This window comes from Xiphophorus maculatus, chromosome 16 (assembly GCF_002775205.1).
Source record: "Xiphophorus maculatus strain JP 163 A chromosome 16, X_maculatus-5.0-male, whole genome shotgun sequence".
Taxonomy (NCBI): Eukaryota; Metazoa; Chordata; class Actinopteri; order Cyprinodontiformes; family Poeciliidae; genus Xiphophorus; species Xiphophorus maculatus.
In genome coordinates this window covers 15231459-15519816 of record NC_036458.1, presented here as the reverse complement: position 1 = coordinate 15519816, position 288358 = coordinate 15231459, and the positions used below count along the sequence as shown (strand labels likewise).

The 288358-nt window shown below is 38.4% G+C and overlaps 7 protein-coding genes across 20 annotated transcripts; 5 read left to right on the top strand and 2 right to left on the bottom strand.

The window, feature by feature from the left end:
- The first annotated feature begins 24053 nt into the window (after positions 1–24053).
- sgsm3 (small G protein signaling modulator 3) lies at positions 24054–36634 on the top strand. 5 transcript variants are annotated; one of them, XM_014471513.2, is made up of 22 exons: positions 24054–24160; positions 24239–24295; positions 27666–27755; positions 27884–27969; positions 28605–28668; positions 29413–29624; positions 29783–29890; positions 30091–30234; positions 30347–30542; positions 30654–30799; positions 30990–31223; positions 31304–31486; positions 31584–31739; positions 31824–31878; positions 31966–32015; positions 32116–32268; positions 32368–32438; positions 33324–33372; positions 33506–33591; positions 33715–33837; positions 34628–34688; positions 35551–36634. In XM_014471513.2, exons 3-22 carry the CDS (start codon positions 27749–27751, stop codon positions 35632–35634), a joined length of 2268 nt encoding a protein of 755 aa, XP_014326999.1. In that variant the 5' UTR covers positions 24054–24160; positions 24239–24295; positions 27666–27748; the 3' UTR covers positions 35635–36634. The 5 variants fall into 5 exon arrangements, with proteins under 5 accessions (XP_014326999.1, XP_023205356.1, XP_023205357.1 ...); XM_023349588.1 differs by having other exon boundaries at positions 24056–24160; positions 24284–24295; XM_023349589.1 differs by lacking the exons at positions 24054–24160; positions 24239–24295 and adding an exon at positions 24928–24992.
- A 415-nt stretch (positions 36635–37049) lies between these two features.
- LOC102238055 (GTP-binding protein 1-like) lies at positions 37050–44264 on the bottom strand. Of its 2 annotated transcripts, XM_005806339.3 has the most exons (14): positions 43833–44264; positions 42385–42496; positions 42119–42299; positions 41808–41991; positions 40892–41056; positions 40551–40674; positions 40301–40415; positions 40065–40209; positions 39766–39948; positions 39513–39648; positions 38739–38917; positions 38477–38638; positions 38171–38221; positions 37050–38018 (listed from the first exon to the last, which is right to left on the bottom strand). In XM_005806339.3, the coding sequence occupies exons 1-14, from the start codon at positions 44025–44027 to the stop codon at positions 37902–37904; spliced, it is 2049 nt and encodes a 682-aa protein (XP_005806396.1). In that variant the 5' UTR covers positions 44028–44264; the 3' UTR covers positions 37050–37901. The 2 variants fall into 2 exon arrangements, with proteins under 2 accessions (XP_005806396.1, XP_023204114.1); XM_023348346.1 differs by lacking the exon at positions 38171–38221.
- A 3996-nt stretch (positions 44265–48260) lies between these two features.
- LOC102225901 (beta-galactoside-binding lectin-like) lies at positions 48261–53602 on the top strand. The gene is made up of 4 exons (XM_005806313.3): positions 48261–48367; positions 51174–51253; positions 52647–52818; positions 52911–53602. The coding sequence occupies exons 1-4, from the start codon at positions 48359–48361 to the stop codon at positions 53055–53057; spliced, it is 408 nt and encodes a 135-aa protein (XP_005806370.1). The 5' UTR covers positions 48261–48358; the 3' UTR covers positions 53058–53602.
- Positions 53603–69075: 15473 nt separating this feature from the next.
- LOC102230764 (voltage-dependent T-type calcium channel subunit alpha-1I-like) lies at positions 69076–237750 on the top strand. Of its 7 annotated transcripts, none has more exons than XM_023348873.1 (37): positions 69076–70067; positions 108708–108975; positions 151045–151156; positions 156667–156800; positions 164152–164249; positions 169489–169648; positions 173318–173666; positions 173747–173839; positions 178304–178628; positions 178746–179119; positions 189715–189866; positions 190190–190375; positions 191124–191241; positions 191333–191488; positions 191624–191714; positions 192750–192904; positions 193706–194407; positions 194948–195048; positions 196358–196481; positions 197519–197587; positions 199232–199410; positions 200458–200584; positions 200915–201040; positions 201159–201248; positions 201399–201591; positions 202093–202244; positions 203345–203454; positions 205775–205908; positions 206223–206293; positions 209041–209119; positions 210171–210292; positions 212890–213339; positions 219847–219954; positions 227483–227620; positions 230333–230546; positions 231046–231284; positions 231439–237750. In XM_023348873.1, exons 2-37 carry the CDS (start codon positions 108725–108727, stop codon positions 232168–232170), a joined length of 7014 nt encoding a protein of 2337 aa, XP_023204641.1. In that variant the 5' UTR covers positions 69076–70067; positions 108708–108724; the 3' UTR covers positions 232171–237750. The 7 variants fall into 7 exon arrangements, with proteins under 7 accessions (XP_023204641.1, XP_023204640.1, XP_023204638.1 ...); XM_023348872.1 differs by having other exon boundaries at positions 219808–219954; positions 227486–227620; XM_023348870.1 differs by having other exon boundaries at positions 219808–219954.
- Positions 237751–259843: 22093 nt separating this feature from the next.
- On the bottom strand, positions 259844–267145 carry luc7l3 (LUC7 like 3 pre-mRNA splicing factor). Of its 2 annotated transcripts, XM_005806315.3 has the most exons (11): positions 266886–267145; positions 265426–265492; positions 265294–265333; positions 265064–265208; positions 264873–264947; positions 264133–264237; positions 263787–263948; positions 263335–263684; positions 262758–262978; positions 261731–261939; positions 259844–260303 (listed from the first exon to the last, which is right to left on the bottom strand). In XM_005806315.3, the coding sequence occupies exons 1-10, from the start codon at positions 266982–266984 to the stop codon at positions 261764–261766; spliced, it is 1440 nt and encodes a 479-aa protein (XP_005806372.1). In that variant the 5' UTR covers positions 266985–267145; the 3' UTR covers positions 259844–260303; positions 261731–261763. The 2 variants fall into 2 exon arrangements, with proteins under 2 accessions (XP_005806372.1, XP_023204795.1); XM_023349027.1 differs by having other exon boundaries at positions 259844–261939.
- A 2468-nt stretch (positions 267146–269613) lies between these two features.
- On the top strand, positions 269614–276898 carry ankrd40 (ankyrin repeat domain 40). 2 transcript variants are annotated; one of them, XM_023349697.1, is made up of 6 exons: positions 269614–269881; positions 270007–270154; positions 272144–272292; positions 272456–273109; positions 273417–273598; positions 274650–276898. In XM_023349697.1, the coding sequence occupies exons 2-6, from the start codon at positions 270021–270023 to the stop codon at positions 274791–274793; spliced, it is 1263 nt and encodes a 420-aa protein (XP_023205465.1). In that variant the 5' UTR covers positions 269614–269881; positions 270007–270020; the 3' UTR covers positions 274794–276898. The 2 variants fall into 2 exon arrangements, with proteins under 2 accessions (XP_023205465.1, XP_005806397.1); XM_005806340.2 differs by having other exon boundaries at positions 269615–270154.
- Positions 276899–281003: 4105 nt separating this feature from the next.
- Positions 281004–286476, top strand: LOC102216509 (WAP, Kazal, immunoglobulin, Kunitz and NTR domain-containing protein 2). Its single transcript, XM_023349648.1, has 3 exons — positions 281004–281564; positions 282308–282624; positions 283282–286476. Exons 1-3 carry the CDS (start codon positions 281352–281354, stop codon positions 284471–284473), a joined length of 1722 nt encoding a protein of 573 aa, XP_023205416.1. The 5' UTR covers positions 281004–281351; the 3' UTR covers positions 284474–286476.
- The last annotated feature ends 1882 nt before the right edge of the window (positions 286477–288358 follow it).

Below are 288358 nucleotides of genomic sequence, written 5' to 3'. Positions count from 1 at the left end.
AAAATTTGGCTGGTTGGTATAACAGAATCACAGTCCAGCTGTATCCTGTGATGCACCTTTATGGTATGGTAGCAGGTAAACCCTATTAGGTAAGTTCTAAAAATGTAGAAATGTATTTTTTTGTTTGTTTTACAACAAAGTTTTTGTTTTGTTTACTAGCACTGATAACCACATTTTCATTTCACTTTTTCCATAACAGCTTACAGTCTGATATGTATTTCTATTCATTCTTTTCTTTCATATTTTCCTTGATATTGTGCTGTATTTTTACAGCATCTATGTAACTGAGAGTCTTCTTTCTTATACGTTCCTCCCATGTCATTGCATCTCCACTCAGGCGTTGCTCCCCTTATATCTCTCAAGCTCTAGTGGTCAGTGAAAAACACAGCTTAGAGCTTTAATTGCACCCCAAAGGAGCCTAGTTCTCTTTTCTCATCATACACTCATCACTTCTGCTATCACTTTGCTTTGTTCTTTCTTACTCTTTTCCTCCTTCACTTGCTCTTGTTACCACTTACATGCTTTTTTCCTTGTCATTCAAACCTTTCTATCCTTTTTTTTGCTTGCAGTGAATACTAATAGAGTCCAGAGCTCCCCCTCCCCCCACTAAATCTAATACTTTACAAGCACTGCAACAGTTTTAGTAAAACTTAAAAAAGCTGTCAGGCCTTCATGTCTTGCATGATCTTAACAAGATTAAGGCTCTAAAGCCTCTCGAGGGAGCTCCGTGAATCTCTACTTAGCTACAGTTTTGATATGTGCAAAATTTTGTCAATGACAAACGACATGTTTTAAAATCACACCACCACACATGAAGTTGTGGAAGTTTTTGTATTTTGTAAGTTAACATTGTCATGAAGTGTGGTGAGGGTAGGTGAGGCAGACGCAGCGGACCCCGGAATGATGAATTATGATGTTTTTAATGAAAATAACTTAGTCCAAACAACGAGCAGGAGTAACACAAACTGAACACGAGGAGACTAAACATTGACGAGGACCCGACGAGGAACAAAGAACACAGGTGGAGTTAAATACACGGGAGGGTAATCACAGAGACGAGACACACCTGGGAACAATCAAGGGGAGGACAGGACAACGAAGAGACTTAAGGACACAAAAAACTCTAAATGAACACAGAAAACACAGATCCTGACAGTACCCCCCCCCTCAAGGGCGGCTACCAGACGCCCAAAAAAAAAAACCCCACAACAAGGGTGGGCGGAGGGGCGCCGGATGGGGGGCCAGAGTCCAGAAAAAACAAAAACACAACAAGGGTGGGCGGAGGGGCGCTGGACGGGGGGCCAGAGTCCAGAAAAACAAAAAACTACCCACCATCGTGGGCGGAAACACAAGAAGGGCCAAGAGTCCATAAACAAACAAAAAACTACCCACAGGGTGGGCGGAGGCAAAGGAGGCGGGAACCACGGAGGTGGTCCGGTGGTCGTCCGCGGCGGCGGGAACCACGGAGGTGGTCCGGTGGTCGTCCGCGGCGCTGGAGGCGGGAACCACAGAGGCGGTCCGGCGGCCGTCCGCGGCGCTGGAGGCGGGAATCACGGAGGCGGTCCGGCGGCCGTCCGCGGCGCTGGAGGCGGGAACCACGGAGACGGGAACCCCGGAGGCGGGAACCACGGAGGCGGTCCGGCGGCCGTCCGCGGCGCTGGAGGCGGGAACCACGGAGGCGGTCCGGCGGCCGTCCGCGGCGCTGGAGGCGGGAACCACGGAGGCGGTCCGGCGGCCGTCCGCGGCGCTGGAGGTGGCGATGAGTCCCGGGGGCCGCCCACAGACGGCGACGACGAGCCCCCCGAGGCAGGGTCTCTGGTGGAGCACAGGGGGTCTCGGTCGGAACGCTGGGGGTCTCGGTCTCGGGTGGAACGCAGGGAGTCTCGGTATCGGGTGGAACGCAGGGGGTCTCGGTCTCGGGTGGAACGCAGGGGGTCTCGGTCTCGGGTGGAACGCAGGGAGTCTCGGTCTCGGGTGGAACGCAGGGAGTCTCGGGTGGAACGCAGGGAGTCTCGGGTGGAACGCAGGGAGTCTCGGGTGGAACGCAGGGAGTCTCGGGTGGAACGCAGGGAGTCTCGGGTGGAACGCAGGGAGTCTCGGGTGGAACGCTGGAGGTCAGGGTCTCAGGAGGAACGCTGGAGGTCAGGGTCTCTGGAGGAACGCTGGAGGTCAGGGTCTCTGGAGGAACGCTGGAGGTCAGGGTCTCTGGAGGAACGCTGGAGGTCAGGGTCTCTGGAGGAACGCAGGGAGTCTCGGGAGTCGGGGTCTCGGAGGGAACGTAGAGGGTCTGGGTCTCGGTAGGAACACAGGGAGTCTCTGGAGGAACACAGGGAGTCTGAGTCGGAGCGCTGGGGGTCTGGGTCTCGGAAGGAACACTGGGAGTCTCGGAAGGAACACTGGGAGTCTCGGAAGGAACGCCGGCTGGAACGCCGGCTGACTCGGCCTCGGGTGCGCCGGCTGGAACGCCGGCTGATTCGGCCTCGGGTGCGCCGGCTGGAACGCCGGCTGACTCGGCCTCGGGTGCGCCGGAGCGAAGCCTTGGAACCGGCCGCGGAGGCGAGCCGCAGCGAAGCCTTGGAACCGGCCGCGGAGGCGAGCCGCAGCGAAGCCTTGGAACCGGCCGCGGAGGCGAGCCGCAGCGAAGCCTTGGAACCGGCCGCGGGGGCGAGCCGCAGCGAAGCCTTGGAACCGGCCGCGGGGGCGAGCCGCAGCGAAGCCTTGGAACCGGCCGCGGGGGCGAGCCGCAGCGAAGCCTTGGAACCGGCCGCGGGGGTGACAGCTCCGGAAGGCGACGAGGGGCCGGGTCCACCGGCGGCTCACGTCGCTGTCTCCGGGCTGACCGTGGAGGTGGCGGCTCCGGAAAGCGACGAGGGGCCGGGTCCGCCGGCGGCTCACGTCGCTGTCTCCGGGCAGGCAGCGGAGGTGGTGTTTCCGGAAAGCGACGAGGGGCCGGCTCCACCGGCGGCTCACGTCGCTGTCTCCGGGCAGGCAGCGGAGGTGGTGTTTCCGGAAAGCGACGAGGGGCCGGCTCCACCGGCGGCTCACGTCGCTGACTACCCGGACGGAGGAACCGACGCGGGCCGAATCCGGGGGGCGCCAACACCAGTCTTGTCCCTCGGAAAAGCTCCCGCTGCAGCTCGGCGAGAGCGTCAGCCAGCGCCCTGTCCTCCCTGCCGGATCTCCGCCTCCGCACTCCAGCTGGGTCCATAATAGCAGCCTCACCTTTCGGTCTGGTCGGGTCCTACTGTCATGAAGTGTGGTGAGGGTAGGTGAGGCAGACGCAGCGGACCCCGGAATGATGAATTATGATGTTTTTAATGAAAATAACTTAGTCCAAACAACGAGCAGGAGTAACACAAACTGAACACGAGGAGACTAAACATTGACGAGGACCCGACGAGGAACAAAGAACACAGGTGGAGTTAAATACACGGGAGGGTAATCACAGAGACGAGACACACCTGGGAACAATCAAGGGGAGGACAGGACAACGAAGAGACTTAAGGACACAAAAAACTCTAAATGAACACAGAAAACACAGATCCTGACAAACATGGGCATTTCCCTAAAATAACCAATGAATGCATGATTCTGAATCACTATTATTGCTGTGAGATCTGACTAGATCTCAGCCTTGTTTGGAGTTATTATTATTATTATTATTATTATTATTATTATTATTAATAATAATAATTTATTTATTTATTTTTATTTTTTTTTTTTCATTTGTGTGAATTTTACCCCATTCTCTGTGCTTTAGTTGAAGATACTGTGTGCAAAGCTGCAAATGCAAAAGGTTCAGAGTTCAGAGCCAGTTCAAGAAGATTCAGATGTTTTCTGTCACGCTGCTGTGAACTGCCTGCCCCTTTCCACACCACCATCCCGCCACAGGCTTCTGCTGATTGTGATTCATCCAACCCAAGTCCCAGTCATAACAGTCATACCGAACAGAGGTTGAGTTCATACACAGAAGAAAAATAAAACATGGTTTTAAAAGCTCAAAGGGGCAAAATGTAATATGTAGAATATGTATCATTCAAAGCTGCAGTTACTTTTGAGCTTGTTTTATAAGAATATGTGATTAACAATATCTTCCCTTTTTTTTTTACTTCTTAGAGATATCCACTGGCATATTTTCTACTTGCCACCGTCTAATGCAAGGAAACACAAGACCTATGGATTTTTTTTGGAGTCTTTATTTTGCAGTGTTTACTTTTGTTGCAGTGCCAACTTGCAAAATAACATAATTTTCATTGCCATAATTATGCCAGAAAAAAATTGGCTTTACTCAAATGTAGTAATGATACACAAACTTAAATGTCAGTGAGGACAGTACAGCAGAAAACACTGAGAAAGTGTCGGTCCATATTAGCGCAAAGTTTTTGAAATATATTTGAAAAGTTTCTAAAATTAGTGAGGCAAGATTTCAAAATGTTCCACAGGCTACGTGAAGTTCACAGGAAATTGGCTGCATCTTGTCGCATAATGCTACTGAGTGAGTCTTGATTAAGTCTGTGATTAAATCCTGTACATGTCATGTTTTTAAATGAGAAGTGTTCCTCAAACAGCTTACATCAACAAATAGTTAAATAAGTACATTAACTGATTAAGTAAAGTAGGTCCTCCTTCCAGATGGTAGTATATTTTAAATAATATGTTTGAGTTTGGGTAATCTGCTAAAATAATATTAAGATGAGAATTATTGCAATTTTTCACTATGTGTGGCCATAGGGAGGCTTTCCTTGTCAATTAATCCAAGTCTGTTTCTGAGCAATGACAGAATGATACATTTTGTGAAGATATTGATTACTGAGTATTATTTGCAATATTCATAACATTTACGTATGTAACCCTCTGGTTTACGTTATTTTTATAAATAGGAAATTGAGGGTTTTTTTGTTTTGTTTTTTTACCTTCCTTCATAACTTAATCCAGAGCATCGTGTTAATTAAGTACAATATTTTAATATCTTTAACCATCAGTGACAACCAATAAATATTAGATATATTATTGCAAATTATATCTATACAATCTGTGGCTGCCAGACAGGGGGGAAAAAATGTTCTGAGTACAAATTAAAGAGTTATTCATTTCATCTCGGTTATGCAATCCTATTGGAAGTGAAAAAGCTCTAAGATCACAGTTTCATGTTGAAAGATTACATCTAAAATCGCTCATGAGTCGTGGTAAAAACAAAACAGTAAAATATAACCAGCACATAGAATAACTGTGTTTAAATTGGTGTTTTTGACCATTATTGTGCATGTGTCTGTTTTTGTCCCTCCTTCCCCACCCGAGTATAATTCACATTCCTGATGTGCAACTAGAAAAGAATCAGTCTGATTGCAGGTTTGGGCTAACCGCTTATCAGGTAAGAAAGGCTGGGGACAGGATGTGGAGTTGTCAAGCACGAGAGGAGAATTCAGTGGAGGTTTGGACAGAGAATAAGGAAAAAGGCAGGGGTAATCAGATGGGTCAGGAGATGGACAGATAAATGGCGGATTGCACTGACCTTGGACTGGAAACGAGAGGAGAGGCAGACAGGATGACAGTTTAATCTCTTTTGAGAACAAGTCAGTGATACTTTGAGCAAAGACTTGAGAAAATAAGAAGCAGAGGAAATCTAAGTGGTAGACAGAACACTGAAAGTGTTACAATAAAATCAAACTATTAACACAGATACAGAGAAGTTTAGAAATTTGTGAGGAAATTGTTCAGCACAAATATTTATTTTTTTTAAATCCATGAAAACTCTAAATACAGATCTACTGAAAAGAAGAAAATAGGTATTATAGTGTCTGACAGCACAGTAGATCTTGAAGCCTCCCTTTATGTTTGGATCATAATTTCGAAGTCTAACACTGAAATGAGAAAAAAGGTATAAGGCATAAATCCATAAACATCTTTAAACAGTCAAAGTCATAGGTCAAGAAATGTCAGATATAAAAGGTGCCTGTGGGAAAGAGGCCATGTTTAAAGGTACACATACTGTTGTTTTCTCTGTTGTATATGCTGTATATTTTTCTATCAAATGTTTTACTTACACCCAACATGCACTTGAATGCAGCACTCAGGACATCTGCCTCCTTTAATAATGAGCTCTCTTGTCAGTCTTTCGCATGATGATGTGAAGGACATCATCATGTGAAAGATGATGATGTCTTTCACATAACATTCCTGCCATCCATCCATCCATCTCCTTCCGCTTATCCGAGGTCGGGTCGCGGGGGTAGCAGCTTCAGAAGGGAGGCCCAGACTTCCCTCTCCCCGGCCACTTCTTCCAGCTCTTCCGGGGGAATCCCGAGGCGTTCCCAGGCCAGCCGAGAGACATAGTCTCTCCAGCGTGTCCTGGGTCTTCCCCGGGGCCTCCTCCCGGTGGGACGTGCCCGGAACACCTCACCAGGGAGGCGTCCAGGAGGCATCCTGACCAGATGCCCAAGCCACCTCAACTGGCTCCTCTCGATGTGAAGGAGCAGCGGCTCTACTCTGAGTCCCTCCCGGATGACTGAGCTTCTCACCCTATCTCTAAGGGAGAGCCCAGCCACCCTACGGAGAAAACCCATTTCGGCCGCTTGTATCCGTGATCTCGTTCTTTCGGTCATGACCCAAAGCTCATGACCATAGATGAGGGTGGGAACGTAGATCGACCGGTAAATCGAGAGCTTCACTTTTTGGCTCAGCTCTCTCTTCACCACGACGGACCGGTACAGCGCCCGCTTGACAGCAGACGCTGCGCCAATCCGCCTGTTGATCTCCCGCTCCCTTCTTCCCCCATTCGTGAACAAGATCCCGAGATACTTAAACTCCTCCACTTGGGGCAGGACACCCCCCCTGACCCGGAGAAGGCCCTCTACCCTTTTCCGGCTCAAGACCATGGCCTCGGATTTGGAGGCACTGATCCCCATCCCGGCCGCTTCACACTCGGCTGCGAACCGCTCCAGCGAGAGCTGCAGATCACGATCTGATGAAGCCAAAAGGACCACATCATCTGCGAAAAGCAGAGATGAGATCCTAAGGCCACCAAATCGGATCCCCTCAACACCTTGGCTGCGCCTAGAAATTCTGTCCATGAAAGTGATGAACAGAATCGGTGACAAAGGGCAGCCCTGGCGGAGTCCAACTCTCACCGGAAACGAGCCCGACTTACTGCCGGCAATGCGGACCAGACTCTGACACCGGTCATACAGGGACCTGACAGCCCGTATCAAAGGGCCCGGTACCCCATACTCCCGGAGAACCCCCCACAGGGTTCCCCGAGGGACACGGTCGAACGCCTTCTCCAAGTCCACAAAACACATGTAGACTGGTTGGGCGAACTCCCATGCACCCTCCAGGACCCTGCCGAGGGTGTAGAGCTGGTCCAGTGTTCCACGACCAGGACGAAAGCCACACTGCTCTTCCTGAATCCGAGGTTCGACTATCCGATGGACCCTCCTCTCCAGGACCCCTGAATAGACCTTACCAGGGAGGCTTAAGAGTGTGACCCCTCTATAATTGGAGCACACCCTCCGGTCCCCCTTTTTGAACAGGGGGACCACCACCCCAGTCTGCCAATCCAGGGGAACTGCCCCCGATGTCCATGCGATATTGCAGAGTCGCGTCAACCAACACAACCCTACAACATCCAGAGCCTTAAGGAACTCCGGGCGGATCTCATCCACCCCCGGAGCCCTGCCACCGAGGAGCTTTTTAACCACCTCGGCGACCTTGCCCCCAGAGATTGGAGAGCCCAACCCAGAGTCCCCAGGCTCCGCTTCCTCAGTGGAAGGCATGTTGGTGGGATTGAGGAGGTCTTCGAAGTACTCTCCCCACCGACCCACAACGTCCCGAGTAGAGGTCAGCAGCACACCATCCCCACTATAAACAGTGTTGGTGCTGCACCGCTTCCCCCCCCTGAGACGCCGGATGGTGGACCAGAATCGCCTCGAAGCCGTGCGGAAGTCTTTCTCCATGGCCTCTCCAAACTCCTCCCACGCCCGAGTTTTTGCCTCAGCAACCGCCCGAGCCGCATGCCGCTTTGCCCGCCGGTACCCATCAGCTGCTTCCGGAGTCCCACAGGCTAAAAAGGCCCGATAGGACTTCTTCTTCAGCCTGACGGCATCCCTCACCGAAGGTGTCCACCAACGGGTTCGAGGGTTGCCGCCGCGACAGGCACCGACAACCTTGCGGCCACAGCTCCGATCGGCCGCCTCGACAATGGAGGCACGGAACACGGTCCACTCAGACTCCATGTCCCCCACCTCCCCCGGGACGTGTTCGAAGTTTTGCCGGAGATGGGAGTTAAAGCTCCGTCTCACAGGGGATTCCGCCAGACGTTCCCAGCAGACCCTCACAACACGTTTGGGCCTGCCAGGTCTGACCGGCTTTCGCCCCCACCACCGGAGCCAACTCACCACCAGGTAGTGGTCAGTGGACAGCTCCGCACCTCTCTTCACCCAAGTGTCCAAGACATACGGCCGCAGATCCGATGAAACGATGACAAAGTCGATCATCGAACTGCGGCCTAGGGTGTCCTGGTGCCAAGTGCACATATGGACACCCTTATGCTTGAACATGGTGTTCGTTATGGACAATCCATGGCGAGCACAGGAGTCCAGCAACAGAACACCGCTCGAGTTCAGGTCGGGTGGGCCGTTCCTCCCAACCACGCCCCTCCAGGTCTCACTGTCGTTGCCCACGTGAGCGTTGAAGTCCCCCAGCAGAACAAGGGAGTCCCCAGGAGGAGCACTCTCCAGTACCCCCTCTAAGGACTCCAAAAAGGGTGGGTAATCTGAACTGTCGTTCGGCCCGTAAGCACAAACGACAGTCAGAACCCGTCCCCCCACCCGTAGGCGGAGGGATGCTACCCTCTCGTTCACCGGGGTAAACCCCAACGTACAGGCGCCGAGATGGGGAGCAACAAGTATGCCCACTCCTGCCCGACGTCTCTCTCCCTGAGCAACTCCAGAGTGGAAGTATGTCCAGCCCCTCTCAAGGAGACTGGTTCCAGAACCAGAGCCATGCGTCGAGGTGAGACCGACTATATCTAGCCGGAACCTCTCGACCTCACGCACTAGCTCCGGCTCCTTCCCCACCAGAGAGGTGATATTCCACATCCCAAGAGCCAGTTTCTGCAACCGAGGATCGGACCGCCAGGGTCCCCTCCCTTGGCCGCCACCCATCACACAGTGCACCCGACCCCTTTGGCCCCTCCCACGGGTGGTGGGCCCATGGGAGGGGGGGCCCATGTTTCCTCTTCGGGCTGAGCCCGGCCGGGCTCCATGGGTAAAAACCCGGCCACCAGACGCTCGCCATCGTGCCCCCCCTCCAGGCCTGGCTCCAGAGTGGGGCCCCGGTGACCCGCGTCCGGGCGAGGGAACACCAAGTCCAATGTTTTTACTCATTATTGGGGTCTTCGGGCTGCACTTTGTCTGGTCCCTCACATTCCTGCAAAAAAGGTATTTTTCTTATATAATATCTCATGTAAATTCTGTGTTTGTCTAAAAGGTATAATCTACAATTATCAAAATGATCAGAAATAAGCACCTGAAATACATTAGGTGCAATAAATATACAGAAAAAAAATGTGTTTCACTTTTTGGATTAAATGACCGAGATAAATTCAGTTTTTTTTATGTCATTCTGGTTTACTGGGGTGTGCCTTTATTGTTCACCCCTTTTGTTGATCCTAGTACATGTGCAGCAAAATACTGTAGAAAATCTTTTCCATATTTTTTTATATTCTCATAGTCATTCAGTGAGCATGCACACACATCGGCTCATATCTAAAGGAGTAGAGGTAGTTATCCCTAGATGCTCTATTCCTTTTGAACTTCAGTTCTTAAGGAGAAAGGAGATACTCTTACAGCGAGAGACATGGACATTGAAGGTCATTTCATATGTTAAGTCGACACTATCTTTAACAAATCCCATAGATATGCAACACACTTGCTAACTGCAATTCTAACTATATATATATATATATAAAGATATATATATATATATATATGGATATTTATAATATAAGGTTTTATTTGAGCCTTTTTGCTTGTGAAATTGTACACAAGTACATCTGCAACTGAGTTGTTAATGTATGGTTGTGCAGTGGGCTTCATTTAGTTATTATTTTATAAGACATAGTGAGTGAATATTTTATTTTCGAAGCAGACTTTTCAAAAGGAGGCTTAAATATTTAATTGAATCCAGGTAGCAATATTGCTAAGAAAAGGCATGCACTTGCTACTTCAAACAAGAACTACTTGCCAAATCCAACGTGTTTTCTACAAGGACCCCACTTACTGTCATGGATGAAAATGTTTCAAACGGCAATTTTAAAAGATGTTTTTTTTTTTATAAAATATAAATTTAGCATATCATGAAATGAGCAGAAGAAGTCCTGCAAGTATTCAATGTGCTTTGGGAAAATCCTGTTCAATGAACAATGTGAACATTGCTTGAAATAATGTCCTTAGGGACATTACTGTAGATGTCATGGGCGATGGTGGCAAAGGTGGTAAGAGTTGGTGCCGGCTCGTTCGAGCCCCCACTCCGTCTGTTTTCGTCACTTTGTCCTCAGACAAGACACTTCAGCCAGTTTGCCTGCTGGTGGTGGTCAGAAGACCCAGTGGTGCCATCAAACTGCAGCAGGGCGACAAGAGATAACTGAAATTCAGCAATCATTATTTAATTGAATGGGTGAAAGACTGAGGGTAGTATAAAGTGCTTTAGGGTCCTTTGGATTTGATAAATCTTTAACAACAAGCCATTTAACATTTGCCATGCCTATAAAACATTTTTCCGCAAACTATTGTTCTTCTAAGACAAAAAGGAAAACAGCTGAGAACATTGTCTCTCGCTCCAGAAGTACATTTAGTTTTGGCTCCATGACCCATGATGCAGGAGTGTCTTTTGTTTGTTTGATTTTTGCTTTTGTATTAGATGAAGAAAAAGATTTTAAAAAATGTATATATGGAAATTAACAGGTCTGACCTGTGTTGAAACGTGTACAGTGTACACCAAAGGTACACATAGATAATTTGTATCTCATGTTCTGATGAGACTTGTTTAAAGAACCTTTTGAGTATAACCTTTAGGCAGTTAACAAACATAATTTTTATTAAACCCATATATAGGTATCAAAAAATCTGGTTTGATGTAAAATTTTAATTTAAAACAAAAACAAATGTCATATTTTGATTAGATTTACATAGAAAATCATAATTTTCAGAAAAATGTACATTTGACCTTTATAATGTATCTCTTGATGATTAAGTTTATTTCCAATAACATTCTATTTTATTGAGATTTCCTGGATAGAAGGTTGAATTATTTACAGTGTACGTACACCAGTAAATAGTGACAGACAATTGTGATTTTGTTTTTGAGTGGCATGTCTTAAAATCCAAATTAAACTTCTAGTCCATTGTGGATGGACGGATGATTAATTGATGAAAAACTCAGACATTCCCAGACATTTTACACACATGACACATTAAAAACTGTAAAAAAAATAATACACCACCACAAATACAGATTAATCAGTTACAAGTGTCATGATCTAAGTTGTGTGGCTAAAAAAAACATCTTTTTATGCCTCCTTTTTGGGTCAGATCCTAATCATATTTTGTTCATTCATAAAATGCCGATTAGAAAAAAAGTAGCCAATTTAGTCAGCAAATTGCACAAGTCTTTACTTTGATTTAACGTGAGTATTGAAAAGGCTGATTAAGACTTTACTTATTTATCTATTTATCACCGAGGGTACCACTCTGATTTCATTATGTCCTAGAAACATAATGACAAAAAAAAAAAAAAAACTTTTGTCTTATGTCTTAAGAGAAAATCAATCAATCAATCAAATTTTATTTGTATAGCACATTTCAGCAGCAAGACATTTCAAAGTGCTTTACATCATTACAAACACAGAATCACAATGCAATATAGAAGTCAAGTTACATCAATAAATTTGTAATTGATTACATTTCAAATACAGTTCTAAATAGGTAGGTTTTCAGTTGAGATTTAACTCAGATTTAAATGAAGATACAAAACTGTTGCTGGCAGGAGGCAGATTTGTGTAGACCAGACAATATTATCCATTAAAATTTACTTTTACATTACTACTACTAACTACAATCAACTTGTAACATTATTTTTTAAGCATGTGGTGTTCCAAATACACCTTTATTGCAATATTCCAACTGTTTACAAATAAAATTTTGCTCAGATCTTTTTTTTTTCTTTGACAAATTTAAGCTATGTGTACAATGCCAGCGTTATGTCCTCTGCAACATGTTTGCATTGTAAGCGAATTGTTGAACTGCAGTCTCATGGAGCAGTCTGGTGACAAAATGCTGTTGTACACTATTTTGCAGAGCTGCAGTGTCACAGCTGCCGAGCCTGACAGTCTCCAGGAGCACTGAAATGTATCATAACAGGAAAAAGTCTTGCATTATTTATAGTTTCATTCTAGGTTGCCAGGCTTTTCTTGTAATCTTTTCAAGTGGTATTGATTAATGGTTCTTTCAGAGTTTTTCTCTTTGAATTTTGTTAGCTTTTCCACTCGTTAGTGACTCAAAATATTAGCAGTTTGTCGTATGAAACGTCAATGATGGAACGTCAGCCTTTTAAAACCCTTTACATTATTTGATGCTATTTCAGAGTTATGTTTCTGTTGATTTTCTGAGTAAGAAAATTTTATAAATTTGCATGCAGACATATTCAAAGGGCTATGTGTGAGGCCGTGTACATACTAATGATTATATCCTGAGGCAAAGATTCAGTAGTAGTTTGTCTGTTTGTTTCAATAAATGTTGACTAAAAGCATTGATTATATATTTTTTGAAAGCTGTGCAGTGGAATCTACTGAAAACTCAGACATATTTCAGGTTTACCACTTAGTTTGGACACCTAATAGGATGTCTTCTCATAAAATATTGTTTAGTGAATCCTTAGTGGAAACATTTCAGGCACTATTTAAATCCAAATTGCACCTGGGATTGAGATTAATCTTGGCTGCACAATTTTACAGTCGTTATTATTATTATTATTATTATTATTATTATTATTATTATTATTATTATTATTATTATTATTATTATTATGTTGTTGTTGTTGTTGTTGTTGTGCATCACACTTCTAGTGCTTAATTATCATGACTCATGCCTCTGAGTTATTGGCTGCTTCCTTTGTTTTGTGGTGACTTTGTAGCGGAAAAGACTTGGAATGAGTTAATCAAGGGCCAATCAAGAAATTGTCTTTTCCACTTGAAGCTGCAAGTCTGCTCTCTTCCCACTCACACACTAATATATTCACACTGATCAGCCTCTCTACAAGTACCCTCCTTGTTGCTCTCCTTCATACCACCAAAACTGCGTAATTTATTTTTCACATAAACTTCAAAAGAGCTAGAAAGACATCTTGTGGTTTTCACACTCAAAGACTTCAGCTGTGGAAAATTAAAATCCGTTCAAGTACAAGGCTCGTTCTTTGAGGGCCAAATGTTTCTTCTCCTGCAGTTTATGTACTTATTTAGTCATTCATTTGTTCATTCATTGACTCAAACAAGGAGTAACCATACATGGATTTAAAAGGAGATATCACTATCATTATATTTTTTTTGTCTTTGGCCCTGGTGGCTCTGATACATAGCAGCCTTGCCTCCATCAGTGAGCCCCAGGGCAGCTATCCAGTAGCTTGCCGCCATCAGCGTGTGAATGTGTGTAGGCGTGGGTGTGAATGTGTGATTGACTGAATGTAGTATGAAGCACTTTGGGTCCTCTGGACCTGATACAAGTACAGGCCATTTACCATGTACCACCTGGACTATTTCAGACAATTTTAATAGCAAATACAACTTTAAGGGCTGAATTTCTTCTGTTCATTATTATTTCATATTACATCCATTTTTGCTTACGAATTACACATATGTGATATATCTATTGAAAGGGGGTTTAGCTTTGTAAAACAGCAGAACATAGCAGTGTTGCTCATGCATTTATCATATGTTATTTGCAAACAGATGCATCTTTGATTGGATGGGTTTAACAAAGCTCCCTTCTTTACATTTGAAAAGCACACTATGAAATAAAATTAAGCTTTGGCAGCAGTCGAAAGTGCAATTATACTCTAAATGCAATAGCTGAAAAATTAATGTGACAGTTAAAAACATCTTAGCTGGTACCTGGCTTCCTGATAGCCTTTCACGTTTGGAGATGTATGCTTTGGTGTCATTTCTTGGCTCAGAGTATAAAGTGAAGCTCTATAGGGCAACAGCAAATACTGCCAAAATAGACTTATTTGCATAGTATTTCTTTGCTAATTTACACGACGCACAAATCTTGATTATCTTGGATTTGCACAAAGGACTGTGTGAGCCTTGAAAGCACAAAGGATGCATCCTTCAAGCCTTAAAGTTCTGCTACTACTATTCTTCAGAGCAGTCCTTCAGAAAAAATTGATTAAATAGCATCCTTGACATGTTTGGAAATGTTAGCATATCCTCCCCCACAGGTGTTTGCTGTGTTGCACAACAAATACAGTCTAGGTTTGCCTTGCAGCATTGGATACCAAATGAATTACCTAAAGTAAATATCATTCTGGTCAAGGTTAATATGAGGGTCATTTTCTTTTTCTTTTTGTTGTTGATCTTTTATGTTTTGCAAACTTACAACTGGATTAAAAGTTAGATCAAAGGCAAATTAGTAGTGTATGCATCTCCAGTTTGTTGATTAATAACCTTTCAAATGTTATAGCTTAGTAGAAATTCATGCAAATCTACTAGAAGGTTCTATGCATTCAAGTAATCTATATTCATTAACAGTGCATAACATCTTGAAACCTATGTGATAAAACATTGTCTAATGCAGGAGCATTCACACAGATGTGCACTTAGCAATTTAGCTTACAACAGCATCGGTGACTGATGGTGTTCCTCCCACACACTTTCATTATTTTCATGCTTTTTATCTATTAGGGTTTGACATGAGACCCTTTTTGCAAACTGATGACATGACTTTATTGCCATTGGTTTCAATACTGAATCATTTAAACACCTGCAGTTATTATATGTGTGATATAAGTTAGCATATGGATTAGGGACACCCTGTTCTTTTATCCTCTTAGGGTGCACTTAGTCACAGATAGGAACCTCCCAGACATGAATGTGTGGATATAAGTCATGGACTTATTCATTCCCAGTGATACTGTTACTGTAGCCTCTTTTTTTCATGGTGGATTAAAAAAACAGTCTTTTTTTTTCATTGCAGTTTATTAAATAAACTCTTGGTAGAAAATAGGAATAAATAAAATACAAAAAAGCCACCACATACATTTGTTGCTCTTTGAACATCTCTTTCGGCCATAACTTAATCTGCACATGCAAACACATTCATGTACACAAACCTTCTGCAGATTAATAGGTCAGTGAGAATTATACCAAGGTCATGCAGTGCGCGTACGCAGGGTGACAAGAGGTGGGGAGGATTTGCATTGTTGCATCATCCTTTGATCTGTGCCTATCACGTCAAATTATGGTTGCCCTTCTGCCTGCCAGACAGCAGCAATATGACAGTGAAGGAGTCAAGTCCCAGAATTGCTTCAGCATCACAACAATATAAAGCACACAATCAATGAGGAGATGTTCACAGTTCTGGTCGGAGGATAACAATGCCATATTATTTTTGGGGACAGAGAGGGAGAGAAAACTGTCCTGCAATCTCTACTGAATAGACTCACTAACAATATTCATAATAACAGCTACTAGCAGGGTTATCCTGATATCTGCATAATTCCCTAAATACACGAGAAGAACAGCTTTGGTTCACATCCTGTGCATGTTGCTTCTTTCATGAACCTCCAGGGTTTTACTGACATCCTTCCAGTTTTTCATTCCATTTACAAAGGGACTCGGTTCATCTGTTTCTGCAAACAAGCTGTACAATACAGTGCCTTGTTATCCACTGAGGATGTCAGCTATTCATGTCATCTTAACAATGAGAAAATTCCTTAGAGAAAGGATTTTAGCTTAAAGTGTTAAATATGATAACATACAGCTTTATCCTGGCACATTCTTACCCTTTGCCTGTTTCTCTTCTGTAGCAACCATAAATATTTGGAATAGATATGTTTTTAGAGTAGTATAACTATCTTTGTACTCAGTATGAAATGTATTTATTTCATACTGAGATGAAAAAAAAAATTGCAATAGATTATCTGCCAAAAGTTTTAGTTGAAATTGATACATTGCCATGTTTATTTAAATATTTCATAAAATATCAGTTATGCATCACTGAAAAACTGTGGTCTTTCGTATAACTTTGGAAATGAATTGGCTACAGCAATGAGATGTAGTGTGGTGATCCTATTTTCTAATCTGTTTAATTATTTAAAAAAAATTTCTTAACCGTTGGTGTTTAATCATTAATGAGGGCGACACAGAACAACATATTTTTCATCATCATCATCACACAGTATAAATCCAGCTAGCTCACAGTAGCTGATATCAAACTACTACAGTTGCTGGAAATTACACTGCATCTAAAACCAGAAATTTTAACCCTCAAAGCAAGTTATTTTTGTAGTATTATTTTCTTTTAGCTCCCCCATCACCTTTATCTCTTTTTGCTCTTTGATGATTTTTACTACTTATTATTTGAATATTAACTCTCATTGCTTCAGCCTTCAGAATACGGTGAACAAAAGGAGAGATACTTTCTTCATCATTCAATTTCTCAACATGTGGAAATAACTTTATTAAACTTCTACAACAGTGGGAACGAGTAGAATTACAGAAGGTATATGACTCATCTATGTCCTGTGGTGGAAAAATTATTATAAGTTTACATCTGCTGATTATGTTGCAATTAAGTATAATTAAATGCTCGTGAACTCTCACCAAAAGAACCTGTTTGGGTTACACACACAAGATTGGAAGTTATCTTCCTGCAGCTGCATGGGAACCAGACTGTCTCTCCCATGTTTTGGATCCCTTATCTTTGGTATAAAACCTGTGTTGACTCTGCCTGGTAGAGCTTTTCATTCAGAACTGCTTTATTATAGATTGTCTTAGAATCTCTCTGTATTGTGCACCATTATATGAATAAATCAATAAACCTGATTGAGTGATTTCATCTAACAGTGCTTGTAAATTATTGTTTTCCACAACAATGCGCAGCTGGAAATCTGTGTCCAAGCTGTAGACATCAGTGTTGGAGCAGGTGTTTCTTTTTTGGTCAGCCCCATCTTGGTCCATATTGATAATAGATTTGCTTCACTTTAGATAGTGACATTGATATTTCAGTATTTTCCAGTTTGTGATAGGCTTATGTTATGGTGGTTGTTGAAAAGCTGAACTTTTTTTTTTTTTAATTTCAGGGGAGGCTGACATTTTCAGTCTTTGTATTTGAATGAATAAATCTTTCTGAGATCAAAGAAAGCTGAACCTCCACCCTGCTGAAATGTAAGAGAATAATGTAATCTGTGCTACCCAAAGAATTTAATAAACAATCTCCACAATTTTTGATAAGAAGAAGGGGTTAAATCCAGCCAAATTTATGCCAGACACTTCTTGATGCCTGTAGCTGTGTGTTATTATTCTGAATGTATAATCTTAAGTAAATCAGAGAAAGTCAATGACTTATTTTTATTCTCATCAATCAGAGAAGTTCATGCTGATTGTGTAATCATTCCAGCATGAAAATAAACCCGTAAAAGCTAATAATTAACATAATATTTAAGCCAGTGTATGTAAATATCCATCGTACAGTCACTATAAAATATGAACATCAGTATAATGTACTTTGTGTTTATAGTTATTAGACTAAGTGTCCTCATTTTTTGCAAGCACTGTACTAAACATAATTAAATTACAGATGTAAAGAGAAGCATAATGCAGTTCTTTTACTGTGTTACAGGAATGACGATGCCTTCGGTGAAGCTCACCCTTTCCGCTGAGCTATGTTGTGTCATATCAGCAGAAATGTGCCGACTTTATTGGTCCTCTGCAATAATGTCAGTCTTTTATATGGTACTTTCAGGTTAGCATCCAAAACTTGTGCTGCAGCTTTATGATTAATAATCCATTCTTACTTGCTCAGTATTTTATATCTCACATAAAAAGAAAGGGGGAGTCAGATTCCTGCTTCTACCTTCTGGCATTCGCTGTCCCCTTCCACCGCTGCATCTGTCGTCGGACTCACCTCCTCGTCATCATGTCAAATCGACTCCCAGGGTATGTTAATGTCTCTGCATATTTGTAGGAAAAACTCTCTGTCCTACTTTCTCAAAACCCCAAAGATGATAAATATGGTTTGACCAAAAGTTTTAAAACTGTGGGATTATTATTTAAGGCCCTTAACACTGATGTTGTTTTCCCCCTAGGTATCCTTTATAGGGGATAAAGAGGGGAAGACAAAAGGTCGTAGAAGTTTCCGGACCCTCTGTCCGATGTTTGTCTTAGTGCAGCTGCAGGAACAGGATTCTCAACATTGTCTGAGACTCCTCACAATTCAGAGAGCTTTGTGAACTTTCAACAATACCTCAATCCATTTTGATGATATTCCATACTATTTGGGGTTAAAGTCAGGTTAGTCTGCCAGCCAAACTAGAACACTGATAGTGGGGTTGTTAAAGTATTCGTGCTTTCAATAGAACGGGCAGGTGCCAAGTTCTGCTGAAGAAATCAACATCCCCGCAAAGCCTGCCTGAGGCAAGCATTAAGTGCTCTAAAATTTGTTATAGATGGCTGAGCAGCTCGGTCTGAGCTGACTTTGAATTTTTTTAAAAACGCAGTGAACCAACAGATGATAAGGCTCCAAAAATCTTTGCTGACTCTTAGAATTGGACACTAAATAAGATGTACTGGTCAAACATTACACTGAGGTTCTGAACTTTATCATAGGAAGCCACTGCAACATTATCCAGATAAAGCGATTGACTTTTTCAGAAGTTCTGGTCCAAAGACGACAACTTCTGCCCTGTCAGAATTTAAAAGCAGAACATCTTTATCCAAACTTTTTATGTTTTCAAGACATGCCTGTAATAATAACATCAGAAATGTAACCAATGCGGTTTGCATGTTCTCGCTGTCCATGCATGGGTTCTCTCCTAGTACTCTCCTCCCATGGTCCAATAAAGGTTAAATGGTCTCTCTAAATTCTCCGTAGGTGTGTGTGAATGGTTGTGCATGGTTGTTTGTCCTGTTTGCCTCTGTGTTGCCCTGCTACAGACTGGCGACCTGTCCAGGGTGTACCCTGCCTCTCGCCCGAAATGTCTTGCTGGAGATAGGCACCAGCATCCCTCCCAACACCACTAGGGACAAGGGTGTTAGAAAATGGATGGGTGGATGTATCCAATGCTGTTTGAAGATTTTAAGTGTATATATAGTAAAAAGAATTGGCCATGTGGTACTCCACAAATAACCCTAGAGAATGAAGAGGATTTTTCATTACATGAAGAAACTTGAATCTGTTGGACAGATTAGACTTAAACCAGCGTTGTGCTGTTTTCTTGATACTTATATGTTCAAACCTATGCACAAGAGTTTCATTTTTTATTGTATTAATGAAATACATGTACTTGCTTTCTAATTAAATCAAATGTGTTTGCTTTATTTGCATGTGTTTTTTGTTTGTTTTATGACTTTTCAGAGTAATAGCAGAGAAATCTAAGTACTGTATACTATTTAGCATACAATGAAATAGTAATAAATTGGAAGAAAAAAAAGAAAGAAATCAGAATTTACCTATTTATCGATATTTGAGTTTGGGGAGTGATCCTTCTAAAATTGTCTTAGAGGTTAAGCTTCGCTTCACAAGCATTAAAGACCTAAAAAACCATAAATACCACTTCCATTACTGCACTCGAGAGAAATCACTTGCCATTTCGATGTGCAGCCACAGAAGCCCCTTACCCTTCCACTGCAATCTCCCTCGTCCCAACAGAAGTCCCCTGAGACCGGGAGAAAACAGCTGTGTGAGAGACTTCTGATCTAAGCCTTGCTTGACCCAGCCGGAGCTTATTTGCATAGATGAACTAAAACATGTCAAAGGCAGAGGCCACATCATGCAAGTTACATAAACTTGTGCACTGTGCTCAGAGGCAGCCCTGAAACGCCAACACGACAGCAGGAATGTGCAGATTAATTAACGTGCTGCCATGGTGTCAAGTAAACTCAAGCTGCAATATGCAAATTAAAATGCTAGAACGTACATGAAAAGCATGGAGAGTGGCACCTCTGTTGCAACAATCGAATACATCTTTAAAGATAGTAGAGAAATTTACATAAGCAGGTTCATTCTCTATCATCTAGTCAAATTTGGTTCCTTTTTGTCTTCAGTACTTGTTTGTGCCGTGGAGCAACGCAACACTGCTATCTTCTGTCCTCAAAAGTAACTGCAAGACTGCAGCAAATTGCACAGATGTGAACAAGTGGTCCTTGATGTCTTTCTTTCTTTTTTTATCTGATGCAATTTGCTGATTCGTCTGGCTACAAAAACAAAGTTTATTTGATCAACCGAACAGACCAGACAACGCCCATGTTCTTTTTTCCCTGTATTCTGCTCTTATGACTAAACCCTTTTCAAAGGCAGATATGTCTTGGGGGGAGGTGTGGGAGATGTCGTCTAAATTATTTCGAAAAGTCTAATTTTTTTATTTTATGTTATTTTCTTTCCATTTCCACTTGTACACCTCCCCTATTGATTTACATAGCAATCCCTTCTGCTACAATCATTCCTACACTGCACCAATAATTTTAATTAATCCTAATTTCTATCTCAACGTCTTATATTTTATAATTCGTATATTCCGATATTTTAATTTTTTTCTCTTCCACCACAAATCTACTATCCCGCTTTTTTTTCTTCAGTCTCCATCTGTCTTTTAATTCCCTGCCTTGACATTTCTCCCTCTCCCTCTAGCTTTCTGTGCCTGCCTGACGTCATGCTCACTGCAGTACAAAACCCAGGACTTCCTTCACTCCACACATGATTCTAAAGATAATAATAATGCCAGCTAGGCAAGTGAACACCTCCAAAAAAAAAAAAGAAAAAAAGAAAAGAAAGTAGAGCAAGAGGAAAGATGTGGCAAAATATGATTGAGCCACACCCACACTGTTGTGACATGTCAGGTGAATGAACTGCCTGGACCACTGGGCAGCAAACTGCAGGCAAGGTCGATAGCTTCAGCATCTTTAATGATGTGACTCACTCTGGCATGGTGCGGCAGACCTAGCGTGCAGGCTTAGCAGGCAGCTTAAACAGGGAGGACTGTCATACTGTGGTGTCAGCATCCAGACGCAGAAGGCAAGGCAGTCTGAGAAACAGAGAGTCTGGTGATGTGGTAAATAGACATTTATTTTTAGAGGACCAAGAACTTTTGAATGAATAGATGTCTGTGGCAAAGCAACATGAAAGAGGAGAAAGGCAGCAGGAGCTGAGGGGTAAAATGTCTTGCAAATGCAATGATGAATGGAAGAGATAGATCCAGGTGTTTGTCACTTTAAATAATCATTGAGATCTTCTGCCGAAGAGTATGCAACATGTGTTTTCATCTACAAACAATTAATAAAGAGCTTAAAATGAAGCAGCAGAATGTTGCTATAAATTAGAGTTATTTAATTGTTGGCACGGTCATCGTTGACTTTTCAACAAAACTGGGCCTTGCTGCCTGTTGTGCTTAGATCCTCCACATAAGGGCAATAAACAAGTACAAGATTTGATACTAGAAGTTTTTGAGGAAAGAAACAAGTAAGGAAGTAGCACTGCAAGAAACATAATAAATGATACAATTATGGGAAGACAGGAAAAGTTGTGACAAACAGCTGATGTATATATTTCTTTATTTATGCATAGCAGTAGCCACTTTTAATTCCTTTTACATGGTTATGGCTGTTTTTGTCATTAATTGCTCCTTTATAATAGTATAATAAAAACTAGTCAAATTCCATAGGTAATTTTTGGCTTTGGAGTGTTTATTAACAGCCCCCATCAGACCAACACTTTATGTTCCTCTGAATACATCGCCGCTTTAAGCTTCAGCAGCTAAGCACAACCTTCTGTCATGCATCCTCAGAGGCTCCTCTGAGAGTCATAGCAAATTACTTTACTCTAATAAACCTTCCACTAACTCAGGTTAAATTAAATAGAAGAAGAGCTGGGTGGTTGGTTTATGAACCCAGTCCTGGACATATCAATGAATCACCTGCTGAATGCTGAGGCGGTCTACCTTTGCCACCAAACTGGCTCCGATTTGGCAAAGGTTGTGATGTTATTCAGATTGAAATCTAGATTAGTCCCAATCAGCTTTCCAGTTGTTAGGTCTATGCATCCTCATATCAAAAACCTACCTTGTGGGTAATGGAAAATTAAAGAGAAGCAATAAAAAAAAAGAAACTTAGCAGAGCCTCTAAAATAAACAACTGTTTGAGATTAGTATTTCTATATACATATCCAGCAGCAGTCTTGAGGGAATGAAAGACTTGGAATAGCAATTAGTTTCTCCCTTGGCAGGAGTGCAATGTTAGCCTGAGGGTAATGGGAAGAATTCCTCTAAGACCTAAAGGTCATGCTGGCTGAAATTGTTCTTTGCTTTCTCAGTGACCCTGTTTGTCCAAAAAATTTCTATAAAGTCCCTCTGACAGTAATTGATCAGGCTGATCTTTTGGGTTGAAATTGGTGCTTCCATCAAGCAACAGATGCTCAAGTAATGTGAAATTTGGCACATTTAAAGAACAGGCCAACAATTCAAGTTCATGTCATCGTTTATCAAGTCATTTAACTATTTTTGTGGCTCAACTCAGTTCCCTATTGCCTACCTGTCCTCTGCTATCAGGGAGTAATACCATGTTAATAAATTGTTTGAAATAACACATCTAAAACAGAAGCACATTTGAACAGATAGTATCTTTCATTCCTCTCGAGTAATTTCCATATCTGACGCCCCTTTTGGTAGGTTCTGACCACTGCAGGCTGTGACCGTTCTGCTTTAATTATAGAGATGCTATGACTCACCTCTCAAAGTTTAACCTATGTCAAAATGGTTTATATCAGTCATTAAGCCACCCACATACTGACAGCTGTCCAATTAATAACATGAAATGTGTTTTAGGTCTGCTTTTAGTGGTCAAAATATTATTGCTAAGCTTTTTAAAAAGTAACCTGAATCTGGGGCAGGCGACTGTGGACTTATCATTGTACAAATTGGCAAAAGTTTTATTGTACTTTTAGTGAAGGGTAGTGCAGAGGAAACATGCTTAAAATGTTTAAATATGTATTTTTGTTCATCACACATAACAATGCTAAAACAACCCATTTTCAATAAATAAAACAAAATGAATTCAAAACAAGTAATGTCACAAGCAAGTTATACAATAAGTGGCTGTCTAAAGACACTTTTCAAAATTCTTCTATCCTAAAAATTATATATATATTTTTATTTTGTATTGAGTTTCAACTAATCTATAGAAGTAAGTTTTGTCATACCAATGTAACCGAATGTATTTCTTCCTATAAATAGTGAAGTAGGTTCACTGTAGAGAAAATGTAGAGTCTGTTTTGTTTGACTATTTAATTCTACACCTTTAACAAGATTTTGTCAACAAAGGAAGCAATAATCACAGACATATATTTATAGGGGTTAAAAAATGACACCACAGAAGGGTAAAACGGAACAGACACAATGGCAGACTAAAAGTGTATAGATTTGTTTTTTGTTTGTTTGTTTGTCTGTGTTTTATTTTATTGATATTGTTTTTATTTTTAAAGCAAGAAAAAAATGTTGTCCTACAAAATAACAGTTAAAATAAGAAACAGGAAACGAATAGAAAAAATATATAACGGTATTAAAATTGTAGACATAAATCAGACTATTCAATTGAAAACCTAATCTATCTGCGCAGATTATTCAAATGTAAAACACAACGCACCTTCTGTGGGATGACAGACTTTCTATAACATACGATGTCGTTTGAAGTTCTGCTGTAAATCGTGACTCCCTGCTTTTCTGGCTCCGTTATGAATGAGGGGCGTGTCCATGCGTAAATGAATGGAACACATCAGCGCCATCGTCACACGGTCGTGGTCGCGGAAGGATATTTTACACAAAAGGTGCTGCTCCGGGATGTAGAACAGGGAAAACCCTTGCGGTGTAGGAATACACAGGAGCTACATCTCGTCTTTAGCAGGTGCACAACGTAGATTATGTCAGTAATGAGAAGCGAGTGATAAGCATATGCTATGTTTTTTTTCCCCATATTCAACAGCAGAACGTATTTTAAGCATAACCCGGATCCCTATCTTTTCTCCAGGGCAATGCCACGGTAAGTAAAGTGAATCGGCTGTGTTACGTTGTATGCAACTAGCAAAAGGCTAAATGTAGCACGTATGGCTAGCATCTGGAGACTCCGAGAGTACTAAGAACGCCATTCTCTGAATTGTTTTGAACTCTATAGATGGGAAAGTGAGCGTTTTTACTGTTTCATTTGGTCTTTTACGTCCGCGGACAAATGTCAACGCGGATAAAATGTGTTGCATAGGAAAATGTAGTACAGCGTTATCGGCTGCTCCTGACGTCAGCTGTGGCTTGACGTAACGGTAATTTTATCAGCTGACAAACTGCATTAAAACCACAATAATAAACAACAGCAGTAAGTGCTTGCACTGTCAGTGTTTCATTTGTATCTTGCATATAACTTGGGTCTCTTATCGCTTAGATGTCATTATTCTAATGTGATACTTTTTTAGGAGCTAAAAAGACGTAAGCTTCAGAGATATTCACATACAGAAATGTGAAGTCACTCATTTCTGCAAATGAGTGACTTCACAATGCGCTTTTGATTTGATCACGATCTTGAGGAAATGGCAAGCAACAATATTTTGTGACACGTGTCTTAATGAGGAAAAATGAGTCACCAGTGTTTGGGTTACTATGAGGAACAACTGGAGGCGGTGTTCGGAATCGCAGTGGTGGTTTTTGCTCGGCACGGTTTCAGGGGAACACAAAACTCTTTGATCAACGTGAGTTTACAGTGTTGCAGTTTAAAGCTGCTGTTCTCGGCGTGCTAATTTTCTGCAAACCAGGATGTTGGTCATTGCTGCTGGTATGGCAAAGTGTTTGTCTACTTTCTGCAAACATAGCAGAGCAAAGCCACACCTATTGAAGCTGAGATGTTCTTGTGTTTACTGTAGTAAGTGATTCAGCTTCATGGCAAGTCATAGTTTTACTTCTTTGAAAGAAGATGGCGTTTGAGCTAGTCAATAGTCATTTTTCAACCCAGTCAGTGTTCCTTAGCTCCCTACTGTGCCGATTGTAATCAGAAATAAATAATGCATCTTGCATATTTCTAACTTGAGCAACATCTGGAAAATAATTTTACATTTATTTAGGATTTTTGCACACTTCGATTGGATAATAATTTACCAAAATGTTACTAAGAATCATAGGGTATCATCTAATATCTTATATTACTACCCATATTTGTTGAAGAACCCTCTGATCTTCCAGTCCAAACCTACCTTATAGAACAGAGCACAAAATTACTGAAGAACTGTTTTGTTTTGTTTGTGGAACTTAAAGTTTGCTGCCGTCACCTTGGTAACTAAACTCTCTTATCAGGATATGAATTACGTTTGTTCCAGATAAGCATGTGGCATGATGAGATTTTCAAAGTATGATAAACTTGATTAAAAATACCACAAATACAGCAATGGCACACAAACGAACATTTAGGAAATTATTGACTATTCGATTTTGGTTCAAAGAAGGAAAGTAAACACCTGAATATAGTGGCTCTCATTGTCATTATGCAGAATATTCTTTGCCATTCTGGTATTCAGTGAATTCAGTGAATACCAAAATGGCATTCAGGTATGCCAGAGTGGAATCTGGAGCATATCTAATACCACTATTAACCTACAGCGGTTAGTAGTTTGGGTTATCTCCTCAGGTAGCCAAATTGCAGTCAGCTTCTTAACAGACATACCACTTAGTGAGGTGTAGTAACTTGCCTTCTGCAATGATGTCCTCATTACAGTATTTACCAATATTATTGCCACCACAACATTTTCTTATGTTGTGCAGCACTAGCATGATACTATCTCTTGTGGAAATATCAAAAGGACAAGAAATATGTTAATATACTTCTGGTTAGCCCATACAGACTCCAAAATTAGTGATTAATGCAGTAAAACAACTATGAATTGTTTACAGTTAAGTCGTTCTTTGTTACGAGAAGTTGTTTTTTAGGTTGTGTGTAAATGGCTTTCTTTGTGCAACAGTTTGCAGGAAGTATTTTACAAAGTTCACTGGCATGTGATTAAACCGGTAATGTTGTAAGGAAGTGTCTACACTTCCCTTATCCCCTAGAGTTACACACAGAGCTTCTCTGAAAGTACTTGGCCATCCTCCCAACCTCAAATTGATTTATCATCTCTTAAGTCTTAAATCCCCCTTCAAATGCTACGGGCCGGCTGCTAGAATGACTCATTCTTCCACGGGGTTTGCATAGTGGTGAATTTCTTTTCCAGGTTAGTTTTGAATGTTGCTTCTTTAGTTTTTACTTGGATTCAAAATGACGTTCCTTCACAAAGCTGTACAATCGAAATAGGAAAGGAAATAATAAAAAAAAAAGATTTATTTTCCCATAACGGTAAAGTGCTTGGGATATATGGACAGAATTTCAAGTTTGTTGATGTCAAAGACTCATCGTAAGCAACCTTTGGTACAGAAAACTATTTGGTAGTATTATATTTGATATGCACATTTTCTATTTTTTCTGTTTTTTTATTCTTGTTAAATTTCTAATGTACAATAATGGACTGTTTTATATTGTTCTAAATCATTCAGGTTTAACAATAGGAGCATTGGTGCAAAACCAAAGCCACTCTGAATTGTCTTTGACTCATACTAAAATAGAAATTGTTCAAGTAGTGGACAAATAAAAATTGCAAAGCATGTCTAACTTTACCAAACAAGTCACACACTTATAGAAATAAATTTTATTGTATCTGAGTTGATGTATTAGATAAGTCTTTGGTAAGTGCAATTGCAAAAGGAAAACTGCCAGGATATCCTTTTTTATCTTTTATGTTTTTTCCCCCTCTTTTCATTTGTTCTAATGCAGAGTTCCTTAAATTTATAAGAAATAGGGATGCAAGTTTGCAATTGAGTTGATTAATCTTATTGATCGACTACAATTGATAATCTTGCATTTTCTTAAAAAAGCACAACTTTTCTCTTGCATCGACAGAGATGTATGAAGGGCTGTTTTTTGTATGATATGCAAAATTTAAAAAAGAAGCATGTTATATTTTAATATTGTGTGTCAACTGTATTAAGTACTGACTGAATAAACAATTTTCTCACACATTATTAAATGTAGAGATGTGTAGAAAATATAACAAAACATGAACCTAATGCTCTAGGTTGCTGAATAGAACAGAAATAGACAAGATGTCAGCAGATTTGAATTGGCTGCACATGCTCTGACTGTAAGGATTTGTCTAAACTAACAATTAGCTTTTGATTTTACTACAGCGTACTGTAGCGATAAGAACTATTGATTCTTGGCAACATGTTTTATCTTGTGTGGAAATGCTCTTGCACTCGTTCATTGTCTAATTTTTGATAGCTTTTTTTAGTGCTGTTAAAAGTACACAATAAATTAATTTGCAATCTGTTTTCTTCCACAGTTGTTCCACAGACTGACCGTCACCTGATGTCTCTTCTCTGGATGGTCCTTTGTCTCTCTCTGTGACCTCAGTTAATCAACAAAATGTCTGGTAATTAGAGCCAGCATTTTTTTTTATAAATAATTTATTGTATGCATTGGTCTATGCTAGCCTTTTTACTTTATTATGTTAAAGCTTGTTTCTCACATTTACTTATTTTTTTCCCCTCACTGTGTTAGGTACTTACACACCAGCACCTGGTGGATCTTTTTCGGCTCTAACCCCAAGCATGTGGCCTCAAGATATTTTGGCCAAATATCATCAAGTGAGGATCTGATTTAATTTTAGCTGCTGAAATTAGTTGATGAAATTATTTTGTAAGTCAACAAGATAGCATTACAAGAGAAGACATCTCCAAAATATGTTTTAATGTTAGATCAGTTACTTATTTTAGTAACTGAAGCCAAAATGATAGTCCAGTATAAGTAGTTTCTTATTGTAAGACGAGAGATGATGACTAAAGTGAAAAACTTAAAAGTATACCATAATTTTCACTTAAACAAATATGTTTGTGGACAGTGTTATGATAGTATTCTGGTTTAATTTGCACATTTTGAGTTCTTTTAAACGAAGCATATTGTTCCCATATTTTTAGCCTGAAATGGATATTTCAGAGGGAAGCGCTGTGAGGATTAACAAATCGCTTCCCTGTGAATCCGTTCTGGTTCAGCAGTTCTCAGTTCGATTCAGTTTTGTTTTGAAACAACTAGCAAAAATGCAAACAGTAATTCAAAGGATGTGTTACTATATGGTATTTTTCTTTAAATAAATGATGCATGGAGTTTATTACAGTAAAATCAACTGTTTATTTGTTGTAGAATGTAATCTTTGCCTGTTGTTCTGATACATCTTATATAAGGCGTGCCTAATAAGAAATATGCTACTATGTTGTCTCTACAGAAAGATTCTGCAGAGCAGCCTGAACAACAGTATGATGAGTTTGGCTTCAGAATAGATATGGAAGGTATTTTATACAAAAAACATAACCACAAGCATTTTTCCTTTAATCTTCTTTTTATAAACATAACTGGTAAAATTCCCCACATATAAATGAAGAAGAATGACATCTTTGTATGTTAGTATAAAGACTACACATACCGAGTTCATGTGATCGCAGAGTCGTTTTTCACTATTTTTTTTCGTCCTAATGGATGAAAGCATGTTTTGTGTTGCCTCTAGCACCACGTTTAACCGTCAGTGTTGCAGCTGTAGAGATGTCTTTGTACTTCCTTTTTGTCACAGTTACTGATTGCTCAAAGTTAATGTAATTTCTCTAAATGTTTCCAAGCCGTGCTTTTTCTTTTACCGTCACCAGAACAATATTTGTGCTGCTTTTTCTTACTTTAATTACCGATTCTTATCAGTGCTGAGAAAGTCAGGCTTATGTACTTCTTCAATTAATTCTTTTTTTTTAAATTATTATTATTTTACAGGGAATCTTATTTATCAGTGTCGTTACGGTTACCTTTCACAGCACTAGCATGTCTCATTACATGCTCAGTGCTTTTCTTATGTTTGGGAGCTTCTGTTGTATACCTTTTTCATACTCAGTTAATAACTGCTACATGTTAATATCTGCTGTAATTTTGTTTTGAAATGCTTCTTTTGTTTTTGATTCAATCATTCTTATTTACAAAAGTACTTCCTAGTGTTAACATTACTGGAAAGGCTAGCCTTGCTAAATTTGGACATTTTCCTCTCTTTGAAGACGATGGTGAGCCCAAGATAAGGTTGGGCACAGAGGGTTCACCCCAGCGTGAAGACCCCCAGCAGCGGCTTCGCTGGCAAGCCCACTTGGAGTTCACCCATAACCACAGAGTGGGGGACCTGACCTGGGATCTCATCGATCCTGTCCTTCCACAGTCAGAGCGTCTGCGTTCTTTGGTTTTTGGTGGTATACCTCACAGCATGAGGCCTCAGGTAGACATCCTCACCAGAGGAGACATGTTTGTTGATTTGACTAGACATGGGGCAGAAAGAGCTTTTCCTACCTATTCTTAATGATGTCAATTTTAATGCCAAAGACTACACATACTGACACATATCTAATTTTCTCTTTTGTTTCTTAAATTATTTAGTTATGGATGCGTTTGTCTGGAGCCCTGCAAAAGAAGAGGACCTCAGAGATTTCCTACAAAGAAATTGTCAAGAATAGCTCTAATGATGACAGCAGCACATCTAAGCAGGTACAATCTTCAACAGTATTTAAGTTCACTGTATGCATCACACCCTAATTTATGTATCATTTGATATATATCAAAATGTTTAGAAATTACTCTTTCTGTTTGTAAATCCTTTTTTGTTGAAGAAAATGTTGGAATATAAATTCCAGGTGACATCAGTTATAAGTTGGATATTTTTTAAAACAATAAACTCTGCCTTCCAGATAGAAAAAGATCTGTTACGGACCATGCCAACCAATGCATGTTTCAGCACTCTAAACAGTGTGGGAGTCCCAAGACTGAGGCGGGTACTGAGAGGTCTGGCATGGCTCTACCCAGATATTGGGTACTGTCAGGGCACTGGCATGGTGAGAACATATAATGGCACGTCCTTAACTGCACATTTACACAATCTCGTTTTTTAACTTTTAGTTTTTGGCCTCTTTGTTTCTTCATTTCATAAATGTCTTCTTCATCTAGGTCATTTCCTGCCTGCTGCTCTTTCTGGAGGAGGAGGACGCACTGTGGATGATGTGTGCTTTGATCGAAGACCTCCTTCCTCCGTCCTACTTCTCCTCCACACTCCTGGGGGTCCAAACAGATCAGAGGGTTCTGCGGCAGCTCATCGTTCAGTACCTCCCTGCTCTGGACCGCCTCCTCCAAGAGCATGACATAGGTAAAAACTGAAGATTAATTATATATTTGGTTTATTATCTTTTGTATTGGATGTAGCATTTAATGAGTTTATGATGCGTTCTTTGAAACAACGTCTTTCTTTTACATGCAGAGTTGTCGCTAATCACATTGCACTGGTTCCTGACGTCATTTGCCAGTGTGGTGGACATCCGTCTACTTCTAAGGATCTGGGATCTGTTGTTTTATCAGGGCTCGGTGGTGCTCTTCCAGATCACACTGGGCATGCTCAAAATTAAGGTAGGGACGCTACACCTGCCTCAGTCTCAACAGGATGATACAGTCAAACACATTTTCTTTCCCCCTAAATTAGAAAAACATTGTGTGCATAGTTGGAACTCTTTCCAAATATTCTCACCAACGTGTAAAACGAATAAAAAAGTCTATCATTATTAATTATTATTCTTACTGAATTTTACTTTGACTCTAGGAGGAAGAGCTCGTATCATCAGAAAACTCTGCGTCCATTTTTAACACTCTGTCAGACCTGCCAAGTCAGTTAAAAGATGGGCCTGCAGTTCTTGGAGAGGCTATGCGGATAGCTGGGACATTATCCCAGGAAACGTTGGAGGCTCATCGTCACAAGCACCTGGCCTATATTCTTAATGAACAGGCACAGCTCAACAATGGAAACAATTCCACACTCAATACCAATCTCAACAAGGTTTGTCGTATGCTGACATGCCTGAATGTCAGTCATGTTGACTGTCTAATTAAGGTCCTTTTGTTTTTGTGAATATTTAGGTGGTGAGGAGACAGTCCCTGCGCAGGAAATCCACCCTGACCTCTCTGCTGTTTGGGGAGGATGAAGCTGATGCCCTGAAATCCAAAAACATCAAGCAGACAGAGTTAGTTGCTGCTCTAAGGGAGGCTATAACTCGTACTGCAGAGCACTTCCACTGTCTAGACCCACGGCATTCCAGCACTGTAGGTCCAAACATTGCTTTGCACTTATAGACTTTCACTTTGTTATTGTAGTACCCTGTTTTAAGAACCCCATCACTCTTTGTCCTTTTCTCTCCAGGATCTGACTCCAGATTACTCCATGGAGAGCCACCAGAGGGACCATGAAAACTTTCTCGTGGTGTCTCGTAACAGACGGAGACGAGCAAAGGCTTTGCTGGATTTCGAACGTCATGACGATGATGAATTGGGCTTCAGAAAGAATGACATCATCACTGTGAGTTACACTAAAACGCATACTACTGTTTATGATGTATAAACTCATCCTTTTCACTTTCTCCACCTCATCTTTCTGTGTTAGATCGTTTCACAAAAAGATGAGCACTGTTGGGTTGGTGAGCTCAATGGCCTGAGAGGTGAGTGCTCTTTATTATTTCATCATTAAACATTACATTGCTAATTTGTTTTCATATACATTATTTATTTTCTCCCTCGTGTCATAGGTTGGTTTCCAGCCAAGTTTGTGGAAATTCTGGATGAAAGAAGTAAGGAGGTAAGTTATCAGATGTGGAAGCCTGTGCACAATATGTACACAGCTTTGGACATCTGTTCCTTTGAATATTCTATGAACTGGTGCACCTGCCTGTGTCCAGTACTCATTAGCAGGTGATGACTCGGTGACAGAGGCAGTGACTGACCTGGTCAGAGGAACCCTGTGTCCTGCCCTGAAGGCCATCTTTCAGCATGGATTAAAAAAACCCTCTATACTTGGAGGACCTTGTCACCCATGGTTATTCATAGAGGAGGTAGATTTTTTTTCTCCTTATTATGGCCTCATAAATGAAATGGCTTTTGTCAGGTTCAAAATAGAAATGTATTATTCTACCTAATGTGCTTTTCCTCAGGCAGCTAGTAGGGAGGTGGAGAGAGACTTCAATTCTGTCTACTCTAGACTTGTGCTTTGTAAAACATACAGGTAAATGCAATCTACACTGATTATATTTTTTAATTAAAGATAGGAGAGCCACAATTTGCTTTTATTCATTTTTTGATAAATCGATCTCCACTAAATTAATATCTTTCCAACAGAAAAATCCAACCTTTTTATTTGGTGCACCCCTCAGTATAACCTTCTTACTACATCTTTTTATGTTAAATTTCTGAGAAGTATTTATTGTTTTTTTGTAAAATTATTCAAATTAAATTCATTTAGTTATTCACAGAATCATAATGTGATGCAAATTGAATGAATGTAAATTTATTTGAGCATTTGCATGTTGACAAATATAAGTAGCCAGTAAGTCAAAAGTTAGGCTACAAACGGGTAACGATTGCAGCACAGAGTCGGTATCTGCAGCTTCTACACCACTTTGCTGCTACGGTTGTTAGGAAACGTATAGAGCATCCGGACCTACATTTATAATTCAGTACCAGAGACCACTTCTGACTTTGAAAAATTCTATTCAACGCCTCACTGGCTAGGAATCAGACACCCCATTCGTCATGTTTGATTTGAAATGGCACAGACACACACATTGCTGTGGACTATAGAGAGAGAGACGGCACATACAGCACTTTAAAGGAAAATTGCAACTACTGTTAAAAATTATAAGAAAAAAAATGAAGTTTTAAACACAGTTTGTCCTCTGACTATATTGATGGATTTTTAAAGTCTGTAAATCATTGCATCAATAAAATAACATTTCTGATTAGTACTTACCAATTTGCAGTTGCAACATTGTTAAGTGACCTGCACTTCTCTGCATACTAAATGTAATATGTAACAGGAATGTGTCAGAATATTAATTTGTCATCACACTGGTTATGGATGCATCAAGTCACTGTCTCTGTTGTTTACTAGGTTAGATGAAGATGGAAAAGTGCTAACACCTGAGGAGTTGCTGTACAGAGTGAGTGTACAAAACGGTCCAAAGCAATGATTTTATTTTAATCTAATGAAGAAGTAGTTTTTTCTTTTTGTATGTTTTTCACCCTAACTGATGTCTACATTGTATTAAAATTAAACCTGTCTGTTTTTTCTAGGCAGTGCAGGCTGTAAACATGAGCCATGACTCTGTACACGCTCAGATGGATGTCAAATTCAGATCTCTCGTGTGTGTTGGCCTAAAGTGAGTTTTCTCACAAACACACACATGTTTACAAAAGGTTTCACATATTAACTTCAAGAAATGTAGATCATTTTACAATTAAGTAGAAATACTTAGTTCCTAACTTTGCACCTGTCTCTCTAGTGAACAGGTTCTTCATCTGTGGTTGGAGGTGTTGTGCTCCAGCATGGCTGCTGTAGAAAAATGGTATCATCCATGGTCATTCCTGCGCAGTCCTGGTTGGGTGCAGATCAAGTGTGAGCTCAGGTATTAAGATGGGTGACAAGAAACCAAAATATTAAAATGGCAACAGATTAGGTTGTTAATTTCTCTGAATCCAATGGAGACACTAAACATGCCTACTAGGCCATCATGAATAGGGTGGGGACCTCTTTGATGATAATGTATGGATGTCTATTGTTATGCACATTTTTGAAGGTAGATTTGTCTGTTTTAAAACGTTAAGGGTCAAGAAAACATTGATAACGGGTAGCTCTGTAATGGGATAAAAATAGGGAATAACTAAGAGGAATTAAGTAAATCTAGTTCACAATCAAATTCTTTAATATAGACCAAAAAACATCAGGTGAAAAAGATCATTTGAAACTTAAGCATTTTTGTCCTGTCTCAAAACAGTAAATAAATAATTGTCAAAGTGTCAAACTTTAACAATTGTTAGCTTTTTTTTTTTTTTAACTGTACGTGTAATAAGCTTAGGCCTCTGCCTACACTTTTCACTCTGAATATAAGTGTTAATTTGCTTGTTTACATTTGTTGGACAGATTGTAATACTTGACAAAAATTAATATTGTTAAACAAGCTGTTTCAATTTACTTTGCTTCTGATTTCCATTTGGGCCAAATTAAAACTCGTTGAAAGGCAGCACTGTTTGAATTTTAATTGAATTCTCCCCTCTTTAAGAGGAAGTTTGCACCAGTTTAAATACTGTTTAGCGTGTGGATAATGGAGTAAAACTTTCAAAAGGGAAACCTTTTGAAATTACAAGGCCATGGTGTTGAAATAAAACCTCTGGCCACTTTTGCTTCTGTGTCCTCAGGGTACTGTCAAAATTTGCCTTCAGTCTCTCTCAAGACAGTGAGCTGCCTGACAAGAAAGTGGTGAGTAAAAGACATGATGATAACATAGCAGCAAAATCAATCTAATTATCAGAACAGCCTGTTCCGTTGAGGAGAGACAACCTTGATGATGTCATACCATTTCAGAAATCTGCTATTCTGAAAGCAGAAGTTATGGATGTGCTGGTTCAGCATCACCTCTTTAGTTGGGATCTCTAGGTAACCTGAGTGAGACTGTGGTTGCTTAAAAATGACAAAGATTAGCAATTAGTTGAAGCCAATTCACGGTTTCTGCTCCAAACACAAAACCTCCACACTGACTCAACAGTGCCCCTTTATTTCTGATTCAGATTTCATCCCAAACCACACATGCCCCTTAGGTCTTCTCATCGTCCGAATAATTGGCCAGATAAAACAGAAAAAATTTATATATTTTGAAGAAACATCAATTTCTACAGATCTTCATAAGCATACACAGTCAAACCCCCAACAGTTGTATACAACACTCACCCTAAATGCTTCCTTTTACTTCATCCACAGAGTTGCAGATACCATGAATTGATACTAATACAGTTTTTTTTAATGTCATGTTCAAATATTTCTGTGGAAATCTACAACTAACCCTCTTTTTCCCTCATCATATTTTGCCGTTTATCTTCCTCTCTCCCTTTTTAGTAGTTAACCAAATTAGAATTAGATGATGCATATTTTTGTAAAACTAACTTGATTATTTTGAAAACTACCGTAGGGCGGGGGGCAAAAAAGCAACCATTGATATTTCTAATAACGCAAGAAGTATTCATGCCGTTTCAACTTCAAATTTTGACACTTTACAACCACAAACCTGAAAACTATTTTCCTTTTTCTGTATCTAATTGTTTTGTGTTTTAATGTTGTCTTTTAGGAGAAAGAGCAGAAACCACTGAAAGAAGGAGTGCAGGATATGCTGGTGAAACATCACCTCTTTAGCTGGGACATTGATGGCTGAATGCACAACAGAATATCTGGTTTACTCTCTGTGCTGCATCTTGGTATTATGCTGGTGTAGATTCTCGGCCATTCAGGACATAACAATCCAAAGTTGTTGGGCAGAGAGCAACTGGACCTCTTTTTTTACCTTTCACCAAAAGACTTCTTCAGTTCTGAAGATGGTTGGAAGCAACAGGCTCATAAGTAGTAGTCAGAGGAATCTCATGTTACTTCCAAACTTGTTTAGAAGTGAAGAAGTCTTTTTGGTGAGAGGTGAAACAATTTTTTAGAAACTAAAGAAATCCCGTTGCTTTGTACTCTACACTAGGGATTGCATCTTGGTGTTTCTGATGTATTTTCAGCTTCCAATTGCAATTCATACCTTGGACAATTCTTTGTTAAAGTGACATAGCCACTACAGACGTGTTCTCACCCTGAGAGTCATGGGCACTAAATGCACCAAAGTAATGACTGAAACCCCAGTAATGTCCATTTGGTTTGTAAAGGCTAAAGTTCGGTGCATACTTTATTTTTTATTTCTGTCCCGTTTTCAATGTTTTGCCACCAGAGTTAAAAATATGTCTAGAAGGCAAACATTCCTGTTGTACAGAATAATCTGTACTGCTATGCTGTATTATTTCATGAACACTACTTTGTGCATGAATTGTAAGTGCACATTCAACACTGTTTAAACATGATCCTCAGTTCATTATGCTGTAAACTCGTATATTTTAGGACCAAAATAGGAACATTCCTAACCATGGGGCTGTAAAGATATAAACTATTTTTGCGAAGAATGTTACTTTCCTCAACTCTCTGAAATTCATTCCATGTCAAGTTAATCTGTCGTCATGTTGCACATGCCAAGAAAAGCCTTTCAGATGGTTATCATGAACTCTGTGTCTGCTACCATAATAAGGGTAGTGAAAATGCACTTATCATGCATTTAATGTGTAGGAAGTAGCTACTTTTTGTGTTACATCAATATGTGTTACATTAAAACATCTATATGATCAAAATGTTGATGGTTTTTAGTTCTCTGTAGCAACAGTTTTTCACTACTTTAATTTGTAAAAGTATTAAGAGAACTGTTTCTTACTGCACACGTAAGAAATTGAATTGATTGTTGAAAATGTCAACTTAACATGATTGTTGCCATAGAATAGTGCATAACCTTAGCTTGAACACTATAAACTTGAGGTCTATCCAGAGATGTTAACGTTCCCACATTTAAATGCACAGAAGAAACGTCAAAGCTTAAACTTTGAAAATACATCTGGTTTAAGTTTTAAAGATAAAATAAACACTGTTATAACTCTTGAACTATGCGATACCTTGAGTACTTCAAGTTCACAAAGCTCAAGCAGAAAAGGTTTCACTCCCTTTTGAACGTTTTAATTTGAAATGAAAATGATGCATACTTAGAAACCAGGACTGCTGAAAAGTTTTCTTTTTAATTTGTTTCTTTCTGCAGAAAAATGTCTGAAATAGTCACAAGCAGCAACAGGCCATAACACATGGAGTAATAGATTTACAAGTAAAGCATTATAATCATTAGCAACTGCTTTATTGAGAAATGTGCTGTCTTTGTATTAATGCCATTAATATAAGGTTACCACCAGTTTAAAACATGACAGATACTACTGAATCTAAGAGTGAGTGAGATTAAATATAGTCCAACCATCTATCAGTAAACCTGCATGTGCAGCAAATAAATAACTAGGTTAAAGTAATGCCACAGCTTATTTCTTATAGCTTAAGTTTTGGATCATCGTTTGCCCTGTGCTACATTCATTTGTAATTTGCATACAATTTGTACAAACTCAGGTTTCCAATTTTTACAATTTACATTTTCAGTATAAATAGCACAACACATTTTGTTGTAAATCCACAGAGAACGCAGGAGGGAGTTTCAATTATAGCTGCACTTATTGAAATTGGTCTCCTTTGCTTTCTCCAGCCAAAGCGTTGATTCCAATGACTTCTGAAAACTTAAATACCTCCTCATCCTGAGTGAAACTGGCCTCTAACACCTTACTGCTCTCTAAAAACAAAACCTTTCCAACCGGTGAAGGCAGCTGACAATAAAACACATAACTGAGGCGGTCTCTCTCTCTCTTTTTTTTTTTTTTTTCAGTAGAAAAACAGATATGAACTGGTGTGAAGAGGCAAGGTTTAAGACAATCTCCCTCCAAACGTGTATCTAATTGGTTTGTGGAATGACACTTGGTGAAATTAAAGAGGGAGGTTTCCAACACAAAATAAAATTAAAATGAAGATGACAATTCAGCTGTTTCCTGTTGCTGTTGAGGAGGGTGCTGCCATTGAGTTGGTGCTGCTATTTTGGCCTTTTCCTTTGTGTCTTTGGCCACCCCTTCTCCTTCCACCTCCCCCAGACTTTGGCTACAAAAGGAGAGAAAATGAAAAACCCTTTGTTAGGTAGCACACATTATATACTTTAAATAGTAACACAAGGCTGTGCATGGATCACATTACTGGGCTTTTAATTCAGCTGTCTGCTGGTCCTCCATTGTTTTCGTTCATACACATTTTACCTTGTTCTCTTTGTTGCCCTCTTTTATTTGAGGGTCATCATCTCCCTCCCCCTTTGGATTCAGCCACGCAAGCAAAGAAGAGTGTAAAGTATAAAGAAGTGATGCAGTGTGGCAAAATTTGAGTTTGAAACAAAATAAAGATTTGACATTGATTAAATGAATAAAAAGATGAGTTGGGGACAAAAAAAATGAGGACAAAGATGTTAGGAGGTTAGAATTGATCACTGATCTCCAAGAAGTGGAAGAAAACACCTTAATCTATGGAAGTTTTGAATTGGGAGTGTCTATAGATCTGTGCTGACTCACCGGCTGCGACATGCTTGAGCCGGCCGGCTGTGCTATCGTTGCTGCATCATCGCTGGTTGCCATGGTGCCATCCTCTTTTCTAAGTGGCACCTTTTTTGTAGACTGCATTTTGATTTGTGGAGGTTTGGAGTTTGATGGCATGTTATTAGTGGAGTGCAACAGCTGTAAAGAATTATGAGTAAATAACTCAACTTGAAAGCTCAAATTTCACTTTCTATACTAAAACAGAACAAACACTTCAGTGTCCATGCAACCTTTCTACCTTAGTGATGGTTCCCACAGCTTTGGTGCGACCCTCTCTGAACACCAGCCTCTGGTCACAGTGAAGGTACTCTGGGGTTTTGATGAAGCGGAAATGAACTGAAGCCTTGTCCCCTGTCCTTAAGCAGTCTCTATTCATGGACAAGATGGTGGCGGTCTGTCGTATACTCCCACAGTGGACTGATTGTTGCATGAAGAACAGAATAGGCAGCAGATACATGAATCAATCCATGTTTTGTCTTCAACACTAAATTAACTTTCACATTTTGTCATGTCAGAGCCATAAGATTCAATGCATTTTTGTAGTATTTTATATAAAGGGACTAATAAAGTAGTCCATGATTGTGAAGTACAACAAAAAGCATATATTTCTTTCACAAATAACTATCAAGACTATCAACTTTATGGCAAACAAGATGTCTTGTTTGCCATAAAAGTTTCATTTTGGTTTAATCTGAAAATAGCTTCATCTTTCACATAGATGCCGTGTTCCTCGCACAGTTTATGACAAACTTTAAAAAGATGTCTTATGCTAATTCTTTTTTATTTTTATTATTATTTTCTGCAATGCATTGCACAGGATTTTATTTAGTTGTGTCAGAATAATGAGAGCAGAAAACAAAGTACCAAACTTGACTTGTATGTTTAAATAATTCACAAAACCTCATGATTTTATTTTCACATAACAATCATGTACTTTGTGCTGCATCATATGTAAAATCTCAATGAAATATCTGTTGGATGACAAATATCTCTCAGTGCTGCTGTTACCCACCCATTGCCTGGTATCTGGGGGATATCGTTGTGGGATGATGCAGAACCAGGATTTCAGCCTCAAACTCCCAAGTTGCCTGGGGGTTTAACTTTGGTGACACCATCACCATGCCTTTTCTTATAGACGAACGCTTGATCTTTAGAAGAAAGTGACAAAAGAAGAGAAACAGAACCTTACTCAAACATCTTCGATGCAAAATGAAGACAGCATAAAACAAACTTCTTCCAGAAGTGGAGCAGTTTTTCTTCCCTACCTTTTTTAAAGCAAACGAGGCAGTCTGGCCGCCTCTGACCTCCTTTACAGGCATTCGTTTGCGGTGGATTGATTTAACAGCAATGGGGATGAAGCTTCCAAGAGGATCTGGACCCAGTAGCATGGTGTCATTCAGACGTATGAGCCCTCGTAAGGTAGTTCCTGAAACTACAGTTCCTACTCCCTGGAAAGAAAACCAGGAAAACAGCAGGACTTTAGTGAGAATTCAAACTAAACTAGGTCAAATTTGCTTAATTTTGCATTGTCCAGCAATTTGAAGTTAGACAGTGCTTAGTGTACCGGAACAGAGTAGGTATCATCTATCTGAAACTCAGCAGGCTGGTCGTCTCTGTATGATGTTCTGGAGGAGAGCAGGTTGAGAAACATCTTTAGCAGGTCCATGTTCTCCCCAGTTACGTTGGAAATCTGAAAGATTGGGCACATCCTGGCCAGAAATACACACATACACACACAGGTTACAAATAAGCAGTTTAATTCTAACTATATATTTTGAGTTGTGCATAGACACTCAGTACCTCTCTGAACTGAAGTTTGATGCTGCGACTATCACATCATCTTTGTTCTGTACAAGGACGGGAATCTTCCTGCAGCCAGGAGACTTGAGTAACCTTTGGAGTAACTTCAAGGTCTCTGATAGATGGAAACACTCTCACGTTTACTTCTTGTTTATGAAATTCAAATGCCTTCTAACTATTGATACATCAGTACAATGTTTCTTGAATGCATTGAAAAGAAGTGTTGGTTAGGACATAGCTGAAAACTAACCTTGTAAGATGTTGGCTGGACACATGTCTATTTTGGTTACCACTACGAAGACTGGCACATTCAGAGCTAAAGCCAGCCCAAGATGTTCTTTGGTCATCCCAACAATACCAGCGTTACTGCCAACCTGACGAAACAGAAAAAATAAATAAATAAAATTAGGTGGGTTTTTTTTATTTTGTATATATATATGTATATCAGTCTCATTACACACTTGAAAAACTAGTAAGTCATCCACATAGGAAATCTAAACACTAAATTTGTTATAGCTAAATTACTTTATTAAAATAGGCAAAACCAAAATGTTTTAAGGGGAAAAATGTCCTCCACATAAACTTTCTGACCATAAGCATGCAGAAGTCCGGAAGGTGTCCAGTCATCCCAAACACAGTGGTCTTGAGGTATTTCTCGTGGCCAGCTAAGTCTATGAAGGTAATGACTTTAGAGGACTTCTCACAGATCTTGGTCCAGTCCAGGCTCCCTCCATGACTGTCAGGCTTGTTCACAACCTGGCCACAGACAGACAGGATATTGTTGTGTAAAAAAAGTGTAACAAAACACAAAGATCAGATTAAAAGTCACAATTTGGTACATTTCTGGTTACTTTCAATCAAGAGAATTTTTACTTACTTTATTTGGGAGTAAAAAAATATTTTTTCTACATTTTTGAATAGAAATTTATGTTACATTGTAAACTTTCAAACAGTGGCAAGCATGGAACTGACAGAAGATTTTGTTTGATTAGTTCTCCAACTGACAAAGAATAAGCAGGTTGAGATTGATGTCCGGCTAGATCAATAATACAACAATAAAACCACTTGAAAATAGACTTCTTGAAAAATACTTTACATATATCTGTAGACATCCTACATAGAGATATTAAAGCAACATTTAGGCTCATTAACTGCTACATATAATTGATTTTTCTTAAGTACGAATGATGTTTACATTCATTATGAAGTACCAAGTGAGCCATTGAGTGCAGTGTAGATTAAGCGAAGCTTTGGTTTGTTCCACCTTTATTTCTCCATTGACACTTTAGCGCAATAAAGGTCACAATGTTCCCAAATAGCAGACCTTAGTGATACGTGGGAGTCATGTCTGTTTTGTTTCGGTGTAGCTGCATGAAGTAGCATGACGAACCAACTCTATGTACTAAGTGCATAGAGTCGTGCGCTTGGTATTGCACATGAACATTCTGCCTTCTTTACTGTATTTCTTCGATACACGCTGAACTGACGTCTTATATCTAGCCCTCACCTGACCCTCCTGGTCGAAGCCCAGGATATCGTTGCCCACACTGCTGGTCCTGCCGCTTTCCATCTCATGTTTATGCCTGAAAAGTTTCTGCCGGGCAAATCCCCTGCCATTGTCCAGCTCGCCATGTGTCAACACTCCCAGCAGAGTGCTCTTGCCGGCGTCCACGTTCCCCACCACTGCGACTCTGAAGGGACACAAAAGCACTGGAGAAGCTTTAGAAATGCCTGACAATTGAACACTGGCTCAACCCTCTAACCCTAGGGACAATGATTCTAAATGCTGGCTGTCGCCGTGATATTCCAAATACTGACCTGACCTCCAGGAAGTCCAGCTCACCCACACGCCTCCGAATCAGATAGTCGACCACCATCCCAGCAGCCTCAGTGCGCTCTCTGAGAGGGATGAGGTCAGAGTCCAGCTGCTCACACATTGAGTGTATTGTGGCAACTGAGGCTTCCATGTCTTTCTCATCCAGACCCCAGTCACCACCATCTATCCAAGAGGACATAACACAGCTGTTTATAAACACCAGAGATTTGGGAATGTCTAACTGAGAGAATAGCAGTGTGCTTCTCACCAGAACCCATTCCAACCACATAGATGGTTTCCCCACAGCCATCCTCCATTCTGTCCCGAAGCTGTCGGAGTAACGAATCATACTGCTCCCCGTTTGGGCTTACAAGTGCCAGCTGTTGGGGTTCAGGAAATGAGAGAAAACAAAGAAAAACATACTGATTATTAATAAGTGCATCAGGGATTTATTAATGTTTGAGGTTTTAAAGTGTGAATGGCTCATTTACACATAAAATACAATAATCGACGGCGAAGGTATGTGGGGATGGAGCAGCCAAAGCTGCGTTTTTACATATAAGATCCCAGCTGTCACTCTTCCCATTAAGTCCTTCAGTCACACATTTACACAGTATAGCTGATATTGACACAAAGTCTTCAACTCTTTCAAGCTGCACTACAATAATAGCTGATTTGGATGGCTAACAGGAGTAAATATCTAGTACAAAGATGTTAGCCGTTTTTATCTTTAGAAATCTTAGGATTCACGAAAGTCCTATGCGTCACTACATAGTACACATTATATAGTACATATTTACAGTATTTTTTAAAAAAATAATAATTTTCTATTGAAATATTTAGTTTTAGAAAGCAATCATGATTGTACACCGTCATCAAGATTATCTTTGCATTATTGTTCCTGATGAAGTAAAGAGTAAACATGGTATTACTATAGCAGCAATTATACAACTCTCCAAAGACTAAGATCTTATGTGACAGTATAAATAATATATGTGCATTTCAATAACTGTTGTATATGCTCTAAAGTCAGCAAAAATATGGTTCTGTGATGCAACCCTGTGCAATCTTTGTATTATGACATTACACCTTAGTAAAGTGCAATCTGATGCTTCCAGGAAATACCTTGATTGCTCTCTCTCTCTCTCTCTCTCTTACAGCCAAACAATCAGAATTACATCATGTCAAATATTCTGTCCATTTCAAGAGAATAGATACTAAATATGAGCTTCATATTCATCATTCCATAACACGACGCATGTTGCTGATGAATATCTTCAGAACAAACCCGCTAAATGCTGTTTTGCTTCATATAAGGTGTTGATACTTAAAGATAGTGGACAGTCATTACTTTGGGTAATGGGCAAGCAATTTACGTATCCAAAATAATCTGGTGTTATTATTTGTGTAACATATGGTAAAAATGTGCTTTGAAGCGCAACTAATGCCACCGCTCTCTCGGCTTACGCGCTCATGCATCAGCTGGAGCTAATGTTAGCCACATGGCTAACTATTTCAATAAACGTCAGCAGAAACTGCACCAAACCCAGCATATTCCAGCACAAGCTCTGAGCCCTTACTTTCAAATATAACGCTTAACCTATGCACCTCCATGCAATACGCAATAGTAACAATGTAATTATCCCAAGCAGCATTCATATTTTCATTCATTCAGTCGCGTTAGCTTAGCAGTGCTACATCCAGGCCTAGAGTTACCTTGCTGCTGCAATCAATCCTCCGGTCCTCGGGTTTGCCATTGGTCATGTCCTCATCCTCGAGGCACTCGTCGCCGTCCTCTTCCCCACATCCTCCCCGGTCTGGAGCAAATATACTCGCGGGAACTAAAGCGTCAGCCAGAGCTCCAGAGCCCGATATTATTCCTGGCTCATGCTCCGCTGCTAATGATGCCATTTCGGTGCCAACTCTGTAGTATTAAATTCCAGACTGTGCAAACTGTTGTGACGACGGCCAGCTATCGGACACACTAGCCGCTGGCTCTACACACAAGGGTTTTTAAACTCGCATTCACCACACCGAGAATAACCACACTAAAATTCACCAAAGCTCACATTAATGAAGATCATAACATACTGGTTGAATGTCAGAGCTTTATAGCGAAACGTTTTCTAAATGATGGAAATAGCCACAGCCTCATGAATATTAATACAAAGTGGGTGTGTAGTTTTTAAGTTATGTTCGCAAATAGAGTGCCGTTCGTCTGAATATACGAGCAGGAGACCAATAGGAATGAGGGGGATTGTTCATATATTTAGAGGTAAACCCAACCCATCAGCAGGGAATGGGAGTGCTACAAAGTAATGTAATAACCCTGTAACATTTCTTGAAAATAGGTTTGGTCACAGAAGCGGAACAACATTTAATTTTAAAGTTACATAGTTTTAAAATGTTACACTTCTGACAATAAATAAATCAATAAATACACCATGTTCCAAATTATTATGCAAGCGATATTTTCTCAGATTTTCTTAAATGGTGAGTGCAAATGATGGTCAGTATAATTTTCAGTATAAATCAAATTTTACTGATCAAAGCTCCCCATGAGAACAGTATTTTTTTCAGAAATAAAAAACTCAAAATGCACTGCTCCAAATTATTATGCACAGCAGATTTTCTAAACATTTTATGGATTATAAAGAACTGCAAACTGTCATTCTTTGAATGTGCAGCAGTAAGTGGTCACATGTACTAAAATCAAAAGCTATTTCAATCAAAAACATCTTAACAGACCGAGTTACATGTTGACATGTTACCCCTTCTTTGACATCACCTGCACAATTCTTGCATCCATTGAACTTATGAGTTTGTGGAAAGTTTCTGCTTGAATTTCTTTGCAGGATGTCAGAATACTTTCCCAGAGCTGCTGTTTTGATATGAACTGCATTCCACTCTCAGATCTTATGCTTGAGGAAACTCCAAAGGTTCTCAATAGGGTTGAGGTCAGAGGAGGATGGTGACCACACCATGAGTTTCTCCCCTTTTATCCCCATAGCAGCCAATGACACAGTGGTATTCCTTTACAGCATGAGATGTTGCATTGTCATGCATGAAGATGATTTTGCTACTGAAAGTACGGCTCTTCTTTTTGAACCATGAAAGAAAGTGATCAGTCAGAAAGTCCATATACTTTGCTGAGGTCATTTTCACACCTTCATGGACTCTGAAGGGGCCGATCAATGATTCTCTCCCCATGATTTCGGCCCAAAAACTGACTCCACCACCTCCTTGCTGACGTCACAGCCGTGTTAGGATGTGGTGGCCATCCACCACCAATCCACTACTGTGTCCATCTGGACCATCCCGGGTTGCACAGCAGTCATCAGTGAACAAGTCTGTTTGAAAATCAATCTTCATGTAGAGCTGGGCCCACTGCGACCGTTTCTGCTTGTGAGCTCTGGTTAGGGGTGGCCGAATAGTAGGTTCATGCACCGCAAACCGCTGGAAGATCCTGCACCTTGAGGTTCCAGAGGCACCAGCAGCTTCAAATAACTGTTTGCTGCTTGTGTGTCTTTTGTCTCTTGGATTTCGCTGCCTTGACTAGACCACGTCGGATACTCCACTGGCTTCTGTTTTCTGGACACAGGGAACATAAAAGCAGGAGGCAGACCCTGTTTCTGCCTCCTGCCTCGTCCCTGGAATTGTTTGCCTGAGATTGTCTTCATGTGCCTGACCGGTTACTGTGCCCTGACTCATGATTCTCCTCTGACCCTTCGATAAGTTTATGTCCTTCTGCCTCCATGGTTCTGACCCTGCCTTGGCCTTTGACCTCTGAATTTTGATTCTTTCTTTTTTTCCCCCTGGGTTTACAACCTGCTACCCAATCACTGTGCTACCATTGTTCACGCCCTGGATCAGTCTCCATCTTGCAGAGGTGTTCTGCTCTCTACAACCAACACCCCAGAGACGACTTCTCACCCCTGCCTTCGAACCATCACTTTGCTGAGGAACCCCGAATCTAGCTTACCTTTTAGGAAGTAATTTCACAAGTTTTATGCTAGCCAGAATCAGATGGGATTTTAAGATTGAGGTTAACACTCAAATGAGTCGAAGTTTCAGTAATCTAACTGATTGAAAGTGAAATGTAAAAGGTTTGAGGTTGTCCACACTGAACTACTTTTAGTTGTGGTTAAAATTACAACTGTACATTGTGAAGTAAAGTCCAGCATATTTCCAGAGTATATATATAATGGATGTATTGTATGTAAGCAAATATATGTATTTGCTTTTCACAGGGTATGGAAGTAAGGCAGATGTCCTTTAAAGTCGGACAAATTATGACTGTTACTGGAATCCCCAGAGCTGATGCCTCGACGGATGTTTTTCTTTATCTTGACTTTTCAAAATAAAGATGTGGCTTTTTCAGATTGGGTTTTTGTAGTTTCTCTGCTAAAATTACCTCAGGGAACACAAATGAAGACATGACTTAAACTTTGACTTAAACTTTAATTCCTGTTTTATTCTTATAATTTCTTGTCTTAAACACCATTTCAAGGGAAGTATTTCATTCTCAAGTCAGTTGTACAGAGGTGCTTCCCTGCAGGATGATCTGTCAAACTTTTTAAATGCAAGATACTAAGTTTTTTGTTCTATGTTTTTGTCCACTGCAGCTTTTCAGTGAACATCGGGATAGACGAAAACAGCCTGGCTGTCCATCTCAATCCCCATTTTAACTGGGAAGGATGGCAACTGGTCTGAAGTGGAAACAGGAGTGCTTCCCTTTCCGCCAAGGAGGAGTTCAAGGTGTGAGATGCGACGTATTGACGTATTTTTTAGATGTGAACCCAATTTTTCTTTTATATTCTGTCTTACTGTTGTAGATCATTCAGTTCACAGAGGCAGGGTTTGTGATGAATCTATGTGGCGGTTCTAGATTCGACTTCCCCAACCTCCTGGGTGTGAAAAAGTATACTTTCTTCAGCTTCACTGAGGATGTTCACATTATAAGAGTTGAGGTCAAGTAAACCATAAATCACTGAAGAAATGCTGACTGCATTTTGTTTTCCTTTTATCTGTAGTACATATATTGCCAACGGTTTTCTGTAGCTGCTGCTGGACTGTAATGCTTATAGCTTGGTAATATTAAAATTTTGAATTTCTTGGCAGCAGATTTATGTAAAGACACTATCAATCTTTCAAATATGGCCTCAGAAAAATGTCAGTGACACTGCTGCTCTAAAAAAAGAAGAGCGGTTTTGTGTTTTGGTCAGTTTCAAAAACTCAGTAAAAACATGTAAACATATAATATATGAAGTGCTCTCTCTGTAAATATGAATTTGTATTGTTTTTGTACTTAAAACCCATGACCAAGTCTTTTCCTTACGTGTACTTTACATTAATCAATATAATGACAATAAAGCAAACTTTTTGTCCAGGATACTCCCTTGTAAAACGTATGAATAAGAGAATATCTTTTTTTTTAAATGTGTGCATCTCATCTGTGGACTTAAAATTAATTTTTTTGAGAAAACAATTTATATCTTCACAGAAAACACATAGTAATGTTGGTGATAAAGCTAACCTTGAGCTTTATAGCAGAAAGAAATGCCCACATCTTAACACAAACATAAATTGACCCGAGTTATACACATTTCTCTTTCTGAATTTTAAGCTTGTAAAATTTGATGTATATTTTTTGCCATTTTTGAGCAACAACGGGAATTTCAGTTGTGTGTTAGGAGTTTTAAGTGAGTGGCCTGTGACTCACAGAGGCAAACCCTCAATCATTTTCCTCCAAAAGAAAAAAAAGCATTGCTTTTTCAAAAACTCTGCTTGCCATTTGATCATGCTGAACGTTAAACTATTTACAGTAATTGAACGTAAGGCAGCTGGCTGCACTAAATATTTATCTGTCTCCCGGGTGACAAATACATTTCTATTTTTGTCCACAACTCTGGGCAGTGTTCCCTTTTATATAGGCAGCCTTAACTCCACTGCTTTCAAACTACTAACCTGAAATCAGTAGCTCATCTGTCAACTAATTAGACTTTACTGAGGCTGGAGTAATCTTTAGACCTCTATTTTCAGATACTAAAACTGCCCCTTATGTAGGCTGGCTGGTTGCTGGGTACAGCGATCCTATTTGTTCCGCAGAGTGCCACTCGGTGTGAAGGAACCTCCCACCCTGCATTGCATATAGTCTCCAGTCTGGGTGTAGACGCTGAGGCAAGACCCTGCAGTACTCACTCTTTTTTTTCAGCTCCACTTGATTCTCTTTATCTGCAAAGATGGTGAAAGTAAGTATATTTTTTAACAACATTTCTGTCCTGCTTCTATAAACTTCATATTTCATGAATAATAGGTGTAGTCTTAGGTCAAGTTTATGTGAAAATGGCAGCTGGTGTTGCCTTTATTTTTGTCTACTCATGTAACTGAGTGTTGCAGATTTGTGCTTTGACTACAGAACCTTGCTTGGAAACCTTCAGCTTAATTCATTCAGGCCTCTCTTTTCATTCAGGCCTCTCTTTAAAAGCCTTTTATGGGCAAAGCATTCACAGCAGATGTGAGCAAATTGTAGACTTTGCAACTTAATAACAATGTCTTAGCTGCCAGATAAAAGTACAATGTTAATGTTCTCACAACATTTCTCTAAAAGTAAGAAATAATAGCACATCATACCATGTGTTAATCAACTCGCCATTATGAAATAGTCTGAATACCATTCTAGCCTCTAATTAAACTCCGGGGTCATAAACTAAGCAGATAACAATGAAGCCCTCTGTCTTATAAAATATTGCAGAAAATATATTTGCCGCTGTTTGAGCCAGTGGTAAACACATTTAAAAACAATTAATCAGGGAGAAGAAATATAAAATAAATCACTTTTAACAAATAAATCAATATGATTCTCATGTTTACTGCAACTTGCATACATATTGCAAACAAAATCCTATATTTTGTCACATTACAATTTCCGAATGTAACTTCATTACAACTTATGTAGTAAAGTTGTGTACAATTATGTAGTGGAAGTAAAGGAAACATGTTTTTTCAATTTTTACAGAACATTTTGAAAAGTGTGACATGCTTTAATATTCAGAACCATTCACTATAACTGAATCTCCAACTTTTGGGATATCACTCTTACAGCTTTGCACATTTGAAGTCTGAATTTTCAAAGTTCCTCATATCGTAAAAAGAGCATTATGTGAACCTTTATTTTCAGGTCTTCCCAAAGATTTTCAATAGGATTTGGTCAAGACTCTGAAAATGTCATTCCAATGATTTATTATGCCTTGAGCCACACAGTTACATTGATGTGTGTTTTTTTCTCTCTCTCCAGGGATATTAACCTCTGCCACAGTCTGTAGTCTTTTGCTACTCAGATTTTCTTCCAGGATTGCCCTATGTTTAGCACCATCCGTCTTTCCGTCAATTGACAACATTCTCTGTCCCATCTGCTTAGTCTCAGAAATTTGTCTTTTTTGCCTTTTTTTCCATGAGGAACAGATTTGTAATAGTAGCCCTTGTGACAGATTCTCCCACATGAGCTATGAATCTGTGCAGCTCTTTCAGAGTTACCAAAGGCTGACTAGAAAAGCATTCTTTGGCTAATGCTCTCTTTCACTTCCCTTTCACTTCCCTTTCACTTCACTTCTCTTTCTCTTTCCCTTTCACTTCTCTTTCACTTCTCTTTCTCTTCTGTTTCTCTTTCACTTCTCTTTCACAAATGTAGGGTATTTTTGTGAAATGAAATTTCACAAAGACACCCTACATTTGTTGGTTCATCACATTACACTTTGTGATTGTAAAATGACAAAATGTGAAAAGGTCAAGTGGTATTAAAAACTTTGCAATAAACTGTATATCTTGGACAGAACAAGTCAAAGGGGAGAGGTTATTTGATTCTCAAATAGAATGAGGGAATGTTTCATTGATGTTGTTTATATGTGTCACCCTGAAAATGTCAGAGGTATTAAGTTAGCTTGCACTATGTCATTGTGTAACTAAAAGACGTGGCATAAAGCATTAAGCACCAAGTGGATGGAGATTGCAGAGGCTTGAGGTCAGTCTGACCCAGAACACATCTCACACAATTCAATACTGAGTGATAATTACTGCAGATACCTAACGGATGACCTCTATGTTGAAAGAATGTCTGATCCATGTGATTCTACTTCCTTCTTCCAAGACTTATAAATGATGTTTTTTTTGGTTTGTAAGATTCAAAAATAATCACAGCTTACCTCTGCATTCAAAACAGGGAACTCAAGGGACAAAGATCACTATATGTTGGAAAATACTGACAGTATTTCACTCCAATTTGACTATGTACTTATTTTAATGTTTTATTAGTTATTTTTAGGCAACCATTTAGAGTCTTGTTGACTGTAACACTGAAGCAATCAATTAAAGCTTCTGAAATGCACTTTTTTAATGTAGTCACGTAGAAGAAGATGAATAAAAAATCGGATATGATTCTTCAAATGTATGTACAGATGATTAAAAATAAGAAAATGACAATTTTCCCTAAACAGAAACAGATGTGAAACTGGAAAAAAACGTTGTTGTTTACCATAGCTACCAAAGCTATGAACAGATGTATGATGCTATACTATATTTAAAACAAATTTGCTATGCATGTGATGTCACTTTTCCCTTATTTATGGCACTGTACATTTCACATGGCAGAATCTTAGGAAGAATTGCCCACACAAGTTAAGTTTCTTATTATAGCTCAGTTCAATATTACTCTCTATATTGTACATCAGTTATTTTTCCACTGGCCGGTTACCATTCTATATAGTAAGGAGGAAAGTATTACTAAAACGAACAGCAGTCAGCCCTCATCGTTTTTCAACACGTTCAACCTCTGGCCAACTTGGCACTATGCAAACATTTTTTTGGCAACTGTGAGAGAAGAGAGAGCTGGAATCTTTGCCGAATTGGTCGGTGGGAGTGTAATTGGAAACACATGTTGTTGCTGTTTAAACAGAGAAAAAGAGTAGGGTGGTTTTGCCTTTGGGTATTATTAGGACTACATTACTATGCAATGTTTCTTTAGGTGATGAGTCACTGACCTTCTCTTCCAATTGTGCACAGGGTATGATCGTTAAGGATATGTCCTTCAAAGTCGGACAAACCCTGACTATCGTTGGAGTAGCAAAACCTGATGCTACAGAGTGAGTAAAAACTACATTTGTCTCTGTTTCTGTGTCTGCTTTTCACATTAGCCTTATTTGGTTTTCAGCTCACACTAAAGATAGTTCACATTGGATTTGCACAAACATTCTTGTCATGGGATCTTAAAAGGTTGCAGTGACGTGATAACAGATGCAACACTAAAGTCATAAGACTCATGAGACTTCTTCCTTCAAATTTAATAAAACTTGTATTTTTTTTTTTGACACATTGGAAAAAAGACAGATAGAGACATCAACACTACTTTCTGACAGCACTAAAAAAGTAATCTGCTAAACAAACTGAATTTAGTTTATTTATATAATACAAATTCACAGATTCTTTTCTGCGTGTCCTGTTGTATACAATCCAATTCAATCCAAATTTTGATCAGATCAATCAAGTTCATTTCGAGTCAATTTAATAAAAAGAGTCAGATTCAGATTCACCTGCATGCTGCCTGACCTGTCCAAATGTTGATATAATACTGTCAAATTTAGTTGTAACCAATAATTGGATAAACTCGCCACCTAGAGTTGACACAAGTGATTGACTTTGGAGCAATCCCTTTATGGTGAAAAGAGCCACTCCTTTCCACTCCGGCAGAACCAAATTATATGAGCGAATATCTGAAAGATTGGGATTTAAGAGACAAGAAGTATACATGGAAAAACCCATAGAAATATTGGTCTGGAAAAGCTTTTTATGGTAAAGAAAACAAATGTCATACAGAGTTAATGGCAGCAATAGCTCTGTCCATGTCTTCGTCCAGGAAAGAGAAAAAGCTAAAAGCAAAGAAGATTAGAGCCAGGGCTAGTTTCATTTGAAATACAACAATTTAAAATAAAAATAAAGTTAAAAGGAGCAAAACAGTAGTGCTGTCAGTGACTCCATCAAGGGAAAAAGACAGTTAAACACACTCGAGCAAGATGTACTTTCTGTTGAGTGCACAGAAAGTACACAAAACAAAGCAGCAATAGTGACAGCTAAATAACAGAAGCAGTAAAACACAGTTAAACATAATTTTTTTGAGGAAAGATCAAACTGAGATGGACAGAAAGTTTATTGTCAGGAAAGAGGCACAGTTAAACACGAAAATAATATGGAAAGAAAAGAAAAGGGGAAATCCAAATGTAATTGGCAGCAGTTGTTGCCATGAACTTGGCAACGTAAAGTAGCAGGATTAAAATAGCACAGTGCAAATGCAGTTGATACTTTCTTTTGCACTCTAATGTATAGCAGTATAACTACAGTAATGGCTCAGATAATAACTATGAACTGTAAAAAAGCAAAAGCTTAGTCTTAAAAGTAGACAGGGTGTCTGACACATGTACAAAGCCTATAATAATGATAAAATATTATGCATTGTTACTTTTTGTTTTTTGTAACCTGCAGCTTTGCTGTCAATATTGGCCCCGATGAGCAGGACATCACGTTGCACATTAACCCTCGTTTTAACGCCCACGGAGACGAGAACGCAGTCATCTGCAACTCCTACGAAGGGGGCAACTGGTGTGAAGAGGTCCGTGAGGGAGGCTTTCCTTTTCAGCAAGGAGAAGAGTTCAAGGTGTGTCCATACTGTCAGAAAAGTGTCACAGCATTTCTATCAATCATGTTTTCTTGTCAGTCTTCTTCTGTCTAATGTATTCCTTCCTTTAGATCATCATTGAATTCACTCCTGCTGAGTTTGTCGTGACCTTATCAGATGGCTCTACAATCCACTTTGCCAACCGCATGGGTGCAGAGAAGTACTCAGTCATCAGCTTTGAAGGAGAGGCTCGCATCCGCAGCATCGAAATCAAGTAAACCTCCATGTTCTGAAGAGTATCTGAACTGGCAGTTAGATACCACATGTGCCGCTTGCTTTCAAAATTCTCCAAACATTTGTTTCCAGATTTTGATATTCAGCAAATTCATGCCCAGGTTTAGGCTTGTTTAGACTAGATGCATTCACAAATAAAAATAAAGGTGGATAGATAGCACCTGTATAGAGTAAGAATCCTCGGATGTGCAGAGAAAAATATGCATACTATGAGTTTTGTGACTGGAACAACTTTTGTTTTTGCAAATTTAACAAATGACCAAAGACCTAAAAAACATTGATATGTTTTATAGTGTTAATAAGGTTTTGAGTTTGTCAAATTGTCCAAACATAATTACACACATATGCACACTTGTTCTTGTTTTTGCTTATGGATCTACCATTTTTCTTTGACATTCCACTGGAATTACAATGTTTACCTGTAACAACATCTGTTAAAAATGATCAACATAAATAAGCACTTCAGACATGTCAAAAGTTTTTTTTTTTTTTCCTTGCCCAATAAAATCTGAGTATTTGTGAAAAAGCAGTCGGTTGCTTCTTCTCAGTATATTTTGCAGAACTTTTTACACTGTTTTGGGGAGAGGTGGCTAGTGTAGCCAAAAACTGCACTCCATTTAGAGTAGAACTACTTCACCATATGTTTACTTGCGTAAAATTAAAAGCAGAGTAAGACGAAAAAAAATATTTTGCAAAAAAAAGCTACTCAAGTACTGTACAAGTACTCATATGATTTAATATGTGAAATTATTGTTGTCTGGCAGACAATATAAATGTATTTACAAAATCTGATTTAAATGTTGAAATTGAAAAATAAATAAATAAATACAATAATTACAAAACAAAAAATTCCAGCATTCTAGCTTTTCCAAATCTATCTTTTTTCTGTAAAAAAAAAAACAACAAAAAAACTCTATTTGTATGTTAGAACAGGGTAAGGTATTTCCAGTGACAAGGTATATGATTCAGGGTATATAAAAAAAATATTTTTTATCAACCGTGACGGCTCATTGGTTTTCTTGAAGAACATTGAGTTAAACCAGTTAAATCTCTCAGCTCTCCTCAGCCTGCCTTCCCCTTCCCTGTATAACCTTTGACCGAGGTTATACATTTTGCCATTTTGCCAAGTGAGTGGAAATTAACAAACCGCAAAGCTGCAAGGGGATGCTGCAAGACTGTTCTCATGCAGAATGGAATGCAGTTAGAAAGAGATTGGAATGACACAGTAATGATGATGGCCTGTCAAATTGACAATGACAAATGTTTTGTGAACTCCAGCTCAAAGTAATGAGATGGGGGAAATTAAAAATTTCAAAATGTGCATTGGGTTATAAAGTAATCTTATGGAAACCCTTTTGTGACACTTTTTTCAAGCTATCTTTGTTCTTATATTGAATTTTATTTTATTGTTTTAATACATATTCAATTGTATATTGTATATTGTATTTTTATACAGTATACAAAAATACAAATATTTTAGGGGCTGATGAAAAGCACTGTATGGAAAGGTTTATTACTCTGTTTCCACTTTTAGTTAAGTTTAAAAAATAAGAAGCTGTAATTACCCTTCCTTGCCAGTAGATGTCAGTATTGCTTCATTATAAAATGAGAAACTAGTTTGATCACAACTTGTGCTGTTTCTTTGGCTTCTGAGATTAAATCTCTAGCATATTTTAGCCCCGCTGCAAAAGAATTAAGATTTCAAAGCACTGCTATGTACCATGCTCAAAGAGCTAGGTAAAATGCAGTTGATTGTGGTGAAAAAGTAAGATACTTAAATCTATTCCTCCTTGATATATGGATGACAAACTGTCCAGAAACACAATTTCACTCTAATATCCTTCACACATTTCTCAGTTGCAGTTCACACAGAGATTATTGGATCCATCTTTTATGTGCGATGCCATTTCAGATCATGGGTTGACATGGCAACAGCTGCTAAAACACCCCAACACATCACCATCATCAAGTAGCTTAATGGTCATTGGTGGGTTATTACACTGACCGCACTAATTGTTTCTGCTTTTCCGTGTTCTTGCAGGGCATTCATTATTAGCTAACTACTTTTTAATGTTAGACATAAAAATATCAGTTATAATTTTAGTGCATTATGTTTTTCTTTTACGCTTCCATATTTCTCACTTTCAAAATACAGTCAAATCACAGAGATATGAAATATATTTTTTCTGAAGAAAATGACTGAAAGCACACTGATTACCTAGACCTGGATATGAATGTATTTCTAAAGCTTTCTAAAGTTTTTTTTTTTTTGGTTTGAGTCAAATAAATGTTACATAACAAAGAAAAAGTGAACATTTGTACATCATGTCTACTTTTAGGTTCTGTATCATATGGGAAGAAAAGGTTCAAAGTGACTGCACAAAGAAAGATCTGCTCACAAAATCATAAATGACATTGTCTGTGGTTTGTTTATCTGTTTAAATCAGGATTAGGGTCTAAAATGTTATAAGAGGGTTTAAATATTGCACGACTATATAGAGGGCATAGAAAACATGTAGAAGAAGGTCAGATGAAAACAAAGCTGAACTGTTTGAAAAACTTGTGTGTGGCAGGAAACAAACCATGTGCATCACTGTCTATACACCAACATCATGCAGTGAAGATGCTTTTCTGCAGCTGATACAAAAAAGCTGCTGAGTTTAGGACGGTGCTGAAACAAGGCAATCATGTGCAGCCAAAATGTCAGTATCTGGTCTACATTATATTCCATTCTGTTATATAAAATCTCAGTAAAATACTTTGAAACTTGTAGTTGTGACTTGACAAAAAGATACATAAGATGCAAATACTTTGTCAAGACACTGTACATGTTCTAAAACAAGACAATGAGGCTACAAAGTTGACATTACATGACTCATTAGCTGACTATCCCAAGCACAACTACATAGTGACACAAAGATGAAAAAAATCCAAAGCGCAACAAAAATCAAAGGAGGCATCACTCTTATGCATGTACATGTGTATCTGACTCTTGGGATTGGAAAAAAAGAAAAAAAAGAAGAAAACTTGATGTGATGTAACAGGAGGAAATGTCCTGAGATACTGTATACAGAGTTGAATTTAAGAGACATGAGCAGACAATAGGAAATAAAGAACATAGTTTATATATCAGAAGAGTTTCTTATTGCATGGTACATAACATTAAAGGATGATGCTTACTGTTTTCTTCTTGCTAAGGATTCGTGTAATATTAAATGTCAGTTACAAAAGTGATCTAGGTGGGGGAAGAAATGTAGTTGCCACTATAGCAACTAAATTGCAGGTTTTGCATAACATTAAAATCTCTGTTTGAGCTCTTGCTCCCACACTTTTTTTTTACCCCTCCAGGGGGTCTTTTGTGGGCTCTAGTGTCCCTTTTATGAAAGTAGGCTGACAGGAAAGGGGGAAGGAGAGGAGGGAAGACATTGCGGCAAATATCGTCGGGTCCGGGAGTCGAACCCGCGACGGCAACTCAAGGCCTCCAAACGTGGGTCGTGCTGTCCCCTACACCACCACGGCACGCCTGCTCCCCCATTCTTAATGGGAAGTAACTCTCTTTAGCATCTTATAGCTTCATTATATTGTGTCAGACATTATTAATACACTGGGCTGTGTTTTCTCTGCATCCACGCAGATAGGTTTAGGTTGGCTTGAAGCTGATCTATGGAAACCAACCAGGCCAGCATGCTTCCTCGCAGGGTTTGGGGTGCTAATGTATGCATTTCTATTTCTTACATATGCTAACGGTGATGTTCGAGAGGATGGGGACGACTCCACTCGTCAACCCACATGCCGTCGTTCATTTCTCTCCACTCTTTGACATATTATAATCTCTTTGCTCGTCGTACGCCTTGTGGAAACACAAAGTCACACAAACCTATAAATAGACGCAAAAACAGACGCAAATTTAACTTTTCACTCAGCAGACAGAAAAAAATACGCTTAGCAGTCAGCCGTTCAGTTTCGTTTTATTTCAGTAGTCTGAAAACGCATCAATGTTATTCTCTTTACCTGTATGTTGTCACTTATTCAGTGTGTGAGTAAATGTGCTGAAACGTGTGGAACAGAATGATTCACCTCAGCTTACATAAAACCTCTGTCTATATTTAGCACCAGCATGACTCCAGATTTCTGCACCAAAGCTATCAGCCACACACTAAGATGCGCGTGGGCCTGCCATGAGCTGACTGCAGTGCTGGATTCACGCTCTGCAAAAATAACAAATAAATGATGCATGATTGTATACAGTTTGTTCTATGTGCAGTGGCTGGGGAATATTAGGAGCAGCTCTGGGCGGAAGTCTACATGGACATAAATGTTAAGGAGTTATTGAGGTTTAAATTAGCTCTTGGATTTTTCCCCCCTCTCTTTGGGGTTGAAGGACTTCATTTCCTACATCTCTAATGAGAACAAGTCAGTTTTTTAGTATTAGTTTATTGTTGATGTTGAGAAATGACCAGGTCTAAAAGCTTTTACCACATCATGTTTACTGTGTATCTGAAAACTTGTTTTGATAAAGAGAAGGATGGTTTTGGCTGTTATCATCAAGCTCAATTAATGGGTGGGTGTTTGAATTCTTCGAATTACACTGTTTTTATAGTGCTTAATTAAATGTGCTGGTATTCAGTTACACAACTTACAAACCATTGTTTATATCTGATCAACATCACTAAGATCTGTATTTGGGAAGGATTACTATTTTGCTGAATCTCAAACTCTGTCCAGGTTTCAGCCTTGTAGCTTTTCCTAGTTTATCTGGAAGAATTTTGAGGTACGCCTTTGATATTACTTATTGTTTCTATGTACTCTAGCTCTCTGCTTGCTAGAGAGCAAGTTCAGTGGGAAGATGCCAATGTGTCCTTGGGCAAGATGCCAAACTCCAAGTGGCCTACCAGTCTGCAAACCGGTGTATGAATGGTGCACAGACAGGTCAAGGGGAGTTGTTGTACTAAATAATCAGTAAGCACCGTGTAAGATTTGACCATGTGCCATTTATTTGCTGCATCTCTACTGTTTATTAGTCGATACATGATTGAGCCACATATGCATTTTCAAATTCTACCTCACTTGCCTCCAATCAGGATGTCTGTCTTGATTGTTCTATTTAGTACTGTTTCAGTCTATGCTTTCTGTTCTCTGTCTTGATGCTGTATACCAGAATCCAGTCAGGTTATCTGCAGATTGTTGCACACGTAGGGTTGCTAAGCAAAAACATAGGTTTGCTAAGAACTTAGAAAACTGCAAGGGATTTCTACCTATTCAAGGATTCGCCTATTCACAGATTTTTAGCAGAACATAGCAAGTATTTGCAGAACATTTGGCTATTTGTGAACTTTTTCATAAAACATGTCTACATTATAAAAAAGAAAATGTAGCTTGAAAGAAATACCTAGGTGCAATGCTCCTTGATGCTTGATTAGCCAGTTTTTGCAAAGCAGCCAATCATGGAGTACCATTTATTTTCCTTGGCACTGATTGGTTGCATGTCCAAGAGCAGAGAGAAGGAAGAATGTAGATATTAGCTTCTGCGGTACTACCAAGACAATTTCCACTGTGGATAATAATGAATACTGAGGTATGTTTGGCACTTTAACAATAAGAAAAAGAAATTCTAAGAATTTGTAGAGAGGGGAGCCTCAAGTATTCAAGAATTTCAGCTATTCAAGGGTGGTTGTGGTCCCTAACTCTTATGAATACCAGGACCCCACTTTATGGTTTCTTAATTAAGTCTCCAGCAAAGTAAATCAAACTTATGATTGCAGTGCCAATTTTCTGTGGTTCTGCAATCATACAAAACAAACCCGTTTTTATCTACATGTCTTTACAATGTTGACCTGGTCATGTGTTGTTTTTTTTTTTTTTGTCAGTCTTACAGTGTACTGCTCTACAGTTAAACCAAGCAGCAAACGGTGGGATCCCAGGGGAATTTGGCTGTTTTGTCCCGGCCAAGCTGAAGAATAACCATGACAGCTTGGAAAGTACACTGTCATTGACCTGCCCTCTAGTGACAATGTGTGTGTGCTTGTGTAAAGTGTACCCAGGAGTATGCATGCATGACGGCACAGGTGGCCTTTTGCCACAAAGTGAGACATCAAGTATTCTTCCTTAGCTGTACTGCTGAGTTACAGTATGCAACCGATGTTCCAACCGTGCTAGCTGTCACAAAAACATTTTATAATTTTTGCTGAACAAATGTTCTGAGCTAAGTTAAACAAGTCCTTGTTTAACACACTTATTATAAGTAATAATTGATAGGTATTTTCCTTTCGAACCTAAATAAAAGAAAGAACCACAGACAACGTATATGAATTTCACGTGGAGCTTTTGCAAAAGGGAAGGCTCTGCCAATTCTTCCTCCGAACAATCCACAGAGCGTTCTGATCTGCTCTGACAACAGCTCCTGTTTTTATTGTCAAAGAAGAACAGGCAAGGGGGCAGTCAGGAAACACAACAGAGGTCGTAAAGCTTCTAACCCAAACATCTAACAACCCAGGTCCAGAATAATCATAACTTATTGTGCTCTACTATAATAAGCATTGATTGCTTAATTGCATTTATGTGTTTAACTTGATCCCTGGTATCAGTACCTCTGAGGCAGATTTAAAATGCACTTCACATTTACTGTGCCTATGTTGCTTTTGTTTACTTGATTTGCCATCATGATTGAAATAATGCTAATAGCCTCTGTGTTCCAAGCGAAAATATGGAGACCGACGCAAATAGTGTATTTAGACTTTTGTCATACCAACAAGCATACATAAAAATGTCATAATTCGTGTTTTGACAGGAGCATTGTGTCCTTTAGGTTGTAGACCAAAAGCAAATGTTTGCTTTTGCTATCATGTGGTATGCAGAGGGGGTTATCCTCCCAATACGCTGCCATGCTGCAGGAAGTAGACCTTCAGGCTGTGTGCTCTCTGCTCAGCCAAATCACTGCAGGCTCATCCTGTAAACACAGCTAAAGTCTTTCAGGCTCTGCTGAATGCTCCCCATTTGTTCTTTCACCTCTGATGATTTCTCTTCAGTTAATGCACTTCCAAGCACTCAGAATCATCTGGCTTCATCTCCCACTCATGCATTGAAAACATTCACTTCTTTTACCCTCCACATGTCACTTTGGAAACATGCCGTTTCTAAACGGCTGGATTTTATTTTCTTGTGATTCACAGACCACATTAAGGAAGCAGTGGTTTCGCAAATGCAGCCCACACTACAATGCACGGGTTTAAATGTGTGCAAAATTCCATCTGATGCATAGGGACTTGGAAATGATTGTATTTAATATTTGCAAATGTCATGTTACAAAAACCTTGTTGTGTATTTTATGTGATAGACCAACACAAATAATGGAATTACTGAAGTGAAAGAAAATTTGTTGACTTTTTTTTTTTTTTACTACTACTAAAACATGTCTAGCATATGAAATTCATGCTATTTTGTTTTGCTAAAACTCAGTTAAATTGGTTGGAAAAAAAATTCAACAAATTCAGATGTGAACCGAGTTGGCCTTTCTCTTGAATGAAAATGCTTTTATCTAAGTCGTTCAACTTTATCCATAATTAATATTGTCTGGGTGAAACGTGACTTGGGGCGACCTTGTATTCTGTTGCATCTTCCATTGAACTGATTTTCTTTATGCCTTCCGAAGAATATTGTCCCTCCAGCATGATGCTGCCACCACCTACAGAGATAGCAGGGTTGGGATGATGTTTATTTGTACAAAAAAAAAAAGGCTGTAGCATTTTTCTTTATTTTTTATTTTTATTCAATTGTGTGTTGGTCTTTGACATAAGATTTCAGCAAATTAGGAGAATATTTGAAAAAGTGCAACGGGTAATAAATAATTATAGAAGACATCACGCTAATGGTAAGTATATAATTTGTGCTGTTATGGAAAAGCTGTCATAACATAGCTTCAGTTTAGAGTTACCTCTTGTTACTCCCAGTGTCAAACCCTTAATTGGACAACTGTTTAATAAACCAACAGGGAACTACAAGTGTTACACAGAGTTATATTCAGCCCTTACTTAAAGCTGTCAAAAACAAGCACAAATTTTGATGTCCTGTTAAAAACAAACAAATAAGATGAGGACCAAGCTGTGGGAGATGATGATTCATGCCTTATGCTTATATATCTATATAGGAACAATGTGTTCATGGGAGAAAACAGACATGTTCTTCCACTTCTAATAGTCAGAAAATAACATGCTTCACAAGCTGTTGTCGTTGCTTTTTTGGAATACAAAGCTGTCAAATAAAACATTGTTCTAAATGTCAAAACTGCACTGAAGGAGATGATGACGAGCACAGTGTGATTGTGGGTGTGCGTCGCTGATCAAATCAGCAGATGAATTAGATTTAATCCAGGCAGCTCTTGTAAACACAAGGAAAGGATTTCAATGTAAATGTTCCATTGCTGACTTGTTTCATCAAGCAGCTTTTAAATTATGTATTGGGATTGTTCCATTTAATGTTAGTCGACACTTTTTTTCCCCATAATGTTTTATTACAAAATTAAACGTTGTTTTTGCAGCTTTTACATTTTATTTGCTTTGAGATAATTTGCTTTGGTTTTTATTATTTCCTAAAAAAAAACAAAAACAATTTCAATAAAAAAAGGGCTAAAATTATTTTTGGGAGAATCTTTAGAAGCTTGCTCAGGAGGATCCATCCATCTGTCCATTCATCCATCCCTTCTTCCTTCATTTACTTTTCCTTTTTCTAAATTGTTTTGTTTGCCCTCATTTTTTAGCCTCTGTCAGTCTATTACCTGTAAGCCTTGGTAATAAAACCTGCTTGTAGATTTATTTAACCTGGCTGTGTCGTGAGTTTCAGTCTGCTTGTCATTTTGCAGTCTAATTATCTTCCCGTTTCTTTCGTTTAAGAATATAATAGAGTCCCTCTGCCTTGTAAGCATGACCACAGTCTTATTCAATTGTGACTCTTCATTTTGATATCCAGATCACATTTCATTGCCTTCCCAGCAACTTTGTGCTGTATTATTAAGATTATTATATATACTTCTTTCATATCCTGTTGCCGGTAGCTTTTTCTTTTCTTTTTTTTTTTGGTCGTTGGTTCTATATTTGGTCAGAAACTGTCTCTGAGTTTTACTTCTGACAGAATGGACATTCACAGCTCAGGGAACAATCTATCCTTTCTTTTCTTCTTTTAGGTTCAGGAAGTAGTGATGTGTGCATTTTGTACAATTACTATTTGGTCTTTTTTCTTGCATTCTTTGTCTCTCTCCTATCTTCTGTTCTTCCCCCACCATACTGTTTCCACTCTGGTCCCTCTTGGCATCACCTTTCTTTTCTAGTGTCCATTTTCTTCTGTCTCTGGAATTATGTGCTTCATAATCCCTCTCTTGTTTTCCAGGTTTACAAACCTTTGGCCCCTCGGGTAAGATGAGTCAGGTGTGAACATATCTCTTGCAGCTCAGAACTGCAGTCTCACACATTCTTTTTTCACATTTGAATTTGACTTTCTTTGTAATTCAGTGGTAGAAACAGTCTTTGCACATCTTTCTGTCACAGTTCTGGGCTTTCAGGCATACAAAAGAGGGAGTTTACTGAGTCCTATTTGTTTATATGTGATGTGTTTCCAGTGTGCAATGTAATATTCAAATGACATGCCAGTTGTCAGTTTAAATCAGTGTTTGCATCTACAACCTCACAGCGGGCAAGAGTCCACCATCACAAACCATAAAAGGTCTTTGTTGGTGCATTGTTGATATGTTGCAGTTCATTTTGTGCTACAAAATGATTAATACAATTAAATTATAAAACAAAGTCAATTTGTTAGCTGTTCCTCTCACTAAAATCAAAATACGTCAACCTTGTGGAGCTATGCAGTCAGCATTTAGTTTTCTTTAATCTATTTCTTCTTTCTTTTTTCTCTTTTTTTAAAATAAGTACAACTCTCACTTTCTCAGCTTTTGTTCACCCATTCCTGAGATGACAGCAGCCTCCACTGGGCTTCACTTTACTACTTTTCTTGCATGTCATTCTGAATGTTTGGATCAATAAGAGGCAACTGTGTAATAGAATTAGGCCTTAATGGAAAGTACAACTAGCTTTCTATTTACTCAGTCCCTTCAGGGAGATTCAGGATAGGTAAAGAGCAGATTGCAAAGTGAGAAGCGAGTGAGGGATTTTTATGTTACGCTGTCAGGATAGTTGCATTATGGACAGCTGTGTTTTAACGATGTGTCAACATGAATGATGATGAATATGGGAGGTGGGGAAAAGAGAGTAATAATGATGTTAAAGATGTGCTGTTTTGACTTCATACTTTTCAAGGGTCATCCTGATAAGTAAGGGCAAGTTTTATTTGCCATTTGATGTGTCGAAAATACACATTTTCTGGTCAAAGAAGACACAAAAAATGAAGTAATCTTCTTGGCATGACGTGCCTAAAACACAACATATTTGTGTTGGAGTGGCTTCAGATGCAAGTGCATGCTGAGTGTTTGCCTTGGGAGCTTTACTTCAGTGTTGTTTAGTGTCCTTGTGGATTAGTTGAATACTCTGTGCTGTATACTGCATGAACTCCTCACTAACGTAATGAAATTATAGACCCAACGGATGGCTCAATGAGTTCTAGCACAAATGTCATCTTGATGACTCTTAAGGTGTTAATGAACTTATGAGTAGTTAATTAGCTGAACTCTTCACCAGTGAGATCCTTGATATGTAAAATGTCCTCAGGTTACAAGCGACAGACCAGGTTTCTTTGAGCCTTACGTCCTCAGTTCATTATCTGGAATTACAATGATGCCGTCAAATGATTTGCACAGCTTGTTTTTCAAAAAATATATTAATTTATTGTTTTTTCTTATTCTTATTAATTGCACTTTTAAATTATCCCATTGTTAGTTGTATCATTTAATCAATATTACATAGGGTAGCGCAACACTTCTCCTTCCCCACCTATTGCTGTGCACTGTTTTTTAGTTGGCCAAATAAAATCTGAGTCTTTTCACAAGGGAGACACAATGTGTGAAAAATGTAGTCATATGGAAACCAATGTTCCAGTCATAACCCTTATTATTAAGATGACTATGTTTTAAAATTCCAGTTGAGTAAAGACAAGCAATATGTCTGTTAAGCAACTGGCTGCAAGCTTGTGACTGGAGCAGGCAGCTTGACTGATACTAGGTAAGGTCAGGTAGTTTTTTTTTATATAATACTGAATATTTTTGGCAACAAGGCAATTCAAAGTGCTTTACGTGAATTAGAAGGAAATACAAACAAAACAATAAACCAAAGGAAAGAGCATAAAGAAAAAATAAAATATAACAGTGGTCTAAACAGTGAGTACTCCACAATTTCTAAAAGTAATCAGATAATAATATTACCAATACTACAATCTGTAAGTGTTACTCAGTTTTTGTGCAATCTCTCCCCTTTAAGTCAATAAAACATTCAAGTCCTTAAAAGAGGTCGTACATGCCTTGGTGGCATCTCGAACTAAGATTTTATTTCTTCTTGCCACAGCTAGGGAGATCTAGTCAATGGCCATAATAATAATTTTTTGTGGTATGTCAGCATGTTAGTTGTTGTTACAGTAAAAACATAGACTAACCAAATACTAGTTTTCATTCTGAGAATTTTTTATTTTGCGTATTTTGTTAAAAGGTCTGAAATATAACTTTTTTTTTTTTCTGTATCAATCTCTTGCATCAAAATTTGTTTTGCATAATCCCAGCTTGGCAACAAAGGAAGCAGTCATATGGGGAGACTGCCTAGAACTGCTGCTGTTTGCACAAAAGGGTTAGTTTTGGCTTAATCAATGCAGTCACAGCAGAGGAAAGAAGAAAGAACCAAAAAGTTTAGCTAAGCAAGTGTCACTGAAAGGAAAGTTGGTCCAGGACAAAAGCAAATTAATGCAGAAGTAATTTTTAAGAGCTCAAACAACTAGCATCTCAGTAGAAACCAGCCTCAATCAGAACAGTCATTCAAACTGACATGAAAGATTTAAAATTTCTCATGATTATTTCATTGCATACGGCTGACTGGGTAAAGCAGAGCATATTTGCATTTCTACAAAATTCATTTATCTCTTAATTTTTAACATTTGACACCAACACTGCATCTGGAACAGAAGAAAAAGAAAAACACCTTCATTCAATTGGCAAGCATAATCAATTATAGGATTAATTTCATTTGCATATATATTTGGAAGCAAATACACATTCAATCAACCCCTAATTCATGTCTTGTCATTCATCTATTAATATGCACAGTGCATCTAAAAAAATAAAAAATAACCAAGTACTATCAATATTTATATTCTTCAGTTCCCAGGATGGACACTTGCTGCATGAGTCATCCCTTTGAGATACCGCCTGGAATAAAAGAAAAACACCAAAACCTTATGTGACTCATGGCGCTTGTGTGCTATTGGATTGTTTGGTTGTGATGCCATGCAGTGTGACATAAAATGACCTGATGTGATGGGATGTGCTCTGGCATTGGGCGACGTGATGCTCCATGATGTGATGCAATCTACAAGTCTTATTCTTTCCATACAGACCAGCCAAAGCAGTAAAAATGCCATGGAGCCTCCATCGATGCACTGCTGCCCTCTGTTTTACTTCCGTTTAACCTCATGTGAGTCACTAATCATTATGAAAAATGTTCAAGTCTTTCATTCCTAAACCAGTGGATGCTTTTATCATTTACATTTGCTGCCTGCAATTCAAGTATTATGGTGCCCTATAAGTACAAACTTAAACAAAGCACACAAGTCAGCAAATACTCTCTCTTTCAACTGTGCTACTCAGATCTTAATTATTCACCACTTATGAATAACAGACTTTACCTCAAGCTGGCAACTGGGGGTATTTTTGCACATAGAGGTCTGAATTAATTATGAATTCACAATGGAGAAAGCATGCAATTTTCATTTCTTCATTTTATTTTCTTTTTTATTCTTCGCAATGTCATGCTGCAAAGCTCCAAACTTGACTCATTAACTGAAGCTAGTTAGCTTACCTGCAACACTTTGCAGAGTATTTCACATTTTGACGTACACCAATCAGAAACCGAAATGTATCTTCATGGTATGTAATGTGATGGCCCATCATAAAGATGCACATGATTGAGAAGTGGAAGGGAAATGTGTTTTACAAATAAAATCTGAAAGGTTTGGCATGCGTTTGTGTCTAGTCCTCTTAACTCCGATACCACTAAATGAAATCCAGTGCAACCAGCTTTTGCCAGAAATGGAGAATTGTAAATAGAGTTCACTCGAGTTATTGTCAGCATCAACAATGTTGTTCTGTGAACACCTCAGAGGCTTGTTAGAGATCATTAGCGAGAATGTGTTTTTTCATCAGTCAGCCTGGATGATAAAATGGATCCAGCGAAAAGGCTCTAGGCTCACTTCCTGTCAGCACAACATCCTAAACATACAACCAGAGCTACAATTGAAGGATTTAGATCAAAGTATATTAATGTGTTAGAATGGACCAGTCATTGCTGAGGCCTAAAATTGTGATTGAATTTGTTGCAAGACTTGAAAAGTGATATTCACAAACCCTCTCCATCTGATCTGAATCTGACTGAGCCGTGTTTAGTTTGCAGGATATAATCTAAAAGACTTGAGCAATCAAAGCTGACACAAATTGTGATTTTAGTAGGTTTGGGAAAGAAATATCATAATAAATTCAGAAATTTAATCAGGGGTTTGTTGTTATCCAAACATGACTAATTATAAGAAAATCCGGCACTCATCAGTGAAGATGATGTCAAGTCAGACTAATGAAGGCAACAAAAAGAAAACTCGTCTGCACTGATGAGACATTTTCAGCACATTGGACAGCTCCACAGAGGGGCCCTGCTGGCTTTGTAGCTGTCCATGGGTCTAAAAAGGGAAAATTAAGAAGCTGAAAAACAGAAGAGAGCATGAGAGGGTTTCCATGCCCCCAAACTTCAAAATAATTTTATCCCCTGACAATTTTTCATCTGCATTAGGCAACACCTCTGGGTGATTCATCTTTTCTTTTTGAACATGCTTTGATACCCAGAGACAGGTCAACTTTCTGCACGGTGCAGCATGCTGTACTTTACCCCGTCATATACAAATAAGCTATGGCTAAACTGTTTATCGCTAACAAATCCCCCATGAGGATGCAGACCTTCAACCACAATATGTTTCAAAGTAATGTATGTCTTTGTCAAATAACAAACTACACAACTTTTGATGCTTTAAGCTTTTCATTTTGATTCATCAACAAAACTATTGTATCGTTGTAAAGGGGGAGGAATGAGATGCATGATTTCAATATTTTTTACAAATTAAACTTAATGAAGTTTTTCTGTGAAAATATAAAAATGCATTTAAAAAAATAACCCTCTGCAATTAAATATAAAATTCAGTGCAACAAGTTGCCTTCAGCAGCTACTTAATAAGTAAATAGGTTCCCTGAAGAACGTTGGACAAAAGAGCTCCATGAAGACCCCAAAACATGTCACGGAGAACTAAGCTGTAGAGTTAGTATGTAACTATTAAGGTTGTTGCATAAAAAAAATAACTAAATATTTTTCCTTCGCCAAGATATTTCATGTTTGTTTCCATGTAACCACCTGGCAGCACCGTGCTGTGGGGATGCTTTCCATCAGCAGGGACGGGTAAGCTGGTCGGTGCTGATGTGGAGATGAATGGAGCTCAATGTTGAGCAATAGTGAAAGAAAAGCCGTTGAAGGATGCAGCTTTGCAACTTTCGCAGCCTTCCAGCGGGCCTTAAACAATAAACATACTGCTGTGTGGAACTACAATAAAATACAAAAAGATAATTCAGATCAAAGCACATTTATCTCTGTCACAGACCTTGATGCAATTAAACATTTGTGGCATGTCTTCCAATATGTTTGTTCATAGACGCTCTTCATCTAACTTGACTGATCATAAACTGTTCTTGCTAAGACAAAGAGCAAACATGTCTGAATGTGAAAAGCCGCTCAAACACATTTGATCAGTTGACTTTAATCAGATCTATCAGATAATCTTAATAAGCAGAATTTGTGTCTTAATCAGATATCCGTTGTTATTAATTTAGGATAAGGACTAAGCAGTGCACTGCATTGTGTTAGATTGCCTCAGACCAGTGAACCCATCAATAAACAGGATGGTAAGGCGAACTAATGAAGGCAATAAGAAACGACCTGCACTGATTAGGCATTTTCAGAACATTGGACAGCTCCGGAAAGGGGATCCTTTCGGCTTTTTATCTGTGTGGCACTATAAAAAAAAAAAAGAAAAAAAGAAAAATCAGAAAAATCTATACGCTGAAGAAAAGAAGTAATGATTTTTCAGTGTCTCTAAACTTCCGCAGATGATTTTCAATCGCCATAATAAGCAACCCCTTCAGGCGGCTGCGACTCTCTTTCTATATTTGAGACCGGGAGCTCATACATTGTTTTTTTTTTTCCGTAAGCTGTTAATAAAATGTCCCGCGGGTTGTTCCAGAACACTAAGGTATGGCCACATCTCTTTCCTCCCCGATCATGCGCGCACTTTTCAAAAACTCATTCCTCCGTGTGGATGCAGACCTGCTCAGGCGTGAGTCGGCCGCGTTCACGGCGCGGAGGCGCGCTCGCCGGTCGCTGGAAGACACACCGCTCAACTTGGTTATGCGTCCCTAACTATGCACCTGCTTCTTTGTGCCTGCTCAATGCCACGTTACTTTAGTGCCTCGGATCACAAGTGTGCTTTGAATTGCTCACAATGGTGCAGATTTTCCAGAAAAAATGCAACATGCACTCAAAGATAAACAAAGAGATAAAGGAGAGTACAACGTGGCTTTACCCCGTCTGTCCAGGCCTGGTCTGGTGTTAGAAAAGTGGGCTCGAAATATTTAGCTCAGTTTATTTGATTACCGAATGATTTACTGCTGCAACACCAAATGTAACCCCCCATTTCTCTCACACGTTTATGTCTCCCTCTCTCTCTCTCCCTCTCTCTCTCTCTTCTCACACTTTCGTTCAAGAATTAAATGAAAAGATGAGGGTTTGATGCGTCGAAGACAATGCAACATGTCAACACAGCGTGGCGTAACAAGTAAATATCAACTTCTCTCGTATGTTAAACTTGTCAGTGAAAATTAGTTCTATGCGACCGGGTTTTCACCGAGCCTCTGCCGAGTTATTTCGGCTGCATGCGGTGCCGGTTTTCACAGATGCGCCCCTCCGACGCTTACTCCACTGGGAGGGAGTCTGGGCTCATGATGGAGTGACGGCGATACTCTCTCGGAAATTGCAATGCTTCGGCCAGCGGGGGGAATTAATTGTTGCTGTTTTCCTTTCTTTTTCTTTTTTTTTTTTAAACTGACACGCCTTGTTTTTGGAGAAAACGTCTGGAAATGTCAAGTTAATCACCAAAATATCTGTCGGAACGAAATGGGATAGAAAAGGGGAAATTGCGCAACATTTCTTTGGAAATGAACGAACTACAGAGATTTTTACCCTTTGTCAGAAAATGCTGGGTTCAACATTTTTATCTAATTCAACTGTTGTTGCTTTTTTTTTCGCAGCGTGCCCTGTCAACGTGACCACGATGGAAATAAGTGTTCCCAAATTCCTCTGCGCATACGGTTTAAAGTGCAACTCTGATCATTGATTATATCTGAAATCCACTTGCTCCCTAAAGGTCATTTGAAGCAAAAGTTGGCTGACTGTGCTTGGATTTTTTTCCCCTTTATTTTTTCGGGTTCTTTTTCTCGGTTCAGTGAAAATGTGAATTTCAGCGCGCACCAGACAGTCGCCAAAGGCAGAACCCAGATTTTCCACCGGGGGGGAACCGGGCTTTGTACCGCAGCGACGTCCTCGCTGTTCTTCTCGCCGAAATGCCTCTGGGTGCACCGATTCCGTAAAGACACAAGTGGATATTGCTTCTCCATGGTGTTCAACAACCAGGTGCATCAGAGAAGGCAATATCTGGGCTGTTTTGTACATTAAATGCTGGACACACCTTTTTGAATGTCCGTCAAGGTAAGTTACCTACTGCCGATGTAAAAGGCTTATCTCATGTTACTGTGAGGGACTAGGAGGAGGTTATCAAAGAATATGTTTGCAAAACCTGAAAGAGAGCGTAGAGAGGTAAAAGTCTTGCCTACTGTTTAAATTTTCAGTGACTGTGATCCGGCAAGTGATGCATAATGTTTTAAGTTTTACCTCCGAGAATGCGATTTCTGTTGCTATGAAAAACGCTCAGCAAACACAGAAATTTGTGGAAATTCTTACTGTATGATCACATCCAAACTGAGGTCTTCATAGAATCTGCCATACCGTGATTCTGTCCATAAGGATCATAACTCAGATGCCATCTTCTCTAAGACACATTTGTTTTTTTCCTTCTTATAGTTGTTGATAAATAAGCAACTAGCAAAATTGTTGCATCTCTAAAAGTTAAGGCCTTAAGTAAAATGTCTGCAGGTCCATTGGTACAAAGTAGGGGATGGAATAAAATATTATCAAAGTTAATTTAGAAATTTTTTTCTAGCTTACTTTAAGAGAAATGTTAAGTAAAAAAAAACTGCTGCAGATGTGCTTGTACTGCACAAGTTTAAAATATGATGCTGTTTCCCATAGCAATCTTGCATAACATTTATAATTTTATGGACACATAAAAGATACAATTGAGGTGCTGCACAGTCAGTTGCACTGTTCTCTTGCAGCAAGAAGGTCCTGGATTTCAATCCCAGCCTGGAGTCTTTCTGCATGGAGTCTGCACGTTCTCCCTGTGAGTGTGTGCGCGCATGATTGTTTGTCCTGTTTGTCTCTGTGTTGTCCTGCGATGGACTGGCAACCTGTCCAGGGTGTACCCCGCCTCTCGCCCGTTGACCGCTGGGGATGGGCACCAGCGAGCCCACTAAGCATGTGAGCTAATGGATGGATGGACTAGTAAAACTGACCAAAGCTGCAATGGACCACAATGAAAAAAACATAATGTTCTGGATTAATGTAGAATTGTGGTTAATCCTAAGGAAACTTTACATAAAGGTAACGCTCTTTAGTCAGAAAATTTTGGTCTGACTTTAGTAAGAGACTACAGGGGGAGTTATGCAATTTTCTTCAACTTCCCTTGCAATGACATTTCCTCTTGCAATAAAATTTAACCTGAAGGTATACCTCTCAGTTTTGCCGCAGTCAGTGTTTGGAATGAATGCAGCATTTGAGTCCAGAACATGCAACAACTGATGCTGTTGAAAGTGAAAAAAAAAAACCAAACAAAACAACAAAAAAACATGGTTTTATGTCAAAACTTCTTTAACAGTTTTTGCGTGATACTGAGTCAACGTTGAGTTGGTGTTGGATAGAACTTTTGCAGGCCTGAATGGCTGTTTTTGGTACAGACTGCCACAGGGCGGCAGTATAAAAATTTTAGTGCAATTGTAAATTTTGGGTACGACATATTGTTATTCGTGTTGGTTTTGATGAAGAGTGAACAAAAGCCATGCCATCAGTGATCACATATTAAAGTAGGATGACATTGTTACTTGGAAATCTCTTTCACCCCAAACATCAAACTGACCTCACTTAAGATATTGATTTTCTATCCTAATTACAAAGCATGACATACTCACAAGTGCAACAACTGGTTTGTTTGTTGTGGTGCCGTGGGATAAAGTTTAAGGAAAGTTTAAACTTTCCTTAAACGTTCATAGGTTCATCAACCTATGAACTTTCTTTTCATAGGTTGATGGATTAGAAACCATGCCTTCCTAAATTCACTGCAGGATGGCTATATGGCCATGTTGTCCTCTTTTCTTGCGCTGCAACATCTTTGCACAACATTGAGGCAAAACACAATGGATGCACTTTGGAATTCTGCATATCAAGTAGAAGAGAGAAATTTTGTTTTCCTTTTTGGTCCATCGGGTCACAATGACCTGAAAGCAAATTGGGCAACAAGCAAAAGACGTGTTGAAAAGGTAGAGAGCACTGAATTGCATTTGTTGGTAAAATGTGATAGAGAAACAGGACATGGTGCAAATATGAGAGGAAAACCAAAGAAGAATACAGAGAGGAGAAAGTGCAGGAAGTCTAATGATTGAGGGAAATGACAGAAGAGAAAGAAAGTGGCGAGATGAGGAGGGAGGAAAAACACAAAGGGCTGGACTTAGCACACAGAGACAGAGTAGGATACATGTGCATCTGCAGTGAATGCTGGTATTATCAGGTTAGGTGAAACGATCGGTTTATGCTCGACAATTGTGCGGTGAGGGCAGCCACATGCTGCGCCTTGAGAGTCTCCTGCAAAGGCCAGAACAAGTGGGAGAGAAAAGGAGGGGAAGGAGGGGCTGGAGGGTGGATCTGAGAGGAGATTTGGTAACTGTGGGTGTCGATATTCTATTAAGGAGAACAAAGAAATGCAAAGTGTGGAAGGGCAAATACCAGTAGTGTGTACGACACTGACAGAACACATGGTGGAAATAACTCGAAGAGATGGCCGAAGACACAGTTCATGCAGATAAATTGTGAAATTGTTGTTGCTCTGCTTAGAAGTGATTTTAAGATTCGCCTCAATGATTCTCTCTGTATTCGACAGCAGCTGGTTTAAAGAAAAAAAACAACAAAAAAAAAAAGCAGCAGGTGTAATCGTTTGAAACAACGATTAAGGCCACTTTAAGCCACTTTGTTAAACATATGAGTGTAGTAAATGAGGTGGTCCTGACTTCAGGCCCACCTATCTCTTTCTCTCTGTGTGTCTCTTTCTCCCTTCCTGGAAATGTGAGTCACTGTGAATGCCACTGGCAGGCATGGCTGTTGACTCATGAAAACTCACCCACAGGCTCTGTTTCTTTTTCATTTTTTTTCCTTGGCATGCTGACTATAATTGTGACTAAAGGTGCTCATCAGTTTAGGTGGGATCAGTATAGTGTTAATGATAGGATCTGTGCAAATGTCTGGAAATGTGATGAAAATGTGACGGGTTAAAGAAAGAGATACATAGGCTGAACTAAAGGAGTAATAAATGAGATGCAGGGGTTACAACTATTGATACTTTTTGTTATTTCATGTATCTGCTGGTAATTTAAAAATATAGACAGACCTAGGAAGGCAAGGAAAGCATAAAACATGCTTAAACATTTACCAGAATCTTAAGATTAATTTCTTAATACACACAAAAACCATCAGCATCAATATTTTATTTAATTTTGTCAGACTGTTCTGCTATTCTCATTGTTTTTTTAGTTTTTCACTTTTCTTGATTTTTAAGTTGTTTCTCTGCAAGTAGATATACAAGTATATATGTAAGTATATATTGTAAAAGTACTCTATATTATGGTATATGAGCTGCACAGTGTCACAGTTGTTAGCATTGTTACTTTCACTAAGAAGTTCCTGGGTTTGAATCCCAACATTTGACTCGAGTTAAGAAAAGTTGTTAAAATGTTAATAGAGGATAAATGTAGTGATAACTTCCTGAAGGTGGAGTCTCAGAACAAGAGTTTCTTAAAGAGACAGAGGCCCAATTTCAAGACATTAAATTACAAAGGCAAATTTCTTTTAAGTCATATTTGATATATACAGCATTTTTATAACAACTGAAGGTAACATGGTTACTTTATTGTGGTGTATAATGGTACTTTGTGGCTGGAAAACATAAAGTACTGCCCTTTAACATGTTAATAGGACTGTGGCTCAAACTCTCCATACTGCATTCTACTTACATTTAACCTCATAATAAAAATAATCTACTTGTAAATACCAGGTTGTTTAAATGTCTCTTACTTAAAGTTCCCATTATTTCTCCTTAGGCAGAATTACATTTGTTGCTCATCAATATTTACTTATGTTTATTAGCCACCTATTTGTCTGCAGATTTACAGTTTATTTTATGACTTTATTTCTTTTTTTTTTATCTCTTTTCCTTTATTTACATTTAATATCCACAGATTGGTGTGTCATAAAGAAAATCACATAGCTGGAAACAGCACAATACAGAAAATGTATTTTTTAAAAGAAACATTTCTTAACACAAGAATCTTTGATGTGGAAAAGGATCTAAAACATTAGGAGGGATTATTAGCTCAGTCTATTTTTGATATTCGCATATGCTAATTTTGTTCTTAAACTGATAGGATCTCAGTGTGACATCTGTGCTTTCCACGTATTTGCCTATATGTAGATGTATGTTTGCATTAGCACAGGGCTCCTGTGTGTCCTTACAGTATCACATTTTATCCAGGAGCTTTCACTCAGTGTGCTCAGGTGCATCAGTGCAGCCTAACCCAAATGTAAGCACAGTTGTCAGCAGATAATCTCTGTTGACAAGCAGCATTCACCCAGTCCCCCAACATCCCAATTATAGATGAATGTATGCTGCACTGCAGTTAAACGAGTGGATTTATGGTGAATGTCAAGCTCTGGGACTAGATGATGTCTTTTTAGATGACATGGTAGGTGACAGGTGTTTACAGTATTGTAGTGTTTACTGAGCTAAAACGATTTTTCTGAAAATACATTTAGGTTGCTCGGAGCCAAAAAGAGAAAAGATTGCTGTGCAAGCCTAAGACAAAGGTAGAATCTGCAAATAGATGTGTTAGATGACCTCACTGACAAAGTAATTTTGTAAACATTTTGGTGAAGCTTTGTTTGTTCGAGACCAATAATATTTTAATATTCCATGTGATAACATAACCTGATATATTATCACCTGATAATGGAAGATATAACGGAAAATCCACTTTTTTAAATGCATATTTTTTGCTTTTATTTTGGCTATTTATTTATGAATATTTGTGAAGGCAGCTTTAAATGCATTGAATGTAAATGTTTTTTTTTTTTTTACCCAAATCTTATGAAAAGTTAATCATTGGGTTTTTTAATGATGCTAACCACTCAGCTTTAGCTCTGTGCTGTTAGGAAATTTTGAGTTGAGTTGTGTCATTTTTAGTGCTGTGGTTTTTATTACTCTTTCCCCCTCAAGATTTCAGTGTTTCCTTGTAATAACCTCACCACTGTCCCTCCAACAGTGTTCTGTAGAAATCTGCTACCATACTAAGCTATATATATATATTCATATCACTTCACCTCTGCCTGCAAGATGCTGTCCTCCTTCTTTCTAAATCTGAGTTATCTTTGCATACAAAATCCTGAGAATGATATTTCTCTACATCAAATCAGGAGCTACATTGTATTATATCCTGCTATAATATGGCATTCAAAGAAGCTTTCCTACTTCAGTAATTGTCTATGTGAAGACTATAATATGCTAAATATTGTTTTGTGACACTCCTTTTTGCTTTGAGACTGCCCTCTTTACAATGGATTACAACCAACTCATGGTTGCAAAGACTGTGATGGCCATTCGAACAGGGCTGAATAGTGGTGAATCTGATTTTATCATGATTTGACCATGGCAATGTTAGGGGACATTTCTTTGGCCTTTACTGTTTGGCAAACAGGGTTTTCCCTTCTGCTTCCCCGACCTACATGACAGTATGCAGCTGAGGAGGGTTTCTATACAGAAGGGTGCCATCCTGCACAGTTATCTCCGTCAGGTGCTCTACTGTGTGAACGTATCAAGGCAAGTGCAAAAATAGAAATGACGTGCATGAAACCCAAACTGTTTCTACTTACAGTTCCTCAAAAACATAACTTCTGGCGTGTGCAATTTGGAGATATGTGCACTGTGTACACAGCAGAGAGAACTATTCCACATCTAACACAAGATCCCTTTATTGCAACTGGCCTGATCATAACATCATGTTTATGGCTGTGTAGATCAGTTCTACACAGATCTATTTTATGCTTAGTGAGCATAAAATTCCAGAGTTAACTCGTGAGTGATACAATGCATCTAGTAGCTCCAAGTGTTATGTCAAATAATTGGAGTGCTTCTATCCCAGTGTGGGTTTGATTAGGTCACAGTGTTGGCATAAGCCAGGTTGGCCTTCTTCAAACCCCTTGAGGACCAATCTATGGTGGTGCACACAAGCCGCATGTCATGGATAAGTCGCCAACACTGATAGCAGGATCTTTTATGCAAAACCCAGGTGCTAACACAATAATGAATAGACATGATCTCTATGAATTGTTTGTGCTATCTCAATACAGCTGTGGTAGCTTCAATCCCTGTCACTCATACTCAAGGGATAGATGGAAAATTTCTGAGAGAATATCAGACTTTAAAATGTATACCCTCTCTGCTGTCCTTAAGAATTTGGATAAGAGCCACTATACACTTATCTACTGATGCTGCAGAATGTTATTACATTTTCTATACCCACACAAACCATGACCTTTGCATGCACTTTTATATTGTATTATGTTAGTCACACACTAAATGCTTGCATTTGGCTTCAGGAACCTTCTGTGTAAAATATTCATTCAATTTGGCCCAAATTTCTTATCACTCTTGCACAAACTGAGGCACAAGTTGCGACACATCCCTCTGATGCACGCAAGTTGTCCCTCGGCGGGCCTCTTTGGCGACTGTTTTGTAACCTGTCAGGACTGACACCAGTAAGGGAGGCCATCTCAGGGCCGCTCTACCATCACTAAATCATTTTGACGGATATCACATCTCACCATTTAGCTCCACTCTGCTTGTTATTCAATAGAAGTAAATAAACGGAACCGCACCTTGAAGATTTGTGACTTTAGAATAAACATAATGAGGCATCACTGATGCCTCATTATGCTTTAATTAGAAAAGAAAATATTCTCCTCCTATGATCTATTGATGGTAGTAAGTCCTTTGACACACAAGTATTAGCATTATTAATAAAGCCTCACTTTACATTTGATAAATTTATGTAACTGCTGTAGATGTCAATATAGCTTCTATCATAAGGAAATTATGTTCTAATTTTCTAAAATGACATATTATAATTATAAATCTTTTGTGCAGCAATTGTTCTGATTTACAACAACTTTACAAGGATGTGAATGACTTTTACTCCAACCAAAGAATGTTTTCACAAAACTAAAATTTGGATCTTATTCAGTTTTCAAAACTGATAAATACTAGTTATATATAATGCAACCATAAAATCTAAGCAATAACAGAGAAAGAGGTCCAGAACAGTTGTTAAAGCATAACATCACTTTTGCAGTGCCTCCTACCAGTGAACCTGTGAGATAAGGTGCTATCACTTAATGTACCGCAATATAAAGTCACAAAGACTCATGCCAAACAACTTTATAGTTCTTTGTTGAAGGAGCTTTGAGTAAGCAGTTCGGAGATTCTGGGTCATATTTGGCTGAAGTCAGGAAACATTTGACTCGAGTTAACTCTGGAAAACGTATCTGCTCTGATCGGATTCTATCATTTTCTCTGTATACATCCTAGAAAATGTGCAACTGATCCTTAAGGGCTGGTATCTTCCCAGCATATCAGAATATCGGTATTTTATTTATTTGTACACATGTTGAACCAAAAAATCTGGTTTCTTGAAGATAGGAACCAGGTTTTCAGGCCTTGGTATTCCCAGATGCAGCCCACTGAGGAAAAAGAATGCTCTAAAGTCATGTTTGTGCTTGTTTGAAGACAGCAAGGAAGAGGTTGTCTTCATTAAGATTGTACTGACAGTGATTATGCACAGTAATACAGACCAGGGCTGATAACCATTCTAATTCTAGCAAAACAAAACATTATGTAACGGAATTATAGTAATGTTTTCTGTTAGATTTAAAATATCTGAACTGTTGAACCAATACAAAGTAACACAAAATTTTGCCATTTAGGATTCAGCTGCATTGATACATTTCTCCATGGAAGGACTAACTTGTTCTAAAGGATTATCAGTGGCCTGGTTTCCCCTTTTGTGGTTGGTTAACTGTGCACATTGCTAATCACTAATGGTAGCAATGTGCACATCAATGGGAAAAAGAGCTGAGTGCAGAGATTTTCAATGAAGATAAATGGTGTGAAGCCTGAGTGTAGAACCTGGACAAAGTCACCTCATTACAAGACTAAATTAATAAGATTGTTCTCCTGTTGAGCAAGATCTGCACAAAACTTAAACAGTACTTCAGATGAAATAACACATGCCAGTTAAACCTGATAAAAAGGGTCAATTATTGTAATCAAGTACAGTCTCAGGTTTTTAAATCACTAACATGAATATTCTCTTAGTGGATGTATGCTAGCTAATCTGCCTATTATATTCCATTGCTACAGATTCTCAGTGCACTGCACTTTATAGGGTTTGGCGGCGTCTTCCTATTTTGAAACAGAAAATGTGCAGAAATGTGAGAAAAATTAACTTATCCTTAACTTTAATGTGGCTTTTTAAAGCTTTATTTTATCATATAATGTTATTCCCTTGTCAAAAACATACCTGGAGTGTAGGTTTGCTTCTTTCATGCATGTTTGAGGAATCCTTGAATCTCCAGTGGCAGCCATTCTGGAGTGCCTCTGCCTATTTATCCTCCTTGAAGCTTCAGTTCCTAACTGAGCTCCTGCCACACAGAAAACAGTTGTAAATAGTATAACAACTGAAGATAACGTAGCCACTTGACTATGCTATAAAATTGCACTACGTGCCTGGAAAATGCATAATACCCCACCTTACATAGTTCTTCTGTTATTATTAACCTAACTATTCTTGAACTTAAGGTCACAAAGTGATGGCAGGACTCTTCTTCATCATTCCGAGAAGGAGGAGATTTTATGATGTAAATAATTCATTATGGAAAGTCAACCAGATCCTAAAGGAGGAGGGCAGCCCCTGACCACCATAGTATACCATCACCGCCACCACCACCATATGTGTTTGTTAAAATTAGTAATCTGAGTAATCTGGCAACTCTTGGAATGATTTAGTTCTGTTTCATGTTTTCTCCATTTGTGAGTAGCATAGCCCTTTCCAGTATATATTTTAATTAATTGGGTGTAGTAGAGTAAATATTTGAAGGTGAATTACTGAACAATATTTATAGAAATATTTACAGAAATTGCTTTTTTACTTTAGAATTTAACAAAGCTTTTCTCCATGAAATGGGTATGAAAAACTAAAGAGTTCATATAAATTAAATTATTTGTAATCATTCTGTAAATTCCAATTCATCATTGTTTATGTCATGCATTCATATATGACTAGTATAATCTTTCAACACAGAGAGACACAACATTTAAAATGAATGCTAATAAAGACGTTTTTCTGAATATATGATGCCATCACAAAGTACATTTGAATTTATATAAATTATTTCCCCTTGTCACTATTTGTTTTTTTACACCTCCTTGTCTTCTCACCTGTGTAATTTATTATATTGTGTTAACCATCAACAAGAGTTGAGACCATCATATTTCTTACCTCCTTTCCACAGAGTAATTACTTTTCACCATTATGGCTGAAAACAGCATTATGAACATGGCATTTTAATCATTAGCATCCATTTTATCACAACAAATTATTTTGTCATCATTATCATTATCAAAGCCACTCCATCATCACTTACAATAGAAACTGCCACTGCTGGAAACTAATGGGCTGATTAATGTAGCTACATTTGTCTTGCAACAACGGTGACGTCTGCGCAGGACTGTTAATGATACAGATGTTTTAAAAACTCTACGATTTCTCTACTCATGCATCGCTTACAGTCAGTTCATTCAGAAACAACATACACAATATTTTGTACATTGTTGATACACAAACAGAAGTTCAAACTTAAAATTGTCTGTTTTAACTTCAGGCAGCTTTTGAACATTTGAAACACTTACAATAATAATAATAATAATAATAATAATAACAATAATAATAATAATAATAATAATAATAATAATAATAATAATAATAATAATAATAATAATAATTTACTGAGGTTTGTTCAATATGAAAGGCCTTACTCATTATCTTCCTATTTCTCAAATGTGTGCTTGTAAGTTACAAAAAAGTCTCAGGATGAGTTTATTTCTTTAGTTTTGTTTTTGTTTTTAATGCTCCTCTAGTGTTTGAGTTTTGGTTCATTTGTGGTAGTGATTTAACCATCTATCTGTTGTTTATTTATCTTCATTTGGTCTTACCATACTGTGTCCACTCCTCTCTATTATTGTTTTGAAGGATTTACCATATAAATTGGTTTCATTGAGTTGGAAAGTTGCTTTAATTATCTTCAGCTGTGTTGCTATGAGGTGACAGTTTAAATCAGAGCACAAACATAAAACTCATAAAATCTGTCATAAATTAGCATGTTTTTAGCAGATTTTATTAGTTACAAAATTATTTGCACACCATGGCACTTTTTTCAATCAAACCTGGAACACTCTGGTGGGTATCTGTTTGAGAAGCAAGGAGCAGACACACATACCCACACAGAAATGCAAACACATGCACATAAAATTCTTAGAGCTGCAGGGCTGTAAATGTCAGTCCTCACTCTGTCTATTTGCTGATAGATTTGATTGATCGTGGGTTGTATGTGTGTATGTGCTCATGGGTGTATGCTTGTGTGTTTGAATTATAGCTCATGAAGAAAAAGGCAGAGAAATGCAAGTGCAGAGGCATACAACTGATGAATTGGACTATAGTTTGACCTTTCAACAGAAATTTCCAAAAAGGTATTGTTTGCAATGGTAAATCTACTCAAGTGTCTCCAGGTTTTTTATTATTTGAAATCCACAAGCTTTTTCACGTGAAAAGGCAACAAGAACCTGCAGATGCTTCTTAATTGTCATGTAAGTGATCACTAGTCTAAAGAATATCATGCCCTATTTTAAGTATCTGTGCAATCTGATCTTTGTTTATGTTTTACTGAATTAATCGTTTTTTTTTTCATCTGCTTGTCAATAATAATTACAAGAGCCTCTTTAGTTTTATATAGAACATAAAGGCATTTGAAAACATGAAACAGAATAAGTAAAATGAATAACAGAATAAAAATGAAAGTAAACTTGTTATGCACGATACCAGGAAAATGTGTAATAAACTAGAGTAAAGTAGTAATGAAAAAGTTAATTTCTTTGTGCTTTTTGTTCTTACTGTATGAATCTGTGCTTATTGCTAACTGTATGCGTAGAACATTTAATATGCGAGATTGTGACCAGTATGTAAGGTGATTTAAACAAGAACAGTTGTGGTTGTCTCTTGCTTAACTATGCCTTAGAGCGAGGAGTAAGCCCTTGTGGGTATTATGGTATGTTTCTATGGTGCTCTAAACTTTGGGGGTTTTAGACACTGGGACATTCCCGCAGTAGATCTGGGATTTGCTCAGTTGAAGAAAGGCGATGTTTAAAAGTTGAGTTAAATCTGGTGCTCTGCAGCTTGATAGACTGACATGGGCCTGAAGGCTGTTAGACTGAGATAGAACCTCATTCTGTACTTCTGTGACTGTCAAAGACTTACGTTAGGCAAGCATAATTTTAAAATGACAAGACATTACAAGCTGGGACTTTTTTTAAGGAGCCTTATATTTGTTTAGGGGGTTGATGGTTGTATACATTTGCTTGTTATTACACCTGTTGTGTTTTTACTCCCTTTCATTCATTCGTGTTAAGCATTTTTTGTCTGTTGTGTTGGGAACTATGACTAAAGGCATGGCATGTAAATAAAAACACTCTGATCTCAAATCCAAGCTTATTTTTGATACACAATTCCTTAAAAAATCTTTATGTGGTGGACGCAAAAAACACGGACCATAAAATGACATTGATTGCTGAGATTGTCATCTATTGTTTTCTTCTTTTCACTCTGCCTGTCTAATCTTTCTCTTTATTGCCAGATGCATATTTTAAAGACCAGGCAGGAGCCAAGAGACATATGGAGCTATTACAGTTGTTAATGGTAATGATGTTGTGGTTTCTTTGAACACCTCTCTGCTATCCTGATTCATTGACTCCAGTTGCTCATAAAGACAATAATCCCATACAAGTGCCAGCATAAGGATTTCACAAACTAACACAGATATAAAACTGGAAATAAAAATACTGATTTATGCATGGTAAAGACACAGAGACATATTTGAGGGATAGTTAAGAATTTTCCTAATCTCTCTGCTGCAAGGCAATAGTTACTAGTGAAAATATAATAATTTCAACATATATTTACACATTCACACCTGCATAAATACCTAAACACACTTCATCTTTTTACACACACATTTGCAAGACATGCTGACACATTTCCCCTTCCCCCCCAAGGACTCTTGTAATTAGATTCCCACAGACCAAGTTTCTCAATTTCACTGCATTTAATTGGAAACGCACACAAAAGCTAAAGCGTGCATGCACACGCAAAAGGCAAGACTCCACAGGTCCGAGTTTGTTGATCACAAGTTGAAGTGTGTGCCACTGACTCTAATTATTAATTTCCTGCCCAGCCCCCCTCCCATGCCTCATTTACAAATAAAGTCCCTTGCCTTATTAATTCTACCAAGTTGCCCAATGCTCTGTCTGGACAATGAACAAGGGAAGAGACCAAAGGTGGATGTCTTGCCGTCTTTTCTTGTCGGACACCCAGCAATGCGCCCCGTTTTAACTGTTGATGGATGCACAATTGTTTAAACCGTTGTCGTTGTCCCTTCACACCCCAAAGTGTGAAGGGAAAAAAAGACAAATGCATGAAAAGCCACATGCTGCTCTTTGAATGATATGAGACTGATTGACACTGACATCTCAGCCCAGGGCTTTCCGCAGGGTTAAAAGCTGTGATGCACCTGAATCCAGCGAACCACTGTTGTGCTATAATTTTAGTTAGAACTGACTAAAAAAAGCTACATGTTACGCTCTGAAACATTTTAAAGCCGGAAAAATTCTGTTTCCAAAGCATGCTATATTTATAGAAATATTTAAGCATAATTTTGCTTTATTGAAAACATCAGGTAGTCAGGAAACAAGGATTAATATAAAATCAAAAAGGACTGCTTTATTTCAAAAATGTCAGAACACAGTTGCATTTATCTTGTATTTGTTGCAAATTAAGGAAATTAAAACACAAGAGACTAAACAACTGCTGACACCTTGCTTGCATCATCTTGCAGCATCTGTAGAGTTCATACTCCACTGGGACTTTGACCAAAGACCATCTGTCGCAGGCTCCCTCTTTCTCATTTTTTTATCATTCTTAGACAAATAACCAAACAGTCATTGACTAAAACATGCAGAACAGATTCTTGTATGAATGGGCAGGCATGGGGAGGATGGTAAATTGAACGTTTATTTTATCCTTTTTCATACAGGTAAATCTCACTGGGACAATGAGTCTCATTATCAAGAGGGTCTTAAAATATTTCCAAATTATTCTCCTTAGCAAATAATTGGAGCAAGCAATTAAGAAAGGTAATCTAAGCTGTTGTTTGATGCAGACGCATGCAGTGAACTAGACCATGAAACCTCTCTATTTTTGACAGCACTCTTCTTCCCTGGAGAAATACCCAGCATCCCGAGGCAGTCCGACTGTTGTTGCAGACATTCAGTTGGGAGATGTTTGAAGACTCATGACTATATTGATAATACGTGTTTATTGTTTAAGCTTCATCTGATCAAGTAAACTTTGCATTACATCAAGAAAAAAATCAGCCCCCCAAAAAACGTATGTCCTGTATCAAAGATTTTATTGAAAGCAGTTGTTCTTATAGCATAAGCTTATTAAAAGGTTAGCGGAAATTCTTATGTCAGTGTGAAAAGCAAATGTTTTGGTAATCAGACTCCCCACTTTGGGAATTTGCTCTGAGTTAACATTTCAGACAATAACACTTATTCTGTTTTCTAACTCAAGGCTTTCTTTCTTAACCCCCAAAGAATGAGCTATCATCTTGTGTCACATAAATAAGATTTTAGACATTTTCCAGTACCTTTAAAAAATAACAAAATAACAAACATGAAAATAAGTCATATTTGATGCAGTTTCCTCTTTGGATTTGAACTTCAGCTGGGCTATTACCGTCACCATAATTTTACCTCTCACATGTCGAGTATGTTTCTTTGTCTTCAGAAGACAAGCTCTGTCTTATCAGCAATTCCTATGCTTATTGCATACGGGTAGATGCTGTTTAACAGTTTTATGACTTCAGAGGCACCACTTAAGATTTTCATTTTGGTTCTGGCTGCCACATCCTTAAATAAAATTAAGAGGTCTGAATATTTTTGCAAGACACTCTGCAAAGCACGGGATTCATACCTCTAGACCTGAGTAATAAGATGGAGCACACAATCAATAGTATTTTTAGAACCGGTAGCCTCAGAGAAACCACTTTTTTGTAAATGTTAAGTTCTCTCTACCTTTTGGTCTGTGCTGCTTCTTAAGGGTTGCTTCAGGAGAGGTGAGGCAAACAGGGATGTCAAGAAATATAACTTTTTGAGGAGAGCAGAACAGAGTTAAAGACGAGAATGAATACCCTGACATGCATATACCAAAAAGATGATGAGAAAACAAGATGAATACAAAGTACACTGGTTGCCTCTTGGTATTTCTTTAGGGAATGATTTGCATCACCATTAAGTGTTGCCTCAAGATTGTTGTAGCAGCATCGCAATAGCGCAGCAATGCACTCAAGTATCTATGAAGTTCAAATTAGCTTTAGCAAATGGACCATGACTAAGAAGTCTGTTGTCACATCAAAAGCAGTCACAATTTTAATTATTCTGAAATTTTAAACAATAAAGGACACATATTTATAATCCTAAGCGGTGGATGCATCTGAGAAAAATGATAAGTAATTTCTGGCAAAGGTACATTCCATATTAAATTTCTAGAGTGTGTTTGTGTAAAAATTAAATGCTATTGTTTCAAAAAAAGAGAGAAAAAAATCTTACAAGTTAATAGGAAGCATGCACATGAAACAAGTGCTGTAGAGTGCTGCAGTGAGATATTTCAGTGCGATGTGGTTCTAACTTTAACTCTAATGACAAGGAGAGAAAGAAGAGTGCAGAGAGAGAGAGACTAAAAGAAGTGAAATCAATTTATTACTTTTCCCCCAAAATGCTTATTTTCTACTGAATAAGCAATCACTGGCAGCATTATTGATGTCGGCAAGTGCTCCACTCTAACTCAACCTTCCGAAATGCAAAAAGCTCTCAAACCAGGAGTGGCAGGCAAAAAAATACACATCATACAACAAAAAAATAAAATAATAGAATGATAAGAATGATTGTTAGAGAAAAAAGAGAGGAACATCTAAAAACTGGCACACAAAGAGAAGGGAGAGATACATCAGGAAAAAATAAAAGATGCACTGAATGTGTGTAGACCTTTAAAGATTAGCATGTGAATCATTCCTGTGGTAATTGCATCAGCTTTTCACCATGCTGCGTGGCAACGGCTTTGAATGTGAGTTTACATAAGTAAATACACCGAGTATGTATGTTTCATTCAAACACTGCAATCTGAGACATAACGTGTTCGGCACTCTAAGCTCCAAGTGGTTCACGCTCAGAGACATGGGTGCCTGATTATGTTATAAAATGCAAGAGCAAAGAAGTGGAGAAAGGGAACATCCATAAGTGCCACTTTTATCCCGTTGAAAAGTCATTTAAATAAGGTTTCCTGTCCTCGTACAGTGAATTAAGGATAATTCTTCATCGTTAATGTGCTTAGAAAATACGCAAGCATACACTGATCAGGCATTACATTTTGACCTGAAACCTGTTATAGTGCTGCTCTCCCTTTTAATGTCAAAGCAGCCCTGTTTTGTCAATGCATGGACTCTGTTGGAGAGAGAGAGACGCTGTAATTTTGTTTTTCACCTGGATATTAGCATCAGAACCTTGAAGTTTCTGACAAACAGTGATGTTAGTGTTTTTCTCTTGCCTCACAGCAATAATGCCCTAAGTCAGTAAGCATCCAATCATATAATCTGAAGCTACAATTGGTGAATTTGTGCTGCGTTTGGGGTAAAAGGGGATAGCTAAATGTAGAATTTGTCCAACTTTCAGTTAATTTGAGGTGCGGGAGGCTGCATCAGGACGTGCTTCCGTTCACCAAAACCAGAAATCTGGGGATGCAGTAATGGCTGAAATTGTAGACTGGTTGTCGGGTAAGCCTGACCTGATTTGTTGAGCTTCACAGATGGTATGGGTAGAATTTGGCGCAAACAGCTTCAACCAGCAGACAGCACCTACCTTGCGTCCACGGTCCAGCTGGCTGTTGGTGGCAGTCAGAGTTTTTTAAAATGTATTTTCACTGTGTAACATAACCACTATGTTAATTTTTGTCTGAAGAATTAGCCTATATTAAAAAGTAAATGTATCAAACTGTCTTGTAGAACAGTTGCAGTGGTCTCATTGTTAAAAATCATTCCGAATTTCCACTGTTTATAACTGAGTTGGGTGAAACATCATGCGGTTTTCAGGTGTGTGTGAAATTGGTGATTGAAAAAGGGGCGGGTGCGTCGGCGCGCAGAGCGGGGCAACCGGAGAGGAAGACGCTCCCCGTTAGATCTGTGCAGCGGGATTTTGTCTTTATCGATCGTTTAAAACTAGTAAAAATCAAAGAAAAGACATAAAACAGCGATCAAAGTTCGCCCCAATGCCGCAGATCGTATAATAGGAACCGGATCGGAGTTTGCACCCAGGAAAGGCCGCCCGGTGCAAGAGGACGCCGCCAGTGCGAGAAGACGCCACCGAGGGGAAAGAAAGACTCTCCCGGTGAGATCTGGACTTTACTTTTCTTTTTGGGGATTTTTGGTGGTACCACTCTTTTTTCTTATCTTTTTTGAGGGGGTGTGACGTTTGGGATTTTCATTTTGGATCAGGACTTTGGATTACAATGGGGAAATATTTCCAGGACTTTGGTTTTGTCGAGGATATGGAACTCCTTTGTGGACATTAATCTTTTTGAAAAAGAACGGGCAAATTTTGGACATTTAATTATTTAGGTTTTTTTGGCTGATACAAACTGAGTGATTTAAGTCTAACATAATTATTTTTTGAGGGATTTCTCGGTTATTGATCTATCTATCAAGATAACTATCATCATTTCTTAGTATTGTAATTCTTTTTGAATAAATAATTGATGCTAAAAATCAACAGGTTTCTTTTTGAGTGGTTGGGTATTTAATGGTGTAACATATTTTACCTGATTTCCTGGTACCGATCCCCCTTGAGTGTATTGTGAGTTCTGCTTTAAGCCAAGCTGAATTTTACAACTGTATGATGGGATGTTTGGGACAGGCACATTTTGGCCCCAAGAATCACGTGATGCTTTTACAGTAGCCTTCTTGTTGAATCCTTCAGTGGGTTAGTGGCACTTTCCACTTAGTAGATTCAAAATATTAATTTGAAGCTCAAAGATATTCCAAATATGTACGGTACATTTTATAAAATTTTAGGTTTTTCCCAAAATGTTACCCAAGGGCAGTAGTTTTTGTTCAATCAAAGGCCATTCATGTTGCATATACTGTAAGTTAGGTTAATAATGTGATGACATAATGTAATATTTTGTTCTTGTTGTGAATTTGCTGCTGATTTTTTATATGTCAAATGGCAATGTGACATATTCTGCACAGGACTAACGGGTCCCTTTGGGAAAATTTAACAGGTATTTTATCTCTCCTCTTTGTGGATGATTTCACACAGCCACGCTGAATTATGTATCGGAGTGAATAAATTTTTCAATTTTTCATGAAAAAATGAAGAAAAAGGACATTTTTATGATGTTGTAGTTATCGCTGTTTGCTCAGAGTTTGAGTGTATTCTAGGTTATTCCATAGGTACTACTTTTCTTCTCCTATTCCAAAGAGCATGATCATGAATGTGCGTGTCAGTTGTCAAATAGATTTGTGATCATTCAAGAAGGTACTCCCCTCTTGCTTCTTGATTGCTGAAGATTGAATGTGTAAGTTTTTAGTTTTTTTAAAATTATTATTATTTGCTGCTCCAACAAGTAAGATAGTTGATAGCTGCCATAAAGTTACGATTTCACCACAACAATATGCATAACGGTGAGATTTTAGAAAGTTCAATAAACTATACAGAAAAAATGTAATAGTCTGAAGATTACTGAACATATAAAGTGTTTTTTGTCAACTTAAATGATGCAGCTGATAAATAAGCTGCATAATAAATGAGGCCCTTAAGGAGATTTTAATATGTAAAGATGAACTGCATACATTTTGTTTTTCTATGCTCACTGCTGAACAGTTTTCTCTGCCAAGTCAAGGTATTTGAACTTCCGACGTTGTTTTCCCGAAACCTATTCATTGATTACGTACAGACCTTGCCAAACACACACACACACGCGCACCCCCGCATGCCCACAGATGGACCTCAGACCACTAATGCCCCCCTGAGTGTTTGGTTAGACTCTATGATATTAATTAGGAGTGCCATCCATAGGTTTTACACCGATGGTATTCAATTCTAGGCCTCAAAAGCTGGTATCTTGCAACTTTAATTACAAGTAAAGCAATCAGGAGTCATTCAGCAGTTGGCATTGTTAAAAAATTGCATAAACTTGAGAAGGATGGCTCTGTTTTGAAGATCAAAGATAATTTTATTTGTTACATGTTAATTTGGCTTCTAATATTTTTATTTTTATTGATCATTTCAAAGTAGATTCACAGGATTAAAAATATGAAATGAAAGGATGAAATTAAATAGCTTTAAAATTGGTTTAACTTGGAATAATAAGCTTGTTTGATATATATTTTCTTACATTTGATCACTGAACATTAATTCAAGTTGAAGTTTCATTCATGCAATCAAAGCAGTCTTATTCATTTTATTATCCTTGCTTTAATGTGTTTATTCTGGTACATTAGGGCCTAATTGTGGGCAACCTCAAGTGATGCCTTTTTCAGTTTATGCATTCATTTATTCTTATTTATTAAGTACCCGGTACATCCAAGTTTGTGTGATTAGATGTTTATCTGTGTGCGCATTTCTGAATGTCTTCCTCACATCTCCCATCTCGAAGCTGAAGCAAAGCTAATCACTTCACTGCTTCCCAGTGGATAGGGCTAATGTGCTTAAGCAGTCCTGAGGGATCTGATGCTTGACAGCGTAGAACGGCCTCTCTGCCCGTTGATATCTGTGTGCTTTAGTTTTTGTTTTTTTTCTTTTTGTTGTTTTCTCTTATGGGAGCTTCTCTCTTTCTCCAACCTCCCAATATAATTTCTTCCCTGTCACTCTTTTCTGCCATCTGTTTTCTCCTAAATCCAAATCATCACTGCTTCAAAGAAGGAAACATTACTAAAAGATTGAGGGTGGCTTTTTGGATAAAGACAAAATGCTGCATCTTCTCTAGATCATAAAGTGTTTCTTCTCATATAGCAAAGTATTCCTACCGATAATTCTATTCAATGTCTAGTAGGCTTTCAGCTACTGTTTCTAATGTCTTTTTTAATTACTTTTTCTTGCCTTCTTTCTCGCTGCTGGTTGGAGTAAAGGCAGTTTATTATCCACTGGACCTTAGTAATTTAAGCTCCATGAACTCTTGAACAGAGCCATCTTTTGGTCAATTAGAATTTGATCAGCTGGAATGATTATGTAGCTCGTAAATGTTTTGCTCATTAATGCCATAGAAACACTTGGAGAATCCCACATTGAGTTTGTCAGATTAGATATCAGCTTCGTTGTGAGGTTTTGATATTTAGCTGTACAGAGGCTCAGATGTGAAACATATTTGACTCCACAAATGAATGCTTAGTAGAATTACCCAGTTCAGATTTGATCATCATTTTGGAAGATATTTTTAGATTTCAAATACATGCAATATTTTCTGAACCAGCAATGACTAATATCATATTAACATAAACTTAATTATCAAACATCAATAAAAGCATGCAATGTGCTCAAAGCAATTACGTAGCTCTTTGCGATTTATTGTGGGATTTTAATATTACTAGATATGTTGCCACAGAACTCATGATACCTCAAGTAGGCAGAAAGATATACTTCCCTCACAGTTTAAGTGTCAGTGATACCTTATGCTGTTGGTCTTTGTCCCATGTTTATTTAATCATCTACCATTACTCTGCATCTGGAGCTTTCACAGTTGCCCATCTCTCTATTTCTCTCACTCTCCACCTCAGTCTGACCTGTAGTCTGAATCTGGAAGGCTGCATAATGCTGCTGCATGGTACTACAAGAAGCTAATGCATAAAATGAGCTTTTAAGGTGTGGAGGAGTTTAGAGTTTGTGATTTGTTGAAGGTTAAAGCATATACCTGAGCAGGATTGATGATGCTGAGATCTTCCTCTTGGCTCTGACCTGGAGGGGTGGTTCTCTGCACATGGTTGTAGGACCACAGGGAGAAGCAGAGGAGCTCCACTTTTTTCCCACAGATTAACGGTCCCATTTTATACTCTGAGGACATTTTGACAGTTTTACCAAATGGGAATATGTAAATAACATTTTCTTTTATAAAAGTTGCTTACTGCAGCTTTAAATATCAGCATAACAAAAGGGAGATGAGATGCTGTTTTTTTCTATAAATCAGGATAACATGAAAGGTTGAATGTTTTCAGGTGTCTCTGCACTTGTTGCAGATGTACCAAGTTAGCACTTTTCATGGCAAAGACCACATTTTAGGTTAGTAATCCACATAACTGATGATTCAGACTTTATATCACAGTAAAATCTTTTTGTTTTATTTAAATACAATTTATTCATTGTTATGTTTTATGTAAATCCATCTATTTACTGAATATATGCTGAGAGGGCAGGATAAATGTAACTTATTACACTGTAAACTTTATCAAAATTACCTCATGTCTCGAGGATTCTTCTTGTCCCTGTTTTGATATTAATAGAAATGTGGCAACATATATTTCATTTATATATGAGCCACACATCACTGACACAAAGTTAAGAAACATACAGACTCAAACACAACTGTTATCAAATGATTGTATCAGGATTAATTATGTAATATTTTAAAGCTAAATAGTAAGTAATTCATTCAGACAGCCGCTGAGAGCGGATTCCATTACTTTTCAGTAGATTTTTAATTGAAAAGCAGCACTGGACAGATAAAATGAAAATGAGCATTAATGACAGAAGATGAAAGCAGTAAAAAATGATGGTGCAGCATGAGCTAAACGTTTTAGAGGGGTTGGGAGAGTGGAGGTGGTAAAGGAGGGAGGGTGAGCTAGATATGTAAAGAAAATGCCTTTAAAATTGACAGGGAGCTGGCAAGAGCTAATGTAAATTATTTAGTGCATGTCGATGAGCGTACAGAAGTCAGGAAGGGATTTAGGTGCAGGTGAGATCATTAAAATCAATTTGTTTGCTTGCAGAACAGCCTTCTCCCATGACCAAGGGTCAACCACATTAGATCTACTTAAATTAGACCAGCTGAGCAAAAGAAGAGGTCTTTTTTTTAATAGCAGAGGCAACAGTTGGTTGGTTATTTTAGTCTGCCCAATGTACCTTAGAAAATAATGGCAAATATATAATGATCAACTCATATACCAGTCGACGCACGATTGCTGTTCGTCAAATATTTTATTTTAATTTATAGTGACTTCTACTGCGCACTAATATTATTTAACTTGTTGGAACACCGAGTGATTGCATTTTTTTTCTAACAAGCCATTGTTCCTAAAAATGATTTTGAGCTCTGTTGAATGCCTCTAGTGGATGATATGCTTCAAACTCTAAGTTTCATGCTAAAATGGGGTTATCAGCAGCATCCATCTTGACTGGCTCCTGGCTGTTTGTTGGTGCCCAAAACAGACATTTAAGCCAGTCAGCATCCATGGTTGCAGTGTTTTTTTTCATCATGCATACTCAATTAAATTGAGATTAGTTAGTCTAAGTGTTGTTTATTAAAAGATAAGAATGTTTAGCTTCAAAATATCGAGTTAAAGTTTAGTTGACCGGAGAACAAATGTTCTGGTTTTAGTTTCTGCATTTTATTTTGAGGATTCTCTTAAGTAAAAACTTTTACACTCAAATTTTAGGACTTGAAAATAATAATATTTTGTTCCATAGTTTGCATGCAGGTTTTTCAGTGATAGTGACTATTTAATGTATGACATTATAGTCACATTCACACAATTGCACTCACAAATGCACACACCTTCATATACCGATTTGTAGATCAGTAGGCTGTCGCTAGTGCGTATTTTCTCACATCAGACTTTAACAGTATTGAACTGATGCTGTAATAAAACTGTTGACCAAAGACATGAATACCAGATTTTTCAGATTCAATTTTTTTTTAGCTGAAACAAATATACTATAATATTGATAATATATATTCTAAAGATTTATACAGATTCTGAGAGAAGAACCACATGGAAATTCCTGCTCCACTGGGATTTTCACGCCCAATTTTCTCTCAGATTCACAGAGAATGGTCCAAAAAAGAGAAGAAAAAAAAACACTGTCATTTTCCAGTGAGTAGCTGTTGTGAGAGTGAAAATGCCTTAAGGTCCAAGATCATATGGCAGATTGGTTAATGTAAAATAGCGTCCCTGAGTGTACAACACATTGAACCTTGAAGCAGATCGGTTACAGCAGATCTGCTGTAACCGATGTAAGGACTCCCGCCAAACTGGAAAGCCAACTACAATTCACACTAGGCAACCAAATTTGGACAGTAACAGACTGGAAAAACATTGCCTGGTCTGATGGGTCTCAGTCTGACATGTAACATTCAGCTTAGTATGAGGTAGGTGATCTGAATTTAGTGGTCAGTGAGTCTTTTTTGTTCTATGTATGTACAAGAAATCAAGGGTAATGAAGGAAGGAAGGAAGGAATTAATGAATTAATATACTGTGTATATAATGGGTAAAAAGTATTCATTTAAAAATGCTTCACAAATTCAATTGTAAATTCCAAATATGGACTCAAAAAACATTCTGATGCTGTTCTAACTCACTTTTGTTTTCTTCTGGCATGGACTTCATTTTAGTCTCATCTTGTTTTGGCTTCCCTGCCTTGTTATAGTGGACAATCTCCACTCAAAATGTAAAGAAGGCTGTGAACAAGGGTGTGAGCATTCAAAATGAAAATATGTTCCTCTCTTTCCTTCTGCCTACGTTCCTCCACTTGATCCTGTATCTGTGTTTTATTTTCACCCATTCTGCCCTCTTTCCCTCTTGCTGATCCCCGCTTTATATTCATGACTCTACTGTAGTCCTCTGCTTCTCACATCTCCCTCCTCGGCTTTCCTGTCCTTTCCACTCTTCACCTTCCTGTCCTCCCTGTCTCCTCAAGCTTCCTGCACTTACCTCCCCCTCTCCTGTCCTTCCGTTGCCTGGCACGCGTTCATGTGGCATCGCAATCCTTTATTTTTACGAGTGGCTTTTTTGTGTGTGTGTGTGTGGAAGTTTTTACAGTATGCGTGTGCGTGGATGAGTGGGTGGGGGGCTGAGGCGAGCCACAAATGCTCCAAGAGCCATATTCAAATCTCATTTCACACTGCTGAGGGTGAAAAGACCTGACGCAGCACTCTGCAAGAGAATGAAGGCAGGCACAGAAAGAGAAGGAGGACGAGATCGGGAAACGAAGGGAAAGGAATGATGCCGGAGACAGCGCTGAAATTGGAGGAGGAGAGTGAGGGACATGACATGGGGGAGGAGCAGAGTAATAGCTGTTGGCGTTAAGCTACCTACAGGAAGTGTGCAACATTAGGAGGGGGAGAGAGGGAGCAAAGAAATAAATACCACACAGGAAGTACAAAAAGAAGAAAAGGATTGAGAAACCAGAATACCGTGATTATGAAAAGAATATTTGTTATCTCTCAAGCTTAATAACTTCTCTGTTTTTTAACGTCACTGCAGCACTCACTATACTCCTTTCTCCACTTGAATCTCTGCCTGTCTTTCTCCATTTTTTTTTTGCTATGCTCAGAGCCCACATCCTTCTGTCTTGCACAGTGTGTATGTTTATGCAAATGAAGTAATTAGGAAGCTACATGCCTTCATTTAAGCTCTAAGGTTTGAGAAGAGGTGTGAAGACAAAAAAGGAGCGAGGAAGTGGAAGGATAAGCACTCAGGCTTTGGAGTTGGTCTGCACATCAGTATTACTCATTCCTATACAATTATAAATTCCCTTTAAAGAACTGTACCATTCTATGCTTCACCATATTGCTTTAACTCATACTGCATTTATTGCACATGGACACAGCTGTCTTGAAACTCTTTCTTGTTCCCTGTCTCCGGCCTTGTATTTTTGCCTCTTAAGTCCTTTCAGCTCTACCATCCTCTCAACCTCTACTTTCTATCTGTCACGCTCGCTTACAGTATATTTTCTTTCTGTGTTGTTTTTCTCTGTTTTTGTCTCTTCTGTCTCGCTTGAATCTGTCACCATATCCCAATGTTTAAAGCCCAGTCTTCCAACTTTTTATTTTCTCTCAAACCTCTGTCTTGTCATTTTCTGCCCTTGACTGATACAGTATTTTCCTTTCCTTTCCGTCCTTTTTCTTAATTTACTTTCCCCCCATATGGTTTTTACCATTTCAGTTACTGGAGTAAAATGGCATAATTTTGGATGGCCAAATGTCATAAATGCATTATGCCATGTTTACTACTTTTGGTGCACTGAGTAGGGAGGTAACTGAAGAATGGGTTGCAATTCATTTTACCCCAAACCACTGTCCCCTCCAATGTCTGAAAGTAAAAACTCATGTCAATTATAATAAAAATAAAATCTATACATTTCTATTGAAAACATTGTAGAAAACATTGTAGAACCAATAACAGGAAACATAAAACAAAGATCCAGAGCATGATTTCTGTGATATGTTAATTTTGTGGTCAGTGCCATGCATTTCCTTCAGTTTTAAATATTTAAACACCGAAGGCTCAAATGCAGTGATGGTACTCTCTTGTGTGTGCTGCTTGTTTGATGTGATGCAAACCCTCAGAACCGCAAAACAGTTATTTATGAAGCTGTCATCACACGCTATTGCCGCAGACCTGAATATTAAAGTAGAATGGCTCAGGACATTTTATTTGATTTTCAGAGTTTAAACGTGAAACTTCGTACTTTTGAGTACAAAACAAAAGCAACATAAAGCATTGCTAGGGTAAGAATTCTCTCAAACAATAACAGGATTGACATTTCATACTTTTGACAATGTTTTATATACCTCTTAACCATTAACTTCTTCAGCTAACATTTGTAGTTTAATGGAAAAGGGCTCAGAATACATTAAAATTCATGTCATCCTTGAGGAACCCATCCAGGCTGATTCCTGATCAGATGTTGAAGCAGGTGATACATTTTGACTTAGAGGAGGTACAACTCTTTTCCACGCTTCCTCTGGATGATGTAGGTCCTCACACTATCTCCAAAGATGAGTCCACCCAGCAGACTCATTCAGCTCATTTCAGCTATGTGTATCCAGAATCTAGTTCTTTTAGTCACAATCCATATCATAAGACACTAAGTAAAGGTCAGAATATAAAGACTTGTGTTTGGCTTTGTGACAGACCAAAGCAGCATCTTTATTAATTAATATGTAGCACCAGTCTTCCATCCATCTTCTGCTTTATCCTACTTGTGAAGAAAACACCAAACCACTTGAACTCCATTTGAGGTAGAGACTGACTCCCAAGCAAGAGGAAGCAGTTATTTTTTTTTTTTCTTGATAAGACCTATGGCTTTATGATGATGGTCAACAGAACCCAAGACCAAGACGAGACCCAGAAATTTCCAAACTAAGTCCTTTCCTATCCACTCTTGTGCTCTAGTCCTTTTCATGAAAATTATAAACAGAACTGAGGACAAGCAGCAGGCTTGACAGAGTCCAACCCCACAAATTCCCTGCTTTAAATATATGTAGCAATGTAGTTTAAGTTTATTATTCAGGTTCTTCTCTGTACTAGTCTATATCTAAATACCAAGTCATCTCCACCCAAACCCTGTATTGCCATAAGAGGTTACTTGGTGGCTGACAATGATCACTCTGATCAATAAAAGCACCCGTCTCATCCTTTAAGAGTGGGAAGGTCTTCATCACGCTTTAGATTTGTATTGTGTCATACACATCCCCCACTGTTGCCACGCATGTCCAGCCAACGCAAACATTCACATGCGTGGCAGTACTGTACTTAGGGACAGACACGGTAAATGCATCAGTGGTGAACAGCAAATTTTGAGATATCACAAGCATACACAAACACATAACCACATGCACGCTCTGTCAAGGCAGCTTTCATTTCTCAAGCTTGCCACCTCGGGGTTCATATCAAGGCTTTGTCTGCTCTCTCTTTGTGTCGTGTGCTTGCTCTCACTCACACAGTCACAAAAAAAAAGCACAGACACACACAAACACCCACCCCTTCCCACATGCACATCACCTCCCGCCCTTTCTGCTGGAGTTTTCAAACTTTGGATGGCAGCTTCCTGTCAGGGCATGAAAGCAGTGGGAAAAGTGATTTCTGAAATGAGGAAGAGAGGCAGTGAGGAGACAGGGAGAGAAAAGATAAAGCGTGTCAACAGATGTTTGACTCAATGCTTTTTGCCTTCTAAGGGGAGAAGAGGAGTAGCTCAGTCATTACTTCTGCTCATCCTTTATCACATCTGGTGAATCCCTCCATAAATAGAAGGGCGCAGCCTCATTTTGTTTAAAATTGCCCATGTAATCGTGCTTTTAGCCATTTAAGCAAAACAACAACGAGAGCATCTATTGTCCTCATTCGTTTTACTCGGATTGTGAAGCAAAAGCAAGCAGAAGCGAAAAATTGTGATGGACGATGGCATCTAAAGCCGGCATTCAGACTACTCACATAATGCATGTGCACCTGCAGCAAGTTCACTGGTCTGTGCCTAATTTGGATTGATTGCGTTCAGTTGCACGACCATTGTTTTTGCGTCCGGCAAGGATTGGATAACTGCTTGATTTGGATTGAAAACACGGCGACACACACAGCCAGCAAAGCACAGTGGAAGCTTTGGCACGTAAACCTATAAGATTGACCGTTTGTTTTATTTGGCTCGCCTACCCCAAGCGCGCTTTGGCTCACACACTGGCAGCCACGGGGAAATGTTTGTCATTTATCAGGATGAACGAATGACAGCTAGAGCTCTAATAGTAAATCATTGGCAGCATTATTGGACCACCCTTCCCTCGCCAATATGGATTTGCGTTGGGAAACTGGAGGAGTGTGTAATAAATCAGTCAATAACAAACAGAAAAATGCAAAGGAATATTTTCACTATGCACATGGAAATCTTATGTGGTGAACCCAACATTCCCACATTATTTACACTCTTTTATACTCCGAATATATTTTGTATTTATATATATATATGTGCTGATAAGTTGCCTGCTGATGTTGCCTTGAGATCTCTTTGTGAGGTCTTATTTTTACTTTTTCAAATGCTCTGTTTTCTTCATATTAAATCCTCAGAGCAGCATATTCCTTACCATGAGTTCCACAAAACAACATACATTAAAAGCCCAAATGTATATTATGCACGGTGACTTGCAAAAGTAGTCATATCCCTTAATTATTATGATTTTGTTTTACATTTTGTCATGTTAGAACCTCAGTTAATAAGGCGTTGCGGTGTATTCTGTCAGTGACTTCAAGATGCTGGTGTGGTGATGCTTCAGGAATAAGCAAAAGCAAGCAGAAGCGAAAAATTGTGATGGACGATGGCATCTAAAGCCGGCATTCAGACCAAATTATGAGGAGATCTTGGCCCCGTCATAGAAGTCCCTTCAATCTCTGGTCAGCGTCTCTTTTGTAGGGGTCAGCTAAGTACATATTTTCAACATAAACATACAGTATTTTGACATTCGCATGTTCCATGTTAACATCTTGTCTGGGTGTTATCACATTCACATGTTACACATTGCCTCCTTGTGCCGAATCTTCTGGGAGTATGTAGATTTTGTTTTCCAAAGTCAGTGTCTTTTGACCTTTGACTTGTTTTTCCCAAGCACTGCAGAAAGTGCTTCTGTGTGTTCTGAAACTGCTGTGTCTTATTGGAATATTCTGAAGACTATGTGCATAGTGAAGTGGAAGAAAAAGTATGCTTTGCAGTTGTTGGAAATACAAATCTGATTTAGTGTGGTGCACATGTCCTCACTCAATGCAGATTGAATGAATAGCCTCTGTGAACATCAATTTTCCTGTCTCACCAGAGATTTTTAATTGGATTTATGTGTGGACTTTGACTCTGTTTCTCTAATTAATTAATTTACTTGGATCTAAATCAGTCCACAGTGGCTCTGTCTTTGTAAGGGTCATCGTCCTGGTGTTCAGTGAACTTTTGCTCTGTCGTTTGAAACCTCAAAGAAGTTTTCCTTTCAGGATTTATGTATTTCCCTTCTTCCACTTTCTCATCAGTTGGGGAAATAAAGATTCCCCCACTTCATGATGCTGTCACCACCATGTTTCACTGTCAGGATATTTTGTTTGGGGTGATGTGGATCGGTAGTTTACTTCCTCACCGAGATGAGAAAAGCATCCCATGACCTATGAATTATTTTCTCTTGATGTTCATTTTTTCTACTTTAACATATGTCAAGCAATTTATGAATAATCCCCTAATACAGAGCTCATGCAGTATTTACCAAAGCATCTGATACAATTTATTCACTATTTTATTACCTTCTGATTATAATCTAATACCTTAAACTTGTATGCTTGATGTCTTGTTCGTTCAGTTTTCTCAGTTTCTTGCCCATAAAATTGGATCTAAAATCCATTTTAATTTCTCATTCTATCTAAATCTGTTAGAAGACACGAGGAGCATGTGCTTAGCTAGTCTTGATTAACCCATTTTATCAACCCTAAATGCATTTTAGCAATGTTTTGACATGCCTTTATGTGGACACAAATCTTTCTTTCACTTTAAAAAAGAAAATTCACCTTGCTTAGATAGTAGACTAGATTATGTTTTCGATGTCTGTTGAACAGAACACACAGGATATTTTGATAGCAAACAACATCAAAGCAAGAATGAGAAATAGCAGGTGACCACCAACACCACAACTGAACATTTTCCTTGTAGTTTAGATACAGTTTGTACATTTAAGCTTGCTTTTCCTTTCAACACCACTGAATAGAGTTGTAACTATTAAGTATCCTTAGCTTTTGATATGCTATGAAGCAAATTCCGATCCAATTTATGGGCTACAGTCTCCGCTCACTTCTCTCTTGCTCATTTGCCGACCTGTCAGTTGTCCTTCCAACCAATTAATTTATAGCGTTACATCTGAACTTTCCCGTGGCCCAAACTCTGCAGTCTTTTAGTACGATGCTACAGCTAAACGTTTCCGCTTATTCATGCTGTAAAACTATTGAATTAGCATCGGCAATAGCTTGTCACTGCATTGGTGAGGATTTACAAAACAGAGCAGTCATGCTGGCTTAAAGACACAAAGACACGCTCAGTATTCATACGCTTGGTTAGAGCCAACGCTGTTAAAACAGATTAAACTGATGGGGCCTCTGCTTCAGTGTAATCCACTGGCAGCAACTCTCTGAAGATGATTTTTGACACACAGCGCAGTGTCCTCTTCTTCATCATAAAAGTGGAGATGCTGTGAGAGGGAGAGAAGTTCAGAGGAGGCATGAGTTGCAGAAGGGTAACAGCGAGGGAGGGAAGAAAGGAAAGGTTAAAGAGGGTATAGAGATAAGAAACTCAAACAGATAAGATAACACTCCCTTAAGAAGGTGTTTGATTAAGCAGGAATGAAAGGGAATCTTTTATTCTCTCCTGAAATTAAAAATGAGTTGCCACAAAATTATATTTCAGAGTAGCTGCACCCAGAGACTGGGCAGTAGGCTCCCACTGGCCTGACTTAGATTAACAAGCTAGAACAACATGATCACAGACAGATGAAACAAATGCCACCTGATAGTGGGTGGGATACATTAGGAGGTTATTTTTTTTCTAAAATTGAGATCCAGAGCATCCGTAAAACTGCAGCTTTTGTGGTGTGTCTGCAGTGATTGGTATCTGTTAGGAATGGTCAAAGGAAAGCAGGACGACAATGAAGGCTGGCCAGTGGAAGTCCAACTCGTACTGTAGCTCAAAATGTATTAGAAGTTAATACATTCGTAATAAATAAAATGTAATATTATAGAAGAGTTTATCTCAGTTATCAAATGGGACTTTAAGTAGATTAATTACATGAAAACAGCTTTTGTTTTTATTAATAATGATGTGTTATTACTAATGAATGACATACCTGATAATTACTTTGATGTGAGGTAAGATTGTAGCTGTAGAAATGAGCGGATGTATTCCTAAGAGTGCAAAAATAATCATTGTTTGTTTAAAATTAGCCTTTTTGTCTCATGATGCGAGATATTTGTGACTGTAAAATCCATTCACTTATGTTTTACTTTGTGAAAATTAGTTTTGCATGTTTATTTTCATCACCTGCTATTTAAAAATGGTCTAATGAAATGTTTCTCACACAGACCATATGGTTGTGTACGAAAAATCTGCCCAACTGGCCGGTATGTGATCCATAACAAATGGCTGGGCCAATATGGCTATACTGCAGAGTCTGTATAATGCTTTTCTGGAGGCAAAATATGGTTTTGACACCCATATGTCACTTATTAATGGAAATACCTTAAAGTGTCTGGCTATGGGAGTAACAAGCAATTTCAGTGAAATGCTTGGTATTTTTACCCACTGCTGGACAGAAATCCGAGTTACTAAATTAGACACAAGAATAGAAAATACAGTGGAAAAAATATTTTAACAAGAGTTTGAATGAGAAGCTACAAACTTATTAAAACCTTACAAGTAAACAACAGAAAATCAGAGCCAAAAGAGTCTGTCAAGTCTGCTCTACCTGACATTTGCTTTTGTATAGAAGGTTCTGGTCAGGTGGTCATTCGTGACAGCAAGTTGTCACTTTTTGAGGGAAGCTAGGGATGAAAACTATTGGTGAGGATCAAATTATAACATTCTTGTTTACAGAAAACCACATTTATCAATAAGATCACTTACCCCACAGAAATAAGACACAGAGCTACAGGTACAATATGTATTTTGATTCTACTAATATTTTTGCAAATTGTGCCAAGTAATTTTGAATTGGAGTAAAATGACCAAAGAAAAATTGTTTCACTGCTTATTATGTCACCGGTCATGTATTCTCTGTTTTATTCACCAAAAGAGAATATATGGGACAATAATTAACCCTCTCAAGAGCAGATGAACAATTTACATTAATTCAAGAGCACATTAACAACTCATCCAGAAAGTCATAAAAGATTAGATTTGCCCCAGTTAAGGTCAAATCTGTCTCAAGGTTCAGGCGGATTCATAAAAAGAGATGGGACAAAATTTGCAATCACTCTCATCATTCCAAAGTCAACGCCTGGCCAAAAAGAAAACACAGTGCCATCTCACATGGCAAAAATCATCTTGCTGATGCTTTTGGGAAAATAGTATCTGCATTTATTTAAAAAAAGAGTTGTATTTCCGGTTGCATCTAGAATAAAGTTAATAGCATTTTTTAAAAAAAGAACATCATATCAATTACCAAACATGATAGTGGGAGAGTGATCATCTGCAGCTTATTTGCTGGACTGCTTTAACTGATGAAATCCTGACTTTTTCATGACAAAATATGAAAGTAAATGTATAATAAAAGGCTCACTCTAAGCTTAAAGTACAATTTGGTTATGCAGCTGGACAATGATTCAACAGCATCATAGAAAGTCCACTTCTGACTGTTCATTTTCAAAGGGCCTAGTGAAAGCCTAGACTTGGATCTGGTTTCAAAGCTGTGGTCTGCCTTTAAACAGTTATTTGGTGATAGGAAAACCTCTTATGTGGTTCCAAAAAAAATCAAAAATAAAAACTTGGCCAAAATTTCTTCGGAGTGTCTTCAGACTGATGTAAGAGATATAAAAAACTTACTGGCAGTTATTGCAAATGCTTCATTCCCTTTGCTGCTGCCAATGATGGGATAGTTAGTTAGTAGGTTTAGAGGTTGTCTGGTATATTAAAAATTGTTTTGATTATCAAAACATTTAAGTTAAATTAAGAACTAAACAAAATTGAACAAAAAGGTTTTCACACCTCTGTTTTCATTAGTTCAGGAGTGCTAAAGTCCAGTCCTGGAGATGTGTTCTGCAACTATTAGATGCATTGTCTCTTCTACATACCTTGATCAAATCTCAAGGACTGGAATTGGGCACCCCTGCCTTAGTTGATAGGATGGTGCACAGATATAGTTCTATGTAAATAAATTGTGATGACAATATTCAATTTGCTGCGACAGACTGGCGACCTGTCCAGGGTGAACCCCGCCTCTCGCCCGGAACGTAGCTGGAGATAGGCACCGGCAACCCTCTCGACCCCTTTAGGGACAAGGGTGAACAGAAAATGGATGGATGGATGGATATTCAATTTGTTTTGTTGTACTGTGAGAACCTGAAGCTTGGATTAATATTTTATATATGAACTTAAAACAACTGTGAAAACTGCCTGAATGATTTAGAGTTAGGATGAAATAAAAAGGCAGCCATTGTTTTTTTCAGCTCTCCAGTAAAGTTTATTATAGTATGTTTACAATGTGCATAACGTTCCAGTGTAATTTTGGACGGACAAGTTTAAACATAATAAAGGTTCTAAACTATACATATTAAAATTTGCTCAGCAAGGTAAATATGCAGAGCAGAGATTATGATCTTATCCTTTATGTGAAAGGCACATTTATCACATTTAGAGGGCAATTTTATGGCACTGTCAAAAAGCCAACTCCACTATTCAGTGTTGGCTTCTGCATCAGTGGCTACTCTTTGAGTGCATTTTATTTTATCATTGATTATATACTGGTCTCCCTAAAACATCAACTTGCTGTTTTGATCACCCAGCTATTAAACTGGTTAGCCTGGGCTGTGTGCTTGTTTGCCATGTGAACAAGGTTTAATTACGTTAAAAAATAATATCCTAAAGTGACTCTAATTTCATTAACCAATGTCTGCGTGCTAAAAGAGCCTATGGAACATCATGTTTCTTCTGACACACACATAAAAAATAGATAAAACCACCTTAGGGAGAGTACCAATCCTCAGGGATGCGCTCACGTTTTCTCATTATATGCTGGATGTTTTCAGTCCAGGCACCCAGAAATGTGTGCTCTTTTGTAAATCACGCATGTGTATTCACAGCTGATAACACTGTGTCACCTTCACTGTGCTCTGATAGTGTGAGATTAAATTAAGCAGGACTAATGCTGAATAAATTAAGTGAATGAGAGATTCATGATATTTTAAGGCATGAATTTACCCAAGTCATCAGGTTCCACTCAAAGGCGTCAGGTACAACCTGGCAATTTATTTGTTTCATAAACAAATGAATAAAGCTGCATAGAGACAACACGTTACTCATTCTCTTGTTACTGAACAACACGTTTGCTGGTAAATCATAACACCTAGTGTAAAGTCAGTCTTTATAATACTAGATTTTTTATTTACATAAAATAGTTTAAATACAAGTTACCATGAGCTGCACATCAGCAAGGCTGTTCTTTGTTGTCTTGCAGCACAAAAGTTCTGGGTTAGGTACACTTTGCTAAAATCATGCGACATACCAATTCTCATTCATACAGTGACATTAAAACAATGCACAGTTGGTCCTGAAGGGCCCAAAGTGTATCAATAAGGTCTTCAGCAGTTGTCTTCACCTTGTGCAGATGCTTAAGGTAAAGAGCAATTTAACAGGTGTGCCTAATAAAGTGGCCCATGTGTATGTTAAGTTATTTGATGGTTATCAACTCATGCCCATTTGTTGTACCAGTTTTCTGGAGTAGTTTAATTTCAGTCATTGTGGAGCTAATGTAGCAAACATTAAATATTTTGGAAGGTGGGTCCGACTTATTCAGAGGAAGTCCAAACGTATACCTCAATTCCAGAATGGTTTACATAATTATAAGATTAATAGTTAAACAAATACATATTTTATTTGGATCCCTGATGGTTTCTTCCACTTTAAGACATTCACACACATTGTGCTGAATGTCTCTGTGTGTTTGAGGTAGAGGGGATAAAGGGAAGAGAAAACATAGTTTTGGATGGTAATTTAGCACTACTGTTCTCACTACAGCTATGATTGGGTTTGATACCTTTACCAAGCTGTATGGTTTTGCTTTCCAATTAACACACATAGTTTGCATCATAGCTGAGTTGCACAAATAAACAGATAAACATAAAAGAGTTACAAGAAACACTGAGATCCCAGATTTTTATTGAAGGCCCTTTTTTCTTCACTGTAAAACGCATATTTCAGCACATTTCATTTTTCTTTGAGATCATTAAAATGGTTTCCATCCCTTAAGCCTCGTATATGAGAGTTTTGATCTCTTAAGAAAGCAATGAGTCAGAAGTAAAAACCCATTATTTTACAATTTTCTTTTAATTTTTTTGCGTTCAGACTAGTTGTATGAAAACACTGTAAGACAGCGCTGTGTGCCTCAAACCATCATTGTTATAATTTTGCTGTTGTACATCCATCCTCTTCCTGCATCTGTCTCAGACTGTCGCAGTGGATGTGCGTGGGAGGGGGAAGCGAGTTTTTTGTGGCATCATTGCAGGCCTTAGCTCATAGTGCAGCTAAATGGGTGACTGTATAGCTGCTACCTCAATTAAGGGTGCTAATGTGCCATAGCGTGTATGTTGCGAAGGTGTGAATGTGTTCATGTGTCAGTGCTGAGACATCATTTGGAGCCTTCTGCGTATTCGGTCTTCAACACTAAGTGTCACACACTTTCATCAGTTGTCATTATTAAACACAGAACAGAAGAATGTTTTTTAAATGAGAATCACCGAAAAGAAGAATAACTTATTACCCTCATTTTAACTTGCTGTCTTTACCATGAATTCATATTAAAAAAAAACACGACAGAAGATTCACGCACAGGAGCGTACTCCTTTCAAGATTTTCTGCAGAGCTGTCTTCGACTTAATTGTAGTTGCTTGTAATAGCTGCGGGGTCTCCCAAAGAGGTTTGTCAAGGGAAATAAAGCACAACAGAGGAAGAATAAACTTCCTGCCTCCAAAGGAAACAGCTGTTGTCATGGCAAAGCTAATTAAAAATACCAGTTTGAAAAAGACAAAACACTAGCCCGGGTTGAGAGGCTGCATTTATTAGCACAAACAGCACTCGTGAGATAATAAATGGATACACAGTTTTACTAGACAGAGCTTTGTAGACAGTTAATGTATCAGTGTGTTACTATGTGAGGAGGGTGACTTTCTCAGTTTTACCATGTTCTTCCACTTCAGCATCTCTTCAGAGGACTATCTTTGAAACACTAAGAAGTGCAGGCCACTAAATCACTGCTGTCCTATTTTCTTAGCTTGTAATGAATAGCCTTTAATATCATTACCCTATAAAAGCCTGCTCTCCTGTCAATTCTTAATGCTGCTGAGCTGCATGCACAGAAAGAAGTCACACCCAAACATGTTGCCTGCTGTATATTTATAGCATTATCATTTGAGATGCTTAAAATCTTAACATTTATGCAGAATTATTCTATTTACGGTGTCTTGCAAATGTTTTCATAGCCCTTGGACTTTTGAAAATTGGCTGTGTTGCAACTGACCTATCATTTTAATTGTATTATATTCGATAATCCAACACAAAGTAGTGTGTAATCGTGCAGTGGAAGGAAAATGATACATGAGCTCCAAAATTTTGTACAAATAAACAGCAGAAAACTGTGGCACCCATACACATTTATTTAATCGATGCCTCTAAATAAAATTATACGCAGCAAATTGTATTCAAGTAATGTAATTCTTTTAAAGAGTTCACTTTTGTATAATTTATTTTCAATACAAGTCCAGATCTAATTTGAAGTGAGAATTGACTGACAAAACTGGTAATCAGGTGTTTGATTACCAAATTATGTCCAGTTTGATTGATCTTGAGCTATTTTGCAAAGAATTGGTAAGAAAAATAATCTATTTCTAAATTCACATATCTAGTAAACACAAACACCAAAAGTCTTACTGCTGTAATTTCAGCCAAAGGTTGGTTTTATAATGCCTATAATAAGAGGGATGGAATAATCCCTGTTACACTTCTAGATTTTTATACAAAAAAAACAACGGAAAATAGGAACATTTATATATTTCCATATAAATGTTCATATCTTTTACTTGCTTCTTTTATTTCCCTGTATTGATTTCATACTTCCCTGGTTCCCCTGTTTGTCCTTCTTTGTTGCCTTGTGTCAGTCGACCATTTACTCCTCTTTCCCAGCTGCTAGTCATTTACCTCATTAAGCCTCCCTCCCTTCCTAGCTCCAGTCATTTCCCTATTGGTTAATCTCTCCCCTCCTCATCAGTCCACCTAGGTCTCATCTCTCACCTGCAACTCGTTAACTAATCAGCCCAGGTCTTTTGTTCCAGCATTCAACCTCACAGTATTTAAACCCTTCTCCTGATCACACTCTTTACTGGTTCCTCTTGTCTATCCTGTTAAATCCAATCAATCCTGCTTATCCTCTCTAGCCCTGTTGTTACTGTTTCCTGGTGGTTCTGTTCTGGCTCCCTGTGTTCTCCATGGTTTTTGTTGTAAGTTTATTATCTTTTATTTTTATATTTTTATTAAAACTTTCAACATGATTCATGCTCCCAGCTTTTGTCTGCATTTGAGCCTTTAATTACTACTACACATTATGAGACACACATAATTAAAAGTACAAAGCCATTGATTGGTTTTGCTTCAGAATTAGGACCCATAGGTTAGACTGTGATATAAAATCCCAATGGAATGCATTAAAGTATGTGGTTCTGAAATGAAGGAATGTAACAATAGAAGGGGTATTGCAAGGACTATAAAATAATGCCTAGGTCTTAAGAATGATTCTAATGTGACATACAATAATTATTGCAAAAAACAAAAATGTTTATATATTGAATGTGAGTTAAGGTAAGAAGGGGTGAATGTGTGTGTGTGTTATCACTTGTGGATATGTGTAAAAACTATGCATATGTGTAGCTCTGCACATGTCCAGCCATAATTTGGCTGCTTGCTGGTTTCCTTATTTGGCTGTGAGCTAAAATGAAAGAGAAAAGCATTAAGTCTGGTGTTACTATCAATACACTTAGGCTGTGGTCTCTGCCCTGTAAGTTTAATGCATGGGGTGAGTTACTGAGCCAAAATAATAAATTTATCTCACTCCCTTTGTCTTTGCACAGTTTACTTCATTAATTTTCTCCTGTTTGCATTCAAATTTGTAGATTTGGATGCACACCTAACTATATTTTTTTGCTTTATAATCTTCAACATGTTTAAGTTTGCTGTCTCTTTGGATAAACTTGAATCCATTCAGAGGGTTAGTGATTGAAGATGGGAAGCTATTTCCACTGCACAACTCTGTTGTGTGGGGTTAAATGAATCGTCAATGAATGTGCAATGACTGTTGGAACTGATTCACTCTCTGCTGTTTTACCTCCCTGTGTATGTGAGGTGAATCTGTTCAAGGGTTGTTATGCAGTGTCTCTACTTCACTTTAACACTGTTTTCGGTTACAAGTACCAGACCTAGTCATCAAAACCTGTGTGAGTTTTAGTCTTGTGAGTTGACAATTTGACGAATATTTTGCTTCTAATAAATTAACGTTTCTTGGTACGTTTAGAAGTTCTCTTGATCAACATTGTTTAAATCTTTTTGGAAGCTTATCCATCTCCCCATTTTCTTACACATATTCAAGGCTGAGTTTAGGGGTTTTAATAAGTTCAGGATTATAACAGGACACCCTTTATCCAGCAAGACTCTCCAGCTCATTCTGGGGGAATCCAAGTTGTTCCAGGGAAATAAGGAACATGAGTCAACTCTACAGAGTTTTGTGTCTGAGTCTTATTTGGACTTCTGAACCTCCAAATATTCATCCTACAGAGGCATTCTGATGAGAAGCCAATAAAACCTTAACTGGCTTCCTTCAATGGAGAATAACAATGACTCTACTCCAAGAAAACAAGAGTGCCTCACATTCTCGCTAAGGCAGAGCTGAGCCACATTATGGAGAACCTCATTTTAGTTCCTTGTATCCAGGACCCCTTTTCTTTTGGTCGTATCTAAAGCATTGGAATGCACCATGGCCCATTAAATTGAGAGATTACAGCAGATCCAGCATTATGCAGAGGATGTCCAAGTCAACCTGCAGCTTTACCACTATGACTTAATGCAGAATATATTCAGTTTAGAACCATGGCCTCAGAATTGGAGGACCTGACTCTTTTTGTTGATCTGGTGTTCCAAAAGTTTTTAAAACTATTCCTTAAAAGCTTTTTTATTTTTCCTGGTGTACCTAGCTATTTTTAGTTTGTTTCACATGCCAGCATAAGTGATAATTGTGTGTTCTATCTTCCTTAAACAAAAGAAACACTGTGTAATTTTGAGACAGTGGTTGAGTTTGCGTTTACCACTTGTCCCTTAAATGTATTTCTGATTCATTTAGTACTTTTGTTATTGGTCATGATGCTTTAATTGTAACATTGCTGTTGTAAATTTGGCTTGCGGTACTCACTATTGTGAGTTGGTTTGTGGTGCCATTATTTTACAGTTTGCGTTCATGCATATGGACATGATTTAAAAAAAATGTTTCATTGAACTTTATTTGTAAAGGACCAATTTACTGCATGTCATCAAAAAAGAAAAAAAAAACTCACATGATTGCCAGATTTTCCAAGAGAAATTTTCTTTAACTTTCCTGTAATATTTAAATTCATTGAAATGAAGCTGAGGGTGGTTTTATACAATTTCAAAACTCTGTATTTAAATGTTTTGTTTTTCTTCATTCACTGAGATTCCTGACATCGTTGTGCCGTTTCTCTTTTGGTTTCAGATTTCAGCGGGGGTACCATGACGAGTGAGGAGTGTCCTGTGCCGCTGAGGAGTATCTCCTCAGCACGGCCGGGGCAGAGCGAGGAATATGGCTCAGCACACATAGATGACATCATTGAGGAAGTAGGTCCGGGCGATGACAACGTCAGCATCGGCAGCGACTTAAGCACGCTTGTGCTGCCCTTCCCTGAGTTGGCGCCTGTGGTCTTCTTCTGCCTCAAGCAGACGACCTGTCCTCGCAACTGGTGCATTCGCATGGTCTCCAGCCCATATCCTTTCCTTCCTTCATACGCCCCGTTCAACCTTACACAAAAAATCTCCATCAGCATTTGACCTGTATCATTTATCAAGTCTGTGTAACACACCTTTCTTTTAAAATCGATTTTTGTTCCTGCTCTTATTTAATTTCTTTTTCCCTTAATGTATATCTTTGCTCATTCATTTCTTTGATGTTCTGTTTCTCATATGTGTTCTTTGGTGTGCGGTATTTGGTCCATCCTGACTTTGCCCCCACAAACACATCCAATCAAAACATTCTGTTTCATCTCGGTATTTGCAACCACATCACAACTGTCATGCCCGGATCTTCTCAAAGTAAGTGTGTTTGACATCCTTATACAAGATCAACTGCAGCAGTCAGTGTTACACTGTTTTGGAAAGTGCACATTTGGGTGCAGTTACGGTGCAGTTTTGTTTGTGGGGAGGCGTGGGCGGGTGTGTGTGTGTGTTTGGGCTTTTAGCTAACGGATAAGAATAGGCAGTTGTTTTTTTGCCGACGACATTAACCGTGCCAGTTGGATAATGATGACTCTCTCCACGGTAGAGGTAAAAAAGAACACTGCAGCACCATCTATCTGTTTTAGCTTTCGACTCTAAATGCCTCGGAGCTTTGGCATGAGTCGGTTCCTCCAGCTGATCTACTGATTTATTCATTTATGTTGTAATTTTTTGCAAGAATTACAAAGAGACTTTTCTTGGATTTTATGCAATCTATAAGGATTTAGTTGTAACCTTCAAATATACTTTTGATTTTAGTAAACGTTGCCTTATTTTTTGTGAGTATGAATACCAGAGTGATTTTTAATACAACCATAGATGTCCTTAAAGAAAAATATTACTAAATCTGTTTTGTCTATGCTATTACACAAAGACATAAGATTTGCCAAATATTGATTCATAATTGTTGTCAGACATTATAGCTTTGCATGTGCCAGTTGCAGTTGTCTTTCTGTTTCCCTTTCAATTCTCAGCTGGCCTCAAAGACCCAGCACACAAATTAGAGCAAGGAGTGTAACAAATTTTTCTTCACATTGTTAATTCCTCTGTCACGTCAGCCCGGATCCTCATTGGTAGCTGGATACCTGTGATAGCTGAAGCAGCAAGTGTGTTAAAACACATCTTTTGTTTCCTGTCTGAGATTCAGGGGTGTGTGAGGAAAATATGAGAAGGCATTAGGAAGGCAGAGTGTGATGGAAGTTGTTTGAGGCAAGGTTGTTTCTTCTGGAGCTACAGAGGCTTATAAACCTACTATACTATACATCTGCTGGAACTCACAGGAATTTAAATGAGCGTAACCTCTGCCACAGCTGGAGTGCCATCTATAGTTATTGTTACTGATTTTGAAACGACATAATCTCATACTTAAAAATTTAGAAAAAAAACAAAAAACATCTTTGAATTGAGTGAATTTATTGAATAATGACAGTCAGACATGGCCCTAACCACACTTAGTTGTTCCTTGATATTAATTCTTTGTCTAACCTCTGTACAGTTGAAGCTATACATTTTAGAAAATATACAAAGCCTTTCTTCTCACTGTTTTAGGCCAGTTAGGTCTATAAAAACTTATTTCTTTTTGCTAAATCCCTAAATAAAGTTGATATTTTTAACCCTTTTTTAAACTAAGAATGTAGAGAAACATGAGATCTTCAAAATAAAGACTTTATTGCCTAAAATCACACGCTCAGCATATGTTGAAGCTCATGGCTGAGCAGCTATATCCATTAGTATTGGTCTTTGTATGCAGGGTAGCAATATTCTCAGGTCTGTCTCTTATTTCTGTGTAAAAAATACGCAGTAACATACATACTATGTATGTAGGAAATAAGTTATAAAACTTGTCACTTTGCCAGTCTCTCATCATAACAAATGCCAACAAATGCGATGACAGGTCTCTTTGTTTAAGGCCAGCAGAGTACCAGCCAGAGGTCAGCCAATTGTTTATTGATGAAGAATATAGTTCCTGTCAATGGAACTTCTCCAGCTTGGCCTGCAGGGACTTGAAGTTGCTGATTATTTGCAAACAAAGGGCTGAGTTTGGACTTAAAGACTGCAGCTCCACCAGGTATCCAATACAATATTGGATACAATATTTATGGATAGACTAGACAGATCATTGGTTGTGCTTACATGTACCAGCAAATTTTTAACGCAAACCTTTTTTGTTAACTTGAAATACTTTGATTATGAAACCTTGCGGCTATAATGTAATTACAGATATCCTTTATATCATTGCCATCAAATACTGTTTTGGTTGTGCTAGGTGAACTATATCCAATTGTGCGTGAAGGACAGCAATAAGTGGTTATTTCAGCATCTCTTTTGAGATCAATAATTGTGTCCACCACTCAGCAGCCGTGAGAGGCCTTTAGTCATACACACAGCAAGAAATGAACACACACAGACACACACACACACATCATTGTTCTCCCACGCTTGCCTGCAGCACAGCACCTGGAGCACCTCTCTGTATCACACCCCACTCACATCCTATGCCTCCCTGGATTCTAACACTCTTTACATGTCATGCAGTGGAGATATACCCAATTATTACATGCCTCACCTTATGAATATTTGTTAAATGCTGTTGATTGTTGGTAAGTTAGTTCTGCTTTCCAGTAAATTTCTTTTCAGTGTGTCTGTTACAGAATATCTTAAAGCTTTAGTCTGTGCATTGTGTATCATATAGAAACACATGGAAGGACAAGCAAAAAAATATGTTCATCTGATTTTGTACAGAACTGCTTACAATGTCTGTGAACAATTTTTTAACATTTTGGGAAAGATGGCATGGCTTTATGAGGGGAAAACAATGCCATTTGTTTAGCTTTATTCACAGAAATAGTCAAACTTCTTCAAAGGAGACTAAAAATGTTGCAACATTCATGCATGATATTGTTTACTAGACCACTAAATGAAAAGGAATGCTTTCCTATCAAAAACTGTGTTGTGCTGTCTTGTTTATTTTTGTAACATGTGTCTTAGTTTCAAAGAGAAGATTATTTCCCATCAATAATTTAATTTACAACTACGACTGTCACTCATACTCCGGTACGCTTGAGCTAACGCCATACCTTCTTTTAGATCATCTCAACCTTTCAGCAGATACGCTTGATAAAAACAAATAAAAATTTTCCGCAGCTTTGTGTTTGTGATTTTAATCTTAGATACATATTTCTAAAAAAAAATGTTTTATATAATTTAAATAAGTAAGTCTATTGCAAATTAATTTAATTATTCATCCAAACGAACTGTGTTTTTTCAATATCCTGCACTATGGTTGACGTGACATTCCTTTTTCTTCGAATAGAGTGGTTGTATTTTTGGGAAAACTTAAGCTTGAATGTAGAAAATGATTTGCAGTGTGCTGCAGCTGAGACAGGAGAAGATCTGAGGCGTTTGGATGAGTTGTACAGAAGCAGATTGTTGATTGATGCCTGGCTCAGGGCGCTTTTTTCCCTTTCCTCTTACGAAAATCATCAAAGTTGCGTGTGCATTTCCTTCTTCCTCCCAATGTGATTTTCTTTGTTATAATTTTTTTATCATAATAATTAGCATCTTTCAATCACTCAGAGTTGCCTTGCCCATAAGGCTTTTATTTTACTTCAGTCAGTGCTTTGCTTGGAATTTCTTTTTATGCACCTTTCGTACCACCATATTGTTGCTGCTGGACACTGCCTCTTTCTGCATTGCCTCACCATTTCCTCTCCTCCTTTGATTTGCTCTTGTGGTGTTCAAGCACAGTGACCAATGTCAGTGGCCCATGATCCTCTCCCTCTCTAGAAGCTTATTATCTGCTTGGTGACTGATAACTGAGGTGTTGCCATGCCTTGCTCTTGACAATTACTGGGGATGGAACTCACACCTGCGACACATCACCTATCTTCTCTGTTTTTCTTATTAATTTCATTATTTGAAGTTTCCCATCTTTTTTTGTGTGTCCACTTGGAAAAGCTGCTCTTTGGCAACAGAGGTTATGTTAGCAGTGTTTTAGTTTGCTATAACACCTAATGTTAGGTGTTTTAACTAAATAAAACCATGCTTGTAGATGCCCAAAGACTGCTTGACTTGTTTTGACAGACGTTTTATTAAAAAACATCAAAAGTCTGTCTTTTTTTCACAGCGAGAGTCTTCCCTTCTCTAATCTCATGCTTGTTTTCTTGTCAGCTTTTTGGCACTTTGTCCTACACGCTTCAATTTTGCATCACTCAAAAAATTTTGTCACGTTTTCTTTTAAACAAATCACTTTCCCTCTCGCTTAAGATTATGCCTAGTTCCACATTTTTAGTTATGCCTCCATGTTGTGCAATAACACAAGTGTTCCACTTATTTTAATGAGTCTCTGCTTCAAAAAAAATGAGCTGTTGTCATTTTACCTCAGGGAACATCTTCTTTAAAAAAAAAAAGAAAAAAAGGTGTAAACATTAATGAGACAAACCTTGCTTAAAATAAATACAACTCATTAGAATACTAAAGCTTGTGCTTGAAAAATAAATCCCAGTGCTAATGTTAGCATTTGTTCTAAAACTAATTCTAATGATCTCCTTTCCCTCTTTAGTCTTCTGCGCTGCTCCTTCCTCCCTTTGCCTCGTTGCACTCCCTCAGGTTTTGCACAAACCCCATTAGTTCTCTGTGGTCTGAAAGAGATAAATGGGAAACAGTGTAGAAACGATGAAGAGCTTATAGTGACTCTAATGACGACTGTAGACTGCATGTACTCTCTGAAAGTTCAGCCACACACACACCATTCCTCCACGGCTGTCATCTGGGACCCAACATGGACTTTTTGTGCTTTGATACCTTTAAGTTCATCAAAAAAATAAATAAATAAATAAATAAATAAAAATATATATATATATATCCTTTTAATGAATTTGAATATTTATTGCTACATCTTCACATCTCATTTTGTCACCTTAGTTCCTGTGTGTCAATATAAAACGCTGAGCACCTTTCTTCAAGAAAACTTCACCCTGAACTATTAGAGTAATATCAAAACTTATTTTCTGTTTTCCATGAGTTAAAAACGACAGTATGAGAGACTGAAAAGGGCTTAACCAGCGAGCAGTGGAGCTACTTTGTTGAATTCATGAATTCACCCACCAGTTGCACAGGCATGTTTTAATGTGTGTTATTATGGATTCTGTTTATTTCCTACTGTTGAATTATGGATTAGAAGGAGACCGTTTTGAGCTGTAGCCATAATTGGGTTATAGGTACATTCAATGTCATGCTCTCAGAGGAGAATTTAATTCATATGGCTTTGCTGACATTACCCACCTGCTGGTTATAAATATATATATACTGTTTATAACAGCAATACGTTATCCTGTTTGTCCCAACTAAATATTATTAGGAACAGCCTGCTTTTGTCTAAACCAATAATAAATGTCAGAAGGGCACAAGCAGCAATATGCATACACCAGCACAGCAACATGCTGACTGCCAAGCAAAGACCTTGGCCTTGCTCTGATTGTCTATTGTGGTCTTTGCTGAGTGATTTCAATTGTTTTTGCTTCAGCAGTACTATGTTCTCTCATGTATCTTAGGGTTATCTTTGTTTTTCGTCTTTTTTATATCATCCAATAACCATCCCTAAATTTGTTGGTATTCAGAGGAAAAAATGGATCAGTTCTTCCATCTGCTTGTCACAAAAGTTGTTGATTAGCCTTTCTTTCGAATTCATGAGCAGTTCATTTGAATTCTTCTTGGTATTCCAGACCTCGGCCCTGATTTTTTTCTTTTCCTTTCTGCTAATATTCCTTAATCACATTACACACAGGTTTTCAGCTGCCTAAAAGCAATTCTGCTGTACAAAAAGTAATTTTATTTGCAGAGTGCATCTGCTTGAAGGGACCTGAAACTTATGAGGAGCTGAACACAGTATTGGAAATTAAAGCATTAATAAGAAACTTTCATCATCTAGCATCTCCTATAGACAGAAATGAACTGCGATCAAGGAAACGCCCTAACAGGAGACCTTTATGAGACCTTTAGGACAGATTTTTATGGCAGTCTTTTCCGATGTATACTTCGTAAAAAGACAAATATTGATAATATTTTATGACAATGTCCATTTTATTTCTAATGGATGCTAAAAGCAACCAGGTTTACAAATGTGTTTTGCAAATTAACTTAAAAAAATAGGAAAAAGAACCAAATGAATTACACATAATAAAACATAAATAACAGACAATTATTGCTAGAGTGAAGGAAAAACAAGGTATACTAAGAAAATACCACAAGATAACTGACTCTCAACAGTGTAAACATGTCTGTTAAAAGGCAAGTTTTTTTTCCACTACACTAATTAAAAAATAAGGTAATAGATAATCTTTATTACAACATTTATTATAATTTATTATAATTATAAAAGCAGATTTTCTCTTGGATTAAGGGGGAAGCATTGATTAGGCTGACTGGTCTATTCAAATTCAAAATTTTAAATAGACCAGTCAGTTTTTCTATTTTTTTACTAGAAATGTGAAGAGGGCTCTTATTGTTAAGCATCACGATTCCAGATCAACAAAAATGGCATCATGAGCGAAAACGCTCCAGCCTACCCAGTGTTTTGACAGATCATTTGTGGGGTTGCCTGAAGGATGCTGTGGACAAGATGTGTCCTCAGAAGGTTTTTCAATGCATCATGGGTAACTCAAAATTTTGTCTTCATTGTGCAATAAATGTATATAATGCGGTGCGATCTCTTGATACCTTTGCACAAGGAAATGACCTTCTTCCTTTGTAATGTCTGCAAACTATGCACCCAGCTAAATAGTTACATTGAGTGAATTACAGAAAAGCCTGACATAAATAGTTCAACATCATGCCTGGTTCAGTTCATATCAGCTTATATAGGTCACAATATTCAAAATAAACATACCACACTGGCAAGGTTTGATGCATTTATGTTTAGATAATCAGATTCAGTATATTTAATGGCAGGTGTTTACCCAAGAAACACAAATTCCTTCAAATATGCTTTGTCAAAGAACCTTTTTAAGGCTGTGCACATTTATGCAATAAGGCTATTAAAGTTTTTTTTTTTCTATTGGTTTCATTATGATCTGTGATTTAAACCTCTAGAAAATTTCCATTCAGTACTATCCTTCCACCTTACAAGCATTAGCAATTTTTCCTTTCACCTGTCATCATCACATTCTTGCAGCTTCGTTTTTCTATTTATATTAGACCCATATCCTCCTTTCTCCCTGCCAGCTCAACTCAGAAGTAATGCTTTGCTCAAACTCAAGCTCTTGAGAGAATTTAATAAGTAATTTTATGGCTCTATCATTACTAACTACAGGGTACATTTTATTCATTTGAGTGCTTTGTAGTTTGCTATTTGTCATCTATTATCCACAAAGTGCTATATAAATTGCATGAGTCATTCTGCAGTGAGTTTGTAGACGACCCCACAAAAAGTTTCTCTAGAACTGATCTGAAATTTATATTCTTCTGTCAACTGTCCCTGTGGTATCTAATGGTAAAACGATGTTGGGCTGGTTTCTACTCTAACAGACAAAAAAAAGTCATAAGACTTCTTGAATGTAAGTGCAAAAACTCAATGTGAAAACAAAGAATAGTATCAAGCATGCAAATTGGTTGGATGACCTATTTGGTTTTAAAGCATTATAATGAGGAAACTAAAGAGGTTTCCATGAGTAAAATACAGAGACTTGTTGATGCCCTCGCTTGTTCGTAATGAGTATACTTTTGTGGATAGAAAATCACTACTCATTCCAATCAGTAATATGCTCTAGTGATAGGAAACTACTGTTCAAGAGAAAGGCTTTGTAAGAAAATGTATTCTTCAATATATTTCACAGTTCAGTATCCAAGTTGTCCCTATAACTGCTGAATCAACATAACTGCATCCCTATTTCTGCTCAACAGACATTTATAAGACTGCAACCAAAAAGTGATGCAATTATGAGAATACATGTCTGTCATTCAAGAAGTAAAATGTGGCAAAAGAAATAGTTACCCAAAGTAGCAGTTTTGACTTTCTCCACAGTTTTCATGTCGCTTCGTTATTCCCATTTTGTAAATGTTATCACAAACCCTAACAATCAAAAAGAAAGTTGTTTTTAAGGTGAATATGTATTTCATAGATTAGACTTTGTTTCTGCATAAGTTTTTCAGAAATTTTGCTGTTCTTCATTGGTGGTTGTATGTCAGACACAATGACAGAATTATGGCTTATGCAAAACTGTAGGCAAACATAGAAAGTAACAGCTTGTGTAATGAATCTGAGCATCTCGTTAAAATAACGAAAGCATTTTGTAACTATGCTATTGTAATAAGACCTATTTTGACTCGCATGCGATCCACAACAAATACATTTGAACTTAAGTCTCCAAAGTTTATATACTATTAGTTTAAATATAACCAATATAATAATTACTGGAAACATGCGTTAAAACAGCTTCAGATGATCAAGACGGTAGCTATTTTTCTCTAAACATTCTTGTCTGTTTATACTCTGAAGCTAAGCTGCTAGCAGACAGAATTACTAATACATGAAAGCGGGTGGACAGCTCACATTCTGTCAATTGTAAAAAAAAATTTAAAAAAAAAGGCAAGTCTCATATTTTACATTGAACATATTTCTTTGTAAAATTTAATGTTTGACATTTTAAGTTGTCTTTGGGTTACCCTTATATGTACCTTGTTCAACTGTCACTGTCTGAACATAAAGAGAAGGAGTTTGGATCAATGAATACAATGATTGATGAAAAAAGTAAAAAGAATAACTATTTTGACCACTTTCAGTCAAATTTTAAGTGTGTGATTGTTGTTTGTCATTTACTGATGTTTATGAGTAGTCAGCGTTTTCATAGACCATCAGATTCACATAGATTTACTCCTGAATCATCCGCCCACTTGCTGCGCGGGCTCTAAGGTTTGCCCTTTGGTAATGAATACTTATGAGCACATTAGACCAATAAGAGTCATTAGAATATCAAGGAGGCCAGCAGATCTCATGTGCTTTTAGTGCTTTGGAATAGAGCAGCCAGATTTTTTTTTCAGCTTTAATGATCTAAATGTAACAAACCTATAGGATCATGACTAAGCAATCATTGCGATCACTTACCTTCTGGAACAGATTTGTGTAGTGAATATAGCCTCTTTAAATGTCTTGTGGGGCCCAGAAAGTGCCAGAAATTCAGAGTAGATTCTAGAACTGCGGTTCTCATCCATCCATCCATTTTCTGTACACTCTTGTCCCTAGTGGGGTCGGGAGGGGTTGTGGTGCTTATTGCCGGCTAGCTTTCCAGTCGAGAGGCGGGGTGAACTGTGGCTCTAAAATTATGAAATGCATATGTCAGCTATCACGACACAACAGAGTGGGCATCTGTTTCATGAGTGGTCTCTTTAGGGGAAACCATAGCAATGATGCATGTAACCTGCTTCACTGCATTGACCTCTGCAAAGGCGGTAAGGTGGCAGCAACCTGGACAGATAAACCTTGGGAAAGCTAGAACCTGCTAGATGAACTCTTTTAAAGACTAAACATCTATTGAGAGAATTCTAGAGCACACAAAAGTTCCCCGCTATTCTACTCACAGAGATGAGTTGTAAGCTGGTGTGTTTACTTCACAATGGAAGCACTGTTGTGATTAAAGAGTACAACTTGAAAAAAACACTATGATGCAAGCCCTGTCTCTTTCTCTGATCTTTTTCCTACCAAACGTAGAGGGGCTGCTGGCATCTTTTAAAAGGACTGAAGTAGCCAATGTACGCTTTTGACCGGAAAAGTAGAGAGCAAAGATTTCGTCCCTTCAAGTAGTCTGGAAATTAAGGTAGAAGAAATAGGCTGAAATGGTGCCAAAACCAATGCTTGATGACCTTGATAAAATTGAGGTTGACAAGAAAAAATAAGTAGAGCATTCTTTCCTTCATCTAGAAGGTGCCATTACTGAATATATCCGATTGCACAGAGTAGAGTTAATGCTGAAATGTATCTCAAAAAAGCAGTTTGTAGTACTCAGAAAAGCAGATGTCATGCCTGTTGCTGCAAGTGAATCAAGAGATTCCTCTGACACAGCCCAGCTTTGCTTATATGTTAGATTTTTTTGAGGCTGTTTGTTTTTTCAAAGAACTTTTTGGACATATTCTGCTTAAGACACTTAACAGATGAATCGATTTTTCAAAATATTGTGACTTTTGTAATGAACATGTAATTAGCCCCACATATGCAGTTTTCACGCAATCCTTCAGTCCAATGGTGAGCTTACAAACACAATGGAGGCCATCATAAGTATTGTTAATTTTATTTGATCAACTTCCACCTGTTCCATGAGCCATTTGCAGAGCAGACAGACCTGCTGGTTCATAATGGTATCAGACGGCTCAGCAAAGAGAAAGTTCTGGACCATTACTGTGAAGTCCATCAGGAGAGTGGAAACAAATTTGGATCCCATTTATTTTTGATCCTCTTCAGACTGTAGTTAAATAATCATGTTCTTGGTCTTCATGGATACTTTTCTTAGCTCCAACTTTAGTGACTAAGGCTTACAAAATGCATTTGTAACTTTAAAATTATATGAATCCGTTTCGACCCTTTACAAAAAATTAAATGCATAAAATTGTGCACCGGACCACAGTGGATATGTCATAAAAAGGCAGTTTGAATAGTTTAATTTGGTCCGATGAAATGGGAGGTCAAGACCAAGCTGCTATTATTCTAGGATCAAAGATCAGGTCACATCAAAGTAAGTTTTATTTCTTTGGCAGATGGAGAATTTGTTTTTTTCTTTCAGCCTCTAAGATATTGGAACGAGTCATCCCTCCTCAATTAAATTGTCTGACTTGGATAGAAAATGTAAGGCTTGATGAAGCATAAGAGAAAACATCTTTGATGCACATTTGTAACTCAAAATATCATCAAAAAGTACATTTATTCATGTAATTTAGATTACATATAGTGACACTTGTATTAAGATTCCTTTCATGTTTTTGATTTTTACAGCTTTTGCTAATGAAGACCCAAAATTCAGTTTCTCAGAAAATTGACTACAGATATTACTAATGATTAAATGCAATAATAAATAATAGAATCCATATTTTAACACTGAAATATTGATTTATTGAAAGATATTGCCATGTACTGCACAGGATATCAGTTTTTTTTTTTTTTTTTGCATGAATTACTGCGTCAATGAGAGAAGAAGGTAATCATTCTGCCTCTGCTGAAGTGCTGAGAAAGTACAGCTTGCTTTAGCAACAGCTTTCAGTTTGTTAGCAGCATTGAGTCAGATACCTCATCTATTTTTAACAGCACTTCATAAATTTTGGAATTTTGGTCAGGTCTGTTTGTTGGGCAGTCGAGCACAGTGACACCATGGTCAAAAAAAAAAGAAAAAATCTAAGTTTAAGTTTCCTTACTTACATCCTAGAAAATCAAATCAGCATTTTCATAAGGCTTGTCAGTTCAAGGAGGAATGGGGTCCTCTAAAATGTCCTGGCTCTCCTCTCTTCAACTAGACAAACTTTTTTGAAATGTTGTTTTTTTCATATTGTTCTTCGGACATTGTGTTAGTAGCCAATGGCCTTGATATGGCTGTATGGTAGCTCCAGTTGCAATACATCCACTGTGAATCTTTCCTAAACTCTCAAACAGGCTTTAGTTCTCTGTCCTCTCAAGCCTTTGGCTATTCCTGTTGTTTTTACACCTTTTTTAACAATATGTGTCCCAGCACTCAGCTTTATATTAATATGATTGGATATAGCTCTGTGTGAAAAGCCAGTTTCTTCAGCAAAAACCTCTTGTGGCTTCCCTTGTTTTGTGGAAGGTGTCAGTGTCGCTTTCTCTCTCATCTTGAATATGCTTGATATTTTGTACTAAACTAATTATCTTTTCTGTGACACTCTAATATGAGATGGAACTGAATTCTCAACTTGTATAATATTGAGCAGCAGCATTTTTTATTTTTTTTTGCTAGTTTGATTCTGCTGGATCAAGGACAGAAAGACTAAAACAGCACAAGTATCCTACTTTATGTGCTTTTAGACTTCTATAACACATCACAAAGTCGGTGTGACTGTAAGTAAATTTAATGCAACAGATGATTAATAAAAAATGTAATGAGCAGAAAAGATTAAAAACAAGACAGATAGAATGGAGTAGATTGCTTTTGTAAAAGATTGGTTAGTGGGGGAAAAATAAAACTCAATGAAAGAAAGGTTTGTAACTTTTCTTGGAGATAGAAATTAGAATAAAAACAGAGATCATTTCCCTCGGTAAGGTGCGGACAAAAAGTTACAGGATTCCTTGTTAGCAGTTTTCTCAAAAAGGCTGATCATTGGAAGAAGAGGGGGAGAAAGGGAGATAGTTAGTAGCGTGCCAGAGTGAACTTTTGTCCAGTGCCTGTCAGTACAGAGGATGACAGAGAACAGTTGGTGTGTGTGTGTGTGTGCCCCCCACAACACGTGTGGTGGGGTGTGCATGTGTGTATCCTTGCCTTTTCTTGACAGTGAAGAGGAACATGAAGTCACTAATTGCTCTGGTGACTGTAACTCAAGACCTCTTCTTTGGTGAAGGAGAGAATAGGAGTCAGAACACTGAGAACAGAAGGCAAAAAAGATGGAAGGTCTCAGTAAAACAAAGAGAGACTCATCTATTCTTTGTTCTTAACCTATTTTTTTTTCCTAAGCCAAAATACTCATTTTAATCATTTCACAAAATTGAAAACCACATATGTTATGACTTACTAAGATCTTGAGTTATTCTATTTCTTAAGAAGATCTTGTTTTTGTCAAGATTAAAATCTCATTTGTTACACAGATTTATTATTCAGTACCATTTTAATGACTCCTTGGAATGATTTTTAACAGTAATTGAAGTCATGAATGTCTCAATCTGTTTGTTAAAAGTTACTTAGGGTTTAATCATTTGGTAGGATGACTGTTCCTCTGATAAACAAGAACCCCTTTTGTTTGTGATTTCATAATGTCTATGAGAAATAAAAACAAGCTTTTCCAGGTTGAAACAATTGAAACATACTAATAAATTATCTCAATAAGTGATTTGTAATTATCTTGAGAATTTGATATATCTAATAATTTATTTTACCAAAGAAATATTGTCAAAATATTTAAGTAACCTTTTTTGGAAAAAACATTTATCTTGTAATAATGACATATTTACTACTTCTACATAACAACTCATTCATTATATGTAGTGATAAATACCTTAATATCTTGGAAATAAACTTTATCTTATGCTAATCATAATCATATCCAAACTGGTATTACAAAAGGCCAAGCTTTGGAGTTATTTGATAATGATTAACACATCAATAATTCAAGAAGGCAAGATTTTTATTCCATGTTGTCAAACTCCAGTGTGTCCTGCAATTTAGAGATTTGTTCCTTGTCCAATACACCCAAGTCAAATGGCCAAATTGCCACTTCACTTAAGCATGCAGTGATCTTCTGTGGAGTCTAGCTATCAACTTTGGGGTATTTTTTTTTTTCCAAAGGGGATGATTGCTTATACATGCCGGAGCATATTTGCTCTACAAAAGGGATATTTTAATCCACCATATTAGGATTATTTGCAGAATCCTAATATGGTGGACCTTATTGTGTAGGATTAGGGGTCAGGTTGAGGACTAAGGTGTGAAATTACTTTAGATTGGGATTAGGTGTAGACTGGTAATGGTTAGATTTAGGCTTAGGGTCATGAAATGAATGAAAGTCAATGCAAAGTCCCTGTGAAGACATAAAGACACACTATGTGTGTGATTATATGTGTAGAAATATATTTGTTTGTGTTAAGCGATTATGTGAGTAATTTTGCGACCTGGAGGTGCATAGTTGTTAGAGGCTCAAGAACGGTTACACATATATATCGAATGGCTGCAGAAATCGCAGGCAGACAGATACAAGGCCTCACCTCAGGGCAGTCATATGCCCCACACAGAGGTAGATCACCAGTGAAGCACAGGAGAAACATCCCCCAGGCCAAAGAAGCACAGAGTTAGACACAGGGTACCCAGCTGCCTCGACGGAGCCTCAATTATCTCTCGTCATTCAGCCCAGGATCCAGTTTCCCTCATAACTTAGGGCACGGACCAACCTCTATCTGCAATAAAAGCCCAGCACCAAGCAGGAGAGACCTCCTCCAAGCCCCGTAGTAGAAACCAGCCGCATTGCAGTAGCTGCAAGGACCAATGTAGGGAGGGCACATTACCATCTGGTTTCCTGGTGAGCTTGGGCCTGGAAGGGTTTGATGGGAGAGATGCCCACCAAAACCCAGCGTAACCCCTGCGGCCTACAGCTTGCCCGACAACATCCCCGAGATACATAGTTCATCATTACTGGACGTGGGCCAAGCACCCGTTCAAACAACACCACAACAGGGAAGCGGCACCCTGCTGACCCTCCTATGATGCCGCCAGAGACCCCCAGGTCATCCCCACATCGCCATTCTCCCTTTAATTGAGGACAGGACAGACGACATGTATGTCCACACCGTGTTCCAAATTATTATGGAAATTGGATTTAAGTGTTATAAAGATTACATTTTTTGTTGTGCTATTAAATTTATAGATGGTATTGTGTCGGGGCTCTTTGAATCACTAATTTGAAAACTTGTTTTAATGAAAAGTCAAGCTTTGTAATCATTAAATAAATACATCTCCGTACAGTAGGGATTATTATTCAAGATAATTGCATACACATTTACTATGAAAAGTAGACCTTGTAATGATTAAGCTTTATGCTAAATACCTTAGTAATATGAGAATTTAAGTTATATAATCATAATGATAACAATATAAACCTGTTATCAAACTACTTTTCTTTTTAAAGAGTATAACCAATATACTGCTAAGTGTGACACAATATTCTTCATTATTATAGTAAAATCAACGCATGGGGAATTTGTTTTTAACTATGTCCTCCTGTTTGAATAAATTAAAAAAACATTTTCTGGACAAATAGAAAATGATGCTGTAACAGACAGAATATATTAACAGCTTATCGAGCCTTTCATTTTAGTGGGGCTGTATTATATTTAGACACAAATGCATGTAGTGCTGAACAAATATGTTTTGCTGAGATGTTCTGTTTGTACATTTGTCCTCAATTAAAATAAACAAAGCAGGATGATAGTGCTTTTAATTAAAATGATTTAGATATTACATTGTGTAGTCCTATAATGTTTATTTGCATAATTGGGCTTGTCTTTTAACTCCTCAACAGCTTTAGGCTGTATAACCATATTTTGTGAATAGATAAAAAAGAGAACATTTTTCAGTATCAAAATAGGCTGCAGTAGTCTGTTGGGGGGGTTTGTAAATGTGGTAATTTAATGCAATGAATATGTAAATCCATTTTTCAACTCCTTTCTTAGCATGATAACAAAATATATTTTTAAATACTTTGCTGTTCTACATTGATGATGACAAATGTGTGTTGGGATTCGTAGCACAGTTGCAGAAACACAAATTACAGTTCAGCTCTCTTTCATTATCAATACTCCATATTTTTTTTTTTCGCTTTCCAGGTGTGTGTGTGTGTTTCACAGAGAGTTCTGGTGGATGTGGGACGCAATGTACAGAAATGTTAGATTAGCAGTGCAGATTTGCTTTACAGTTTAGGGATTTTAACTGCACACCCTGACCTGGTAGACACACGACGCAACCTCGACTCGCACCTCACAAGCTCACCTCCTACATTTCCCTAAGTGCTGCTCAGTGACCCTTGCTCTCGCCTGGATTTATTCCCATGTCTCCCAGTCAGCTCTGAATGGAAATCCAGACAAAAGCAGGACAGACAGAGTGGGGAGGGGCTGACAGTGAGCAAAAATAAAGATAGACACCCTGTGGTTAGATGGAATATCACAGAAAGAGGGGGGAAATAAAAACCAACATAAACAGTGAGGTAAGAAAGAGAGAGAAAGATAAAAGGGATGAGTGGCCACTAGGGGACTTGACAAAACGATGCTATGTCACTGTCTTTCACACAAACACAAACAGCTCTACTTCCCTGGCTCCTCACTGGCTCATATATACACATAATCCGTGCTGTCAGATATAAGTTACATATATATGAATCATACTCAGCCCAAATCCTTTTCCCAGCCGCAGTGGTGGTATGAGTTGATGTGTGGGTGGCATCTGTCAGGTCGGATGCTAAAACCCTTCCTCTGGCCACTGATAAAAGCTCAGACCCAGTGTGTGTGTGACCACCCAGATGTTTGTACATTAGCTGACTGCTGCTATCTGCAGCTCAAATGAGCCTTGGAGCTTAGGTCATTAAAGAACAGCTTTAAACTTACTTGCACACACATACATAAATTCACACAGCTTTTGATGTTCTCCCCAAGCAGCTGAGTTGGTAAGTTTCTTTTAAATCTCTGCAGACTCTGGTGTAACAGAATCGGTGCCTGCGTCACTGGAAGACCAGCAACAAGTGTTGGTTTTATTAGCAAGGCTTTACAGGAAAGAAAGCAAGTAGGTGAAAGGGAAAAATATGACTAGATAAATAAATAGAGAAACTTAGAGTCTCTGCCATCTTATGTCTTATGCCTTTCTATGAGTTTGGTGAGGGATTCTATTTTGTCTCAAAGACTTTGATGTTTTCTTGTTGTTTTGAACTCAGTTGTCAAATTAGAAAAAAAATGTGTCCTTAATGCTCAAAAAAAATTCTAAATAATTTCCATTGCCTCTGCAAATGATCCCAAATATCTATGAATACACATATGCAATCCAGTCAATCCAATTTGGTTAGAAGTTCCATTTTGTCCCCTCAATGTTCTGTTTTTTTAAAAGGAACACCAGGCAGATTTCCTCTTCTAACTCACACTTATAGGCTTACTTGTCTTGGATGGTCCTAGTAGAGCCCCACAAAGTTATTAGCAGACACCCAAAAATGTGCCACTTAGAATCCTCTAAACTAAGGCTAATAATTGTGTATCATGTAAATAATGTGGCTTTCTAACTGTGAATTTGATTACACACAAACACCAAACACAAAAAAGTCGTCCAAAGCAGAATCCTTAAAAATATGGAGGGTTTAATATTTGTAATAGTTGCATTGACAGTAGGTGGCATTTACTTCACTAATTGTCTTTTATATTTATAAGTACATTTTCCTATTTTTCTGGGCTCTTTCAAAACCCTACAGTGACTCCCACACACAAACTTGCATTGAAATGAAGCATTTGTTTTTGTGGACAGAAATGAAGTAACTCCACAGAGTTCTAGAATAATAGCTGTTATGGATAGGTCAATCTTTGTGGTGCCTGGGCGCTCTCAATTTTCCCAAAACATCAGTAATGCCAGACGAGAAGAAAATATATACTTCCCTTGTTTATGTGTTCTGAATTGCTTTACACAGCAGTGCTTGTTGTGAACATATGGGACCAATCTAAAAAAGAATAGAAATGCCTTCCATGACTATTTTTAACCCTGGTTTCCATTACTTACGGTATATATGTATAACTTGCTGTGAAGGTACATGTTAAATGGATGACTATATATTTTCAGTAAAAAATATGTCATCAGTTGTAATGTACAAATGATAAGATGAGAAGTTTTACATTAAACATGTTTGATTTAAAGCAGATAAGTAAAGCTTATTTATTACATGAATTAGTACATTATTAATATATTCTGTTTTAGGTAAACTACTTTTATATTGTTTCCCAATTAGCTTTTTAGGAGATTTTCTTTTTTAAAAAGCAAACACAAATACCAGCTGCAGACATGTGACATGCGTGGACATTTTGTTTGTCCCTTAACTAAAACCGCATTGAAATAAGATGATTCATCAGAACTCACCAAGCAACCTGCTGTCTTCAGGTAAAACCCAGTGCACCATTTCTCTCACAAATGAGACCTGACAGCACAGTTCTGTACAATTTAGTATGTTGGCAGAGAAGAGAAAGCGGGGAACAGAGGGGGCAGGGGGTGTTGGGTGAGAAAGAGAATGCATGTGTCCTTTTGGCCCGTCCTTTTGGACGTTTTCCCAGTCAAATGAGTGTGAGAGAGAGTGCAAAGGCAACCGGGGCCCTTGCAGAGCTGAGCTCTGTTTAAACAATCTTATCACAATACATTTGTTTCACTCCATCTGTTTCATTTACGCATTTGTTCTCACTGTCCTCATCTCCCGCCCTCTTTGACGATGTCTTTCTTTTCACATATTACAATTAAGCAAAGAAATCAAAACAGGCACATTACAACTGTGCTTACATTTGTCTGGTGCTGCTGTTAACTAAAACTTCACTTATGGATCTAAGATCTATTTTACCAGAGATCATCGTATAATCTCAAAAACATTCACACACAACTGTTAAATGCTATATAGTATGATCTTTGGTCTTATATCAATACCACACAAGCACAGGCACTAAATTACTACCTCAACACCCTTCAGTTCATGGCCACCAGCCATTTTGTGGCTCAATAAGTTATTGATTAGAAAATGCCTACAGTACTGCAGGTCCTTGTACATTCTCAAGGACATTATCCATTTCTTACCATCTGTGAAATTGACCAAAAAAACAGATTCTAGTGGGTTACCTAGGTCTTTGTTCAAAAGCATGAGGAACATCCTGTGACCTAAATTTGAAGTAAAATCAATGTTAATCTTTAATTCTGCTCATATTTTTAATCAACTAATTCATCTTTTATTGGTATCTGGTCTACCTCATAAAGAAAAGTAATACATTAGCTCTCAGCTCATCCAGTGGTGAACCACAGTGTATTTGAACTCCCTAAATGAAGTGTAAAAAGCATCCAGGTGGGTTGTTTGAGTTCCTCTGCAAGTTCAATTCAGCATTCAGGTGATTTTGTTTTTCTATGGACAGTGGCGAACGTTGGTGGTGGTGTCCAGTGCTCACTTATATATTCTGTATTTCCGAGGACGTTTTTAAATTTATTCATTTGCACTAACTGCAATATTTTTAGGGATAAGTTAGGAGAGTTTTTTCAGCAGAGTTGCCTTCTCTTTTGTGTAGACCGGACACTCCTCAGATATTTTTGTCCATATTGATGTGATTAACTTCCATAGATGCTGCAGATTTGCTGCTCATCCATCATGAGATTTCGAAGGTGTTTGATTGGAGTAAGATTTTCTCATTGTTGAAGTCATTGGAGTACAGTGAACTCACTGTCATGTTTACGAAACAACTATGTGACGAGAGCTTCATCACATGGTGCAGTATGCTACCAGAAGTAACTATCAGAAGAAGGGTAAACTGTAGGCATAAAGACATTTGCATACTTTGATTGTTTATCAATATTGGGTAGGCTAATGTATTCCAAGAAAATATCCTTCATACTATTGCACCATACCAGCTGATTGTTGCAGCTGAAATCGAAACTGAAACCAGGCAACATTTCTCCAATTTATTATTTTCCAAATTTGGTGAGGTTGAGCGTATTATAGCCTCACTTTCCCATCCTTAGCTGACTCAGCGTAACCATCTGCTTCTGTAGCTCTTCTATTTTATCGTTCAGTGATAGTAATCTGTATAACTTAGATATTACAGTAAAGTATTTAAATTAGTGTTACCTTTCCATCATTGTAAGCATGTCTATGCATTCTCCAGTGGTCTCCTGAACCGGTCAGACATTTTCATTCACACAACAACCTCTTATTGGAACCTTTCTGTTAGATATTGAAGACCCAACAAGACTGTCAGTTTCTGCAGTAATTACTCATCTGAAAGTAATAATATTAAAACTCTTATGTTATTTTAGTCACTGTTACCAAGTTAAATGTTTTATGCCAGAATTAATTATTTAATATAAGGTAAATTATGCACAAATGCACCACTTGCACACTGTCTGTGCTCTCAGTGGGTTAGGTAAGTTTGCTCTTCTACATTAAACAATAATTTGGCACTGTTGGATTTATGCTCCAGGTTGTTCTTGTTGTTGTTTGCTTTTTCTAAAGCCTAAATCCTTCTCCTTGAACTAAATTTTTAAGCATTAAGTAACAAATTACAGTGAGAAATGCTTTAAGGGTTTATGATTTTAATATTTCTACATTGGCACATTTAGTTATTTTAAAGCATCCCAGGAGTAAGTGAAATATTCAACAAGTTTTGCTTGAGGTAATATGTTCTTTTACTGTATTGCCTAAATGGGTGCCCTTCATTTTGGAAGCAGTCTTCTCGGATTTAATATTCTGATTTTCAGTTTTTAGATTTATCCCATTCTGTTTGCTGCTCATGTAACATCCTTAAAGCATTTAAAAATTGCTTTGAACATTTGTTTAACTTCTGTTTATGTGAAATAACCAATAACTGAGACTGATGCATTCAGATAGCTGTTACTTTGTCATCATGAAAGGAAAACAACAAAACAAATTCACCTCATCTTTATGTCATAAAACTATCACTGATTAGTTAAATAAGCTAATATAAACATGGGGGTGAGTTCTCATTTCTTCACATTGAAATAGTCTCAAATATTGATATATTGATTGATTTGATAGAATGGCAAAAAATAAATAAATAATCCAACTAACATTTTATATCCCTGCATTTTTTTATGTATGAGTCTCGATAACAGTAAAGAAACGTCTGAAAATACATAAAACCTGAAACACAATAAGTTCAGTTGAAGAGGAATCTTTGCTGAATGTGCTTCTATGTCACTGTGATTAATAGAAACTCTCCTGCTTCTCTTTTACTCATCTAATTACTTGCCCCGTTTTGTCAGTCTTCCTGTCTTCCAACCCACCGAGGACAAACTGTCAGAAATGTCGAGTAAATTACAGCAGTGGAAACATTTTTCTTCTGGTACCCGTCATGCCACTGTGGACAGGCTGAGGTCTGAATTACCGGTTGTTGCATGGTACTCAGGGCTAATGGTTGCTTACTTTAAGCTATCATTGATAGAGTTCAGTTTATACAGTCTTCAAGACTCCCCTCACACAAGAATAACAACACTACAACATCAATAAAAGTCAGAACATGAATGTTGAAGAGGTCTTCTAAGGTCCATCAAGAATACACCGTGTGAAGCAGCTTGAGAGTTCTCCATTTTTGAACATAAAGTAGTTTTGGTGAGATCATGGGGATTGGATCCCATGTCTAGATTGAGGGAGGAGACCTGTGCTAGTAGTAATTAATTATCCACGATGAGTGGCTGAGTGGCCCTTATATGCAAGCATTAGTTAGTCATTAAGACCAATGATTTATCTGGGTTTATTTTAAGGCCATAGCATCATCAGACCATGATAGGCCTGGTAGGGAACCAATGATTAAATATAACACTCTTGGATAGCTTGCCTGTCAAGTAATGAGGCGACTACTGCAAGGTAGCTGAGGCAATCAGCACAAGCTATACTGCTGCTTCACATGTGATCTTCCTCACACACTGCAAAATATTCACCTGTCTTCCTGCCAGGTGAATGTTTTGCTTGGTTGTCTTGAGTTCTATCACCAATCTAAAAAATCCAGTAGTGCCTCAAATATGGTTCATTATATCATTTAACAAAAGGAGCAACGTGACTCGTAAAAATAAAACAAACAAAAAAACCAAAACAACTTCAGGCTTCAGAGCCTCTGTGGGATCAACTCAAAATGATTAGTGAAATGTGCGCAGCTTTTGGGTAATGTGTTCATGATTCGTTCTGATTTCATTCAGCAATATGTGTGCAGAACACTTGGCCTCATTTCAATTATTGCACATGATGGCACACTCTGTATTAAACAGAAACCCCCTAACCTGCAGTCTGTCATGCTGCTGGTAAATTAAAAAAAGATCTGATTGTGTTTTCTCCTCTGGAGCAAGGTGGAAACATGGCTTAGAAGTGCAGAGATCGTCTATGTTACATGGAGAAATTCAACAAGTTGCAGAGAAAAACCTTGGTGCACTTGTTATACCCAAGGTGGTTGCAGTGTGGTAGAAAAGCTAAGAAAGCAGAGGTGAAAAATCAATTTGGTGAGAAAGAGCTCAGCAGTATCATTGGCTTCACACTGGAATTAGGTTTTTCTGATTTGTTATAAACCAGGCAGCACTCTTCATGTAATGTGAAGCAGGCATAAGATTAATGTTAAGAATTACAATAATTTAATTCTAAGTTAGATATGATTGAAATTTGTCAATCAGGGGGTATGTATAACACAACTTATTCTTTCTTTCTTTCTTTCTGTGGAGAAAAAAAGAAGTGTTATTTGACACTTCAGCCAAATAACAGGGTAGAGTTGAGCACTTCAAAAACACTTAATATATGTTTGATCCAATTAAAACCTAAAATGATCTTTGCACTTTTCTATTCCATATCTGCACAACTGTGTATATGCACAGGTGTGCATTCTTTTTGTTCAAGTGCGTGCATGAGCATGTGCATATTGCATTTGCACACACTTGAATTTGGCAACCAGGAGAGATGTGCTCCCACAGGGTTTAGTCACTGCCACTGCCTGTTAAAATCACTGCGACCAGTAGAGCTGCAATAAGTGACCTTGGATAGGCTTTTGCTAGACCAGTGAACTAATGTAGTCCACATTACTTCACAACAATCATCCGAGACATCAAGTTTAGGAACCAGTCATTTTTAATTAAATTGACACAAAAGTGCCACAGGACATACAATCAGAAATTGTGCAAAATATAGTTATATCAAATATTACTTTTTATTTTAAATATTCAGTGATTGGGTTTGGGAGATAAAAAGGCAACATGAGTTTAAATAACCACTCGTTTCAACCAAACTATTGCATGATACATTTTCTGAACCCCTAACAGCTCACCTCAAACCATCGATGAAATGGGCGATAGCAGCCAATAAAGGCTTGATTGTTATCATATTCAGATGGAAGGATTAGAATTAGCATAATGAACATCAAAGCATGGCTTCTTCCTGTCCTGTATCAGCAATACAAGCTGCTGCTGGTGGTATAATGGTGTGGGGGGATACTTTCTTGGACTTTGTATGAAATATTAATATTAGTACCAACTAGCATCATTTAAATACCACACACAGCCTTTCTGAGTTTTGTTGCTTGCCATGTCCGTCCTTTTATAACCACAGTTTACCCATCTCTTCTAGGATGACACACAGTGTCACAAACCTCATATCATCTTGAATTGGTGTCTTGAGCATGAAAATGTATTTACTGTTCTTCATCAGGCTCCACAGTCACATGATCTCAATATATTATATTATATTATATTATATTATATTATATTATATTATATTATATTATATTATATTATATTATATTTTAGATGTGATAAAATGGTGGATTTGCATCATGGCTGTAGAGTCTAGTGCTATCATATCAAAGTAAATCAAAACCTCTGAGGAGGGTTTCCGACACCTTGTTAAATCTGTGCCTAGAAGAAATTATGGCAGTTCTGAAGGCAAAATTGTGTCCAACGAGGAATAAAGGACAAACAGTACATGCATTTTCAGCCCATTTTATTCTATATAATGAAAGAATGAAAAAAAGACTTGCTATGTTAGTGCAAATAGGCTTACTTTTTCTCACAGCAGAGTCGTAATTAAGTGTATGTCTGGCTAAGTGAAAATATCTATCGAATGATCAACTTAAACTATTTTCCACTAGCTGTGACCTGACTCTGTCACTCAAAAAAAAGGCTCCTCACATCATGATGTATATAAACTTTCAAGGTAGGCTTGTGTTATTTTAGACATTTACTTCACAATCAGTGATGTTGTGTGCAGCTTTATCACGTTTTTAAATTGTTTGAGAGGTATTTAGTCCAGCAAGGTACCATACTTGCCTGGGGCTGAAACACTCTTGATCATTTTTGATCTGCATTGCTCAGGCTGTTTAGATTTATATCTCTGTTTTTCAGTTCGCTGTGATGTTAGAGACAAGAGCATCTTGCATTTTAGCACCCACTTCCTTCAAGGTCTTGCTATCCAGCTGAAGGTGAAAAAAGGAATGCATTGTTATTTCATCACATCATCATGTTTAGAAAGATCAGTCCTTCAGCACACATTTATTATATTCTGCTTTAGTTTCCTGGCATTGAGACTTGGCAAAGATGCCCACTCAGTGCCCTTCAAAAAGAAGGCAGATTATGAAAGCCATTAAAATGAGGTAAGGGCTGTTTGACTCCTATAATGACTGTAATAAAAATGAGCATAAGGGTCAGCATTAGGGAGAAGCTTCAAATTAAAACAAATGGTAGTTATGAGAGGTGGGAGTCGCCAACTGTAACAAATGCTACTGCTAAGTGAGGTAAATTAATAATGCAGGTTCGAGTAACAGCTTAGCTTGTCCTTTTTTTCTTGGTTCAGACGTTTTACCTGCCACTGTAAAGAAAAAAAAAAGAAACAGAACTGAAAGCCTAGTAATGTGAGTCATTGAATGTCATGCTGTGTGGTGCAGTATGCTTTTTACAAGTCATGTCAGCCCGCAAGTTGGCTTGACTCTTCATTCTGCTTCATGTGCTTTTCAATGCCCTTTGTGCGCTAAATCAAGCATGAGTAAAGAGAAGTTCAGAGAGGATATGAGGACAAAAAGCTGCTTTCCTGTTGCTCTTGTTAATTTGCGTGTGTTGATGTGTGTCTGGACAGATTGAAATGAGAGTTACTGTAAAACTGTATTTGACATGTTTTAGACACAGTCGTGTGTTTGATTCACAGATTAACTGCACATGTTTTAAAGTGCCCTTTAATGAGAATGTGTGTGTTTGTACAGCTGCGTGTGTGTAGGTGTGTGTGCCTTTAGTAAAAGTGTGTGTGTGTGTGTGTGTTAGGTGGTAATTAATAAAGACAGGAACATTGGCTCTCCTGCTGTGCTTACATGCCTATAAGGAACTTGCCACCAGTTGAAACCCTCTCAAGAACTGAAGACAGAGAAACTTCTTTCAGACAAAACATGTGATCAATCAAATAGTAAATCTCTGGTTAAGATTTTCCCCACAATTTTCTGTGTCCTATTTTTACTGAACTTTTACCTGAAGCAAGCACTATGCATAATTGAGTCTTTCTTTTTCTGCTTCATTTCAGTAGTGAAGAAAATGTTCATTAAAATTTCAGTAGCCTTATAAGGACAGAAATAAAAGGCTTGAGCAGAAAGAATGGGGGAAAACACTTGGTAGACTTGAAAGCACTTGGAAACTTAAAGTACTTGCAAACAAGGACTAAACAAAGTTAACTTGCTTACTTTATGAAGAATGGCAAGATAGAGCAAAGCTGGCCACGTTTACAGTACGTCGTAACCAGATTCATAGCATTTAAATTTTTCCAGATTTTGTTGTTATGTCTGCAATCATAGGTGTGTTTTACCAGGATTTTATGCGGTAGACCAAAACTCATTGTTGTATGATCCTGAGGTGGTGGGGGAACATGATGGAAACATTTAAGTTTTGTTTTTATTGATTTTGGCCAAAAGGAAAAACATTAAATGGATAAAATATGAACAACCCACATTACCCTAAAGGCACTAAACTGATGGTGGTGACTGCGTCATGCTGTGGGGAAGTTTTTCTTTAGCAGGGATAGATAAAATGGTTATTTAGGAAATTGTTGGAGGTAAATAATGGGCAATGCTGGTGGGATTTTTTTTAACTGTCAGTTAAAACATTCCTCACAATGTGTACCTTGTTGAAATATTAGGAAAATCTAAGTATCCAAAAATCCCAATCCAACCATAATTCACCACAAATGCAGCAGGAGGTTGGTCTTGCATTTTGCCTCGATGTTATCTGGACCTATTAGAAGCATTTGAAGAAACATTTTCTTCTTTCTGCATTTTATTTTCATGATTGTTGTGGTAAAATGGTATTATTTACTCTTTTCAGAGAAAAGAAGAGCAACGTAACATGAGAAACAAGCTTCAAACCCAAGTAACCGGACGAACTTGATGGGCACGTGTGCGTAGGGGTCCTTTTTGCACTAATCCCATTGTGAATCAGATGCTGAGACAGAGAAGATGGAGGTCAGCTGGAGGTCTTGAAAACCAATTAAATGATAAAAGAAAAAGAAGTTCTCATGAGTTTGTTTCCTGTCTCAGAAGTTAGGAAATTCTTTAAATAGATCGATGTAGAGAAGATTGTAGGTTCACAAGAAAATAAAAGGCCTTAAGAGACAGATAGAAGTGATTGGATGCATAATGTATAGCGTGTGTTTTGTGATATCTAGCTATTCAGTAACCCATTATTTTAGTGAACTGGGTTTTAGATTCAGGAATAAATATTTCACTTATATTTGACGTAATCTGAGTGATAGCAATAGGGCAGCAGCTCCATGGATACTATAAAAAGGCAAGGACAGTAATGTAGAAAAAAAAATCAGCAATAAAGGTATTAAAAACAGATCAAAACAGAACTGAAACCTTCAATGTTAACTTGTGACATGTCTCAAAAAAAGGATATCTAATTCCACGACTCCAAAGTAAAGCTGCTTAATGGTATATTTTTCTCCCTGGATTTAAGGATTTCATTCAAAAATGTACGAAGCATAAAGAAGGGGTTTAATCTGTCAGTCAAGTCAACTGTCAGTGACTCTACATATTTGAGCTGCTAAATTTTAATAAGGAAGGTGGAACTTCCCGCTTTAGTGTTTGGAACTAGTGAGACAAGGACAGGAAATGAACTGTCACAACAATTCACTTTATGAGTTCCAATGTACTCACAATGGAAGTAAGGGAACTGTTTGGATTAGCTGTGTTTTGTACCATTGTTCAGTACGTATAGTGCAATCTTGGATACATATAAATATGTGACTGCAAATATACAATCTGTCTGCTTTTCAGTACATAGATAAGTATTTCATTCATGCACGTAACATAGACATAGTTACATTTTAGGCACTTAATTCTGTTCATAGGGAGCTTGTATGAAGGACATTTCTCATTGTTACATAGAGCTTGTGATTTCTCTGCAATTCACTAAGATACCATTATCCAAATATTAATGGATTTGTCGTAATTGTTTGTTTTATGTAAATTATATGTAATTGCATTGATCTGATGCATTATTAATCCACTCTGATAGAACAGTGCAAAAATGGTTGAAAGCCTCAAACTAGTATAACATCTGTGCCCATCAGTAGTGTATGCAAACTTAAGCAATAGTTGAGTTACAATTAATTTGTATTAATGGATATTATGCATGACAAGTGAAATTCAAAAACAAAAAACAATGTCTGAGGAGTCAGCAAAAGTGGATCACTGAAATAACCCTTTTGGCTTTGAATGCATCTCCTGCTTAAACTCTCCTCTGTTCCGTGTCGCCTCGTTCATCTGCTGTGCCTCTCTCAGCTTGTTTGCTCTCGTTTCATGAAACACCTGTGAAGCTCAGGGAAACGGTAACAATTAGAGCCACGTGCTCAGGGAGCCAAACCAAATTACAGAGAAATTGATTGACAGTAGGAGAAGGACGGAAAGAGAAGAGAAAATCTGACGGTTCAAGTCATACCTGTGAGGTTTAAAGAGCAGGCAAATTAGCTGGTCTATCTAAAACAGGACTGTTTCTATTTGAACATTGTAGTTCACAGCATCCAACTCCAAACCATAAAGCTGTTGGAGTTTGCATACTCAACGTATAAAACTTTAAGAAAACTGTAAAAACTCGGCCTCTTTAATTGCTGCTAGAGCCCATCTGGTCTCGTTTCCTTCCTTTGAGCCCTCAATCCTTTTTCCCCCCCTCTGTGTTTGTAACAAAGATCATGTCAGCCTATTAGACCCATGTTGAAATATGGATGAAGAGATGAGAGAGACTAAGGCTTACAGCTCTCCTCTCAACTTGATCCACTTCATCCCCATCTCCTCTCTCTGATCTCTGTCAGTCCTCTGTCTGTTCAGAGTCAGGACTGTGTTCTTTGCACAGATCAGCCACACTGTTACAACCCCTGGCAAAAAGTATGGAATCACCAGTCTTGGATGAGCACTCATTCAGACATTTCATGCTGTAAAACAAACTCAGATCAAAAACATGATACAATATTAAGGTCGTTCCAAAGTGCAACTTGTTGGCTTTCAGGAACACTCAAAGAAATGAAGAGAAAACATTGTGGAAGTCAGTGAATGATACTTTAATTGACCAAACACAGGGAAATAAATATGGAATCACTAAATTCTGAGGAAAAAAGTATGGAATCATGAAAAACGCATAAACAAAAGACCATTCAAAATACATCACTAGTATTTAGTTGCACCACCTTTGGCTTTTATAACAGCTTTCAGTCTGTGAGGCATGGACTTGATGAGTGACAAACAGTATTCTGCATCAATTTGGTGCCAACTCTCTTTGATAGCAGTTGCCAGATCAGCTTTGCTGGTTGGACCCTTCTTGTGGACCATTTTTTTCAATCTCCACCACAGGTTTTCAATTGGGTTGAGATCTGGACTATTTGCAGGCCATGACATCGACTGAATGTGTCTTTCTTCAAGGAATGCCTTCACTGTTTTTGCCCGATGGCACGATGCATTGTCATCTTGGAAAATTATTTCATCATCACCAAACATCTGTTCAATTGAAGGGATGAGAAAACTGTCCAAAATGTCAATGTAAACTTGTGCATTGATAGAAGAATTAACCACAGTCATCTCCCCAGTGCCTTTGCCTGACATGCAGCCCCATATCATCAAGGACTGTGGAAATTTGGTTGTTTTCTTCAGGCAGGCCTCTTCATAAATCTCACTGGAACGGCACCAAACAAAAGTTCCAGCATCATCACCTTGTCCAATGCAGATTCTTGACTCATCACTGAAGACAACTTTCATCCAGTCATCCACAGTCCATGATTGCCTCTCCTTAGCCCATTGGAGTCTCGTTCTTTTATGTTTAGGTGTCAATGCTGGTTTTCGTTTAGCTTTCCTGTATTGAAATCCCATCTCCTTTAGGCGATTTCTTACGGTTCGGTCACATACATTGACTCCAACTTCCTCCCATTTATGCTTCATCTGTTTAGTTGTACTTTTTCGGTTTTCAAGACAAATGGCCTTAAGTTGTTTGTCTTGACGCTTTGATGTCTTTCTTGGTCTACCAGTACGCTTGGCTTTAACAACCATTCCATGCTGTTTGTATTTGGTCCATATCTTGGATACAGCTGACTGTGAACAGCCCACATCTTTAGCAACCATGCGTGAAGGGTTACCTTCCTCAAGAAGTTTCACAATCCTCTCTTTTGTTTCAAGGGACATTTCTCTTGTTGGAGCCATGGTTCTCACCACTCCACTTCGTCCAGCAGCCCTCCAAGGTGTCATGACTGCAGGTGTTTTGAACTGCACACTAACGGGCACATCTAATCTGGGGCAGGTGTCCATTTAGGGAAAGGAAATAGACTGGGTGTGTCCTTTTTTTTCTACCTCCAATTTGAGTGATTCCACACTTTTTTCCTCAGAATTGAGTGATTCCATATTTATTTCCCTGTGCTTGGTCAATAAAAGTATCATTCACTGACTCCCACAATAGTTTCTCTTCATTTCTTTGAGTGTTCCTGAAAGCCAACAAGTTGCACTTTGGAACGACCTTAATATTGTATCACGTTTTCGATCTGAGTTTGTTTTACAGCATGAAATGTCTGAATGAGTGCTCATCCAAGACTGGTGATTCCATACTTTTTGCCAGGGGTTGTACAAACACTTACTCAGGCAGTGGATGGTATCGTGGAATCGATCGTACTCTGAAAGACTATGACACAAACCAACCACCACTCACCACAAACACATGGCTTCCAATTATTTCATGTTACACCATCTGTTTAAATCTTGATCGCTACAGCATCACTAATTTCTTTTAGAATAGGTATTTAAAAAGATGCAAAACACTTTTTGTTAAAAATGTCATTACATTTTACATTATTTGTGAGCAAAGAGTTGTGGCCGTTGGTCACCTTTTTCATCTCTGGTTGTCTTTGTTTTCTAAATATAGTTGTTAACACCATTCTAAAGATAATTTCAGCATTTCCTTGAAAATTTATGCATTTCCTTGAAAAATATAATGAAATAACTTAAAATAGGAAGAGAACTGTGGAGCTCCACAAGTCTGATTCAATACAAAGAAATATTTTCATTTTCGTATTTAAGTGTTTGCAAGTTTGCCTCCAATCCCTTAGTTTCTAAAAAAATCTCAGATTTTAAAGTCTAGAAAGCCGATCCCATTTTACTCCCTCCAAGCTGAACAACCCATACTCCTAGGATTTCCACAGATTAGAGATAAGATTGGGGTTGCATGAGGTGAAATGGGATTCAGCCTAAGACTTATAATTATCCACCATATCTTCTCATTTATACAAGAATATTCCCTTTGTTCATGAGAAAACGGTACGGTCTTCATCTAATATCATAGTCTGGTTCTTTGGAAAAGCAATGTCAAAGGACTCCTGTCAGATCAATAGGATTGCTTAATATCTTAGGATGAAAAGAGGTTAAAGGCTCTTGAGCTTCTAGTGCCCTATTCTGCAAAAGAAAATCCTACTACAGGCCAATGTTTTTTAAAGATTTCTATTTTAGTGTGGTATGAAACACATGTTCTGTACATTAATTTTTCAGCCTATTCATGTTTTTTCATTTACTCAATATTTACCTCCCAACTGGTTGCAGTTCAGTATTTGCATATTCATGTTATCACAGATGTTTCTGTGGAATTAGTCACTGAAAATTCACGTTTTGGAGGACGTTGTCGTGAGGCATGTCTAACATAGTAGAATGAAAATGCGGCTTGGGAAGCTGAAATAGTCGAAAATTATTAACATTGGCAGTTCTAAGCTTTTCTAGAGAGGATAAATATAGCGGTTATAGACCCCAGCTAAAATACGCAAATCTCTGGAATTGTTGTATTTTAGCAATTCACCTGCAAATTACTAAAATATTGGTGTCCACTGTATACTGTTCATAATAAGAAAATTTGAATTAATTATGTGAATGTGAGATGAATTACAAAGTAAATCAGTTGACTAAATATTTGATCTGTGGTATTTGGCAATTAACAGACTGAATACTGATTGAAATTCAGATTAATTTTTCCTCTATGCAATAAATGTATCAAAAGTAAGAACTCTAATTTTGGTTCATAGATGATTCAACAAGCTTAATCTTTTAAGTCACTTTTTGTCTTTTTTTTTTTTTTACAATTCTTAAAATCAGATAAAGTTCAGGGACTCTGATGCAAAAATTAACATAGTCTTAAAATGTATTAATTTTCTGTTGGATAAAAAGAGGTCAAAATAATATTTTTTTTTCTCTTTTATGTACTCTCGTCCTTTAGAAAAAAATCGTAATCAGACTTAATAGAAATTGGCAGCTCAGAATGAGAAACTTGATCTGCACATCTCTGAGATGATGCCAGTCGTAGCTTAAAGGAACGCATAAAAAAAGTAGACTTTAAGCACATTTTGTGACTCAAACATCCTTTTATATGCTTCGCTAGGAACTTTTTTTCATTCTTCCAGAGGTAGAGGATAAATGAGTCAGATGTTAAAGAGGAAATAAGAAAGGAAGGTTGTTCAAGGGGAAATTAAAATGTCGAGATCAGATCCAATTATCCGAGATATCTGTAAGATTTTCATAACATTAGTTTCATCAATGCCAAGAGTACTGCTGCTGTTTTTTGTTAGTTTTTTTTCTTCTGAGTCCTTGCATCTCTCAGAGTCATGTTACAATGTCCAGAGCTGACAATGTCCAGAGCTGCACCTCTGACATTCACTTCATGTCACAGCAGCTGTAAGGAGGTGGGGAAGTGGTGGAGAGATCACAGAGCAGATGGCACCACCGCATGAGATCAGTCGAGTTGTTATGAAAAACTAAAGAGGTTCAAAATGCTCTTGAGTTGTGAGGCCCACGCCGCAAGATTGTCACAAGCATTTCTTCAAAACCCGTAATTTATTATTCACAGTATAACTTTCCACAAGGACATTTTTTTTTTCTTGAGAATGACTAACAGACAGAAGGACAGGTGGCAGGAGGGAAGCTGAGGGTTGCTGAGGATGGTCGCTTGTCAGATCACAGTCTGAGAGGTCCCTGGAGATGTTGGCAGCACCGTCCTGTCATCACATTTCTTTATCATCCCCTCGCTCTCCTTTCCTGATGTTTCCAGCTGTCTGACTCAGTATCGAATTCGAATCAAGCCGTGAGTACACTGCAAGCAACGCTGACTGGTTTACTACACCCTGGAAATGCTTTAGTCTTTATCGTTTCTGCCTCTTTCAAAATTCTGAACTCATTTCTATCACAATCACATTGTTCCCTTGTACGCACTGGGTTTATGTTGATATCCCTCTGCCTGTCTTTCTCTCGCCTCCGCTCTATCTTCCTGAGTAATGTTCTTCCTCTATCTGGCTTCCTCTTCCTCACTCGCACACACAGGCAGGCAGGCACCGAATGCATCAGCTTATATTTCCCATGGTATCTGCAATACATTCTGCTTCACTAGGAGCAGCAATGTACTGGAGCACGGCACCTGCTGTGCACAGCTGATATGAGGGGTGAGACAACACTCACACGCGCACACATGCGCAGCCACACAGAGCCCACGAGCTTTCATAAACTGGATGGAAAATGTAATCCTCGTACGTCTGTAAATGCACATGCTGCACAAAACTAGAAATTTAAACACAATTACTAGCAGCATGAAAAAGCAACTAATCCCTTTGCAAATAGCAAAATTTCATTTTCAAACTATCATAATATTAGATTTTTTTTTATTTCATGGAAACTTAGCTTTCCTATTGTCACCATAACATGAAATGTTGTATGTTAACATAACGACGTCACCCAGCAAAAGTTACTAGTATGGAACTTGAACAGTGATGCAACATTGAAGATTTAGAATAATTGTACAATAATAATCTTTTAGGTTTATATTTTATCCAGGTCCTTGTAAAAGTATTCATACATCTTCAACAGTACAACCACAAAGTTTAGGGAGTGTTAATGGAGTTTTACGTAAAAGAGCAACACTAAGTTGCACATAATTGTGAAGCGTGAGGATACATTGATTTTAAAATTTGTTAAAATCCAAGTGATGTATAGGCTCTGAGATTTTTATAATTAAAATAAGAAAAACACAGAACCTTTTTGGATTATAAATATGAGGTATAAAGAAATATCTGCAGCTTATAAAGCAAAAAAATCAGGCTGAAATAAAAAGGTAACAGGAAAATAGTTCTTTTTCTGGTGTATTCCAAAAACGACTGCAATAATATAATATATTTTTTTATTATTTTAATATGATAAATTATAAATCTTCAAGAAGTATGAGTATTTTACACCAATTTAAGTTTGCAGATTAAAGCTGCTCATTATTGCTGCCAGTCTTCCTTGAAGGAAGAGGCTAAATATTGAATCCTCACAGAGGTAGCTGAACAACCACAGTGCAAACAGCTGAAGGCATGAAAGATTCATTAAAGCAGTTTGGAAAAAGCAAAGCAGGCCAGAGATCTTAAAAATGATGGAATGACTTAGAGAAAATTGTTTACACACCGATACGGTTGAACTGAATCACTTGTATATAAAAAAGCAAAATGCATCAAACCCCGCTCTTAAACAGCCTCCATGTCTGCCTATAGGTTTTCCTTTATTCCTATTCACAGTGAATCAGTTTTCTGCCAGTGCTCTAAATGTTTAATGGTGTTTAGCAACTGGCATGAATTACTACATTCACTGGATTGTGTGTCTTTGCTATCAGAACTTTTTAGAGCAGATAACCTTTTCAAATGTTTTATGATCCTGTAATTCATGAAACATGTCTGCTCCTATGGCTTTGGTTAAAGGCTTGTTTTGAGATGTGGTGAAAATCTCCAAGTGCTGGGATGTTGAGTCTGTCCTTGTTAGCCATTTTATTTGTCATTTGCCTTAGTAGTTTGGGCATTACCACTTCATGCTGTGCTTTTGTTGTAGTTTTGCAAGCACTAAACAGATCACAGGGTTAATTATTAAATTACTCTTTCTTGTTTTCTGTAATGAGGCCTCTCTCCTGAGTGTTTTTCTTTCCTTTTGAATTGCATTTGCCCTTGCCAAAACAGAACTCAGGCGCTGTCTTCCAAACTATGTTTTCATCTGGAGTGTTATTGTTAATCATCGCTGCCCTTCAAGGTGCAGAGATGTAGATTTACTCACCACGAAGTGAGAGTAAAAAGTTTCTTCCATTCGTTTATTTTTTTTTATATTTTAATATTTCTTAATATCGATTACTTCATGCAGTCAATCAAGCAATAGTTGCAAGTCTGAAAATAGTGGAATTTGCCTTTTTGTTTTTTTCTAACTACAAATACCAATAGAACTTGTTCACAAATAAATATTTCACAGCACCATATGTGCCACCGGCTTAACAAGCTGCAGACCAGCAGAAGTGCTAGCAAATATTTTATACCTGCAACTTTCACCACATTCCCTATGCGCATAGACATGTTAGATAAAAATAAAAATCTGAGTCTGCTGTGTAAGACCAGATTCTCCCAGTCAGAATTATGATTTAATGGGATTTTGTTGAATTCCAGACTGGTAACTAAGAAAACAAAGGGAGCGTATGTGTGGCTTAATGTTCTGTGTAAAGGTTTTTGTTTTAAATTTGAACCCTAAAGATCTTATTATAATAATAAGCATATTACTGTGATGTTAGTTTGTGTTTTTGAAGAATTTTATGAATAGTTTGGTGGACGTCGGTGTTGAGGATGCCTCGTTAGGTAAAAACTCCAGGGTTGTGACTTTTGAAAATATTTAAAGTTCCGAACTTTCAGTCAACATTTACAAAAGCAATTTAAAAAGAGCTGAACAAATTCTTTTGAAGCAGTAATTAAGATACTTACAAAACTACTACATTTTAGCTTGTAATTGGGATCTACATTTCTGCAGTTCCTTTTTCAGACTTTCAGCAACCTTTTTGAAAAAAATTACATATTGTTCAGTAAAGCTCATTCTGTCTTTACTTTTTTTAAAATATAGATCCTCGAACTTAGATAACATTTTGTTTTGAATAACAGTAACCTCATCCGTTGGAGCCAGCCCCAAATCCCAATTGAGCTGTAAACAAAATAAGGTTGTTTTTTTTTGCTACAAGAAATAAGGGCGAGTTGGAATCAAATATGTTTACTCCAGCACTTTTAGTTTAAATAAAGTTTGTTCCTATAGACTGCCAACATGTTATTAAGTGAAGATACATTTTAGTGTTTGTATAAGTATGCAAAAATTGAATCCATCAAATGTCTAATGGAGTTTTGATAGCAAGCGGGGTAATGTGGGTTTGTCCTCTTAGGGAAACTTTTAGAAAAAGAATGTAAATGTGAACATCGCATTTGCTGAGACAAGCATAGCAGCACTTACAGGACCTTTGCTTCGAGCTTTTAGGATGGAGCTAGTTTAGCAGGGGAGCTTTTACCCCACTGTAATGCAGAGGGAAAGGCTTTGTTGTGAACAGTATGAGCATAGCCTCCTGTCATTATTAAAGGTTAACTGTAAGCACTTGCACAGCTGGATGCATAGATACAGTAACACTGAACATGCAATTTTCTTTTGGTTTGCAACTTTCTTGTTATTAGTATATGAGGGATTGCAGTTGATGGAAAGGTTAAATCGTGACACAAACAGAGAAGAAGAAGAAGAAGAGCGAGGACTTAACATAAAACGGAAGAGATTAAAAAAAAAAAAAACTGGCAGGTTCTAAAGAAGGATGGACAGAGCAACATCAGTATCAAGCCAAGAACCAGGAAAGCAGCTTCTCTGCCACACAGGAAGACACACTGATCAACTTTCCAAGAAGACACTGGAAAATTAAGGGGGATAAAACGAGCGACGTGAGCTGAATTAGTCAGGTGGGGAGCTCCTTGGCAACTTGCCTTACTCGTGCATTACTTAGGGGGAATGCAGATAAGACAGTGACAAGGAGAGAGGCAAGGGCAAAACACAGTAGCTATGAAGTATTTGATGTCAACAGAGGGCCAGCTACCGTCTGCATCAGTCTGAACATTGGTCAGCAGAGACGGCTTCAAACTTCCTCCAACAGCCGGGACTCTCTTCAATGTGCCACGCACAGTTTGCTGAAGTTGTTATACACATTGACACTGTAGCTCTTCATAAGTTGACAAAAAATACTTGAAGAAATTTACCCGTTTGATGGAACCACAGCTGTCCATGAAAAATGTCGGTGGATGAGTTCATGTATGATCGACTGTCTGTTGTTGGGCGTGTGTTTTTTTTTGTTTTTGTTTTTCTTTTTTTAAGCAAGAGAGCCACAAGTCCTGGTGTGTGCTGGGACGACATGCGAGCATGTGTGAATATGTGTAACAGCGTGTAACCCATCATGCTGAGTTCTCATTAGGAGAAGAGGCAGGGACAGGCTTCAGCGCCACAGTGAGAAGCTAGATGTCATTTTAATTCAGTTTCAATGGGACTGATCCCGAGGGGATTCACAGGAATGCATGTACAAGTGCATGGACTTGGATACTGTACATGGCTACAGAGAGGCATTAGAGCACAGAACGCCGTCTAAAAACCTGACTTTGAGTCGCGCCGATGTGGCATTAAGCAAAAGCGTTCGCGCTTCTGTTTAATGCATCCAAATGCTCTCATTATGATGCCCTGGATATAGCCCCGTAGGAGCAGATGCAGACTATATGTTTTAAAAATGTATTACAATTTTACTTAATATTTTAATATTTATGCAAACTACTTTTCTTCTGCCACTGCTGCAATAGGACTGCAGACAAAATGCTTTTAGCACTCGTCTCTTTTTACTTTTGGTAAACTGTAAATAAGATTTTTGCACGTTAGCAGGTTAGATTAGGCCTGGTTGTCTCAGGTTCACATGCCTTATTTAGTAAACCTCACTGAAATTAGAGTACATAGTGTGCAAACATTTTTATCTTTTCAATGAGAATGTTTCTTAAATATGCCAAGATTTTAAACTGGCTTATGTTGAATACTGGAAATGCTTTCAGCCTAAGAAGAATGTGGCTTTCAGAAGTACATCCTGCTATCCTGCTATGTTAGGGAAAAATGAGACCATAGTAAATCCACTTAACCCTTTTATCAAAATAAGACTGATGTTATCACTCATATCCTGAAAAGATAGATAAAGACAATAACTACTGCTACATTTCCACTCTGTCTTTCATGTGCAATATTTTTAATTAACAGTTGCTTAAAACTCCACTCCTATTTAATTCAAAATTACCTCTACGAACAATTACAATCCATTTCCCATAGTTCTTCTCTTTCCATTGACGGCTCCAAAGTCTTTCCCTCCCCCCAGGTTAAGAGTCAGGGTGTACTTGTTGATAAATCCCTATCTTTTATGTCTCACATTAATAATATGTGTGCAATTTTTTATCAACACAACACATTTATCCACCTTGCTGTTCCCTTGCTTGCCTCAGCACCATGAGGAGCAGAGCTTTCTGCTGCTCTGCTCCCAAACTTTGGAACTTCCTCCCACCAGACATCTGGAGCATTGAAATTCTTCCCTGTTTAAATCCAGACTTGAAACCCACCTGTTACACTGCTTTCTCCTTCTGATTTTGATGCTTTCGTCTTTGTTGTTTTAGCTTTGATTTGTAAAGTGACATCTTGTGTCGTGAATAGGGTTTGTAACTGCTATAAAAATATAATTTAATTTTACTGAAAACGAAACCATTCTGTTGCGGGATGAGTTTGTTTCTCAGAGCAGCGCTTTTCACTGTTAGTGATATCAGAACATGAAATTTGAATCTTTCCCGATGATTCAGATCTGCATATTCAAAGCCAAAGACTGTCTGTTCATGTCTGGCTTAAACATTTTATAATAAATATTTTACAATAATCTCATCTGATATAAGCTGTTTGCTGACATCAGCTGCAGAAAGGCTTTGATGACCATTCTTCAGAATCACACCAGAGAGGGATAATGTGACCATATTTTATACTTGGTGAAATGCTGAACTGGTGACACTAATCTAAGTCACCCACATCAAATGTGATAGTTTTTAAGTCGGAAATTAAATTTATTAAAGAAGCATGACTTTAAACAAGCTTTTCCCGTCGTGAAAACCCTTCACATTCATATCTGACAGTATATTGTCCGATAAACATCTTAGGAAGGGATATAACCATGGACTGCCAAAAAATGCTTCTAAATACATTGCAATTTTATTAAGAATAGTTTTGAGAGATGTCAGTGTTGTGTATTAAAAATGTACAAGAGAAAGGTTTTAGTTTGACTGTTTCTTTCCTGTTTGATTTAATAAGTTGTTGTTGAAATTCTTCATGTACACGAAATATTTGAGAAGAAGCTTTAAACATAAGCCCATAAATTGGGTTTCCAAAGACTTTTATAAGTCATAATATTTCAGCTGGTGAAATATTTTACAGGTCATCTAATTTATTAGCTCTGAATCCGGTGAAGTGTTTTTATGCTTGAGTTAGGCGAGACAAAGCAATTCATTTGTACAGCACAAGGCAATTCAAAGCATTTTACATAATTAAAGGATAATAAAACAACAAACAAGCAAAAACATTACATTGCAACTCCAAAATAAAGGAAAATGATGACAGGTTGAAAAACATACTTCGGTTTATGGTGTTCCAGTTATTAATCAAATGCACCTCTAACCAAATGGATTTTGACTTTGATTTAAAAGGAGCTGAGTGTTTCAGCATTTTTGTAGATTTCTGGAACTTTACTAAGTTCACTGGAGCATATAAACTAAATGCTGCTTATTTATGTTTGGATCCTATTGGGGAATTAGACCTTTGATCCTAGAAATAATCTGCAGTTGATAGAAGGCCGGCTTAGTTATCGTCTTTGTGTGTCTCTGGATGATCAGACCTGAATCCATCACAACACCCACATCCAGTAAGAAGCACAATACATTTAAGGAAGAAATGCATTCTGGTAATAAATTGGTTTTGTGCAAAAGCCCAATGTTTTTGACTTAAATTATTATTACTTTTCTCTAGAATGCTTCCCTACATTCTTAAGGCATGAAAACAAATCGCCTTGAGTTCATCATAGAGGTAAACAGAAAGAAACAGAGACAGAAAGCCAGGATTTTGAAATGTTTTGTCAAAAAGCGAGAGGGTGAGCTTGATAAGGTCAGAAAGCTCCGTACAGAAAAAATAGGTTTAAAGAGAAGGGCAAGTGTCTGACAAAATGTGTACTGACGCAGAGAGACAGGCGTAGGAATAGGTGGAGACGTGGAGAAGAAGAGAAGAGGAAAGATGAGAAGTGAATGAAGACAGAGAGGAGGCCCCGTCTGTGTCCTAAGAAGATTAGATGGCATAGAGAGAGGGGAAAAAGATGTCATGCTAAAGACAGAAAAAAAAAACACACATCTTCGGTTTCACATGGATAGTTTCTGGGTGGGAAACAGTTTGAACTCGGTAGCTTCACACAGACCAAACTAATTAAAAACTGAACCTCCAAGGCATCGCTTTCTTCGTTTATTTCTTTGCAAATCACCGATGTCGAAGTCGGTGAGCGCCGGCCCAGCACGACGAGGGAGGAGACATGACTGTGCATCGACTACAGTGCTGTGGAATCAGCTGGGTGTGAGTCAGACGCCTACTGCTTCACTCCCTGGGGAGGGAAAGGTCTGGGGTCATCATGACAAAGAAAGTGAACTCAAACCAGTGCTGAGTCACTTCACATGTCAGGGCAGATACCGTAAGGTTTAATAAGGCGGAAGTGGGGATCACATTTAGGTGTGAAAGGTGTAAGAAGAAGGAGAGGAAGAAGGTGCTTTTTTAATATTCAGAGCCATTGCTGAGAGAATTCAAGGTCTAACTCACCTACTGTGTATGTAAGTGTTAAATTTTGAAGCTTAAGAGGAATGAATACTTTTGAAGACATTGGGAATCACATATCATTGGTGTGTTTTTGTACTTGCTCTTGGTTGAGGATTTATAAACATAAAATCTCAGGGCAGGGCCTTGGGTAATGGTGTACTGGTGCTAAACATCTATTTAAAAATGCACATACATTTTCAGTGACTGATTTTTCATTGCCTGTTGAAGTATAATGTATTCTGAACAGTTTGTTTTGTGCCATAAGGGGCAAAATTGTCCATCATTTCCTTGGAAATAATAGAAAATGGAAGTAAAAAAAGGAAAAGGGTGAGATGCTGTGAGCTGGGAAAATTGAAGTCATTTTGAGAGACGAAAATAAAAAAAAGTAACCTAAAGGGAATTAAGGACACTTATTTAAAAAGAAGGTATTGGTTGTTAGATAAGAAAACATGAACAAGAAGGCAGACAGACATTTTATGAAACATATTGTCCAGATATTTTTTTTTCATTTCTCTGTTACTCCAGAGAAAAGTGGCAAAAGAGAAAACTGAAGTGGTGCAGGAGATAAAGGATAAAGAGAGCAAGATCCATTGCCACACCTTTGTGTTTTTCAGGAAAATATCCCCTCAAAAATGAACATTCTTTTAACAACAAAGTGCCAGAATAGAGGGTAAAAATATTTTCACTATGCGTGTGTTTGTGTCTGTGGTTTTATTAACCTAAAGCAATGTAGCATCTTTATTTTTATTTTTTCTCAAACATGTTATTAAGTATAAACGTATCCCTGGACAGACATGTTTTGAGAGATGCTTCACATTGAAATAGGATCCATGGCTGAATTACAAACTTTCCTACACTTTTTATAAAAACACAAAAAAAATAGAGAATCTGTTGCAAATTATTAAATAAAACTGGATTTTACTAACTAAATCTTTAGCACAACTTATAATTGGTTTAATAAATGTTCCTTGAATATTTCAAGTAAAATATTCTGTAAAACCAAATCAAACATTGTTGATGGACACCAATGTAAAGATTGCAAGAAAAAAAAACTATCCTCAGTGTCTAATGGACACTCAGCGTCGCCAAAGTTGCTGAATTTCGGTGACGCTGCAAAGAGCTAACAGTTGGAAGCTCCAAATTAAAAGAGCTGAAACCTGGGAGAGTTTTAAAGTGGATTATGGTGATTATAATTCATACACATCTGTCTCTCCTTATGTATGCATAATAAATGCATGTATCAAGTGGAGACATTTCATTTCATTAACTTAACAAAGTTAAGTTAATTTGTGTTGAGGCTTCCAGACTTCGCTGCACTTGCAGGTTATGCATCTGTACTTACTTTTAAGCAGGGTAGTCAATAGAGTAGAATAGAACAAAAATAGAACAAAGCATGCATTTAAACAAAAATGAAAATAGAATTAAAATAGCTGAGAAAGTAACTCAGAAAAAGAAAAGGAAGGATACAATCAATAAGGGATGATGTATGACACTGCTACTTTTAAGTATTTAAATATGTTTTAACTCATGTGGTGTGACTTATGAAATACAGTACCTATGTAGTCAAATATACATTTTTAGTTCTTAAAATATATATATATTTTGTAATGAAGTCACATAAACAAATCATATGGAATACAAAACATTTTCACAGGTTTCATTTTAAGGAAAATATGATAGTGCAGAAATGTTAGGCAAGTCCTGCTTAACCATTATCAAGTACTTTAAAAATATATAAAATTAAAAAGTTACTTACAGAGCATTACGGGGATTTAAAGGACTTTTAGTAAGAAGTGAGAGAAGTGATAAAATAACTGGTGCTTTTGACTCTATTGAACATTGAGTAATGAATGCAATGTTGCCCCTCCCCTACCTGATGCTTCATACGGACAGTCAGCTGAATAAAACCAGGCTTTTACAAAACCCTTTTCCCTAATTTATCAAATTAACAAATTGAATTGGAAGGCAGCTCTATTATAAAGCTCCACATGGTTAGCCAGGAGTGGCATGTCTGTTGTGATTTAGTCAAGGTTAAAGTTTATCATGCAGTGAGAATCTCAGTTTGACCTACGACCGGTGATTATAATTCATTAAGTGTACATCCTTAATGTACACTGTTTACATTAAGGATAATGGAATGTAGATTCTTTTTTCTACAATCTTTATTGAACAAAAGTTAAGGTGACAAGAAAATCAGATTATATTATATTATATTATATTATATTATATTATATTATATTATATTATATTATATTATATTATGCATTTGCAGAGGAACGTTTTAAGAATTTGTTGCCCGACTCTAACTCAGCCTTGTGTTTTACCCCTCCAGGACTAACTGAAATGCTTGTTGCATGTTGTACACGTTTTCCTCTCCTGCCACGCTCCTTAACTCCAGTTATGTCAGCACGTGGTTCGAGAGGATTAGCATCATGGTGATCCTGCTCAACTGTGTGACGCTTGGCATGTACCAGCCCTGCGAGAACATTGACTGCACCTCGGACCGCTGTCAGATACTCCAGGTAAGGCGGACTTTTGTGTGTGAGTGACGACGTGTAATCACACTGAGGGAGATGTAGAACAAAACATCCAATTACAGAAAACGCACTCCGCTTCTTGTTGACATTCTTCAAGCTGTGATGAAAAAACACACTTCAGAGAGATTTTTTTTTTTCCCCATCCTGGAATGTTTATATTTTCTCCGTCCTCTGAGGAGGGAACTGGGGCTTTGTTTGTGTTAATAAAGCCTTGCAGAGCAGCATTCTGATTTTTTTGTCACCTGTTGAGAGGAGGAGCCACTTTTGAGAGAGTGATTGTGGAGGTTCTCAAATGGCACAAGTGGCATTTGAGAACATTCACTTGAAATCCAGGTTTACCTCCAGGCTTTTCCTAATCTGCAATTTATTATTCAAATAAAAAACTAAACTGTTAGCCTAGCTTTTTTTTTAAGGACGTTTCCACCTTCACCAAGTCCTTATAATAAACTCCATGCCTTTTTGTCAGACAGAATAAAGTCTAGTAGCATCTGTGCTGAGTGTTAGCTAATCTAAAGCAACAGATTTCCCCAAACTCTGTTCTTTGTTTCAACACCTGGCACTTCCTATGCTCTGTAGATCCCAGATATTAACAGCGGTAGTGAAAAAATGCAGCTGGTTAACTTCTTAATTATAATCGCACACATAATGGAAAACAGTTAATACCATTCTCATGGTGGCTTTCCTTTTATATTTGCTTTATTATTGCTTGTTTACTTGACTAATTATGTAAAAATTGTTACTGGCAGTGAAAGTAACCAACATGTTTCCATTGATTCCTATAGAAAATGTACATAAAATAGAGTGCAAATTCAAAATTGTGTTATCATTCTTGTTTATTTTTTCAAATTGCTGATATTTTGCCATTGTATCTGTAAGCCATGTTGGGCTTAGGCGGACAATGTGTTATTGCCAGCTGGCGGTGAAATCAGTGTGTACCTCTGGGATTGTAATTGTTTTTCACTGAAGGCTCAATTTCAGTGGCGACACAGATGACCTAATTCTGCCTCAAATGTTTTTTTTTATGGAACTAAAAACCTTTCTGCTGTGACCTGCATCGAAACAGTATTGTTAGTATATTTAGTTTACTCCTTTTGCTCCCCTTACCTCTTCCACCAAACACTATCTTCATGTTTTACTCTGTAACAAGCATACTGCCTCCCCAGGTAGGGGTCCTGTTCCGGTAGCTGCTAATGGTAACTGGAAGGATTTTTGTGACAGAGCTGAGATAGTAAACATGGCCCTAAAATGTGTCTCAGGGCTTCTGCAGATTCTGTTTGCCCAGCATGAACTCACATTTAATTCACGAGGTCTTGATTGAGATATGAACAAGTTAAAGTCAAAGACCTCATATAGCTGAAAGCCTGGTGGAGGTGTAGTCTTCAGTCAATACGCACAAATAGGACATGGATTGATGGATCAATTTTCATAATTACTGTGAAAATGATTTACTCTGTGTTGATGCTACAGGAAAGTCAAATGAACTCTAAATGTGTAAAGCCACTTTGGCATTTGCAGCAAATGAATTGACCCCAACCACCATGATAGGAGATGCTTCCTGTTTCCCACAGTTGTCATTTGAGTGACTTTTTAAGGAATTTGTGGCAATGTAGGTGAAAGATACTTTTTCTTCTTTCTTTCTGTCAATATAGTCATTACTGAAATAGGGGTTAGGTATTTTTATTGCACACTTTTAATTCTTTTTCTGATCGTCTGTTTAAGAAGAAAATATATTTTTTTATTTCACACCCCTAAGATCACAATAAATAAAACTTTTTCCACCTCTTTTGTAAAATTTTTCTAAATTATGCAACTGGGAATAGAGACTGCATTCTCCACAACACTTTCAGAAGATATATGGAAACTCAAGCAAAACAATCATTGTGTTTTTTTTTATTCTTGAAAATATCTTTGGAAAATAGAGAAAAGTAAAAAGCATTTTTTTAAAAAACGAAAAGCTTAAAAATATCCATTTGTAGAGAGCAAAATACCAAATTTACATGACCAACTTACAGGAGAGTATTCAAATTTAATTTAAGGCTTAAATGTTTCTCAATTTTTTTTTTTGTTTTAATATGTAAATGTAGTTACTCTGATTACAATTACTGAATTTTAAGATGCATTCACTTTTCAAATGCCATTTATCTTCTGATTATATCTTTCAACTAAAATAAAAACAGAGACAAAAGATAACTTTGCCAGATATTTCTTTTCTTGCCCTATATCCCTGTGAGTATTAAGTGAATGTTAATCCTCTGGGTACCTCTGGTAATTTTGTCAGTATCACATCAAGTAAGACACACATAACATAATTTTTAAATCATTCAACATCACAATCTTGATGACCCACTTACTACGTTCTTTCCTCTTGGCAAATAAGTGGCACAATGACAGCATATAAAGCAGCTTCCACACCAGCTCATACATCAAATCATGAAAGGGCCCATCGCAAGACACCCTCAACCTCTTTACAAATCATGCAGATGACGGAACCTGATAGGGTGACTGAAGAGAACGCTGGCGCCGGTGACAAATAACTATGATGAATTCATTCCCCTTCTTCTCAAAGCAGCCAGGGATGGGAATCTGACTGTTGCATCCACTGTCAGATTACATATGAAGTGTGCAGGCTGCATTATTTATCAAAACGTCATTTAAACAGCATGTAGGCCAGACTTCTCGCTTTCCCGATAGAATTCTGCCAGGTCCGAATTACGGGTTGATAATGAGATAATCCATCTCATTGTCTTTTTTTAGCTGTGTTTGCACGCTTGCTTGCCCCCATGCACAAATTTGTGCTGGCTTATATCCTAAATTCATTCTTTCTTGTATGGAAAGGAGCTTATTTAGTGGGTATTCCTCTGTTTGACTCGTCCAAGTCAAACACAAGAAAAAGGATTTTTCAAACGTTGCACCGTTGATAAATGCTTAGAATTTAAGTTGCTTTGCAGAAGCAAACTTTTCTTTTCCTTTTCCTTTTTCTTTTGCTGTTTATCATTACTGAATGGATATGAGTGTCACTGTATGTTCCTCTTTTCCATATTCTAGCCTTTTTCAACTGCTGCAGATTTTTTCTGAGCATGTCTTACCCCTTCTTACCAACTAAAACATCACTTCATTAAAATCTTCAGAAATTTGATTTCTTTGCGCAGTCTTGCCAAATATATCATCGGTGTATGTGCTTGACAAAGTCAAAACGTTTTCCTCACAATTTGCACAAAACTTCCACCAGACAGTCATAAAAGTTAATTATCTAGGTTGCAGCAGATCCAGGTCCTGTAGTATAGCACAACTTAGTAGCAGCAGTGGGATTGTATCACACAGCAGCGTGACTGGTCATCCAAGAATCTGAAGTGAAACTGGACACAATATGCCAAGAATGCAGCCTGTGAGTGGGAAGTTCTCCATGTAATTTGCCGCAACATCTTTACAGCACCTGTTCTATGCTCACAGCGTTTTTCCGCTGCTCTGGCTGTAACTAATAGAATCTCATGGACTAGCTGCCACTGGCAATCCACAGTCTTCACGTCACTAAAAACAGTGATCAGGCCCCTTGTTTCTAGTGATCAGTGTATTCATTTCACGCACCAGACTTGCAAATGCAAAAATATATTCAAATCTAAGGAGACTCGAGAAAGCTTCAAGATTTCAACCTGCAGTTTAATTGCAAAATATTTTTTGTCATGCAAAATAAGTTGCGGCATTAAACCTGAATGAGAGCTGGGGCAGACAAAGAGGAGAAGAAAAAAAGAGGGGGTCATAACTTATCAAAAGAATGTTATCAGGACAAGATGATCTGCAAAAAGACTGATTTTTTTTCTTGTGCACATGGTCTTATTGTGCACTACTCTACACTCATCCAAAATCAGAAAACTGTGAGGAAACAACTTACTAGGTTACCTGTTCTGTTAACATTGTGGTAGGATAATCAGTGACAAAACTATTTGAGTACTGTGGTCCCTGGATCCCTGTATTGGCTCTGTGCAGAAATGGTATTAACTGGCTTTTGATAAAATAATGGGCGATTGGACTTATGTGTTTAAGAAGAAAAGGAGCATCCAAGCTCTGGAAAAATAGCTGTGTTAGTTTCCAAAATGATATATGGTCCATGCGTGACCACAGCGTAGCAAACTTTCATATGTACTATTGATCCAGAGCTGCTGTGTATATGGATTTTTGTGAGTCATGTGCTGCCATCAAGTTAAGTTCTTATAGGGTCGCACAGTTATTACAGTGAGGATTTATACATCGTAAAGAGACAAATCAAAGAATGGCTGAAATGTTGTGTTCAAAAAGGAAGAACTGTGTTCTTTTTTTTTTACAAAACTCTAAAATCTCTTTGCTTCCCCTCTTAGTGATATTGATTTTAGATAGAAATAAAAATCAACTATTGTGAATCCTAACTGTACTGTGAAGACATTGAAAATAACATATTTTGCACTTTTTGTCTACTATCTGATGAACATAATGAACGAAGACCTATGTTTGATAAACGCTAAAAGCCAAGCATATTTTTAACAGCTTATTTTACATATTTTGTTTATTTATGGTCTTATTTGTTCTATAAAAATACCACATTCTCCCTAATGTACCTTTTGAAAATGATCTCATTTGAGACACACTGCATGCATTTCTCTCAGGATGGATGGCTGACAAATTGCTTTTCACCAAGCAGCAATGGGTCCATTTGAATGTTCAGGCCTTGAGAAACACTTTGTCAAGAGGTACTAGTTTGAATAATGCCGTGCAGGAATATGTAACAAGGCAGTAAATGCAGTCATTCAGCTCGGGGCAAAGCGCATGGAAGATTCTTTTCCATAAATACAATGGGCTCTTAAGCCATTCATCTGAGCATAATAATGTATCCTGGACAACATAGGGATATGTTCACATCTGTCTCAGTTTATCTTTTTTCCTCCTTCATCTTTCTTTTTTGTAGTTTTGTTTGTATCCCTGTGTTGTTTATATTGTTATTTAGTCATTTGGATCAGGTCAAAAAAAAACTCAGATCTCATTGTTTTTCTTTAGGATGCTAATCATAATCTCATTGCTGGTTGACATTAAAAAAAAGTAACCACTCAGTTAACGTTGTCCATATCCGACAAAGGAGAAGCAGAGAGAGCCATCAGAACACAAACCTCATTCTTATTATTATTGAATGAACCTCTGTGGTGATTAATGGAGCAGTTCTTCTGGAAAAAAAATTACCCGACAGCTTCTGAGAAACTGGTCCACTTAAAGTTGTGAATGTGCCATTGAAAAGCACAAGATGAGCAATTATAGGTTATTTTAAAGAGTTTAGGCTGATATAAAATTGAAGAAAAATTGATCAGTGCGGGGTAGACTTAGCAATACGTCTGAATCATGTGAGAATTCTGGTTTTTGCAGATAGCTTGAGCTAAGTGACATTAAACTTTCATTTAGAGTGTCTTGAATAAGATCAAAATCTCAGTGTGATCTTGCTTCACTTGCCTCATTGTTTACATTTCTTTTCACAGGCCTTCGATGCATTTATCTACATCTTCTTTGCATTGGAGATGGTGGTAAAGATGGTGGCTCTTGGGATCTTTGGCCGTCGCTGTTACTTGGGAGATACCTGGAACAGGCTGGATTTTTTCATCGTCATGGCTGGGTGAGCAAGTGTTTCAGAAAGCAAGAATCATGCTTGTAGCTCCTAAAAATGGCCTAACAGTGTGTCTATTAGACTCAACACCTTCCCCAATTATATCTTTGTCCAGAGTGTCATTATCATGCTATTATCCATCCATCTACTCTTCCATACCTGTTTCATTAGTGGATGGAGGGGGTTAAGGCTAATCCAAGATAACACAGAGCATGAGGGAGCACACAGTGTAATTATATTATGCTATTGTTATAGCTGACTTAATTTGTTTGCTTCAAATTCATTTATATTTACAATAGGTAACCGTCCTGTCTCCTATTTGTTGCTTTCCATATAGTGCTATACAACAGTATTCTTGAATTGTTTTTTTGTGACTTGCTAACAAAAAGTTGTTCATACTTGTAAAATATAAGGAAGTAACAGATTGTTTATGGAAGTTATTTAAAATAATTCAACCCTCTTTACTCTAATACCCCTAAAATAATGGGGGAAAAAAACAAAACTTGGCAGCCAACTCCCCCTCAGAGGTTGCATATTCAAGATATGTTAAACAGTTAGAATGACCCAGTCAAAGTCCAAAAATAAATCTGGATTAGAATCTGTAGCAAAACCTATAACAATACTTATAACAACATAATGTAACTGAGCTTGAGATGTTTAGTAAAGAACAATTCATCAGTGATGTGCTACGTTTGTATAAGCTGGAGGAGGTGACGTGCATGCTACCTTTGAGGAAAAAGGTTAAAATGTTCTTGAAAAATAGCCTTTTCCACATTGCAAATATGTATGGTGTTGTGCCTGTGGATTACAGAAAATCCTAAATGAATACATTGAAGTTTGTGGTTGTGATGGGTCAAAATGTGAAAAAGTTTAAGTGTTATTCATTATTTGTTATTATCATTTTCTAATTGTAATGAAAGTTGAAGCAAATGCTAAATTTTGTACTTTTCTTTTTTAAATTTTCTCTATTTAGCATGTAGTTGTTATTTTTATAACTTTTTCAGCTGAGCATCTTCAGAGAGTTAAATCCTAAACAACTCTTGCACAATCAAATGCAGCTCTACAAGGAATTTTACATTTCCCTCAATCTTCTCATAAAGTTTGAGTTTGGGTTACTTTAGAAGCTTGATATTTTCTCCTTATTTGGTGAAGAAGTTAGCCTCACCCTTCTTTGATAATTTCTCCCAGACTTTAAAATTGAATGGCCTAAATTGCTCTCTTCAAGTGAGCAACTGATTGCCCATACAAACTCTACACAATCCATTTCATTCCCATGTTTTACAATCAAGACATGATTGATTTGGGACTTGGGCATTTGTACACATATAAGTTTGATCATTTTGGCTCTGTTGTGGAAAAAAGTACCAATAACTCATTCATTATGGGGCAAAAATTGTCACAAAATGACAAATTGTAAAAAAATAAATATATATTTTATATATGTTGCACCTGCTTACACACTTCACTTCTATTACGACACACACTGTCACTGTACAGAAAAGTCATGCTGCTAAAACACTCACATCCATAGTCATACCATGTTTTTTATAAGATTAACATGTTCTTCCCAATAGTTAATTGCTGTTTCCATGGGAGACCGATGCATGCAGTCACACACAGAGAAAACACATCTGCTCAAACACCTGCTTTGATCCAAGTGAAATGAGACGCTCAGACACGGGTAATAAAGCAAGTCTGGATAGGTGTGTATATTAGTCATGATGCAGAACATCAATCTGTTGGCACAGTAGAGTGGCTCAGCCAGAGACACACCCTGGCTGAGCCCATCATAGAATAAATCTCTTTAGATTATTTGGTATGCATGTTTATAAATGGAGTGTTAAAGTGTTGGGGTTAGATTTTGGTTAAGATTTAGTATTTTTTAAACATTAGCTTCACCTTTAAGGTGTGTTTCTGTAGGTGTGAGAAAGATAAAGAGATTTAGATTGGAAGAGTGCCTGGTATATCTGCAGAAAAACAACAACAGAGCTCCAGACTTACCAGGGTAGCTGGAGGAACATTCATCTTCATTTGACCTGAATCACTTTATCCCCAGTGAATGTGCAGACTCTCAGCGACTGTGTGTTTTTAAGCCCTAACATCAGCATCAAAAGTTTAGAACTGTAGAGTTTGGATATGGATTTGTGTGAACACCTTTTGTCTTTGTTTTCTTCTGAATAACTGTACATTATATCAGAGTCTGAGATAATTTTAGAGAGCATGTCCAGCGTTTCCAGACCCAAGTACAGCCGTCATTCTGTTATGAGCTCTTTGTCATTTTCTTCTCTCTCTCTTTCCCATAGGCATCACCTCACTATTTCATAGTCCTTCTGCAGCCTTTCTTTCTGTCTATCTGACTCATCATCCCCTCTCCAGACAATATGCAGCCTGTCACCCAAATTGACATGTGTAGTCTCCTGTTACCTTTTCTCATATCACCCAAATCCACTGCACAAATCCTACTCTTCCCTGACTCTCCTGTAAAAAAAAAAAAAAAAAAAAAACACAAACAAACAACTGAATCTTTTTTAACTGTGCTGCTGAGATTATTGTTTACTCAATTTCTGCACCACCCTTTATGGTTAATCTACCTGTCTGAAACAAGGGGAAGCAAATATAACAAGTAAAAATTCAACAAAACACAATTTGGATTTAGGTGCAACCTGTCATACATCTTCATATATCTACTTGAAAAAGTGAAAAAAAAAACTTAGAAGGTGAATAAAGTTATAGTTAGAAGAAGCATTATAACAGAGTGATTGTAATGATCCAGATAGGCTGTTTTATTATTATTATTATTATTATTATTATTCATATTTGTGTGTTAGTCAGAGGTCAGGTCCAAGGTTCAGTGTAAGTCGCACTGATGTTGCAAGACTACAGACTTGACTTTGAAAATCTTTTGCAAACATTTCTTATGTAAGGTCAACATTAACCATATTACAAATATGTAATACAAAGCCTTCCCTAATGTCATTGACTTAAGTACTTCAAAATGACTAGAATGTTTTTCAATCACAGTATAGGTAAATACAGTATAGGTAAAAAACTAATTTCATGGACCTGAATGGAATTTAAAAGAAATCAAAGGACACCTCCTCCATGTAATAGACAGTTTAAACTAAAAAACAAACAGACATTTTTTTTTTCCCATGGGAAGAAGGAAATGAGAAAATATCACAAATTTGAAAGTAAATACAACACATTTCTGCATCTTAATTACCTAATCTTTTTAGCGTCCTTTATGTTAAAGTCGTCTTTTAAATCTTGTCTTGTTTTGCCCTCCATCTCCTCTGAATCCTTGTTTATAAAGCAGCACACACACTCAAACACACACACACACTATGCCTGTCACATAAAAGCAAAGTGGGGATAAGGGCATCACAAAAAAAGCAATGTGAGAAAAAGAGAACAATCATGAAAAGGACATTTGGGGCAGTCCACTAATTACCTTTCCAAGCAAACCGATGTGATTGATGTGCACAGGGGAAGACTAGCTAATAGAACAGACACATATAAACACACAATGCATTGCAAAGATAAAAAGATTACCATCAATCACATGCATCTAGCATCCATGTGTTTGAACTATTTGAGCAAACCAGACTGATCAGCGAAAAGCTGGATGTGCACGGAATAACAACGAGATAATAAAAAATATCATAATCACATTTTTTTGTGTGTGAACAGTGACAATGCAATTATTTAACTAAATTACTCATTAGGTTTGGAAACACTTTGCATTCATTGTACTAATGAGTATTAGAGAATGATTAATGATACACACCCCTAAATGACGTCACAAGAAAGGCATTGATCAAGCGTAGTTGTGTATAGCCTGCAAACATTTCCACAGGCCTGCACATGCTGGTCCATCTGACTTCTGAACACTGTCATTTGACACCATAATTGGATTTTGTCACATAAAATGCTTTAAGGTGCATTGAGTCTTGTGTGCAATGCACAATTTTCCTTTCTTTGTTGTTGTACAATACAACAATTTGTGTCAAAAAAAGATTTCTCCTAGACAAAAACGCATAATATTTATTAGTTTATAGCTGTATCATTGTAGTGCATCACATCATAATGTATATATGTAATAAAAAATATCACAATACAGCTTACCATAGAAATTTATTTGGCAACATAATACTTACAATATTTTGATGTATTACAAAACTTCACATCACATCACATGCATATATGAGACTTATTCTTTAAAAATGGTGTCTAGGATGGGTTTTATAGCTATAATATGTCACTTTTATTTTTAAAAAATCTGTTTTTTAAACATTTGTTGTGACAGTATAAAACAGGTAATGTGTGGAAAAAAAATCAAGCTCCTCTGACTTCTCCCAGTATTAACTGCAAAAATACACAGCTTGGTCAGGAACAAATAAACCAATGCCAGGAGGAGGGTCTTAGCACTGTAAAGCAGCATGTACACAAGAATTATTGACAGCTTTAAGATCTTTTTCCTGTCTCTGATTGGTTGTTTTTGAACGAGATCAGCGCATTTCTTCAGATCGCTGTTGCAGCTCATGGACGAGATGGATTTTTCTCACAGATTACCTATATAACTGTCACCATGTTAGATATGGTGACAGTTTTGACAAAAATGAAAAAAAGTTATTACTTTTTTCATAAATGTTACATTCTGTAGCATTAATAGGAGCCCTATATGTAGCTGAAAAGAAGTCTGACCACTAAAACAACGGTTGTGCCTTTCTTTATACTTTGACATTTTCATCAGGTGTGGCATTTCTGCACTATTGAATGAAGCGGGGAAGGAAAATTTGTCTGTTGCATTTCTACATCTCCTCAAGAAATGTACTCTTCAAACACAGGCCGCAGCAGCTTCACGTACAAGAGGAACAGAACTATCGATGCAAGCAGAGGGAGAAAATTCTTCACTACAACATTTTAGCTTGCTATGACACATGCATAAACTAATAAAGGGTTGTTAAACCAAGTAATCCTTCTTAAGTGACTGTGAAGGGCAAATAGAAAGTACTTGCCCGTGGGATCAATAAAGTATCATAATATTGTAAAAGACATGGCTCTGAACACTGTCCATGTGACAGACAGAGAGATTGATTTATTTCTTCGAGGCCTGCAGGTAAGATTTGGCTGTTATCTTATGACAGCAATGCAGTTGTTAGTTTCATGCTGTCCTGTCAATGTTATAACCACCAGCAAATTACATCTGGATACACATGTAAAAAAACCCAAAACAAAACAAAGCAAAAAAATAACATGCCATTTGCAGAGAAATTGAAACTTGTTCTGCAACTTACACAATAAACTTCCTCACTCACTTAAACTGCATCTGCGCCGACCATTAAGAGCCATGTAGCAGTTTTTGCCAGATTTAAAGAGACTCACCTCTTTCACGGGCACATATACTGTATATTTCACCGTGACTGCTCTCGTGTGAAAGTGGTTTGAGTTTGGGGGCACAAACAGCTTAGCCATGCAGTGAAAATGACTTGCTAACAGATGCCAGGCTCTGACTGAGACACAACATCCTGCAGGCAACACTTAGAAGAAAATGAATCCATATTTCTGCCTTTTCTTCTCATATCTCTTTCATGTCATTCTTCTGCTCTGTGCTTTGTAACTTTATCCCCCATCCTTGAGTCTTGCACCTTTCCATGGAACGTCTTTTGATGCAGCTAAAGCTCATGCAGCTGTAGCTGACAGGGTGGAAATCAAAATTCGTACTGGCCATTCAAAAATGTAACAAGCCATCATTTCTTCTATTCACACTCTTGTGTAATATGGTTTGTGTTATTTAAGCAAAACTAACTAAAAATGAATAATGAGGAAATAATTTAAAGTACACAGTTTATGTGTTGTCAATTAGGATTGTGCGTTTAATAGCACAGTTGTTTTGTAGCATGAAGGTTCCAGGACCTCTGGAAGTCCAAAAAACATGACTGTAAAGTTAATTGGTCTTTCTAATTTACTCTCAGGTTTGATTGATTCCATAGATGGTTGCTTGTCCTGTTCGTCACAATGTTGCGCTGAGATAAACTGGCAACCTGTACAGAGTGTAATCTGCCCCCAGCCAAATGACCAATGCCCGCTTAAGATAGGCACCAACTCTCCCTGCAAGGACAACTAGATTTAGACAAAGGATGGCTGGACAACGACTTTCTTTTTTTTTTGACAGCGACCACTCTTTTAGCCCAATAGATTTTGTGGAAAACCTTCAGTGATTCAGCATGGGGTTCACTGGGTACCTCAAAAGTTATTCTGACAGAAGCTGGGCAATATCAAGGAAACATGCCATTGTGATAATTTAGATGCAATAAGGAAATTGATTACAACTAACTCACATTTTTCACATGTCCCCACGACCCTTGGTATGCATCGGCATCCAGTCATTAACAATATAGGTCCAGTGTTGGCATCTAGGGAAGGAAAGGTCTGTTCAACTGACCAGAAGTATTATACACTTTCAGAATTTGCATGCATGGCTCTTAAAATATCCTCTCAAACAATAATAATTATTAATAATAATACAATAAAGCAGTGTTTGGCTTTGTTGTGTTCATTTATGTTGCAGTCACAACAGTTCTACTTGACTAACACTTGTGACATTTTAACCTTTATATTAACACTAAAAACTAGCCGACACAAAAATGCAGAGCAAAATTTGTTTGGCAGACGTACCAATATCACATGTATTGATAAATCCCTGGAATGAAGCAATTAGAATCTGTGGTTTGGAAATGCCTGTAAACCTTTCAGATGGTGTGCTTACGATTCAGATTTCACCCCAAATCAAGAAGTGGGTTTCGAAAGGAATGAGTAGTTACTATTTCGAAGTACCATTGAAGCGCATCTTGACTGAGGGAGGAGATGACCTTTGCTCTCCTTGTCTTTTTTTTATGACTAAATAATGACTGATTGATGTGGACAAAACGTCCCAAAAGAGTTGTTCTGATGCTTTAAAAACTAAGTGCGATGGTTTGATTGCTGTAATCATTAATGATTTGTGTCATAACGGGGTACGTTGTGTTCAGGTCAGTACCTGTGAAGTCATATTAAGCACCAGCTGAGCTGATTCAAAATGCAGCTCAGGCACATCACTGCCCCCAGCAGATCTGTTGTAGAAATCAAAATGCCTTTTGAGTTGCCAGTAGCATATAATTTGATCAGATTTACTCAACACTTCCTAAAGTTACATGCATTTTGCCAAGAGTGGGTGGCAATTTCCAGTCAGACAGGGGTGGAAGGTAATACTTATATACTTCAAAAACATTTGAGTGGATTGTGACACTTGATATATTTTGAATAAAAAAGGAGAAACTGATGTTTGTCTTTGTGTTTCCTTTAATATCTTTGAATCCAGGATGGTGGAGTACTCCCTGGACCTGCAAAACATCAACTTGTCTGCCATTCGCACGGTTCGGGTTCTTCGGCCCCTGAAAGCCATCAACAGAGTCCCAAGTGAGAAAAGCTTAAGTATTTTTTTGTTTTTAACTGGAGATTGTATGCATTGCAAGTATGTCTTAGTATTTATGATTTTTGCTGTTTGAAGTTGACCTGTGTTGTAATCTACAGCTTTAGCTTTTTTTCCTTTTTTTGAGCTTCTCTGTGTCGTCACATCTGTCAGTTTACATCAAGCTGAAATGCAGTTGCACGAAAATTCATGCAGATGAATTTCATTTTTCCTGCATCTCTGGGAGTTTCTTTTTTTCATCCTTACACCACAATTTCCCGGTGGGGATGATTAAACTTTCATCTAATGCTTCATAACAAAGTCAGCTCAGACCTTGAGTCACGGCCTTATCTAATTTACAAACCACACATTAATGCTGCTTCATTGATCAGTGTGTGACCATAGACCCATTCTCCTCATCTAATACTTCGTTCTCCAGCAAGGTTTTGTAGATCCTATCGATTTATTTGTATGGCTGCCATAATTGGCAGCTTGTCATCATAATAATTAGCAATTAGCCTGGACCAGCAAGGCCTGGAGTCGTGTCATTGCTGTACATTTGTGTAGACAGTTGAAAATAGACGAAAGCTGTTTGAATATTTGAGTATTGAAAAAATATGTGTATAGCAAAAATGGATGTATTCAACACTTACTTTGTCCACTGTATTTTTTTTTACATGGATTTATTTTGTTTTGGTTTGTATGTTTAGTAGGATTTCCAAGAAAAAATCTAAAATTACCTATGCTGCCCCAGAAGGCTGCAATGATGCTTGGTTCAACACATGAAACAGGAAAGGATGAACATCCTGAGCACAATTAATATTCCCCATAGTATCCCAATCAATCTATCGCATCCTGAATTGAGTTCTGCACATATGGCAAGAAAAAACACTGAATGATAATGGAATCAACATCTGCAGTTCTGTTAGCTACTTAGACCGAACTGCCGAGCTGGCGCATCGGGTTTTAGGCCTGTGAGATCTCAAGAAGCTATACCGGACTATTCATTGCATTTCCTTTCTTCCTCTATGACACTGTCTGTCACTTCCTCTCAGTCATTGTCTTCACAATAGTAGAAAAAAGTGAGAATGTGGGGAAAAAAAAGCTTTAATTGCACTCTTAGGGTAGTGATGGTGGAATACAAAGTATGAATGAGGAAAAGCAAAATACAATGTTCTGCTTCAAAATCACCATTTGCCAAGTCTGCAACAGTATACCTAAACCTAGAAATGTAAAAAGCTCTGCTGCTCTGGAAAGTTCTTTAAAACTCTTATCTTTTTTTTTTTTTACGCCTAAAGCAGGGGTTTTCATGTGGATGCAAATTGTAAATGCATCAATTATGTTCTGTTTTGCAAAAATGTCCATTTTAATTTAGCCAGTGGCTTTAGTGAGGTAAACGCATGCATTGTCTTCTTATTTTACTTGACATATTCTGATGAACAAGCCGTCCTTCCATTGAAGTCATAAAAGAGGAACCTGCTCAGTCAAATATTTGGTACACCGGCAGCACTTAGGGAAATGGTTTGGAAAATGTATGAAGATGAGTGTGTACGGTGCTTCAGAGAAAAGTGAACTGGTTGCAAACAAATTTGCCCTTCTGTAGACGATTATTTTTCCCTCCTTGCCTGTGCAGATATATGGGTTTATCTTTGCATTCGTAGCTCACAAGCAGCTCAAACATTAAGATACTGTTTATCTATATTTTGTAGATTGTTGTACAAGGGTATTTATATGCATCTACTTTGTATTGATCTGCAAAGTATGCATACTTCTGTGCATAATTAGTGTGTGCAACTCCTACTCTGTCTTGAGAATGTCTGAAGTAAAAAAGCAAGGGGATAAAGCTATTTGTTCTTTCTTCAGCCGGATTGCTACTTTGCCCAGAGGTACAAAGGCAGCATGAGCACTCCCTGACCCCTCACACACCTCAATTTGTAACCCTCCTACAAGGAGCAGATAATAGCAGTGTGTGGCATATGTGAATGCGTGCTGTTGTGTTAAACTTTGTTTTTGAGGAAATTGGTGTGATGAAAAAGGAGTGCTAGACAGAACTGTTGGGGGGGCAACAAACACCACAGAAACTGAAAGGGGGAGAATAAAGGGGAAGAGAGGATTTTCTTTTCCTTTGGTGAAAGGCACAGGCAGGGAGCCAAAAATGTGTTAACTGTGTGGTGCAAGCTGAGGCATCCATCTTTATATGAGAACAGCAGCAGTTGACAAACAAAAAAAAAAGTCAGTGAAAAGGCAAGAAATGAAGACAGGTAGACAGGGAATTGAGAAGGGAAAATATTTTTTTAGTGCCACCGTAAAGAAGAGAAAATATTGATAATAAAAGTTCAAATTTTTCCACTACAAGATGTGCTTCATTTGTATTCTCCATTTTATGATTTTTCTACATTAGGTTCCGTCTTTTCCTTGTTACTGAGTTTGCACACCATATTTTTTGGCAGATTGTCTCCCTCTCTACCCCTTTGTTTCCCTCAATCCATCTCTTCCTCTCTCCAGCCAATTAGGCCTAATGGAGCAGTGGCCTAATGACAAGAACCCTGGGGAACAAATACATTTAGACTCGCCTCCAGCCATCAGCACGCTAGCAATGTTACTGCTTCCCATTTAAAGTTGACGAAACAAATCAGCCAGAGATGACAAACCGGTTTAAATTAATTGTCCAAAAATAAATCCAAAGGTTAACTGAAATATATTTAAGGAACTATTTCAGCATACAAAACATCTGCACGAGAATCATTGATATTTCTTCCATTTCCAATAAATTTGGATTTTCCGAAGCCTGTTGAAATTTCTACTTCAGTCCAGAGGTGGATCCACCCAGCCCCAATACAAACAGATGTACACTGAAAATGTAAAGATAGAAGGGTAATAATTTTATGCACCAAGGTTTTTCAAAAATACTTCTTTTCTGAAAAGCACTAGAGAAAGTAAGTACAAAAAAGATATATTTTTTGTATTTCTTTCTAATTCATGTAAAGCACAAAGTTGCAGAAAATGTGCTATATATAAATAAAATCACCTTACCTTACCTTGAGTGATCAGATTTCTAAAAATTGAAATGAGTCCATAACTTTGTGTTTCCCTGGGGCATAAATGACACACAGTATTCTCCTTTAAATATCCACTCTTAAAAAGTGGGAAACTCAAGGAAATATGCAATTTCTTTAAGGTGGTTGCATGTCTTAGTTAATAATGGCTACAGCTGGTGCCATTAGAGCAGGCACATGACATAAAGATGCTCAAAGTCCTCACTGCAGTTGTTCCTAGTTCAGTTTTCTTTCTTTCTTTCTTTCTTTCTTTCTTTCTTTCTTTCTTTCTTTCTTTCTTTCCATATATATATATATATATATATATATATATATATATATATATATATATAACTTGTTCATATTAGTATGATAGAGATTGTTTTCAAGTTAACAACTATTGCTTGAAAGTTATTATCTACACAAGATCGTGAGAGAGATAAAGGAAAAAATCTATCCAAATCTTACAGTCAGCAAAAAAAGAAAGAAAAATAAATTCAAATAAGGCACCAAAAAATGTTGACTTGTGTTGGTAAATATGTTTTTTACTTAGTAACTGCCATGGGTTTGACTTTTCTTCTTATTGGTAAAATTGTAAGTTATTAGGGGATTTTTGTATTTAAAAAAAACAAAATCATCCTTCCATTGCATATAATTGCTTGTGCAGTGTCATGGGAAATTGGTGCCTATCTCCAGGGATTATTGGGCAAGAGGCAGGGATGCACCTTCGATAGGTCACCAGTCTATCACAAGGCAACACACAAAAGAGAAACAGCTACACACTCTCATACATATGGGCAATTTAGAGTAATCAATTAACCAACCAGCTGTTTCTGGATAATGAGAGAAAGATGGAGTACCAAGAGGAAACCCATACATGCATGGAGAAAAGATGCATCTCCATATATAATCCTTGGTTTTAAACCAAGAACTTCCTTGCTGCAAGCCAGCAGTGCTACACGCTGTGCATTTGAAAATCAGAGACCTGTTTTTAAGGAATGTTAAGATTTTAAAACAGAGAACCTCCGTGTTTATGTTGCTCTGTGTCTGCATAGTGAATAAGCTACAGGTATTTTCACTTCTGTAAATATAATTATCTTCTTCTTCTGGCTCCTCTGTCTCTCTCCTTCCCACAGCTTTTTTTCCTGTCACTCATTCTCAGAGCAGCTTACATGTGCTGTTGAGACACATTAACCGACCGCTGAGCTATTTTTCATGAATTAAAGCTCAGAGAAACAACACACATTTTTGATGAGTGGATGGTACACTTTCACGGTAACGCCGTCTCTGTGCAGTGATCTCATCATAGGGGTCTCACCTCACTTGCTCATTAGACCAATCAGTTGTCATTATGCTCTGCTAATCACAGTATCAGTGCAGTATGTCATCACAGTGAGACAGGCTCATCAACAGGGGATAAGGTCATCATTATTCGACAGGGGACACACTCGTGTTTCTGCAATTAGGCTTCATCTCATCATGACTGTGACCTCATGTCGTCTGGAAATGCATCAGTGTCATTGATATTTCATTTGATCTTTGAACGAGCTCATTTCAAGCTGTTGCCAATGATATATTTGTTTTTCTTGGTGTTTTTTCCCTGATTTGTGTGGAGTTTTTCTGCAGTTTTGATATGTGCGATGTCAAATCTCAGCTGCTGGTTAAAAATTAATTAGAATTTTCTTGTGGATAATTAAATCAAGAGCTTTCGGAGTCCCTTTCAGCTTTCAGTCCTCTGCTGAATCAGAAAGCAATCAAGAAAACAAAAAAGGTCAAGGCCACAAGCAGCTTAGAAACTAAACAGATTTTAAAAACATAAACCACACTAAAGACCAGGAAGAGGTCGCCACCAAGTACATGGCCGGATTTTAACCATTCATTGTGACATGAATTGCTCACGAGGTATCATACAATGCAAAGGCAGACATATTTATCTCTGAAATGTCTCGAAACTAAGACAAAGCAAAACCCTTGCTCTGCACCATTTTTGCTTAGTTACACAGAGTGAATGCTTTATAAAAAGGTTATATGCAGTAGGTAGTTTATGTAGATACTGCTACTTGCCTAGCAAAGCTTTAGGCCAAAAGAAAGGCATTTCTGTAATGTAATTTTAGTAAAATGTGTAAAAAGATGAAATACAGGCATTTTTTTTTTATCCCGCAATCAGTAATATTTTTCTGCTACAGACTGATTAACATGCTAATCCTTGCAGGTATGCGCATTCTGGTGAACCTGCTGCTAGACACTCTCCCCATGCTGGGCAATGTGCTGCTTCTCTGCTTCTTCGTCTTCTTCATCTTCGGCATCATCGGCGTGCAGTTATGGGCGGGACTCCTGAGGAACCGATGCTACCAAGAGGAGAACTTCACCATGTGAGTAAAAAGAAAAAAGAAAAAACGATGCTCAAGAGGGATTTGTCACACTTATTCCTAAAACCTCTAATGTTTGCTTTCCACATTCCTTCACCTCATCAAACCAATATTATGCCAAGAAATCTATCAACTCTCTGTGAATGTTCCTTTTTACAAATTATTTTAGCATATTTTGAATAAGCCAGAAAGCAAAACTCATTTACATGCCTTCATCGTTAATCTTTTTCGCTGCTGCCTGTAGATTCTCTTCTCCATCTGGCTCTTAAACGGCAAAAAAAAAAAAAACTGTTACAGGAGTTTTTCTCTTTTGCAACTGTGAACGCGATTAGTTTCCAGCTGTACTCCTCCATATTTACGACGCCACGTGACAGCATCACCCACTGTGTCTGAGTGCAGAACTCTTATTGAACTCTGTTTGATTGCATTTCTTTCATGCTTGCCTCAGCTACCTGAAAAACATACAAACACGTGTGTGCTCTAATATATGTTAAAACTACATGCTGATGTAGCTCAGCTCTTTACTACATTGACACAGGTACATCTAAAGACTGACACACACTCCTGCTATGATTCATGTAGGATTTGATTTGTGCATTCATCTCACCTATTACTCAACCAAAGCATTAAGCCTGTGTATTCTTTATATCATTGCACTAGATATAGTCAGTGGGGCTGGAGTGCTTAATTAGAAAGGTGTGAGTTAGTGTTAGAGGACTATTATGCTAAGTAAAGGGCATATGTTTGCGAGGTTATAATGAAGTGGGCTAAGTGCCGCTGTCAAGTGCAGCATTTGCTAGGCAATTTTATACCCTCCCTCTGTTGGCCTGCATGATTTATTTTCTCCACGGTGGTTTTGTTTTTAACAAATTCCTACAAGATTAGATATTCTGTAGTTGTTTTTTTTTCCCCTGAAAGTTACATCTTTTGCAAGATTCAGTTGTTTCTTTTAAAAAGGCCAATGTAATTACCAAAGACATTTTAATGGTACAGTGTGTAGGGTGTCCTTTCTGTGTTGTCTGCAGGTTTCAGCCAGCAGGCTAATTCCTGTCTCGATCTGCCATTTGTTTCTGACCTATTTTTTTTCTCTTTTTTTTTACACGTACCACAGCTTTTCTGTGCTACTCCCACTTCTTGGTCCTTGCCTTCACCTCGCTCTCCATTGGCAGGTGTCTTCTCAGTGTGAAGTCAGGTTGTACTGTACCATGCTGTGTGATGCCAAGTCTCTAAGCAGGGGGGACAACAACCTTCATTCATGCTCCAGTAGTCTTTCTTCCTTCCCTTTATATCTTTTTGAATTTAACCTATCTTTTGTTAGAATGTCTTTTAACTTTTTACACTAAAAAGTGAATTTATATCTAAGACTATGATGAGTTTGGATAAGGGGGCTTATTTTAAAATCAGATGTTTATTCTTAACTACATAACCACATGCTGCATGTGTGCTTAGAGGTGAAACAAATTCTATCTAAAGAACAAACATATCTGAAGCTTTTTGAAGCTAAAAGTCACATCTGGCTATGGACTCTGTTGCCCTTTTTTGGACTGTAAGCACATCACATTATGTTCACTTTTGCATCCTTCTAAATAAAAATACAGCCATACAACGCTGTACACCTCCAGTTCTCTATTTTGATAATTAAAATCACAAAAACCTGCCTTGTGTCACATGGAGAAAAGAAGAAGAAAAATAAACAACATAGGAGCCTGAGTGCGCTGCCTAGCAAGTATGTTGTCCACTTTCAGTCACCAAGCACATCTCATCATGTCCCTCAGCTATTTGCCTCGCCTCTTCAGCTTTGGATTGGCAAATTATCCTTTGGCTATCGATATCTGGAGGTAGCCATCAACCCACCCTCCGACCTTGCAAATGTAAGCAGCTAGAGACAATGGATGGATGGACGACCAGTGACCAAGTTTCAGAAATGTATTCTGAATAGTATTGGGAAAATCAGAAATTGCAGCAGTGTTGTTGAATTTTGCAATGACAATATTGGTTTTGATTGCTCCCACATTTTCTTCCTCTTCTCTTTCTTTACCGTTGACATTATGTTGCCACCGCTCTGTGATTAGTGGTGGGCATTGAGGGCAGTAGGAGTGCACCCAAAAGGCAAAGCGAGAGTGCATGGCACTTGAAATATAATAGCTTGCCAAGAATAGCATCCAAGCAGTCCTTTACAGTTACAGTTGTGACACTGCACACACTGACATTGAGATGAGGATTGAGGTTCAATACATTGTGCAGTTCTATGTCATCCATTGTGCTGCAGCTTCCAATGTGCTTGCATTGTACGCTTCATAAGCTTGTTTTAAAGAACTGAAAAAAAGTGCTACTGTTGATCATGATACACTTCTGTGCTGTTAGAATACCTGGACCTTACAGTGGAGGTATGCTGATACTTAATCAGCCCCGATATCTGCAGGAAGAGAAAGGATTAGATCAAAAGGATTGGGTATAAAATGAAAGACCGAAACCAACAAGAAACAGAAATGATTGGAAAGTCTGAAAATCCTCAAGGGAGAGGATATGAATGTGATTATTGGAATGGATAGACAGAAGAAAAGACAAGAGGAGTGAATAAAAGTGTTCACTTTCAGAAAATGCTTCATAAATCTTTCAGATTTTACTAAGAAATACTTCAGCTGTATTTGAACAATCCAGCTGATATGCATTTTCTTACTCCAAAGATCCTTCTCTGTGATTTACTTAAATATTAAATATTGTTACTCGTTTTTGTTGTTGTTGGCTCCATTTTGGGTTTCTGAATCAATTCATTGCACCAGCATTACTACAGTACTTTTCTTTCAAATTGCATAACTGAGACAATAGCAAATTGGAAAACTTGATTAAAAACTGCATTACACATGTATTAAGATACATACTTTACTATAAAGGTATCCACAACTTTCCAAATTGTTGCCACTGAAAACTGATTTGAGTGTGATGTAAAAAATACCAGACTGTACGCCGTGTAACAATGTTTTATTGCTCGCTGAGGCAAGACTTGAAACTCTGCAAAAATGATATAGTTGTAGCAAATGCAACACTGTCCCAATTTGAGTCAAATAAAATGGGGTGACCTACTTTTGTCTTTATTTATGTTACAAATGGGTAAAATCACTTTAGAAATAACAAAACCTATTCAAATGTGTAAATAATTGTCTATGTATACAGAGTTGTCCTATACCAATCATTGTTAACCTGTGTACATCAGAAAATATTGTGAAATAATTCTGGATCTGTAAGAAATTTTCAGTTTTTTCACTGGATTTTCTTTTACATGAACAATTTAAAAACTTTAATTATTTAGGAAGAGATGATGTTTATGTCAAAAACATATACACATTGCCCTATACATGTTATTGTAGAGAGGTTATGTTAACATCCAAGTGGGATAGAGGTATTGAGAGTTGTATTCCCTGTACTTTCAGTATCGCTTTCACGTTTTTATTATTTATAATACTTTGGGGAGATTTATTCACAGAACGCTCCCTATAAAATGTATCATCATCATTTTTCCTTCCTGTTTCTTTCTCACTTCTGCCCTTCTTACAGGAATCTCCATGAAAAATGTAAAACATATTAAACAGGATAAAAATCTGACATTCGACTTTTTTGTATTTATTAGACTCAACCTTCATATTTATAACCTTATATATATTTTTTGCACAGACCTTCAGGCATGACGCTGCCAGCTCCTTACTACCGACCAGAAGAGGATGATGAGCGGCCCTTCATCTGCTCCCTGGCTTCTGATAACGGCATCATGTCATGCTCTGATGTACCAGCGCGGCGGGAAGGAGGACGCGTATGTTGTCTGGATAAGGAAGACGCTCTGCACAGACAGTCTCTGGGCCTGAGTCCTGAGCCACTGTCGAATGGCAGCGGCGCTGGTGAAGCTCTGGGTCTGTGCATCAACTGGAACCAGTATTATACACGGTGCCATACTGGAAGCACTAACCCCCACAAAGGAGCAATTAACTTTGACAACATTGTGTATGCCTGGATTGTCATTTTCCAGGTAGGTTCCATTTTTGCAAAGAGATCTATAAAAAACAGTACATTCATAAATTAATATTGTTGCTCCATCTCCTTCCCTAGGTGATAACATTAGAGGGCTGGGTGGAGATCATGTATTATGTGATGGATGCTCACTCCTTTTACAACTTCATCTACTTCATCCTTCTCATCATTGTAAGTAACTCTGCTCAACACATGTATCATGCTTCCTTAAAGGGTTAAATGTTAGAGATAAAATAAATACTGCATTTTTAGCTTTGGCAGCAAACCAGAGTTTGTGCATTTACTTAATTTACAAAACCCTTTGCAAAGGGAGCTATGCACTCTACACCACCTTGTTAAGCAAACAGTCCGTCACAGCGCTGGCTCTGTTTTATCACAAAAAGCTTTATTTGGCCAATAAGAGAAAACAAAATCTCTATTTATACATTTTTTAAAATTATAGAAAGTGCCATATTTTCAAAGACTAATGTTGTCTGTCCCACTCAGTTAGTCAGAGATACAACAGCTTTCAAAAGTATACAAACCACTGATTAAATGGCACCACCGTCCTCATCAAATGTCCCCCACAGATTTTCTGATTCTTGTAGTGCTGGAGTTTGGCCATACTTTATTGATTTGCTTGGTCATGCTAAAAAACACATTTCATCTTTAGCTTTTAGCAGATAACTGAAGGGTCATACTCTAAGCTAACTACAATATAAAGCTGATCACAAATTAAAGGACTTGGATATAAATCTCATTACTACTTTAAGAAAAGTAACCGCAGAGCCTGATGTTGCCTCCCCATCTTTCGCTGTGAGTTTGTTTTCTTGGTAATTCTCAGCTTTGTTTCTTATGCCAAACAATCACTTAGATCATTTGGAAGTATAAATCAAAGGTTCAAGACTGATTTTGTATAACTATAACACATTCTTCCACAAACTTTTGAAATATTTTAGCCAGGCCTGAATGTTATCTTTGGAAGGATAATCTATTTCTGAGTTCAGCCATATGGAGTATACACTTTAAATCAACACTCTCAGTTTTATATCAATACATGAGCATTTATTCTATATACAGTGTTTTTTATATCTTTATATCAATAAAACATGGTCTTTTTGATGCAATACTATGTGCTTTTGCTTAATATCTTCCACTCCATGTTTTAAATTTTATCGGTTTCTCTTGTTGACAAATACTCTTTGTTAGAAAGTAGATGATGACTGCCACTGCTTTGGGTAGACACAATAAAAATGTGCAAACACAGCCTAAATATCAAGTAACATAACTTACCTTGATACACAAACAAGAAAGCAACATCCTGTTAAGGTGGAAGTCCATATGTAAACCAACTTTTTAGTCTAAAAAGTCAGATTTGGACTGTCCTTAGATAATAATACAGAGAAATGATTGAGTTTGTTGATGTTACTCTTTACAGCATCTCTGTTCTGCCAAACCTTTTGATTATTAAAGTGCTTCTTAGTGTTCTACTGAGCAGTGTTACTGAATAAGGGTTTTAATTCAAGAATTGATTGGTCGTTCAAATAAAATAACATCATTAAAGACTATCTACAATCAATATTTAAAGGACGTAGGAAGAGAGGTGTAAGTTACATAACTTGAGTTTAATGCAGAGTAAGACAAATGAGAGGGGGGGATCGACTTGAAATGTCCAGTGCAAGAATATAGCATAGTGAGATTCAGCAGATGTTTTCCATAAAGTGCCAGCTGGCACTGCACTAAAGGCTGTTTTACTCTGCCCTCGGTGTCCTTTTGGTTGCCTGTAAGTGGGATTAAATCCCTCTGTCTTGCAATAAAACTACAATACAAGTCCCAGATGTTGCACTCTTCTATAAGCAGGTGAATACTTTAACAAATGTAATGGTGTAAATGCAAATTTAAAATTAAAATACAACAAAAAAAACCCTGACAGTGACAATAAGGTTATATAAGAAAATATTTTAGAGTATGATAATGTGGAAATGTGAAAAGCAGCAATATTAAAAAGTGGAGTGAGACGTCAGTCATACATGCAAGCCAGTTTTCCACAACAGTTGCGGTTTTAATCATTTCATTTCCAGCCCCTACGGGTGAAATACTCCACATTGAGTATTATTTTTGTTTGTTTGTCTAGGCCTTGAATATCAGATGTCTAAAGTTTGTGGAAGCAATTTTATAATTTTAGCTTCTTTTTTTTCTTTTCTTGGGGATTTTGCATGCTTCAGTTTCCCAGAGCCATGGCTCTTCAGCGTTTTCACTGCAGATGGCAAGCAACTTAAATCCTTTCTACCATCCTCTGGCAGCAAAGTAGTGTTGGAGTCAGTAAAATGATTATCTGTTTCATTTTGATCAAACTGTACCTTCAAAAGCTACAAACCCTCTAAAAATGATCTCCAAATTATATGAATTTGTTTGAAAAGTGTTCAAATGGCCCTTCTAAGTTACTGGATCGACTGCTGTTTATTGAGCTTGTGTATTCAGGGTTACAGAACTCAGGACAAGAAGTTTGACCTCCATGATGTTTTACAAAGAGACTCTTCTCTGCATGACACTTGATACACTGAGAAACCGTAAGAGCGTTTACTGTGGCACGTTGAAGAGAGTAACTCAATAAAAGTAAAGGGCAAATGCTAAGAAATGTCCAATTTACAACAAGAATAAGCTCTAATGCATTCAAATGTGTGTGACAGCACCAACAACAAAATCTATAAAAGTTCTCTGCAGTAAGCTTTGCTTACTATTAACATTTGTAGTTTTTTTTTTTGCCGGAACATACCTGCTATGAGATGTGTGGGTATTGGAGTGTGTTTGTGTGTGCACACATGCATGCATAATGCAGTGATGATCTAAATGTGTGATATTCGACTGCCCCCCCTGATTATGCGTAAAGCTGTCCGCTGATCAGAATCACAGAATAGACACTCGCACAGATGCAAGGCTGGAGGGAAATCAAAGCCTCCCACACCTGCAGACCTGCTTTGACCCACAGACCACAGCTGGGTGTCTCTCCTCCTTTCTTTCCACCTCCCTTCTTCAATTCCCCTCCGTGTGTTTCTCTCTGTAAATATCTCTGGGTTGCCCCGACTCTCCTTCACCTTGCCCTAAATCTTTGATCATTGCAGATGAAAGTCTAAAGGCAGAAGGCCATTAGTTTTGGATTTGATATCTGAGCATCTTTTATTAAGCATGCCTGTTCCAAATGTTTTGGCCTTCAAGATGTGTTTATATCTGTGTGTTTTTTTTTTTTTTTGGCATGTTCATATCTGTCTTAAGGGACTATAGCTTATAGAAAACATATCTAGTGTTCCCCTTCATCCAGCAGTATGGTTTTTTCAGTTTGTCAGTGTTAGCAAGTATTGATCTAATCACTGTTTTGTAACCTGCTCAAAGTACCGGAGTAAAGGCCCAATTCAGCAGTTTCAAAATGATTCCCGCTACTACCGCTAAAAAGTGCCAACTCTTTAGTTTTTCTAATTGTTTGTTCACCTAAAGTGCCTTGTAAAAGTTTAATTTGCCTTTTCCACATTCATTCACCAAACTCAATGTGTTTTAAATGGGATTTTATGTGATAGATTAACAGGTAGCACATAAATGTGAAGTGAAAGAAACATGAGGCATGCTTTTCTTAACTTTTTAAAACTCTGACAAGTGTGGCAATCATCTGGACTTACCCGTACTTACTCTGATGCCCCCCAAAAAAGTGCAGCCACTTTGATTTGTAAATGCACCTTCGTGTAATTTTATCTCAGTAAATCTGTTCTTTGAAAGTATTATACTGTTTCCAATAAGACATATTAATGTGTGGAGCAAAGTTAAAACACATGGAAAAGGGTTTCACAACAAAAAGTTTTGACATACGAATATATAATTTTAATAATAACTTATTATATATGTATTTGTTCACCTATTTTAAAGGTTGGTCTATATTGTTCAGCTCATCCCAATAAGGAAAAATTTTCAACAGCATATACATACACCAGACTTTATAAATATTTCCATCTATAATTAAGGTTTTTATGTCACCAACCAGTGAAGTGTTTATTATATAAACATTAAGGGAGTTGAGGGCATCTTTTGATTAGTTTGTTAGCGTGTCTTTCTGGTCTAGTTTACAGAAAAATAATATTTCTTAAAATAATTGTCTATAAAACATTTACTAAGTGACTGGATTTAACACTCAGACCAAAGTTAAGAGCCGGTTCCTGATCTCTCAAAGACTCCACAGGTTAACAACACAGATGTCTAATTTCAAATAGATGTTAAATTTAAATCAGAGAAGAAAGAAAAAGAGTGACAGGCAGACTATGAACTGTGCCTTGGGTATGTGCTGGCTCTGTCTGTCTCCTCCAGTCAGCCGTGGTTTGGTAGGAGGCCAGACCTCAGAGACCTTCAGCATGTGTGCACGATTTCCACAAATGGAATCAGAAAGTGTGAGAGCTTCTACAAACAAGTGTCCAATTACCCCTGGAAAAATCCAGTACTTCACATTTTTATTTATTGCATCTTGATTTGTAGCCTTTTACACATACTGGTGTTAAGGTTTTTACATTCTTAACATAGACTGTAAGGAGTAATTTACCTTTGTATGCTTAATGTTATTCCTCATCTACTTGTATATTCATTTAGAATATCCGCTTTTCCTCCCCCCTCGTCCAGATTGGTTCATTCTTCATGATCAACCTGTGCCTGGTGGTCATCGCCACTCAATTCTCAGAGACCAAACAACGGGAGCACCAGCTGATGCAGGAGCAAAGAGCGCAGTGCCTGTCCTCTTCCACCTTAGCCAGCATGGCTGAACCAGGAGACTGCTATGAAGAGCTCTTCCAGCTGGTCTGTCACGTCCTTCGTAAGGCCAAGAGGAGATCAGCAGCTCTCTACTACACTCTAAGAGGCAAGCCTGCTCCAACCAGTATAGGCAGGGGCAACAGGCGAGGGGGAGGGAATGTCAATGGAGATCGGCATCATTTGAGGCACCAAAGATGTAAGTAAGAGGAAAATTGTTAAAGAGAAATTGCATACATTCAGTCTGGCAGATTAATATGCAACTGTTCAAGACTGTGCTCATGATTCGACTTGTGTTGTTGTTGCTTCCCCTCAGCACCCAAATGTCCACACCATGGCAAGCAGAACCATGACTCCCAAGCTCAAGCTAACTCCATCAGCCTGACTGTCCAGAGCCCTGAGGAGTGCCCTATCTGTTTGAAGGAAGGTTCGAGGTCTGCAGGACAGGAGAATGGGGAAGAAAATGAAGAGGATGCCGTGAAGGAAACAGACAAAGAGGAGAACCACTTAGAGGAGAAGAAAAATGAGGAGAGGAGGCAAAGGAGGACGTGTTTTGGACGTTGTAGGGACCTTTGGAAGGATATGAGAAGGAAACTTTGGGGTATTGTGGAGAGCAAGTACTTCAGCAGGGGCATTATGATTGCAATTCTTATCAACACCATCAGCATGGGCATTGAACACCACAACCAGGTAAGATGATCAATCTCACTATCTCACTTTAAAATGAGGAACATATGATGAGGCAGATATGTGTGGATCTTAGCCTCAGTCAGCTAGTTAAATGTTAAAATTGATGAGTGTTCTGTTAGAAAAATCTATTTTTATAGAATGTCAAGCGAAAACCAAACAATTTACCACACCAGCAGGTCAAATATCTGTCAAGGAAGTTGGTGGAAGTGTGACGATTTCAATTTTTGTGAGAACATCTGGCAGATGAAGCTTAATTAAAATATAATATTATCAGGGTTGGACTTGGAATAAAATCGGCCCTGCCATTTTTGGCCATGGCGGCGCACCATGGGCATTAAATCTGGAGGCTCATATTGTGTTATTTCAGAAGTTAAAATAATATGCAGCAGAATACAGTTAAAAGCATAACCATGTTAAAAAACAGATATACTCTTCTGTTTATCCGGAAGAGTATATCGGGATAAACGGATATCCTCGACCACAATGTCACAATTCCCATCTTGAAATGAAAATGGATGTCAAAGAAACACTGCTAGAGCTATTTATACAAATACAGAATTATACCCATAGTCAGACCATAACCACATACTCCTCAGGAGCTCCTCATGAAAGTGGCGCCTTAAAGTATAATAAGCACTTTAAAAGTTGAGGACCACAACCCTAATTAATCTGGAAAATATTGTAACAGATTATTTTCTGGCTTTGATCAGAAAAAAAGCATATTCTGCATACCACACATTCTCAATCCTTCAATGTTCGATCCATTGTAATTGTCAAGACAACTCTCTTATTTATTTGTGCACTTACTCCAAAAGCTCTGAGCCAGCAGAGATAGTGATTGTTTTGGAACACTGCATTCAATTATTTAGATTGGCATACAGCACTATGGTGTCAACAGAGTGCGTTGGTGTGATCATTTTTCACTCCCCTCTCACTACGAGTCACAGAAAGAAATATTGCAACGGCAGATGAGATTCCGACAGATGAGCGTGGGCGTAGATCATCAGTGCCACACAGTTTCTTGACAGAGGTATAAACATTTAGCCCAACAGCAGACAAAACAGACAACTCTTTAACAGTGGCCCTGTCTGTTCAGAGGCGAACAAAGCAGGTGTCGGCGAGGGGGAGTGGAAATCGAAAGTTACTACCGTAACTACGGTTCTATGAATCCCGGATGACCGCCAGAGGCGGTGCTTCAAGCACTGAATGATCATTCTTGCGCATGCGCAGGTCGAGTACTAATGACAACAAAGTCACCTGTGACCTGCCGGGGACCCACGTGACTCTATATAGTCACGTGGCACCCGGCAATCAATCCCTCAATCTTCTCGCGAAAGCAGAGATTCCGAGGGACCAAGCACTCTGGCGGTCATCCGGGATTCATAGAACCGTAGTTACGGTAGTAACTTTCGTTCTATTTCATCCCTACTGACCGCCAGAGGCGGTGCTTCAAGCACTGGATGACTCATATCAACAAGGTCACGAGGAATCAGCAACAAGGAACAGCGACTACACCACCCACCTAATGTGATGTAGAGGCATGCTGCTCCAAAATTCCTTGAAGCGGATGGGGCGCAGCCACATTCACCCTGTAGAACCGAGTAAAGGTACTAGGTGATTTCCAGGAGGCCGCACGGCATATAACATCCAATGGCACCCCAGTCATGGCAGCAAACGACGTCGACATGCCCCGTGTAGAGTGGCACTTCACTCCCGCCGGCAGTGGCCGGTCCTGCAAGGCATAAGCCTTGGAGATCAAATCCACAACCCAGTGTGCAAGTCGCTGCTTGGAAAGTGCCTGCCCTTTCCGTGAGCCAGCGTAGCAAACAAAAAGGCTATTAGTCTTTCGGAAGGATGCCGTGGCATCGATATACGTCTCAAGGGCACGAACAGGACACAGTGGTTCAGAGGGGCTCCCGGTGTCAAGCCGAGCAAGATGGAGCGGCTGGGTACTGCCAGCCGCCAGTGATACCTTAGGAATAAATGCAACGTCAGACCACAGTGTAACACCCGAGCCATCAGGATTCCACCGGCAGCAGGGCTCGGCTATCGAGAGAGCCTGTAATTCCCCCACACGTTTTGCAGAAACCATAGCTAAAAGGAACGCCGTCTTTAGTGAGAGCCATTTGAGGTCTGCCGATGCCAGGGGCTCAAATGGGAGGGACCGAAGAGCCTCAAGCACAAGAGAAAGGTCCCAGGCCGGTGCCACAGGGCGGTTGGGTGGGTGCAAACGCCGAGCACCCCTTAAAAACAGTACAACCTCTTTGTCTCGGCCCACAGAAAAACCATTCAGCCCAACATGCCAACAGGAAATGGCAGCCACATACACCTTTAAGGTAGATGGAGACCGTCCTTGATCCAGCAATGCCTGCAGGAAGGTCAGGATGTCCGAAACTGAACACTGCACCGGGTCCTGCCCCCTATCACGGCACCAGGTCGCAAAGACCGTCCACTTGTTAGCATAGACAGCTCGCGTGGACGGTGCCCATGCATTAGCCATCGTATGCCCTATGGACCCAGGGTATCTTGAGAAGGTGGACCCCGGCCCTGCAGGGGCCAAATCCAGAGCTGGAGCCGGTCCGGTTCGGGGTGCAAAATCTGACCCCCCACCTGGGAAAGAAGATCTCTCCTGGAGGGGAGACGCATTGGCGAGCCGGAGCTGAGCTCGCACAGTAGAGGAAACCAAGTCCTCGCTGGCCAGTAGGGGGCCACCAGCAGAACCCTGTGCCCCTCCTGACGCACCCTGAGGAGAGTCTGAAAAAGGAGGCCGAATGGCGGAAAGGCATAAAGGAGGGCCCGGGGCCAGTCGTGTGCCAGGGCATCGCGGCCCAGAGGGCTGGTGTTGTCCAATGAGAACCAAAGGGGACAGTGAAATGCGTCCCTTGAGGCAAAGAGGTCCACGGCCGCCCTGCCAAAGACCGTCCAGATGCGCTCCACTACCTCTTGGTGAAGCTTCCACTCCCCTGGAAGCGGCTTCCGACGGGATAGAAAATCTGCTGGCACATTCTCCGGCCCTGGTATGTAGGCTGCTCTGAGGCTGGCTATGCATGGAGCTGCCCAGGTCAGAAGCCGTCGAGTCAAGCACAACAGTTTCCTTGACCTGGTTCCCCCCTGGTGGTTGATGTGAAAAACCACTGTGGTGTTGTCTGACCTCACCAGCACATGCTTCCCCTGCAAGCCTGGAAGAAAGCTCTGAAGAGCCAGAAAGACAGCCTGTAACTCTAGGACATTGATGTGTTCCCTGCTCAGCCGCCGGGACCATGTCCCCTGTGCCATTTGACCCCGCCAAGTCGCACCCCAGCCCGTGGAGGATGCATCCGTAAACACAACTTCCCGACGACACGGGAGGGAACCGAGCGGGACCCCTGTGGTCATAAACAACCTCACCCTCCATTGGGACAGAGACTGAAGACACTGAGGCCCCACCCGAAGTCTGCGGAGACGATGAGTGTACCGTGCGGGATCCAGATTCAAGCTGTTCAACCACATCTGGAGGGGCCGCAATGACAGCAGCCCCAAGGGCACTACGGCAGACGCAGCTGTGAGCATGCCCAAAAGTCGAAGATACCGCACAAGAGGCGGTGCCATGCCGCGCCCGAATTCCGGGAGCATGCTCAATATACTGTCCACCCGCTGGGGTGACGGGCAAGCAGCCATTGAGATGGAATCCATGGCAATGCCCAGGAAGACAGTCTCCTGTGAGGGAGTCAGAGTGCTTTTCTCCATGTTCACCTGCAAGCCCAAGCATCCCACATGATGGAGCACTAACCGAGTATCCCGAACCGCCTGGTCCTGTGTCGCGGCACAAATGAGCCAGTCGTCCAGATATGGGAGGATCCTCAATCCTTGTGCCTGCAGAGGAGAGAGGGCCGCCGCAACACATCGGGTGAACACCCTGGGAGACAGTGAAAGTCCGAACGGGAGGACCCTGAACTGGAAATGCCTCCCCTGAAAAGCAAAACGAAGAAACCGCCAATGGGGCGGAGCGATTGGGATGTGAAAATAAGCATCCCTGAGATCTACGGAAGTGAACCAATCGCCTGGGGAAATCGCCTGCAACACTTCCTTGGTGGTCAGCATATGAAAGGGCATGACCTTCAAGTACACATTCAGGCCTCTGAGGTCCAAGACTGGACGCAGGCCCCCGGTCTTCTTCGGAACCAGAAAATACATAGAATAAAAGCCCCCTGGATCCAGCAGGGGGTCCACAGGCACTATAGCACCCTTGGCCAGCAAGGTGCAGATTTCTTGGTTCAGTGCCTGTGCCTTCACCGGGTCGCAGATCGCAGTCATCCTGACCCGGCCAGGGATAGGTGGCCGGCGGCGGAATTGAAGACGGTACCCCCGGGACAGGGTGGACAACACCCACAAGTCCGGGGTGTGGGCAGCCCAGAAGCTGAGCTGACCCGGGGAAAAATAACCGACCGCCGGCCCTAAGGCATCATCTGCGGGCCCCCCGGCCCTTCGAAGGCCCGGGAGGACGTCGGCCAGACTGCGCGGCTCGAAAGGGATGAAAGGACCTCGTCCCAGCTTGGTCTCGAGCCCTGTTTCTCCGATCTGGAGCAGGTCTCTGGACCGATCTCTGACCTGGTACCAGCCCCTGGGGCTCAGTGGAAGAAGGAGAAGGCCCTGAGGACCTCCGTGAAGGACCCGCAGCCGCCCAGGTGCTGACTGGCTGGCGATCACGTCTGTGAAGCCCTGCCAGCTGTTGCCTCGTTCTAGAAGCCTGAGCTGTACGGTCCAAGGCGTCCAGTGCCGCAGAACCAAAAAGTTCCCCCGGAACCACAGGCAGGGCCCGGAGGGTCCTCCTACAAGGCTCAGTAAGTGGTGACTGCGCCAACCAGACTTGGCGGCGAGCGTGAACCAGTGTGGATAGTGTGCGTCCAAGTTCCCTCGACATAAGAGCAAAGGCCTGCAGAGATGCATCAACCAGGCCTTGCGTGGCATGATCCAGTGGAACAGATTCCAAGGAGGAAGACAGGGCCAGCATAAGATGGGATAGAGAGTTCCCAATCCGGCCCATGCGGGCCCCAGAGTCATAGGCCTTGCAGAGAAGGTCATCGGTAATACGGCACTGAGGGCGCGGACAACGGGCATTGGACCGCAAAGCCTCATCAGGTGGGATAATAAGAGAGGCAATGCCCGGTTCCACCGCTGGCATCTGCCCCAAGCCAACCTTGGGGGCCTCCAGCATAGCTGCCAGGACCCTGCCATCCGTCGTCAGACGCGAAAGCGCCTTGGTGTCTGACCAGCAAGCATGGAGTTCCCGCACGTACTCCGCCGAGGGAGGAACCATAAAGGCAGTCTCTGACCTACTGCGCTTAAAGAAGGCGCTGGAAGCCGTAGGCTGGGCCTGAGGAACACTAATCTGTAAACGGGCAAGAGCCGTTCTAATAGCGGATGTCACAGATTCCGCCGTATCCTCCAGGGAGGCAATGGAGTCCGACCCAGAGGCCCCGGAGCCCAGCTCCGGCAGGTCCTCACAGAAATGGGTGCCAGAGGCCGCCACAGAAACAGCATCATCGGCGTTGACTGACATTTCATCCTGCTCGGAAGGGAGAGCCGGGCCGCGATCATCAGCAGTCTGAAAGGACTGGAGGAGGGCTTTCATTTGGGCCAGTTCAGTAGTGAGATGATCCACTCTCGTGGACAACCGCCCTGCATCGGTCCGTCTGGCTCGTTTTGTCGGTACCGAAGGTGCAGCCACAGTAGACCGTTTGCACATCGCTTTCCCCATCGGCAAATGAGTACGCGGCGCAGCGCCCGCCCAGTCGGTAGGCTGCTCCAGCGCAGCCAACCGATCCAGTCTGACTGACCGGGGCATGACGCAACAGTTGGGGCAAGCGTTATCTGACAGCGCCTCCCGGAGATGTTCCACACCGAGGCAGGAGGGACACAAGTCATGTCCGTCGTCGGGCTGAAGTGGAGCCAGACAGGACGAGCAGCATAAATTATCCAGCATCATACCGCTGAAAGGCGTGATTAGCCTGCCACCAACAGAAGTCAACACGAGCAGAAAACGCTACCGGCGACTCCGTTGCAGAAAACCCCCCGTAGAGGTTCCAAACTCAGCATGAGCAGAACGCCACTAGCAAATCGATAATCAACCAAAGATGAACTCAGCACGAGCAGAGACGCCACTGGTGAGTCAGATAAACAACAGCAAAGTAAAATGGACTCAGCCCGAGCAGAAAACGCTACTGGGGAGTGTAGATAAACAACTGTAGAAGAACTCAACGCGAGCAGAAACGCTACTGGTGAGTGTAGATAAACAACTGTAGAAGAACTCAACGCGAGCAGAAAACGCTACTGGGGAGTGTAGATAAACAACTGTAGAAGAACTCAACGCGAGCAGAAACGCTACTGGTGAGTGTAGATAAACAAACTGAAAACTCAGCGCGAGCAGAAACGCTACTGTGAGACAAAAGAGCCACAAAAGAGGCAAATCAAAGCGAACAGTAAACTACTGCTGAGAAAAGAACAAAAACTTACCAGTCACCGCGGATCTGGTAAGGTGAAAGCAGCTTGTGCAGCCCCTGGAGGGCGAGACTTACCCGCAGCTCCGACCAAACCCGGTCACGGGGCTACCAGCAACAAGCAGCTAGGAAATTAGTGGTATACACAGAAGCAACCGGCTTCACACGACCACACACCTGTCCTCAACACACCTGCGCGCGAGAAGAACAAAAGGGATTGATTGCCGGGTGCCACGTGACTATATAGAGTCACGTGGGTCCCCGGCAGGTCACAGGTGACTTTGTTGTCATTAGTACTCGACCTGCGCATGCGCAAGAATGATCATTCAGTGCTTGAAGCACCGCCTCTGGCGGTCAGTAGGGATGAAATAGAACGCCTGCCAAGGACACACATGCACTTGCAAACACAAGGTTTTTTTTGTCCAGTCTTTGTGAGGACAAACAAAATATCTTTTTTCATACTTGCGCAAATGCACCAATAGAAACACATCCAAGCAAAGACTCACAAGCTGTTACATAAGACAGCTTGATTCCTCTTCTCTTCCTCTCCAGATCAGATGATTCTCCTCCCTTTTTTTCCCTAATATTATTTCCACCTCACTCTCCTTATTCCCCCCATTAAACTCCTTTGTGTATCTTTCTTTTCCATCTTTTCTATGGCTGCCTTTCTTCCTACCTACCATCCTTCCTGTTTTACCTCAAGTGTCGCATCTACTCTCTGACTCTATTTTTTTCTTTTTACCTCCCTTGATTTCACCCGCTGCCTCCCCACTTTTTCCTCTGTCATCCACCCACTCACTCTCTGACAGTGTACAGAGTAGTTGCTTTCTGTTTCTCTCATCTCTGAAGACTCTAAAAATAAACGAGGGGTTGGTTGGGGAAGGTGGATCGAGGGGAGACAAGCGAGTAGAGGGGGGAAAAGAGGAGGAAGGAGACCTCCAAGGTGCAAAAGCAGGCAGAAGTCACACAGCAGTTTTCAGCTCTGTTCCTGGTGAGAATCGTTTTTTTTTTTGTTTTTTAACAAGTGTGGGCTTTTCAAAGCAAGAAGCCTACACTGACATTTGGACACACACATCTTTATTGCTTTTTTGAGTATCTTCTGCATTTTTCTGCCTCCACAGGTTTTTGCAGGTTGACAGAAAAGTATTCATTTAAGTGTTGGGTTATTTTTCTGTATGAAAACCACATTGCCTCCTGCAAAAATCCCAGCTCGGTGAATACCAAAGGGCAAAAACCTTATGGAGCACATTGATATATATTTGCCTGTGAATTTTATTGGCAATTTCAAATTCTTCATAGGAAAGTAATTGGCCCTTAAATCGGATGATTGGTTGTCCCACCCATGCCAGCAACAACTACTGTTAAGTATTTGGTGTAAATTGGCAATGAGTCTTTTACATGACTATAGAGGAATTATGGTCCGCTGTTGGTTCCATTTTAGCAAAGTATCATAATAAAAGACGGGAGTATTTTTGTTACAAATTCACAGCAACTTTAAAGTTTTACAGTGTAATCTTATAAAGGCTTGCAAGGGTTTATTTTATGGACAGATGGAGTTGGTAGCACTGTTTCTTTGCAGCGAGAAGGTCCTCGGTTCTATTCTACGTAGGTCTGGGGTCTGTTTCTCCTGTTCATGAGTGGGTTCTCTTTTTGTTCTCCAAAATGGTCCATTTGTATGAGTACATTCTTGTTTTTCTTGTGTATTTCTGTGTTGCCCTGTGATGGACCTGTTGGCTAGATGGAAATAAAACCATACAAATGGATGAATAGTCAAGTTCAAGTAAACATTGTAGAACAGCTTGAGACCGAGGTAAGCAGAGGAAGGTAATAAGGCAAGAAAAAAAAAGGAAACTGTACAGAGGAGTTGGGCAAAAGCCTGAAGAGGGAGTGATGATGGCATTTTGTCTGAGTTAAGTTGTGATGTCAAGAGTCATGATAGGTATGTCAATAGCAATAAATCCCCCATCCTGTGTTGGTGTTAAGGATGAGTAAGGAAACTCAAGGTTAGAGCAGGTGCAATGGAATAAAAATTGCATTTGTGTATCTGTTTACCTCCTTACTGCAGCACCTGATCAGGTGGTGTTATTGTATCTGTGGATTTTCCTTTTACAACGCTGGATGTTTAGTGATAAGAAGTATTTTTCTTTTGCTCCCTGCTTACCTTTAAGTGTTTCTTATGTTTTTTTTTTTTTTTACCTTTTCTTGTAACTTATCCTGTCTTCAGCTACACCATCTATTGTCTTCTCCTCATCTCCTTCTTCTAAATTCACTCCATTCCTTTCCTGTTCTCTTTCTACTGATCGACAGGATGATATCGATTGGGAAGAGATGGGTCAGCCTGATAATGAGACTCAGAAAAAGGAGAGAGAAAAAAGGGATGGAAGTACTAGGGGAATGGAGATAGATTGGAGGCAAAAGCGGATTAGAGACGGGGAGGGCTGAGAATGTGTTTCCCTGACATGGTTTGCTAACTTTGGCAGGGCTCTGCTGGCTGTTTTTTTCTTTTCTCTGCTGGCTTTGAAACTGAAAATTCACAGGGGGTATCAGTGAAAGCATCTGATCCATATTGTGCAAACACAACATTCAGTCATATGCACAATACACTGGGATAAAGTGCGTCTAGTCATGCACAGTCACATACAAATGGAAATAAACCCTGCCTTGTGTATTTCAGGGTTTCTACTTATGCAGTGCAGTTCTTATACAGTGCCCTACAAAAGTATTCACAGCTTGTGAGTCTTTCGGTATCTGTTATAACACTCCACATATTGTATTTTATTGGAATGTTCTGTGATAAACTCACATAAATTAGTATGCCATTTATACATAAATTGCATGTTTTCAAAATAAAATAATAAAAAAACTGCGATCAGGCATCAGTCAGTACTCCAAAGAGCTGCCTTTGGCAGCAAATGCATCTGCACGTCTTTTTGGGTATCCCTCAAACAGTTTTAGATACCCTAGAGACTAAAATCTCATCCAAAATTGGATGAAGAGTGTCTAACCAGCAATTTTCAGGTCTTGACAGATTCATGAATTTGCATTAAGCCCTTCTGTGAGACTTCTTACAACCACTTTTTACTGCAGATACTGAATTTCTTGTGCACACACCAAACCTAGTCAGACTGGATGGAGAACATTTGTGGACAGCAAATGCAAGATGTTCTAAAGCTTCTGAATCGGATTATGTTTGAATATTGACTAAGGCATTCTAGCAAATGCATATGCTTTAATTTAAAAAATGACATTGCAGCTCTAACTGTAGGGTTGTTGATAGAAGGTTATGTCTTTTGCACCCTCCATCCTTCTTCCCATCTCTTCTGATCAAATTCTCAGGCACTTCTGAAAGAAAGCATCTTTACAGCATGATAATATTAGTTCAAACAGTTTTCCATGTAGACCAGAAAGTTTAATTTAGGTATCATCTGACCAGAAAACCTTCTTCCACATAGTTGTTGTTTCCTCCTGTGGTCTTTGATCAGTTTTAAAATGGATTTCTCATGACTTTCTCTGAACAAAGGATTTGTTAAATTTTTGGAGGCTTGTTAACAGATTCTCTCACCTGAGTTGTCGATATCTTCAGCTGGTCCAGAGTTAAAATGGAGTAATTGGCAGCTTCCCTGATTAATGATCTCTTTTCTAGGCCTGTCAGTTTAGTTGCACAGCCATGTTTTGCTGGGTGCATAACTGATTTGACAATACTGAGTGAGATGTTGAAAACTCTTAATATTATTTTATAACCCAACTCAGCTTTAATCTCCAAACTTACCTGCCCTCTGTGCTCCTTGGTTTTCGTGATCATGTCTCTTCACTAATATTATTTTCATAGAGTAGCTCTTTTAGTTTAAATTTCCAAAATAATATATAGAAGTATGTGGTTGTAATGAAAAAAACAAACATTTAGTTCACAAGGTATGAAAGCTTTTACAAGACACTATAATTATCTCTCCGGTTTGGGTGTTTTTTACATCTTATGTAACATGAAAACTAACCCAGTCTCTACATTCTTTACTTTTTGTTTTACTTCAACATTTTTGATTCCATCCTCCCTACTGACTTGTTATTTGACTTTGTCTTTTTATGTTTCTGTGTCCCTGCACTGTTTCTGTGTCCACCAAGCCCGAGGAACTGACCAATGTCCTGGAAATCTGTAACATTGTCTTCACCAGCATGTTTACCCTGGAGATGATCCTAAAGCTCTCAGCTTTTGGCTTTTTTGAGTACTTGAGGAACCCATACAACATCTTTGATGGCATTATTGTCATCATCAGGTCTGTAATCAGTCATAATAAAGGAAAATTATTGGACAAACATGTAATGTATGATAATGTTGCATGTCTGATTTGGATCTACATTCAGGTGACAACTATCATTCCAGAAATTGTACATTTTTGCCTTATTCTGTTATGGAGTTGAATTGAATGCTACAAATGTATAATTGCAATTTTTTTTAAAAATCTGATTTTCTGAATTTAATTACAATAGAATCAAATACCAGCATAATTTTTTACTCCGAGCGTTACCAGGTGCCTTTATTTCTCCATGTCATCCCACACTCTCTAATTGTGCACACTTTCTGCAACACAAACTCCAGTGTGTGTGAGATCATTGGTCAGGCAGATGGTGGTCTGTCAGTGCTGAGGACGTTCAGGCTGCTGAGGGTCATTAAGCTGGTGAGGTTCATGCCTGCACTGAGAAGGCAGCTTGTGGTCCTGATGAAGACCATGGACAATGTGGCCACCTTCTGCATGCTGCTCATGCTCTTCATATTCATCTTCAGGTAATCTTATCACTTCTTTTTGGAATTTGACAAGAAAGAAAATCTACATTTTACCCATACAAGCTGTCAATCTAATAGTAAAAGCACGTATCTTCTATTCACAAATGAGTTTGTGAACAGAAGATATGTATGTATCTTTTTGCTACATACGTATGCAAAAAGGCAGTATGTGTAACATTTGCTGTAGGTTTAACAGTTTGAGACTGAAAATGTTTTTTTCATCATCACTGCAAACCATACAAAAAAATATTTTATGGTTTGCATAAAATATTTTATGCAAACCATCATTGGTTCAGTAAGCATTATTTTGATTTTAGTAGTCTCATCTTGAAAATGTTATAAGTGCTATCACATTTGTCAGAGTAGTTTAAACATTTGCTTCCTTAAGAACAGTTTAATTTGAATGTTTTATTTTTTTGTTTTTAATGATACATTTAAACTGTCCTTTTTTGTGCATGGAATAATAATACAATTTATAACTTCAATTATGTTTTTAGAAGTAAGAACCAAATGGAACAATTAAAAATAACTGTGCTTTTCTCAGAGCAAAAGAAAAGCAAAGTTTTCTTTTGCTCTGATATAAGGATCCTTTCATCCTCATATATAGATATAAATCCTCTCATACTAATACTTGGTTAAATGTCTGCTTGCACCAACATGCTCGATGTAGTCATCAATAAGCTTCCTTTAAGAAACAGCATATTCTGTGCATATTCAATTGTATCTAAAAAATCTTGTTTTGCTGCAGTATCTTGGGGATGCATATATTTGGCTGTAAGTTCAGTTTGAAGACAGAGGCAGGAGATACGGTTCCTGACAGAAAGAACTTTGACTCCTTGCTTTGGGCTATCGTCACTGTATTTCAGGTACAAGTAGTTTAAACTCACAAATTCATACCATGCGTTTTCCTTCATTGGGCAAGCAAAATGCTTTTCATTATGCTTGCGTCTGCTTTAGATTCTAACTCAGGAGGACTGGAACATGGTTCTCTACAATGGCATGGCGTCCACCTCTCCCTGTGCCGCTCTTTACTTCGTCGCCCTTATGACATTTGGGAACTACGTGCTCTTCAATTTACTCGTCGCCATTTTGGTTGAAGGTTTTCAAGCAGAGGTAATCATAGAGGCAAACCATGCATTAAACACAATAAAGCAAAAGAAATAAGATGTTATGTCTTTGAAACTGCATGTTTTGTGTTTTTTAAAAGTCTCCACTTTATGTGTTCTTTTTCTCTTCTTCCTTCGACAGGGTGACGCAAATCGCTCCTATTCGGATGATGACAGGTCCTCCTGTAATTTTGACGAAAATGATAAGCAAAAAGACTCCCTTCACCTCTCAGGTGCAATGTCTGTGACTATTTAGCAGAGTTAGAGTTTTTTCACTGCTGTTACAACTAGTTTACTGAAAAAAAAAGGTGGGAAGTATTTTAGAAACTTTATTCTAAGAACTTCACAGTGAAAAGCACCTCATCTTCTTTATTGTGTCAGAATTGTATTCGTTTCCATACTTTAATCTGTACAGCAGTTCTTCTGAGACTTCAATATCATCCTAAAATAAACATAGATTTTTATTAAATCTATTTATTTATTCATTTAATTAATTCATAATTAATTATATCATTATTGTAAAGATGTACTTTCACATCCAAGTATAATGATTGCAGTGTGTTGGGAAATTTGCAGGTTGCAACCTGTGGCATAAAATACCTAGAGTTTTCACAAGAAAAGCTTGCTAAGCACCTTCCCCAGACTAAAGAAGTAAGCTTAATGAACTTTATGGATTGCAAACTCTATTTCAGTTTTAGCATTCTCTCTGCATATCCCTTCATAGTTGCTGAAAAAGCAGGAATGAACCAGCCATAGACTGCAGTACAGAGCGGCATTTAGCAACACATTAGGGAGCCATCTGATGGTGTCTGATCACCGTTCCCCTGAGTTCAAGTGTACCTTTTTAAATGTCAGTGTTGGTGGAAGAAAAGCACATCTGAATTGTTTTTAAAGACCAATTTCTCCCAAAGACATGTTCAGCAATGGATAAACCACTGGCAGATATCCCTTTGTTTCACTGTTATGAGTTTCTTTCTGCCTTTTGAAAGACAATTTATTGTGAATTAAATCCTCCTCTGCCCCTTGGAGGTGGCTATAACATTGTTTTGGGACATTTATTGTGTACAGTGATGTGGAGGCCTCTGCTTTCATAGCACCAACAGACAAAACATGAACAAAGGAAGGCAAGGGGTGTATTTAATGCTCCTTGTTTCTCCTTTTGACAGTTTCTTTCCACTCATCTGTCTTATTTTTCGCTTTACCTCCACTTAACACTCCTGTTGATTTCCTTTGTTTGCCTCCCGCACTTTTCCTTCTGTCTTCTGCAGACCCAAAGATCTGTACCCTGACCCCTAACGGACACCTGGACATGTCATTGTTGCCTGCTGGTCTGTTTCCAGGAGAGAAGTTGACCTTTGCACTCGGCTCCAGAAAGAACAGTGTTATTTCTCTCGGCAGAGCTGACCTGGAGAGGAGGGCTGCGGTAAGTGGAAAAGGTTGTAAATGTAAACTTTAACCACATTAGCTCCTGACTGAATAATAATATATGTGCTATGTAGACTAGTTAGCTCTTGAGACTCTTGAGACTGTCGGCCTCATTTATCAAACCTGGCACAGATTTGGGTAAAAAATGACTATAGGGCAAGTTCCAAATATGATTCATGAAATTGTGTATGCTGGCCAATTGTAGTGTATGATCAATGGTGTTGTTGTAGTAGCTGGAAACAATCACCCTATAATGCAACATTCTTGTTTATTTTCAACATGGATGAACAAAGGAGTAAAAAAAAAATCTATCTTTTTCTCAGATTTTAAAGAGACAGAAGATTTTTAACAAGTTAAAAGAAGCTTCTAAAACTCAAAAAAAATCTCTATGCATCCAAATATGCAATGCCTTTATTGTTAACAGGACTATCTATCTATCTATCTATCTATCTATCTATCTATCTATCTATCTATCTATCTATCTATCTATCTATCTATCTATCTATCTATCTATCTATCTATCTATCTGTCTGTCTGTCTGTCTGTCTGTCTGTCTGTCTGTCTGTCTGTCTGTCTGTCTGTCTGTCTGTCTGTCTGTCTGTCTGTCTGTCTGTCTGTCTGTCTGTCTGTCTGTCTGTCTGTCTTACACTCACTTCTAAATTGATATAGTTGAGAATGAGGTTGGAAATGATTATTCAGCCATAATTCTATTGTAGGTTATTTTTGATAAACAGAGGCCAGTAAGAGAATTTTTTTAAATTGTATTCTTAGAAATTCATAATAGATTTTCCTTTATCAGTATCCAGGTCGAGGTTACCACAACTGGGGCCGTCCGCTGCCTCCCCAGCCTCACCCCTTGTGGGCCCGTCGCTCCAGCTGGAGCAGCCTTGGGGGCCGACCCTGCTCCTCCTCATCTCCCTCTGCCAGCCCTGCCTTCACGCCTCCGTCTGCAAGGCCTTTTTACGGCTACGGTCTGGGGGGTCTCGGAGGGATGGTAGGGGGAAGCCTCCGTATCCGCGGCCCTCGTGCCTCCTCGTCTCCCCACCATCACCATCATATCCAGCCAGATGAAGAGGAGTCCCTTCTCTCTCCACCTGCTGCCGCTCCTCATTGTCTTCAGCTGCCGCATCCGAAGCTCCATGACTATTTTGTACCTCGTCGGGACCGCAGAGCTCTCTCCCTAGAGCTCCCACACATGCTCCAGTCTCCAGCTGGAAACCCACAGCAACATCATGCTCTCCCTCCCGTGAAACTCCATGCTCACCACAGGAAAAAGAGCCTCTCTGGAGGGCTTGTGATCAGCACCGGTGGGGACTTGGAAGGAATCCACCAAGACTGTAATGGGAAGACGCCACTGTCGCACCTGCTCCTTCCACCCTCAAGGCGGCAGACGGAGCAGACCGGAGGGGTGAACCTCCAGAGCCACCTGATGACGGATGTCTTCCCCCAGGTCAACACACGCAGCAAGGACAGGGAGGACCTGGATGACGACATTGAATATGTAAGTTACTGTTTGTTTGCTTGGAAAGGGAAAAGAGCCTAAATGTTTGTTTCATTTATGAAAAGTGATATTCAGCTGCACCTCCACACAACTTAGAGGAAATGAGTAGAATCTGCTTTTAGGACTTAAAGTAACTTGTCTGTTAACTCCAAAGTTAAAGTGCTGGATTTTAAAAGCACTGTGATCGTTTAGTCAATTGTGTCTGATTTATATCAACTTTCCATGTGTATTCACTCACAGTCAATCATCACTCGTTGGAGTTTTATTTATTTTTTCCCTTGTAAGCAAGTAAATGTGTGAGCAAAACAAGGTTAATTGGGAAGGACTATTTAGAAAGCATCAGAGAAGAACTGTGCAGATGGTAATGTTGAAAGATGTCCAAGTCGTTGCCAGATAAATGTTTCACTTAATAAAAAATAAATAATTAAAAAATAATTAAAAAAATGCAGCCTAAACGCACTCTTTCTATGAAGCTTTGTGTTTTCATAGCTGTGTTTTTCTGTGTACCTTTGTGAGCTCTGATCTGTGTGTTTGTTGCAGAGCTTATGCTTCCGAATCCAGAAGATGTTGGAGGCATACAGACCAGACTGGTGTGAGACGAGAGAAGACTGGTCCATCTTTCTCTTCTCTCCGCAGAACAAGTGAGTCCACATGACACCATTCTATCTTTCCGCTTTAGGCTTTATGGATAGTGACAGGCTTATTGCTCAGTAGTGAGCTTGTTCACAAGCTCACTACTCACTACAGGTTAACTCCTGTGAACAGGAGTTAAACCCAGGAGTTAAACAGGAGTTAAACCTGTTTAACCTAATGCCCTTAACTTTATAAATTTAAAAAGAAAATTATTCCTTTTCAGAAAATACAAGAATATTTTAGATAAACAGAATGTGGTGTCATTTTCTGAAAATTTAGATGGTACAGTTCAAACAAAAAGTTGTTAGCTTAGCTTAACTACCAGATTTCTTTTTCCCCAGAGTGCCTGTGGCGCCCCTTTGCAATGTCACCTTGAAAAAGTTACCAGTCAACCAAAATGGATGGTGTACCTTTACTATTTACATCAACTTGATTTGGAAATTTTTCACAATCACTTCCAGTCTTGTCCTTACATCTGCTCCAACTTTTTACAAAATGTTTCTATATTGTGGAATGTTATTATTAGTAACAAATATAATCTAAAACAATCACATTTCTCTCCCACTGTTGTTGTTTTTGATTGAGAATAAACATGGCAAAAGAACAGATAAATCTAAATAATTTAGTTATCCAGTTTTTTACCAACAGCAGACGCCCTCCTCCCTCCTCCACAAATAAAAACAGGACTGCAGCCTCGCAAGACATGTCATTGTGATTTGCATCACCTTACAGTGATAAGCTAAAATCTGCATTCAAGGCATTATACATAGATGGGTTTAATATTTTTTTCTAAAAAAAAAAAAAAAGAAAACATTGAAAACTCTCCATGTTTATTTACAATAAATATGTATTTTCCTAATTTTTATATTCCTGTCATCTGTTCTGATAAGCACTTCAGTGAAAATATTTAATTGCTTTTTGGCAGTGAGCGCTGTCACATGCTCACGTTTCAAAAGCAGATTCACTGTTCATACTGAACGTCCCATTTCCTTCTGCTACCAGCCCCTCCCTCTCCCTTTTCTCTGTGTGTTTCTCTCAGATCCCTCGACTCTGTTCTCCCAGCAGAGCTCTGTACTCAGGGTACCTGGGATTCTGAGTTAAAGTAATTTGTTTTGAATTAGAAGCTATGTAAACAGGACCTGAATGAGACTATTTACTCACTGAGATGTGAAGAAGCTACCATGCAATCACTGGAACCGGTTCCAGTTTGATTGGATGGAAGTTGCAGATAAGCTCAGGCACAGTGGTAGGACAATAACTGTCTGCAATGCCTTTTTTGTTTTAAAAAAAGTTCTGCATCTTGTTTTCTCTTGTCAGGTTCAGACAGGTGTGCCAGTCCATCATCGCCCATAAGCTGTTTGACTATGTTGTGTTGGCTTTCATCTTCTCCAACTGCATCACAGTGGCTCTTGAGAGGCCAAAGATCCTTCAAGGCAGCTTGGTAAATCCATGTGAAATGTGGCCAACTTAAGAGTTTTGTTTTTGTTATATAATTTTGTTAGAGCAACACAAAGGAGTGAAATATAAAATGAAGATTTTCACATTTTCTTACAAAACAAATATGAGTAGCATGCATGCACGTTAGTCGGATGCCTGTCAGTAATCCAGTGTCGTTACCTGCTTTCAGAAGACCTGATTGGGAATAAAAAATATTCATTATGTTCAATTTAATCTTAGCACAAATCCAACTAATCTGTGCAGGCCTCAAAGGTTTGGCAGAGAAAATCAGTGAACAAACAGCTTCATGAAAAGTATTGAACACAGCAGACAGGTAAAAGATTTAAGTTTTTCAGAAGTAGGATATTCTGGAAAGATCTTGCTTTCCAGAACAAAGTAGGAAGAAACGAAAAGTTTAGATATGCTTTAGTACAGCTGCAAACCTACCCTTTTTCTACCTAAGCAGCCTAGAGAGTAACTTTGGAGGATTTATAAACATCTAGAGCTCAGATGGGAGAATCTGTTAAGAGGATTTTTTTTTTCTCATGCACTCCACAAATCTAGTTTTGGTGGAAGAGTGGATAGAAAGATAGCCATTATTGTGAAGGCCATAAGAACATATGGAATGAACAGAGCTAGAGCTCTGAGAGAATTGCCAAAATTGGCAGTATGTTAATATGCAAATCCGGTAGACACAAAGCCCAAAACACTTGTGTAAAAGCTGTATTTGAACAGAAAGATTACTCTGAAAACTGCTCAGTGCACACTTTGAAGATTGTTTTTTCTTCCGGTATTACATATTTTGTGAGCCGTCCTATAAAAGACCAATAGAGGATGTGAATACTTTTGCAAGGAGCTCTATGTGTTAAGTTGAGGCTGCTCAAAAATGCTCCTGCTTTTGCTTTGTAGTAGCATTTTCTTGTGATAAACTGAATGTTACCCTCTAATAGGTGCTGTAAAGACACTTTAAAACTCCTGATTGGCCCATTTGGTGCTTCTGACACTTGACTCTCTTTACTTCTCTCTTTTCTGTTCATACAGGAAAGAGTCTTTCTCACCATTTCCAACTACATCTTTACTGCCATCTTTGTGGGCGAGATGACTCTCAAGGTAACATTTTACAACCTGTCTCTCTTTACTGCCAGTGCAGGCTCCAAAGAGATGCCTTCTTTGTTTGCCTGTTTCAATTGACTTGCCTTCAGTTCTCAGACAGAACATACTATTTCCTTCTTTTTCTTTTACAGCCAGTTCCCAGGTTCTTCTGGGGAAAACAGTTATGCAATGTCATTAATTAGTGGCTGACTCCTATGCATATTCCCCTACTTGCTGCACGTCTCTCTCTTCCTTTTCTCTCCACTTCTATGGTTTAACTTCTCTAGGGTCTGAGCAGTCATTTTTGTAATTCTCAATCTGTTTGTTTCTCTGTCTTTTTTTTTCATTCTTCTCCCTCACTCTTTCGTCCCCATCCTCTGTTTTCTTTGAAAAAGTGTCTGGCATAAGTGGGCCATCAATTATGTACTCCCGCAATCAATTATTAACCAATCTGAGCCCGTCAAGGAGCCGCAGACTTGTCAGCCCCCTGGCCAAGTGGTACATGTCTCCCTTTGAGCCTGTGTGTGTCTCCAAAACGTGTGTCGATGCGCTTGTTTGTTTAACATCAATCTCGCCATAGGATTCTATCATCTGTTTGAATGCTGCATACAAGATGGAGTCAAAAAAGGGGGGAGAACGGGAAACAAAATACGACACATTAGGAGAAATGGTCAGCAATCTGAAGCATCTTCAGGCAAAATATTGGAGTTACAAAAAATATGTATGATGTATAATGCAATTTTTTTGTATGGTTTCTGCAGACCATACAAATCAAAAGGAATACAGTGCTTTACAAAAGTATTGATTCACTCCTCATTGCCTTATAAGTGGCTTCTGAGTCCTATCCAAACAAGTTTGCTCTGAAGGTCTTTCTTTGGACTTTATCAAGACTGGTACTCTGCAATTTCAGAGGAATGTTTGTTTCTATGTTTATTTGTAACATTCAAACATAAAGAAAGCTTTTAAACTCAGTCGAAACTGCAAACACGAAGCGAATGCTATTTATTCATTTCACTTTTTTAGGATTTATATCAGTTAAGACTTTCGGACCTTAGATGTTTCCCACGGACTGATCTTTCAATCGTCTTGATGTTTGCACAGAACCCTTTCATGAGCTCTCAAAGCTTTGCTGAACATTTGGCAAATAGCTTCAAATGTCAGCAGCAGATTTTTGCGTAAGCAGAAATGATTCTCCCACTTCTACCTTGCAAGATTCAGTATCCATCTGTGTGCATCTAAACTGTAATGTTTGCTCAACATCTGTGTGTCAGTCTCATCTCATGTTACACAGAAGGCAAAGATAAAAGCTTTAGCTTTGGGGTCCTACTTCAGCTGTGAACTCTGTTTCAAGATCAGTAATGGTGACAGTCATTATTACTTGCAGGTGCCAGATGTTTGCTGCTTTCTACCACGTTTTCCACGACTGTTTCTGTAGAGTGTATATCTACAGTATGCAGCAGACTAAAACTACTTCTCTACATGTGTAGAATGTGTCCTGCTTTTACTGATCCTCTCACTGTTGTGGAATGAATGTCTTTTTTTTTGTTCCTGCTATTCAGTCTGAAGCAGACAAGCTACCACTTTCCATTTATGTTCAAACTGCCCCAATATAACAAGTACATGTTCTCATCATATTGCTTTACCACCTTTCTTTCTGTTCAGGTGGTTTCCATGGGACTGTATATGGGCGAGCAGGCTTATCTGCGGAGCAGCTGGAACATTCTGGATGGATTCCTGGTTTTTGTGTCGTTGATTGATATTGTTGTGTCCATGGCGGGAGGGGCGAAAATCTTGGGCGTGCTCAGAGTACTGAGATTGCTACGAACGTTGCGTCCCCTCAGGTATGCATTAAGTCCTGGGACATAAGAGTCAGATTTGTAATGCACCATATATTTTTAGAATACACTAAAACATTGTGCTTGTCTTAAAGCTGCAGTAGATAACGTTTTGCGAAAAATAGGTTTTTATTTCATTAAGGCATGACAGTATAGCATGAGACAGATAATCTGTGAAAAAATGGAGATCATCCACCTCCTTCCAGTTCCCATACTGTCATCTGCAGAAATGCACTGATTGGTGGACATGAGGGTGATTGACAGTGCTAAGATCTTCCTTCTACATCTGATTGGTTGGTTCTTCTGACCAAGCATTTTATTTCTGTAGATGGTAGTAGCACCACATGATGAAAGGAGAGAAATTTGATCTACTTTACTTTTTCACAGCTCGTCTGTCTGATATTATTCTGTCACAATAGCAACATTTTTTTTTTTTACATACCGCAGCTTTAAAGTAGATCTACTGTATATTTTGGTGTGTGTTTCAATTGATTGAAATAGGCAATTTGCCAAAGACATCCAGTTTAATGGTGATTCACTAAAAGGAGCAATACAACATGGTTCACCTAAGCATATGTAATCACCTTTATTAGACTTGTATGTTTATAGCTCCAAAAATATTTAACAAATTGATTAACAATTGGATATACACAAAAAACTGGTGATTGAACACAGTCCATTACTTAGTCATCATGTTTTTCTACAAGCTTCCAATACCTGTTTATTGAGACTTATCTAATAACATCTGACCTACATATCAATATCTGATAGAAAACATAGAGATACAAATATACATATAACAAGTTAAATGTAGAGTACCTAAATCCATATCTGGGATTTACTTGTTGAGTCATACAGTATGTGCATCTAAAATCTGTATATGTGTCTATCTACATAAACATGGCACTGATGTAAAATCTGATTTCACCATGTTATGTTTTCATAATTCATACAATATTTCATCTCATTGGTGCAAATACAGAAATAGTTGCACAAAACACATATGCATTATTACACCATATTAAATATTACTGTAATATCATCTCTCTTTAGAGTGATAAGCAGAGCTCCAGGATTGAAGCTGGTGGTGGAGACGCTCATCACTTCCCTCAAGCCTATCGGCAACATCGTCCTTATCTGTTGCGCATTCTTTATCATCTTTGGTATCCTTGGCGTACAGGTAGGCAAATGGGTCTTCTACTCAGACCCTTATATTTTTAAGATCACTGATGAGATCATTATTGGTAATGATATCATTTGTTTGTGTTAAAAGCAGTTTATATCACTACAGGCTTAATATTTCATTGTGAAGCAGCTTTAATTTCCAAGTATTTTTCTCACAAGAAATCGCTAACTGTCTTCCTTCTTTTGTACAAAACTTTTTGCTGTTAAGTTTCTCAGCCAGCTCATTATTTTTATCTCATTAGAGTGACACCCAATGGCTTATTTTTCTTTCTGGAATACATAAAATGATGCCATCAAAAGGCTTTTTTTTATCTTTATCTTGCAGCTTTTTAAAGGCAAATTTTTCTACTGTCTCGGCCCTGATGTCAAAAACATCACTAACAAGTCAGATTGTCTGGACAAAAAGTACAAGTGGGTCCACCATAAGTACAACTTTGATAACTTAGGACAGGTGGGTATCATATGTATTATTTTTTTATTTTACAAATAGAATTAATACTCAATTAATGAAAAACTGAAAAAAAAAAATTAAAAAAAGAATAATAATCTCCAATAACTTTTTATCCAAGGCACTGATGTCTCTGTTCGTACTTGCCTCTAAAGACGGCTGGGTAAATATCATGTACCATGGCCTGGATGCAGTGGGTGTTGATCAACAGGTATTTTCATATTAATTGATGGCAAACAAGTTTTTATGTAAAATAAAAAAGAATTTAAAATCTGCCTTTTTTCTGATTACTATTATGTCTTTCTTTTTTTCTCATCCAATCTACCTACATTAAATCATTTTACCACTCCAACTGCTGTAGCCAATAACCAACAACAACCCATGGATGCTTCTGTACTTCATTTCCTTCCTCCTCATCGTCAGCTTCTTTGTCCTCAACATGTTTGTTGGTGTGGTGGTGGAAAACTTCCACAAGTGTCGCCAGCATCAAGAAGTGGAGGAGGCCAAGAGACGTGAGGAGAAACGACAACGGCGGATGGAAAAAAAGAGGAGGAGTAAGTGAGATGACTGAATGGAATAAGAAATTACAACAGACGGTGACAACTGATTACCAGAGGTTAAATGGTTAGAAACATTGAATAGAACTGGTTTTGTCTTGCCGAAATGTAATTTGCTTTGCCTTGCAAAAAATCTTCTTCTTCTTCAAAACAGTTTGACTTGATTATATTTTACTGGGATTTTATTTGATTAACAAACAGCAGCAAACATACTGGTCAGATCTGTTCCAATCAAAGCAGCACACATAGTAATGGTAATAATAATATGATTTATGTGCTGCTTTGTTTGGAATGTGACATGAAATTCCAATGAAGTATATGGCGTTTTGTTGCAGCATCAGGAGAATTATTGTTTTTTGTCTGCTCATTTCATAGGTGGTGAAAATATTGATCCACTCAACACTTTTAACCATTAACATTCCACTAACAACAAGCATTTAAATTACCTTTAAATTGTGGATATCTTGTTTTTTTTGTTTGTTTTTTTTTCCCTAACAGAAGCTCAGAAGCTACCTTACTACTCCAGCTACGGCAATATGCGCCTGATGATCCACACACTCTGCACAAACCACTACCTGGATCTCATCATCACCTTCATCATCTGTATAAATGTCATCACGATGTCATTAGAGCACTACAATCAACCTCGCGTAAGAAGAATTGCTTCCTTGGTCTCTAGAGTCTAAATCAAGGGTGTCAAACTCCAGTCCTGGAGGGCCACAGTCCTGCAACTTTTAGATGTGCCTCTGCTGCATCACACCTGAATAGAATAATTAGGTCATTAGCAAGGCTCTGGAGAACTGATCTACACAAGGAGGAGGTAATTAAGCCATTTCATTCCAGTGTTTTGTACCTGTGGCACATTTAAGAACTGTAGGACAGCGGCCCTCGAGGACTGGAGTTTGACACTTGTAGTCTAAATGCTTCATGTTCAGCTAGTGTGAAAGCAAAGTTCCACTAGAAAAATGTAGGTTACATGATAGTTTTTTAATTTATTTTACTTTGCTTTGTCATTTTATGACATTTTCCCTACATAAGCGCTCATCTTCTCTCCTCTAAAAGGCAGCCTCTTAAACAGGGTCCAATGATGCCACCTGCAAGCCAACTGAGGTCAGGTTTCTCTGCAGCTTGTGGTGCTGACACAAAAGCTCTGATTCAACGTAGCTGTTGTCAGAGTAGAGTATCTGTCCCTTCACACACAACAAATGCAGGTTAATACCTGGTAGCGCTTTTCCCGCTAAAGAGAAAAGAGATTATCTTAAGATAAGACACCCATTTGACCTTTGAAAATGGCGCAGGCTTTCTCAAATGTACTGAGCATTAGATAAATATCACAGGTCTCACCTGTGTTTGTCAGTTGTTGGTCCTGACATTTGGCAGCCTCCCACTTGTCAGAAGACGCCTCTGTTTATGTGAAAGGAGGAAAGAGCCAAACAAAGATTACAGGAGAACATAACTGTGGACCAGCTTGTAAGTAATTACAACATGCTTGGCTCGTTAACGCTTAATACCAACCTTGACTTGAATGTACGTTGGAGGACATAGTGTACCGGTGTATGTAATATCATAAAAAGGGGGAATCTTCTGAGGTGACCTCAGGCTTTTTTGATTTCAGTCCAGAAATAACTGGAACTATTCCAGTTTGCAGTTCTTGCTGGGACTTCTAACACAGGTCCTCTTTTCTATTTCCCACATCCATTTACACACATACACACACACACAATGGCTCTCTCACTGTCTTTTTTTTCAGTCCCTGGACCTTGCACTAAAGTACTGCAACTATTTCTTTACCTCTACATTTGTGTTGGAGTCCATTCTCAAGCTCATCGCATTTGGATTCCGGCGCTTCTTCAAAGACAGGTAATGGCTTGAATTTACGGCTGCTGAATTTTCAGCATTGTTGGTATGGAAGGGATTGCAAACAATTTTAGCAAGACTACAGGATGCTTCTGTTTTTCTTTATATACTTGTATCAAATGCGATTAAAAAAGATGTTAAACATTAAAGGGGCGATTAGAGCTCTGGCACAAACGTTAATCTGTTGACTGAAAATGTCATATAAATAGTGCCACAATAAATAGCTGTTTGGCTCAAAGTGGTTTTTTTAAGTCATAATTTAGCTTTGATCAAGTGTTAATGGAAGGAGGTCTAACAGTTTTGATAACATTGAGGATTATAATCGGAGATATTTGAATCAGCATTGTATTCTGTTTTGGAAATATCCCTGTAATGGATAAACAACATAAAGACTTAGTATTACTAAGATCACAGACCTAAAGCAGACTTCTTTTCATTAAAGATCATTTGATTCCTTAAAATAAGTGTACTATTTGTTGCAGAGACATAATATTATACTAAAAGAATTTTAATATACAGTATATTTGAATTAGGTTTTGTTAGTGAGGAAGAAAATCCCACTTTACAAACAAAATCACTAGAAGCACACAAAGTTTTTTTAAATTATTTAAACTTTTAAAATGCTCATATTGTGAAATGACCTTTTACATATTATTTTGTTCTTTCTGTATTAATTGTGAAATGTTGATTCTCCTTGCTGGATGAGGAGCTTTCCTCTAAATAAATATAGTCAGGTAAAGTCTGAATTTCTAAATTTTTACTTCCAGTGGTGAAATTATGCTGTTCATTAAAACCATTTTTTATTTTAGAGCTTTTTACACCTTTTCACTAAGGTTGCCAATAACAATGAAGGGTGCTGTAAATGTATTATCCCCTTATTGCATAAATGTGTGTTATGTGTTGGTTATTTGTAAGGTTTTGCTTGAAAAAAATCAACTTGTCTCACAGTTTTTCACACATGATGCTTTAGGACTAAGTCGTAGGACTTCAAGTTCCTACATCTCACACACTTTCATCTTTGTTTGGTACTCATGGTAAGAACACGCCAACATTGTCCCATCTCATTTTCTCTGTCATACCACTACACCATGTACAGTGACAAGACCGATGTCCCCTTCTTATCTAGGATGCATGGCGCCTAATTAAGGCGGAAAGCAATTTGGGTGCTTATGTGGTGCTGATGGTAACTTAATGTCATGACCTATTTTAGTGCCTGATGAAAATCTTTGAGCAAGAGAGGATGAGAAGAAATGGTTAGAAAAAGAGATGGAGGACAGATAATATATGGCAGGGGAAGCTGGTCTGATCAAAAATGAAAGAGGAAGGGCACAAACGAGTGATGAAATGAGAAAAAGATGGGCGGATGTAGGGAGAATTTATCACTCGGTTATCTTCGAGCTCTTTGTCTCTTTTTATGTTGTGCCAGCAACAGCCATGAACAGTCAATGTGCATAGAGTGATTTATAGTTTAGGGTCACTCATAGCTTCAGAAATGGGTCACTGGAGCAGAGATTAACACATAAATGTAGAAAAAATGAGCTTGTTTGCACCATGTTCTTAAAAAAAAAAAAGTAATATCATGGGCAGTGCAGGAAATTCTACTGTCTCGAATATGGCTACGGTTGGAACGTGTGGGATTGAGGAGGAAGAAAAACTGAGCATAGGACAAATAATCACTGACAGGAAGTCACACTGCAGCAGAGAAAACTTTCATGAAAAGCTTGATGATTCAAAGATGACAGGTGTCACACCATTATTGCGTAACCCTGCCAAATGTTCAATCATGGCAGATGCCTCATTTTGTGATCTCAGATCTAGAATTTTTCTGACTTTCTCTTCTTTATTTGGCCTTGCAGCCTAAGCTGAACTTCAGTAACTAAATAACAAGAACAACTTGTCACATAAGCTGTAGGTTGTTGCTCAGCAACAGCATTTTGTCATCAATAGCAGAGTATAGTAAGATAAGAAACAGTGTGACAGCAGACAACCAGATGCAGCTATTAAAAGTCATTTAAGAAACCTCTTACTGTTTGAACTTCAATAAAAGTCAAGTTAAAAGCCTGCACCTAAAAAAATAGAGCCTTACACATTTTTAATTTTCTACTTTTAAGCCTTTTACATGCTAATATATCAGGTACAACAATATATCAAGACAGAATGCATGACAGGAAATTAGCTTAAATGCAGCCTAAATCAAAAGAAAATCTTTTAAAAAATGACCTGCAGTTATTTTACAGATTAAAAGAACGTGTTGCTTTTCATAAGCAAAATGTGAAGAGGTTTGAACTGCATCCTGATTGCATATATTTGGGCTCTGCATTAGGTGGAATCAGCTGGACCTCGCCATTGTTCTCTTGTCAGTAATGGGCATCACTCTGGAGGAAATTGAGATCAGCGCCGCTCTGCCCATCAACCCCACCATAATCAGAATCATGAGGGTTCTGAGGATAGCACGAGGTACAAATGCCAGACGTTTCAGAAATCCTCGCTCTAGCACAGTCATTTCACACCACACCTCCTGTAAATAAAAGATATGATCTTGTTAGTGTGTTGAAGCATAAATGTTTAAACTGTTAAATAATTTCACAGGTCAGTTTGCTGCATAGCTGCAATAGCTTGAAGTGTTGTTCTCTTTGCGCCCACATATTAAGAAGGACAGAAATATTTAAATTGTCTAATGTTTATATATGATGTTACATTGAACCTAAAAAAATCTCCATTGAATTATCTTTAATCTATTTTTTTGTTTCTTTTTCCAAATGCTCACACAGTGTTGAAGCTGCTGAAGATGGCAACCGGAATGAGAGCCTTATTGGATACAGTTGTTCAAGCCCTGCCTCAGGTACACTTAAACACTGTCTGCATGCCATCCTTCCTCCCTGACTCAGGCACCCCAATTCCTTAGAGAAATTTGGTCAGTCTCCGTCAATAGTCTTGGGAAACGCACCCTGATGACCTTTAGACAACCCTAGTAAACCCTAAATCAAAGTCTAGGAAAGTGGAACAACAAATGCATGTGCACAGAAGTTGTCTTGTCTTTGCTTTCAGTACTACAGAATGGGGATTTCCTTACTGAGATCACAGTCAGTGAGAAACAAGCAGTCTGCAGGTTTAGTTGGGAAGTGTCCACAGTCGCAATATTTCTTTCCTGTTATCCCAGTGCACTTCAGTTTCAGCTCCAGAAATGGATGCCAGCTTTGTTTGTACATACTGATGCTGCAAAAATTATTAGCTTAGAACTGAAGACATGGTAGACAATGAATCATGCTTAAAAAATTAAATAACAAAAGTGAAAACATGAAATTATGAAAGATTGCTTCAAATGTCCTCTATTTGTTTCATTTTACGGTTTCTACATAGCAGTGATTCACAACAAATATGATCTACAGACACTTTCTGAGACAAAACGATCCATTTGGCATCATAGTTATTGAGACAAAGATGTAAGTAAGTGTAAAGAGAGAGAGAAAGCTAACTCCGTCCATTACTGTGAACACACCGTCCCTACCACAGCATCTGTTCTTCCATACACCCGACTGTTCTGCAGTTTAAGTACATATTGAGAAATGACATGTTGCTTTTTTATAGCCCACTTCCTGTCAGACAGGTTCTACTTATCAGGCCTGAGAGTTTTCAGTGAAATTACACTAACACAAAGTGGTTCATCATTAATTTTCGCATAGGGCCAGGTTGGTTTGGACTGCTTTTTATTCTGATTATCTATAGTCTGAAAATAAAAGTTGTTTAATAGTCTGAGATACTTAAGTATCGCAAAAGAGCTGAAACAGAACAAAATCTGCAAAGGAGAAAATCGTTTTTATTTTTGCTGCTGAGTTTTCAGAAAACTAGGAATCATCTCTTCTATTTATGCCAAAGCGTGAAGAGAAAGGCAGGAGGGAGGAAGATAACTCCTAAAGATGTAACTAACCGTCAAAGTGTTGGTACCGTCCTGGCACAGATAGGCCTCATTTATGGAGAGGCACACTCCCATGTGATCCTTTGACCATTAAAAGCAAGACGAAGCAAACACACAGAACAGGTGGCATGGTGTGGGGAAGGCTGCCAGGTCTGAAGGAAAGTGGCTTCCTTGTCTTTCTTTTCTATTGATCCCTCCCTCATTAACACCCAGGCTTTTGTTTTGTCCCAAGGGCAGTCAGGCAGGTAATTAAAACTAAGGCTAATTAAACAGTTCCAGGAGGTCTCTTTTTGTGCATAGGGTCTGTGTGCATATAGAGATGCTGACAGAATTATACCTGGTGACAGATTTTACCTCGGGTGATATTTTACTGTGCAATTGAAATGGCAAGCTGCAAATTTAATTTCCATTCTGTCAAATATGATACCACAGATATGAACAGTCTTTGTGCTTTAAAATCTAAAGGAATACAGTATAATATATTTACAAGATATTTAAATGTGTAGTAATTTAAGAGCAGTGACTTTTATTGCAAAGTAAGGCATAGCTTTTGTTTATAACAACTGAACTTACACCAAACAAGCATAAAAATATGATCATGGACAGGTAAAGTGAATAAGATCCAATATCCCTTTATCTTGACACTTGCTTATCTGTGCAAAATATTAGACAGAAAACAAACGTTTTGATAGAAGCAGAAAAACTGGGCAGCATAAGGGTTTGAGTAAGTTTAACACAAGACTGGATCAGAGAATCTCCCAAACTGCAGTTTCTGTGGGATGTTGACAGTCTGCAGTGGTCAGTATCTATTGAAATTTATCAAAAGAAAGGAACAGAGGAGAATTGGCAGCAGGATCAAAGGAGAGCCAAGGAATCTCCAGCCTAAACTATGCCAAGTAAAAAGAAAGACAAAAACCTTCAGCCTACTGTATTTTGCTGGAAAAAGAGGTTAGCTACTAATAATTTGTTTTTGGACATGTCTAGTTCTTGCAGCCAGAAAAATTTTCTTACTCTCAGTGGAGCAGCGCGACTGTTTCATTCCCCAGTAATGGGATTAGATTTTAGCCCCAAGTGCTGTCTAACATCTTCATCCCTGTTAAGTTGTGCTAACAGGAGGCTGTTTTGCGGTGGAACCGAGCCAAGTCCCAAAACCCCCAAACTCAAAAATTCATAAAAAGCACAAAAGGTTCACTTGTTAGAGTCTCCGAATAAGCTGTGCAGCAGTTTACAGTTCCGAACATGAAACATAAGAACAGTGGAGCAAAAACACGCTGAGTAACCTAACACAACCAACAGACATTTCAGAAAATAAACAGAGAAAATCTTACTGAAAAGCACTTTCTGCAGTTTTTAAATGTCGTTTGAATTAATAAAAAGAAACTAAAGAGATTGTTTCTATTCTAATGGCAGCAGGTTTATTTAAAGCTGCATTTTAACACTTTGGACTTTAGAGTTTTGCTAAATGAAACTTAAATGGTTTCAATTACATGCACATTGTACATTAAACAGATAATTAGAGATTAGAGAATTGCTGTTATGCTGATGGTTTTGTTGCAGGTGTTGGAACTTTATAAGCGTAGTAAGGCAGTTACACAATAAAAGGTTGCTTTGTTTGCATGTGCACTGTTGTGTGTTTCTGTGCACATTTACTCATGTATGTCAATGTGTTGCAGGTGGGTAACCTGGGCCTGCTCTTCATGCTGCTGTTTTTCATCTACGCCGCCTTAGGAGTAGAGCTTTTTGGAGAACTTGGTAAGATTTTACCATTTATCTTCAGCGAAGGAATATTGATACCAGGTGAAGGTGTATTGCACTTATATTGAACAATATTTATCTAATCACTATCATTTCTTTTTACTAAATTCAATATAGTGAAAAGGTATATGTATGCCGTTATCATTTTGCGGCAATTGCTTGGAAAGGTGGGTCCGCTAGTGTGATTACATTTTATTTAGGGGTATTGTAATGAGGAGAACTGAGTGCATTTACAACCCTTTAGTTTCAGACTTGACCTTGTAAACTTTTTTCATTTTACAATTATGAACTGTCTTAAGTTGGTCTGTAATATAAATGTAATATATTGAAATTTGACCCATAAAATCTGGCTATCAAATTACTTTTGCAAAGCACTGCATGTCATTGGGACAAGGGACAGTTTGACTTAAAATTTCTTTGCTCCATCAAGCTTGACCTGTGCACTCAGAATGTTGTTAACCTTTTCCCCCAGAAATCATCTTATTTTCTGTGCTGCATTTATCCAATTTTAAAGTACTTTCTTCTGAAGCCATTCTTGACAGCCCCTTGGGAATCGAGCCATTATCCAGTGTTTTGTTACTTAAACAGTGTCTCAAAACTATCCTGATTCAAGCCGAATGATCTATCTCCCATTATCTATCTCTCTTCCTTGGCAATATAAGGACCTCATTCCAAGCAATTTTCATTGACTAGACCTAGAAAAGACAGTGTTAGCTTCTGTCTAAACAAAATCAAGTTGTGATAGAAATGTTCTACTTTTGTCACAGAGCCAGGGGTATGTTGTCTCTTTTATGTTTACTTTTTGTGACATTAGAAAAACGATAATCGTGAGGTCAGACCTCGAAGAAAACCGGAAACCAGAACATGCCACTAACGTCACTGAATCTCTGATTTTGGAAAAAGTTCTCTTCCAACGACTGATAGTTTCTTTCTTCTGATCCCGTCCCATTCCTTTCCTTGGCTTTTATTTTCCTCTCACCACCTCTTCATGTATTTCCCCTTTTCTCTCCTAATTTGGCTCCATCGTTAACCTCACTCTCACTCTTAGTTTGCAATGAAGACTATCCATGTGAAGGTATGAGTCGTCATGCTACCTTTGAAAACTTTGGCATGGCCTTCCTGACCTTGTTTCAAGTCTCCACGGGCGACAACTGGAATGGCATCATGAAGGTAAAAAGACTCCCTCAGTCAGTTTTTACTGTATTTATTGTCATTAAAGATCCAAGTAGACGTACAGTACCGGTACATTTTAAAAGCATTCACACATCTTAAACATTTTCACATTTTGTAAATTTGCGACCACAACCTTATATGGACTTTACTTGGATTTTATTTGACATGTCTACAGAGAAGTGTAAAATTGGGAAGGAAGGGCAAAAATGAATTTTTGATTTTCAAAATGCCTTAAGAAATAAAAATGTGGAATAAGTTTTTATTTATCCTCCTTTATTCTGTCACTCATGAATCCATCTTTGCTCAATATCCAAAGATTTAAATATCTCAATGGAGCATGCTACTAAAATCATTTTCTAATCTGTCAAATGTTGAGAACGTTTTAAGAGATATGCATCATTTTACAAAACACTGCAGAGCACACAGATGCAGCTTAATTTTAGGCAGGTTTTCAGAAATTTATATAAAAGGCAAAAAAGGAGATTGGAAACACTCTACGTCTCACAGCCATAATGTGTTGCTGAGTTTTGAAATCTACTGATGATAAAAATGGAATAGCTTACTACAAGGATTAGATCTCTCTCTTTGGAAAAACACCATTTTATAATGACTCCACATCCACCAGCACCTCTTCAGTGTACCTACACTGTAAAGGGAAAACAAATTGTACTGGAGCAAGTTTCGTCAGATTAGATTTATGCAGCACAGATTGTATTGCGCATAAAAAAAACCCTGTGGACTGCAGATGTCGGTTTTGAGAGTGAATTCGAGCTTTTGAGACATAAAAAAAAAATCTATCTACTCATTAACGGAAGATCTGCTATAAATTAGTGAGAAGCTGGTAAAACAGAGATGGAATTAATGATGCAATCATGAGAGAAAATGAAATATTGGAGTTGGGAACTACAGGGAGGCACCAGTGAACTGTGCCACAAGTGGAGAGGGGTTAAAAGTTCCACTTATTATTCTTTCTCCTAACCAGAGGCAAAATGAAAACAGAAATGAAAAACATGATGGCATCTCAATGAGAGGAACGGAAAGGGAGAGAGAGAGAGACAGGATGTTTGTGCGTTAGAAAATGCCTGGTTTAGTTTAGCAAATGTCTGAAATACGCATAGAAATAAGATGGAAAGGGGGATGTACTCTGAAATTGGAGATGTTTTGTGAAGGAGCACAGTGTGTAAATGTCAAGCCAAATTAGACACAAAAGACCAGCTTCAGCTCAGAGGGTTGAAATTGTTATGTGTGGTCACAGCCTGGCTGAGATATGCATTCTTCCTGCAGAAAACTCTTGTCACTTCAGCTTTGCTGTGATGAAAGTCCACAGCAATCATGTTAACTAGAGTGGAAGACAATCCACAGTGTGGATAATAAAATAATTTTTAAAAAATGAATAAGTTAATTGGTGCTTTAATATTGTATTGTTAATTTCTATTGACATTGCTGTAAAAAGCTGCGAAAAGCATTGAAATGAATTATTTCACTGCTGTAGTGTGATTTCACAGAAAAACTCCAACCTTTAATCTGAGTGCGTTTATTCGAGGAGCATTATTCACAGAAGCAGGAAAAAAAGGCTTGTGGTAACTTTTGAGGAGCTGCACAGATTCAAAGCTCAGGTGGAAGCATCTTTTGATAGAATATATTAAACTACTGAAAAAGTGGCGAGAAAAGGGAATCGTTTACAGTGTGCACATTTACTGTGTTCGTCTCCATGTGAATGCAGCCAAAAGTACTGAAGGGCAACATAATGGTTTACATCAAAGCATATTCCTCCTTTAACATAGCTCAACTGATGCCCTAACCCAAAATGGAGAATCTGTGATAACTTGATAGCTAATGTCTTCTGATGCCCTCCAATCAATCTGAAGAAAAATAAATAAATAAATAAAAACCTCTATTAGCTTCCTTCCACTTCACTATTACACGCCACTTTGTGTTGGTCTGTCATACAAATACTCTGACTTTTGTTGCTGTAACGTGACAAAATGGGAAAAGATAAGGTGCATAATACTTTTGCGAGAAGCAGCCAGTTTAGGCAATTTTGTGGCGACCCTTAATAGCCGCATTTAGCTGTCCACAAAGCCTAATATAATGTGTAAGCTCTAATAGAATATAATCATAGCTATCTAGATCAATAATTTGTCATAAATCATTTTAGTTCTTCAATAATACTTTCAGAGCTTTGTGGAACATGTGTTCCAATATGCTTTTGATGAATTAGGACTTCTTTATAGATTTAATCAATTATTCATTATATTTGTGACATTATTAAAGAATGTAATTTGGCTTTGTCTAAATTAAAAAGCCTCCCCAGAGAGACAGATAAAGAAACTTATTTTTGCTCAGTTTGAGAGTTTATATTGTTGTTTGCTCTTTAGTTTAGCATACTTAGCACTGTGTGCTAAACTAAAAAGCAAAACTACAGAGCAAAGTTTAATTACATTACAAATTAAACTTCTTACCAATGTCATTCAATGTCATAAATTTTTTATTTTTGTATTTTTTCAGGATTCTAAAGGAAGAAATCTTATTATTTGATTTTAACAATCCCTGACTTTGTATTTTTTTTCTTTCCTCATCTCACGCCTCACCAGGACACATTGCGGGAGTGCCCACCAAACCATGACTCCGGTGTGGACTATGGCTGCAATCCGAGCCTTCAGTTTATCTCGCCCATGTATTTTGTCTCCTTTGTGCTCACCGCCCAGTTTGTGCTCATCAATGTGGTGGTGGCCGTGCTGATGAAGCACCTGGACGACTCCAACAAGGAGGCCCAAGAGGAGGCGGAGATGGATGCAGAAATTGAGCTGGAGCTGGCCCAGGGCACCCTCTGTTGCATGGGCGCCCCCAGTTGTGGGGGTTTGGGGGTTGACAAAGGACTTTTGACTGTTGGATCGGGGCTTGGAGCTGCGCCAGGGAGAAGGGAGAGGGGCGGAGGTGCCAGAGGCGAGACGGGGGAAGGAGGGAGGAGGTTGCGACATCCCGTAACAAACCAGGGACCTTACAATTCCTGTGATTCTCCTCAGTCATATTCGCCAGCACAAGTGAGTATTTCTGTATGCGTGTGCATGGGTACTTTTTAACTGAGTGAAAATGTAAATGACTCACTTTGTATGCTTGCGGTTGGTGGACGAGGATGTCTGCAGTATTGCTTCAAAACTTAAACAGTAAGATCAGACTGATCCAGGTTGGAAAAAAATGTACGCAAATTTAATCAAAAATCTTCCCGAAGCTACTTAGAATTGCTCTTCTGTTAAAGTCGAATTATGAACCTCTTTCAAAATACAAAACTACTGCCAGTCAAAAGAAGGAAACAGATTATAATCTAAAACATGTCTATTTTAGCTTCAGAGTAGTGATTCTTTGTGAATCAGCTGATCCACTCTGTAATGTTGCACTCAAGACGTGTCAACAGAAACCACTATATCAGTATCAGTATTTTTTCTGAAGCATTTCTTTTGCCCTATCTATCTAAACATTGTACATAGTACAATCTGCTTCGTTTAGGAAAGAAAACCTATGATGGAAGAGTAGAAGGATATGGAATAGTCAATAGAAGAAAAGTCAATAGAAGGCTTAGTAAGCCTAAATTCTTATTCTTCAAAGATTTTTTGTTTCACAAACATTGCTAAAGACAAATGGTAATTATTTAACATGTACAGTGCCTTGCAAAAGTAACCATAACCCTTGAATTTCTTCACATTTGTTGCATTAAAGTAACTGAAATTGAGATTTACCAATCCCCTGACATTTGGCAATTGATTCAGATAGATTTTGTTTAGGACTGCCAGAGTAAAAAGGGCTCAATGCAAATCAAGCTCTAGTTTTCTATTATAGATTATTGTTTGGGATGCCAATGAGCATGAATTGTTTGGTTTAAAAAAATAACATTAAAGTTTGTTGTTTTTCTCCAGGAAAGGCATTTTTTGCAAACATTTTCAGTAGGAAATTTTGCTGCTGCAGTAAAACATGCCTTTATTTTAGAGGTTTTTACACACATGCACAGGTATTCCAATAAACGTTGTGGGCTTCGTTCCCTGCGTCATGCCATAGCACAAAATACGCAACATGAAATGATACAGACTGATTAATTTTTTTAAATATGCAAAGTAAAAGATTATGCATACGTTATGATAAAAAATTACATGCAATTTCCTGCAATCCATTTGTTACTGTATCGCCTCAAGCTTAGTGTGTTGGGATTTACATTTCCAGATGCATATGTCAAAGTAATTCTCAAAAGAGAAACAAGTGAAGAGATTAAATAAGAAAACATTGCCTTTTGTTGGCATTGTTCCACAGGAGCAGCTGAATTAACATATTTGTGAAAATATGAAGCAGCAAAAAGACATCCCTTAGTAAAACAGCGACACTGGTAACATGAAAGACAGAGCTATGTCATATATAGCTTAAGTTATATTTTTTGGGTTAGTAGTTAGATCAACCTTTGTTACAGGCTGGATTATTGTTTTTTTTCCTCTGTTTTTTTCCAGTTACATTTTTTTTCCATCTTGGGTTCTTGCAGGCTCATGTTTGCAGGTTAATTATAATTTCACTTCCTAGAACAGCGTGTAAGAAAGAGACAGTCCGCAGAGACTCACGCTTCTATTATGAAATTTCTAATGATCACCTGAGATACCCACACAGATACAAACATAAAGATGACTCACCCTCTGCCGAAAGGAGTTTCACCTTTGTAGAGCTAATCTTGGCTGCATAGAGCCATTTTTAGTTCGGTGCTGGCTGACAAAGGAAGTTAATGCAGTGGCAGGATCCACCCCCGCTTTTTCTATATCCATCCTCCCTGCTCTGTTTTCTCTTTCTCCGGAGTGATGCAGTAAGGGATCAAGCAGACCAGCGTATTTTATACACAGCCCAATTCCTTGGGTTTTTGCCTTGTGCTAGCATGAATGTTACTTTAGGTGCTCAAGTGCAGTAAAAATACACATTTGCTTAGTAGTTTAGTTTAAGAGTTGAAAACAAACTTGAACTTTGTCTATCCAAAGAAGTTGATCAAAAGTTGTTCAAAAATTGTGTGTATGATAGAAGTAAACACCCAAAAGAATGAACTCGGACCAGATCTATGTAAATAATACAAAAAATTGTCAAAATTAGATACACAGATGAAGGTCCAAAAAACGTACAAATCATGACACATAAACTGATTTCCTCCAAAAACGATCTGGAATATACCTCAACCACTCTGTCCATCTCAAATGTTGCCAATCTGACAAGAACAAAACTTATAAATAAAGTTAACTTACTGTAGAATATCTGTTTAATACAAAAAAATCAAAAAAATAATATCTTGAATACAGTTCTGCTCTGTTAAGAGTCACAGTGTTCCCAAAAGTAATATTTAGCCAGTGTTGTTCATCAGCATTTCATGAATGACTGCTCTCTATGCAGAGTTGTCTTTGGGATCTGTGACTTCCTGCTGTTTGTTTATGCACTGAAAATCATATTACTCAAATTAATGATTTGCAAGTTGGAGAAATCTTTTCCATTTCCATTTTTTCTTTGGGGAAAATAGTTTTTAATAAATCTAATATTTTTTCTCATACATTTGTTGACAGATTGTTGATCTTCTGACCACTTTTTCTATTCAAAGGCTCTACATGTTAAAGGAAAATAATTCCTTATGAAATTATTTTAATCACACTGCAGGCCTGAAATGCAGAGAAAAATGTGTTGTAAAAGTTGAACAACAAAAGTTCCTCAAGACAAAATCGGACATTTCTTATATGTTATAGGTTAGTGTCCACAATAAAACATATATGTAAAAATTATGAGGCTCCATGACATGGAGTCTCATTTCTTCAAATTAGGAAGTGTATTTAGATATAAAAATATGGTTTTGAATATATCAAGTAAGTTAAAATGTGTAAACTAAAAATCTGCTATTTTTACAAAATAAAAAATATTAAAGGGACTCTTGTACCAAACATGCAGAAGCTTTTACAAATCAAATATGTCAGAAACCACTGGCTGAATCACAAGCTCAAATTTCTATCACATCCTCATGACATCAAAAATTTTAACAGAGCTAATTTCATGTACATATGTAACCTTTTTATCAAAATTTAAATTTGGTTTTCTTGGATACACAGAGGAGTGAATTCACAAAGCAATGTAGTTTGCTGTTTTTGCACATTCACCATGCCTGCCTTACTTCTGCACTCTGAGGCAGATTGGTCATTGCACACAGACTCTAACAAGTCTTAGCAAGTAAAATGATGGGGGAACTGTGTACTGCTTTATTTTTATAGGGTCACAATTGTTCTTGCTTTCTGGACAAATTTGGCAGATGAAGTGTTCAACAAGAGAGCACATTTACTCGGCAAACTCTGGTTCCTAAGCAAACTGGGGAATTTATCAAAACTAATGACATATCTGCAATTCTTGAGGGAAGAATCAAATTTAAAGTCGTATTTCTACATCGACATGCAGCGTGGATTTTCAAACAAAGCCCTTTGGTTTATGAAAGATAAATAAGACAAATAGGAAAAAGTGCAAAAATTTTGACAATGAATATTTAATTTTTTTTTATTTATTCATTAAAAAGTGATCTTTGGTTTCTTTTCCACTGTGTGAGCTCACTCACTACCTTCTTTTTTTCACTGCCTAACAGTTGAGAGGATCAACTCTACCTTCTGTGAAATGAAATGACCGTTGTGCACAATGAGCATCCTTTGATAACTTTGTTTGCCCCAAAGTTGTTTCATAAATAGGCTAGACTCATTCTACAAGTTGTTTTGGTGAGGATGCAGCAAAGTCAGATTGACACTGCAGTTGTGCATTGCTGCTACTGCTTCCATGCAGTTTTACTTATCAGCTCTATTGTCCATAAACAGTTATTGTTTTACCTCCAAAAAATGCCGTAATTAGTTCCCTTGGAATATGTGCATGTTCTTCCAGCCGTACCAATTTAATCTTCTGTGATTTTTCGAAATTACTTAAATATGTCATCAGCTTGACTAATTAGGGTCTTGAACCCCAAATCTGTTGGGGTATCAAGATTTGAGACATTGCATCTTTGCATGATTTTGCTTTCTCTTCTGTCATTTTAAAATAGGAAAGATTTAAATAATAATCTTTCTTTAAATGTTTCCTCCTTAACTTTAGACCGACTGAAAATGCCTTTATTTAACTGAGTGGTGGTCAAAGTTTTACATGTCAGGCAAGGAGCCCTTATGAATGGAAGACACTAATTTCATCTACAGCCGATGGGCTCTTTTAAGACTTTTCATTGTGTCTAGCTTTATGCAGAAACATTGCTAAAGAACTGCACAAGCTACAAAGGTTACACTGCAGGAAGTTGAGACACACACAGTTACAGTGTAGCAGTGTGTTACAGTCCAGGAACAAGAGAGGAGAGATAATGGCTGAGCCAGTGACAGTCAGATAGAGGCAGTAATTAATTTCAGCTCTCTCCTCTCTTACTCTCAACTTCCAGTCCCTCCAGACAAGCCCATTGTTGTCCACTAATACAGTTATTAATGGGGGCCAGCACACAGACAACGGCAGTCAATCAAACATTATTTTTTCATATTAAGCTCCACCTACACATACAACAAAATATCCGAAGCCTCCCTGTGAATTACAGAGTTTGTGTTTTTTGGGTTTTTTTCACACTTGCATGTATAAAGCTAGTTTCAGCAGAGTCACTTTGTGGCTCTTCAGTTTATTTCATAAATCAACAACACTCCAGTAATATGCAGCTCACAGTACAGTAGGTCGGCTCTTGAAAGCTTAACCCCCTCATTTGATTTTTTTTTTTTTTTGAAAACATAAGTCATGGCTAAATGTAATAAAGCTATGTGAGTCATATGAGATGGTGTGTGTTTGCATAACAGATCTAAGTATAGTCCCATAAGCACCATTGCAGAATTTTATAATGAAAATGGGCTTATTCGGGAATTGAAGAGGAGTGACCTTATTTCCACAGTGTCTTTTGGGAAATATCTTCTGATGTAATACAGTTTTTTGGCTACAGGCACAATGCATTCAACTGAAGTGAATTCATGTTTTGAATATTCGTTCTCGAAGTAGTTTCCTTTCGCCGCTATGGTAGATGCGTCTCCAGAAATAAATCTAGCAGACGAGATTCAAGCAAGCAGGGATCATTGATGACAATGAAAAAAAGCCCTGAGTGATTCAAGCTCAATTACTTTAAAGCTTATAATATACCCAGAGCAAAAAGCAAATACCTAAATCTAAAACTGTTTCAACAAGGTATTGAACAGCCAAATTGAGGTGATATATCAAACGTAATTGCTTCACACTGAGCGCCCAAGGATTTGATAGTAAAATTAGATGTGGCTCGACTAATGAGCATTTGGAGCTTTATTACTCGAGATCTTGTCTTTCTTTTTTCTTTTTTTGAAACAGTAAAGATTTATAAAGAGGAGAGAATGATTGCTACATAATCACTGACAATGCTTTCGAGCAACAAAACAAATTGCCTCATAATTTTTATCTATGAATTGTTTGTGTATCCTTAGAAACTACAACGTTTACAGCTGTAGAGGTGAACAAGAACAGTGCTTTGCAAAAATATTCAAACCTCCTTGTTTTTTAATTTCATCACAATAAAATGTCAAACTTAAATGGATGTTTAGATTTTATGTGACAGACCAACCCAAAATAAAACATCACTGTGATGTGGCAGAAAGAGAGTATTTAGTTTTCAAAATTATTTAAGCTTAGAAATGTTTCTTATTTGCAGAGTGCCTTGTATTCTTAAAACTCCACAGAAAAATTGCTGTAATCAATTCTCTTTAGTTTTTGCTTGATAATTAAATCAAGCCCAGTTGTGCATAACTGAACAACAATACAACTGTGTGGCAAAGTCCTCAGAAATTGAAAACTAGCATAGCACATAACACACCATCACCATAGTGAAATATGGAGGTGGCAGCATCATGCTGTGGGCATGCTTTTCTTCATCAGGGTTAAACCTGGTAAATGCTGCCAAAAACTTGAAACTGTCCATCAGTCACCTAAATTGTGTAATGAAATATTTTGTACCAAACCAAATAAATGTGATAGAAACCCAGACCTAACTCCAACTGAAAACCTTTCAGATTGTTACTTATATAGACAAAATAAAAGTAGTGTAACTTTTTCCTCAGCTTTACAGTAAGGAACTGTTTTGCGTTGGTCAATGACACAATATCCCCAAAAACTAAAATGTAAAAATGTGATCATTAATATCAGGGGTGTGAATAATTTTGCAAGGCACTGCATATGAATGACCAATTGCAGTTTGTGAACATAGATTTAAAAAAAAAAAAAAAAAGGCGAAAGCCTGCCTTGCGTGTGCACACGGGCTCTTTAATAATCCTTCCAATGGTGTATGCATTTCCCTGCGTGTTTTTTTGTCCTCGCATGTCCGCATGTGCACATGTTTGTGCCTGCGTGCATCCTGGTCTGCTGGCCTCCGTCCCGTGTGCGTTTCTGTCCGTGTGCGTGCGCGTGTTTGTGGGGGTGTGTGCGTGTATGTGTTCCAGGAGAGCCAGTGGTTGGACAGCGTATCTCTCCTAATCAAGGATACAATAGATGGGGAGATGCTGATGATCGACAACCTCTCCGGCTCCGTCTTCCACCATTACTCCTCTCCGCCTGTCTGCAAAGACTGCAAGGGCCACCCGCAAGAGGTACCACCCTGAACACACATAAAACACTATTCGGCACACACACACAACCCTGGGCTGGGCTGTGTATGAGAATATGGAAGGTTTAATTTTTTAAAAAGCTGAACAGAAGCAAAAAAAAAAGAAAATCTAAAACTTTTCTGAGCAATTAAATATTTATTAATATTTTTTTATTAATTATAGTAATTTTCATCTCCTCACACCTCATATACAGACATCTTGGTAAAAGAAGAAAAAAAACAAAGCAACAAGATTAGCAAGATTAGCCTCCTCTTAGTGGAATTACTTGCAATAAAAATGAGTTTTGGCAAGAAATCCATAGGCTTAGTGAGCGAGCGTAATACTTCCCCAACTACATCTGCGCTTCTCAAACTGTGCTACTTTTTCACTGAATGTAAATCAGACCTGCTGTTGAGATGTATGCTAAAATAAACAATGTTACTGGTTCAAGCACAATGGAATCCTAAGTTTACCTGTAAACTAATGAAAAATACATGTTTAATGGAAAAAATTCAGGAACCCCTGCAAGCCTGACTGGATAACAGGTTTGAAGGGCAACAAACAGGTTTGACTGGACAACAATAAAGCGGGTTTACAATCAGTAACTTTAGAAACATATTTTGGCTCTTTGTAAAAACAAAAAAAAGACCGAAAAAAACAACAGCCTAAATTCCTATAAAACTCCAAAGTGTCTTAACTTAAAAGTAACCAAAGGGATTGTTTGCCACTTTAATTGTGTTTCCGTGCAATATCACCAGACATTTTTCTCAACATGTAATAAATGAATAACTGTGCATAAAAAAAACTCAAATATTTAGGCCTCAAACTAAGCACTAAATGTTCTAATTTTCATTTAAAATTAAAACATGTTAAGATTATATTTTTCTTTGCTCTTAAACCTAAAAGAGAAATAAAAATAAAATTACTTTTTCTTATTGAACTTAAAATTATTTTAAAAATTTAATATTGCGTATTTTTATTCTCTCGTTATCTCTTTTTTCCCAAAGACTTACATCTACAATGAGGTAACGCAAAAAGTTTGAGAACTACTAGTCCAGAGACCAGTCTTGTTTCTTCAGTGCTGCTGTACTTTTCAGGACTAACAACTACATTCAATGTTTCAGTGAACACATTCAGCAATTGCATACTTCAATACGCAGTTGCTTTGGTGCCTCCTTGAGAAAAAAAATTGCCGTACTTTTGCTTTATCACATTGTGTGTTGTTGGGGAAAGCAGTATTTGAAGTTAATAAATGTAATTTCATTCTTTTGTCAACAAATAAAAGAATGAAAAATTATTGCAATTTCACTGATGTAAAATACAGAAAACCTAATATAAATCTGCTGGGTATGAAAGATTTCTGCACATATTTTTTTAAGTGTAGCTAGGACAAAAATGTAAAGCAGCTGCTACAACCCCTGGCAAAAAGTATGGAATCACCAGTCTTGGATGAGCACTCATTCAGACATTTCATGCTGTAAAACAAACTCAGATCAAAAACATGATACAATATTAAGGTCGTTCCAAAGTGCAACTTGTTTCCCTTCAGGAACACTCAAAGAAATGAAGAGAAAACATTGTGGAAGTCAGTGAATGATACTTTTATTGACCAAACACAGGGAAATAAATATGGAATCACTCAATTCTGAGGAAAAAAGTATGGAATCATGAAAAACGCATAAACAAAAGACCATTCAAAATACATCACTAGTATTTAGTTGCACCACCTTTGGCTTTTATAACAGCTTTCAGTCTGTGAGGCATGGACTTGATGAGTGACAAACAGTATTCTGCATCAATTTGGTGCCAACTCACTTTGATAGCAGTTGCCAGATCAGCTTTGCTGGTTGGACCCTTCTTGTGGACCATTTTTTTCAATCTCCACCACAGGTTTTCAATTGGGTTGAGATCTGGACTATTTGCAGGCCATGACATCGACTGAATGTGTCTTTCTTCAAGGAATGCCTTCACTGTTTTTGCCCGATGGCACGATGCATTGTCATCTTGGAAAATTATTTCATCATCACCAAACATCTGTTCAATTGAAGGGATGAGAAAACTGTCCAAAATGTCAATGTAAACTTGTGCATTGATAGAAGAATTAACCACAGTCATCTCCCCAGTGCCTTTGCCTGACATGCAGCCCCATATCATCAAGGACTGTGGAAATTTGGTTGTTTTCTTCAGGCAGGCCTCTTCATAAATCTCACTGGAACGGCACCAAACAAAAGTTCCAGCATCATCACCTTGTCCAATGCAGATTCTTGACTCATCACTGAAGACAACTTTCATCCAGTCATCCACAGTCCATGATTGCCTCTCCTTAGCCCATTGGAGTCTCGTTCGTTTATGTTTAGGTGTCAATGCTGGTTTTCGTTTAGCTTTCCTGTATTGAAATCCCATCTCCTTTAGGCGATTTCTTACGGTTCGGTCACATACATTGACTCCAACTTCCTCCCATTTATGCTTCATCTGTTTAGTTGTACTTTTTCGGTTTTCAAGACAAATGGCCTTAAGTTGTTTGTCTTGACGCTTTGATGTCTTTCTTGGTCTACCAGTACGCTTGGCTTTAACAACCATTCCATGCTGTTTGTATTTGGTCCATATCTTGGATACAGCTGACTGTGAACAGCCCACATCTTTAGCAACCATGCGTGAAGGGTTACCTTCTTCAAGACGTTTCACAATCCTCTCTTTTGTTTCAAGGGACATTTCTCTTGTTGGAGCCATGGTTCTCACCACTCCACTTCGTCCAGCAGCCCTCCAAGGTGTCATGACTGCAGGTGTTTTGAACTGCACACTAACGGGCACATCTAATCTGGGGCAGGTGTCCATTTAGGGAAAGGAAATAGACTGGGTGTGTCCTTTTTTTTCTACCTCCAATGTGAGTGATTCCACACTTTTTTCCTCAGAATTGAGTGATTCCATATTTATTTCCCTGTGCTTGGTCAATAAAAGTATCATTCACTGACTTCCACAATATTTTCTCTTCATTTCTTTGAGTGTTCCTGAAAGCCAACAAGTTGCACTTTGGAACGACCTTAATATTGTATCATGTTTTTGATCTGAGTTTGTTTTACAGCATGAAATGTCTGAATGAGTGCTCATCCAAGACTGGTGATTCCATACTTTTTGCCAGGGGTTGTATTAGATGCAATGATTAATTTTAACGTGTTTGCATTACATTTTAGCCCTAATGAAGAGTCAAAACAGAAATTATATACCTGAATATGAGCCTTCATAAATACTTATCTGTACAAACATGGACGATTTTGCCAGCTAATGGATTTCAGACTGTAATGGACTAGTGTGTATGTCGACCATGCAATTAATTCTGGATTTATTCTTGATTATTCCTAGAAAGCCCATATAATAAACATCTATATATATGCGGTACATTCCAAATCAAGGTCATACTCAGGAAGATGCATTTGCATGCTATATGAAAATACACTGATAAAACCATGTTGCATGGCTGTTTAATGGATTACTGAGGCCACTCTGCATGAGCTCACAAATGCACCCATCCTTCATGACTGTATGCTTGCATGAGAGCACACACACGGCCACCCACAGTCTCCTTGAGTTTATATTCCAAGGTGTCTTGTTAACAGGAAAGTCTTGCATTCAACAAGCACTTAGAAACATACTGTCCTGCGCGAGTGTTGTCCATCACAGTGACAAAGTGCAGTGGGTCAGCTCAGAGGAGGAAGTAACTGGGATCTACACCTCCTCACCTGTCAGCTTCGCTTTCTGCCTGTCTGCAGCTGCTGTCAGACCATCAATCTTCTCTTTCTCTCGTTTACATGTTTCCTCTCCTCTCTATGCACTTCCACTCCTTTTGCTATCCGCGCTTGGTCTCTGATTTGCTATATCCAGAGCAGTTCCACTTCAGTTTATTTTGAGCACTAGTGCCTTGCAAAGTATTCATACCCCTTTTGTGTTTTTGTAGTTTGTCACATTTCAATGGCAAACGTCAGTGTATTTTATTAGGATTTTATGTGATGTAAAAAAAATAATAAAAATCTGAAAGGTTGGACACTTTGTACTATGACTCCCTTAAACTAAACAATGTTCAAAAACTCTTAAAAAGTCACATACCTAGTAAATAGAGTCCACTTATGTGTTATTCAATCTCACTAAGAGCGCAGTTGTTCTCTGAAGGCCTTAGAAATTTGTTCACTAGTAAACAAAAACATCAGGAAGACCAAGGAACACAACAGACAAGTGAAGGATTAAATTATGAAGGGGTATGAATCAATAATAATAATAAAAAAATAATAATTGGAAAAAAAGTTACGTGTTTCTTTCTCTCGCTTTGGTCAGTGACCATATATATATATATATATATATATATATATATATATATATATATATATTTCTCAAGTTGTGCTCAGTGAATATCTCAGACAACAGGGAACGGAGGTTGAGGTGCCAGAGATACCATCATGGCAGGACAAGCCCCTACATGGGATGTACCACCAGCAAATAACCCAAGTGGCTGATATCAGTAAATCCTACCAATGGCTGGAAAAAGCTGGACTCAAGGACAGCACAGAGGCCCTCATCCTGGCCGCCCAGGAACAGGCCCTAAACACCAGAGCAATAGAGGCCCAGATATACCACACCAGACAAGACCCAAGGTGTAGGTTGTGCAAGGAGGCCCCTGAGACAGTCCAGCACATAACAGCAGGGTGCAAGATACTGGCAGGGAAAGCGTACATGGAACGACATAACCAAGTTGCAGGCATAGTGTACAGAAACATCTGTGCAGAATATGGACTGGAAACCCCGGGATCAAAGTGGGAAACACCCCCAAAGGTGGCGGAGAACGCCAGAGCTAAGATCCTGTGGGACTTCCAGATCCAGACAGACAAAATGGTAATGGCGAACCAACCAGACATTGTCGTAGTGGATAAACAACAGAGGAAAGCCGTTGTGATAGATGTAGCAATACCAAGCGACTGCAACATCAGGAAAAAGGAGCACGAGAAACTAGAGAAATACCAGGGCCTCAGGGAGGAACTGGAGAGGGCCTGGAAGGTGAAGACCACAGTGGTGCCTGTGGTCATCGGGGCCCTCGGGGCAGTCACCCCCAAACTGGACCAATGGCTACAACAGATCCCAGGAACAACATCAGACATCTCAGTCCAGAAATGTGCAGTCCTTGGCACAGCCAAGATACTGCGCAGAACCCTCAAGCTCCCAGGCCTCTGGTAGAGGACCCGAGCTCAGAGGATAAGAACCACCCGCGGTGGGTGAGAAGGGAATTTTTTATATATATATATATATAATCCAAGCTTTAAACATATCAAGGTTGTAAGAACATTTAATTACAGTTTTAGAAATGTTTTACAAGTAAAAATCACTCACTCATTAATCATCTAGTCAGAAAAGCTGCCAACATGTTCATGGTAATTATAGAGGTCCACAGCTCAGGTGAGAGAATCTGTCATGATCAGAGTTGATGGAAAGAGGACAGGAGAAAAATATAAGAGAAATATTGTGAGTGGCTACAAAAGGCTTAAGACTGGGGTGGAGATTTGCCATCCAGCAAATAACCATCCTAAACATCCAGCTGTATCTGCAACAGAAAAGCTGAGATAAAAACGGACAGAATTGTTTGAATGGTTCAGTCAAAGCCAGAGTTTGAACCAATGAAGAATATTTGGCAAGCCTTGAGACTGATGGTCACAGGGGATCTCCATCTGAAGAGAGTTTGAGATATTTTTTCAAAAAAGCTGAGCAAACTATTTAGTTAACTAATGTGGAAAGCTGGTAGAGAAACATGCATTAACCCGGGGGAGTTATATGCAAATGCAGACAGTTAACCATGACTTTGTTTTGGTGTATCACATTAAATCCACAAGAAATACATTGAACTTACATGTTGTAGGTCAACAAAAGGTAGCAAATGTAAAAAGATATTAGTTTTATATGGGAAAGTATGGGGTTTGGAAGTGGAGGAGGGAGCCGTTGTACAGCTAATTTTCATACAGATTACTGTTAGATCCTGAAGTCTTCACAGCATTGGAGAGTCTAAAAGGCCCTACTGGAAATCTGGGCTTAATGTGTGTAAGAGGAGAATAATTCATCATGTTACTCTGTAAAGAGCCCTTGAGGCAACCTGAAAGTGACAGTTCAACCTTTACCATTAATTTAGCTGCATGTGTTGACCTTATGCTTCCTTTAGACCAGCATCCTTCTATATTGCTTCATTTGTAATCACAGCAGTGCATTTACCATAAAGCCTGTTGTTAACCTTTGTGTGTTGAGTAGGAAATTATCTTGCGATTGCTATTCCTGCGGGGTTGGAGCTTATATGATACAGCAAACAGTGTGCGCTGGCCAGTGTGACTCAAGTCACGAGAAATTGCATTTCTTTTCCGTCCCCTTTTATGTTGAATGTTCTCCCTTTTCTTATACTGAAGTGAATACTTTTAGTTTCCCGTTGCCCATTGTGTTACCAAACATACTTCTGGAGTAGCAAAGTTTCCTCTGCCTTTTGTACTTCTGCGTTCTCCCCGAAGGCACGGCGAAGAACACAAGAAAGACGTTGTAGTTTCTGTTACGCGTCAATAAAAACACCTGCTGGAAGCTTGCAGGGGTCTTTGTCGAGGCTATTTATTGCCCACCTATGAGACACAAGTCAGATACGGTGCTGCCACAAAGTACCACAAGTGAGGGCTACTACATGAATCAAAACAGCACAACTTTGAAGTGTTTCTCTGAGCTAATGAGTCGCTTTGCTGTGCTTGTGCCTTGTGTCTTTGCTTTGCTTCATTACGTCTCTCTCTCTCTCGTTCTCTTTGGGATCTGTGGCAGTGGTGATTAACTGGCTCATATCAGCAGTGAATCTCTCTTTATGAGCCGCTTTGTGCACCTGTTAATACATGGCTAACCAGCCTCGCTCCATTGAATTTCACTTGGCCTGCTTTAAGTACTGCGGTTAATCCACCCTGCTCACGCTGACTATTTATTGCTCTACCACCTCTAGGAAATACTGCCGGAATGCCTAGACAGCATTTCCGATTTCAGGTTGTTTGAAATATTGCTGAGAAAGAGCACATGAGCTGATCTGCATGTTCTTTAAAGAAAACTGGTTTCAATTAGTTTTTGAAAAAGCTCTAATATCACTTTAGAAAATGGGACACATTGGTTTACCTGATGATTACAAACTACTTGCTTGAAATGTCTCATCATGCTCTCTTTACAGACACATCCCACAGCATTATTGCCTCTGAATTGTCAACAACTGGTGCATCTTGGAGGAGGTTTTGTCTCTTTTGTCTGTGATGCTTTTGCTGGTTTATTGAAGCTAATGAATAATTTTTAAAAATCCTGCAAGATCTCTGTATGTTTTCAAACTTTTTCATGCAGATATTCTTGTAAATATTTAAGGTCTTCCATGCTAGAGATGGTCACAGTGAGCACTGCTGAGGTTGTGTTCTTCCAGGATGTTGGAAGTGGTCACAGTTTTGTGTTTCTTTGACTTTTAAAGGCATCAGTAAGTGAAACAAACTCTTTGCAGCAGATCAGAATGGCAGAGATTGAGCAGGCATCACTGAAGTCGGAGCAACTCTCAGATAAGTCCTCGTCTCCTGCTCTCCCTGACGACCTGAGCCTGGACGAACATACCAGCTACATACTGCTGATGCAAGACGGGAAGGTGAGTTTCAACTGAGGTTGAAAGAGAAAATTAAATCCAATACACCCCACATTATAGAAAAAACAGTAACTCAAGAGAGTTGGAAAAGATACCAAAAATACCATAATACACATACTCTCAGATGTAAACTGCCAAATGCCTGAAAGAGACCTGTTTTCTTTTTGTGGGCATGTGCAGGGCTGTGTGTGCGTGTGTGTGTCCTCTCTGGCTGTGTGGATCTCAGAATTGTACTGTAATATTATGTTTAGTTTTTGTTTGTTCATCGTGTTATATTTTTATGATGTAAAGCACTTTCAACCACATGTGCTGTACAGATAAACCTGTAACCTATAATATAAAAGCCTGTTGATTTTAGCTTTACTTTTATGTAATGATTTCATTCATATTTTTCCGTTGTCTCTTTAATAGTTAGTTGAAGAAATATGAGCTTCCCTTCTCTAACAGAACTCCTTATGCAGCCTTTTTTAATTGAAAGGTTTTTAGTGATTTCCTTGGACATTGATAAAGGCCTTTAATAGTTCACCTTAGAAATAATAACTGCAAATAGAAGTTTTACCTTGAGACAGGTGTTAACAATACTTCTGCTTTGTTTTATTTATAGTGATATTTCTACTATAAATATTGTGTTCTGAAGGCCTCTTTATCTCTTGCTCTGCATGTATCAGAATAAAATATCATGTCTTTGAGGAGCCCACAGTCCCTAACCACTTCAGACCATCTCATGAATAAATCCTTGCCCCATGTTCCCTTTAGTCTCTTTTCCTTGCTGGTTCTCATGCCTACCTTTCTTTGACTTAGTCTCACTGTGAAGAAATTATCTATTATCCTTCACCATTTTTCAGTCTTACATCTCTGGTAATTACACACCTATCCTGCACTTTCCTTCAGCCCCTCTTTCTCTGTCCCTTATCATTTTCTTTGTAACAGGGTAATGCTTCTTGTTTCTGGATACCCAGATAAAGGTGCAATCAGAAAGTACGACTTTGATTATCTGCTTCTACTTTTTAGAGAATGATTGAAGTAAGAGGAGAAGAAGGGGGTTAATAAATGAGAAAATATAAACTGAGCATGGCATAGTTTAGAAATCATGTCATGCAGGTAGCATATTAATCTCTTTCCGGAGTCAAAATATGTTCACACTCCCCTGTAGGATGGAGAGCTCTATAACCATTATGCCTTACTGAAATACTGAGTTTATAGTTAATCTACAGTAAATTAATAAAAATCGATATACTGCTCTCTGAGGGGACGGAAACAGAACTGCAGTCTCACTGAGATACTGCTAATATACAAGTCCTTTTTTTCTTACAAGGATGAAATAAAATCATTTAAGCAAAAGCTCATGTTACATTAACCCCATCACATTAATCCCATTATATCTACAATAACTTACAATTCCAGAATGATACATATTACTTGTGTTTTTGCTGTAAAGCAAATTTTAAATGTGCTATTCAGATGAACTTGAAGTGACTGTGAAGAAGGTTAAAATGTGATCAGGTTTTTAAACAACATCCCAAATTTGGACCTCTCAAGGAATACTGTTCAATCTGTCATTTAAAAATTAAAAGAGCTCTACTGCAAACTTAATAAGATATAGGCATGCTCGAAGGTGGGTAGAGTAGCCAAAAAGTCCTATTAAATGAACATTATTTACTTCTACTTGAGTAAAAATATATTGAAGTAATGCTTTAAAATGACTCAAGTAAAAGTAAAAAAGAATATGGTAAAAACCCTACTGAGTCTCAAATCCCTTAACTAGAACTGATCTTAGTTAATCTGTGATATTCATGTAATCATGCAGACAAAATACAAAACTATGTTTCAGGTCTTTATACTAGCAAAAGTAAATCACCTGACTGCAAATTTAAAAAAAAAAATTGGATAGGAAAAACACACACGTCCAAAATTCAGTTTTCCACAACATAAAACTTTTGACACCAATGCTTACATTCAGTAATGTCTGCATGTCCAGTGATCCACTATTTACTAAATATTCCTTTGACCCTCAAATGGCACAGCATGTTCAGCAGACAGAAAATAACATTAAAACAATTAATTAAATTTTTTCTTAAAATAATTATTTGAAAGCCATGTTTTGTTTGTTTCTTACTTCAAAATTATGGTACTATTTTATATTGGGCTGTCACATCAGAGCAGTAAAATACATTAATGGTTGTGGTTGTAATATGAAACACATGAAACTGTATGTACATTTCTCCAAGACAATGTATATTAGAAACAGAAATTCCCCGCTTATTTTTTTCCTTATATCAAAACATTAACATGATAATAGCTGCTAATAATGATTTCCTACTGTTTAAGAGGCACTTAAATGAAAAGCCAGTGGAATGATGTAAATCAGAGGACATGTTTAATATCCGTTCAAAGCCTCAGGGATTGTTCTGTTCTCATTTTCTAATAATTTTGTTCTCAACCAGGAATTGTCACATTGCATGTACAATAGTTTAAGCTTGACTTGCCCCTTTGGAAAATCCATTAGACTTTATGGACCACGTTTAAGTGTTCTTATTTGTCATTTTATACATGTGACCTTTGCTTACAAGTTAAATGTCTTACTCCATAAATATAAGATTTTGATATTGAAAATTGGCTGTTTTGAAAAAAAGTTCACATATTTATCTGCATTAACATAGATAATCACATTCATTCTTATTGAAGATTTTTGCACCTTTTCTTCTTCTCCTTTAGGGAAGGTGCAGCAGTAGCTCCCATAACTCTGATGAGGCCGATGGTGGAGGAGGCGGCCATGGAGGTGGTCATCAGACTGAGGAACAAGGTCAAGGTCAGGGGGCTTCCCTGCAATGCAGGGCTTCCAGCTCGGACACAGAGACAGAGACTGAACTGCAAGAGATGGAAATGCAAACATACCACACAAAGATGTGCTCACCTCTCTGCTCCCCTGGTCAGTAAATTCCCACAAGGCTGTTTTTGAAGAAAGTTCTGTTGCAATCTTACCATGATCAATCAAATGAATCAAAGTGTGGTTTGAGGTAATGTTTTGATTTGCTCACCACTTCATGAGTCCATTCAGATAAAGAGGTAGGTAAAAACGTAATACTAAACATTATGATAAGTTTGGGATTGTTTTTGTTGAAGCAGTGCTTAGATTTAGATTAAACTGAGATATATAAATATTAATCTAAATTAAGTCAAAGTCAAAAACCAATACCAAACTGAATGCTTTACTGCAGTAATAAACCTCTAGAGTCAGAAAAACTGCTGGAATAATTTGCTCTTCTATATTCATACCTTGTGCTTATCATGCTTCCAGAATAGCTGTTAAATTAAAATAACCAAAATCTAATTTAAAATACATCGCTGAAGCAGATGACTTACACAGATAAAAGAAAGACTTCATGAAAAGAAGTCTAGAAATGAATCACTGTGATTCTCTCCTGAAGGTGGGATTTCCAGCATCAGCAGCAAGGACAGAGGCAAAGGAGACGAGGAAAAGGGGGCCAGTGGCATTTCTACCCTCTTTCATCTGCCTGCTGAGTTTTTCCACTCTGCAGGAGCAGCCATCCCGGTACCTTCACGCAGTCGGAGCCTGCGTTTGTCAAGAGGCCTCAGGCTGACCTCCCCAGCCTCTTGGGTCTCATTCCGCTCCCCTGGAGCCCCTCGAAAGATGCTCTGTGCACAAGTAAGCAGAGGGAGGTTACAAACTAAATAAAACAGTGGAAGAATAGCACATAGGGTGATGAGAAAAAAAATGATGTGAGCAGTTGTACTTTTCAAAAAAGAAAACGTATTAGTCAATGCGTTCACTTTGTCTTTTCCACTCCTCCTTTCTCTAGTACCCATCCCACAGTGACTCGTCCCTTGCCACTGGTAGCTCTGAAGGCAGCCTCCAGACAACCCTGGAAGAAGGACTGAGCTTCAGTGTTTCTCCATCGCAGAACCTGGAATTGCCAATTCCAACAGCTTCCTTATCACCCATGTGCCCTATCTCACAGCCTGAAGACAGAATTACTATTTCCTCTCCACTTCAGGCCCTAAAGCCTAGGGTGAACCCTCCATCTTCTGTAACCCTTCTGGCCACCAGGGGACACCAACGGAGCCAGAGCAGTGGACGAGGCAGCACAAGCCCCGGCTACAATCGTGACGACTCCATTGACCCGTCAGATGAAGACTTGGGAATAGGCATTGGCTCGTCTATCGGTGGTTGTGGCTCCAGCCAAGCGGGCAACAGTGAACATTTATCAGAGGCGCTGAGCAGCATGTCACTGACATCTTTGCTGCCGCCTAGCACCATCCTATGCCCTGGAGGACAAGTAAAGAAGTGCAACAGCACAGGTAGCCTTGACAAGGGGGGTCTTCTGCTGTCTTCCCGGTGCAGGGAAGGCCGCAGGGAAATTATGGGAATGGAGCTAATGGACCCCCAGGGCTTTTTGGCCAACCCTTGGACAGGAGTACTAGGTGACAGCAGAAGAGGAGAGGGAACTGGAGTAATAAAAGATGCAGAGCACAGCTTGAAAGGGAAGAGCTCAAGCCAAACAACAGTGGGGTCTTGTCGAAAAAATAGATGAAACCTACGGTTTCGTTTTTCTTCGTCTTTCCATTTCTTGGAACTAAACCCATTGCCGTTCCTCTCACTCTGCTTCATCAGTGAGACACAGGTCTGATGAAACATGATGCTCGGTATTTCAACACCAAATCCTCATCTTGCCCCTCAGCATTTTTATATACATTTTTGACAATTCCTGTATGTGCTATCTGGGGGAGTGGCGTTGGTTATGGTTGATGGTGCAGAATTGCCTCATAGAGTAAATGCCCATGGGCAGAGGAGTGGCTCCTCTGCTGTCTTAGGAGATGTATTCCTGCAGGATCCGATGGGAAGTTGTGCTCACACTGAAAAACAGCAGTGTTTGTTTACAACAGGAAGTCAGCCGAGGAGGATGTTAGGAAGCTAAACCTTTAAGATGCAACAGCAAGTTAGTATTGCTCTGAAGCAGTTTCCTCCTCTCTCTAATGGGTTGAGTTTATTGGGGTTGAAAATGAGAAATCTAATCCATTTCAAGAGACTCTGTTTAAAACTGTTTATGTCTCAAAGACAGGGCTACATTTAGGCTTGTAGAGGACCTACTGGGATGGAATACATCAAGGTGGAAAGTAGACTGGGAAAGGAAGGGTAGATGTAATATCTGTCATTCCTGGCAAACCTTCAGCTTAGATCCGACTTAAATGTGAGGATGATGGAAAGTTCAGTGTAGTTCGGTCCGGGTCTGTGTTTGTGTTCCCGAGCACTGCCTCAGGTATCCAAGGCATGAATTAAATCATCCTCATTGCTGGCTGTACCACATTTCAGTGTTTCTGAAACCTGACTATAGGTCTCGACATTGTATGTCTGTCAACTTGGTCGTCATGAAAATGGAAATAAATTGAGGGACAGTGGAGGTAAAACTGTGCATGAAGTGATTTGTGAAATTGGTTATTTTTCATTATATTTCCAGCATTTCTCACTCATAAACATGGAGGAATAAGTGTGAAAGAGAGGCAGGGAGAAAGGACTCAAAATCCTGTCTGAGAGCACCTAAGTGTGTGTATGAAGCAACTTTTTGTGCACTGAAATGGAGCTCTAAGTGCACTCTTTTTGACTGCACTCCTTTCTCAGCATCTTCAAGGATTCTAAATGAAAGGACCCTGTTGCAAAGAACCTTGACTGCATGATGGGATTGCATCTAACCATGCTTTTTAAGCTATATACAGATGTGTACTAAGATTTCAATGTCGGGTGATAACATGTGATTCCTATTCCACTATTTTTGTAGACAAGAGAATAGGCACGTTTGCGTATTGCCATTAGTTTGTCCTTATTGAATCCCTGCAGTGTCTTTGACTTGTCTAGGACTTTTTGTCTGCCAGAGGCTTCCAATTTTGTAACATTTTTTTAACTGAGGGCGGTGCGTAAAATGACAAAGCAAAAAATTTCAAAGAAACGTGTGCGCTGAAGTGATTGTCCCCTGCACATTTTCTTATGGGAATACTTGCTCCTCAAGGACAGTTGTTTTTTTTTTTGTGTGTTGGTTTCCCATGAGTTGAAGTCTGTGGACGATCAGAAATGGGAACAGCCATATTCACTCACCACTTGTGGACATTCTAGCTCACAAACATGGCTGCAACATTCTTTGCTTGTAGCCTCATGACTGAAAACCTCTGACAGCATAAACCATCATGATGAAAGCTTTAATTTTAGAGTTACATCACAACATATCGGTCATGGGCACCCTACTGCACCTTAAGCATGGTTCTGGGATTGCAATAGAGTATGCTACTTTATCACATGATACTTTGATGCACTCATCTTCTCCATCTCATTGTAGCAACCCTTTCTAATTTTATTGTTTAATTTAAAAAAAAAATTGCAAAGTTTTTTTTCTCTCTCTTTTAATGAAAACTTATTTTGGTTTTGGCAATTTAGAGTACTGCTTCATTCAAAAAGAGGATTCTGATGCCTGAGGTAGACTGTTGTTTTAAATAATAACCTTAGTATGAATTTTTTCCAAGAATGAACAAAACATGGAGGCGGTGTGGGAAAATGTGAGGTTTCAACCTCATTTATCATGCAAAATCACAATGATGACTATGTTTTATCATAAGGAGTTTGTTTTTAATGGGCAAGACAATTATATGTGTGAGAGGGGGTGTGTGCTTGTGTGTAAATAACTTCAGGTAAAGTGACTTGCCTTTCCCTGAAGTGTCCTGTTTGTCAGTGAAGAGGATACTCGTGGTATAAGGATGAAGATGAAAAGGAAAAGTAACCAAGGGCTGTTTTAGCTTCAAAGATATATTGTCTTATAATATCTTTTTAAGACGAATAGTTGTCAATGAACATGGCATCAAAAGGTTAAGCCTGACAACACAGCAATAAATGTTCCATGTATGTTCCCTGAGTAAATGATGTCAATGTGATTTTTATCTCCTCAGAACAACAGAATTCATGTGTCTGTTTTCACTTTTATTTGTCTGAAACACCCAATCGGAAAGCACCTCTGCCCTCTCAGATACCAGTCAAAGAAGAAGAGATGGGCTCCAATTGGACAACTTGAACAAATGAGGTTATTAAACTCAGGTCGGGGGGTAAAAACCACTCGTAATATCTTATACAATAGCTGTGAAGTTGTGCTCTGACGGAATGCAAAGCAGAATTTTACCTGGTTTGATTCAGTTTTCACATTTTGCCCTGTTTCTATGTACTTTTAACAGCCAGACATGAGCTGTAACACCGCATTAAATCTTTGTGTGAACAAAGTGTGCCTTTATACATTGTGCGTGCAACAGCTCATACTGAGTCTGATTTCAAAAGTTCCAGTAACTTAAGATGATTTTACCACGTTACCCTTATTCAGTCTTTTTTTCTAACTACCATTTTTTAAAATATTGACCAGAGCCATTTTAAATTTTTCAAAAGATCTGGATATCTCTAAGGCTAACTTTAAGATCCAAAGCTATATGTACTAAAAAAAAAAAAAAGATACCACTGGACACAGTTTATGCAAACTTTGGAACAAAACAACTCTTAGCAACTTGTTACAAAATTAATATCCAAATGATCCATTACTCATTAGCCCAGGTCATTGTACAAACATCAATGAAGCCTCATGAATCACATGTAAATCTTTTTTTTTTTCAGAGTCGCAAACACAATATTAAGAGTGTAAATCAGTACACATATTGCAGCTTATTATGTGTGATTATTTATGTGTAGAGTAATGCTTCCACCTCTACTACTGTCCTCTCAAAGTTCACTTGTTCTTGTCTGAACCTCAAATTACTTTTCAGAAATATTCTCCATATACACAAGTAATAACCAAGAATACACTTCCATACTCCTGTTCAATGTTTGTCATCAATGCCATCATGTGATAAGACTTGAAAGGCAAAAGATGTCAAATTTGACAGAAAACTAGTTTGTGACAGATCTGGTCAATATTGCCAGTTTTTCAAATCAGAAGTAACATTATTTGCTCTGATCAAATAGGCCCCAAATTTGAATTACCTCTCTGGCTACAGAGAAAAAGGTAGCATCGACAGCAGAGTTCCATATTTAAGTCTTGTCGTCTTGATTTTAGTCAAGTGAAGGCCAACACTGTGGATGCTGGAAAAAGTGAAAACCTTGTCAACAGGAGTCAACATCTGTTAGCACAGCAGCATTCATGTTGCAAGGATGGGCTCCCCCTCTAGTTGATTCGTAGAAGGTTTACTTGAAGGTAATTATTTGTTCTAAGAACATGGAATATTACACCACATCATAAAAATAAAGGTTGGTTGGGACAATTGGGAAAGTACAGTGTTAACAAATGATCCTGTGACCATATTAAGCATTGCTGCAGCTAAGTGGCAGCACTGTGAATCAACCTAAAGGTTTACAGTTAAAAAGTTCTTCCTTTTTACATAATTAAATGCATAGTCAAATATTGTTGAGCAAAGATCTTTAGATATCATAGATATGCAACAACATGAGGATTTTAGTGTAATCTCAATGTTTCTTACACTGCCACTTTATATTTTCAGTATGTGCCTTAGAAACTAATTTGCCAACATGTTAATTTATGTTTACATTTTTTTCATTCCAAATTTAAAAACAAAATTGCCAACCAAACAAGAAAGTAGCTGTACATTGTTGGCTTTCCCTTTTAACAACATTGAATATGTTATGGGAGTTTTAATAAATATTTTTTTTTCTGTTTCTGACAACCATGTTCAAAAACACTTAGAAACCCATTTTCGTCAACAGTATTTAATATGAAGGTACAAAGAAACTCGGCATGGCTAATAAACCACAAAAAGGTGTATTTTTAAGATTTGATTCAATGTAACATTTCACCGCAGAATTAGCTTGTAGTAATAACTTAGTTGTTTCCTAACTTTAATGGCATCAAGATTTGGAAAAATTAGTTTTTTTTCACACAAAAAAAAGAAGAAGAAGAAGTAAAAATACATTCATCGCTTTCATACAATTGCACAAATTAACTGTAGGATAGCATCAGTTACCTTGTGCGATAACAGCCAGTATGTACATTGTAATTTACTCATTATCTCTTCTTTGAAGAGTCTTTGTAAACACCTCTTTTTTCTCCAAAACTTCCGCTTGATTGATTATGTTAGGTGCCAACAGAGCTAAAAGGTTTGATTTGCAAAATGCATGTATCCAGTGTCATGCCTTCCACTTGTACTCAGACGTCACAGCTTTCCAGTTCCAAACTGGTGTAATTTAGTTCTGCATTTAAAATGGCTGCAACACACATAAACTAGCAGAAGAATTGCAGGAAGAAACTGTTTATGTACTCTGAACGATTTATATTGTGTTCCTTAAGTTTTAGAACAATAATATTTATAAAATACAGAAAAATAGATTGTTGTCTTGTATTGTTAATGCCAATAGCAACCACAAAGTTTCCAAATCCTATTAATTCTTGCAACTACAACTTCTGAAACTTGTAGTATATCATGTAAAAACAGTGATGAATATCACTTTATCATGACAGGGACTTATTTATTCAGTACCTCTAACCGCCTCATGTTTGTCAGATTACAGCACCAGCTTTATTTAAGGCAATGTTTTGATTCAAATTACAAGATTTGAAAAGTTGGATGTTTTTCTCAGTACTATGACCTCAGCTGGGAGTGATAATGGATTCTTTAGGTAAAGCCAGATGATTTTGATCTAAGTTATTTTTATTATTATTATTATTTAAAATGGCAACACATAACTATAGCACAAAGACAAGATTTTTTTGGAAATGTGTAATTATCAGTTTTTGAATTTCCTGTAGTTAGGTTTGCTATTTTCAGGATCTACTTTGTACTTAAGTCATAGTCAACCCAGGACCAAAACTGCTTTGCCTTCTCTCCAAACACACTTTCCAAGTGTATAATTCACAATTGTACATATTTATGTATTTTGAGCTGCATGTATGCATTGCTGCTAATGATAATGGAAATATAATTAGTATGCATCTTAAAAGAAAATGTACAAAGTTAATAGAAATGCCCCAATGTTTTTGACCGCTGCTATGGAACCACAAAAAAAAGGCAGTCTGAGTCAGCAACAGTTGTTTTGTTCCAGCACATGACTATAAAAATATAAAAAGATTGTTTTTCCATGAGATGTTATACGTCTACTCTTCATCTTCACAAACGTTATTTACATTGAAAGAATTGGTCCTGACAGCAGCTGAATCCGAACAGCTAAAAGAAAGAAACGGAAAGCTGAAAACAGGATGGAGACACAAGAGCAGGATGAGTCCAGGGATGACACGGACAGCTGAGTGAAGTTAACAAACAGCGGTGAGATGCTGCAGAAGAGGGAACTTCTGCAGACAGCTTGTCATCGGCAGCAGTGCCCAGCGGAGCCGTCAGCGCGAGAAAGCACATTAGGCATGCACACTGAACTCTGAGGTGTTGTTTACCTCACACCCTCGACCGGCCGGCCGGCCAGCCAGCCCTTTGCCTCATCTGACCTCTTGAAACCAGTTTTCCCTCCAGGCCGCTGTCCTTCAAATGTCACAGCAAGAGTGTGGAGTTATATGTGCGTGATGAGTGGAAGGCGTGTTTGCATCTTCGTTACTCTGAAAGTGTTTTTTTATATGTGCAGATTTCTGGATGTGTCAGTAATCTCTAAGGTTTTCTCAAGAAATGCCCTGCCATCTGACATTTTTGGGGCTTTTCCTCTGGTTTCCTTCTGTCTGAAAAGATTGTCCTCATAAGATACCTTCCTGCTGCACAAGCTCCAGTGGTGAGGATTTGATTACCTTCCCATGGCAACTAGAAGACTGGCTAAGACATGTAGCCCACTTGGATTTTTTTTCAAAAAGCAATTTGATTGAAAATAATCTGGTTTTGCCTCAGTAACAACCTTTGTTCTGCTAACATCAATATCTTAGAGCTGGAGAGGAGACCTTGGGCTAATAAATCTTGGTTAAACTCTTCAAGAGATGAAAATGGAAAAATATTTTTCCAATGAATCAGTCAAATGTAGCACGTCTGCATGGTAGAAAATTCTTCATGTTAAGGAGAAGAGGTATTTGTGAAATCTCAGACAAAAAAAAACATCTGCCATATTTACATATGCAAATCAAGAAAAGAAAGACCCAAACAAAGTTCTAAAACTGTATTTTTTGTTGAGTATAAAAAGAGATGAAACACAAAACATTAAATAATCTACCCCTATGACGCGACTAGAAACAGCTTTCCATAGCCTTTACTTAGTAGCAGAGGTAGTATAAAAACTACATTTTTAGAATGAAAACAAATCTCACCATGGTATTTAAAAATATGGTTCCCAAAGTGAAAATAAATTTGCTCACATTATTAAATTGAACAATAATTTAATAGTGTGTATTCACATACAAATGAAGTCATTTCATTTGTTAAAATTAGTTAAAAGAAATTTAATAATGTATAGCATTTGTACCAAACAGAACAAAAACAATGAGCTATGATCCAAATCAGACAAAATCACATAAAGAAAAGGAAATATTTTCTGAAAGTACTCAGGAAATGAGTGAATTTGTAATATCAATCAACAACAGTTACTGGCACAAACAGATTGCAACTGGAGTGGGATTCCATCCATAATTGGGTCCATTTTCACAAAAAGCACCACATAAACAAAATTTATGCCTCAAATGATGGGTTGCAATAGAGAGAAGGAGCTGGTCAGCTGACCTTGGAGCTCTTGGTGGGCAGTAAGTCTGTGATACAGGCTTGTGCTTCCCCATGCAGTGTCCTAAAAACTACAAGTTACATTTCAAATTTGAATTTATGTATGAAGGGCAGCTAGTTCTATGATGTGAAATTCAGACTAATGTGAGAGGGTACAAGGATTTCTGTTTTTCTAACTTAAATTTAAGGCTATATGGTTTTTAAGTTTAATTATGTAACTAAGAGGCATTCATTCACAGAGCTGTGTTAGGGAAAATAATCGCCTTGGTACGATGTGACTTACAAGTAGCAAAGAAAACAACAATTCAAGCTGTCCTTGTGGAAAATCAAACAGAAAAGTAGTTGATGATGCTCTATTAAATCATACCAAGATAGTTAGAGACTCTAAATAAGATGCAAACTGTTTGAGTACCAAGCCAAGTACCCCCACCCAGCGCTGCTGATGTTCTGAGCTCTACAATATCAAATGCGTCTCTGAGATCTTACAGCATCAAAACCACAGAGTTCTTGATATCCACAGACCGCAGTTAATCTTTCCATCATATTTACTCAGCCAGCCAAATTCAGCTCTCATTGTAAATAATTAAAGAGTCCAACAAAGTTGGTTAATATCAAAGGGAACGCATGAAATTAACTGGAAATTGGTTTGTGTTGCTTCTTTTCTTCTTCTTTGAACGAGTTTAAAATGTTTTGTCGTGTCAAGATTTTGATGTCTGCATTTTTATGCAGAAAACCTTCAGATGCCGACCATTGACATTGGGCCAACACACCAAAAGAGCTCCATAATATTATTGTGTGGTCTTCAGTCTTTTTCAGTAGTTTAATGAGGGAGATAAAATTCAGCGTTGGCCGATTAATAAGTAATGTGAGCAGGCAGTATATGACCTGCCATCTCAAACAAGTAGCATTGACTCTAAAGCTGATATACTGGGCAGCAGCTGAACTATTTCATCCATGGGGAGCAGAAAATGTTGAGGGTCAGTGAACAGGGTGGGAATTTCTACAGAGAAATGTTGCTGTTTTTTGGGGGAGGGTTCACCCTCCTATGGCTGAAAATGAAGATAAATGGCTGCCATTCTTTTCCTTAATGCAGAAAGGAGGGGCTATTATTGTGGAAATGCAGCTCCTAGATGCACTTCTCCAACTTTTTCTGTGTGTGTGTGTTTTTTGTTTTTTTTTATTCAATTATATCAGCCTGCCCAACATTTACCCAACCTACACACCTGAGATCCGTGCACAAATCAAGGCCGTGCATGGAAAACCAGCCCCTGTCAGCTGTCAAGGCTAAGTGTCCAGGGAGTTGTCCAGACCCGCTGATCCTATCTCAGGCTCTGGGAAGAGAGCCAGATAAGGCAGGTCGAATGGGCTGCACAACAAAAAGAAAGAATGGCATGCCAGGAAAAGAAGGGGATTGCATAAATCAAACTAAATAGCTTTCAATCACGAAACGACACTTAAATTCAGTTTAGGCAAATGATATGATTTTATTTGTGCTATTTCTGTTCTTTTGCTCCTTGTTCTCGCCCTCTTCTCTGTGGCTTCAGAAGGTGAATGAAGGTGCTGCAATTTCTTCATTGCTCCCAATCTGCTCTAAATTTAAATAAGCAGCTCTCTGGCCTTCATGAACTCTGGCACAATTTGCATCAGTGCCTGTGTGAGTTGATTTCCCTGCGTCCCCCCTCTTCTCCTTCACTCACACTAACAAAAGAGATCCATTCGCTCATTGCACCTGATTCTCAGAGGAAAGGTGCCTGTCAGCACTAATGGCTGAAGCTTGTTCCCTAACAGGCTGCGTTCCCCCACCCGTTCTCACTCTCGTTTTCTCAGTTTCTTTTGCTATTTTTTTTTTTTTTTTTTTGCCTGAGGCAGCTGGGAAAGAGACGCAGTGACATGTTGAAACCGTGGGACTTGGAGCAGCACTGACACTGCTACTTTCAACATGATTGACTTGTTTTCTGAACACCTGGTCTGGTGTTGTGTAAGAGAATACAGACAAATATCATAGTAACAACGCTGAGCAACTGGTTTGTGCTTTGAAAGATTTATCTGAAGCAAGCGGTTCTGTCGCACCCAATGACGGGAGTGTCTGTTGCAATAGCTAAACTTTAAAAACCTGGCTTCCATCTCTCGGGCTTTGTTTGACTTTAAGACGCTCCACTTTTCCTTTACATGAAAACCAATTTCAAGGTTGAGAAAGCTGAGAATTTGGAAGGTATTTCCATTTTACTTTTAGTGTTGAGGAGCTGAGGGCTGCAGAAAAGGTGCTAAACATTATGTACCTTTAAACAAACAAAATGTAAATTCTTTTGATTTAACGGATTAAATCAAAAAAATGATTTAATCAATGGATAACCTTGAAAATACCGTATTTCCCACACTATAAGGCGCACCACATTATAAGGCGCACCTTCAATGAATGGCCTTTTTAAAACTTTTTTTCATATATAAGGTTCACGACATTATAAGGCGTATAGAATAGACGCTACAGTAGAGGCTGGGGTTACGTTATGCATCCATTAGATGGAACTGCGCTAAAGGGAATGTCAACAAAATAGTCAGATAGGTCAGTCAAACTTTATTAATAGATTACAAACCAGTGTTCTGAAAACTCCGTTCATTCCCAGGAACCTTTCCTCGATTCAATAAACACGTAAAAAACAGTCTGATACTGTTACGGTAAATCAAACGTTAGTGCAATCACAGTATATATCCACTTCCGCACCATTGATTCGTTCATGTTAAATTCTCTCGCTGCTGCTCTATTCCCGTGTTCTACATCTTACATCTGATCGCCTTCAGCTTAAACTCTGCGTCGTAAGCGTGTCTCTTAATAGGAGCCATTTTGGGGTCTTTACACAAAACCCAGCTTGCACCGTGCGCTTCTTCTTCTACGGGGGAAAATGAAGTGGGCGGCTCCTTACCGTAGTTGCGAGACCTGTTGTGGCTCAATACTGGTCCATACATAAGGCGCACCAGATTATAAGGCGCACTCTCGGCTTTTGAGAAAATTGAAGGTTTTTAGGTGCGCCTTATAGTGCGGAAAATACGGTACACAACTATTAAAAACAAACATGCTACTCCCATTCTGTGATACAAAGTTAATTGGTACAACTCTGACTGCATTTTCTAAATATAAAAAAGGACTAAAACCTGCTACTGAAATGTTGTCTCTCTCCCTGGATATTGAGCTGTTAGCATGACATGATAGTCATGCTAACAGCAACAGTGCCTTCAGTCTGACTTCTACCACAGACTATTCCGGTAGAAGTCAGCATCACAATCCACAGCAACCAGGGGTGCAAACTGGTTGAGCTACTCCAAAACAATATTACTTTTTAATAATGGCTTAAAAAGTAAGCCATTATTTCTTATCTAAATCTGGGAATATGACTCTATTTAGGCGTACATCATCCTGACTCACAATCTCACTCTCAGTAACTCTTAAAAGGTTGCAGAAAATGAACTGGTATTTTCAGAAGCCACAGTGAGTACAAAATGTTCCCAAGGTAGGTATAAATTGATGCATTGTTCTGTAACAGTCCTGCCGCAGACAAAAGGAACCAATCAATGAAGTCACATCATCTGTTTTTGGAAAGAAGCAGAGTGTGTTAACCATCTGTATCAGTCGCTGAAGTTGTCAAATCAGTAGCAGCCATCTTCTTATTTCCTTTGATTAAGGTTTTTTTTTTTTATCTTAAATGCAATATTGAAATACATTTTTTTCTTTATGGGGATTCTCTGAGTACTTTGTAGGAACATCTTAGTTTTCGTTTAAAAAAAGTTTATGCATCCACAGAAGCAATTTGATCACATTTTATATGTACTGTTAGTTTATCCAATACATTGCTGTAATTGCATCCTTTTTGTTGGTCCCTCAAATTTATATGAACTTATTGAACATTACTGAGATTTGGGCGATGCGCAAATGGGAAGATCTTAGTTTTAGCTATGCATATTAAGTACTCTGATTAACTGATCATTCATAGGACGGCAAAGATGTATTACTTAGTACATATTTTACATTTTTGTATATAAATATATATTTCAATGAACGTGCCAATGTGGTAAAAAAAAAAAGAAAACGGATAGATTGTTTTTCTCTTTTTTACTAATATGTCAGTGTTGCCAGGTTTTTCAAAAAATAAAGCGTTTAAGACTGAAACTGTTGGATCCTAAAGGAAATTCCTTTATCACAGATGGCTCTTAACGATAAGACATGCTGGCTTTGGCCTCTAATGCATGCTGTGCTACGAGTTTATTGAGAATGATAATAGAACTGTGAACATCAGCTTGTTCCAGTCAGACATGCTGGAATTTGCATGATGCATGACACAAGGTTGCAACGAAGGACAAACCGGGGAGACACTCGTGAATTTCAAACATTCTGAGTTTGTCTGAATGTGTTATAAACACACAGTGGCCCTTACCATGTGCCTAAAATTTTGATCAGAGCTGCATTCTAGAATCAAGACCCACACAGAATGCCCATGAAGACATTTATAAAGCAACATAAACATATACAATTTCATAGAAAATCTCAACATTTTCCCCCCTGTATTTAAAGAATCAGTGTTATCCATTTCCAGTCTAACAATTAAGGCTTTAACTTCATTGTTACACCTTGTTTATTTCTAATATATTGGTCATTGCATTAGTGAATAAATAGCATATTCTTGGGCTTCATCTCGGAGCTACAGTCCCCAGCTTGGTTTCCTGCCCACTCAGCTCCTTCAGACTAGCAGCAGCAGCAATTAGCAAACACCTGGTGGAACTGCATGTCTGCTGAGTTTATCATACGAACTACAACACTCCTAAAATTGGCTGTAAACTGCATAATTGGAGAGCATGGAGCAGTATTGTTGCGATATGCTGAAGGGGGAGTCTTGGAAAGGGTAGAAGGTTCTTAAAGGGACAGTGGCTAATTTCAAAGGGTCATACACAGCCATGATGCAAAGTGAAATTTCATTTTAGTTGTTTTTGATTTATGCAACATTTTCATAACAACTGAAGGCACCATATTGATTGTGCTATAGTTGTTATGTGCTATTACTGCGTTTCTGGAAAATATATAATACGTCCCCTTTAACATGAAGTCCGGGTTTTATTCATTTTGTCCCTGAGAGCCAAATTATGCTCACTATGGAAACAGCAGATCTCTCCTCACTGTTTTCTTCACATCGAGCTTTGTTGATATTTTTTTTCTTCTGCTGCTCATAGTCTGACCCTTCATTTTCTTTATCTGTTGTGCGTTTACCCTGGCTCTCCTCCCCCTTGACTACATCCCTGTGGGCGTGTGCAGCCAATGCGGTAACAAATGTCTAGGTGGCACACAGACTCTGCAATCTACTTGGCCTCTGGTGTCCATAGAGTTGACTGGGAGGTATGAATTAGGCATTACATGCATTTGATGTGTCATGCTGAATTACACAGAGACAACAAACATTACTGGACTGCAGGTGTGAGTAATTCTACCAGAAGGGGGGGGTTCTCAAAAACAGAACAAAGCCGAATGGATTGCAGGTTCAGCGGGTGGTGGCCATGGGCCTCTGCTGTGAGTTTCAATACTGGAAATTAACAGAGCTGTATATTCTTTTCTTGCACATTGCACACAGCCGTTGTGTTCTGCCTCACAAGAGCTGTGTAAAGACCTACTGTATAGCGGCACTGTAGTTGATCACCTCCCCCTGTCAAGTAACTGAACATGTTGTGTGTGTGTTCCCCTCCCAAAACTCCTTCTTACAAGTCTTTATCTGCCATCTCTGTCACTTCATGTATCACTGCAATTAGTCGCTCTGCTGAGCAGGCAGGTCCTCACTGAGAGAGTATTCCTCCTCGATTAGAGTGCTTGTTTCCCATGGTTATTTTACAGTTTTCTGCACATGAGCTTGTTCAAGTGTGTTTGTGAGGTAGCCTTAAAGCAACCGTTGCCGAAAATGAAATTTTTTTTTAGGAACCTGCTGATTGTTAAGTCTTCTTGTTTTGTGTGAAAGCTGGGATCAAGAACCCACCTGCCTCCTTTTGTACCCAACGCTGCAATTTATCCTCACTGTCTCTAAGTCTCTGTTCACAGAAAGTGCCAGTATCGCTGACAGACAGAGCCGGTCGAGAGACTAAGAGAAAGACAGCAAGGTAGCAGGGTAGACAGCGCTACAGACAGGACAAAAAGCAGGTGGAAAAAGATGAATGAGCTTGAATGCAACTGAGAATGCACAGACAAAAAGATGCCAGAACGTTTAAGGGAGCATCAATAAAACAAAGTAAAGACGAATGTGCTATTATGCTATAGTGCAATCTTCAAAGGCTATTTCGTATCTGAACATATGCTGTGTATCCACAGGAGCTCGGGAGGTGAAACCAAAGCCAACACTTCTTGCACAGGATCCATCCACCTTGGAAAAACATTTTGGCATGCATGCTTTTTAAAAAGGAGAGTGAGACGACATGAAGAGTCTGGAAACGGGGTAGATAAAAGAGAAGCAGGAGCCTATTTATACTGAACACCCAGTGTTGGTCACAACAACCAATACTGTAAATTAGATCACTCAATATTTTGAAAAATTAATCTGCAGATTCTTGGTTTTATGTTGTTCCTCAGACTCAGCATAAATACACTTTAAACTTTATATTACTTTGATACTACAGAAACTTCAAAGCCTCTAATAAATACTAAGAAATTATTCCATGCAGAAGTAAAGGTATAGGTAATTTTATCTATATAGCACATTTTCAGCAACAAAGCAATACAAAGTGCTTTACAGGAATTAAAAGGAAATACAAACAAAATAACAAACCAAAGGAAAGAGCAAAAGAAGAAAAACCTAATAATGTTGATCCAAAGTAAATAAACTAGATACTCCTATTCAGGGTTGCTATATAAGTATAAGTAAGTATCCTCTGGTCTAATTCCTTTAAGTACTCACATTTAACCTTCTGCTGAAAGCAAATAACCAGAATGTCTCAGTGGTATTTATGAGCAGGGGAGGAAACGGTTACAGCAAGCATAACCCGTTGAATTATTTATATCAGAGGTTAACCTCTGCTTCAAGACACAGTGGAGTAATTAGTGAACTTTTCCATGAATGTTTTAAAGTTTCAAATGAGAATAAAGATTATTATACTTTTCTTACACTATTTCTACTATTTTTCTTCTAGAAGAAGCTTCGACTTAAGCAGCTGAATGCAAAAAACGTCAATGAGGGAAACAAAAACATATAACACATAAAAATTAAAAAAAAGAGTGTGAAAGAAAGATGGGATTCTGTTGAAAATTCAGAATGTCTCAAAATTTACATAATGATGACAATGACATCATAATTGCTTTTTCGCATTCCAAAATATACAGCATATGTTTAGTTTTATTTTTAAATATAAAACCAAATTAAATGGAATTGCTCAAATCCCGCACCTTAAAATTTTAATCCTCAGAAATATGCATAAACAGAAAAAAAAAACATATGATATATGCATCAAGCATGAATGGTCGGGTATTTTTTTTAATAAAAATGCCATATTAATCCTTACAAAAATACAAAGATTTGCTTTGCTTTGGAACCTGTTCAAAACTTACTAGTGGTGCTGTACTAGTACTACTGTATTCTGCACAACACTGTAAGTGAGGTAACACGCGGTGCTTCTAAGAAATAACCATTTGCTAGTCAACTGCACTAAAAGCTCTTGAACGTTTTGAAACATCACACGCTCTAGCAAGCTCCAGAGTCTGAAGGCTGGAGAAAGAAAACATACAAATTGTTCCTACATCAGCAGCACCTAAACAGACAGTCTGCTTGACTGTGGGTGGACAGCCTCTTTTTAACTTCATGACCTGCAGAGTGAAAACTTCATTTCTGCTGAGGTTGGCAAGACCCTAAAAAAAGTTTTGCAAATATTTGCCCTCTTGACATGATGAATTTTGTACGTCAGTCGACCTTTCCTGTGCTACCATGTACTGTAAGCACATTTGCAAACTGACCTAATCCTTTTATCTCCTGTCTTTGCAATGCTTGCTGTTATTTCCTGTGTCTCCTTGCGTGTTAGGGAGTTTTACCTGTTGCGCTTTTCAGGCAAGTTTGTGCCTCAGTGGGAGAGTGTGCTGTCTGCTTCTCTCTTTTGCAAAAACTATTCAATCATCCCTCCAAATGTTTTAATTTATGCGCTCCAGTCGCTTCATGGCCACAAGTATAAAAAAAATAACTACAATGGATTCTAATGTAGCATCATAATAAGATGCCGCCTCTGCAATAAGTCACATAGTAAATGTTCCTCCCCCACTAAATACTCCATAGTCAGCCATTAGTGGTGTCATAGCAAATTGGAAGCGATTGGGACCGACAGCAACTCAACTATGAAGTGGTAGACTGCGCTGAAGTGTGCAGTGTGCCGAAGTTGTCAACTTTATGCAAAGTGAATGACTGTAGAAATTCAAACTTTATGTGCCCTTCAGTCTAGCTCAAGGCAATTTGTAGAGAGCTTCATGGAAAGGAGTCCATAAACGAGCAGATGAATCAAAGTCTTGCTCAGTGTTTCTTATCCCTGGTCCTCAAGGCATACTGGCCTGCATGTCTTAGATGTTTTCCTACTGCAACACACCTGATTCGGATGATTGAAGTTCAGCAAAAGTCATCAATCAAAATCAGGTGTGCTGGAGCAGGGAAACATACAAAACATGCAGGGGGCAGTGTGCCTTCAGGACCAGGGTCGAAAAACACTGCCTTAAATCACCAAGTGCTGTGAAAAACATTAGACACAGTGGTGTAAAGCATGTCATAAATGGACTCTAGAGCAGTGGAAAGTTGATGTTTAGAGTACCGTTAAAACAAAATTACTGTACATACTACACTGAAGAACAACATAAATACTTAGTTTGCTAAGTATTTATGAATATGTATTTGATTTCGTGAAGTTATTTCTACACTTTTGTAGTCCTTTCTTTACTTATAGAATAAAATTAAGTTGATGCAAAACTTAAAATCATGTTTTCAAACAAAGTACAAGAAATAACATACAATTTTGGCATGTCTAACAGCAAGGTTATAAATTGCAGAAACTCTAATCCAAATGTATGAGTACACCATCCCGGACTGTAAAACAAAACTGGCTAAAAAAAAAAGGGCTACTATTCTGTGAGCGATCACTGTTGGGGATTAAAAACTGTGGCGGGGAAATCTGTTTAAATATCACTAAACTCATTTATCTATTGTTTTACAGCAACTGCTGCAGAAAAAAAAAAAAAAAACAACACAACCACAAATTTATTTGTGTTGTAAAAAGAATGCAAAATCTACTTTACTCTTATTTGAATTCATTTGAGTCCAAATAAAATCCCAATTTGGCCTTTCAGATGGGCTCAATCTTATTTAGGCATGGCGGTGTGACAGATCGTTTTCAGGATGTCTGCTTTATTAGTTGCGTGGTCCCAGCGGACTCTGTAGGCTAATTTGCTTGCTTTATTAGTTTTACAAGAGTTGGCAAAATGTAGCGTGACCCTGCGCTGCTCTCTCCAGGGGGATGCATCTAGTTGCAGATACATTGTACTTGCAAGCTCCTACTTTGTGGCAGATGCTCTCCCTCCCGCACATATGGTATGAAGTCAGCTGAGAAAAGGCTAAAGTAAATGTCCATTTCTGTTTGCTACCATGTATGCTTGGGGGAGAAAGGATGTAAATCGCAACCTGGTTTGGGCCATGCAGCAGCATTGCTCAGCAACACTTTGCATCCGTATGTTGTTTAAAGTTTTATGTTAAAAGGCAGCATATGTTATAAGCATTTAGTAGTAACCTGGGAGTGGGTAGATTATTGCCAGTAGCTGGGAACTGTGCAAAAGCCTTAAGTAATGACTCGTTAAATATTTTATGCACCCAAGCTGCTTCTTTTAATCTTTTAAACTGGTCCTGATTAATGCCTCTTTAGATTTTCAGAAAGTATTTATGTTGTTTTCTTAGAATATTAAAGAAGCATGCACTTCTGCCTTACTTTATTCACATGACTTTTTTTTTCTTTGGTACTGAACTGTTAAAGCATAGGTTGAAACCAGATATTTGCTAACTCTAGATAAAAAATTGCCTTTCCATCTGTCTGACATTAAACCAGATTAAACCTTTGCTGTTTTATATGAGTCCAGACCAAGATTAAATTTTATGCTAAATGCAAGAATAATATAAACACATGACAGATTTATTTAACTTTTAAATAAATCTGTTTTTTAAGTTTTAAATAAACTGAAAGAGTTGGCTCAAATGTTTTTTTGAGCCAACTCATTTACACTAGTTCTAGCATGCTAGTTTTAGAATATGCTAAAACTAGCACAAATGCTAGTTCTAGACTAGCACTCCTGAGCATACGCACTAGAACGTACAGTATGTAGTAATTCAGTCAAGTTTTTTTGACTGACTAGCTTAGATTATTTTTTCTTTCATCTAACCAGCTTCCTCCTTTTTTCTTCAAATATTACAATAGTCAATATGTCCAAACACACCAGAGCCAGACTTTCAGTATCATCAGACCATTGGACAGGCTTCCAAAAATGATAGTCTTTGTCCTTGTTTACATATGCGACTGTCTGCTGAGAGTTGAGTCTTTCTAAAAGACCACAGTGGCAAATACCCAATTGTTACAAAAATTGTATTTCATAAAAACTTTCATAGCATTCAGCTTAGACATTGCCACGTCTGGTTAAGTTTTTTCTGACACTTTTTCTCGAATAGCCTCATAATTCAGCAATCCACTTTACTCTTAACAGTATTCAGTATGTCTCAGTTTTCTTTACATAATCTCTGTGTGTTACTTGTGTGGGTTAAACTGTACTACAGTAACCCCATAGCGGACAGAGATTTTTTTTAGGCACCCAGGATTTAACTGAGACAAGTGAACCAACCGTTTCCACTTAACAGGGTAATACAAACGCTCAAGGAGAAGCAGAAAAAAAACATGAAAAAAAAAACTCTGGTAATAATTCTAAGTTGTTTCTATCCACATTAAGCATAGCTGAGCCTCACAATCATCTCAATTGCTTTAATGAAAAAATTACCAGAAGAGATCTGCAATACATAGAAAAATCAAATGCAATCATACTCGTGTTTTTTTGCATTTAACAAAGAAACGTAGTGAATAGCTTGCAGCAGCAGCTGATTCAAACCATGTCAAATGAAGCTGCGTAGCCTTATACGTGTTCAATTTTGCAATTGGTTTCAAATCTGAGGTGTGTCCAAAAAGAACCAGCTTAACTAGAAGAAATTATGTGAGACCAATCAGCGCAGAGAACATAATAATAACACAACTCATTGTCTCAGAACAGCGATTAGCTTGGTTTTTCATTAGGCTTAGAGCACGTTATGCCAAGGTCCAAGTAATGTCTTAATGCAAAGTAGGTGAGTTATAAAGATCAAACGTTACAATTTTCCCCTAATGTTGTCTGTGGAAACTGCTGAGCAATTACGCTCAATATAAGCAAGTGCAAGTCTGGCATGCATGTTTGTCTCTGTGAGCATTAGCTTTCTAGAGAAGACCAGGTCCTGCAGGTTGTGAGGTGAGAGTCAGGTGTTTGCCGAATTTTCCATTTCAGTGCACATCAGTGCAAATGTCAGTACACATCGGCTTCAGTCTCCTAGAATGCAATAGGAAAAAATTAAATACATGTCTGCACCCGACTGACTTGCAGCCTAACGGCTACCATCTATGTACACAAGTAATATGTTTTGTAAATATATCTCAACAACCCTAATTTATTTAGCCATACACCAGTTGCATAAAAACTATAGAACCTTGTGAGGGAGTAAGAAAACCAGCTGATGACAAAACAGGGATGTAGTGCCTGAACTCACTTGCCTGCTCTTCTTTGTTTCTCTTCTTCTCTGTCATCCTCTACATTACCGCTGTGGTGTCACTAGCAGGGGCAGCAGGAAGAGGGCAGAGTAAATCAGCCGGGAGGAGGTCGGCCTCGCTCAGCGGCCAGCATAGGTAATATCCTTGCAGGGAACGAGTCTGGTACTGATTTGCATGATTAAACAGCATCCGCCAGACAACCAGGGTTTCATTACTCATCATGGACACACAGAGGATGATTAGAGAAAAATAAGCGGAGCTCCACGCACACACAAGCGCAGATGTAAACACTGACATGCAGAGACACCAAAATACTGTATATCATAGTAATGCCATATGACAGCATTTGCACCTGAGCAGGAGCAAAGATGAAACCTCACAAACACACACATTGTCCTACCAGTTTGAAACCCAAGGATGCTTAAATCTTAGAGCAATTAAGAAGCTACGTCTTTGATAGGCAATTTGTATAACATCCTGGCTCGTCAAACTTGTTTGTATAATGTCACTATTGTGCACAGGGCATCAGTAATCAGGTACATGACTGATCTCTGTACCAGGTAAGACAGGGAATCAATAGGGAGCCTGTGAAACCCTGAATCGATGAAAGGCCAAAGGATTCAGAATACAGAGGCCGCCCTCTAGCATCCCTCCATTATTTCACGTTGTTAGGGCAGTCCAGCAAACTTATCAAATATGTTGTTTTGCCAGAAAGATAATTTGATTGTGACATCTGTCGAGATATACATCAGCGATTATCCACTCCTTTCCTTGGTAAGTGCGGGCATTTTTCTTAACTGCCAGGATTGTCTGCCCTCTCCAAGCACTGCATAGATCAATAGGTGATATGCAAATATGTTGCAGAGACAGCAAACAGTTTGTCAAGACTTAAAAGCTCACAGGAGATAGATACTATATGCTTACTTTGAGCCAAACATGCAAACATGATACAGTGTGTGCAAAAGGCAGTATCAAAAGGCAAGGGCTAGTTTGAAAAAAAAAAATGCATTTTTAAAATTAGGTTTTGGGGAGTTGCTGAAAGCAGTCAGTATCTTGCCCTTTGTTGACAGCTGCTATCAAAATAATGTGTTTGAAAAAAACAATGAGAAGTTTGGAAGGAAGAGTCAAACTACCTAAGAACACTGAGTGAAAACGAAAGCAGGCTTATCCTGTCTTGCAACCTCAACTCTCACAAATTTTTGTGCTTCTGAAAGTTTGAATCTAGCAAACCTCATTCTTTTCCGAATGCAGGTTAAATCACCAAGCAGTTTCCAAGTATCAAAAACTTTCCAAAACATTTCATCGACAGTAGTTGTTTTGTGAAGAAGAAAAAAAAAGATGTGTTCTATTTGTTTTGCACGTCAGACATTAAAGTGGAAGTCTTACCAAATCTGGCTCGAAATCCAATATGGCTCCTACTGATTTAATTAAAAAAAACAAAAAACATTTGGTTTGCAGTTTGCATGTCATAAAATCTTTCACACACCCAAATCATGTCCACTATCTATTTAGTAACATTATCCTTTAGCATTTCCATTAATGTAATGAACAGATGTGTGCTACTATTAGCTCACACTGGTGGTGCTAACAGTGATTAGCCACCTTGTTGATCATAACATTGACAACAAGAAAATAGTTTCATCTAATTTTATCTCAATCCAAGGTCAAAGTTCAAGGTAAAGATGACTTGCGTTCCTCACGCTTAGCAAAGCATCAGATTTTATACATTGTGTCGGTGTGTGTGTGTGTGGGGGTGGGTGTGTGTGTGTTTGGAGTCTGTGGGAAAAGGATTCTTTGGGTATATGATATGTCTTATTCTGTAATTTATTTTATTAAACGGCTCAATTTGTATTTTTTGTCTACATTATGTATTGATACAACTATCAGTACATAATGGGGGACTACAGTTAGAGAATCTGCTCTAACTTTGCGCAAAGCATTTTTTCTTTGTATGTTACGAACCTGATGCGTACTAGTAGGTGACATATGTATAAAACAATGCTTGCAAGATATAATATGAAGTATTCCATCCAAAATAAACCCTCATTCAGAAAGCCTGCCTATCCTTATGAGTGCCCTTCTAATGTACAACATACTGTATATTTCCGGTACATTCTGAGGTGTAGGAAAGTGTTCAACTAGAGCAGCCCCCTTTGAAATCACCCCGTCACAGACTATGTTTCATCCTGCTTGTGTTTAAGCAGACACCCCCTCTTTGAAGTCCGACACGAGGCTTTTATCTTGTTATCATGCTGTTTCATTGTATTCCCCTGCGTAATGCCATGCAGCGTCCCGAGAGGTACGACAAATACCCTCTCATCCATAATAAGAGAGTCTCCAATGAAGCTGGGGGAAAAAGTGGAAGATAAAAATGTCTATTGTATTACTGAAGCACATCAGAGAGGAGTTGACCATACACCGTAATGACAGGCCTAATTATTCGGATACATAATTCATGCGACAGTGTGCTGTGAACAAACAGGAGGGATCAGGAAAGACTGCTACCATCAGCATTTCTCTCAGGAGAACATTCTGAAGAATTTCTGAGTGAAACAAACATGCTGATTAGAAGTTGATTAACACTCCAGGTCGATTATGTGTAAAAGGTATTCTTAAATACGACATTCATAGAGAACTTCAAGCATCTACTAAACACACAAAAATATAACACAAACTCAACGTCTTTGGTGCTTCTTGACTTAAGAATGGAGCTCCAAAGAAAATGCTCACATTTTCTTTGGAGTAAATGTATGCAAAACAAACCCTTAAGGATTACACAATTTTGAGAAGCTCAACATTAAGTAACATGACTAAGTTTCCATGAAATGTTTAAACTTTATCCTCACACACCTTCAAATTCAGTCCTTACATTTTCTTCATTTAGTTTGCTCATCTCCCTTAATTGGTTTGGTTCAGATGGTAAAGACAAAATTGTTTGGAGTTGAAGTTTGAAAATGGTTTACCCACCCCAGTTTAAGTAAATCTTGTGTGTTTCACTGCATTTCATTAGATACAATTTCATGCAACTGAACTACAATTACAAGACAATGCAGTCAAATTCAGTTGATTGATTGAATTGATTGTTATTAAGTCTGCCAAAGTTGGGAAACAGATAAATCAGGGAAAGCAAGTTGTTGCAATACAAAATCAATAAATGTATTCAGTATATTCCAAACGTGTATTAAAACGAAAAAAGCATATAAAGCACAAATAAGAGAGTAACTTTTTATTGGCTTCTCAACTTTTTGCTCACATTATTTACAAAAATAAAGATATTGTCTTAGAATATTTTTTATATTTCTTATTCCAAATATTCTTACCAAAAGACACATGCTTAACGGATAACTGAGAGACGGTGTTTGGGACGGAAATCTCAGAAAAGCAATCATGACGAAAAAGCTTACACAAGTAAAAACCTAATAAGAATTTTAAGAGCTAATGTGTCTCATGATATTTTAAGTTTAGCCTATGGGCATGCTAGTTGTACAACTTGATTTACTTTTTGCAGTAATATTAGAAAACAGACTTTGAATAATTAATTAAGTGTTGCTCTTTACTCTGCTGGATATTTCATTAAGCACAACTTTAGCAGCACACGGAGACACAGGAACCCTTAAAACGAATTCCTGCAAAAGCAACTGGAGGAAAAACAAGCTGAACCCAAACACGTTCAGAATATTCACAATCTATACATGTTAATCCGACAAACAACACTCAATGGAATGCAGATAATAATTTGTTGAATATGACAATATGACTGGATGTTTTTTCTCTGTGAAAAAGAATAATAAAACTGTGTTCTTATAAAACAAAATATTTATGGTAACATATATACTGTATATATGCACATCATGTTATTTAAAATTTGTAAAAAATGTAAAAAATTTACAGTTTCTCTTCATTGGGAAGGAAGTAAATCAAACCAAAACACTAGCAACCCTATTTAATCTTCTTTATGTAAGAAAATGTTAATATTTTTGGATCAGAAACTATTTAAACTTTTGTGAAGAGCAAAAAGTGGAAACACAAAATCTCTGGCTGCAAGGTCTAAATCTTTTCCGCTACTAACGCTGGATATAATTTAGAACAAGATTTATGTGTTTGAATTTACTCTATTGTTTCTCCTACACGTAAATAACCACAAAACTCTTTAGGCCTGTTGCAGTTACTAAGATCAAGCGTACTTCAATTCCTGTGTTAAATTAAGTAATTGGTGTAATGGAAATAAACTGGCAATGTAATAAAAATAAATTAACTGAAACGTGATCACTCATGTCGATATTGGCTGAAGAAATGAGATTCTAATAAAACCCTTTAAAATGAAGTCATTGAGCACGTTCAGCGGGTATTATCTGATGACTCAACTATCCATTAGAGGGCAGCGTTATATTTTCTTCACTTTAACTCATAAATCATATTTTGTTGATCATTGTATCACTGCAGTTGCCTAAGGCTTTCTCTCTGCACATTTGGACACACCTCTAAGGTTTTTAACACTCTGCAAGACCATTGACTTTTATGTTAGAAGGTAGGCAAGATCAGCTGTGCCCAGCCCCATGGACACAAGGTTACATATGAAATGCTTGGCTTCTTCTACCTGCTTTAAAACATGCATCTGTAGTTGTGCTGTCTATGGGGTCTTAAGGTCAATAGCCCTTTTTTGTGGTGAAAATGATTTCATCCACATAAAACATACTGCAATTTTCCATAAAAAGCCTCAACCTAAAAGCTTTTATATTACCGGTGCTTGTTCCACCCCTTGCCAACTTTATTTTCTAAAATCTGACGTAAATCAAAAATGCTCAGCAGACACCCAGTGCCTTATCTAATTTATGATGATGCATCTAACACAAAAATAATAATAATGCAATGTCAAGTTTCTGGAAACATTTCTTTCTTCCACTACTTTACACTATTTCCACTATTTCTGGTGGCGATGTCAGAGGATGAGCACAGAAAATGAGTTTCTGTTCACACAGGTTTTAAAGCTCAGCTGGGAGGTCTGAACTCTCATAGTGACTGCATTCCTGACTCTGGGTAGCTCTTCAAAAGCCAGAACCGCTAACACTGCAGGACAAAAGAAGAAAAAAAGGCAAAAGCAAAACCGAGATAGCACAAAGGAGGAGATGGTCAGAAAGAGAGAGAGAATAAAAAATGACAGCTCGTTGATTCTGGCTTCTTTCTGGAGGTGACGCCATCTGCTGAGACTGCCGTCAGCAGAGACAGCAGTCTCAGCAGATGAGAAGGTGGTGTGAAGTGCAAGTTCCACAACTGAAGTCACTGTCTATTTTAATCCCTTAAATTATAAACATTAGCAAGATATACAAGGTTCTTTCACCTCTGCTTCGAAAAAAAAACCCTGTAGTTGACTTTGTTTTGGGAGAAGTGAACTGTTGGGGTTTTTATTTTCATTCCTGTGGTGATTTGTAAAATGTATATATTTTCATGCTTCTTCAGGCAGTTATCTATGCATTGGTCGCTCTTCCGTAAAGCACAGATGTTTAAAACTTTAATGAAAAGGACAAGCCTATTTTCTCCTCTGCAAATTTGTCATGTTTCCTTTGACATCTGTCACCTTGGAGATTAAAACCTTTCTTAGGTTGTATTAAATTACGAATACTGAGAAACAAATGACGTTGAACATTTGATTTGGCTACGGAGAAAAAAAAAATTGGTCAAGCAGCTTTCAGGGCATGACGCATGAGTTCAGTTCAAATGACAGAGAAATTATTCTGCCTCATCTCAACCTGAGTGGCAACTGACATAAACTGTTAGCAAGTAAAACAGTTTTGGTTATTAATCAGACAGCGAGCTAAAAGTTCTCATGAATTCTCTTCTCCTGAATAACCTCTGTGCTGCTCTTGTCTTTTAAACTTTGTTTCGAGAGTCAGTGCATTTCTCTGCAACACCACACTAGAGAATCCAAAGGCATTCTTCTTTTTGAGTTGTTTTTTTTTTAGCATCCCATTAAACTCTCTCTTTCGATGCTCTCTTTTCCTGTTTCCTGCGTTGTCACATTTTGGTTTCTCCTGCCTCCCTAGCTTACTATCTCCCTATTGTTTCTAGCCTCTTTTTCCCCCTGTAGCTGCAACTCTCACCCTGGGGAAATTCTGCTTTGCTAATGACATGTGCAGACTGGGTGTTGTAGAACGGGACATTAATGTTGCCTGAGTGTGAGACTGTAGAAAGGAGTTGCTATCCTCAAAGGGTTTTTTTTTTCTCTTAATTCCAGTGTGAACATGCACAAAATAAAAGACAACACATACACAAACACATTCCTTCTCTACACTTCTGATGCTGATGTTACTGCCAGCTCGGTGAAGAATCTCAATTAAAAATAGGTACATAGCGCCCCCTGCTGTTAAGTAATCTAAGAGCATAAAATTCACCGTGTGTTTCTTAAATATGAAATGCAAAGCTCATTTCAGCTCATCAAAACCTCCAAAATTCAGAATGCAATGTTTAATATTTAGCACGCGTTATATTATGTGTAATATGTTTCATTAAGTGCCACATATTGCATTTGAAACTTTGCATATTCCAAATCAAGAGTAAAACGAGATCACATTTCTGACCAAGAGGGGAGATGGGTGTGAAAAAATATATATACCCATCTGTATAAACTGTAAAATACTTTTTTAAATTAGTTGTCAGAACTAATGTTTCTCTACACACTTTTTGTGAACAGCTTCAAACCTGCGTTGCCAGGGGAGAACTGACCTCTGGGATTTGTATACAAGTATGCCAGAACAATTGGAGCACACCAACATTCCTCTGTATCTCTGGTTTTTGCCTCAGAAACAGAGAATGTTCCATTATGGTCTGAAGATTGATGCAACAACGCCATAATGTTAATAAGGAACCAAAATGCTGACGGCATACCTGTAGGTCAGTGATGCTTAAAAGTTTTTTTTCATAGGTATCTCCTCTTCAGCACGAAGGAGCATAAACTCTTAAAGAATGTTGATGTATTATAATCCATGACTCCTAGTGTGTCAAATATGCCCAACACTAGTATGAGAGCCGTTCCAATAGCAGGAGGATGCTTCACAGAGGATAATGCTGTTTCTAGGGGTCATCTGACCAACTGTCTGCAGCCTCTAAAATCAATGAGAAATTTCATTATTTTCAGTCTGTAGCACATAAGCACATGATTTCTTTTCTTCATTTTTTTCATTAAAAACAAAGACAGATGAAGCTCTCTACTAGTGGTTTTACACATTTACCTTCATCAGGCTTAACCGAATATATGCTCAGCATTGTCTGGAATGAGCCATTTTGAGATGAAAAATGCCTGTTTAATGCCTGTTTTGGAACAGAATGAATGTCTGAACTTTAATTATGGCCATCATTTTTGAACAAGTCATGACAGCTGGTTTGTGGTCTATTATACTAGCCACTCCTGAATTCAAATATTTTCAGAAATAATTGTAATTAATTAAAACATAATTATAATTTGTGGAAATGAATGCATACCTTTTCCAAAATGAAACCATTCCAGCTGCCTAAGGATTTTTATCTTGCTAAAAATCTGTTTGATCTTGAGTTTTTAGGCTAAATTGTGTGTTTATATACAATACCACATGATACTAAAACAGGTTTGCATCACTGCTGCTAGATAAACATCTCACAACCCTTTTAAATTCATTAGTCAGAAGTAGAAAGATTCAGCAAACTTAAACAGATTCATTGAAAGCCTGTCCTAACAGGCTAATTAAACACGCCACCTTAAATTTCTGAAGAAAAAAAAACAACAAAAAAAAACTAGTTTCCAAGAGGCAAAAAATGCTACCACAACAAAGGATCTAATCGACTTGAAAAAAATGAAGCATTCATACTGTAGAGACTGAGGAAATATAGCTCTGAAAAGCCCTTAGTTTTTTCCATTTATGTAAATGTTCAATACCAAACATTTACCAGGATCATCGGATGATACCTCTGAAAAACTGAGAAAAGGTGTAAAGACGACTTGATAAATTTTCGCCTGGCATGTCTAATGTGCTGGGAAATAAAACTCATTCAGTACAACTTACCTAAAATTGACTAAATGTTCATTTCAATTGTAAAATGCTTTATAAATCCAGAAGTGAAATTAAATGTTGCAACCTCTGTTATCTAAGGTTTCTCAAAGATGGTAGTTCTGGCAGTGGGCAAAAATGACCTCCAGGAGCAGTCTGTGTTGCAGCGGTCCAGGTGAAGCCTCTGACTGAAAACACACCGTTTTATAGAATGAGGATGCCCAAAGTTGTCCATTATGCTCTTCATTTCTTGAACCATTCTTCTTCACCTCCAGAACTGAACCAGCCGTCTTTATCAGCTTCTTCACCTTTAAGTAATTGGGTCTGCTACTGCTGCCCTGCCTCGGGTAGTGGTACCGGATGCAGCTTGGAGTACTGTCACATTTGTATTTTTTTTCCTGTCTTACTAAGCATATTTCAAAAATCTATTAATCAAATATAGAATTTATTACAAAGAAGATTAAAAAAAATCAACAAAAGACAAGATTTTTACCTTTTAATTTAACATGACAACATGTACATTAAAAGCAAGGCGAAATTTAAACAAATCTTGAATGATGAAGAGCTTCAGATGAGAATTAAAATGAAAATATTTTACATTTATGGGACAAGAGAAATAGCCATGAGCTCAAAGTGGAGGAGGAAAGAAACACTCCCTGCCAAGGATCTTATATTGTACAGACGCTTTTAATTGAGGTTGTTTTTTTTTTTTGTGTTTTTTTTTTTTTTTAAAAGGAGGTCAGGAGAAGTAGAACCTGACAAATGAGTACAAATCACGAGCACTGTTTTTATTCAATTTCCACTAAATGCCAAGAAACATAGGATGTGTAAAGATTTTCAACTCAACAAAAACAAAAAAGCCCATTAAGAACTTTTTCTACACTTTCCATGTGATATCTGGCTGTCATCTATTACCAGTGAATCCGATGAATATGAGATGAACCACAACTGCCTTTTATCCAGCCAATTAAACAAACAAACAAAAAAAAAATCTAAGTATTAACCCTCTCTCCTCATTGAGATATATCATTTCATGGTTATTTATTAAATAACCCCCTACACATCTGTGGTTCACCTTGTTTGTAAGCAGCGAAGTCAGGTTCAGGGTAAAGGTGGGCATGCTCTTCAGCTTTTTCCTCCACAAGACATTCCAGCTTCCCCTGCAGAGCAAAACGGCCACAACAAACAACGTTAGCAAGGGTCCCACAACATGGGCTTGTAGCAAAGACAACCAGCTATGCAGGCAAATGTTTATCTGCTGGTCAAATATGGTAATTTTTTTGTGGGGGCGAAAAAAAATGATGGTCCCATTAACAGAATATAAACCAAATAGTTTAGATTTCTAGCATAAACACTGCAGGTTTTGAACACATTTGGCTACTTTGGTATATTTTATCTGCTTTACATCTATAAAGACTTAGCATTATTTTAAAGACAAACCTATATAATATTCCTTTCGCCAAAGTGGAAATATGCACGACATGTTGGAGAATTTGAGCATAATAATAACACTGTGGACAAATATGTGGCAATTTCAGCCAATGGCAAAAGGACATGAAGGTCGTCTCAGATTATTCATTCAAATAACTCTTCTTCCCCCAACATGTTACCAAATACAGCAGCAAATCAGACAATTAAAAATATACACACGATGGATACATGTTCTAAAAGTAGTAGCTAGTTCTTTTTTTTCTTAGACAGGCAAGAGCATTCAGAAATGGATGTGGGTAGAGAAAGGAGTACCTGGGGTGAGTACCTGCACAGTTTGACAGTCAGAGAGTATCCAAGATTTTTAATTTGCCCTTTTTCTCATGTGGGTCTCGCTCACAACACCAACGCTGTGTGAGGTATAGAAGTCAGCTGCAATTCATCCGATAAACCCTACACCTCCAGTTAGTGTTGTTAAGACCCCCCCAGGTGCTATAACCCCCCCCCCCGCACCTCCCCAAAAAATAATAAAATTAAAAAAAACACAGTGCATGGCATTATCAGGCACAGTAAGCTAGAAAATGGGCAAATTCCCAAAGGTAAAATCTGAACATGTAGAAAACACAGCCACTTAATTTCCTCCCTGAATGGACAAACAGCAATTACTACGTTTTCCTGTTTCAGAGTAAGAATTTTTTTTTATGAAAAGTAATAATAAAAAAACATGTATATAAAGCTAGAGAAATTTGACTGGATCTGTCATTTCTTCCACAGAGTGAAATTAAACATCTGTAAGGATCGAAAACTGATACAAAACGAGGGGTACCTCTGGGCATGTTTGCTCAGGGCTACACTGGCCTTTCCCTCTTGGCTTTGTGTGAATGTTTTCTACTTTCTTCTCATTCATCGGGCCTAGTCCTTCATCTTCAGTGCATACTTACGATGCACTAATCAAAAACAGGATAAAGATATTTGCATATAGTACATACGACAAAAAGAAAAAAATAAATCATACGCATTGAACTGAACATAAACAGCGTGGGAAACGGAAGGGGCAGAAGGGAGGGGTGGAAGGAAGGTAGGAGGGCTGAAGGAAAGGGGAGAGAGTGTGAGAGGGAAGGTCGAGAGCCAGGGGGAGTGAAGAGGAGGACGCACTTACCTGAGCCTGATCTGAGGTCCTATCAGATCAGTTTTAATTGGACTGAGTGTCACCTTCAGATTGGAGGAGCTCTTGCTGGCCATTAAGCAGAGGGGGGGAGGAGGAGGCTGCAGCCTCGGTCTGCATCGGTTCCGGCTCCGACGAAGCCTTAATGGTGGCCGAGTCGCTTTCTTTCTTAGAGCTGCTCTTCTCCTCTGTCGCCTTACGGTCTGACAAAACGATACAGATATTCAGCAGTTGACCAATTATTGCAGTCTGAAAATAACTCACTTAAAAAGCGTGTTATTCAGGCCAAAACAAAGTAGAACATAACATTCAAGTAGAAGTGAAAAAAAAAAAATTTCACAAATGTAAACCTGAAAGGTAGGATTTCATTACTACTGGGCTTAAGTCTCTACCAGCTTTCTATCTCTTCCATACGTTTAATTATTCTTCTGGGAGAATTAGCTCAAGCTCAGACTCCAATAAGCTGTTTTTGATCTGTACAGATGTTTAATTGCATGATAGATTAAAACTAGCTCAATAATTTCTGTTTGCATGATTTATCGTTTTTCTCTTTCTACCAAGAACTGGATGACAAAAATCTTCAGTCTGGTGCTTCGGTCTCAACTAGCCCTTTTTTTGAAGGACAGTTTTGTTTATAGAGACTTCATAATTCATTGTGTTGTTTTATTTGTTTTGGATATTTTAAAATGCCTTCCAGTTCCAGTGTTAAATGTTCATCAGAATTTAAAGCTTACTGATCTTTGAGAACGGTTTCTAGTGTTATCATAATATTGTCATATGAAAATAGTCTCAAGACAACATTTATCGCAATGACTTCTGGGACAATGGTGCCATTAGAGTGGAGGAAGTTTTTGCATGAAGGCCAAAAAGTTACATTCTGGTTTGAATTGATAAAAGCAAAGTTTCATTTTCAACTGCTTTTATTGCACTCTCACTTTAAATTCAAACACAAAACCTTGAGGTTTCATGATGTAACATGACAAAAATGGCAAAGCTCAAGCTGAGGAAAACAGGCTCCCACCTTTTTCTTTTGATGACCGCTCTTTGTCTTTGTCCCTTCCTTTGTCTCTGTTTCTTTCTCTATCCTTGTCCTTGTCTCTTTCTCTGTCCTTGCTGCGGCTCCGGCTGCGATGGCGGTGAGACTTGCGCTCTGAGCTACGCGACCTCCTCCTGTCGCGGCTGCGGGAGCGACGTTTTTTGTCGGATCGCTCACGACTGCGCCTCCTCTCTCTGTCACGACTCCTGAAGAAATAAGGAGAACAAGTTGAAGAAAAATATATTTTCTCTACATACACACACACTCAATTTGAAGCAAGACATATCGAAGCATGTAATGTAAGCAAGTCTTCCTTTAATGTTCTTTCTTTGAGATGGCAAACATTAACTGATTCTTCATGCCAGTTTTCAGATTTTCTCTAAATTCTAATTTTATTATAGTTTTAAGTCAAAAATAATGTTCTAAAATCCTTTTCATGATGCTAAATATCTTTTTATAAGAGTGAAATAATTCATTAAACTGAAAACTTTAATCCTATTTCATAGCTGATTGTAGCTATGAAGGAGAAGGAGCAGAAAAAAAGAATAATAATCAACTATACCTGCTGCGCTTCCGTTCCCTGTCCCGTTCCCGGCTTCTAGACCTCCGGCGGTCGCGGGATCTGCTCCGCCTCTTCTCCGACGTTCGGCTGGAGTGGCGGCTGTTGGAGTGGCTTCGCCTCGCCCGTCTCTCACGGTCCCGCTCTCGCTCCCGTTCTCTGTCTCGCTCCCTCTCTTTCTCCCGTTCTCTCTCCTTCTCCCGTTCCTTCTCCTTTTCCCGCTCCTTCTCCTTCTCTTCCTCCTCTTTGCGCTTCTTCTCCCGCTCCTCCCGCTCGCGCTCTCGCTCTTCTCTGTCCCGTTTGACAACAGGGCTCTCGCCTTGAGGGTCCTCAGAGCGACGTCGGAGTTTTTCCTGAGGACACAAATTCCCAATTGAATAAAAGTCAAAACCAAAAGCATTCAAATGAATTGTCTTAGATTTCCAACGCTCAGCTGAGGCATTTCATAATGTTACCTTAAGCTCCTCTACAGTAGACTTTATCTTAGCGTAGCCCATGTGTTGTTTGCCCATCAAATGGTCATCCACCCTGGACTGTGCATCACCCACGATGAGGAAGGCCCCACACACCTCACACACCTCCATCTGCTTCTCCTGAGCAGCAAAGCTCTCAATAGTCTTAAAAAAAAAGCTCAATATTAGTTTCACCCTATAATTAATAAAAACGTAATTCATTTTGGATTGATGTATTTCAGCACATCGTAGGATAAACTCTTGTTTGAAAACAAACAGTGTTACACAAGCAACACCTACTATCTTGAGTTGCATCAGTAGGCCGATTAGCCGGTGTTAGGTGACTCACCGAGGGGGTGGAGCTCAGCATCTCCCTCTCCTCCTTCAGCTGCTCCACCAGCTTCATCATTCCCTGAGCCTCCTCCACCCGGCCCTCCGACCCCAGTTCCTCAATCTAAGGAAGAGAACCATGTTGCAGTTTATTAGCAGAGAAAACGGGAAATCTTGGTAATCTATTACAATTCAGTTTAAGATTGTATGACCTTCTTTATCACCAATTTATTCCAATGTAATGGCAATTCCAAATGTGTAACTGTAGTTACTGCAGAGTTAAACTTGGCTATTGCTGATATCAGTGAAGGATTTGAAAACGAAATACAAAAACAGCACAAAAATATCAGGATCTATTTTAAATGAAACTGAATGTTCTCCCGACATGTTCGCCACGAGGTCATTCAGGCTCAGAGAGAACGAGACGTTCAGCAGATAAAGGGAACGCCAAAACTGTTACAGCAAATTTGCTCTCTTCTTTTTGAGGTTTCAACTTCTCTCAGTCATGAAACAAGTTGGATCTGGTACCAAAACATTTTGGAAATCATACGAGTTAAACTAAAAACCAGAATTCTCCTAGACAATATTAGCTGCATCAAAAGCTATTTTAACACATAGAACTGCCTAATCCTGCGTGTGTTTATATAATTATGATCCAAAACAAACATCTAAAAATATTGTGAAAAGTTTTCCTTCACAATTTTCTTATCAATGGATCTCAAACAAATGTAAAATTATACCAACAAATTAGTTGCAAACCTGTAAAACCAGGTCTTCTATCTTCTCTGTTAGAACGTTAACTTTCTCTTCATTCTTTCCAGATGGACCCGGGCCCTGAGGGAATAAAACCGCAATGTCTCACACAAACAGTGCATTTATTTTCCTGTGGTTTTTCCACAATAGGTAAAACTGCATATTTGTGAGAAAAAACTAATAATAAAATTACAAACCCCTGCATTTTGCTGAGCTTGGGAGAGTGCAAGCCGAGCATGTCCTCTACGAATCCGCCGCTCCACTTCCGCCAGGAGAGACTGCAAATACCGCAGGAATTCTCGCTCGTAGCCTTCTTTCATAAACCGAGAGCTTTTCTCGTACCTGTGGCAAGAAAGAAGTTTATCAGGTCAAAACATCCAAAATGGGGAAAACATATATATACGCTAAAATCTTAAGCAGAACTTACAGTTTCCTTAGATTTTCATCATGGATTTTCTCACAAGGACCTGGAAAAAATAAAAATGCCTCATTACACTATGTTATAACAGTATTAATTTAATACTATTAAATTATTATTATTCTTTCTTTAGGTCCTTACCCAAGTCAGAGCGAGTGTTTGTGAATAGCTCCGCTGGGCAGAAGCCACACAGATAGTATCGACAAACCTTAAGAGAAAAAGAGAAATATAAAACTTTTCTTAAGTTTATATTCTAAGAAATATTTATGAAGAATTGTAAAACTCTGAAAATCAAGGTTTTCGTTCATTTAAGTCAAAAACTATTTCAGACTTCTATAATCAGTACAAGCACACTGAAGAAGTGCACACTTTTGACTTGTACAATTCAATACACAAACAAAAATAAAGTTAACTTTACTCCAAATCAACTCAGATGTCAGTATTTTTGCATCAAATGAAACCAACAATAATGCAATATTGTCCTCTAACCTGATCAAAGAAAATAAGAATCAGCAGATTCTCTAGGTCGGAAAAGGAACTAGTCTGCGTCTTCCTTTTTTGCTCCAATTGCTTGATTATGCCAAAACCTGCACCACTGCCTTAAAAATCCAACTTTATTTGGCTTCTTTAAAATATAAAATGTATAAAATGATTTGTTATCCATTTTTAATTAAAAAGTGATGCAATGCTTATGTGCCAAATTTACCTGATGAGCAGATTTATTATTTTCAAATAAACTAAATCTATAATTTAGAAATGTGAAATGGCCATGTAGTAAAAACAAATTAGAAACGTTTTTTATATATATATATATATATATATATATATATATATATATATATATATATATTTTTTTTTTTTTTTTTTTTTTCCTGGCATAACAATCTTAGTCACTGTTTTTTTTTTATTTATATATAGGCTATATACCGTATATAAGCATATTCTACAGTAACTAATTTGGTTCTTTGAATAAAACACCATAACAAGCCAGTTCTTTTTAACATCTGAAAAAACAAAACATTTTTTGTTTGAGGTTTTAGAGCAACCTCAGAGCATTTTTTGTGACTTGGATAACAACTTCTCGCTGGTTTCAGTGTAAAACGAGGGAAGCATACTGTACTACCGACAAACTTTAGCGGTAGCTCTCATTTTAAACCCACACGTGATCTTAACACTTAGAAATTTCTTTCAACACGTACGACTTTAAGTTACTTATTCGAAGAGCACATATATGAAAAAAAGTGTCTAATCTGAGAAAACTTGATTATGACACATTTAAAAGTATTTCTCGGGTATCTTGAGGCTTTAAAAACCTCGTTCTGACGAGAGCGTTGCCATCCTTCATTGTGACTCTCTGGCCTAGCCTAGCTTAACCGTTAGCAATTTCAGGTTAATACCGCTAACATGCGTACCTACAAAGCAGTGTCCCCTAAGATTTAATTAGAAGAACCTTTTTAAATGAAACTTAAAGCGAAAATGAAGATGAAGAAGCCAGTTGAGTCCCAAACCATAGAAGACATTATGTAAGACATCTCGCATTGCCTAAAAAAATGTTAGCTCATCACATTTTCGAAGCTAAGGTTAGCTACATGCTAACTTACGCTCTCGTCATCCCATCGCACGTTGGAGCGCTTCTCATCAGGGGCCAAGTTTCTGTCTCTGCCCATTAACTCATCGAGTAACTGGGCTGCAGACAGCATTTTGACAGGACTGCGGTGCCTTCTCCTGGAGTACCGCCGTGTATCCCGAGGAGCCTATTTATGCCAAATACAACGCTAAGTAGCTCTAACCAAAATGGCAGACGCTGGAGCAGCAACAACGCCCGCTCACCGCTCGTCTACGAAAAGGTCAGTCTGAACCGGATGCAGAAACTGATGCAGAGTTCAGTAAAGTTTTTTTTTTGTTTTTTTTTTTAACTTTATTTATTGTAATAAACAACAATACAAATGTACTGTGAACAAATCTCAGGAAGATAACAATAATTTACCAGGGGGAGCATAAAATAAAGCAAGAAGATAAGAAAACGACAATAAATATAAATATGTATAAAGGAACTAGCACAAATTGTGATACGTGTGCCAGATGTCACAGTGCATTAACATAAAAGATAATCCAAAATTCCAAGTTGATTACAAGCCCGTATTGTTGATTCTGCTTTTTGATTAGTGGAGGATTGAATTGTTGATAAATAATGTTTAAGTTTGATCAAAAAAACTAAAAAATGTGTTTTGTTCTTCAAAAATTTGCATTTATGTAGGTGAAATTTAGCATTAATAATTAGTAAATTGATAAGGAGACTCTTTACACTCATTCCTCCATTTTGTTGAAATCCAAATAAGACATTTTCCCAATATAAGTGAAAGCCTGCTGAAATTTTGGAATCAACAAAGTTACAAAAATGTTGCCAAAATATTTTAGAATGAGGGCACAACCAGAACAAATGAGTGACCGATTCTGGGCAAACAACACAGAAGGAACAGTTTACATCAATGTTTGTCTTTAAATAGACTTAAGAGTTCAGTAAAGTCCCACGCATGGTCCCACTGTTGTGAGCAAATAAATGTCTTATAAACTATGCTATGAATTTTTTTTTTTTTGCATCTTACAGATTTCTCCTATTATTGTTATTATTATTATTGCTTTTTATAGTTACAGTTTAATGTTTCAGAGCATATAAAACCATGACAAGAGCACACACAAAATGTAATTTTGAAACTTCAAGTCCAGTCAGAAAACACAGCTTACCATATTTGTTTGGTTCAACGTCAACAATGAAAAGGTTCCATTCACCTTTGTTTACAAGGTGAATGGAACTGACTGAACCTGATTACTGTCTGATCTGTAGAATCAATCAAGAGATCATAAAACCTTTCTGAAAACATAAAATAGGCTAAACTATATCAAAAAGCAGCATCATATAGCCAAACAAAACTGTGGAAGAGATGAGGAAAAATTCAATGACATATCAAACTCTAAAATGTTACAGGGCTTTGGAATCTACAATCATTTCAATTCAATGACTCATTTAGAACTTAAAGAACTTATAGTTCATTTATTAAGTTAGTGTTCATGTTAGGACAAATATGAAAAGAGTTTCAAAATTTTTAGAAATGACCTTGTCAAAGTTCAGACTTAAATCTGAATTAATTGCTGTGGCATGACTTTGGGTCAGTTTCGCCTTAAAATAAGGGTTTAGTTTGTCAAGTGATCAAAATATACCCTTCTTTATCTATTCTATGCCAACATTATGACCTTAACTGGTTAGTTTGACCAGAAAAGTTTACTGGTGTTTACTCGATCCACCTCTTTAGTGCACCTTTAAAAAGCTTAGCATTTTTTCCGTTTCATATTGCTTCTACTAAGTTTTATCATCACAATACATAGCCTACATTTTTTAAGTTTATGCTCTGGAAAATTGATAGTAATTGGTTGACAGTCAATCACACTTTATTGATCCCATAGGAAACTTAAATGTTGTTGGAACTTATGCAAGGCTTTTCAAAGAGTTATTCAAGATGCTGATGGATGGGGGCAGGAATTATAGTCTCTTACTGTTTCATCAAAGAACAACAACAAAAACTGATTATGTTATATCAGATCTAGGATAGATTTGGGGTCGCCCCGGGGTCTTTCTGCACAGAGTTTGCATGTTCTCCCTGTGCATGCATGGGTTCTCTCCGGGTATTCCGGCTTCCTCCCACAGTCCAAAAACATGACTGTTAGGTAAATTGGTCTCTCTAAATTCTCCCTAGGTGTGAGTGTGTGCATGGTTGTTTGTCCTGTTTGTCTCTGTGTTGCCCTGTGACAGACGGTGACCTGCCCAGGGTGTACCCTGCCTCTCGCCCGGAACCTTAGCAGGAGATAGGCACCAGCACCCCTTCCGACCCCACTAGGGACAAGGGTGTTAGAAAATGGATGGATGGATGGATGGATGGATGGATGGATAGATGGATCAGATCTAGGATAGCGGCTGCGCTGGCATGTGGATATTTATTTCCCTCTAGTGGTCACATTTTGGAGATGCAATAGTCATTTACCTATATTAGATGTAATAAACATTACAATAACTCATAATGTTTATTTACATATGTTTTATTAGTGTGAATGCTGTTGGCATTCATTTAAAAATAATTGACAGTTTTTTATATATATAATGCATTAAAAATAGAACTATACATGCGTAGTTTTAATAAGCTAATTTAACTCGTTTTGTTTTTTAAAGATCGGATTTATTTGTTAAGCAGACAAAGCTGTGAAAAATAGCAATAAAGAGTAATGTAACGACAGTATTTTGAGCTAAAATATGAGAAAGTGGAACCAACTACCTGGGTGCATAATGTTGTCACATCCTAACCCCTCCGACTCGACGAACAAGCGGTGGTGTTTGAGACTGACAGGACACCGTCACTACTGTCTGAATGACCCAGGCAGGCTATAGTCAATGGTAGTATGACATGAACTAACATCATAATTGAATGTTGAGTGTTTAACTCCAGTCTGAGGATTTGAAGAACTCTTCAAAACGAAGTTACGTTAGCCGAAGCTATTTGTTGTCACAAGCTAGCATCCCCTGTCAAGTCAAGCTAGCCACTTATAGGTAAGGTTGACCGGTTAGCTGGTCAGACTCTCAGCGGGACTCTGTGTGGGCATTACTAGCGAACACAGTGTCAGACCATATTATTGTCGAGACACTTTTGCCGTCCTATGGTCTCACTCCGCTAGCTGCTGGTGCCAAAATGTCCACGACTTCGTTGGATAAAGAATTGCAGGAGCGCCTGAGAGAAGCGTCTGCCATCGGGGATATAGACGAAGTGCGGTCGCTGGTGGAGAGCGGGGTGAATGTTAATTCACAGAACGAGATCAACGGGTGGTAAGTGTTTCTAGTAAATTACCGCAGTTTGTGACTGACTTTTTGTTGTGTTTAGCTTCACCAATTGAAACCCTCGTAGGAGTCACTGAGCCCAGTGCGTCGTTGTAGGGATAAAAATGGTCAGTGTTATCCTATTAGGCGACTCTAAGCCTGTTAACCAGTCAGCCTTGCCTCTTTTGCTTTATCCGAGCCGTAGAGCTCCGAGTCTGTCGAAATGCCCTTTATCACTCTGCATGCCAGTGGTTAAATAGGCGCGTTGTTGCTGTGAAACTACAATAATATCACAACGGATCCAAAAGGATAACATGTTCAAGTGGGGGGAAAAATCCCAATAGGGAGTCAGTCCTTCAGGGCTGGTGTCATTTATGTTTTTTCTCTGGTTCAACCCACCTGAATCAAAAATGGCTCATTAGCAGGCCTCTGCAGAACTTTGTCATGTTGAGGTTGAGTTAAAGCTGTTAAGCTGGTTCTTGAGGGCTCCAGGTGAACTCCATAAAGGCTCTGATCATAGCTAGATCAAATGTGATAACAGGTGCATTTAAAAGAATTAGATAAAAAATGTTATTTCAGCAATTAAAATTAAAATGTTCAAATTCATTTAAAAATATTTATTAGACAGAATCCTGTTGGTAGCAGTTGTTTTTCTTTTAATTTCAGTTGTTATAGATTACAGATAATAGAAACGTAGAAGTTACTTTCTCATATAATCAGACATTTACATAAGCAGTGTTCACAGTAACCTTTTAATTACGTCTGCCAAGCTGGCACATGTGGGAGTGTCTCGGGGAGGACATTTTTGAAACATGTCAGGACAATGTTCTCAGATTTGCATAATTCACACTGTACTAAAACTGTAGTAAAATTTAATAGCTACAATAAATTACAGCTCTTTAGTCCTGATAAGACATGTGTGTGTTAATAGCGTGACTTGATGCAAGGGATGCCACAGCTCAAGCTCGTATCATGGATATATGTCTGTGTGTGGTGTTTCTTGAAACCCCTGCAGCAGTGCAAGTCTTGTAAATCTCCCCCTAAACTCTCTAATATCCCTGTTTGTGCACTTTTTCTACCACACTACTGCCAACCAGCTTCTTTAGGAGTGAACCTTTGTGGCAGCAGTCTTCCCCATGATTCCCTTGTCAAGGGTGTGGCCATAACATTAGCGTTTTTTTATTAAGATTTTATTTTTATTTTTTTTTACTTCATCCTCTGAATTTTTCTAATTGAAGCTGGATTTCTGGTTCCCATTAACTGTAAACCATAATCATTAATTGTTGAAATATAAAACTACGTATCATGTATAAAATCATAACCTAGGTGATATGCTGAAAAACATTTTGCATGAAACAAGTGATGAGACTGGTGAATAAAAATGTTATATAGCAAAAAAAAAAAGTTAGGAACTTAGTGACGTTACAAAAAGGTAACCAAATTCTAAATTAAAAAGCTTATTCTGCAAAACAAAAAGTTTACCAAAAATGTGTACAAATGATCAAACTATCATTAATAGTTTGATCAAAAATGATCAAACTCATTTATGATCATTTATGATCATTACGAGAACGTGTTTGAGAGCGTTCCCAAACACTTCTGGTGAACTACATGATGTTTGCCAATAATCCCAAAGGATTATTACATTTTACTTGAAAGAAAATTAACAATATTTATCCTAGATTTTTGTATAGCATTATGTTAAAAATACCTCAGAATGAACCTTGAGTTAATGAGTTCTTTCTAGTTTGGAAAGAATGGTTGTCATTACAATGTCAGCCATTTTTATTTTTTTTAATTAAACGTGATACTTTAAGTTTAGAGATGGCTCGTCTACACTTCACCATCTGGATATATTAGATTTTCAGGTTTCATGTTATAAAAGGAGCATGTTTGTTTTTAAATGATAAATGTAGACATATTTTTCTTTGACTGTTTAACAAAGAAGCTGCAGAGCATGAATGGATGGAAAGAGCAATTTTTGATTTCTTCCACCAGGACATGCCTGCACTGGGCTTGCAAGAGGAACCATAAGCACATTGTGTCCTACTTACTCAGTTGTGGAGCGGACAAAGAAATCCTCACGGCTAAAGAGGAGCTCGCCTCTCAGCTTACATCTAAACCAGAGATCAAGAGACTCTTGGGAGGTTAGATCTTTTTTTAATGTTCTCCTTATTCTTATCATGTTCCAATTTTGCTATGTTCAGTTAAAACCCAAGCCATTATTTGTCTAAATCTGTCTATTAAAGTATCGTCTTTGTCATTATGTCAACCTTTTAATAAATAATGATTGTCTGTGCACTTTCATAGTTGAGGTGGAGGAAGTGCCTGAGGTGAAAGAGCCTGAGTTACCAATCATCCCAAATTACCTGTCCAACCCGCCCTTTATGTACTCCAAGATGGACAATAAGTCAGAGATCCTCCAAACCCAGCCCCTCACACAGAACGGCTCTAGAGATTACGCTGAAGACACGCAGAGTGATTCAGCCTCGCTGTCCTCCACCGATGAGCTCCAGAAACCCCAGAGCATGGTGTGCGACGGCCCCGCCCCTTCACCAAACCCCGTCGTCAATCACAGCCAACCTCCAGCTGCTGAATTCATTCCTGTGCCTGAGCAAAACGGCGTGTCGCCCAGCATGGCCTCATCCCACAGTCACACTGTTGTGAACCACACGGTGCCTATTGACCTCTCAGTGGAGCCTCACCTGGTCAACCATGCCGACTACCCTCACATGGTGGCCCACAACGGTACTGTGAGTTCACCTCCACTGGCCTCGCCGCGCCCAAGCTTGACCGGCGGTGGTGGCGGCGGCACACAGGTTCAGGCTCCAGTGGCCAGCGCGAACCCCACCATGAGCCGTCAACAATCTATTCCACAGCAGCTGAGCTACAGCCAGGCCAATGGGCCCATGCCAGCGTTTCAGCCTTTCTTTTTCACCAGCACCTTTCCTGTAAATGTACAAGGTGGGTTAAACTACTACTTGTTTGTTGTTTAGTTTTTACATAAACAAAATACTGAACTTCCCACATACAGCATACAACTTGATGAAGCAGAAAAGGCTCTTAGTGGGTGTGACATCACTCACCTTGACCTCTGACCCCTACAACAGAGACAAATATGCAGAGAAGTTTAACTGGTCCAACAAGGTTGCTTTGTTAGTACATGACTATAATCAACTGGTGACGCAGTTATCCTGAGATCCCATTGTGTCTGTTAAACAAGCCATATTATGTGTGTAATAAGGAGGTATCTCTCATTTTTTTCTTTTAGAGTTGGTTCTGAAGGTTCGAATCCAGAACCCAAATGCACGGGAGAACGACTTCATTGAAGTAGAACTGGATCGTCAGGAGCTCACCTACCGTTCCCTCCTGAGAGTCTGCTGCCGCGAGTTGGACATCAGTGCTGAACATGTGGAGAAGATCCGCAAGCTGCCAAACACCATGTTAAGAAAGGTACAGCTGACAGATGTGTTGCGGATTATGTACTCATGCGTTACTATACATGTATTGTGAAAAAAAAAATGCTGTCTGCGAATCGAAGTGTATTGAAATTAGGGCTGCAACTAACAATTATTTTAGCAATTGATTATTCAATTGATTAATTGGAAAATAAATTCTGCAAATTTTTCATTTAATCATATAAGACTTTTTTATATAATATTAGAAATACAGTATATTAAAAGTTACAAATAATTCAATTCCATGTTTAAATAAGAAAATATACATTTTATTGGCTGAAATGCATTAATAGCATTCCATTATTGAACGTTTAGTCGTTTGTAGCAAAGGAAACATCTATAGCTAAAAACATATTTTTAACATCAACAACAACATGTTGATAAATTTCTGGATAATAATTGAATAGCAAAAGGTTTTTAATAGGACTTCAAAAAAAATTGAACCAGGTGAATCTAAACTTATACCACCTGATTTCTGGGTAGAACATTTTTATCAGTTTTTTATTTTTTATTATTTATCTTAAATGCCAACCTTATAGAATTTTTGTACAATTTTGGATTATTTAAGACTCTGAATGTGTTGTTCTTTTAGCAAGTGGAAATTTCCTTTGAGTCTCCAGGTAGCCATTAACCGATTACTAAATTAGTTGACAATTATTTCAATAATCGATTCACGACAATTAATTGTTTTGGCCCTAATTTAAATTATGTGATTAAAAAGTCGACCATCTCGTCTGAAGATTGCTTGATAAAGATAGTATTTGTAAATCCAATTGTAAAAGACAGAATCACAGGCAAGCGTCCTAAATGTCTATTACATTAGTAATATTACCGCAGTAACTCAACGTTAATTTCAAAACTTTTTTACTCTCCTGTAAACACCAGTCAGCTTAAATTGTCCTAATTTAAGTTTTTTTTTATAGGTTGGCAGCTCATAACTGAGAAACTTCCACCACCCTTTGTCAGAACAATTTGGTCATTAATGAACTGGTATTTTTATAAGTCAGGAATTTCTTTATTCCAACCGATTTGTCCTTCCTATTCAGGACAAGGACGTGGCTCGGCTGCAGGACTTCCAGGAGCTGGAGGTTGTGCTGGAGAAAGCAGAAGGCCTGTCCCTGTTCTCTGGTACGGGGAGCCTGACAGACAGGCCCTGCTACAACATGAAGGCCTCTCGCCTCACTTACTGAAGCAAACCCAGACCCAGAGGTCTCCCTGACGACGACGGGCTTCTGTAGCTTCCCTCGAGCAACCTCAGATAGTCGCCCTGCCCAGCTCCTTTGTTCCAGCTTTGTTCAGCTTTGATGTTTGACCAATATTTCAGCTGGGATTTGTTTGTACAACTGTAGCTATTGTCCTCCTCCTATCCCCTTCTGGGCCTGCTGCTGCTGCTGCTTATGTGTACCCGAATCAGTTCCAAGTGAAAGCTGATGCATGGTATCCTCGAATATGTGCAACGTATTTGACCCTCTTTTTTCCTCTTTATCATGCCCTCCCACTGCACTTCGTGCCAAGGAGTAAGTGGGTCAGCAGAGGGGGACGTTGGCTTGTCTTCCTAACGGGCTGGATTCTGCGATCGCCTTATATGGACAAGTTTTTATTGTGGAAAACTGGCCAAGAGGACATCAGGAAGGATTAACATAAGATCATCATCAGACCACCATGCCGGATAAGCTGCAGCGCAGTGGACCACACAGCAACTTTGGTTTCTGACAGAATGAGCTACAGAGTCATATCCGTTTAGTCTTGGTTGTGCACACATGCTCTTTGCATAAACCATAGTGTCTTCTCACAGACGATATCTGTTATTAGCCAAATGAAAGCAAAGTTTATCTCACTTAATTAGGAGTAGTTCATTTATTGGCCTCAAATAAACATATATTCTCATCTGCATCCTCTCAGAGACGATTTAAAGAAAACTTATTTCCTGTTTTTGAAATAATTCCACTGTGGTAAACGAATAACACAGGAGTTATGCTTTTTATTTTTTGAACATAACACTACATTGCTGCTACTTTTTTATGTTCAGCAGCCAGAATCAAACTTCAGTTTTCAGAGCAGAGCCACATCTTGCATTCTGGTGGCAAAGCAAATGTGTATGAGGTTTCATCTTAAAACGTTTAATCCTGCCCTGTGTTAAATATTTTTACATTGCTGTCAATTTGTTTAGTGTCAATTTAGAATTGAGACCCCAAAAAAAGAAATAAATAAACCGGACTAGCCAGCAAAGACAATAATTTCACTAACAAACCTGTCACTATTTTAGAGGAGAAGGTAGCTTTGTTTTCATTTTTGTTTTCTCACAAGTGCTAAAGGAAAACATACAGATTTTTGTTTTCTTTTGGAACTTGGCCATGATATTCTTTGTTCATGTTGAGGACTACGCATAACATCAGTATCTATCATACGGCTACAGTTTTTCTGTTCAAAGCCAGTCTGGTCCTTTTTTTGAATCATTATTTCAGAACTAACATTTGCCTTTGACACTTTTTCTAGCTTGACAATTTAAAAAGGTCACTTTGAATTTGACTTGAAGAATATCTTGAACACTGAGAAAATACATATTTACTCTAAAGACACACACTTGTCTTAGATAGCAGATTTGTTTACGCTGCCTATGTTAACATGTTACTGGGGCTCCTGTTTAAAGTTCAGTAATGGATACTAAATATGTCTTACAATCAGCGTCTTACCTTGTGGTGAGAGTTTAATTCTCTGAATATACTTGAGCCTCTAACTCTTTGTTTTAATTTGGGTTTTAGGTAGTGTTTGTGTATATATATATTTTTTTTACCAGCTAGGCCTGTTTGGTTTTTTTTGTTTGTTTTGTGTCAAAAAAAATCTCCTGCAGTTGTGCAGGAGTTCATCACCGAAAGATCCGAAATGCTTTTGTTGAAGTGCAATGTGAAGGAAGAGGAACGTGTTTCAGTAAGAAGAGCGAGACGATGTTAAGAGAAGTTATGCCACGTGTGCGATGCTGGAGCTTGAAATAACAAAGCAGACATTGTGAACTGAAACAATGTATGCTAAATGAAATGTGCTTTTTTTTTTTTCCTTTTTTTTAAGAACATTTGATTTTGTGAAAAGGGGATGCCTATGTTGTGCTTGTTGGTTGCACATTATTTCAAAATACAGAATACAGTTGGAATTAACCTATGCATCCAGAGTCTGATATTTTTATATACAGTAGGACCTGTATACATGTACAAATAATCTAATAAATAGGCACTGTTAAAATTGTGATTTTGTTCTGGAAACCTTTAACTGTTCTTTGATAAAAGCATGGTAAATGAAACAATCTGTTTTCCTCATCCTTTATTTTAAATGGACCGTTTCTTATGTTTTTGTCTGGTTAGAGTAGCCTATGATAACATGCAATGGTTTTTGTTTTCCTTTTCATTCAGACAGAAGATTGACCATTTTTATTTGAGTAATTCCCGACAACCTAACTTCAACAGCACTGCTGGGATTTTCAACGTTACCTTGTTCAAACTGACAATAATCAAGCTCAGAATATTTTTAACAGTGTATCAACTATATAGATATTGATTATGATCGGTATCAGTTTTTCAAACAAATGGAAAAACTTCAATTAATAGCTAAACATTTAAATATATAAAGATTTAGAATATTTTGGTACAAAAATATCATTTATATTGTGTATTTGTTTTGAATCCACACAGTGTCAAATTTAATCACACCAGCTTAAAAGAAAGCAACAAATTAACATTTCAATTCATGTTTTTCCACTATTGTCCTGTTAGCACACCCATTGTGTTCAAGTCTCAACCAACTGATTGTCGATTTCATGTGAAATTGTAGAATTGACGCATTTATGAGATTTAGCCCAGGCAGTTTACTTAATATTGTAAGCCCTTTTGTTTTATAGTAGGGTGATGCTTTGCGTCAGGTGGTTCATTTTTGTTACAACAGAGTAATAATGCTAAACACACAACAATAACTGGTTTGGGAAAAGATGCAGCAGGCTAATGTTAAGCTACAGCGCTCATAATTATTTTGAAGACCTGAGCATATTAGAAGAGTTTGTTGAATTGCAGGAATTGCGCCACCTTCCAGCTGCAGGGTGCCCTGCATGTTCAGTCAGTCGTCACAACAACCCACTGTTGTGTTATCCTGCAATGATCTTGCAGAACATGAGGTTTTGTTGTGTTCCCTGTCCGACTTAAAGAACACAAACAGCATCTACTTTACGGACACATCGTCACTGCTGTATCTGTGAAATGAAGACAATAGTGTTCATGCGGTGACCAGATGTCCAGGTGATGCAATCTGCAGAGAACAAATATTACAAAATCTACACAGGGTCGCAAGGACAAAGCTATGCAAGTCTTCTGGCCTTGATGTGTTCTGTTGGATGTCTAGACTAGAGTGGGGGTTAAGCTTACAGCCGTCCTGTAGCTGGATGTGTCCCTCTCCTTTGCTTTGAATTTAGACACTTTTATTAAGCTTAAAATGCACTTAGAATACCTTTATTGTCTTGAACCAGCTTTCTAGACATCCAGCGCAGGGAGTAGAAGCAGTGGATCTACATGGTCAGGCAACATTAGTCGCAAGTTGATTTCTTTGTCACTGAGCAAAGTTCAAGTCATTCTCTAACAGATCGAAAAGTATTTCCCAACAAAACTGTCCTAAACAACAAAGAAAATACATTATAGTTAAAAAATGAGAAATCCTCACTTCGCTCATTCCTCTTTACAAAACTGTACTAAACCCCGCACAGACTCAGTGTCTGAGCTACGATTGCTCACAAACACGGTGAAGGTCAAAGTCAAGGTCTAATTGCAGACAATACATGACTGAAGGCTGATAGAGCGGCCCCCATGAGGGGTCCCGCATGTAGCTTGATTCAATATGCTACATGCCCTGTAAGCCTCAGTGTTGACAATGCTGGGAATGCAGGGTCTTGAGGGGTGAAGGTTAAGGGTGGGGGGCCTAACGGGAGAGGTGGGGGGAACAAGTGGGTGAGTAGACAGTGAAAGCACAGCTTGACTGTGTTTGCACATTTGCAACCAATTGAACTTGTATATTTATGAGCAGTTTCACTTTCCTATAATGAAATCCCTGTCGCTAATGCATATCAGCTATAAATAGATTTTGCCCTCATGGCTGACGATCCTATATTTCCTTTTTATGCCCATAGATGTCTCACCTGTTTACATGTAAATTTCCTCACAGACAACAGGGACCAGACAGAGACTGCAGGGTTTGGTCTGAAGATCACCGGGCCTCATTAGAAGCAGCAGGGGTTCAGCTTGGGAAGCATAATATCCATATCTCCGACCGCACCCTGCATGCACACAGTAACAAATATTAAGGTTTAACACATTACTATAGAGAAACATCCACTAGGAAATGGATGGAACAAATTCTCCATCCATTTACAAACTTCTGCTGCTACAGTTTTACCGGAAACTTTGTCTGAGGCAGAATCATTTTATTTTATTTTCACACTGGAAAGGTTTTGAGCACAAACAACCTGTTTAAGATCACAGATCTTTAAGTTAAACTTAAAACTTTATCTAAGCCACTCCTAAACCTTCTGTCTTTGTCTAACCGCGACCAGAGGGACTCCTTATCCTTCAAGACTCCTATAGAATTCATGTTTCATTCAATCACAGCAAGTTTTACAGATGTATCAAACAACTTTCATAAAGTTCCTCTTTTGTCTTGTCAAATCATTTTCCAAATGTCTTGGATGATTATTAAAAATAGTGTTAGAAATGGCTTTTTAGACTGACATTTGTCAATAACCTAATTTCTCATGTTTATAGATAAATTCTTGATTCAACAGGCCAAGCAGTAATTAAACAGTTTTTGTCTTTAATATCTTTTTATATTTTTCTCAGAAGGCCAGGTTGGCTTGGATAGCTTTCTTTTTCCTTTAGTAAATGCAAATCTCATTTAAATGCTTTTTGTATTTAGTCAGATAATCCTGTCTGTCTGTTGTAAAAACATTTCTAAATGGTCTGAAACATTTATGTTTGACAAAAAAGCAAAAACAGCAGAAATCTGTAAGAGGGAAAATATCTTTTTTTTTACAATATAGAAAAAAGATATTTTATATTACTTTCAAGCAATGTTTGAAAGTTAATGGCAAACACATGTTTCTGTCTGTTTTAAACAAGCTGAAGCATTCACACCAGCTGTTTGTTTTGAAGCCTTCTCTTCCAGGAATTGCTTTTTGGGGAACAACACCATTATTCACAGCATGAGTTCAAGCTGTCTGCACTACTTGTGACTTCTTGCATGTCAATATTGTGCTTTCAGATGCTAGCAGATGGTGTCTACAGTACTCCATTGTTGACTGTTGTACACATTTCTTAAAGTTTCTGAATAAGATAAGATAGGACTACTATTAACAACATATTTTATTTTGAGGAAATAAACTGCAGCTGGAGTGTACTAACACTAGAGGCTTGGTAAATTAACAAAGTTTTCATTTTTTTCTGTTTGCACGTGCAAGTTTGCTAGTGTGTGTGACAAGCTATTAGTGCCAAAAATCTTACCCTTGTTGTAAAAAAAAAAAAAAAAGTAATAAGAAAGTCACTGACAGTGTAAAAGCCAATTGAGCCCTGCTTTGTATGTCATGCAGCTGCTCAACAGACACATGTTCATAAGGGCTGAAACAAACAAAATGTTGTAGCTCTTATGAACGTGACAGAACAGGATTTTTTTTTTCAATTTTCCGTCATGTGGAACATTATTTGTTGCCATGAAATATGACCCTGTGGTCAGGGTTTTCACCACTTCTATAGAGTCTCTACTTATTTAAAGTACTGATTAAAAACATTCTTCATCGGTATTGACACTAATTTCTTCCCTTCAATACCATCTATTTGTGCATGTCTGTACAAATGTGTGTTTAATGCTGGTTTGATTGCTTTTGGAAATCAGAGGTGAACATATCATCACGCAGAGTTTAGGGCGTTCAAATCAGGGGGTTATCTACTGTATCTGCCTGCAATTGTGTTTAAATATAACTACCGTTCTATGAAAATGCAGAAATCAATCAATCCTACACTCCTACAGAGTGGAGCAAATTTTAATCTACCAAAGATATATTGCTTAGACGACCAAACTAAATATGAAATAAAAAGATAATGAATCTATTGTTATGCAAGTGTGTCATAGGTTTTTTATTGTAAAAGAAATCTAAAATGAACCCATTTTCAATTTAACATATTCCAAATACCTTTTTTTTAACCCACAAATTCTTAGTTTATGAGTAATTTAATGTAAAATTTTGAGACCTTTAGAGTAAAAATAATCCTCCACCTTCCACCGACTTTGCCAGCTAAGGGTTAAGGCTGCCGCAAGTGTCTGGCCAGTTCTTCCTGAAACAGCAAACCTTTTTTTTCTCTTCTTCTTTTTTTTTTTTTAATTAAGTTGATCATGACTGTAACGCAGCTGGGGTTTGCTGTGTGAGCAGACAGGCCACTGTAACTCATGTAGCCGAAGCTTGAGGGGGGTTCGCACAGCACCGTCTGCCTCAAACCGAACCCTTTCTGCAAAGCGTGGAGCAACAGCTGAACCTGAACCTGGAAACTCTGCAGTTCGAGACCCAGTCCGGGACGCTCGCTACATGATACGATACATCTGAATGATTTTTGAGATTAATTAATGACATTTCTGGCAGCTTGTAAACTTTTATCAACGTTGCACTTTTGTTAAACTCATCGGAGCTTCAACATTTTTGATTCCCCCTGCTCCCCCCCGCCTCTGTCGAGATGTGGTGGATGCTGTTTCCCCGATGGATTTGGTTTGTTCTTGGACATTGCTGGACTGTCCTCCTGCATGCGAACTGCCGGGTGACAGCGATGCCTATGATGTCCGCGGCAAAGGTGGTGTACTCTCACGCAGGTCTGTGTCCCAATGACCTGAACCCCAACCTTTGGGTGGACGCGATGAGCACCTGCATGCGGGAGTGTGAATCCGACCAGGTGAGCGCACCTCACATAAACTCTAGATATTACAGTAAATTAAATGTGCTAAATAATCGACATAATGAGAACGAGTTGAAAGTCTTTTAAGGTTATAGTAGAAAGCCAGAATCACAAACAAGCTGCATGTATGTCTTCCATATTCTGATAAAATAAATAAATTTAAAAAAATTCAAATTATTTAAAAAATTTTTTAATTCAACCATGCTATTAAATTACTGTGCATCGTTTCCAAATGAGCCCTGTTTCATTGTGCACCGTGAAAATGCTTCCATTAGTTAAAATAGAATTAAAGTAATAGACTGATGACCCCAGTTTCTGAAAATACTGATTTGGATTAATCAAACATGACAATGTAATAAATCTTGTTATTTAATTTCCACATATTTACCAATATTTATTAATTGATGTCTCTAATTTGAGCAAATTTATTGAGTGGGGAAAAAGTCCCTCTTCAAGACATTTGTCTGTCTGTCTGTCTGTCTGTCTGTCTGTCTGTCTGTCTGTCTGTCTGTCTGTCTGTCTGTCTGTCTGTCTATCTATCTATCTATCTATCTATCTATCTATCTATCTATCTATCTATCTATCTATCTATCTATCTATCTATCTATCTATCTATCTATCTATCTATCTATCTATTGTGTAGTATAACATTATACCACTGCAATAAGATCAATTATTTAAATGATTTTTCCACATCATTATCAGTTTCCAAACCCCATGTTTTCTTTTCCTAACTTCAGGACTGTGAGCCATTCGAGAAGTGCTGCCCTAACGTTTGCGGAAACAAGAGCTGTGTGGCGGCACGCTATATAGACACTAAGGGCAACAAGGGCCCCATTGGCATGCCAAAGGGCGCCACCTGCGACAAGTTCATGTGCACCCAGCAAGGCTCCGAGTGCGACATCTGGGACGGCCAGCCTGTTTGTAAGTGCAGAGACCGCTGTGAGCGGGAGCCCCACTTCACGTGTGCGTCTGACGGCATGACTTATTATAACAAGTGCTACATGGACGCAGAGGCCTGCTCCAAGGGTGTCTCAATCACTGAGGTCACCTGCAGGTAACATGTTAAGTATTTTAGACATTTATTTGCCTGATTCGTGAGGTAAACGTCCTTTGCTTCTTTCATCAATGTCTAAATAATTTTATTTATAGACTTTTTAAAGTGCCTCGCAAAAACCTTTCTTACCGCTTTTAACTTCACATTTTGTCAGATTACATTCATAAACACAGGTGTATTTTGGGATGTTATGTGAGAGAACAACAAAAAGGGTGTAGTGGTTTTCAAAAGGTTTGCAAATAAAAATGTGAAAAGTGTGGAAGGATTGTGTTTTCAGCTGATGCACCAAAATAAAATCCAGTTAACCAATTGCCTTCAGAAATCAAGTAATGTATTAATAAAGTCCAGCTGTGTGTAATTTACTTTGATTGTAATTCAGCTGCTTTGTGGAAGCCTGGAAGGCATGAAGGAAAACATTACATCACAACAAAGTCATGCAACAACACAGTGGCTTCAGTAGTTTATAAAATACCAACACAAGATTTGAACAGCTCATGTCATTTCTTATAGTTCTATTCAATGCAGCATCCAACAAACTGACTGCCACAAAACACAAAGATCAAGGGGTATTAATTATTTTGCTAGGCACTGTAAAAGTAGTGTATATATTGCTTGCCATTTAGTACTGACTCACTATCTCAATTTATCTACCTACAGGTATCACCTGTCCTGGCCAAACACAAGTCCAATCCCTGTGGAGACCACATTACATCCCACTACCGCCCTTCAGACCACCATCCCAACTGACATTCCTGTCATATACAACTCACCCATCAAACAGATTGTGTTTGTGGGTGAGACGGCCAGCTTCTTGTGTGAGGCGTCAGGGAAGCCACAACCGGAAATCACCTGGGAGAAACAACTGAAAGGCAAGGATAATGTGGTAATGAGACCCAATCACTTACGAGGTAACGTTGTGGTGACCAACATTGGCCAGCTGGTCATATACAACACCCAACTTCAAGATGCCGGAATCTACACATGCACAGCGAGAAATATCAGGGGAAGCGTGTCGTCACACTTTCCCTTGGCCGTGATCAAGAGAGAACCGAGAGGTAAAAATGCGGAGGGGAATAATACCAACCTCCCATTCCCAGCGGCCGAATGCCTCAAGAGTCCCGACACAGACGACTGTGGAGAGGAAAGCATAAGCTGGTACTACGAGCCGAAGAGGAACAACTGCTTCACCTTTACCTACAGCCAGTGCAATAAAAACCTAAACCACTTTGACACCTATGAAGCATGCATGCTGTCCTGTGGGGGGGAGCTGGCAGCACCCTGCAGCCTACCAAGCCTGCAGGGACCTTGCAAGGCATATGAGCCTCGCTGGGCATACAGCAGTACCCTGAAAAAGTGCCAGTCCTTTGTTTACGGAGGCTGTGGTGGCAACGAGAACAACTTTGAATCTAAAGAGGCCTGCGAAGAGATGTGCCCCTTTCCAAAGAACCACAACTGCAAAGTGTGCAAGCCTCGAGGCAAAATGGTCGCCAGCTTCTGCAAGAGTGACTTTGTGATCCTTGGGCGCATGACTGAGCTGACAGAAGAGCAAGAGTCAGGGCATGCATTGGTGACCGTGGAGGAGATCTTGAAGGATGAGAAGATGGGTCTAAGGTTCTTCGGCAAAGAACCTCTGGAAGTCACCCTTCTGAACATGGACTGGAACTGCCCCTGCCCTAATATCACCATATCCGACGTACAGCTGATTATTATGGGGGATGTTCACAACGGGATGGCCGTCCTGCAGCCCGACAGTTTTGTTGGCTCCTCCAGTACTCGCAGAATCCGAAAGCTGCGTGAGGTTGTCCAGAAGAAAACCTGCGATTTCCTCAAAGATTTCTCTTCAACCTAATGTCATGCCAGCAATACAGCTCCTTTGTGTTTGTTTTCAGGTTGCTTTAAACTCCTGTGACCTCAACAATCTGTCTGACAGCCAGTTTTTTTTTTTATTTCACTTTTTTCTCCCTTGTTTCTACTCTTCTCAAAAGATCTTAGAAAACTGTTATAAAGACGTATTCACTCTGAGAAAAATATTTAATATTTTACCCTAACAATTCATATCTTGTATGCACTAACATTATTCAATTAGTAATATTTTCATACAATTATTATACGCCTTTTGTTTTGATTGGTGTTTTGTACTGTTCCTATTGTGTGACAGCTGTCTTTAGCACTTAAAGGGATAGCTTGGGTGCTGTGGAGATTTTAAGAGGAGTGATGATCTTACCTGCTGTAGATAACTCTCTAAATATGGTTTGAGAATTCATTATATAATATTTTTACAAATTGCTAGCAAATTTTTGAGGCTAGAATTTCATTCAAAGTGAGGAAGTTCAGAAAGGTAAGATAATTATTGCTCCTAACCTCTTCACCAAATGGCCTAACTATTAATTTAAGGGGAATGTCAAGTAGTTTTGAAGTGAGGTCTTAATAAAAAAAAAAGTCAGAAGTAATTAATATCCTATATTCTGTAGATTGCTCTATATGTGCCTTCACTTGGTAGAAATATTGCTTAGTAAAGCCTGAAGGCTAAAGCTAATGCTAGTTAGCCTGAGTTAGGCTAACACCAACCTGGACTTCTACTGTCTTAAAGCAATTCTGATGTAAAATTATAGAAGAATCGTTGCAGTTTATGTAAGTATGATTAGTTAACCTTTAATGTATATCCACATTTGTATTGGTCAGAAACCCTTACCTTCATTCTGCCAGGTTAGTCTCAGAGGCTAAACACATCAGCTCATACAAGAGGGGCTGAGACCAAAGCAAACTTTGATCATCTTAAAACTTATAGAATTTCAAAAGCATTGTTGCCATTTATGCTATTCTACAAACCTTTAAGCTTAAGTAGCTAAATTACGGAATAGTATAGCAGTATAAAGTTGAATATTTAAACTGTTCTAATATTTTTATCTTTTTACAACACTTGACTTTCATATTCTGGCAAGAAATGCTTTAAAAGTTCAGCATGTTTCTCACAGGAAGATCATTGGCGATCATCTGCCTCCTACCTCCATTTTCTGTGTAAATAATCACTCACTTCTACGTAAATGCCAGTGCAACGCCAATGTGACAATGGTTTAAAGGTTCATAAAATAGCATATAAACTGTTAGGATCATTTGCCGTCCAACAGCCATAACTCCACAGAGTTTGACGACCCGAGTCTCATTCAAAACATTGAAAAGAATCATCCAACATCACCTCAGATCTGCGAGGTGATGCGATGACCCCCCGCCCTCCCGCTTGTTCTAGTTGTTAGCTTCAGTCTTGACTACCTTGTCTGGATTGGTGCAACGAGACTTATGTATTGTTTATTATGTACCTGATAGTGATTTAAAGGTACAGCAGTTACTGTAAGCACGCATTCCTTTTTATTGAGTCTATGACCTGAGTTTTTTTACGCTGGTAGAAGTCCACTTTTTTGGGGCCCATTCGGGACTAAATATCATAAGCTCTGCCTCTGGAGTAAACTAACCTTACACAATCTGAAGATATCAGAGGAGCTAATAATTCAGATAAATTGTTTACTTTTTATAACTGCTTAACAGAACCTCGCATTAAAATTCCTTAGCTACCCCTTTGAGATCACAATAATGCAATACAAAACCTCAGTTTATCTGCCAGAAACAAATAAGCTCTAGGGTTCCATTTTTTGTGGAATCACTGTGTTTCATTTACAACACTGAATATGTTTATGGACTTGTTTATGTCATATTTATTTTTCTTTATCTCTGTCTTAAGACCTTGTTAAGTGAATATATGCAGTACAGAGGAATATGAATCTAATTACTTACAGAGCAGTCTTTTGTCCTTTATAGCCAAGATTAGTAAATAAATAAAGATGATTTCTGAATTTACTCTGTGCTCTTCATTTTTGTAGTGTCAATCCTCAGCTGAAAAGAAAAATATTCAAGCGGTTTGACAATTTGCTCTAGAGCTCTTGTAAGACATCCTTCCATCCATGTCCTCCTACTTTGCTCTTGTATTTAACACTCACACACTCGGGCTCTTGTCTGGCATTAAAGTCTGAAGCAGGTCACATTCCAGCCCAGCTGCGGTGGCCTGCCGAGCTGTGTGTGTTGTGTTGTGTCTGGGTTTGGGGCCCTCGCATAGCACACACCCCGCCGGCCGTCCATTCACGTTGTGCGGCCTCTTTCATGTGTAAGAGGCCGGGGTGAAGGGGATATGGAGGAGGAGAGGGACGCTGGCTGATTCTTTTTCTTTCATTCAGTCTGCCGGTCACATCTGTGTTTGGAAGACATAATAGAAAACAGAGAGCTGAAAGAAAGAGGAGAAAAACATTAGGTGGTACGAAAGGTTATCAGTATACATTTCTACACTTTTATGATAAGATCTTTACGAAATCCTGGTGTCTCTGGAGCTTGTGATGCAATGTGCGCCGAAGCTCATTAAAAATCTGTCTCAAAGACCAGCTGAGCATACATTAAGCAAGAGCTAACTAATGCATGTTGTCTCCCTTCCCCCTCTGAGCTTTATGTCTCCTGTTCTTGAGCTTGCTTCCTCAACCGTTTGCCTTCTTAGATCGACAGACGAGCAGCATTGGGAGATGAACTTTGACCTTGCTGATGAAAAAGGGGCCGTGGAGGAAAAAGGTCACTTTCATTAGAACTGTTGACAAGTGTTAAGTAACTGGCTGCCCTCCAGACTGAACTCCACAGAGCCTCCTTGATGTTCTACGAATCACAGCCGGCGGCTGATTTCAGTATCATGTTCACTTGGAGACCACCAAACTGGGCAACCTGCCAGACAGACTAGAATAATAGCCCAGAAAGTTGCAGGTACACACAGGGAGCAGAAGCAGGGAAAAAGAACTTAGTATTGAGAAAAGACATTTACTTTCCTTTGAGATACATATGTTTTTCACATCTCAGTAGGTGTCCTTTGATAATAAAACTCAGATCTAAGGATGCCAGCTGTAAGGTTCATTCGAGACTGTTCTAGGAATCACTTATACATCAGACAAATACAATGCAGGGCCATTATTACTGTGTATTATTTTCACTAAATATATACAGTGACAGTCAGCTGTAGAAGAAACTTTTCATTTTAAAATGTATTCTATTTAATTTAAACTGAATGTGTCATACATAACAAGAAAAAAAGAAGTAATCTGCAGTTTGCTTACATTAATACTGACACCCTAAAGGCTAGAAGTTTAAACACATTTCCTTAATATTTGGAAGAACGTCATTTAACTTCCACATTCTTCTTCCAATAATTTTCTGAGCTTTAGGTTCATTCCTTCCGAATGAATTTGTGTAACATAGGGGGTTTTGCTGCCTTGCACAAAAACACTTTTTTCTCCCACAAATGTACTGTGGGATTGGGCTTTGTGATTGAAACCTTTAAAACCAAACCTATTTAATCCAACCAATAATGGCATCCACAAGATGGCAGTACTTCACAATGAAAGTAGACTGTTTTGACAGTGTAAAAAAAAAAAAATCTTTTCTTGTTGATTGCAGAGTGGGAGTTGGTTGCTTTGACAAATTATGATTACCACAGAAAAATGATCAGTAGTCGATATTTTAAATCGTGCACTATCTAAGCTTTGAAGCTCATTTTCTTATGATTTCCTGACTTCCTGTCAACCACTTCCAAACTCCCTCTACTCAGAGAGAGTGTCACACGCCACTTAAATGATTCCAATAGCTGTCAGCCAGATGGTCTGATAGATTGTGGTTGGTGGAATGGATGAAGAAATCTATTACTGGATGC

Bases quoted from the DNA above. Each gene is read 5' to 3' on its own strand.
- sgsm3 (XM_014471513.2), top strand. The intron at 28,669-29,412 runs GTATTTTATACA...CTCTCTTTGAAG, and splicing joins CTTCAGAATAGATATGGAAG to ACGATGGTGAGCCCAAGATA. The intron at 31,224-31,303 runs GTTTGTCGTATG...GTGAATATTTAG, and splicing joins TCAATACCAATCTCAACAAG to GTGGTGAGGAGACAGTCCCT.
- LOC102225901 (XM_005806313.3), top strand. The intron at 51,254-52,646 runs GTGAGTAAAAAC...TGTAACCTGCAG, and splicing joins GCAAAACCTGATGCTACAGA to CTTTGCTGTCAATATTGGCC. The intron at 52,819-52,910 runs GTGTGTCCATAC...TCCTTCCTTTAG, and splicing joins AGCAAGGAGAAGAGTTCAAG to ATCATCATTGAATTCACTCC.
- ankrd40 (XM_023349697.1), top strand. From the start codon at position 270,021: ATGTCCACGACTTCGTTGGATAAAGAATTGCAGGAGCGCCTGAGAGAA. The intron at 270,155-272,143 runs GTAAGTGTTTCT...TTCTTCCACCAG, and splicing joins CAGAACGAGATCAACGGGTG to GACATGCCTGCACTGGGCTT. The intron at 273,599-274,649 runs GTACAGCTGACA...CTTCCTATTCAG, and splicing joins CAAACACCATGTTAAGAAAG to GACAAGGACGTGGCTCGGCT.
- LOC102216509 (XM_023349648.1), top strand. From the start codon at position 281,352: ATGTGGTGGATGCTGTTTCCCCGATGGATTTGGTTTGTTCTTGGACAT. The intron at 281,565-282,307 runs GTGAGCGCACCT...TCCTAACTTCAG, and splicing joins GGGAGTGTGAATCCGACCAG to GACTGTGAGCCATTCGAGAA. The intron at 282,625-283,281 runs GTAACATGTTAA...ATCTACCTACAG, and splicing joins ATCACTGAGGTCACCTGCAG to GTATCACCTGTCCTGGCCAA.
- LOC102230764 (XM_023348870.1), top strand. From the start codon at position 108,725: ATGACGAGTGAGGAGTGTCCTGTGCCGCTGAGGAGTATCTCCTCAGCA. The intron at 164,250-169,488 runs GTGAGAAAAGCT...TAATCCTTGCAG, and splicing joins AGCCATCAACAGAGTCCCAA to GTATGCGCATTCTGGTGAAC. The intron at 189,867-190,189 runs GTCTGTAATCAG...CACAAACTCCAG, and splicing joins GGCATTATTGTCATCATCAG to TGTGTGTGAGATCATTGGTC.
- LOC102238055 (XM_005806339.3), bottom strand. From the start codon at position 44,027: ATGGCATCATTAGCAGCGGAGCATGAGCCAGGAATAATATCGGGCTCT. The intron at 42,300-42,384 runs GTGAGAAGCACA...CCTCTTGGATAG, and splicing joins TGTGGTTGGAATGGGTTCTG to ATGGTGGTGACTGGGGTCTG. The intron at 39,949-40,064 runs GTACACTAAGCA...TTTTCTTTCCAG, and splicing joins ATGATACCTACTCTGTTCCG to GGAGTAGGAACTGTAGTTTC.
- luc7l3 (XM_023349027.1), bottom strand. From the start codon at position 266,984: ATGCTGTCTGCAGCCCAGTTACTCGATGAGTTAATGGGCAGAGACAGA. The intron at 265,209-265,293 runs GTAAGTTCTGCT...TTCTTGCCACAG, and splicing joins GATGAAAATCTAAGGAAACT to GTACGAGAAAAGCTCTCGGT. The intron at 264,948-265,063 runs GTTTGTAATTTT...TTATTCCCTCAG, and splicing joins AAGCTCAGCAAAATGCAGGG to GGCCCGGGTCCATCTGGAAA.